We start from the raw sequence: 287,001 nt of genomic DNA, 5'->3' as shown, positions 1-287,001 counted from the left end.
TCCAAGCCCCCTTGGGTGTCCAGCACAGAGCCTGGCAGACAGGACAATCCAATAAATATATGTGACGGGAGAAAAGAGTATGCAGAGAAGCTGACCTTGGGGAAAAAGGGGCTAGAGGTGAAAAAGTCCCTGGGATGTTTGGAGGACGACAACCCCAGGGCCAGACTGCCTGTGGCTGCACAGCAGAGGGGCGAGGAGAGGGAAGGCCTGAAGGGAGGTGGGGGGCTGGATGTGAGCTTAAGGAGTCTGGGCCTGCTGGGCTGGGGGGCTGGATGTGAGCTTAAGGAGTCTGGACCTGCTGGGCTGAGTTCCTTAAGCACCAGGAGGAAAGCAGGATGTGACATCTCCACCTCTACTGAGTGTTATGAGCAGGACCACAGACAGCAGATCCTCTCTGCCCACAAACAACCTGGCAAGGCATTGACCCCACGCTGATCACACTGGGGGGCAGGTAGAGCTCTGGGACGGGAAAGGTTAAATCTGGTTACTGTTGAAGGAGAGGGGAGGAAAGCATTAGGAAAGAAGGGAACGGCCTGAAGCCCTAGGGACCTTCCTTGGGCAGGTGGGGGAGGGGCGTGCAGATAAGGGAGTTCCAAAGATACACCGTGATTTGAAAAAAAAAACCTCAAGGACTTCAGAGCAACTGAAACACCAGCCTTATGGAGAAGGTCCCCTGTCCCCCACCTTCCCCTCTCCAGCTCTGAAAACTATGGTTTTTAAGTAAGAGCAACATCAGGGGATCTGTGGCCTAATTAAAACTATCAGGTCTTTGTCCTCAGTTCCCGGCACCGAGCTCCTAAAAGCCTTGGAATTTCCTAAGTGATAAGAGTGCCTTTTGTCATTCTTAAGAAAGCCCTTGCAGACACTTCAGAGTTTGTGCTAATGAGGGGAGTCTTGGTGGGCCCGCAGGTAGCTTCAGATTGGGGGTTGGTTGCCAGAGGGACAGACCTCTGGAGGAGAAGGTTAGAATTTTCAGCCCCACCCCCATCCCAGGAAGGGGAGAAAGGCTGGAGATTGAGTTCAGTCACGAATGGCCACTCATTTAATTAGTTGTGCCTACAGCCTGAAACTTCAATAAAAACCCCTAAACAACGGCATTCGCAGAGCCCCCATGCTGGCGGAGCGCATTGAGACGCTGGAAGAGTGGCGCTCTGGGGGAGGGTACAGAAACTCTGCCCCAGCCCCCAGCCCCCCTTCCACCATGATTCTTTTCCATTTGGCTCTTCCCGAGTTGTATCCTTTATAGAAAGCCAGTAATCATAAGTAAAGTACTCTCCTGAGTTCCGAGACTTTCTAGCGAATTACCGAACTTATGGGAGAGTCATGGGGACCCCCAAATCTGTAGTCTGCCTGGCATAAGTGTGGGTAGCCTGGGGACTTTTCTTGTGCTGGCATCCGAAGTGGGGGCCCTCTTGTGGGGTCTAGGCTAACTCTGGGTAGTTAGTGTCAGAATTGAACTGAATTGTTGAACACCTAACTGTTGTCAGAGAACTGGCGTCAGGAAAAAACCACTCGGGATCCTAAACACTTGGACTGAAAATTAATATACTTGGTTGTATTTTTTTTTTTTAGTTTATTTAGTTATTTATTGAGAAGAGAGAGAGAGAGAGAGAGAGAGAGAGAGAGAGAGAGAGAGAGAGGATCCCAAGCAGGCCCCGTGCGTCAGCACTAAGCCCTACATGGGGCTAACTATGAGATCATGACCTGAGTTGAAATCAAGGGTCAGAGGCTTAGCCTACTGAGTGACCCAGGTGTCCCTTAATATATGTTTTAAATAAACATGTTATTTTTAGCAAGACCAATCCTACCAAATCTCTCTTCAGACTCCTCACCTCCCTTCCCTGTGGTGTCTCTACTTTTTCACCGGTGGCCAATGCTGCCAGCACCCAAGACCCCAGGAGGTGGAGTAGTTGGATGCTTTGCCTTTCCCGGTGGTACTGAAACGTAAAGGAGTGACTTTGAGGAGGAATTAATCTTTCATGGTGATATTTCAGGTACCAAATCCTGTGGGGAGATGGTCCCAACATTCCTCAATGGCACCTATTTTTTTTAAGTTTGTTTTTTTGTTTGTTTATTAATTAATTTATTTATTGAGAGAGAGAGAGAGAGAGAGAGAGAGAGAGAGAGAATGAGCCAGGGAGGGGCAGAGAGAGGGAGAAAGAGGATTAGAAGAGGGCTCTGTATTGACAGCAGACAGCCCGATACGGGACTCGAACTCACGAACCCCGAGATCATGACCTGAGCCAAAGCCGGACCCATAACCGACTGAGCCATCCAGCGCCGCCCCCCCCCCCACTGGCACCCCTTAAGCGGTCATCTACTCCACGTGTGTCTGAGGAGCACCCAAAGAAGTACGCGTGCATGCCCTTCAATTTTATTTAAAAGACATCTATTGCAAGCCCAGCCACTAAAAGTAAGGCACACGGTGTTAGGCCCTTCACATGTGGTATTTCATTTATCCTCATTACAGTCAGCAAGGGCAGGTAGGTTTTACAGAAGGAGACTGAGGCTCAGAGAAGACGATGCGCCTGACCGAGGTTACATGAGCAGAAGGGGCAGAGCCAGGATTCCTGGAAAAGAACAGCCCATACCTCCTTCCAGAACACTGGTGTCTGTCTAGTAATAGGGCTCATTCTAGAAACAAATCACAGTAGTTCACGGGTGGAACACAGCAATCCCCAAAGCAGGGGAAGAGCATGTGGAGGGAGAAATTAATTCCCGAGAGCAAGAAGGACTTTGTGGAAGAGGAAGCTTTTGACCAGTGCCTTGGAGAAAGCAGGGCTTCCAAGGATAGAGATGAAGAGAAAGGTATCCCAGGCAAAGTCTGGCTTGAGGAAAGGATGGGATCCAAAAATACAGGGCAGAGACAGTCCAGAATAGTTGTATTTCTCATACAAGTGATGTATCAACTGCTGTGATTTGGGCCCTCACCTCCCTCTCCTCCAATTTTGTGTTCATCTTTTTTTTTTTTTAATATTTATTTATTTTTGAGACAGAGAGACAGAGCACGAATGGGGGAGGGGCAGAGAGAGAGGGAGACACAGAATCCGAAGCAGGCTCCAGGCTCTGAGCTGTCAGCACAGAGCCCGACGTGGGGCTCGAACTCATGGACCGTGAGATTGTGACCTGAGCCGAAGTCAGACGCTTAACCAACTGAACCCCCCAGGCGCCCCTTGTGTTCATCTTTTTCCTGAAACAACATATGTATGTGCAGTTTACCTTGAACACTATGATTTCATTAGCTCTTCTTTTTTTTTTTTTTCTTAATTTTTAACGTTTATTTATTTTTGAGACAGAGAGAGACAGAGCATGAACAAGGGAGGGTCAGAAAGAGGGAGACACAGAATCTGAAACAGGCTCCAGGCTCTGAGCTGTCAGCACGGAGCCCGACACGGGGCTCGAACTCACGGTCTGCGAGATCATGACCTGAGCCGAAGTCGGCCACTTAACCGACTGAGCCACCCAGGCGCCCCTCATTAGCTCTTCTAAACAGTCAGGAAAGGTATCAGGAAAGTAAGAGCAGGTATTATTAACATTTTGCAGAGATTATATGACACAAGGAGATACTGAATAATTGCTTACTGAATGAGTGAATGAATGAATGAATGAATGAATGAATGAATGAATGACTTGCCTCAGGTCACCAGCACTGGACAGGAGAGTCAGGACCAAACCCAGCTCTGCTGCCCCAGACTCTTCACCACCGCACATATCTGGAGGCCTTAGGGATGCCATTGTGTGTGTGTGCGCGTGCGTGTGTGTGTTGGGGGGGGTGGGAATTAGACTCATTATTGTGTTTTATAATGTGCTGATCACTTGAAAAAGGCTCCAGCCTGAGAACAATACGAGCATTCATTAAAGTACTTCAATAGACTGACAGCAGCAACAATAACCTAAAATTAAATGAAGCAGAGGATCTCATGTGACTCCTCTCTTGAGGAGTCAGTGCAAAGGCACCGGGCTTTGGGAAACAGGACGGGCCCCTGGGGGAAAGACAAAGCAGAGGTTTACCGAACCTCTGTAGGGGAGCAGGCTGGGAGGGCCCTCGCCAGCCAGACAGGCCAGACCCAGGGATGCAGGAAACCAGGCAGCTTCCAAAGGACTCCCTCCTCTGGAGCAACTGTCATTTACTGGGAACCACGAGTAACCACCGGGCCAAGAAGGGAGCCTGAGAGAGCACCCTTTTATTTTGCAGAAAACAGGCTTTGGTTTCTGTTTTACTAATTTTGCTTTTTGGAGAAATGTGTCCCTTAATGCACTTAGTAGAGCTGCTCCGGCTTTTAATTCCACTTGTGGTTTTTGCCATGAGTCCTTCAAGTCCCCAGAAGAGCAAAAGACCAGCTCCCAGGGGAGACAGCTCAAGATCCCTCCCTGGGGTGATGGGGAGGCCTCACTGAGTGAACTATGTGTGCACAGCTGGCTCCATTCTGTCACCTAAGAGAACACACACCCATGTATTGTGGGTCAGTCCGAAGGATGTACAAGATATACACCGGCCAGTCCCTGTCTTCAGAGACCTAAGACCTTGCTTATGGGATGTACAAGGTGGCCTTACCTAAGGCAAACTGTAAAATCAGTTTCTCTTTGGTGTGTCTTTTCTCACTACATCCAGGACCCTCCTTGACCCAGTCAGTGCTGTCACCTGTCACCACTCAAGGCCCCAGGACTGTAGCCTTCTTTGCCTCTCTCTTCCCCACCTCTGACACCTAAAACATCCTGGCCTAGGACTCAATTTCTAAGGCTTCTAGTCTCCACATCATAACAAAAATTAATTAAGCAACCCAATTCTTACTAGAGTGATAGCTGACTAACACACTGCCTCTCCCAGGTGATGGCATTTTGTCCAACTAAAATAAACACTTCTCTAGAAGTCATCAGGGAATGACATAAAAGATAGGAATTTCAGACATCTAGGCAGGTCAGCTGGGAGGAGGGAGATATTCTTGGTTAGCCAGGTTCTTCAGAATTCTCAAGTCACAACAATCTGACAGCCTGGGAGGACCAATCTAACGCACATTCATCTATGTGTTCTGACCAAGCCCCAGCCCCAACTGTTTTCTCAGTCCTCGTATACCAGGAACCAAGAAGCTCTAGCATTTACAATTAAAGAAGACAAGAATAACTCAAAGGGAAAGAATATTAAGAAGAGAGTTGAGAGATAAATCTGGGCTATTGATTATTAGTACTAAAACAAGTCAGAGAGGGAAAGGTCAGTATTGTATGGGGAGAGTCCCGCTCTGCGGTGGGCTGACAGTGGGCGCACAGTGTAAACAGAATACACATATGGGACGTTTCAGGCCTTTGTAAACTTCAGAAGCTTCAAGAGCCTATTTCCTCGCCCAACCCTTTGGAGTAAGGGTGGCAACCGTACCCCAAACTGGATTTCCTATTGCCACAGGGACTGCAAGAAGCTTGCCTTCATTCTGACAGGTGACGATCCTTTTGTATAACCATATGCCATTAATCTGCCTCTTGGGAGACGTGTGTTTTCAGCCAGAAACCCTAAGTCTACGTTGTTGAACTAGAAGAGCCAGAAACACTAAGGAGGCAGCTTATCTTCCTGGAAGGCCCCAAAGAGGTTGCCCCTGGCTACCAGGGGGTGGGGATGTCCTGTCACTGCCAAGGCTCCCCTGTGCCTGCCAGCCAGCCTGCCAGATTCTAGTGGCAGACAAGGCAGTGACACTGAGGGTTCACCCCAGCCAATATCAGGAGCTCTGCAGAGGGTCCCCGAATGCTCAAGGGTGCCCCTGCTGGGCTTATATCTCTCCCCCAAACAGACCCCATCACATTTGTCTTGTCTTCCCCTCCCCACCGCTGATCCCTCTTTTCTTTCCTCCCTCCATTCTTTGGCTGCATCTTCTTTACCCTCCGCTCCTGCGTTGTGTCCCGGCTCACATCTTCTTGGCCCACATTTCTGCTTCGGCTGCATGCCTCTTCCGCTTCCCTCCTGTCCTCAGACAGAGGACTCTGGATGAACCTGGAGGAAAGAAGGAATCAACAGTCCACGGGGTGACACTCAGCCAGCAGAGGCCGAAACTGGTAGATGAGTGTCCTGTCTTCTTTCCCTCGGGTGGACAACGCTATGGCCCCTTCTGCAGTGCTCCTCAGAGGCGACCAGCAGGACCATACTCCGTTCAGCCTCCATGGAGACCAATGTGGTAGCATTCCCCCAGAATGTCTCTCCCTCCTTCCACATGCTACTCTTCCCAGTCCCTCCCTCCTCTACCCGAGGAGCTTCCCAAGTCAACTACCTATGTGCAAGCTCTTGTCTCAGACTCTGCTTTTGGGGGAACTTCAACCCAAGCTCTCCTTCCTCCCTCTGTCCCCCCCCACCACCCAGTCCCCACTCAGCTTCCCCTCTTCTCTTTGCTGGTCTGCTCTCCTCCTCTCAACATATATTCTCCTCCCCAGTCTACCTCAGAGATAGATGTTGTGTCCCCAGGCTGAAGGAGCATGAGAAAGTCAGACATTCCGTCACCACACTATTCCTTGGGAGCTTTGGCTCTGCATCGAGGTGGAGGGGGACAGCATGCACAAGAGAGAGGCTAGAGATGGGATAGAGATGCTTGTGGTTTCTAAGAGGTCTTTAGTAGAGTGGAGGTAACCAGTGGGTCTGAGAGAGAGAGAGAGAGAGAGAGAGAGAGAGAGAGAACTCTATAGATCTCCTGGCATGCTTGGGCACGTTGCTCCCAATGGCCCAGTGCTGACTAGAGGAATCCTTCCTATCCCACACAGACTCACCCCCACCCCCACCCACCTGGGTTCATTTTCCTGTGGAGCTTCTTCTCTGGTCTCCCTGGGTTCCTCACCCTCTCATGCCTGGGGCTTGGCCTTGAACAAGACTTCTACTCTCCATCTTCCTTGAGTGAAGGATACAGTTTGCCTTACTGGAGCCTTCAGTGTCTGGAAGGAGACGTCTGGTGGCTGAAGAATTCCCCTTCTGGGCCTGTGCCAGGCTGCCATGAGGACAGGTCACCATCCAGTCTTGAGAATGATAAAACATTCTCCAAATGGCCACACTACAGGCAAAAGATGAGGGGATGAGGGGCTAAATTCTGGACCAGTTCAAGTCTTGGCAAAATTTGGGGGGCAGAAGAGGGGGATGGGGAGCAACGTTTCAGGACTTAAAGGCTCCAGAATTCATTCCTAGTGGATGATAATCTATCCTCCAACTCAAGTATGCAAGAAATACCACCTTTTTTTATGTCCTATAAATTTTTTCAAGATTTTTCAAGATTTATTTATTTTGAGAGAGAGAGAGCACACACGTGCATGCGTGCACATGTGTGAGCAGGGTGGAGGTGGGGAGACAGAAAGAAAGGGAGAGAGAGAGAATCCCAAGTAGTCTCTGTGCTGTCAGTCTGGGAGCCTGATGTGGGTCTTGATCCCACAAACTATGGGATCATGACCTGAGCTGAAAAGCAGAGCTGGATGCTTAACCCACTGAGTCACCCAGGCACCCCTAAGATTTTATTTTTTAAGTAATCTCTACACCCAAGGTGGGGCTCAAACCTATGACCCCAAGATCAAAAGTCACTTGCTCTACCAACTGTGCCAGCCCTGTGCCCCTCTTTATGTCCTATAAATCAATTTCATTTAAAAAAATTTATATTATTTTTTATTTTAGAGAGAGAGAAAGCACACAAGCTGGGGAGAGGGAGAGAGAGAGAGAGAGAGGGAAAGAATTTTAAGCAGGCTCTACACTCAGCCTGGAGCCTGACATGGGGCTCAATCCCATGATCCTGGGATCATGAGCTGAGCTGAAATCAAGAGTCAGACACAACCAACTGAGCCACCCAGGCACCCCTACATCAATTTAATTTCTACTCCAAGGCCCCAGCTGGCAAGAAAGTCCATGTCAGTCATTCCTGAAGCTTCATTTCCCTTCCCCACTTAGGACCCTCAGATCTCAAGTGCCCAGAAAGGTAGGGTGGGGTCTTGTCTTTCATCCAATGTAGATACATCATTTGCCAAACCCCAGTGATGGGCAGTAGCTGACTCTGTTTTCATGTCATTTTGGGGAGCAAAAATCTTTGCTGGCCACCTCCATCAAGGGTAAGGGCACCCACAACTCTCTCCCCCTTTCTAGACCTTCATTTCTTCTTTCTCAAAGGTCATCTCCCTCTTTACCCCTACCCTTCCCCCACAATGTACAGAAAACCCACTGAGTTTAGATTTGTTCAAAGGACAGGAAGTCATTGAACTCAGGCTCGTCTGCTTTGCACCAAGCCCAAATTAAGGAATTACCAACTGGCCAGTATACTTAAAATGGAAGGGGTGGGGTGGAAAACTATGAGAAACACACAGATTAATATGTCAAAATGTCATCCTGCCACTCATTCATACTCCAGCCCTTTATGGACTCCTGCTTTGGAGCCAAGCACCATGCGAGCCCTGGGGACACAGATGTGACCAGAGGAAGTCTTTCCAGGTACAGCACTCAGCCTGGTCTGTCCTAGTAGAGAACACGGACATGAAGTCACCTAACATTAGGACTGTGTGACAAAATAATAGAAATATGCACGCCGAGGAGGACTCAGCTAGGAGGAGGCCTCTGAGCCAAGACTCAGAGAATGAAGAGAATCTTGCAGCACAGAGAAGAGGAAAGGTGTTCTAGGTGGGCATCCCAGTGGAATCTAAGAGCCAGGCCATCCTGGGAATGAGTGGTCCTGGACGGAAAGCACCCATTTGGGCGTGGTAAGGGCATCAGTTAAGAGACGGGTTTGGGAAAAAGAACAAAGTCCCCTGGAAAGGGCGCCTGGATGACTCAGTTGGTTAAGCGTCCAACTTTGGCTCAGGTCATGATCTCACAGTTCATGACTTCAAGCCCCGAGTGAGTTTGAACTCTGAGTCAGGCTCGCTGCTGTCAGTGTGTAGAGCCTGCTTCAGATCCTCTGTCTCCCTCTCTCTCTCTCTCTGCCGCTCCCCTGCACACCCGTGTGCATGCACTGCACTCTCTCTCTCAAAAATAAAATAAACTTAAAAAAAAAATCCCCAGGGAAAACTAATATGTAACATGGGCTACAGTACTTTTTCCTTTTTTCCTTTCCTGGAGGAGGTGGGAGGGGATGTGCAATAAATAACCCTGTCCCAGCTCCTCCTCTAGTTTGGAACCGATTGAGAAGACAGACACAGGAAATAGATGAACATTTATATGTCAACTTTACAGTAGATGAAAGCCGGATTGGAGGACATGGGGCACATGTGCCGCCCCCAGGGACTTCCTAATATGTCCCAGCCACTGCAGACAGACATTCACCTAGCAGCAGATGGACCTGACAGACTCAGTCCTCCCCCAGAAAGTAGGTTTTCTGTACGATGAGCAGTCCTGAATATACACCCTCTGTAGGCAGGCAAGTCCCAAAGAAAATCGTGTATTCGTCGGCCAGGGCTGCCATAGTGAAGTATCACAGACAGGGGACTTAAACAACAGAAAGTTATTTCTTCACTGTTTTGGAGGCTGGAAGTCCAAGATCAAGGTGTCAGAGGGTTAGTTTCTTCTAAGGTCTCCTTGGCTTGCAGATGGCCTTCTTCCCACAACGTCCTCATAGGACCTCTCTTCAGTCTGTATGGACTGTGTCCTAATCTCCCAAGGATGTGAGCTGTAGTGGATCCGGGAACACCCTAACAACTCCATTTTGTTTGTTTATTTATTTATTTATTTATTTATTTATTTATTTCTTCTTAATTTGTATTTATTTTTGAGAGAACGAGAGACAGAGCATGAGCAGGGGAGGGGCAGAGAGAAAAGGAGACACAGTATCCAAAGCAGGCTCCAGGCTCCAGCTGTCAGCCCAGAGCCTGATGCGGGGCTCGAACCCACGAACCGCGAGTTCATGCCCTGAGCCCAAGTCAGCCGCCTAACCAACTGAGCCACCCACGTGCCCCAAACAGCTCCATTTTAACTTAATTACCTCTTGAAAGGCCCTGTCTCCAAATACAGCCACATTCTGAGGTGGCTGGGCATGTGGATTCAGGAAGCTGTTCTTAGTGAAGCATGCTCTCAGTTCCTTCCTTCAAACTTCCCAGTCAGATATCTTTCCAGCAGAGAGGGCAAGAGACAGAGACAGAAACCAGGGAGACTCCAGAAATGTGGCTCAGTGGAGCCACCTCCAGATTGGAACACAAGAAGCAGGGAATAAAGGTTCCATGTCACGCCCCATACCCACTCCGTGGGTGCTCACGTTACTACTGTCTTCTGAAATAAAGGAGTACCCTACATTTCTATAGGAATCAAACTTGTCTCAGCACTGCACATTCATGAAACAAAGCATAGAAAGTAAGGTAGGAGAGTTTCCAGGAATCAAGAATCACCTAATCCTCCTTGTTCCTTTGCAGGTGAAGGAAGCCAGGCCCAGAAGTTCAAGAGTCCAGCCAGGGGCCACTCGACTAATTAGCGGCCACCTGTCTTCCAGCTGTACCAAATGTCACACGTTCACTTGATGTTAAGGTCCCCCCCACAAAACCTTCTTCCATCTTTATGCCCTCTTTCTGTGAAGTGCCCATCCTGAAGATCAGCAAAACTGTTTGAACAGGGAATTGAAGTAAAACATTCTGAGAGCCGTTAACTGCTTAGGAAGGTCTGGAGCACCCTGGGCCGTGCAGGGTGCTTATTTATATTCACGTCCCCTGTGTCCAGCACGGGGGCCGATCCACAGTGGGCACCCAGTTCACGTTAGCCCATCATGACTGAAGAGCTAGAAAACTGGACATGGGAAACATTTTTTCAGAAGTGGGTGAAGAAGAAAGGGTTCCTTAAACAATAGAGCTATGAGCTCGGCATCGATCTGAGGCCTCTGCTGGGTTTGTTTGCTGGCACATCTCCCCAGTTCTCCAGAGATCTTTCAAGGTCATCTTGAGCACTTTCCTCTCCTTTGTCCTCATATCAAATTGGTCTCCAAGTCCTCTCACATCTCCTTCTTTTCCATCTCTGTTGCCACATCCTGGCCTGGGCCCTTATCACTTCGTGCTGGTCTGGACTCATGTGTCGAGCAGGGTTGAGCACAGAGGCCTGGGAGGGAGCTAGGAGGCTATCTTGGCAGATCAGGCTGCAGTGTGCATTTGTTCTGTCTCCCCTCCCCCTCCACGGCCTGCATCTTCCTTCTTATCGGTCCCCTTCATATGGACCCCCCTGCCTCCTCCTTGCACCAGCTCCCAGCTCCTCACTCCGCCAGTCTACACTGGCCACCCACTCACCACCTCACCCATGCCTACCCCTCCCCCACCCCCTACTTCAGGTTTCAATTAACTAGCCGACCATAGAAAGATTCCAGCAAATTTATTCTCCCTGAAATAGAAGTGACCCATAACAAGGCTTAATGAGGTCATCCTCCAAGGAATTTAATAAGGGACAATCACTTCAGCCAGTCAAATGAGCATGTGAGCTGTGTCTGAGGGAGTATTTGGGGGAGGGAAGGCAGAGAGTTGATGTGCCACCTCTGGGGCTTGTCGGTGGTCTGGGTTCCCTGTGACAGGCGGTACGAGTGAGGAAAGCAAGGGGACGTGATGGATTGGCCTGGTGGGAGAACACAGAAGCACACCCTCACCCACTTCAGAGAGTTGCCAAGAGCTCACAGGAAACCTGATGCCCTCCCTGACTCAGCTCCCCCTGAGTTCCCCAGGTCAGTTCCCGAGGTCACCAGCCCAAGAGCTTTAGATGTCTGGAGATGAAGATTGTGAGAGGGGAATCTTCTGCCCCTTCCTAAGCTGACAGAGATGGGGGCGGGTGCCCAGCGTGGTAAAGCGTCCCTTCCAGAGCAGGGAAAAGAGGATGCTTGTTTTTCCTGCTTCTGAAAGATGATCGCTCCTGCAGCCAGGAGAAATGCCAGCTGTGGTCAGTGTCCAGCCTGGCAGCCGAGTCACTGGGGACTCAGGGTGAGTCTTCAGCTGCCTGCATTTTTCCCTGCCTGTGCACCAGCTGCCTCAATGACACCCTTCCTGCATCTGCTTACCCACTGAGAGAACTAGTCTCCCCCCAGCTCCTAACTCCAAAGCACCCAGCAAATGCCCCGTACATAGAGTCTCCAAAAGCTGGAGCTGGAAAGACTCCTATGTGTGCCCACTTCCCCAGTTTGCAGATGAACAACTGGAGCCCAGGGAGGTTAAGGGATGTCTCTGACATGCTGGTTCTCTACGTTGCATAACCAATGACCACAATCTAGTGGATTAAAACAACACACACTTATTAGGTTGGTTTCCACGGATCGGGATCCTGGGTTTGGCTTAGCTGGGTCCACTGCTTCTGAGTTTTGCTATGTTGGAATCCAGGTATCAGTTGGAGCTGCTGTCTCATCAGAGTCTCAAGTGGGGAAAGATCTGTTTCCAGGCCCCTTCGAGTTGCTGGCAGCATTTCCTCCTTCGTGAATTCATCTTATGGTTGCAGGACTGAGATCTCGATTTCTTGCTGGTGGTCAGGTGGATGTTTTCTGTGACTAATGCCTGCCCATAGTTCCCTGCCAAATGGGCCTCTCCCGAGGCCCTCTAACAGCACCTCAGCTCCTCCAAAGCCAACAACTGACAGAGTCTCTGATCTCAGGGAGGGCCTAGTCTCTCTTTTAAAGGCTTTTGCCTGATTAAGTCAGGTTCACTCAGTATAATCTGCCCTTTGATTAAATAAAAATCAATTGATTTGAGATTTTAATTACATCTTCAAAATCTCTTCACCTTTGCCAGATTCTAGTTACTTAGAAGCAAGTCACAGGTCCCGCCCACTCTCAAAGGGAGGAGCTTATACAGGGCATGCATGATGCAGGAGACATGAATCTTTGGGCCATCCTAGGGTCTGTCTACCACATTTAATGTCACATAGCTAGATAATAGAAGCGATATGATATAGAACCTAGATTTCACATAGAAATAGGTCCTGGGACCAGTTATGTTTTAGAACTGAGAATGTTCGATTTTGGAAAGACAATCAAGTGCTTACACCATAGACTCACAACACACACAGTGGAGTCTGGGACAACACCCTGTGATCAAATACTGTAGGAATACATGAGTACTCCCACCAAGTGGTCCACATACACCAAAATCAGTGGTGTTGTGTTCGGGTGAGCTTTTGTTGCCAAATGAATTCACGGCAGATAAGTTTTGCCAAACGAATTATGAAAGACCTTTGGGTTTTTAAAGCTTTGGAAATTCTAGCAAGGGATTGTGGACCTATAATAACTAACACTCACCAAGTTCTTGCCCTATGCCAGACTCAGGCTAAGTCCTGTGCAGTCTCACAGCCCTGTGGAAGGAGAGTATTTTCGAGATATTAACCATTTTCCTCCCTTTCCCTCTTCTCATTCAGGTGGGCTATGCATTCATTGATGTGGGAGTGGGAGGAGGCTGAGTAGGAAAGAGCTTGAAAGTCTCTGTCGCTTATGTGTTCCCAAAGCTGCTCAAGCCCCAGATTGAGAAGGGGATGTGCAGCTCTGATAAAACACGTGGTACAAGCAAAAACCAAACCAAAACAAAAAACTGGACCTAGATCCCTCACCCTAGGCTAGGAAGGAGAAGGCCTGGGTTTTCTGGAAGCACAACCTTCACTGGCAGGACCCCAAGGATAAGGGCTGCATGCTGCATCTGGAGAGGCTATTGTCTTGGGTGGTCTCCTGCGTGCTTCTCCTGGAACAGAGAGAAGGGACATCCTAACTGGACGCTCTTGGCCGTGGGGCTGTCCTTCCTGCCTTCTCATAGTATTGTGCAAGTGAGACCCCTCTTTGGAGCCAGAACAAGTCTATTTTTCTCCTGCCCATACAGGGCTGGTTGTTGAATATATACTCCTCAATAAATACTCACTGAATGACTCTCTTCAGTGAGGACTTGAAGGGTGGTGGGTGTGTGGGTGCCCTAGGCCCCTCCCCGTAGGGGTTCCTATGCAGTTAACTTCTGAAGTGTTTGATTTGGCAGACCCTCTGAGCTACTTCATTACGGTCCATGTCAGTTTCCATTACATCATCCTCCACTCAAGGGACCAGAGCCTCGTGCTAAATTGGTGTGACCCTGAGGCCTGAAGTGGGAGAGTGGTTTGGGTGCTGGGTTATGTCCCCATTGGAGTGAGTCCCACCATGTCGATTGACTCTAGTCCAGGAACCCCCCACCCCTCTCCATGGCCTTTCAAGGAATGGGTGGGTCTTTTTTCTTCCCCTTTGGAAGTGTTTTTTAAGTGTGACTGCCCTCTGGTGGCTAAAATTATATATGTAAATACCCCATGGGGAATGAGAGTTTGCCCAACCGAGCAGGTTACCGAGTTTGTTTAGGATATGGGTGGGAGGGCCGGAAGTAACACCCCTTTCTGCATCTGTTGGCACAAAGGTCGGATTTCAGGTACTTAATTGGACCTGGATCATTTTGGCTATAAGCTTCCTGAGGGCTGGAACCACTTCTGTTTCTGAGTGCCTAGCACAGGGTCTGGCACACAATAAGTGCTCAGAAATACTCACTGAGTGAAGGGATCAACTTGCAGGCGTGGCTTGAAGGAAGCAAATACCTCATTCATTTTTACCTTATTTTGTTGCTTCTTCAATAGGTGATTCATAGATGCTGAAAAGGCATTTGAAAAAATTCACCATCTACTATTTATTTTTTAAAAACTTAAAAATAGGGGGACTTCTTTGACATGATAAATAAACAAATCTGAACTGAGGCTTAAAGATGAAATTCCTTTACTGAAAGGATTTTTACTCAACTCAGGAACACAAGGCTGTTCCTTTTGGCAGATTGTATGTTCCAAAGGTGACCACAAGGAAATCTTTTATCCCACATGCTTTTCTTAGAATGTAATACTGACAATCCAACTACTGGGTGAAGAGTCTATGTTCCTCCCTTGCCCTTGACTCTGTGGGTGGTCTTCGCAAATCTGTCTGGGAAGATATAGTACGGTGTAAGTGATGCTTTGTGACTTAAAAAAAAAAAAAAAAAAAGAAAGTTTATCTATTTAGGGGCACCTGGGTGGCTCAGTTGGTTAAGCAACTGACTCTTGATTTCAGCTCAGATCATGATCTCTTGGTTTTGTGAGTTTAAGCCCTGCATTGGGCTCTGTGCTGACAGTGGCGAATCTAGCTTAGAATTCTCTCTTCCTCTCTCTCTGCCCCTCTCCCATGCATGCACTGTCTCTCTCAAAATAAATAAAGTTAAAAAAAAACATTTAAAGTGTATTTATTTTGAGAGAGAGAGTGTGTGTGCACAAGCGGGGGAAGGGCAGAGAGAGAGAGAGGGAGAGAGAGAAAATTCCAAACAGGCTCCACACTATCAGCCCAGGGCCTGACTCAGGGCTTGAACTCACACTGTGAGATCATGACCCAGACTGAAACCAAGAGCCAGATGCTTAATTGACTGAGCCACCCAGGAGCTCTGATGCTTTGTGACTTTTAAGGTTAGATCATAACAATGCAATACACCTCTGTCTTTCTACTTCTGTCATGCCAGCTACCATATTGGGAAAGATCACTCAGAGAGGTTATGTTTAAGTGTGTCAGCCAGAGGCTGGCAGCCTGGGACCCCAGCCAACAGCCAGCAAGAACCATCAGAAATGTTGAGTGAAGACATCAATGATTCCACCCCTCAGCTACTGAATCATTCCCAGCCTTTAAATCTTTAAACTTGAGGCAGCGGATAGATAGTAAGGAGAAAGGATAAGTCATGCCCACTGTGCCCTGCCCAGATTCCCCATCTACAGAATCTGTGATTATTTCATGCCAGTTTGGGGGTAGTTTGTTACACAGCAATGATGACTAAAACATTTACTGTTACCACTATCACCACCTTGGTATTACCACGAGAGTACCTCCTAAGAAAAAAATGAGAGGAATCAAAATTGATAAGGGGGAAGTAAATTCGTCATTTTTTGCAGTGAAATAATTACATATCTGGAAAAGCCAACAAAACCAGCTGAAAAAGAGTTAGAATAATAAGACAATTCAATAAGGGGCTGGGTTCAAAACCCAATTTATTTCCATTTTTTACTTGCATTAATGACCAGTCAACGTTGTGACTCCCATTATCAAGATTTCCGTAATATTGGAATCAATTCTCATTTAGAGACACCATCCACAGAGGATACACACCAGTGGCCAGTTTAGCAAATAAAAATACAAGATGACCAGTTAAATTTGAATTTCAGATAAACAAAAAAAGTCCCTTACTGTACTCCGCTTCATACATTTTCCTAAGAAACTAATTTTATTCCAAACAGATATTGTTGCTCAGAGAGCAAGCCTGGACACCCTCCCTCTGGAATTTCTCCCTTGGGCAATGGTTTTATTAGATGTACCAAGGCGCTTAAAGCTTTTTCCACAATGTTTGCATCTACCTAGTGTTGAACTGAATGGGTATATTGGTACTTATGGCCCATGTGAATAATAAAAGGAGAGAAGAAAGATGAATTACAATGTTTGCACTTTTAAAAAATATTTTTACACATTTTTTAAATGTTTATTTATTTCAGAGAGAAAGAGACAGAGCGCAAGTAGGGGAGGGAGACACAGAATCTGAAGCAGGCTCCAGACTCTGAGCTGTCAGCACAGAACCTGACGCGGGGCTCAAACTCTTGAACCATGAGATCAGGACCTGAGCCAAAGTCAGATGCTTAACCGACTGACCCATCCAGGTGCCCCTTAACATTTACTATTTATTTATTTATTTATTTATTTATTTATTTATTTATTTCTGTTTATTTTTGAGAGACAGAGAGAGACAGAGCATGAGCAGGAGAGGGGCAGAGAGAGAGAGAGAGAGAGAGAGAGAGAGAGAGAGACAGAATCCGAAGCAGGCTCCAGGCTCTGAGCTGTCAGCACAGAGTCTGACGTGGGGTTTGAACCCACAAACTGCTAAATCATGCCCTGAGTTAAAGTCAGATGCTTAACTGACTGAGCCACCCAGGCACCCTATTTTTTATTTTTTTAAGTAAGCTCTACACCCAAGGTGGGGCTTGAACTTACAATCCCAAGATCAAGAGTCACATGCTCTACTGACTGAGCCAGCCAGGCGCCCCTATAATGTTTGCACTTTATATGTCCACAGTGTTTCAGTGGTCTGTAAGTCGGTTATAAACACGTCTGATTGATATCAGGGTTTTGAGATGATACTTGCTTCCTACAAAAGGATGTGAACTGGGGTGACTGGGTGGCTCAGTCAAGCGTCCGACTTTGGCTCGGGTCATGATCTCACAGTTGGTGAGTTTGAGCCCCATGTCGGGCTCTGTGCTGACAGCTCAGAGTCTGGAGCCTGCTTCTGATTCTGTGTCTCCTTCTCTCTCTGCCCCTAACCCGCTCGCATTCTGTCTCTGTCTCAAAAATAAATAAACATTAAAAAAAAAAAAAAAAAGGATATGAACTGAAGTATAAATTTCAGACCACATGGGGTGATATGGAGAAATCTACATTAAAGCATAAATGGGGCACCTGGGTGGCTCAGTCAGTTGAGCATCCGACTGTTGGTTTCAGTTCAGGTCATGATCTCATGGTTCATGGGTTCGAGCCTTATGTCAGGGGCTGTGCTGACAGCGGAGAGCCTGCTTGGGATTCTCTCTCTCTGTCCTTCCCCCACTCATGCTCTCTCTCTCTCTCTCTCAAAATAAATAAATAAACTTTAAAAAAAAGTATAATTCTTTCTACCTTTGAGAAATGTGCTGAATCATAAATGGTGTGGGAGAGGAAAGCTGAAAGCCGGGCAATAATACAACAGAAGTGTCTGCCAAGGTTCTCTTCTTGCCGCATCTGCTGGGAGAACGAAGACTGTTCTCAGCAATGAGACTGTCAACATTCCAGAAAGTGTTGACATCACTCTGAAGGGGTGCGCTGTTACCGTGAAGGACCCCAGAGGAACACTGTGGAGGACTTTCAGTCACATCAACGTAGAGCTTGTAGTCCTTGAAAAGATAAAGGAGAGGCTCTGAACTGATAAATGGCAGAGAAATGGAAAGGAACTGGCTACCACCCGCATTATCTTCAGTCATACACAGAACATGCTTGGGGGCGTTACACCGGCTTCCGTTACAAGATGAGGTCTGTATACACTCATTTCTCCATCAATGTTGTTATTCAAGAGAATGGTTCTCTTATTGAAATCCAAAATTTCTTGGGCAAAAAATATACCCATGGGGTTCGGATGAGGCCTGGCATTACTTTTTTGGTATCTCAATCCCAGAAAGGTGAGTTAATTCTTGAAGGAAATGACATTGAACTTGTATCAAATTCAGCTGCTTTGATTCTGCAGGCCACAAGAGTTAAAAACAAGGATATCAGGAGGTTTTTGGATGGTATCTGTTTCTGAAAAGGGAACAGTTCAGCAGGCTGATGAATGAAAGCTAAGTTGCCCAGCTACAGAAACAGCAAGATGTCAGATGATTCCTCAGACTTATTTGTGGTATTTTAAAGATACAATAAAAGCTGTGTATTGATTGGTGGGGGGGAGAGAGAAATGTCTAACAGCAGCAGATGAACGAGAACAAGATCGGTGATCTGGAAGATAGGTTGGTAAAAATATCCAGACTTGAGGAGAGAAAAATACGGAAAAAATTGAGGGGCGCTAGGGTGGCTCAGTCAACTGAGCATCTGACTCTTGAATTTGGCTCAGCTCATGATCCCAGGGTCATGGGATAGAGACCTGCATCGGGCTCTGCACTGAGTATGAAGCCTACTTGAGAATCTCAATCTCTCTCTCCCTCTGCTCCTTTCCCCCACCTTACGTGCTCTCTCTCTAAAATAAAAAAAAATTAAAATTAAAAAAAAGATGTTAAAAATATTTTTCAAATATCTGTAGATACTGTTTTGATGAATAAGTTCCAATTAATATAAAATGATGTTAATTTCTGACCTCATATTAGCTTTTTGTTACTGTATATTTTCTCAGTCATTGGTTACTAATTTTACAAATTTTTAAAATGTGTTTTACTTATTCTTTTTGAGAGAGAGAGAGAGGCAGAGTGTGAGTGGGGAGGGGCAGAGAGAGAGGGAGACACAGAATTTGAAGCAGGCTTCATTCAGGCTCTGAGCTGTCGACACAGAACCCATCGCGGGGCTTGAACTCATGAACTGCGAGATCATGACTGAACCAAAGTTGGACACTCAATCGACTGAGCCGGAAACTGAGACCCAAAGAAGTAAAATGACTGACCAGGTGTCACACCCAGTCACTGACTGAGTTGGGATTAGAACCCAGGCTTATTTCCCACCCCAAGGATCTTTCCTCTGTATCACCTACTTTTGGCTAAACTGTAGTAAGTCTCAATCTCCCTTATATGGCCTTGCATTAACATTGTAGTTTCCTTGCCTATAAGACCAAAATTTGGACTGGACAGTCCCTTCCAGTCTGATATTCTGTGTATTTATAAACCGCCGGAGACTGAGGGGAAAATTCTTATTTATCTTTGAGGCCCCACAACCTAACACATAGTATTTAATAAAGCTTGTTAACAAATAAGTGAATGAATGAATGGGTGATGAGGGAGGGAGGGCAACTTTATATCCTTTGGACACCTGGGAGTTTACATGATGCCTTCATGGTTACATTGCCAGGAAGCAGGATCAGTGTCTGAACACGCTGTAGAAAATCTGGATCCTGAAAAGGCCAGAGAGAGCAATTCTCTTTCACAACGCAGTGGGGGCAGGCTGTCAGCCCACGACCGCTGCTGCAGAATTTAAAGAAAATTGTCATTGTGCGAGCTGGGCGTGGTAGGATCAACCTAAAAATATATACCTGTACAACGTGAGAGGAAGCCAAGGTCAGAAGGACACGCGTGCAGCGTGGTACCAAATACAGCTGGCAGAGTGGCCTCTTCAGGTTGTCTCTCGTCAAAGACAGGACACACAGGTACAGGGTCCTGGCCACACTGTGGTGTGCCATTGGTCACGTGCTCCCATGATAAATCACAAGAAGAAGATCCCCTGGCAACCAAACAGGCTCCAAGGACATCCACACACAATCCTCAGTCTACTCTTAAAATAGCTTCGGAAGCATCTTGATGAGGAACGGCTTTTCATTCATGCTGCACTTCTTACCCAACATGCAGCTCCACAGGCCTCCCATGCAGCAGAAGCTGTAACAGCTAATCCTATTCTGCTGGCAACTCAAGCCCCTGCCTAGGCCATGACTTCTCTCTCTCTCTCTCTCTTTTTTTTGGAAAGATTTTATTTTTAAATAATCTCCACACCCAACATGGGCTTCGAACTTACAACCCAGAGATCAAGAGTCGTATGCTCCGCTGACTGAGCCAGCTGCGTGCCCCAGGACTTCTTAATTTAGTATAAGCAAAGGCAAATCTACTGCCAGTACTGCCCTTCCCACAAGGCAGAATATGAGGCAAAGCACAGGGCCTCTTCATGGCATGGCCTTCAATATGCAATGGTCCCTCGATTTGTGCCACCCTGGCTGGACTTGCTCAGACAGCTGAAACTGGGGGGAGAAAGTTTCACAGACCTAGAAATGGGGGTGTAATGAAGCAGCACAAGCAAAATGGTCAGAGCAAAATGGTCAAAATCAGGTATCAAAAGCTGGCTTCAGGCAGAGACAACGGCACACAATGTATGCTCCTAGATTGGAAAAACAATTGTTATGAAGTACATTATTTTTTTCATAAACATTTTATCCGCCTGAGCATCCCATGGGTTTTTTTTTAAAAGATTTTATTTTTGAGTAATCTCTATACCCACCGTGAGACTCAAACTTAGAACCCCAAGATCAAGAGTCGCAGTTTCCACTGACTGAGCCAGGCAGGTGCCACTGAGCATCCTGCATTTAAAATTTTTTTTTCACATTTATTTATTTATTTTTGAGGGACAGAGAGAGACAGAGCACAAGCGGGGCATGGGCAGAGAGAGAAGGAGACACAGAATCCGAAGCAGGCTCCAGGCTCCGAGCTGTCAGCACAGAGCCTGAAGCGGGGCTTGAACCCACAAACGGCGAGATCGTGACCTGAGCTAAAGTTGGATGCCCAACTGACTGAGCCACCCAGGCGCCCCAGCATCCTGCATTTAAAAAGCTGAAGGGTGGGGCGCCTGGGTGGCTCAGTCGGTTGAGCGTCCGACTTCGGCTCAGGTCATGATCTCACGGTCCGTGAGTTTGAGCCCCGTGTCGGTCTCTGTGCTGACAGCTCAGAGCCTGGAGCCTGCTTCAGATTCTGTGTCTCCCTCTCTCTCTGCCCCTCCCCCATTCATGCTCTGTCTCTCTCTGTCTCAAAAATAAATAAACATTCAAAAAAATAAAAAGCTGAAAGGTAGGGGCACCTGGGTGGCTCAATGAGTTAAGTGTCCGACTCTTGATTTCGGCTCAGGTCATGATCTCATGGTTCATGAGTTTGAGCCCTGCATTGGGCTCCATGCTGATAGCAGAGTCTGCTTAAGATTCTCTCTCTCCTTCTCTCTCTGCACCTCCTCCACTATCACTCACTCTCTCTCTCAAACAAAAGAGAAATAAAAACTGAAGTATAATTAACAATGTTATATTAATTTCAGGTGTAAAACATGATTCAACAATTCTATACATTACACAGTGCTCACAGGTAAGTACAGTCAGTCATTGTCACCAAACATTTTTACAATCTTATTGGCTATATTCCTTATGCTGCACTTTTTACCTCTGTGACTTATTTATTTTGTAACCAGAAGTTTGTATGTCTTAATCCCCTTTATCTATTTCACCCATCCCCCCACCTGTGAGGCACATTATTCAGACAACCAGAGAAATTTGAGTCTGGACTATATATTAGATAGCAATACTACATCAGTTAAATTTTCCGAATTTGTTCATTTTACTGTGATTATCTAAGCATGTCTCTGTACTTGAGAGATTGATTTAGGGGGGTATTTAGGGATATAGCAGTGGTTCTCTATAGATAGACATGAAGTCCAGGGGTCAGAATTAGAGACAAAAACCAGAAGCTCCCTCTCACACACTGCCTCCCAACCCACATCCATATGGGTGCATTTGATGTTTCCAGAAAATATGCATGCTAGAGACCTGGAAATGGAATTAGAACAAAAGGCTGAATTCTGGGCTGCTCTGGCTATCTGCTTGCCCACACCACGCATCTACGTGCAGGGATGGACACTCACTTCGCTACGTCATCTGTGATAGAAACAGCTCCACTTCTTCCTTGTTAATTTGCATACCTTTTCTTCAACAGCTTTATTGAAATATAATTCACATACTGTACAATTCACCCATTTAAAGTATATAATTCATGGGGCACCTGGGTGGCTCAGTTGGGTAAGCATCCGACTTCAGCTCAGGTCATGATCTCATGGTTTGTGAGTTCAAGCCCCATGTCAAGCCCTGTGCTGACTGCTCAGGGCCTGGAGCCTGCTTCAGACTTTATCTCCCTCTCTCTCTACCCCTCCTCTGCTCATGCTCTGTCTCTCTCTCTCTCTTACAAAAATAAATAAATATTGGGGCGCCTGGGTGGCTCAGTCGGTTAAGCAGCCGACTTCAGCTCAGGTCATGATCTCGCGGTCAGTGAGTTCGAGCCCCGCGTCAGGCTCTGTGCTGACAGCTCAGAGCCTGGAGCCTGTTTCAGATTCTGTGTCTCCCTCTCTCTGACCCTCCCCCATTCATGCTCTGTCTCTCTCTGTCTCAAAAATAAATAAACGTTAAAAAAAAATTTAACAAAAATAAATAAACATTAAAAAAATAATAAAGTATATAATTCAGGGCGCCTGGTTGGCTCAGTTGGTTGAGTGTCTGACTTCGGCTCAGGTCACCATCTCATGGTTCATGAGTTTGAGCCCCACATCAGGCTCACTGCTGTCAGTGCCATGCCTTCATCAGATCCTCTGTCCCCTTCTTCCTCTGTCCCTCCCCTCCCTCTCAAAAATAAACATTAAAAAAATAAAGTATACGATTCAATGGTTTTCAATATATTCACCGACATGTGCAACCATTACCTCAAAAGGAACACTGTACCCTTAGCTCTCAGCCCGTACCTCTCATCCTCCCAGCCCTAAGCACCATCAATTGACTTTCTGTCTCTGGACATTTCATATGAATAGAATCCTATTACATGTGGTCTTTTGTGACTGTCTTCTTTCACTTACCATAATGCTTTCAAGGGTCATCCAAGGTGTAGCATGTACTGGTATTTCAGTCCTTTTTATTTCATGGCCGAATAATGTTCCATTGTGAGGACAGAACATAATTTGTTTGTCCATTCATCAGCTGGGGGGCATTTGGGTTGTTATGAATAATGCTAATACAAACATTCACGTATAAGTTTTTGTGTGGACATATGTTTTCATTTCTTTTGGGTATATACTTAGGAGTTGAATTGCTGGGTCATACAGTAACCTTATATTTAATCATCTGAGACCCTACCAAACCATTTTCTGAAATGACTCTAGCATTTTCTTCCTACCATTAGTGTAGGATGGTTCTAATTTGTCCACATCTTCACCAACACTTGTAATTTTTTGTCCTAGCCAGCTTTTGAGCAGGGGGTAGTATATCTCACTCTGGTTTTGATTTTTATTTCCCTGATAACTAATGATATCAAACATCTTTTCATGTGGTTATTTGGGCAACTGTACATCCTCACTGGAGACATGTCTATTCAAATACCTTATCCATTTTTTTAATTGGATTTTTTTGCCTTTTATTATTATTTTTAAGTCAATTTACTTATTGTGAGAGAGAGAGAAAGAGAAAGAGAGAGAGAGGGTAAGCATGGGGGAGTGGCGGAGAGTGAGGGAGAGAGAGAAAATCTCAACTAGGCTCTGCATTGTCAGGGCAGAGCCCAACGAGGGGCTCTATCCCATGAACTGTGAGATCATGACCTGAGCTGAAGTCAAGAGTCAGATGCCCAACAGACCAAGTCACCCAGGCATCCCGCCTTTTATTATTGAGTTGTAAGTTTTTACAGATTCTGGATACAAGTACCTTATCAGATATGGGATGTGCAAGTATTTCCCCCCATTCTGCAGATTGTCTAGTCACTTAAAAAAAAAATTTTTAAGTAATCTCTACACCCAACATGGGCTGAAACTTACAACCCTGATATCAAGAGTCGCATGCTCCACCCACCGAGCCAGCCAAACACCCATATTTACTTTCTTAATGGTATCTTTTGAAAGACAAAATTTTTTTTTGAAGATCCAATATTTTTAATTTATTACTTTATTTTAGATAGAGAGGGGGAGAGAGAGCATTAGTGGCAGAGAGAGGCAGAGGGAAAGAGGGAATCTATTTTTTTTTAGACCCTCATCATCTTTTTTTTCTTCATCATCTTCTTGTAACATAAGTTCTTATATAAAATACACTGAGAGTTTATTACATTCTGTAGTCTTGATAAAAAGGTAAGCCACAGATGTTTTCACAAAATTGTAATTATATATGCAACTTTTCTTTTTCTTTTCAGATTCACCTGTTTATTTTTTTTTTTTCTTCTAAATACAATTTATTGTCAAGTTAGCTAACATACAGTGTATACAGTGTGCTCTTGGTTTCGAAGGGTAGATTCCCATGATTCGTCACTTATATACAACACCCAGTGCTTATCCCAACAAGCACCCTCCTCAATGCCCATCACCTGTTTCCCACCCCCCACCCCCACCAGGGAAAGAGAAAATCTTAAGCAGACTCTAGACTCAGCCTGGAGCCTGACATGGGGCTTGATCCCTTGACCCTGGGATCATGACCTGAACCAAAATCAAAAATCGGACAATCGACTGAGCCACCCAGGAGCCCCGAAACACAAAAGTTAGCCAGTTTTAGCTATTTCCATGTAGTAAGCTGGGGCAATCATAGGACTCACCTAATTTTTTTCTCTTGTCTTATCAATGAATGTCCTGTGCTTCTTTGTTGTTCAGTATCTGAAGACTATTGTTTCTTAATTTTTGTTTTTCTGTGTAAATCAAGGCAGTCAGTCTGATCACTCTTCTCCACCTGGGCCAAAAGCAGAAATCCACGTTTTGACCTTCAGAGTTTTAATTACTGTTTGGTTCAAAATATTTTCTAATTCATAGTATTATTTGATGCATAGGTTATTTAGAGTGTTTTTCTTAAATTCCAAACATAGAACTTTTATTTTTTTTATCTAATTGCATTGTGATGAGAGAACATGCTGCATGGGGTTTCTGTGCTTTTGTAGTGGTTGAGATTTCCTTTACTGCCCACTCTCGGGACAATTTTTTTTTTTTTTTAAGGTAAGCTCCATGCCCAATCTCCAAGCTTGAACTCATGACTCTGAGATCAGGAGTCACATGCTCTACCAACTAAGCCAGACAGGAGCCCCTGGACAACTGTTGAAATGTTCTGGATACACCTAAAAAGAACATGTATCCCATGGCAGGTAGGTATAGGATTCTTTGTATGTCCATTGGATCAAGTTTGTAAATTGTGTTGTTTAAATACTCTGTATCCTTGCTAATTTCTTTCTGTCTGTTCTTCAGCTCAGGTCATGATCTCACAGTTCATGAGTTTGAGCCCCACAGTTGGGCTCTGTGCTAACAGCTCAGAGCCTGGAGCCTGCTTCAGATTGTGTGTCTCCCTCTCTCTCTCTGTCCCTCTCCTGCTCACGCTCTGTCTTTCTCTCTCAAAAATAAATAAACATTAACAAAAAAATTAGGGGCACCTGGGTGGCTCAGTCGGTTAAGCATCCGACTTCGGCTCAGATCATGATCTCCCGGTTTGTGAGTTTAAGCCCCACAATGGGCTCTGTGCTGACAGCTCAGAGCCTGCTTCGGATGCTGTGCCTCCCTCTCTCTCTGTCCCTCCCCCACTCGTGCTCTCTCTCTCTCTCTCTCAAAAGTAAACATTAACAAACTAAAATAAAAATAATATAATTACTGTTTTTATAAAATTATGCTGGTCCTAAGTTTCTTTGATTCTTACAGTGTATATTTTTGCTCTCCTTTTACTTTGAACATTAATTTCACAAGGTACTTTTACCAGTTAGCTACCGCAGCTAACAATCAGCCCAAAACTCAAAATAAGCTTCAAATAACAATCATTTATTATTTCTCATGATATATAGGTTGACTTTGTGGGCTTCTGGCCCAGGCCAGGTTGGTTGATCTCTGCTGCCTGCTGGTGGCTTGACGGGGGCTGGACAGTCTAAGAAGGCCTCATTCATATGGCTGGCAGTTGGCAGCCTGCTTGTCTTGGGTGGGGGCAAGGCTCGGCTGGAATCACTTGTTTCTGCTCCATGTAGCTTCTCATCTGCCAACAATTCAAGTTGCTTTACGTAGTGGTTTCAGAATTCCAGAGCCATAAGAGAGGGCAAGCTCCAACACACAGCTTTTAATCCTCTGCTTCTGTTACATTCGCTATTGTCTCATTGTCTAAAACAAATCACAAGGCCAAGCCAAGAGGTAGAGATACAGACTTCATCTCTGGACGGGAGAAGTAGCAAAGTCACCATACAACGGGTGAGTGCCCAGGGACAGAAGAATTACTGTGGTCATTTCCACAATCAATTCAAGCTGCCTTACCAAAAACACTGGAATTAAGTCAAAAGAAAAACGACAAACTTGGGAAAAATATTTACAGTGCAAATCACAAAAGATTAATTTAGCTAATATACAAGGGGCTCTTATAAACTGTTAAGATAAAGACAAAATCACTATACCTACATGGCTAAATGATATGGACAGTTTTCAAAAAAGGAAATACAAATGTCTTTTGTATATTATATTTCCATATATTTGTGGGAAAGGAGTGGGAAATTTTTAAGGTCATTTAGGTAACCTTTAAAAAAACTGATTGCAGGTGGCTGGGTGGCTCAATTGGTTAAGCGTCTGACTTCAGTTCAGGTCATGATCTCACGGCTTGTGAGTCTGAGCCCTGCATCGGGCTCTGTGCTGACAGCTCAGACCAGGGAGCTTGTTTCAGATTTTATGTCTCCCTTTCTCTCTAACCCTCCCCCACTCATGCTGTGTCTCTGTCTCTCACAAATTAATAAACATTAAAAAAAGAACTGATTGCAAAAACAAAACCCCTCATTGTTTCATTTTCCTCTTTTTTAAAAATTAAACTGGTTGCTGGGGTGCCTGGGTGGCTCAGTTGGTTGAGTGGTTGACTTCAGCTCAGGTCATGATCTCTCAGTTTGTGGGTTCAAGCCCCGCATCGGGCTCTGTGCTGACAGCTCAGAGCCTGGAGCCTGCTTTGGATTCTGTGACTCCCTCCCTCTCTGCCGCTCCCCTACTTGCGCTCTCCTTTTTTCTCTCAAAAAATGAATAAATATTAAAAGAAAAAAAAAGCCATGACAGAGGATCATACTTTAAAAATAAATAAATAAAATAAATTTAATTAAACTTGTTGCTTCTTAATCACATGGTACAAAATTTTTCAAAGTACAAAAAGGAACACAATGAAAACTTTCTCCTTCTTTTTCCCTATACCACGTTTGTAACGGCCTTTGATTTTACTTATAAAAGATCTTGCCATGTAGGAATTTTTTAATCCAAATTTTCAAATAATTCTATCATTTCATTTATGGCTCCTGGATTTGGGTCCTCTGTTATTGACTCTATGATTATTTAAAAGTCAAAACATTAAAGCGTTTCCCTGATTTCTCTTACTGTTTTTTTTTTTTTTTTTTTAACATTTAAATCTTTGATCCTTGGGATTATCCTGACATAAGGCATGAAATAAGGATATAGCACCATGGGTTGAATTATCTGTCTCTCTACTACTGATTTAAAAGGTCATCTCTTTCAACTAAATTCCTGCATATATTAACATCTGGAGGTAGGCAGGTGATTGATCAGAAGGAAGGCAGCAAAACCCTAGAGGGAGGGCTGGGGAGAAACGTAAGTTGAGTTACAGAACTCTGCACTTAGTTGGCCTCACAAGTGACTGCATGACAACTGTCATAATGTTCACCAAAGAGACCCACCGAGGGACACTTAACTGTCAGCAACATAGAAAACCCACAACAGTCTGTAATATGAAAACTGTGTATTTGGGCACAGAAATGCAATACACAACCAGAAACCACTGTTCCATGAACAGTGACATTATTATACAGGTGTTAAATTGTTAAGGTATAGGAGAGGAAACAATTCTTTCAAGTCCTATTCAATTTACTTTGTTAGGGACGATGAAGCTTACTGGACTCTGGTCACAGTTCCATCATATCTACTTTCTTTGTAAGCTCAGCTTCAATGGTATCCTAAAGGAAGAAAGAACCACCATAAATTCTATAAATAAGGATATAAAACAGGTCCTCTAACTTCTAGTGTTATTTAAAATAAGGGAAGCAAAAAAGAAAAACATTAAAACAGAAATTTTTAAAAATACAATTATAAATATTAAATATGTGTTTAGACATTCCTTGCTTTTACCTCGCCCCCCTCATTCCCACACCCTAAAAGTTTTCAGACCCCTGATTCTAGTTAACATCTCAAGGGGGAAAAACCCTTTAGAGAGATGAATCAGTGTATCAGTGTAAAGACACATGAACACATTTTTCTGACCTCTGCTGCTTGACCAATGCATTTCCTCAACATCTCTCACGTCACCTCTTTTCTTCTCTCGTTGACACTTTCTCATTACTTCTCACCTGGTCTACATACACCAACCGTTTCTGCAGTTTTCTTTCTCCTTCTTCTAATCCACCCTATATACTGATTCCAGAATAATCTTCCTAAAAACTGGCCTAATCAAAAAGCATAGCTCTGATCACATTTCATTTCTCTTTAGCTTAGAAAGTTAAGAAACACACAGCAATGTTCAGTGGTCCCAAACAGCCTCCAAGTTCAACTCCCTTTATATTTAAGGTCCTTTATATCATAAACCAATTGACCTTCTTTAGTCCTATTGTCCACTGCATACCCCTAAACAGCTGGGCCGCATCACTTGTCAAAGCTTGGAAAAGTCCTCCGTTTTCCAGCTCATACACCTTTGTTAATTCATTTGCTTAGAATATTCTGTCTTGGGACACCTGGGTGGCTTAACTGGTTAAGCATCCGAGTCTTGATTTAAACTCGGGTCACAAACTCATGGTTTGTGAGACTGAGCCCCGGGTCGCTGTTAGCACAGAGCCTGCTTGGGATTCTCTCTCTCCCTCTTTCTGCCCCTCCCCTGCTTGCTCTGTCTGTCTCTCTCAAAATAAACAAATAAACTTAAAAAAAAAAAAAGAATATTGTGTCTTGCAACCCCCCTTTTCCAATTAGGAAAATCTATGCGAAAATGTAAAAGACATAAAAGGTCACTATATATTTTTTATGCAAAGAAACACATACACATATCCAAAAGAGTATTAAAAAACGCATGGTAATGACGCACAACAGCTTTGAGACCGTGGTTTACCTTGGAATAGGAAGGAAAGAAGGGTGGAAGGAGCTGTAGCCATATCAGTGTTTTTTCCTTTATTTTTAAAAAATAGGAAGGAAAAAAACTGGAACTACTTACTAGTTCCCGCTTTGCTTCTTCAATTTTCACCTGAGCAAGCGACGGATTCTTTTAAAGAAAAATAAAACAAGGAAAGATTATGTTGCTTCAACTAGGGCTCAAGGAGAAAAAGTGCAACAATCTTTTTCAAAAGGCAAAACACCTTACAGAGTGTATCCAGTGCACACACAACACTGAAACTCAGCGGAGACTTGAAAGCCTTAAACATGAACCCAGTATTTTCATGATCAGTTAGTACCCCTGGGGAAAGTTGGCGACGACTTTTTTTAATTCATAAAAATAATTACCGGCATTAAATCTAAATAGGACTCCAATTTTTTCTTCAAAGGTATTGTCTGTCGTTTTAGTTCTGCCAATTTCTGGGGGGTGGAAAAAAATCCAAAAGTCACAGAGTGATAGAGATACTCATAATGCAACTAAATATTGCTCATTTCTGAAATAAAACATAATAAAGCGTTAACATTAAGATATTTTAAATAATATATCAAATTGTATCAATGTGTTAAATGAGGTTCAAAGATACAGGAATAACAAACTCACTTCCAATGGAAACAATCCTTATTAGATGCTTAAAATAGAAAAGTTATACTCCCATTTATTAAGAATTGGATCTAAATGGGGCACCTGCTGGCTCTGTTGGTAAAGCATGCAACTATTGATCTCAGGGTTTAAGTTTGAAACCTACAGTGGGTGTAGAGATGACTTAAAATCTTTAAAGGGGCACCTGGGTGGCTTAGTTGGTTAAGCGCCTGACTCTTGATTTTGGCTTAGATTATGATCTCACGGTTCCTGAGTTCAAGGCCCATGTCAGGCTCTGTGCTGACAGCATGGAGCCTGCTTGGGATTCTTTCTCTCTTTCTTTTTCTGCCCCTCCCCTGCTCTCTTGCTCTCTCTCTCAAAATAAGTATTTTAAAAATTAAAAAGAAATGAAAAAGAAATAAAATCTTAAAAAAAAAAGACTAGGATCTAAATATGCTGTCTAGGAAGACAGAACAATGTGATCAAGAGGAATCAGAATGTAAGGGAATAATTAGAATCTCAAATACATACTTATGAATTGTCAACTTTAGATTCCCAAATCAAAGTATAAAAAAATCTTAAGAATAAATAAGTAATAATAAAATAAAACAAAGCCCCCTCTTTCTTCCTCTTCCTATCAAAATACATGAAACACTTACACAACCTAAAAACCTAGAATTGCATCCTGTATGAGTTTTGGGGCCTGCATTTTTACTGTACATGGAAAGAGAAGAAGAGGACCTACATGGTTAGCACATAATCCCTCAATAAATGTATTTTATAAATAAATCAATAATATATAACGGACTCTAGCAAAGAGTTTCTGGCATATAGTAGTAAATAAAGGAAACCAAACAAATGTGAGGATAGATACAGCTAACCACGTAATAAAGGTATAAATACTAGTGAACATAAAGTACAGAGGTAAAGAAAAACAGGTCAATAGTGAATAAAGCTCTCTAAAAAGAAGCAAATGAAAAGGCAGATTGTGTGCTAAGATTCTAAAGACAGCTAAATTGGGTTAAAATAGGCTCACCTCTGAGAGCGCTACGAGGGACTGGTGAGACAGAGAAGCATCCATGCCTCTGGTGGAAAGTTGCTCCTATAATTACAAAAAAGGGAGTTTAGTGAAAAAAAGTATTTTCAAAGTGACCATCGTCACATATTTTCATCATATAACACAGTAAAGAGAAGCTACAAATCATAGATGAAAGACCACACGCATCTAAGCAGTTCTATGCTGCATGTGGGTCATTTCAAACAGTCACAGATTTGTGACAAGGTGGGTTCAGCGCTAAGAGTTGGGGCCCCCGGGCTTTGAGGCCTGGCTGCCTGTGTTTGAATCTGGATCCACTGCTAAGCAGCTACGTGACCTTGGGTAAGTGACCTATCTTCTCTGTAGTTCCCTTATCTGTAAAAAAGTAAGCATATGTCTAGTTGTGAGGATGAAGGTCGACAAGAAGTCTGAAAAGAACTAAATATATTCAGTCCTTTGTACAAACCTCTGCAGCTCTGATTCCAAATCTGAACTCCTCCGACTTTGCTTTTAGGAAATCCATGTTCTGAAGACGATGGTCAACTTTGGCCCTTTCCGTAGACAGATGCAACTCTGCCTTCTTTAGATCCCTTTAAAAAGTAGAGTTGAACCCATGGGGGAGGGGAAGGAAAAAAAAAAAAAAGAGGTTAGAGTGGGAGAGAGCCAAAGCATAAGAGACTCTTAAAAACTGAGAACAAACTGAGGGTTGATGGGGGGTGGGAGGGAGGGGAGAGTGGGTGATGGGTATTGAGGAGGGCACCTTTTGGGATGAGCACTGCGTGTTGTATGGAAACCAATTTGACAATAAACTTCATATATTGAAAAAAAAAAGTAGAGTTGAAAACATTTTCTTCTCCTCAGTGGAATTATTATTAAAAAAATACTCTGGATTAGCCAAAAGTAGACAACATACTTGCTACTTTCTACTACAGATTTTATATCCCGGACTAGCTACGGTGTATTCTTCCAGGTCATTCTCCACTCCATGTTGCCACCTGGGATTTTTCTCATGGAATACTAAGTAATTTTAAGATTAATCTATGCCAATTATTCTTGGAGAAAGTGAACCTGCTATTTAAAAAAGTGATTTAATATATCCTAAAGCAATTTGAATTATGGAAGTCTCAAAGCCTTCTTTCCTAAATGTGACATGATACAGTGCCTTGCATATACATACTTAATATTTGTTAAATAAATTTACACACCACCAAATTACTTGTGCATATCCACACTCCTGATCTATAGCATCTAATCTCTGGGGCAACCAAATATAATGTGACTTTAGGTTGCACCATGGCTTATAAGTTAAAAAGAAAAATTCACATACATTTTCAAAATTATAAAACCCAGGCTATTTAATTATTTTTAATTTTTTTCTTTCATGTTTATTTATTTTTGAGAGAGAGACAGACAGATAGAGTGTGAGAGGGGGAGGGGCAGAGAGAGAGAGGGAAACACAGACTCTGAAGCAGGCTCCAGGCTCCAAGTTGTCAGCACAGAGCCCAATGTGGGGCTCGAACTCACAAACCGTGAGATTGTGACCTGAGCTGAAGATGGACACTTAAATGACTGAGCCACCCAGGCGCCCCAAACCCTAGGCTATTTATAAAAGAGAAAAAATGGTAAGAAAAAGTATGAAGTAAAAGGTGAAAGTCTGTACCCAATCCCTACTTCCACCCAAGTCATTTTTTACTTAGAAAACCATGTATGGACTCCAGTTTCTAATGTGTTGTTTTAAATCCCGTCTACTGTCAAAACTAAATCTGACACTGTTCTGTTACTGCCTGTATAACAAACATCATCACTACTTTCAACTCAGTTACTTACTCTCGTAGACATTTTTCCAACACTAAAGTTGCAGTTAGATTTTTTTCAAGTTTTGCCAATTCAAGCTTGATTTCTTCATTTTTGGATTTGGTACGGAAAAGATCAGACGTCAAATCATTCACTGCGGGGATAAAACTAAAAAAAGGATCTGGTCACGTAAATGGACATTAAGGACAATAATGATAATTATTCCTCATTTCTAACAATGATTTTGTCTTAATGTGGATTCTTCTGTAATCATGCTCTATGCATTTTTTTAATAATTAAAAAAAATTTTAACGTTTATTCATTTTTGAGAGTGCGTACACGCGACTGGGGGAGGGGCGCAGAGAGACAGAGAGAGAGAGAGAGAGATAGAGAGAGAGAGAGAGAATCCAAAGCCTGCTCGACGCTGTCAGCACAAAGCCTGACATGGGGCTCAAGCTCATGAACTATGAGATCATGACCTGAGCTGAAGTCAGACACTCAACTGACTGAGCCATCCAGGCGCTCCTCTCTGTATTTTTTTATATGCTGTTCCCATTTCCTGGAAAGCTCTTCTTCAGGTAAATTTCAATTCGTCTTTTAAAATTCAAATAAGATTCACTCCGGTTCTGGAACTCACTACCCCTTTCTCTGTACTACTTATCAACAGGTTGTACATTCTTATACTGTTAAAGGTGTCACTCTATGCTATAGTTTTACATACCCATCTCCCCTATTTGACTGTGAGCAGAGACTGTCCTTGCTGCCAATTATTATCCTATTCATCTCTGCTTCCTCAGAGCAGAGCTATATGCCTAGCGTATAACCGGTATTTGGTGTCTGCTGAATTGACTGAATTCAAGTTTAGGTTTCTTATGTTCTTATACCTGAAACACTACTTCATGAGAATATATATAAATTCCAAGTTTTATATGGGCAATTAAGTAGAATAGCTATACAGTTCTCGGATTGTAAGTTATAGTGGTAGTCCTAGCTGAGATACGGCCACCAACGGTAATCACATGGACTTTGGGGTCAGGCTGGGTTTGAATCCCAAATCTGCCATTTACCAGCTTGGAGAAGTTATTTGATACACCTCTCCTGAGCTTTAGTTTCCTCTTAGGGTTGCTAGAAAGAATAATGTCATTACATAAGTGGAATACCTGTCACAAAGAATAAAGGTCCGTAATCTACTCTACCCAGTAGGGCAGGGACATGACCAAAATTCACTATGCTTAATAAGATAATTTAGATTTTTTTTTAACGTTTATTTATTTTTGAGACAGAGAGAGACAGAGCATGAACGGGGGAGGGTCAGAGAGAGGGAGACACAGAATCTGAAACAGGCTCCAGGCTCTGAGCCGTCAGCACAGAGCCCGACGTGGGGCTCGAACTCACGGACCATGAGATCATGACCTGAGCCGAAGTCGGCCGCTTAACCGACTGAGCCACCCAGGCGCCCCTGAATAAGATAATTTAGGCTACTGCTTTTCTTATTGTTTACGGGGAATAATGTAAGTGTTACCTAATTTCTTTCCAAACAAATGTGAGAAGCAACCTTCACAAACCTAATCCTGAAAGAAGAAAACACTAAAATTTAAACAATGCCAGGTTTATCTGAATTAAATACATACATTTACTAGCAATGATAAGAAGGAATTAAGTAAATTCAGTGTTTTGGGATTTATTGTTAATTTCCTATATAGAATTACCCAGTGAAACAAAAAGTCCTTAGTTGAGACCTTACAGTACCTATGATTACAGAAATGAAAACTGTCACAAGAATTACCTAGCTAGTGAGGAATCCTTTGTTTCAAGGGCCACTGCACTGTCAACCAAAGCATTCAGGTACCTAGAACCAGCGCCAGACAGATTGGCAGGGGAAAAATTCACACTTTCCATGAGAAGGTCTTGAAGGTGCTTGGCTGAAAAGATATAAGAGTTCTATGGTGACTAAGATGTTTGTTTTACTTTAATTTTTAACAGCTTTAATGACAACTTATCATATACCATATAACCTACTCACCTAAAGTATACAACTCAATAGCTTTTAGTATATTCACAGAGTTGTATACCCATCAATACAATCAATTTTAGAACATTTTCATCACCCCAAAAAGAAACCCCACCATTTCTCAGTCATCCTATTCCAATTCCCCAACCCATGAAGCCCTAGCAACCACTAATCTACATTCTGTCTTTTCTCATTTCGTATTTGGGTATATACCTAGGAGTGGAACTGGTGGGTCATATGGTAACTATGTTTTAACCATTTGAGGAATTGCCAGACTGTTTTCCAAAGGGACTGTATGATTTTACATTCCCACCAGAAGTGTATGAGGATTTCAATTTCTCCGTATCTTTACCAACAAGTTTTTTTTTGTTTGTTTGTTTTACCAACAGTTGTTATTATTTGTCTTTTTTTTTTTGCATAGTGGTCATTCACAGAACTTAATAAATGGTTACTCAAGACCCGAATATTTTTATTTTTGATTATAGCCCTCCTTATAGGTGTGAAAAGGAATTGTGGTTTTCATTTGCATTTCCCTGATGGCTAATAATGCTGGCTTAATGGTCATTTTTATATTTTCTTGGGAGAGATGTATATTCACATCCCTTTCCCATTTTTAATTGGGTAATATGTCTTTTTATTATTGAGTTGTAAGAGTTCTTTATATGTTGTAGATACAGGTCCCTTATCAGATATGATTTATAAATGTTTTCTCCCATTCTGTAGGTTGTTTTCTTCACTTATTTGATGGTGTCCTTTGAGAACAAAAGTTTTAATTTTGATGATGTACAATTTATCTACTCTTTCTTTTGTTGTTTGTGTTTAGGGACTCATAGCTACAAAACCATTGCCAAATTCAAGGTCATAAAGATATACACCAATGCTGTCTTCAGAGTTTTAGGTTTAGCTCTTACATTTAGGTTTTTCATTTATTTTGAGTTAATTCTTACATATGGTATGAGGCAGGATCCAACCTCATTCTTGTACATGTGGATATCCAGTTAGCCCAGCACTGGTCATTGAAAAGGCTTTTTTCCTCCACTGAATTGTCTTGTTACCCTTGTCAAAAAATCAAGAGACCAGGGGTGCCTGTCTGGCTTACTTGATGGAGCACGTGACTCTTGATCTTGGGGTTGTGAGTCTGAGACCCATGTTGGGTGTAGAAATTACTTAAAAATAAAATATTAAAAAAAAAAAAATCAATAGACCAGGAGTTAAGGCTTCCAGCCTACCAGTGCAAAGAGCTCTGCATACCTGCTGTCCAAAGTGGTGAAAATTGTAAACAAACAAACAAAGACACCCAACCATGTAAAAACACAAACACAAAAACAAAACCAGAACTAAAACACAATGATTTAAAGCCTCTGGAAATGGTCCTAAGAACAAACAGCAAATGAAGAAACATCTATTCAAGAAAATCTATGACAATTCAGTAAGGAAGGTGAGTTTGTGATATGTAAACCAAAACCACTCTCTCCTCTCTCCCAGTTCAGGGAGGCAGAGACTCCACTCCAGACTGTTGTAGTCAAGAACACAGGGATCCCTCTGCCCCCAGCTCCCAGCCAGAGGGCTTTGTTTCCGGGAGGAATAGGACTTCAGTGTTTCTCATCCTGCCACCAGCTCTCTGTTGCTGAGACTAAGTCCTAGACGAATGTGGATGAGAGGTGTGGGCTCCCCCACCCAGCCACTGTTCTTAGTATCAAGCTCTACCGTGGGTGAGCATCTACCATGCTGAGAATACCAGGGCCCTGAGGGCCCTTGCACCAGCTCATGAGGTGGTGACTTCAGACCAGGAAAGTCAAGTCAAGAGGACCTAAGTCTGCTGTACTCCCCCGTCCACCCAGCACTCAGCATCTACACTAGGGTGTCACTTGGAGAAAAGCTTGCTATTGTCTCTACCCTCACCTCCAGATCACTGGCTCAGAGATTTTTGTGCAGAGGAAGAAGCAAGCCATAGAAGAGATAATGCCCAGTATCTTCCCAAAGGAACTGATTTCATTTGCAACAGAGCCTGGAGAAGTCCAAGCCTAAGGAGACTCTCGAAAACAATGGAAGTTATAGTAAAAAGCAATTGGGAGAAGAGTCAAACTGCGGGCTAGTTAGTTTACATGGGAGAACCAGAAAATAAGACATCTAGGAGGGGCCATCCTTGGGTCACAACAAATATCAAACACTGCCCTGTAAAACTACTCCTTTAAGGGTGCCAGAATTTGATTGAATTAGCTTGTAGAACAATTTATGTCCCACAGCATTGCTGAAAACAATAATCAGCTGTCAATTACCAGAATTTTACACCTGGATGTGGTCTATGAAAGAGAGTAAGACAGTCCCCAAAACCACTGACATCCCAGAGTGACTGTGGGAATACTTAAGTCTGTGCCTCCCTGAGGAGCAACATCAGAGGCTTAACACCATCAGGGGTAAATAGACTTCATTAAAAGCAGTCAGTCACTAAGTAAATAAGAAAACAACAATGAAAACAAGCTCTGGGGCGCTGGGGGTGTTGGGAGACTAGTACTCAGAGTTGCTACATTACCTAAAATGTCCAGTTTCCAACAAAAAATATACAGGCATGCAAAACGACAAAGCATGACCCATAGTAAAATGTAAGCAAAAGAAACTGCCTGTCAGAATGACCAGATATTGGATTTGTCAGAAAAAGACTTCAAAACAGCCATAATAAATATGTTCACAGTACTAAAGGAAACCACGATTAAAGAAGTAACAAAAGGTATAAGGACAATGTTGTATCAGATAGAGACTATCAAAAAGAGACAGAAATTATAAATGGAAATTCTAGAGTTGAAGAGTACAATAACTAAAATGAAAAGTTCACTAGAGAAAACAAACAATAGATTTGAAGTAGCAGAATAAATAATAAGTGAACTTGAAGATAAAGTGATAAGAGATTATGGAAGCTGAAGAACAGAGAGGAAAAGAGTGGGCACACTTGGGTGGCTCAGTTGGTTGAGTGTCTAACTCCTGATTTCAGCTCAGGTCATGATCCCAGGGTTGTGGGATCGAGCCCCACATTGGGCTCCTTGCTGAGCTATGGAGCTCTCTCTCTCTCTCTCTCTCTCCCCTTCTATCCTGCTTGTGTGCTCTCTCTCTCTAAAATAAAAATTTTTTTTTAAAGTGAAAAATAAAAGAGCCTCAGAAAAATGAGGAACAACATTAGGCACATCAACATATGTACAATGGTCATACAGAAGAGAAAAAGCAGAAAAAATAGTCAAAGAAATAATGCCTGAAAAGTTCCCATATTTATTGAAAAACAATAATTTACACATTCAAGGAATAACTCAACAAATCCAAGTAGGATAAATGCAGAGAGCTCCACAAACATACATATCAAAGTAAAAATGTTGAAGTAAAAGATAAGGAGACAATCTTGAGACAATCTTGTTCTCACAGCAAAAGAAAAAGGACGTGTTATTTACAAGGAAACCCCAATAAGATTAACAGTTGACTTCTTGGCAGAAACAGTGGAGGCCAGAAAGCAATGGGACAACATAGTGGAAAGTGTTCTAAAAGAAAATCTGTCAACAGAGAATCCTACATCTAGCAAAACTATCTTTCAAAAATGAATGCAAATAAAGACTCCCAGATAGACAAAAACTGAGAGAATTGGTTGCCAGCAGTCTTGACTTATAAGAAATACTAAAGGAAGTTCTGCAGGCTAAAAGCAAGTGACCCCAAACAATAATTCAAATGCACACGAAAACAACAATGAACACCAGGAAAGGTGGCCAGGGAATTACAAAGAGTATAAATGCATATTTTTTTCTCCTGATTTAAAAAGCAATTGTATAACATAATATGCATACAAAGTACTGCTGAGTCATAGAAATGTAATATATATTCTAAAAGCAGTACACAAAAACAAAAAGTCAATTTTGCTGTATGTTAACTTTTAAAAGAAAGCAGGAAAAAAGCCCACACATAGAATTACAATATAAATTGCACTACACTCAAAACATGGAATGTAACACATGCCACACATGTAAGTTAGTTAAATACAGGGCAATTGCAAGTCTCAATTCTTTCCTCTTTTGTATATTCTGACCCATAGAAAGACATTTATCAATTGTTTTTTAATGTGTGGTTAGTATTATAAAAACAACAGGTTTCCCAAATACACTCTTTCAAGCTACACAGGCGTAGCATACATACTAATAGTGTGACTTGTGCAAGTCTCATAGTTCATGGCTGCCGCCTCAGATGTCCCAATGGCTCACTGTAACTAAATCATGGAGACGGGGAAACAGATCAAAAAGATATGTAAGTGAAAAACCACAGGCATCTTGTATGTCAGGCTACGTTTAGATTCATGTTTTAGGGGTTACTGTTGTGCTATCAGAGTACCAATTGAATTTATATTACAATGAAATTTATTGCTTATTAAGTTGCTGTAACAGAATGGGAGGCAAATCTGGGTAAAATAACAAAGCAAAACTAACAAGCAGTCTACCTTAAATTAAAGCTTGTATACTTTAACGTTATATATAAAATGTAGTCATCTCGAGTTATTACCTCATTCAAAACTCTTACTAATCTCACCTTCTGATTCATATTCGCTTGCTTTCTGTTTCAAGTCCTCTATCACCAGGCAGACATCCCTGTCCCGGACTCTGTTGCGTTCTGAAAGGTGATGTAAAATCTCCGTGGTCCGAGGATTCACCTCATATTGCGGAATGGGGTGATCTCCAAATATTTTTTTCAACCACGCAGCAACCTAACCATTAAAAGAAAAGCAAAGATTATAAACCTTGTTTATTGTAAAAGCATGAAGCAAATATTCGAAAGAAGTGATCAGAAGCAAAGAAAATGTGTTGTAGAAATGTTCTATTTATTTTACATTATAATTTGTCTTTACGGAGATAGATACTAGACGTCAGGAGACAAAAGTGAGCAAGCACAAATAAAAAAATTACCATAAAACAATCCATATTTTCCTAAAGCTACAAAGCTGTATACGCTAATAATGTGCATCACTCGGATAATTTTAAAGCTCAATATGAAGGTGTTCAAGCTTTCTTATACGTGAAAAGTCTGGAAAAAAAAAAAAAAAAAGAGTTGCCCCCAACAACACACCAAAAGCCCCGCTGTTCTGGGAGGCACCTAGAGTTGGGATGCAGGCCGAGGAATCAGGTCAGGTGTGAAAATCCTACTAGGAAGCAGCGGTGAACGGGGAAGCTTGGCTGTAAGGTGGGTCTGGATTTGGAAGTCCCACTCCAGACGGCTGAGAGGGATCTCTTACCAGGGGACTCTTCAACCGCTGTCCAAGCCCGAGTCCCAGCAAGGAGAGGCCCGGGGAAGGAAGGGAAACGCCCTTTCTGGGGGGTGGGGGGGTGTAAGCGGAGTCGGGCTCCCAGATCGCCAAGGCGGACTAAAGACCGATCCACGGAGCAAGGGGAGGACAAAAGTAAAAATGGTGCGCCCAGGAGATGCGCGGGCGAGGAGTTTGTCGCCAAAGACGCCGTTTCCAGGAGGCCGCAAAGCCCGACTCCCGCCCCATCACCTGCGCCTCTTCCTCTTCCTGTGCTTCCATAGCCGCCGTTCTCTCAACTTCTCGAGAAGCTCCTCACGAGAGAAGTGCCGAGCTCGCTCGGAAGGCCCCGCCCATACACCGTTGGTCCCGCCCCTTCTGGGCCAAGGGTTTTTGGGAGTTGTGGTTTTTTACTAGGACTCTGGGCCTCTGAGTCCTTGGGCCAGGCTGGTGGAAGACTCCAGCACCGGAGCCTCTCTTCACTTGCTGCTTCTACGCTCTCTCCGCTCTCCGTGGTATCATTTCCTGGGTGAGAAGTACACCTGTCTAGAACCAGCCTGTTTTTTCTTTCTTATATTTTTATTTCTGACTTGAATCATTTGTCTTTAAAAAACAAACAAACAAACCTGCAACTTGTTTTTCCGATAACTGATATTTGTTTCTTCCACACGGAGTGCATTAAGTTAAATGTTTTATTTTTACCTGAGCAATATGAGCCGCAGCAATCTTTATCTTATCCCTTAGTTTTCACTCCCAAAGAGCTATCTGTGCTGGAGGCTATTTTAAAACAGTTGCCAGCTGGGGCGCCTGTGTGGCTCAGTCGGTTGAACTTCAGACTCGATTTCAGCTCAGGTCATAATCCCAGGGTGGTGGGATGAGCCCCCACCTTGGGCTCTGCACTGAGTATGGAGCCTGCTTGGGATTCTCTGTCTCCCCCAACCCCCTCTCTTCCCCTCTCTGTCTCTGTCCCTCCCCCACTCATGCAATCTCGTCCTCTTCAAAATAACATTTATTTTTTAAAAAGGAACATAATTTGCTTTAAAAAATAAAACAGTCGGGGCGCCTGGGTGACTCAGTCGGTTAAGCGTCCGACTTCGGCTCAAGTCATGATCTCACAGTCCGTGTGTTAAAGCCCTGCTCAGAGCCTGGAGCCTGCTTTGGATTTTCCTCTCTCTCTGCCCCTCCCCTGCTTATGCTCTGTCTGTCTCTGTGTCTCAAAAATACATAAAAACATTAAAAAAAATAAAAAATAAAACAGTTGACAGGAGCCAACTTCTGACATTGTTGCTGCTGCTCAGCCATTCTTCCATTCATTTCTTGCCTTCCCTAAAATTCTCCATCCAGTAGTTAACACGAAGAGAGGTTCTCTATATTTACACAGCAATATATAGTTTTCTATGTGTTTTATTTCAGTTTAATTCTTTTTTTTTAATTTTCTTTTTTAATGTTCATTTAATTTCAAGAGAGATAGAGCGTGAGCAGGGGAGGGGCAGAGAAAAAGGTAGACACAGATTCTGAAGCAGGCTCCAGGCTCTGAGCTGTCAGCAAAGAGTCCAATGCAGGGCTCAAAACCATGAACCATGAGATCATGACCTGAGCCAAAGTTAGACACTTAGCCAACTGAGCCACTCAGGCATACCTTTAGTTTCATTTTTATAAGTAGCTGGTAAAAATAGATGAACAAATTTTACCTATTTTCATGTTAAAACACACACACACACACACACACACACACACACACACACACACGGATTAAATGAATTGACCAAGATTAGGTAGTAGAAGCTAGAATCTGACCATAATGTTCTGGTTCCGATTGAGTGTTTATCTTTGAAGGCTAGTTAGACCACACTGTTGCCTGCAACCTCCTGTAATATACTGTTACACCAGGAAAGGTAGACTGTGTACTCGACTGCCTGATATATGTGGTTTAAGACCAAATTGTGGAGTAGTCTTACCACTAAATATCTTTCTTCTAAGTCATGTGCATATTTAAAATGACGAAACCTTTCTTTTCAAAGGAATTTTATTAACTAGTGAATACTATATTGTATGGCTTGTTTATTCTTTTTGTTTTACTCAAATATATCTCTGCTCAGTAACCAAATATCTGGTAAGATGGTACAGCCCCTGAATGGGAAAAAGTTATCTTTATGCCCTTTGTCCACTTTCATCACTACAAATTTCACAAAATAACCCTCCAACTTTGTTGTTTTTACAAACCATTTTTTTTTCTGTTAGCCTACTATTACCCATGAGGAGAAGGATGCTCACCTTGAAAATAGAGTAGAATTTTAGGGAAAGGGATTGCTGACCGTACATTTACAAGCCATCTTTTAGGAAATGACCCTTTCAACCCAGATATTCATATGCCCTACCCAAATTAAGGTTTTAGGTGTAAACCAGGATTTGGCGAATGAAGCTGAAAGATGCTTCTCAGAACACTTACAAGTGAAGGCAATATTAATAGTTTTACTATCACAAAATACCCCATATCTTACCCCCCCAATTCTGTACATATCACAAAAAAATCTCAATAAAAATTCTGTATGTGTATGTGTGGGGATAGTTCTGCCCCAATCTTTTTTTTTTTTTTTTATGTTTGTTTTGAAAAAGAGAGAAATAGAGAAAGTCCAAATAAGCTAGAGCAGAGTGAGAGGAAAGACTCCCAAACAGGCTCTTCACTGTCAGCACAGAGCTGGATTCCATTAACCATGAGATCATGACCTGAGCCAAAGTCAGACACTCAACGGACTGAGTCACTTAAGTGACAGGGCACCCCAGGAGCCCCAGTTCTGTCCCATATTTATATATATATTATAAATTATGTATATAATATATAATATAGTAATATATGTTATATATATATCTATATGTATCTAGTGTTTTATAAATAATTATAAATAATTAGTGTTTATTTTTGAGAGAGAGACAGAGCACCAGCTGGGGAGGGGCAGAAAGGGAGACACAAATTTGAAGCAGGCTCCAGGCTCCCAGATGTCAGCATGGAGCTGACACCGGGCTAGAACCCACGAACTATGAGATCATGACCTGAGATCATCACTTGAGCCAAAGTCAGTTGCTTGACCCACTGAGCCCCTCAGGCACCCCTGCCCCAATCTTAATGTGTAGATATAGAAAAGGTTTTTTCTTCATTTCCATTGTATTCCAAATTTAAAAGCATAGTCCCTGCTGTCATGAAACTAGTTGCTGGTAGAGGAAACCTTGCCTTCTGGTCCAGTCTGTGGTGGGACTTCTGATTCTGGTCCACTCTCAGTAGAATTGGCAACCACTCTTCTTGAATTGTGTTTGTTACCATTAAAAAAATTGTTCTAATATACAGTATTCATTTAGGTAGAATCTAAAAGAACTGCGATTTTCCAATTTGAGCGCGTACTGGATCACCTAGAATGGTGTGGGTGCCTGTCAAAAATTAAGATTCCTCCAAATTTTCGATTTTAAGAGGGTCTGGGGGTGGGGCCAGCGATCTTCGCATTCACCAGTTCGGCAAGCCCAGGGTGATAATTGTTTACTGTTGCTACAGCACCAAGGCTTTAATAGCTGTAGTCTCGGACATCCCGCCCTCCCCCCCGCCCCACCATTCAACCTCCTGTCACCTTCAAACCAGCCGCGCCAGGTACAGGGTGACGCCTACACCGTCTCCCTATCGGAACCGGGCCTGAGCGCCGCATCATAGCAGGTTCCGCTACCCACATGGTCGCCAGGGGCAACCATAAGGTCGACTCAGTAGGCCAAAATAAATGTATAACGAATGCCTGGGCCGAAGCTGGCCAAGGTCTAATCACTCATTTTTAAGTTTAAATCTAAAAATAATATTTAAAAAAAGCAACTCCACCCCCAGTCCTCCTCTAAAAGGCAGATTCGCGTCCGGAGGTGAACACGAGGGGCGGTACTTCCGGGTCAGGTGGACCGGCTGCCTTGACCTTCCTTGCCGCTCAGCCATTTTGTCCCAGTCAGTCCGGAGGCTGCGGCTGCAGAGGAACCACCCTAAATAGAGCAACAAAGATGCTGTCCGTGCGCGTCGCCGCGGCCGTGGCCCGCGCCCTGCCTAGGCGGGCCGGGCTGGTGAGTGCGGGCAACCGGCGGGAGGGAGGTGGGCCGGCAGGTGGCTGGTGGTGTGCTGACTCGAGAGCTCTTTCTGCAAGGAGGGTGAGGGGCTGGCGGGCGCCGCCATCTTGCACTGTTGGCTGCTCGGGCTGGGCAGGGAGGAGGCACAAGGGCCTGTTGCTAGCCATCCGTGCGGGACGGTGCAGAGCGGTGCGGGGGAGGTGCTGACCTCAATGCTGTCCAGAGATGGGGTCTCGGGGAGGGTTCCCGACTTCAGCTGAGTACTGCCCGAGAGGGGCCTTGGGTGAAGGTCAGTGTTGGAGCTCTAGCTCCGATGCCTGCTCTGAAACGGCGAGGCTTGTCTCCGCTGATTCTTCGGGGCTGTGCCACTTAAGGTCAGAGCACTGTTGCTATGTCTCGTTGAAGCGGTTTAAGGAAGCCTGACATTGTATGAAGGTCAGCGGGCCCCGGCATTTCACCTCTGCCCGGAGGTCGGTTCAGGGGAAAGCAATAAATGAAGGTGCCTTTCTGAATACTTCAATAGGCGATCTCTTAGTGCTGAATATTGAAACAGTAGCGAAACACAGCGCAAATGTGCATTTCATGTGGCAGATACCGTGACAGCAGTGATAGCAGCGAATCCTAAATTGCCTCAGGTAGAAAGACTGCTTTGTGTTCTGGTACTTTGACATGTTTTAAGATTTCGTCCTTGAGGAATCGTTAGACAGTGATTGAGAACTCAAGTAAGATAGAACATAGGTTAGAAAATGCCTGTGAAGGTCAGTGCTCTCCCTTCATTACTTATCGCCCTTGAAGTTAAGGCTTACATTTACTTATTTTTTCCATGTTAAACATAATCTCAGTTTCAGAGGTGAAATAAACATATTTTGTTGTCATAATGGAACTGGCATCAAAGAGCATTTTTAACGGATTTCATCTGGTCCTAGAGAAAGTAGTAGATTTAGAATTGCCAGTGACCAAATTTAGGGCATTACAACTTGAAGGAGAAGGAGGGGGTCCAGATTGCTATAGGCTTTGTCAAAGGCAGGGAAAAAAGAGTAGACAGCCATACTTAGTTTCTAATCAAACTCTAACATTTACAACTCAATTTTTGTTTGTTGGTTGGTTTTTTTTTTAAGTAAAATAGGATATGTTATTGACATTTGCCCCTTTTGGAAAGCAATTTATCTTACTGAGAATTTTCACAATTCAACTGAAATATATCTAAAGATGAAATAATAGTAACTGGTGCCTTTAAAGGAAAAGATAATTTAGTAACTGTTGCTTTTAAAAATAGGCCATTACTATTTTTTTAAAAGTAGGCTCCATGCCCAATTTGGGACTTGAATTCATGACCCTGAGATTAAGAATCACATGCTTAACCGAGTCAGCCAGATGCCCCTAGACTGCATGACTGCATTTTTAAAATTTGCTTTTTATAGAGTACTTATAGCATTGCCAGGAGCTGCATAATAGATTTTCTCATATATCAAAAGCTACTTTGTTATATGATTAATAGTCTTCCAATTTTAAGCAAAATATTTTGATATAATTAATATTTTCACTGATAACGTGATCAGAGTAAGCCCACATTTGTTTAAGCTTGCCAGTTTTATAGAAGCTTTTATTTTAATAATATCTTAAAAAATGTTTATGTGCTAGGTCTCCAAGAATGCTTTGGGATCATCCTTCATTGCTGCAAGGAACCTCCATGCCTCTAACACACGTCTTCAGAAGACTGGTAAGTCAGTATTTCTAAGCGTACATACCCCACAGTTACTGTCTTGTCAATAAGTGAAAAAATAAGTTACATAGGTAACACAACTGTTGGGGTTTTTTATTTTCATCTGTTAATTTTTTCTTTCAAATTTAGTTACCACAAATCCCAGATTCTTAGCCCATAATGTGCCATTTAGCCCTGTCTTGGTAGGTTTTCTTGTTCTAGTGAAATATTTTATCATGTTATTAGCTCTTTCCTCTTTTTTGTTTTCTTTTTTCATTTATTTAAAAAAATATTTTAGAGAGAGCATGTGTAGGAGCAGGGGAGAGGGGCAGAGAGAGAAAGAATCTTAAGCAGGCCCCATACTCAGTGCGGAGCCTGCTGCGGTGCTCAGTCCCACGGCCCTGGGATCATGACTTCAGCTGAAAACAAGAGTCCCAATGCTCAACTGACTGAGCCACCCAGGCACCCCTACAACTTATTTTTTCTCTGATACAACATCCCTTGGGTGGAAACAGAAAGTACACATATCAGGTGCTGGGCATCCTTCTGAACTATGAAAGATTTCTTTTTTTTCCCCCCAAAAAAATTAGAAAAAGTAAGCAGTTTTTACCTTTGTTTTTTGACGGTGATAGCTGCTAATCTACATGTGGCAATCTATAAATTTACACATTGCAAATAGGATAGAGAAGTAGGGAGGTGAGCATAGGAAGATGCTGTAGGTTAGGGAATTCCTTTGGAGATGTGATTGGAGCTTTTGAACTAAAAATTAAGTAAGTGAATCCATAGGGGCACCTGGGTGGCTCAGTAGGTTAAACATTTGACTTTGGCTCAGGTCATGATCTCACAGTTCGTGAGTTCAACCACATGTTGGGCTCTGTGCTGACAGCTCAGAGCCTGGAGCCTGCTTCGGATTCTGTGTTTCCCTCTCTCTGCCCCTCTCCAGCTTGCTCGCTCGCTCTCTCAAAAATAAACATTAAAAAAAAAAAAAGTGAATCTGTAAATCTCCCACATGCTAAGATGAAGAATAGTATTTGTATGTTTTTAAAAAGAAAGATATTTATACTTTGTTAACAGTTGCTTTTAAAAAATAGATTGTATTTTTAAACTTCCTATAGAGTTTAGCCAAAAAGTCTGGTTTCAACATAGATACAGATTCTTAATCACTTGGATTTGTTTTTATAGTAATGGTAGGTACTAAGCTTTTTCGAATAGAGCCAAGTATATTATATTACATCTTAGAGTAATTTTATTATTGTGATTACAAAACTATAGTTTTTACATTGTTGAGGAAGTGGGTTTTAAAATCTTGAGACCAGGCTATTTTTGCAATGGAATTTTCCTCTCAATAGGCACTGCCGAAGTGTCCTCTATCCTTGAAGAACGCATTCTTGGAGCTGATACCTCTGTTGACCTTGAGGAGACTGGGCGTGTCCTAAGCATTGGTGATGGTATTGCCCGTGTACATGGGCTGAGAAATGTTCAGGCAGAAGAAATGGTGGAGTTTTCTTCAGGTTTAAAGGTAAATTATAAAATGAGATTTTGGTGGTTTAGGATTGGTCTCTGAGTTATTCATTAGTAATTCAGAGATTGTGCTAGTGTTTTTTTGTTTAACTTTAAATCTCAACTTGTTCACTGTTTTAGTGATTATCATAGGTTGTGAAAAGGATAAACTTAAGGGTTTTAGTTACCAAAGTTTTTACTCTAAGGATTGATGTATATATCAGTTGTAGCCACTAGTGCTAAAATATATAATTGAGTAAACGTTCATCTGGATCCTAAGAATGGTATACTCTTTGCAGCCGTTAACATCATCTTATACAAAAGCATTAGATAACTTTAAATTCATTTCTGGTGGAAAGTTGAAAGGCATTGAGTTTGTATTTCTAGTAAGAGTAGATGTATTATTGTTGAGGTAGGGTAGTGTAGTTATCAGAAGCTCTCTGATAGAAATCTACTTTCCATTAGGTTGAACCTAGCTGTTTTCTGAGGAAAGCAGAGTGTGATATGGGTGGACCAGGGGGAGTAGGATTACCCACACATGGGAGAAGACAGTCTTGGTCCTCTGGGTAGTGTCCAGTGTGGAAAAAGAGCCTTGATGTGGAAGAATAATTACAAAGCCAAAAGTTTTATCCAGGGTGTTAGGCTTTGGCTAAAAATGTAATCTCCCATATCTTCAGTGTATGTGTATTACATAGTTTTGAAAGTTGAGGCAAAATTAATGAACTCTGAGTTTCTGTTTAGCTTTTAAGATCTAAGAGTTTAGTAATGCCTAATAGAACTTTCTGCAATGATGGAAATACTGTGTCTTTGCTGTAAATGTAGTAACTGTTACATATGTGAGGCTGTTGAGTGTAAAATGTGGAGTTTCTCACACAGAGTAGGTGATGTATAGAGATGTGTTAGAAAAGTAAGTTTCTCTGACTTTGTAAGATGGTGTTAATTCAAATTTTAAATAGCCACATGTGATTAGTGACTGCTGTATTGAACATCTTAAGATTTAGATTAAAGATTTTGTACATCCAGTGGTATTCCATGATATTCCTCTGTATTTGTTCCAAGTACTTCTACAAAGCTTTCACTACTGCCCAGACTCTGTTCCTGGAATAACCTTTTTCCTTAGTAATGATCAGGGACCTAAAAATCTTACCATTTTGAAATAAGGTTATAATGAGGAGAGATGACCCATCATTGTTACATTATGGCATTTTGTTCTTGTTTGAGTAGCTTTTAATTTCACTGTCTACTAACCTGATGAGTTCTCAGTAGGTAATTCTTTAAATTGTGTATGGAACTTCTCACAGATAAAAAGATGTAAATTAACTCTGTCTTAAAATTTCGGGTTGATGATTTTATTTCATACTGATCACCCAGTTCAAAAGCCATAGACAAAAGAAATGCAGTGAAATAAGCTTAACCTGTTGAGGTTTTTTTTTTTTTTTTTTTTTTTTTTTTTTTTTTGCTTCTTTTAGTTCTTTGAGGATGTGATAAAGGAGCATGTTAGGCTTATCATAACGCAGTTTTGACCAAAGAAGGGTGTTGGAAAAATACTTGGGTAAACCAGATCTAAAGGACAAGACTTTTTTTTTTTTTTTTTTTTTTTTTTTACTAGGCATTTTCATAATATGTAGTGTTAATGTATGGGAAACAAGTACTAAAGTTTTGTTGGTGTTTGATTGTGTGTTTTGTGTAGGGTATGTCTCTGAACTTGGAACCTGACAATGTTGGTGTTGTCGTGTTTGGCAATGATAAACTGATTAAAGAAGGAGATATTGTGAAGAGAACAGGAGCCATTGTGGATGTTCCAGTTGGTGAGGAGCTGTTGGGCCGTGTCGTAGATGCCCTTGGTAATGCCATTGATGGAAAGGTACGTTTAACATTTATTAGATGTGATTGTAGCCTCTAACAGACATCAAAACTGATTGTTCTGGGGACACTTTTTATTGTTTACCAGGGTCCAATTGGTTCCAAGACCCGTAGGCGAGTTGGCCTGAAAGCCCCTGGGATCATTCCTCGAATTTCTGTGCGTGAGCCAATGCAGACTGGCATTAAGGCTGTGGATAGCTTGGTGCCAATTGGTCGTGGTCAGCGTGAGCTGATTATTGGTGACCGTCAGACTGGGTAAAGCTTGTTAAAAGTTCCAACTAAAATATGCTTGTGGAAAGATTACTTTTCAGGCTTGGAATGGTAAATGCTTTGGATATAATAGGGAGCATGGAATGTGATGAGCATTAGCAGTAGTACTTTTAAGTTGAGAAAACTTTTGAAGTATTTACTAAGATTCATGTTTACTTTCCCTTTTTAAAGCAAAACCTCAATTGCTATTGACACAATCATTAACCAGAAACGTTTCAACGATGGAACTGATGAAAAGAAGAAGCTATACTGTATCTACGTTGCTATTGGTCAGAAGAGGTCCACTGTTGCCCAGTTGGTGAAGAGACTTACAGATGCAGGTATTAAAGAACTTTAGTCCTGGGGCCAGTCCAACTGGCTGGCTCAGTTAGTTGGTAGAGCATGTGACTGTTGATCTCAGGGTTGTGAGTTTGAGCCCCACGTTGGAGGTAGAGTTTGCTTATAAGAAGAAGTTGTTCAATCTTATTATTGTTTGGTGGGAGTCCTATTGTTGCTAATCTTAGGGTAGCTTCTACTGAATGAAGACTGGTTTTAATTACTCCCTAATGAATTGAAATTTCTCATGTAATTCAATAAGTAAAAACAAGTGAAAATAGTATAAAACAATGATACATCTTAAGGTTTTTGTCAGTTTCTTTAAAGTAGGTGCCATTTAGAAGTTCTGGCTAATCTGACTTTGATAGATGACTTAGTGAAGCACTGAATTCTTATTTTAGTAGTCTCTAAAATCAAAACGTTAATAATCTTGTAAAACTGAAAATTTATCTTCTTCCCAGATGCCATGAAGTACACCATCGTGGTTTCAGCTACTGCTTCTGATGCTGCTCCGCTTCAGTATCTGGCTCCTTATTCTGGCTGTTCTATGGGAGAGTATTTTCGGGATAATGGCAAACATGCTCTGATCATCTATGACGACTTATCCAAACAGGTCAGAGTATATATATTTTTAGAATCTGCGTGTTTGCACCACAATGGAAGGTGACAAATTTAGCTTTTAATAACTAAACTTCGTAACCCTTTTCTATACTCTAGGCTGTTGCTTATCGTCAGATGTCTCTGCTGCTCCGCCGACCCCCTGGTCGTGAGGCCTATCCTGGTGATGTGTTCTACCTGCACTCCCGTCTGCTAGAAAGAGCGGCGAAAATGAACGATTCTTTTGGCGGTGGCTCCTTGACTGCTTTACCAGTCATAGAAACACAAGCTGGTGATGTGTCTGCTTACATTCCAACAAATGTCATTTCCATCACTGATGGACAGGTATTTTATGCTTAAATAAATGTAAAAGCTTTGGATGACTTCAAGGCATTGGTTGAGGCTTGTGTTTATGAACCGATCTGTTAAATGCCTTTTACTTTTTATTGTGGACAATTTCAAATATATAGAAAAGTAAGGAGAAGGGTATAATGAACCCCACATCTCTCTCACCCATTTCAATTCGTGGTATAGTGGACCTCATTTTTGCTTCATTTATAGCCACTACTATTTTCCGTGTTAGGTAGTTTTGAAGCAAATCTCAGAGGTCCTATCACTTTATCTGCATATATTTTAATATAAATTCATAATCTGTTTTTTTTTGTCTCACATCTTTTAATCTTACCAACAGAATATGTAGTTTGATATGGGCTGTGAAAGATTGGAGGGACTCTTTACTATGAGAAGAAGACAACATTCTTCTTTGGAGATGTTGGGTTTCAGTTTTTAAAAAAAAATTTTTTTTTTTTAATGTTTTTATTTATTTTTGAGACAGAGACAGAGACAGAGCATGAGCAGGGGAGGGGCAGAGAGAGAGGGAGACACAGAATCCGAAGCAAGCTCCAGGCTCTGAGCTGTCAGCATAGAGCCTGATGCGGGGCTCCAACTCATGGACTGTGAGATCATGACCTGAGCCGAAGTCGGACGCTCAACTGACTGAGCCACCCGGGTGCCCCGGGTTTCAGTTTTTTGACCTAACTTTGAAAATACTTGATTTCTTTAAGCTCATTATCATGTGTATTCTCTGTATGATGTAGATCTTCTTGGAAACAGAATTGTTCTACAAAGGTATCCGCCCTGCCATTAACGTTGGTTTGTCTGTGTCCCGTGTCGGATCTGCTGCTCAAACCAGGGCCATGAAGCAGGTAATTTGCATCACTTTGTCAAGGAGATGGGGTGTCTTTAGTTTAAAATCACAATGTATTTGTTCTTTGTCAATGAAGTTAAGTATTTTTGTATTTCATGACTTAACCATTTCTGTATTTCAGGTGGCAGGTACCATGAAGCTGGAATTGGCTCAGTATCGTGAGGTTGCTGCTTTTGCCCAGTTCGGTTCTGACCTTGATGCTGCCACGCAACAACTCTTGAGTCGCGGCGTGCGATTGACTGAGTTGCTGAAGCAAGGACAGTATTGTGAGTTGTTCTTTTATGTCATCAAGTTCCTACCTTGTGTTAGGGCCTGGGAATATCACACAGCTCCCTACGTAAGCTATGATACATACTGTTACCTTTCATTAAAGATAGAGTGTTTTGAATTTTTTTTTTTTTTTAACGTTTATTTATTTTTGAGAAGAGGGAGACAGCATGAGCGGGGGAGGAGAGAGAAAGAGGGAGACACAGAACCTGAAACAGGCTCCAGGCTCTGAGCTGTCAGCACAGAGCCTGACGCGGGGCTCGAACTCATGGACCATGAGATCATGACCTGAGCTGAAGTCAGATGCTTAACTGACTGAGCCACCCAGGTGCCCCAAGATGGAGTGTTTGAATGTGATCAGTGCCTGTTACACTTGTATTGTAGGTATTGTCATTATTTGAAGGAAAACTTATTAAAATATACTTACTACTTTTGAGAGTTAAAATCTATCAGATCCCTTCCTCTGCCCCTTTCCGTGTTGGCTTTGAGAGAATGGAATTGGGCAGATTTAAAAGAATGTTAGTATGTGTTTACCTTGCTATAAAATGTCAGCAACTTATTTATGTCTCAAACAGTATAAATACTGCCAGATGGTAAACCGTGCTTATGGAATATGCCCAAAGATAACACTTCAAGGCTTGCAAATATAAGGAAAAAAGTTTTTCCTGGGGACAGAAGTGGGAAAGAGTATTAATGTGGGGTTTCTCATAGAGAATGTGAGAGCAGGTGATATGGAGGAGACATGTTCATAATTGGAAGAAAAGGTAAGTTTCTCTGACTTCGTTAATATGGCATTTATTTATTTGAGCAACTCACTTGGCATTGTTTTGTTTGTTTTCAGCTCCCATGGCTATTGAAGAACAAGTGGCTGTTATTTATGCTGGTGTGAGAGGGTATCTTGATAAATTGGAGCCTAGCAAGATCACAAAGTTTGAGCATGCTTTCTTGGCTCATGTTATCAGCCAGCACCAAGCTCTGTTGGGCAACATCAGGTATGAACACAATCGGTAGCCTCTTTTTTATAATTTTTAAGATACAAAGTCTTGATAAAATTCTTTTGAATTTTGTAGTTAGTCATTGAATTTTTGTTTAGGTCTGAACTGATGAACTGTTTTTCATTTCCGAATAGGACTGATGGAAAGATCTCAGAACAGTCAGATGCAAAGCTGAAAGAGATTGTGACAAATTTCTTGGCTGGATTTGAAGCTTAAATTCCCTGTGGATTCACATCAAATACCAGTTTGGTTTTGTCATTGTTTATTCTAGTAATCAGTTCCATTTGTAAAAGGATTACTGTCATACTCCAGATGTACAGAAATTACGTTAAAAATAAAGGTTCCGTATTGCTTGGTGGTTTTCTGTAGTTTGAACGATTCTTTTAAAAGAACTGAAATTAATTAGAGGAATTGGTAAGCATGCTTTAGCTAATTTACTTGAATGTTATTCAAATTAGCAGGCCTAGATTATTCAAGACTGATCTCTTTGCAAGATTCTAGAGTGCTTTGTGATTGATTAAAGAAGAATTCATAAACTAGGTAACTGGATATGTAGTAGAGTTCACATTTGGTAATGTTGAAGAGCCTCGCTGGCTTGTCTGCCAAGAAGACTGATCTATATAAAGATGTACTGTAGGCAAGAAAAGAACAGGACAACTAAAATTCTCAAGGAAATAAAACTGATAAGTGAGGTCTGAAAGATTGGGACAAAGATTGAGAAAGAACATATTAATGAATAGAATTAGGAGCATTTGTTAATATCTTCTCATTGTTAATTTAACATATCTTTTATAGGCAGTGGTTTATATAACCAAGTTGGTCAGTTTTTATGGTAATTTTGGTCTTATTTAAGAAATTTTTACCTTACAGTCTACAAAGATAATTATATATTTTACTAAGAGTTTTAAAGATTTACTTTTGTTATCTAAGAGCTTAGTCTACTTACTAGAGTTCTTCAGAGAAATACAGCAATTAGGATGTGTATAGAAAGATTGTAGGGGCTGGCAAGTTTGAAAGGGCAGGTGGATAGGGCTGGAGACTCCGGGAAGAGTTGTGTTTAGAAGCAGAATTCCTTCTTCGTGGACCTCAGGTTCTCTAAAGGCCTTCCAACTGGATGAGACCCATCCATGTTATGGAAAGTAAGCTTTTTTTTTTTTTTTCTAAAGTAATCTTTATTCAGAGTATTTCAGATGTTAATCATGTCTAAAAAGTACTTCCACCGCAATTAGACTGGTTTGACCATAAACTAGATACCATAGCTTAGCCAAGTTGACACAGAAGATTGACTGTCATTGTTGCACCTGGCTGGCTCAAGTTGGTAAAGCATGAGATCTCAGGGTTGTGAGTTCAGTCTCCACATTAGGTATAGAGCTTACTTAAATAAATTAAAACGGGTTCCTGGGTGGCTCAGTCGGTTAAATGTCCAAATCTTGATTTTGGCTCAGGTCATGATCTGATCTCAGGGTGAGTTTGAGCCCTGCAACCAGGCTCTGTGCTGGCAGTAAGGAGACTGCTTGGGATTCTCTCTCCTTGCTCTCTGCCCCTCCCCTGTGCTCTTTCTAAATAAATAATAAACATTTTAAAAAGGTAGGAATGCAAGCTGGTGCAGCCACTCTGGAAAACAGTGTGGAGGTTCCTCAAAAAACTAAAAATAGAGCTACCCTACAACCTAGCAATTGCACTACTAGGCATTTATCCAAGGGAGACAGGTGTGCTGTTTCGAAGGGGCACATGCACCCCAATGTTTATAGCAGCACTACCAACAATAGTCAAAGTATGGAAAGAGCCCAAATGTCCATCGTTGGATGAGTGGATAAAGATGTGGTGTGTGTGTGTATACACACACACACACACATATATACATACATATACATGTACACAATGGAGTATTGACAATCAGAATGAAATCTTGCCATTTGCAACTACGTGGATGGAACTGGAGGGAATTAGGCTAAGTGAAATTAGTGAAAGACAAAAATCCTATGACTTCACTCATATGAGGACTTTAAGAGACAAAACAGATGAACATAAGGGAAGGGAAACAAAAATAAAAACGGAGGGGGACAAAACAGAAGACTCCTAAATACGAAGAACAAACAGGGTCACTGGAGGGGGTGTGGGAGGGTGATAGGCTAAATGGGTAAGGGGCATTAAGGAATCTACTGAAATCATTGTTGCGCTATATGCTAACTAATTTGGATGTAAATTTAGAAAAATAAAAAATAAGGGTGCCTAGGTGGCTCGGTTGATTTGAGCGTCCGACTCTTGATTTTGGCTCGGTTGTGATACCAAGGTTGTGGGATTGATCCCCGCATCAGGCTCTGTGCTGAGCATAGAGCCTGCTTAGGATTATCTCTCAAAGTTAAAAATTTTTTTTCCATATTCATATCCAATTTTTAAGCTCCATTTATTAAATGAGCCCTCCATGTAACCTGCTGTGATACCGGTGTTATATTTAAGTTTCACCCGTGCCTCGGTCTTTCTGGGCTCCTCATTTTTAAATTGTTAATGGGTATATAATTTAAAGAATCAAAAAGTCAAGACAGTTGTTTATGAGAAAAGGAAATCCCTTGTTTGCCTACCCCCAACCTCTACAAAGGGAACTGATTCCTTTTTTTTTTTTTTAATGTTTATTTTGAGAAAGAGTGCACGAGTGGGGGAGTGACGGAGAGAATCCCAAGCAGGCTCCGTGCTGTCAGCGCAGAGTCTGATGTGGGGCTCAAACTCAGGAACCGGAAGATCATGACCTGGGCCGAAACAGTCGGACACTTAACTGACAGCCACCCAGGCGCCCCCAAAGGCAACTAATTCCTATTCAGTTATTTTGTCAGCTCCGTATTGCAATGGTGCTACTTCCTGATTTGTACATTATGTGTGTAATCTGTTGATTTCACCCAACGGGTAAGAATTTTGCATGTGCACACAACTGCTATACTACACCACCATAAATCTATTTATGATCACAGTATGAACAGATGATGATTTGGGTTAAAGAGAAATGCTGCTCATAGGACTTCTTTATGATCTGCTTAAACCTGAAATGGTTTTTTGTTTTTGTTTTTTGCAGTGACATGAACAATTTATTTTTTGTTTTGTTTTTTTAAATTTACATCCAAATTAGTTAGCATATAGTGCAACAAGGATTTCAGGAGAAGCTTTCTTAATGCCCCTTACCTATTTAGCCCATTCCCCCCCGCCACACCCCCTCCAGTAACCCTCTGTTTGTTCTCCATATTTAAGTCTCTTATGTTTTGTCCCCCTCCCTGTTTTTATATTATTTTTGTTTCCCTTCCCTTATGTTCATCTGTTTTGTCTCTTAAAGTCCTCAAATGAATGAAGTCATATGGTATTTGTCTTTCTCTGACTAATTTCACTTAGCATAATACTTTCCCGTTCCATTCACGTAGTTGCAAATAGCAAGATTTCATTCTTTTTGATTGCCGAGTAATACTCCATTGCATATATCTACCACATCTTATCCATTCATCCATCGATGGACATTTGGGCTCTTTCCATACTTTGGCTATTGTTGATAGTGCTGCTATAAACATTGGGGTGCATATGTCCCTTCGAAACAGCACACCTGCATCCCTTGGATAAATGCCTAGTAGTGCAATTGCTGGGTTGTAGGGTAGTTCTATTTTTAGTTTTTTGAGGAACCTCCATACTGTTTTCCAGAGTGGCTGCACCAGCTTGCATTCCCAAGAAATAGTTATTTTTTTAAGTTTATTTTAAGAGCGAGTGGGGAGAGGCAGAGAGAATCCCATGCAGGCTCTGTGTCCCGACAGGACTGATCTCCCGAGCTGTGAGATCAAGACCTGAGCCAAAATCAGGAATCTGATGCTTAACTGAGACACCCAGGTGCCCCAAGTCTTAGAATATTTTAAAGCATGTCTGGTTTACTTGGTCTAATAAAAGGACAAACCATATCTAACAAGTACACCCTATTAGAAGAATTTTTGTGAATGGTCCTCTGGATTTTAGTTTCTACTATCCACTAGCTGTAGTGATTTGGTAAGTCATTTATTCATCTGGATTAAGAATTGTAGAAGAGGGGTGCCTGGCTGGCCCAGTCGTTGGAGCATATGGCTCTTGATCTCAGGGTCGTGAGTTTGAGCCCAACATTGGGTGTAGAGATTACTTTAAAAATAAAGAGGTAATGGTTTGGGGGAAAAAATTGTGCTGGAAGATGGCAAGAGTTCCCCTAAAGCTGTAAAGCCTCCCTGAGAGTTTTGCTGACCTAGAGCCCAACACAGTCTATTGCAACAGTGAACCAGGAGAAACCAATTCTGAGATAACAAATGTTATTTTTTTATTAGTCACTCAGAGGTGAGCAGGTTGGGAGACCACAGGCATGGCGCTGTTCTCACCAGATGTGCCTAGCCTAAGTACCCAATGGCTCTGCTGTGAGGCAGCCAAAAGGCTGCCATAAAATGAGTTTTTGTACAGCTTATTATCTGAGAAAGGCACTTGACCTTTGAAATGTGAGGTTTTATAGCTTTCAGATAGGTATTTTAAAATCTATTTGAGGATTATTAAGTCTAGCTCTGCAGAAGGCCTCTAATGTCTCAGCTCTGTAATCTATGTAAGAATATTAAGATAGGCATATCTTAAATAAAATAGTGCTTAGTTTAGCTATTTATTTATTACTCAACTATGAGATGAGCACTAAAGGATACAAAATGAGTGACATAGAAGGACCCTCTAACTTTCCTAGGATAGGGAGGAAGACCAAAGACATTTGTTGTAATGACTTTATAATGCTGTGCTATTACTGTAGTGACCAGAGCAAAGTACTGTTTGAATTGAAAAATCCATATCTATTGACAGAAGTGAAAAAGAGTTCATGGGAGAATTGGCCTTTGGCAAGAGGTAGACTTTTTTTTAATTTTTAAAAATATTTATTAAATGTTAATATTAAATATTTTATATTTATTATATTATGTCATATAATATATAATTATATATGCAATTATATATTTATATATTATATATGTAAATATATAAAATGTGTATTTATATATACTTGTGTAATATATAATATATTAAATATTATATTAAATATTTTAATAAAATTAAATATTAAATATTTTAAATATTTATTCATTTCTGACAGAGAGAGAGTGCGAGCAGGGGAGAGGCAGAGAGAGAGGGAGACACAGAATCTGAAACAGGCTTCAGGCTCTGACCTGTCAGCACAGAGCCTGATGTGGGGCTCGAACTCACGAACTGAGATCATGACCTGAGCCGAAGTCGGACGCTCAACCAGCTGAGCCACCCAAGTGCCCTAGAGGTAGACTTTTTAATTATGAAAATACTCAGTCCTAAGGAAAAGTTGGAAGAATAATACAAGCAACACTCTTTTACTATCCATCAATACATGCCACATGTTAATATTCTGATGCATTTGCTTTATTTTTCTGGGGAACTATTTGAGAGTAAGTTGTAAGCATCCTGACATTTCTGGCACTTCATCTAAAAAAATTTCAGCATCTGTGCCCTAAGAATAAAGACCTGCAACTCATCTGCATAACAGAACGGGCTTGTTTTTCCAAACATCTTTCACCTTGCTAGTGAGTTTTCTCCCTTTTGTGTCCTCAGCCTCTCCCCCTTTCTTTAGGTCACATAAGCTTCATGTTGCCTCTTTGGAATTCCATGTCTGTGTGATTCCCCATACATATGCCTATTTAAATTTGATTTTTTCCTCTTTTTTAAAGAAATAGGGATGCCTGGGTGGCTCAGTCCATTAAGTGTCCAACTTTTGATTTTGGCTTAGGTCACAATCTGATCATGAGTTCAAGGCCTGCATCGGGCTCCATGCTGGCAGTATGCAGCCTGCTTTGGAATCTCCCTTCTCTCTGCCCATCTCCTGTGCACACTCTCTCTCAAAATAAATAAGCTTAAAAAAATAAAGACCATCTATATAGCCACAATACCACTATACCTAAGAAACAACTGATTCAATAATATGCTGTCCATATTAAAATTTTCCTAATTGTCTCCCCAGCATCTTTTATAATAGCTATTATTAAAAAAAATGTTTATTTTGTGTGTGGGGGGGGGGGGGTTGCGGCAGAGAGAGAGAATCCCAAGCAGGCTCAGTGCTGTCAGTGTGGAGTCCGACACAGGGCTTGATCTCATGAATCGTGAGATCATGACCTGAGCTGAAATCAAGTCAGACGCTTAACCGACTGAGCTGCCCAGGTGCCCGTAAAATAGTTATTTTTTTTAAGTTTATATACAATTCCAGTTAACATGCAGTGTAATATTAGTTTCAGGTGTATAATTTAGTGATACAACACTGGTGCTCATCACAAGTGCACTCTGTATAATAGTTATAATTTTTATTCAACAGTTTTTTTTAATGTTTATTTTTGAGAGAGCAAAGGGGGGAGAAGCAGAGAGACAGGGAGACACAGAATCTGAAGCAGACTCCAGGCTCCAAGCTGTCAGCACAGAGCCCATTGTGGTGCTTGAACCTACAAACCACCAGATCATGACCTGAGTTGAAGTTGGACACTTAACCAACTGAGCCACCCAGGCACCCCTGTATAATAGTTGTATTTTTAAAATTAATGTGAATATCTTGTTCTCCAACAACTTTTCACTGGATGTTTTGGGGATCTATTGATTCTTACCTGAAATAGAACATTGGGAGTTGTAAAATGGTGATATATATATATATATATATATATATATATATATATATATTATATATATAAATAAATAAATAAATCTATCTATCTATCTATTTATTTATTTATTTATTTATTTGCCCTTGCTGGTATTCTCCTCTGAAGGAAAGCTTTCCCTCTCAGGTCACTACGGACCATGGATTTTTTTTTTTTAATTAAATATATTACAGTATAAGTTCTATTTTTGACAAGCAGAGGATGAAGGTCATGGACGTTAAGGGTAGAATTAGCCTACATGAAAGAATAAAAATGGTGAAGTAGTTTATTTTGGGAATAGTGACTTAATGTGCTTGCAGCATATGGTATATATGGCTGGGTTGTGTTTTACACATTTGAACCTGTTAATGGAGGGCTTTGAAGACCACTGAAGCATTTGGAATTCTCACTGATGATCAGTTGTTGATCAGAGCTACTTAGGAAAACAGCAATGATTTTTTGATAGCTTGGAGCAAGAAAATCAGAAAGCCAATTCAGAATTCTCAGTAAAGAGAGTACGGAAAGGGAGAAAGAGGAAGTAGATTTGAGGGACATTATATAAAAGTATTAAATATAGTACTGGGAATTCGTGAAAGGAGAGAAGATTGACCATGAGCCTTCTGGTTTGAGCAACCAGAGTAGTGAGGGAAAATCAGATTTGGAAGTAGAAGTTAGATCATTTAATTTTGTATAAGTTTGTTATCTATTTGTTGAGGTTAATATCTCAGATGCTCACTATAGATTCAATTTAGGCCAGAAATGTCTCCTGAGAGTCCTCAAAAGGAGGACACTGAAGTACCAAACAGTGTTCTCAAGGAAATCTTAATAGGAAACAGGGACAGGTTCCCAAAGCTATGTCATTTTTCAGTATGGGACAAGAGATTTTGTCAAGGTGTGATTTGGTAAAATCATTCATATTTGTGGGGGTCAATACCATCCAGAAATAGCCCCTTAATTGTTTGACCTAAATCCTTTAAAGTCATTCCCCATAAATATTCTTTAGTTTTTGATGCACACAGAGTGACGCAGTCCAAGACTCATTCCTTAATGGGTAAATAGATTTCCAGTTCCTTCTTTGGAGATGGTTCCTCAATTCATGTATGGAAAGTGTTGCAAGTTCCAAAAGAAGAGCAGTATATCCTTCAGTTTGTCAACTTTATCAAACACTTAAGTATGTATTTGTTCACCACCATGTTAGGCAATGAGTGTATCATGACTCATTCCCTTAAGGGAATAGGGAGGTGAGATAAATACATATGAAAGAGAATAATCAAGAGTAACATGAGAATGAAGCACCAACATGAGCATCTTCCCAAACCACTGAGTCCAAAAAGGAAAGCTTTGCCAACAGTACTGGAAGTGTTGGAAGAGGTTCCAACATGGAACATTTCCTAGTTCTCACTTTAATTAAGTCTATTTTCCTATTCCTTTTATGGTGGTGCTTTTTGCGTCCTGTTTAAGGAATCTTTATAAATTTGAACTCAAAAGCAAAGAGTAAAATAATGGTTGCCAGGTGCTGGGGAGGGGGGTTGGAAAAATGGGGAATTGTTGGTCAAAGGACACAAAGTTCAGTTATGCAGGATCTAGAGAGCTGATGTACAGCATCAGCTGCAGCTACTAATCCTGTTTTGTATACTTGGCATTTGCTAAGAAGTTCATCCTAAGTGTCCTCACTACACACAGAAAAATTGTAACTGAGATCGTAGATATTAGCTTGATTGTGCAATCATTTCACAATTTATATGTGTATCAAAACATCACATTGTATGCCTTAACTATTTAAAATTTTTATTTATCCAATATACCTCAATAAAGCTGGGGGGAAAATCTTAGTTTACCTTAAGGTTAAGTTTTTTTTCTCTAGAAGTTTTATTGTTTTCACATTTGGGTCTGTGTGTCAGGGGTCCAAGACCACGCCCAGGACCAGTAATTTTCTAGAACTCAAAGGACTCGCCATACAGTGGTACTCATGGCTGTGATCTATTATAGTAAAAGCATACAAAGCGAAATCAGCATGGGAAGGTGCTCGTGGAGTGATGTCTGGAGGAAACCAGGCCCAGAGTTTCAAGAGTTGCCTCCCAGTGGAGTCACGCGGGATGCACTTAATTCCTCCAGCAATGAATTGTGACAGCATATGTGAAGTGTCTGCCAGGGAAACTCATTAGAGCCTCAGTACCCAGGGTTTTTACTGGGGCCACTCATGTAGGCACTTTGCTTAACACATACCAAAATCCCAGACTTCCAGAAGGAAGCAGGTGTTTAGCATAAACCACATTGTGCAAATAATTTAGGCACAGTGAGCCACTCTTATTATTTAGGGAAAGTTTTTTTTTAATGTTTATTTTTGAGAGAGAGAGAGCACAAGCAGGGGAGGGGCAGAGAAAGAGGGGAACAGAGCATCTGAAGTGGGCTCCATGTTGACAGCAGACCGCCTGAATTGGGGCTTGAACTCTCAAACCATGAGATCATGGCCTGAGCCCAAGTCAGACACTTAACCGACCGAGCCCCTTAGGGAAAGTTTTATATCAACGTTGGGAAATGTTTACCCAGCAAGTCTGCAGACACCAGCCATGGGCCAACTTTGCCAAGCAGGCGTCTCTCAGGACAGCATTCCCGGCCTGCTACGTGAGTTCTTCTGTGCAGGTTCGATTCTGAAGCAGGGTGATACCAACCTCCAGTACTGACCTCAGTCGTGTTCTCCAGGAGTCCTGGACTTAGCCAGCAAATCCTGTTAGCCATGGAGGTCTGTTTTAGAATGCTGGGTACCTCAAGTTTCTGTATGAACCTTTTTTATTTGGTTAAAGGTACTAATTCAGGCCTGGTACAACTCTCGTCAGTAAACCAAAGCTGACCTGATGCCTTCCTGGGCTGAGGCAGTACATGATAATATATTAAGATTTTTAATGTTTATTTATTTATTTATTTGAGAGAGAGAGAGAGAGGGCACACGCGAAGGTGGGGAGGAGGAGGGTAGAGAGAGAGGGAGAGAGAGAATCCCAAGCAGACTCTGAGCAGTCAGTGCAGAGCCTGACATGAGGCTCGATGCCACAAACCACGAGAGCAGATTGATACACTGCTGACTGAAATCCTTAGTTTATTGAGACTTCTTTTGCTTTATTTTCACTTTCTATCTTTCCTGCCCCGTTGGATTTTCTTAGTTTTTACCTAATGTCCTTTTTATGTTCCTTAGATCCCATCTAGGACACCACATTAATCATCATGTCTCCTTAGGCTCCTCTAGGCTGTGACAATTTCTTAGATTTTCTTGGTTTGTGGTGACCTTGGCAGTTTTGAAGGGTATTACTCAGGTATTTTATAAAATGTCTTTCAGTTTGAATTTGGTGTTTTCCTCATGTTTAGGCTGAAGTTACGGGCTTTTGGGTGGAAGACCACGGACATAGAGTGCCATTTTTATCATGTGATATCAAAGGTATGTACTATTAACATGAATTATGACTTTTTTTTTTCTTTTGCCTTTCCTTTGTGAATTATCACTGTTGATGTTAACCTTGATCTCTTGCCTGAGGTACTGTTTGTCAGGCTTCTTCACTGTAGGGTTACTCTCTCTCCAACACTTTCCACACTGTATTCTTTGGAAGGAAGTCCCTATTCCCAGCTTCCATTTAAAGAGTGAGGAATTGGGGCGCCTGAGTGGCTTGGTCGGTTAAGCGTCCGACTTCAGCTCAGGTCATGATCTCAACGGTCCGTGGGTTCGAGCCCCGCGTCAGGCTCTGTGCCGACAGCTCAGAGCCTGGAGCCTGTTTCAGATTCTGTGTCTCCCTCTCTCTCTGCCCCTCCCCTGTTCATGCTCTCTCTCTGTCTCAAAAATAAAAATAAAAAAACGTTAAAAAAAAAAAAAGAGTGAGGAATTATGCTCCACCCCTTTGAAGACTGACTGTCTACACAGAGTATTTGGAATTTTGCTGTTTATTTAGGTATTCAGTCAATCTACTTACATCAGTATGGACTCATGGTTAGTTGTTTCATATTTGGGGTTCTAATCCAGTATTTCTTTTGTTGTTCAAATTGTCCCAGCTTTGGCCATCGGGAGCTTTCAGTTGGCTCCTGTATTCCTTTGATATGGCCCTAACTATTTTGCGTATTTCTTGTCTTAATGCACTTTCTGACACTACAAGATACTCTAGGCTTGTATATTTCCTGCCCCAGCCCTAGAACCAGTCCTATGCCCGTTTGTTTTTTTTTAAATCATGTTGTCTGGTTTCGTTTGTTTGTTTCTTTTGAGTTTTATAAGTTCCTTATAGAGATACTGGATATAAATCCTTTTTGGACAAATGTGCTATCAATTTGTTCTATTCTGTGGCTTGCCTTTCACTCTCTTAATGGTGGCTTTTGACGGAAACACAAGCCCCTATGTGCAGTTGGTTGTCCTCTGTGACAATAGATACCAAAATTTTCCCATCTTTACACTCCTTTATGAGGAACAGACCCTTTGAGTCCCTTACTTCACTCCCATTACCTTATGAAAATTCAAATCGTGATGGTATCCAGCCAGCCCTTGCTCTGATGCAGGCCAGACAGAGCTCCTCACCCACCGTGCAACTAGTCCTTGGTCACTTCAGGCTCCTCCTGGATGTTTGTCCCTTGTATTCGATTCCTGTCCTGTCCCGACTCTCTCCTCCATTCCTCAATCTACTCAGCTTCCAACCTAAGTGGCAGAAATCCAGCCACTTATCTTGACATTGACTTGGCAGACCTAATAACACAGCTTAATCCTGCCCTCTGGTGCTTTCAGACCCTGGCTGCTGCTTGGCCAGGTTCTGGTCCAGGGATCCCATCTGGCTTTAGCTACTTGGCAGGTACTCCCACCAGGTTTTCCCCCTGCTTCTTGGAATGGAGGGAACAGACGATGGGAACTGAAAGAAAAATTGATAGTGCTGATGATCAGAGAGAGTTCATTGAATCCCCTGGCTGGGTCCATCATTGTCTAATGACAATGACACAGAGAGAGAGAGAGGGTGCAAATGAGTGAGGGGAAGAGACAGGGAGAGAGAGAGAATCCCACAAGGGGCAGAGAGAGGGAGAATGTGAGAGGGAGAGAGAGAGGGAAAGAGAGAGGGAGAGAAACAGGGCTCATCCAAAGCAGGGCACAAGCTCACCTGAAGTGGGGCTTGAGCTCACCCGATGTAAGACTCGAACTCACGAACCATGAGATCATGACCTGAGCTGAAGTCAGATGCTTAATTGACCGAGTCACCCAGGAGCCCAAGAGAATATCAGTCTTACCTTGAGGTGCTTTGCAATCTTCTTGGGGAGGTAAGATATCCAAAAGGAACAGAAATTAGAGAACATAAGGATATAAGTAATACATGATTAAGGGCTTATGTGTGTGATACGGGTGACAAGTTCCAGAGATTCAAGAAGTGAGAAGACAACAAGGGCTGGAGAAGTTGGGGAAGTGTGATGTCGTGGAACTTTATTTTTATTTATTTTATTTTATTTGTTTTTGATGTCGTGGAACTTTAGCAGGAGGAACAGTAGCAGGTGACTGGTAAAGTGTGAGCAGAGATGGCATGGCAAGACTGGGAAGAGCTGATGGCCTTGGGTTGGTTGGGGGGAGGGCAGGAATCTGGGCAAGGGGATCAGAAAGGTCAGTGCAGAGCAGAGCCAGGAAGTTCTTGAAAGTCAGGCAGAGGTGTTTGGGACTTCATTCCGATGGGCAATAGGGAAACTTGGTAGCTTTGTGAGGAGAGGAGAGATGCGAAGAAACCAGTGTTTTAATTTTTTTTAATGTTTATTTATTTTTGAGAGAGAGATAGACAGAGTGGGAGCAGGGGAGGGACAGAGAGAGAAGGAGACACAGAATCCAAAGCAGGCTCCAGGCTCTGAGTTGTCAGCACAGAGCCCGATGTGGGGCTCAAACACAAAAACCGTGAGATCATGACCTGAGCCGAAGTCAGATGCCTAACCAACTGAGCCATTCAGGCGCCCCTGTTTTTTGTCTTTTAAAAGCTTATTTATTTTTGAGAGAGAGCCACCCAGGTGCCCCAAGATATAAGTGCATTTTAAATTTTGGTAACATGATCAAATTCTCTTCACAAGGATTTTCAAGTTTTACATGCAAGAGTCTATTTGGCCACTACTGTGTACTATCAAACTTTTTGTTAGGAAAAATGCATTTAATGACTTTAGAAAGTACTTCTGAAATGTTAAGTTAAAAAGCAAGATTCAAAATTTTATGTATAACAAATGTGTATTATTGGAAGAGATTATGCCAAAATATTAACAGCAGCTATCTTAAAAGTAATGATCAGGGGCGCCTGGGTGGCTCAGTCGGTTGAGCGTCCGACTTCAGCTCAGGTCATGATCTCACAGCTCATGAGTTCGAGCCCCGCGTCGGGCTCTGTGCTGACAGCCCAGAGCCTGGAGCCTGTTTCAGATTCTGTGTCTCCCTCTTCTCTCTGTCCCAACCCACTCGCATTCTGTCTCTGTCTCTCTCAAAAATAAATAAACATTAAAAAAAATTAAAAAAAAAAAGTAATGATCATTTATTTTTTAAGTGTTGATCATTTCATTTCAAAATTGCTATAGCAATATTATTTAACTTTGTCAGTAAAATCTCTCCAATTGGTTGTAGACCCTTAGATATAGTACACATTGTACTTGTCTTTTTACTCACAACACCTTGTCCAGGAGATGACTTTAATACGTTTGAGGAATGAATGAGTAATACAGTAAATCCTTGGTTTGCAAGCATAATTCATTCCAGAAACATGCTTGTATTCCAAAGCACTTGTAAATTTCCCAGTAAGAAATTTTCCATTAAGAAATAATGGAAACGCAGATGATTTTGTGATAAATACAAAATGATAAATATAAAATATAAAGACAAATAAACTAACCTGCATTTACCTTTGAAAATCTTCATGGCTGGTGTGAGGGAGACAAGGGAGAGGAGGGTTACTGTGTAGGATAACTTTCACTATCACTAACAGAATTACTACTACCTATTGGCTCCATGGAATCTTCTGCATGGGGGCCATTGTATACACTTGCACGGATGTTGACTACAGCACAGTATTAATAAATTCTTGTCTTATATTATATTTAATGTAATTGGCAATAAGGCAGCAGAGGAAAGGGTCTGTATCTGCAGGCAGCCTAAACCTAGAATGAAGCAAAGCATTCCTAAGCTTATTCTTGTATGGAAAACCAAAGGACCGTTCATAGGTGCTTTGAAGTGATAAAAAATACATTAGTGTCAATTGTGGGCACTTTCCAACATTCTGAAAAATCACTGATTTCTGCCACACACCGCGGGCTGAGACTGAGCATCTGAGCATGGGAGACTATCACCCGCAATCCCGTAGAGAGAGAGAGAGAGAGAGAGAGAGAGTTATAATAATGTGGTTTGGCATCACATACTACTCGTATTGAAGACATCACTCATTTATCAAGTTAAAATTTATTAGAAATGTTTGCTCCTCTTGTGCAACACTAGCAGAACAAGTTACTGGCAACCCACGGTTTTACTGTATTTTCCGTCAGTGTGAAGCATTTGCAATTTTCAATCCTGCCACCAGGTGGTAGAAGAGAGTTAAAATTCAGGGATCTTTGGAATCTAGGTGGTGAAACTCAAGCATTATGCACCATGACAGTTTGGAAGACTTTCTAAGACTTAAAAAGTACATGCATTAAAAGTTAAAACTTACACAAGTAGAATTATGTCCAAAATATCTGCCCTGGGGCGCCTGAGTGGCTCGGTCAGTTGAGCAACCAACTTAATTTCAGGTCAGGTCATGATCTCACAGTGGTGGGATAGAGCCCTGCGTGGGGCTTGGTACTGAGTGTAGAGCCTACTTTAGATTCTCTCTCTCCCTCTGTCCCTCTCCCCTGCTTGTGCACATTCTCTCTCTCTCTCTCAAAGTAAATAAATAAACACATAATAAAGTATCTGCTCCAAAATATTAAAAACTTCCAGGAAGCATCTTGGTGCTATCTTTCTTCAGCCTCTTTCATCTCCCCAGTTGGTGCTATTTTTTACCTCTCCTGCAGTTTAGCCTTCCTCCTGGTGTCCACCGAGGCCTCTTCTGTCTCCTGATGGTGTTGCCAGACTCCCCTTCCTTCTAACCTCACTGCTTTTCAAAGAGATGAACAACCGGATGGATGGATGCATGGCCTTGCAGTGACCCAGAGCTGGAGGCAATCTTTTCATCTTTCTATTGTAGGTAACTCTGCTGGTGGAATTTCATTACAGTGGAACCTGGGTGGTATTACCATGTAGAACCTTTTAGCCGTCTTTCAAATCCTCCCAGAATTGCCCTTTCACTGTGTCTGGACAGAGGTAGAAACTGCTCGAGAGGCAAATACTTGCCTTTCCAGGCCTGTGGTTATAGGTGGTCATCAGCACTTGGTCTTGGTATCCTTGACCTTCATCTTCCCCTCCTTGAGCACCTACTCTTTGCCCAGGGTGGATTTGCTCCAGGAGTGACATCTCTCTTTGACCTTGGCCCTGTTTAGAAGTGTAGAACTCAACCCAGTTCTTCACCTGTTTAATACCCTGGGATCTTGGGCAAGACTTTCAAGCCTCTCTGTCTGCCACAATTTTGGCTCAAGGCCTGTAGCATCATGCAAAGCATCACGCTTTGTTCCAAAGCGCCATATTACTACCAAGGAGAGATAGGTCTGACTTGTCCTGGGGTTATGGGGTGTCCTTAGGGAGGGAGAGTGCATGGAGAGGAAGGAGGCTCTGGGCTGCTGCTGGAGTGGGCTTACTGGAAAAGGGTCTTGGGTCTTGAGAATGAGGAGGAGGTCGGAGAGGAGCTAAGCTCTTGGAGGCATTGAAAGGGCCCCGCTAAGGGACAAAGAATCAAGGGCTGACAGTATCAATGACCTTTCTTGACTTTTAAACTAAAACCTGTCCAGGGGCTGATCTGTAGCGGGTGCATCTGGAATGTACTCAGGACTTCCTGAAGCGTTTGCACCTCACGTGACCGCTAGCATTGTCAGTCCTCGAGACCACACTCCGATCAGGTCCCCAAGATCTCTATCCAGCATCCTGCCGGGCCAAGATTTCTCCGGGAGGAATTCTATTGGGGGAGGAGGGAGCACGTCGGCGGGAAGGGAGCCGAATTCGGCAAGGCGGCCGGACCAGTTCCTTGCAATCCTTGAAGGCTTCCTGCATGAGGGGACAATTCCCGGCTCCCAGATTGCCGGCTGCGGGACGCGGCGGGGCTCTACCCGGGTGCGCGCGTGGGCGCTGAACACTAGTGACCGCGAGGCGGAGGAGGTGGCGGCGGCGGCGGCGGCGGCGGCGGCGGAGGAGGAGGAGGAGGAGGAGGAGGAGGAGGAGTGTGTCCTGGGCGGGTGCGGTCGGGCGTGGTTTAGGACCCGGGGCGGCCCCCCCCCGCCGCGGCCCGGAGACTCTCCAGCTGGGCCGCCCCACCTCAGGCTGCCACCCTCCGGTCTTCCCGCGCCTGCCCGTCGCCCCGCTCCGCTCGGCCCCCTGCGACGCGCGCTGGCCATGACGGGCGCACTGTTCAAGGCGAACTTCTGGGTAAGTCGGCGCCGCCTGGGGACCTGTCCCGCTGCCGTGTCCCCTCTCTGCCCGGCCCCCAGCCCGCCGGCGCCCTCGAGTCCCCCGGGTGGAGTCCTCCACGCCCCTGCCGCCCGGGCCCCAGCGGCGCGGGGCCCCCAGTCTCACAGCCGAGGATCCGGAGACCCCGGCGAGGAGCGGCGCGGCCGGTGCCCTCGAGGCTGTGCCAGGCCTGGGTCTGGGGCGGACCTGGGTGAGCTTTGCGAGCGGACCGCTGCAGGACCCCCCCCCCCCCCCCCCCCACCCCGGGATCGTCTCCAGGTTCGTCCGGGCCCAGTCGGCGCCCGCCCTTCCCCGCAGAGGCTTTGCCCTGTTCCCGGAGCCCCCTCCCCGGAGCCCCCTCCCCAGGTCTTTGCCCAGAGCTGCTGGCGGCGTCCAAGGGCTGCCTGTCCCCCTTCCTCCATCTGGTCCTCTTCCCTCAGTCCTGTCACTCCTCAGGGGCCCCTCAAGGGCCTGTAAGCCCTCTTTCAGAGGAACTGCCCTCATCCTTTTAGGCCAGCACACCTCCCGACTCCTTACTTCGGACCCTGCGTGCCTCCATTGCTACCCACCCCCCCTTCCTGAAGTTTTTGAAGTTCCCCTGCGGCACTGCCCCCCTGCAGGTCCCATAGCAGGTATTGTCACTGTGGGGGAAAAAAAGTAGGGCAGAGAGACTGCCTTCCCCCACCTCACAGTGTGACACCAGTTGTCATATCTCAGCCCAAATGTCACCTCCTCAGGGAGGCCTTTCCTGATTGTGCCCAACAGGCCCTATCACTAGTTCACATGTCACCATTCTGTTCCTTCGTAGCATTTGTCAGCCTGTGGTTTTGAACTGGGGAGACTGCAAGCGCATTGAGCCTCTTGGGGCAGCTACTGTGCAGTTTTCAGGGCCTGTGCCCCTTACACAGCTGATGTGGGGTGGGTGCTCAGCAAATAGTTGATGACTGAGTAAGTGCATCTGTATCGCCCAAGGGGCCTGAGACTGGGTGAGAGCCGCAGCCTCTGTCCTCACAGGGCTCCACGCCACCACCCCACCGATAAATACTTGCCGGAGTGGTTGGGGCCAGGGGCAGAAATGAGGTCTGGGTTGGGTAAACGTCAGCGGGGAAAGAACCCTCTGTTTATACCTTCCCCCCTCCTCTGGCCTTATACTTTCGGAAGGTATCTGAGATCCTGAGAGATAGTTTGCAAAGGTATCTTTTACCTCTAATTTTCTGTATACTTTGTATCAAATAATAGAAACAATAATAGCTGACATTACCGTGCACCGTCTGTGACCAACACCTGTTCTAAATGCTTTACACACACTACTCATTTCAGCCTCACAACTACCCTGTGAGGTAGCTTGTTTACTATCTCATTTTACAGATGAGAAAACCGAGTGTCAGATTGTTAACCAACAATCCCAAGCTGCTAGAGCTGTTAAATAGTGGAGTAGGCCTCTGCACGGACCAAATGCTCTGTGAGTGCCTCAGTGAGGCTGGGGCCCAGCAAGATTGTCCCAGCACTGCTGTCTGCATGGATCCTTTGGTACTCCCAAAAGTAGATGGTGGGTCATCATTTGACCCTCTGTGTGAGTATCTTTCTCCCCCTGCTCCAATCATGAGCTTCTGGAGGGTAGGTACTGGGTGTCACCATCAGCTGAGCCTTCAGCATTGAATGCTGCCTTACCTGTGAATGCTCAGGAATCAGGCAGACAGGATTGTTGGCTAGGTCTGGGGGCAAAGGAGCAGAAAGGAACCTGCTGGAGGCTTCGTGTGATGCCTCTACCCACTCAGGGCATAGAGGAGGCAAGGCTGTGGTTAGCACAGAGGGGAATAACTTTCATGTTTCAAGGACGAGAAGGTTGTGATCAGATACAGTAGAAAACTTTGGAAGCACAAGTGGGTATCAGTGACTGAATTTAATAAATATTTATGAAATACTTTTCCTGTATAAGGATTTCTAACTGAGGTGGCATTTGCAGAGTAAGGCCACCACCTTGGTTGGAAGGTATATTCCCATGAGGAATCAAGGTACGGAGAGCAGGCTTTGGCTTCAAGTTTGTGGAGGAGGAAGGGGCAGAGGTAAGAAGAGTCCAGCAGGGGCCACGGAAACAGGGCCAGGGGGTCTAGGGTGGAGACCATACGGAGGAGAAAGGAGGAGATGAGGGAGGAGTAGCAGGGGGAAGAAGAGGTCAAAGCCACAGGGCAAGGCAACCATTGAAGGTGAGCAGTAGGGGAAAGGGTAGGAGGGCTCAGAGGAGGCTCCATGTAATACGAACAGGAGAATGAGATGCGGGCTCAGAGATAAGGAAGTCAGGAGGAGGAACTGGTTTGTGGGGAGAGAGGGAGGAGGAGGAGGAAGAGGCAGAGCCAATATTAACAATATTTAACCACAGGGGTGGCAATGGTGAGGACCAAGGCCAGCAGCATCCTGAAGTCCCCAACCCAGCCCTTGCCCCCACCCACCCCCCAGCACCATGCCAGGACTGGTGGGTATGGGGACGTGTTGGGAGGGGGAGGGTCCTGGAAAGGGGACAGATGTGTGAGGCAGCAGGGTTTGGAGCTATTTTGTTTCAGTAACCAGTGCAAACACGGCAGTGAGTGTTCTCTGGTGTCTGGTGGTCAACGTGCTGACAATGGGCACCTGCAGGGTGCTATGGTAGTAGACCGTTGGTTGGCATTCTGGGTTCGAGGAGATGGTCTGGAGGAGATGGCCCTGGAGCCTTGCGAGCTGTCCAGGTGAGAGAATACAGAGAACAGCATGAAGTACAGAAAGGCATTGGTTACCAGTGGAGGCTCTGAGGTGGACTGGCCAGGTTTGAATATCCGTCGCGCCCCTTACCAGCCGTGTGCGACTTTAGGTGGCAGGTTACTTCAACCTCCCTCCTCCTGCCCCGCCACCAAGCCTCAGTTTTCCTTCCTCAGTCCCATAAAAATGAGATATTAGTAGTGTCTACCCCATCAGAGTTTAGTACCGAGATTAGCACAGTGCCTGGTGAGTACCTGTGATTGTCAGCTGTTACTACTATCAGTACAGAGGTGACAATTGATAAGTTGTCAGTCACTCGAGGAGAACAGTTGACAGTTGACAGGAGACAGTTGACAGTCACTCGAGGAGAAAGAATGAAAAGACAGGAAGTTCCCAAGGAAGCACTCTTGAAGAATACCTTTGTTTAGGCAGGAGAGGAGAAAGGACAGGGAAATAAAGACAGGGATGTAGGGACACAACCAGGAAAGGGCTGTCACACGCCCAAGAGAGAAATGTTCCATAGAAGTGGAAAGGCCTGTGGTCAAATTAAGTAGGTGTTCCAGAAAAGGTATGAGTCAGTACATACTTTGTATGTAATCTTCCTCAAATGACCCATGGAAATACTTTCCATGGATCTGTTTGAAAGAGAGTACTTAGTGTTCTTTACTAATTTTTCAAAACATTTTTTTAAGTTAATTTATTTGGAGAAAGAGGGAATGTGAGCAGGAAGGAACAGAGAGAGGGAGAGACAGCAGTCAGAGCTTAACCGGCTGAGCCACCCAGGCGCCCCTACTCGGTGCTCTTTAAAAATGGGACGGTCCCAAGGGGCCCTGGGTGGCTCAGTCGGTTGAGTGCCAACTTAGGCTCAGGTCATAATCTCACGGTTAGCGAGTTTGAGCCCCACATCAGGTTTGCTGCTGTCAGCACAGAGCCTGCTTCTGATCCTCTGTCCCCCTCTCTCTGCTGCCTCTCCCTCACTTGCATATGCTCTCTCTCTCAAAAATAAATAAAACACTAAAAAAAAAAAAAAAAAATAAGGTCCCCAACTGAGTTTGCCCGATGTGAAGCACCCAGGGGTGTTGTTTCTTTCCCACTCTTCCCTGTGCGTACCTGGTCTGTGGCTGCGTGGTTAAGCAGTGCTGTGTAATTTATCACATTAATGTAAATACTACCTTGTCAGAATAAGAGTGACCATGGATGTGGATCCCAGAACTCCAGGAAAGCAGCTAGGACACAGTAGAGGAAAAATCCCAGTCTTTGACACGATCAGACAGTGTCTTCCAGATGTGGACAGGCACATGTGATATAGAACCTGTTCCAGCAGAGGTAGAAGTCCTCCCACCCTAGGAGATTCTCATGCTCCTCACTTGGGTGTGAGGCCCAACCTACCTCTGTACATTGTCTAGATCCTTATTTTGACCAGGGCTTTCTGCTTCTCAAAGCTCTTGGTCTAGACCAGCTTCCTAGTCTCTGTCCCAGCCCTCCTCTGTGACCTCCTGCACCCGCAGTAGGTGGGGGCTCGCTGTTCTGCCTGCAGAGTGACCAGGGGAAGTCTTGGGGCTGTTTGAATTTGCTCATTGTCTTACTGTGGACCCAGGGCTGTCCCTCTGCTCCAGATCTTCGGCCAGTGTGGAATCTCGTCATTCTGGGGCCTTACTGGAACGTGGGCAGGTGCCATATTGGGCTTTGCTCAGTGACTTTTCTCTGTACGGTGATCTACATCACTATGGGAAGCTGCTTTTTTTCTTTTCTTTCATAAAAAAATTTTTTTTTCAAGGTTTATTTAATTTTGAGAGACACAGAGAGACAGAGCATGAGCAGGGGAGGGGTAGAGAGAGAGGGAGACACAGAATCCAAAGCAGGCTCCAAGCTCTGAGCTGTCAGCACAGAGCCTGATGCTGGGCTTGAACTCACGGACTGCTAGATCATGACCTGAACTAAAGTTGGGCTCTTAACCGACTGAGTCACCCAGGCACCCCAATGTTTATTTATTTTTGAGAGACAGAGAGAGACCGAGCATGAGCAGGGGAGGGGCAGAGAGAGAGGGAGACACAGAATCTGAAGCAGGCTCCAGGCTCTGAGCTGTCAGCACAGAGCCTGATGCAGGGCTTGAACTCACAGACTATGAGATCATGACCTGAGCCAAAGTCGGACGCCCAACCGGCTGAGCCACCCAGGCACCCCCTTTTTTTTCCTTAAATAAGCAGAAAAACCAGATTATCACATAGACCCTTCATGCGGACTCCATTTGCTAGTTTCTACAATGTTCAGGGTGCTGCTTTACGTCTTTAATACTCTCTCTTGGGAACCTGTCCCTAGAAACATACCACAGGGCTATTTTGTATTGTTTTGCCTAGTGGCAAAAGGCAAGTTAAAGTTATTGACAATTACCCTTCTCGAATTCATTCTTCTTAGAGCAGCCAGTGGGATCTATCTTTAAAATAATTATCAAAATCCTTTTTTCTTGTTTTATCTTCTTAAAAAAATTTAAAAAAATTTTTAATGTTTATTTATTTTTGACACACCCAGAGAGAGAGGGAGAGAGAGAGAGAGAGAGAGAGAGAGAGCGCGCGCGCGCGCGCGCATGAGCGGGGGAGGGGCAGAGAGAGGGGGAGGCACAGAATCCGAAGCAGGCTCCAGGCTCTGAGCTGTCAGCACAGAGCCCAATGTGGGGCTCGAACTCACAGACCGCGAGATCATGACCTGAGCTGAAGTCGGATGCTCAACCAACTGAGCCACCCAGGCGCCCCTATCTTCTTAAAAATTTAATGAGAGGCATGGGACCTCTCTTTAAGGAAAATAAAAAATTACAGCTTTTCTCAACATCATTGTGCAGAAACTTGTTACCACTTTACAAAATAATGTATTTATACAGCTTTTTCTTGACAGAGCAGCTTTAAAATTATCTATTGACTTACCGCTCTAATCAAGGATTTAGCCTTGTTATGTCATCACCTCTATTTCCCTGTAAAATTATAACACTAATTTTAACTTTTTATTTAGAAACAAATTTTTAAGTGTATTTATTTTGAGAGCGGGAGAGGGGCACAGAGAGAAGGAAAGAGAGAATCCCACCCAGGCGCCCCTGGAAACAATTTTAAAGTTACAGAAATCTCGAGAGTATGAAGAATTCACATATACTCTTCACTCAGATCCTCCAGTCTTTTTAATTTTTTGTTTTTTTAAAATGTATTTATTTTTGACAGGGAGAACGCATGTGTGAGCAAGAGAGGGGAAGAGGAAGAGAGAAAGAGAGAGAGAGAGAGAGAGAGGTGGGGGTGGAGGGAGAGAATCCCAAGCAGGCTTCATGCTCAGTGCAGAGCCCAAAGCAGGACTCAGTCCCACGACCCTGGGATCGTGACCTGAGCCCAAATCAAAAGTGAGATGCTCAACTGACTGAGCCACCCAGGCACTCCAGATTCTCCAGTTTTTGTTTTTTTTTTTCAACGTTTTTTTTAATTAATTTATTTATTTAATTTATTTTTGGGACAGAGAGAGACAGAGCATGAACGGGGGAGGGGCAGAGAGAGAGGGAGACACAGAATCGGAAACAGGCTCCAGGCTCCGAGCCATCAGCCCAGAGCCTGACGCGGGGCTCGAACTCACAGACCGCGAGATCGTGACCTGGCTGAAGTCGGACGCTTAACCGACTGCGCCACCCAGGCACTCCAGATTCTCCAGTTTTAAACTCCATCTGCTTTGTCTCTCTTTCTTTCTCTTAATAGATATACATATTTTCTCCTGAACCACTGAAAATAAATATCACTGTTTTGAAATCAATAATCACTATTTAGGTTGTCAGCATAAAAAGATTGTTTATTTAAAAATAAATTGTATACTATGATTACATCTCCATTCATGCTTTTCCTGGACTTTTTGTTTTGTTTTGTTTTTTGTTTGCATTATTCAACTTTATCAGAGACTTTTTTTTTAATGCTCAAGCATATCAGGGGTTTTGTTTGTTTTATTTTTTATTAAAAATTTTTTTTCCCACAAATAAGCAAGTTTTTTCACAGATCAGACTTACATAGTGAATGCAGAGTTCAGAGGTTGGTCTATCAGATACCCATTATGCAAAGGCCTAAAAATATAACACGTGTATAGATAAGTACATATAGTTAAAATGTATTCTAAAGTGGGTCTCCTGGGTGGCTCAGTCGGTTAGGCATCCAACTCTTGATTTCAGATCAGGTCATGAGCTCACAGTTGGTAAGTAGGTTTGAGTCCCGCATTGTGCTCTACTCTGACAGTGAAGAGCCTGCTTGGGATTCTTTGTCTCCTTCTCTTTCTGCCCCTCCCCATCCAAGAATAAATAAATAAACATTAAAAAATGTATTCTAAAGGAAAAAAGATTTGGTGTATTCAAAACTTGGTATAAATGTGTATGATGCGTGCTAATTTATGGATTTTTCTGGTGAAATATCTATAGATTTCATCAGCTAGTCAAAGCAAAATAATGATTATATCTAAAATCTAGATCTGTACGACTACTTGATAATTTTGTACTTAATTTTTGTATTTATCATTTACTACTTCCTAAATGTAATCAGAATGTCCAGTTTTTATTTTATAGTTTATTATTTTATTTTTACTTTAGGGAGAGAGAAAGAGTGTGAGTGGGGGAGAGGAAGAGAGAGAGAATCTTAAGCAGGTTCCATGCTCAGTGTGGAGCCCAATGCCGGGCTCTATCATGGGATCATGACCTGAGCTGAAATCAAGAGTCGGACGCTCAGCTGACTGAGCCACCCAGGTGGCCCCAGAATGTTAAGCTTTATACATATTTTATTACAGAATAAATATCATCTACATTTCAGTATTAATGAAAACCTCATCCTGAGTAGAAGTGGCTGACATTGTTTTTTCTTTACCTGCGCTACAAATCTCCTATTTTAACAAAAAGGAGATTTCAATAAGAGGAGTTGTTGGTTAGCTTTATAGTTGCATTTTTTTAATGTTAATTTGTTTTGGAGAGAGAGAGAGAGCAAGGGAAGGCAGAGAGAGAGGGAGACACAAAATCGGAAGTAGGCTCCAGGCTCTGAGCTGACAGCACAGCGCCTGACATGAGACTCAAACTCACAAACTCTGAGATCATGACCTGAGCCAAAGTCGGACGTTTAACCTACTAAGCCACCCAGGCTTAGTTGTAATTTTTTAAAATTTGAAACTATTAAAGGGGCACCTGGGTGGCTCAATTGGTTAAGTGTCTGACTCTTGACCTTAGCTCAGGTCTTGATCTCAGGGTCATGAGTTCAAGCCTTATGTTGGGTTCCATGCTAGGCAGGGAGCCTACTTTATCTATCAATCAATCAATCAATCAATCAATCAATAAAACCATTAAAAATTTCTAATTAAATAAACAAGGATGCTTTAAGTTAATTAAGTACTTACTTAATTAATTTTAAATGTTTATTTATTTTGGGAGGGGTTGAGGGGCAGAAAGAGGGAGAGAGAGAATCCTAAGCAGGCTCCATACTCAGCATGGAGTCCATGCTGGGCTGTATCTCATGACCGTGAGATCATGACCTGAGCAGATATTAAAAGTCGGGTGCTTAACTGACTGTGCCACCCAAGCACCCCTAAAATCATATATTGTGAAAATCCATGAAGATGGCAGAACCATACAGCTCACTCTAGAAAAGTCAGGCAATATAATACATGGTATTTTCAATACCAGTGTCCAATAGCTGCTGTGAGTCTTACAGCCTCTCAAAACAAGGGCTTCGTCACCTGTCTCAGAGTCGTGGGGTTCCTATTTCCCAAATAACACATGTGTGAGCTAAGTAGGAAAATCAGACTTCTCAAAGATATAGTAGACTGGTGGCTTATTTGTTTAAACCTACTTTCTGAAATCGGCTGTTTGCATTTTGGGCTGAAGGTTAGCCAAGGGTCAATAGGAGATTTTGACATATCTAATAGATGTTTGTTCTTCATGAGAATAGAAAAGCTTTTCTCCAGTGGACCCTAATGCCCCTGTCTTAAATTCTTTGTACTATTTGTATGTTCAGGGAGGCTCAGAGCAGCACAGGGCAATCTTAAGCCCCAGTGCACAATCCATAACATTCATTATTCTCTGTCTTTGGAAACTATTATATAACCTTAAAAGTCACTGTTCAAATATGGCTGTTTCATTAGCATTGACCAGGTCACACTGGATTGCATTTGTGGATTAGAAAACGGCTTCTTCTTTTTTTTTTTTTAAGTTTATTTGTTTGTTTTGAGAGAAAAAGAGAGAGAGAGAGAAAGAGAGAGAGAAAATCCCAAGCAGGCTCTGTGCCCCTAGTGTGGAGCCCCGTGTGGGGCTTGAACTCATGAACTGTGAGATCATGACCTGAGTTGAAATCAAGAGTTAGTCGCTCAACTGACTGAGCCACCCAGGCACCCCGAAGACTTCTTTTTTAAACAGAAATGATCACAGGTAACTATTTTTGAAAGTTGAACAGAAGAGTATTCTTAGATATAAAATACCCACTATTCTTAAAAAAAAACAATGCTGTGATGATCTTAAATATTTTTTTCACAGATGACTATTCATTTTTTACACATATTATTGTTTATGGCCGTGGATTACAGTTTCAAGTACTTTTATAAACCTCCAAGAATGACACTAAAATTCCCACCTGCCTCAATGACATAACCGTTTTCACAACTATATTTTAGCAGAGAAAGAGAAAAAAAATAAGGAACAAGAAAAGTTGTAAGGGCAGCGGAAAGCTGACCCCTGCCTCACACCCACAAAATTCACACTTTGAACCACAGCCACACAAAACTACTTGCTATACCCCAAGGTGGGTGGGGCAGTGTTCCCTTGGCCCTGTCCCCAGGCTTTTGCATTGACTTCTGCTCCTGCTTCTAGGTCTTGGTTAAGAGAGTTTCTGAAAGCCCGTTGTATTTCTTTTCTTTCTTTTAATTTTATTTATTTAAATAATCTCTAAACCCAACGTGGGGCTTGAACTCATGACCCAAAGATCAAGAGTCAGGTGCTCTTCCAACTGAGGCAGCCAGGCGCTCCAGCCTACTGCATATTTCTAACCGTACTTATCACTCAGTATTTAGTCACCACTTTCTTTGCCTGTCTTCTTTACAAGGCTATTGTCGCCTTTTGTCTCATTTACCTCTATGTCCTTAGAGCTTGACACAGTTCTGAGAACAGAGTATATGCTCAATAAATGTTTAACATGTGAAGAAGAAGTGAACACGGAAATCTAACCTACTTGATTAAAAAAAAAAAAAAAAGAGGCATCCACTGCTCTTCGCCCCTGCACACACTTACATATATGTAATATTCAGGGCCATGCAACTGAATTCCATATTTAACTAGTTCCCTTTTCATTTTTTTAGTCTGATAGTATGTATATTTTTTATTGTGGCAAAATACCTATCACTTAAAATTTACCATCTTAATCATCTTAGTGAACATCTTAGTTCAGTGGTGTTAAATATGTTCATCGTGTTGTGCAATCATCACCGCCATCCGTCTCCAGAACTCTTTTCGCTCTGTGGAACTGAAAGCCTATATCCATCAAACAATAACTCCCCATTCTCTCTTACCCCAGCCCCTGGCAACTATCACATTTCTGTCTCTATGATTTTGACTGTTCTAAGTGCCTCATATAAATGGAATCATACAGGATTCGTCTTTTTATGACTGGCTTATTTCGCTTAGCATAATGTCCTCAAAGTTTCTCCATGTTGTGACCTGTGTCAGAATTTCCTAACTATATTATATTATATTATATTATATTATATTATATTATATTATATTATATTAATTTCCTAACATAGTAATACATATTAACTTACATTCCATTGCGTGTGTATAGCACATGTTGCTTATCTGTTCACCTGTAGATGGACACTTGGGTCGCTTCCACATTTCAGCTATTGTGAATACTGCTGCTATGAACACGGGTGTACGAATATGTCTTCAGGACCCTGCTTTCAGTTCTTTTGGGTATGTGCTCAGAGGTTTAGTTGCTAGATCATATGGTAACTCTATTTTTAATTTTTTGAAGAACTGCCATATGTTTGCAACAGCAGCTGCACCATTTTACATTCCCACCAGCAGTGTGGAAGGGTTCCGGTTTTCCCACGTCATCATCAACACTTCGTTGTTTTCTGTTTTTTTTTTTTGATAGTAGCCATCCTAAAGGTATGAGGCGATACTGTAGTTTCATTTTGCAATTTCCTAATGGTTAGTGACGTGGAGCATCTTTTCATGGGCTTGTTGGCCATTCGTATATCTTTGGAGAAATGTCTATTTAAGTCCTTTGCCCACTTTTGAATCAGGTTGTTTGGTTATCTTTTGTTGTTGTTGAGTTATCTGTATATTTTCTGGATATTAACCTTTTTATTTTTATCAGATATGTAAGTTGCAAATATTTTCTCCCATTCTGCGGGTTGCCTTTTTACTCTGTTGTTAGTGTCTTTTGCTGCACAAAATTTTAAAATATTCATGAAGTCCAATTTGTTTTTTCTTTTGTTACCTGTGCCTTTGGTGTCCTATCTAAGAAGTCATTGCCAAATCCAGTGTCATGAAGTTTTTGCCCTATGTTTTCTTTTAAGAGTTTTATTGTTTTAGGTCTTACATTTAGGTCCTTAATCCATATTGAGTTAATTTTTTTGTATTTGGTATTAAGTAGGTGTCCAACTTCATTTTTTTGCATGTGGGTATCCAGTTTTCCCAGTACAGTTTGTTGAAAAGACCATCCTTTTCCCATTGAATGGTCTTGGCCCCCTTGTCAAATGTCATTTGACCATGTATGAACAGCTTTATTTCTGTTCTATTCTGTGGGCCTGTCTTAATGCCAGGACCACACTGTTTTGGCTACTGTGGCTTTGTAGTAAGTTTTGAATTCAAGAAGTGTTGAGTCCTTCAGTTTTGTTCTTCCTTTTCAAGATTGTTTTAGCTATTCAGGGTCCTTTGAGATTCCATATGGATTTTAAGATGGGCTTAGAATTTCTATTTCTGCAAATTAAAATCAGAGACTCTTTTTAAAAAATTCTCCAGCATACTAGGTATTTTTTTAAAAGTCCTCTATACCTCCATCCTCCTCTGGAGACCCCCTTTTTGGAGCCCTCTGTCCTCTGTCCCAGTCAGGCCTGCTGCACAACTGTCATCCTGGGCTTTCCTTCAGTGCTCTCTTGAGTTGGAGCCACTGTTTTCCAGATCCTATGTCACTTAGAGAGCTCTCAAAACATAAATGAGTTCATATCCTTCCCCTGCTTGAATTCTTCCAGTGGCTTCTTGTGGTACTCAGAGTCTAAAAGTCTGACCATGGCCTACACAGGTCTGCCAGCCCCAGACTAGCCTGCCTCTCTGCGCGTATCACTTACCTTCTCTTGCTCACCTACTCTACTGTGGCACTTCTAGGTCAGTTACCGAATGATGAATTATTGTTTCTGACTAGCCAATTTGCTTGCCCCACCTGCCTGTTCCTATGGCATCCTGTGCCCATAAGACAATCCATATTACTGTAACTACCTCTTTAGTGTCTGATTCCCATGACCATAAGCTCCATGTGATGTGTCTGACTTGTTCAGAACCATATTCCCCCACATCTAACATGGTGCCTGGCTTGTAGCAGACACTCAGCAAATGAGCTGACACTCATCCAAGCCGATGCTCTGTCTTCACATTCCCTTTGGTGAGAAGTGTTATTCTAGGCTTCTAAAGAGCCTGTCCTACTATGACTGGAGGGGTCATCTTGTGCTTGGGAGAATGCTGTTGTCAAGGATGGGCTCTGGCTGTACTGGACGCCTTATGCCCAAGGAAGGGCACAGAGCAAGGTCCACACACTAAGTGCTGACCACATGGTGAGAGACCCTGTGACCAATAGAGAAAACACAACACTGGTTAGAGAGAGGAGCATTCTGATTCGAGCGACCAAAGCAAGATGGGTCAAAGTCAGAGTGGTGAGCATGGCCCTGGAGGTGACAAGAAAAATGACAAGGAAAAGAAAAATACAAACCTCCCGTACCGACTAGAGTGAGGAAAAAGAAGAAGAAAACAAAGGGACCAGTTGCTGCCAGCGAGCTGCCACTGGTGACATGTCACACTCAGTGCCGGTTAAAATTACTGAAGTTATGGGGCGCCTGGGTGGCTCAGTCGGTTAAGCGTCCGACTTCGGCTCAGGTCACGATCTCACGGTCCGTGAGTTCGAGCCCCGCGTCGGGCTCTGTGCTGACTGCTCAGAGCCTGGAGGCTGTTTCAGATTCTATGTCTCCCTCTCTCTGACCCTCCCCTGTTCATGCTCTGTCTCTCCCTGTCTCAAAAATTAAAAAATAAATGTTAAAAAAAATTTTAAAAAAATTACTGAAGTTAGGATTAAAGACTCTCTTCTCATGGAGGATGAATTCATTAGAAATCAGGAACAAATGAAGACTTTAGAAGAAAAGCAAGAGGAGGAAAGATCAAAGGTGGATGGCTGGGGGGACCCCAACGTTGGTAGGAACATTGGAAGACATCACTGTATCTACATCTGTGGGCTCAGAACGCTATGTCAGTATTCTTTCCTTGGTGGACAAGGATCTGCTGGAACCAGGCTGCACGGCCCTGCTCAACCACAAGGTACATGCTGTCATAGGGGTGGCTCATGGATGACACGGATCCCTTGGTCACAGTGATGAAGGTGGAAAAGGCCCCCCAGGAAACCTATGCTGTTATCGGGGGTTGGACAACCAAATCCAGGAAATTAAGGTATCTGTGGAGCTTCCTCTCACACATCCTGAATATTATGAAGAGATGGATATAAAGCCCCCAAAGGGGGTCATTCTCTATGGTCTGCCTGGCACAGGTAAAACCTTATTAGCCAAAGCAGTAGCAAACCAAACCTCAGCCACTTTCTTAATAGTGGTTGACTCTGAACTTAATCAGAAGTACCTAGGTGATGGGCCCAAACTCGTTCAGGAATTGTTTCTAGCTGTGGAAGAACATGCACCATCCATGGTGTTTATTAATGAAATCGTTGCCATTGGAACAAAAAGATATGACTCAAGTTCTGGTAGTGAGAGAGAAATTCAACGAACAATGTTGGAACTGTTGAACCAGTTGGATGGATTTGAATCAAGAGGTGATGTAAAAGTTACCATGGCCACATACTGAATAGAAACTTTGGATCCAGCGCTTATCAGACCAGGCCGCATTGATGGGAAAATTGAGTTCCCCTGCCTGATGAAAAGACTAGGAAGTGCATCTTTCAGATCCACACAAGCAGGATGATGCCAGACTTTGATCATGGCTAAAGATGACCTCTCTGGGGCCGACATTAAGGCAATCAGTAGAGAAGCTGGTGTGATGGCCTTGAGAGAACAGAGAATGAAAGTAACAAATGAAGACTTCAAAAAGTCTAAAGAAAATGTTCTTCATAAAAAACAAGAAGGCACCCCTGCAAGGGGTGTACATTTTTGAGGGTGATGTGGGTATAGGATGCCCACCGGGCTGCTTTCATCTGTTGGCCATGTGCAGTGCTCTGCCCCCAATAAAGTGAGCTCCTTCTCAGGTAAAAAAAAAAAAACAAAAGAGAGAGAGAGAGAGCGCATTCTTCCCTAGTCATCACACCATCTCAGGCAATTCAGCTTAACAACTATCTGTGAAGTCCTGAGCAGCAGCCTTGTGGTAGCTGCTGTGGGTCACAGAGTGACATGAGACACCTCACCTTCTAGAGACTGTTATCTATTCAGTGGGTTCAGTCTCCTGTGCTATTTAAAGACAACAGTTTTTTAATATTAACATAATAAAATTAAGGACATTAAAAATGTATTGTTGGGGCGCCTGGGTGGCTCAGTTGGTTAAGTGTTCTACTTCGGCTCAGGTCATGAGCTCATGCTTGTGGGTTTGAGCCCCGCGTTGGGCTCTGTGCTGACAGCTCAGAGCCTGGAGCCTGCTTCAGATTCTGTGTCTCCCTCTCTCTCTCCCCCTTCCCTGCTCATGCTCTGTCTCTCTATCTCTCAAAATAAATAAACATTAAAAAAAATTTAAAAAAATGTATTGTTAGTGATTTGGTACTTTTCCCCATTTTGTCCTCCATGCATAGGTATAATCATACCGTATGTACTATTTTGTATTCTACTGTTTCCATATAATAAATCAAATATAAATATAAGAAAGTATCAAAAGTTTATCTATTGCTATCTACTTTTCTCAACAATCATTTAAAAATATAATTGATGAAACTATCTTCTTGCTGTTTGACATTTATATAATTTCTGAAGTTGTCTATAATAAATAATGTGCTGCACATCTTCATTTATTTAGGATATTTAAAAATTGGAATCTTTGGGGCATCTGGGTGGCTCAGTCAGTTGAGCCTCCAACTTCAGCTCAGGTCATTTCAGTTTGTGAGTTTAAGCCCCGTGTCTGGCTCTATGCCGACAGCTCGGAGCCTGGAGCCTGCTTTGGATTCTGTGTCTCCCCCTCTCTCTGCACCTCCCCGACTTGCGTTTTCTCTCTCTGTCTCTCTCTCTCTCTCAAAAATAAATAAACATTAACAAATTTTTAAAAAAGTAATTAAAAAATGGAATCTTTAAATATCTGTTTCTGGAAATTCATGAAGGAACTTGTCACTGCTCAACTGTTTTACTATGTTTCTCTGATGAGATCACTCCCTCTCTTTCCATGGTGTTAATTTCATACCTTTTCCACGCTACTCAGACCTCTACTTCCTTCCCATATGCTCACTCTGTTTTGATGATCTTGCTTCCTACTCCATGGAGAAGCCAGACACCAGCTGGTGAAAGCTCATTTACCTTCTGTATAAATAGGATTAGGTTTGGCCATGAGTAACAGAAAACCCAGAACAACAGTGGCCTAGACAAGGACAGTGTTTATTTCTATCTCACATACACAAAGTTCCTAGCCAGAGCTAGGCATGGCCAGGAACGATACCCCTGCCTGCTTACTCCAGCGGTACCTGGTTCAATGCCTGGTACATAATGGATTTGACGTAGGCAGGGTGGGTCCCAGGACCCAGAGGGGGTCACATAGGACCAGCCAAGAGGGTCATTGGTTTTGTGCAGGACAGAAATCAGCACTGGCTGGCTTAGTTGCAAGAGCATGCAACTGTTGATCTTGAGGTCATGAGTTCAAGCCCCATGTTGGGTGTAGAGATTACTATAAAAAAAAAAAGAAAAGAAAAGAAAAAAATCAAACATGAACCTGAAGGAAGTGAAAGCAGAGTTTGTTGAATACTGTCAGTGATAGCACATAGCAGATTGAGTGTCTGGGAGACTTGGAAAAGAAAGGAGAGTGAGTCTCTCCATTGCTCGGGGTTAGGGCTTATATTGGAAACGGTTTCAAGGTACGTGTTCCTTCAGGAATCCAGAGTAGGGTCCCCTCAAAGGCGAGTATCAGGTGAATAATAGGTGCTATTTCTTAAATCACTGAAGGTAGGGAGGATTGATGTCAGCATCGGCAGAGGTTGGTTTGAAGCTAATGTCCTGGGACATGTTTGGGCTTCGGTTCTTCTTAGATGATAAAGTGTTTGGGAGCCTAGGACAAGAATCCAAGAATGATTAACTTTCCTGCCTCTCTCTTGGAGTGGGAACATAGATAGCAGCTTGGTTCATTCAGATGCAAGGTGAAATATAGAACATGAGTAAATGGGGCCTAGCAGAGAAACAGCAGAGACGGAGCCTTTCTAAAAATGGAGCTGCTCTCTTTCCCTGTCTCAGATTCACAGTACTATCTGTTGAATGAAAATAGCGTTCATTTACAGTAGGACACTTAAAAACTTTTGGTGTATATATAAAGTGATTTCTTAGAGAGCAGATGTATTCTCAATGTCTCCAATAATATCCCAAGGTACTAGTTCCACTACCTCAGTCATGGCCAGTGTGGTTTCTTCCCTGCCCATTTAATAAGCAAAAACAGGTGCCTCATTAAACTTGCATTTGTGTTTTTACCACCAGGGAGAGTGAACCTTTGTTTACTTCCATGTTCTATTTCCTCTTTTATGAATTGTTTTGTTTCTTTCCTTGTGCTTTGCTTATGAATCTACGTAAGCTATAAAAAATGATAAAGGTATTGTTTGTTATTTACTACAAATATTTGAAAGCACATTCTCACATCTACATATGTATGTGTATACATATGTGTGTTGTGCATGTGATTCACATCTTCTGGCCTCCAGTAAATACCGTGTGCAGTAGTGAGGGCGGTCCTGAGGCCCTCAAGCCTCTGTGTCGGATATTCTTGGGTTGGAATCCCAGCTCTGCTCCTTTTAAGCTGAGGGATATGCCTTGTTCAAATTACTCAACTTTCCTAAGCTTCGTATTCTCCTCTGTAAAATGATCATTATACTTAAAATGTATACATATTTTGCAAATGCTTTATACAGTCAAGTGTGTTGAGCTAATCTTTTGTGATTTCATCTATTATATACCAAAGTTTAAAAACTTCTCCCCGTGCTTGATAAACATTTAATTATTTTTCTTTGAACTATTCTATGGTTAAAGTTTTACTCAATAGTTAATTGTCTTTTTGGATGAGTCCCAGGTGTTCTGACATTTGCAGAAGCCAGAGATCTGTGTGACCTCTAAAGTCAGGAGAAGATTGACTCCTGCCCTCAGTGGGCCTACGCTCTTGTCAGGGGGCAAACACACATGTATGATCCCAATGGCAAATAGGCTGACCTACTCTCCTCACGCTAAGAGGTGTGGGTTAGCAGAGTAGGATTATGGAGTAGGCCCAGCTGGGTGGGTGCCATGGGCCACCAGTCCCTAAAAAGCGCTAAGATAGCACTGGGCATGTGATAACATGGGAAAAATCTGTGTTTCCAGAACACCTCAAGGGAGGGTAAGGCTTGGCACAGGGCTGGAAGGAATACTTAAATAGGCTGCTTAGGGTAGGGGGACTGAGCCTCTGCCCCTACCTGCAGGCCCTGCTTGAATGACAACAGTTGACAGATCGATGTCCTCTGACAGGCTGGAGGCTGGTTTCGGGCTTAGTTTTGCTGGGTGATGGATGCAAGAGGAAACACTGTATGGTCACTGTAGTCTTTCCTCTCCACTCTTGCCTTACAGGGCTGATCCGATTCTACTCCAATTTGAACACTAGTTTTTCTATTTAAAGAATAGCTGCTTAAGGTGACAGGTCCATAAAGGGCCACAAATGTCTGAAAACCCTAGAAATACAGTCCCTTTACTGCTCCAGGCCTTGGTTGCCCTGCCTCTTGGAAACTGCTCTGAGGATATACTCTTTAAAAAAAAATTTTTTTTAATGTTTATTTATTTTTTGAGAGAGAGACAGAGCATGATTGGGGGAGGGGCAGAGAGAGAGGGAGACACAGAATCTGAAGCAGGCTCCAGGCTCTGAGCTGTCAGCACAGAGCCTGATGTGGGGCTTGAACCCACAAACCATGAGATTGTGACCTGAGCTGAAGTCGGATGCTTAACCGACTGAGCCACCCAGGCACCCTGGGATATACTCTTTTTTTATCAAACACAGGCACTAAACTTTCTCCCTCCCAAGACAGCCAGGTCTTGAACAAGGGGTCCAAAAAGACCTTAGTTCTCTGGGATAAAAAGTATTTCTCTAGGCCTTTGTCAGCACTTCTACTGATGGTCAGGTCTGGAGATCTGAACAGTTGACCAGTCCTGTGGGTTGTCCCCAGCTCAGCCTTCATCCAACTGTCCTATGCTAGCACCTACCTGTTTAATCAGGATTCCTATGTAATTCCTGCCAGAAGAGTGGTTGGCTTTGATTCTGACCAGCTGTTGTTTAGGGCCATCATCTTGGCCAGCAGGCTTCTCCCTGGCTGACACCAGCTGTATTTCCCTTTCCTGGGCTGAGTAGGTGGAGAGTCTGTATATGAGAGACCATGGTGTTCTCCTAGATATCCTTAGCTGTGAGTCAAAGGCAGGAAATATGATGCAAATCAAGGCACCTGCCATTGAGCCATGTGGCCACTTCTGCAGACACTGAACTGAAGGGCCCCAGGACCCAAGAGCTTGGGTCAGCAAGCCAGAAGCCTGTCTGCTCTCCAGGGCAAAGAAACGAGTCCTGTGGACAGGGTTTCAGATAGGGAAGCTGGAAAGACCAGGGGGCTCAAGAGAGGCTGAAGGTACAAGACCGCAACTATTCAGATGGAATTGTGGTCGATTCCATGGGAACCCGGGAAGTGGGGAGGGAGAGGCCACCAGCTAAGGGCAGCTGCAGTCCTCCCGGCCACGGCTCCGTATCGTTTGGGATCTACATCCGACACTACCTCAGACTAAGTGAGTGCCTTGCCCAAAGCCACTCAGCTAACCGCTCTGAACTTGAGCTTCCTGTTTTGCAATGAGGACAATACTGTCTGGGCAGCCTAAAACTAGGACCATTCTGTGTCTCAGATGATAAGATAGATTCTAGTTGTGTTAAAGACGTGGAACTGTTGGTAATGCATTTGTATATCGATATTGTAGCGCTTTGCTTTTTTTTTTTTTTGCAGTTAATTTTAAAAATTGAGATAATTCATGAAAATGGGTGGAAATAACTTTAAAATTTTTAAGGAATTGTTAGAACAAGTGAAATATAGTCCCTAATCCCTAAAAATTGTCATTTACAGCAAGCAGCAAGAAAGGTATTTGTAATACATTAACTTAGAAAAAGATACTACCAATTCGTAAAATAAGACCTCCTCATTTTTTTTAAGTTTATTTATTTATTTTGAGAGAGAAAGAAAGCATGAGTGGGGGAAGGGCAGAGAGAGAGAGGGAAAGAGAGAGAATCCAGGATAATCTCTCCATTTCAGGGTCCTTAATGTAATGACATCTGGGAAGTCCCTTTGCCATGTGAGGTAATGTGTTTACAAGCTCCAGGGATTCTGACTTGGATATCTTTGGGGGCGGGCCGTTGTTCTGCCTAGAACATAGAGTGATTGGATAGTCACTCCATGTGTTTGGGGGACAGAGTGATCACTGGGGGTTCTCTGGAAAGATGACATTTGAGCTGAGATGTGAAGGGTAAGGTCCAGCCAGCCTTCCGGAGCGCTGAGGGAAGGGGAGACAAAGCAGCGAGGCTGGAAAGGGCCTGGCGTGTTTGAGGAACAGAAAGATCAGTGTGGCTTCAGCAGGAAGCAGGCAGGATTGCTGGGAATCAGTTTGACAAAAGCCAATTTGCTGAAATGATCAAGTCACTAAAGTCCTGCTTCTAGTAATTACCTAGAAAGCTAAAGCATGCTGTGTTATCAAGGGTAATTTCAAGAATCTTTAAAATTAATAGGTTTTATTATTTAGTGCAGTTTTAGGTTTACAGAAAAATTGAACAAAAGTACAGAGTTCCCATATTGCTCCCTCCCACCCCAGTTTCCCCCTCTATTAATATCTTGCATTAGTATGGTACATTTGCTACTCTTGCTGCACCAATATGGATGCATTATTATTAGCTAAAGTGCATAGTTTATGTTAAGGTTCACTGTGTTTTATAGGTTTTGACAAATGCATTATGTCATCTATCCTCCATCATAGTATCATACAGAATTGTTCCACTGACTTGAAGAACCCCCTGTTCATCCTTCCATCCCTCCTTCTGAACCCCTGACAACCACTGACCTCTTTGTTGTCTCCAGTTTTGCTTTTTTCCAGAATGTCATGTAGTTGGAATCATACAGTGTGTGGCCTTTTCAGATTGGCTTCTTTCACTTAGCAGTATGTGTTGAAGATTCTCTCATGTCTTTTTGTGGCTGGATGCCTCACTTCCTCCTATTGCTGAATAATATTCCCTGGTGTGGATGTACCACAATTTGTTTATCCACCTGCCTACTGAAGGACATCTTGGTTGCTTCCAATTTGGCGCAGTTAAGAATAAAGCTGGTATAGGGGCGCCTGGGTGGCTCAGTCGGTTGAGCGACCGACTTCGGCTCAGGTCATGATCTCACGGTTTGTGAGTTCGAGCCCCGCGTCTGGCTCTGTGCTGATGGCTCGGAGCCTGGAGCCTGCTTCGGATTCTGTGTCTCCCTCCCTCTCTGCCCCTCCCCGACTCACGCTCTGTCTCTCTCTGTCTCAGAAATAAATAAACATTAAAAAAAAAAAAAGAATAAAGCTGGTATAGGGGCACCTGGGTGGCTCAGTCAGTTGAGTGTCCCACTTCAGCTCAGGTCATGATCTCACAGCTTGAGGGTTCCAGCCCTGTGTCGGGTTCTGTGCTGAACTCAGAGCTCGGAGCCTGCTTTGGATTCTGTGTCTCCCCCTCTCTCTGTCCCTCCCCTGCTCGTGCACTGTCTCTCTCTGTCTCTCAAAAATAAATAAACATTAAAAAAATTTAAAGAATAAGGTTGGTATATACGTTCATATGTATGTTTGTATGGACACAAGTTTTCAGCTCAGTTTAGTTAAAATATGGTTTCAATGAATCAGATTCATTGGTCTAGTTCAGCTGAATGTCATTTTAACATGTGTTATTTCACGTCTAAGGTGCCTGAGTGTCCTCTGTGCTCAAAATTCATGCAAAATGCTCCTTGGATTAGGCTGGGTAAGAAATCAGTGAGTTAGAGGGGAAAAGTCAGTGGACTTAGGAGAATGTGTACTGGAAGAAATACTTGGTATTTGCTTCTAGAATTCTGACATTTAAGACATGTGTTAAATCTGAAATTTGAATATGTAAGACATTCTCATTCCCAAAAGTCATGGACCCGAAGTGCAGAAAATCCAAAACATATTGAACTTGAGCTGGCCTAGTGACATTGCAGTGGCGAAGCCAAAGATAAACTAAAAGTAAAACTTAACCAAATCTAAATAAAAACTTTGAGGAAAAAGCCCTCAAAGACAACACAAATTGTCATCAATTTTACAGAGTCTCTAGGAACAAGTAGAAACAAGAGTCACATATTTCCGGGGTCAGGGAAGGCTGAATCACTGAGAGATAGAGGATGAGTAATTTCTGGACTACAAAGAATCATTACTTAGTATTATCCCTACAAACAAAGTTAGTCATCCTGATGGGCACATTTGGAGATCATTGCATTTATTTGCATATTTTTGGTTGGGTAACATTTTTTTGCATTTATGTACTTCTGTTCATGTTAAGAATATAATGATCAGTCAAATTGTAACCTAAGCCTCCATTCCTTCATTTGTAAAAGGATGGAAATGAATTATGTGGTTTAGCTCTAAGATGCTCTCAAATACAGTAGCATTCTAAGGCTAGAATACTGTGGGAAAATAAATAGAATCTTTGACTACCTAGAATGTTTAGGACATGGGGTATTCTGCTTAATTCCACTTTCCGATCAATTGATAATTAACCCCGATTCGTTTTTGGTTTGAAATTTGTTAGAAATTATAAATCCGCATCTTGGCGAATCCACATCCAGAGCACGTAAGGGATTTTTTTGAGGATTCTTCTGATTTAGGTGCTGGGGTTTCAGAAATGGAGACGGAGAACATGAAAGATGCTGAATAGGAATGAATGCACTTTGTTCTCATCAACATCACATAGTTTCTATTAGTTTGCAGTTTCTTGGCTTTAGATAAATTGTCATGGAAGAAATCCAGTCAGTTGACTATCTGGGTTACTGGGGTCTGAGATACGGCATCCAGTCAGTGGCTGTGAAATGCATCCCAGACATTACTGCTGCAGGGATGTGGCTGCTTAAGAGGCTTCACAGTTATGTAGTGTCTTAAGACTTTGAGATTTATTCTCGTTTGCGTATTTGGTTTGCCTAGTAGGTGAACCAGAGGATAATAGATAGAGACTAAAAACCTTCAAAATTGTATTTCAGTGGGGATGTGACATGAAGGGTGTCAGAAGCTGGAGAGAATTTTTATGGACTGGACTCCAACTTCCCACGGGGAGCAAGAGGGAATACAAGTCAGCTAGAGTAGTGACTGGATATTTCCCTGGGCTTGACCTACTTTGGTTTCCTGACTTAGTTCTCTTATTTGCTTTGACAGTGGTGGTAGTTCGTTGGGTATTTGATCTGGCTGGCTTTTTTGGCTCTGCTGGCTGGACTGCTGGGGTTTAGAGAAACACTGTCCTGTTCCCTTGGTCCCCCATCTGAGGACCTACTTCAAATTTTAGGTATAACCGCTTCCTGGCACTTGCTTGCTTTTCCAGGCCTGTGCAGTGTCTTGGGCATGTCTGGAGGATTCTCTAGGGAATGCTGTGGACCAGGAGGAAGACTTGAGTCTGTATTTCTGGACATTGATGTACCACTGATTGGTGCTCAGTTCAGCAGCACATGTACTAAAATTGGAACAATGCACCACTGATTTTACCCTGTGATATATACAGTCACGCACCTCTCAGGGGTAAACTATAGAAGTTCAACTTGTATTTATTAACTGGAAAAGCGTTAGCACTAACATTAGCAGTGCCCTTAGCTGTGGTCTAATGTTCCTCATGAATTGAAACACCCACCTTGGATTCTTAGATTTTTCTCTCCCTGTAGACTTGTAAGTCAAATTTCTCATGTCCCTGAGGGATGTGTGTGTGTGTGTGTGTGTGTGTGTGTGTGTCTGTGAAACAGAGAGAGAGAGAGGGAGGGAGGGAGGGGGAGAGGGAGATTTAGATCATATTGAAGGTTAGATGGGTAATGCTGAACATTAGCCAACTTTCTGAACATTGATATCTTCTAAATCTTATGCCTTCTATGTTAAATTTAGAGGGATATTCGTCTTTCATAAAGTCATGGTCTCAACATACATAATATAAATTTTCTGTAGTAAAATGTGAAGTTGTTCCTTTTTTTATGTTCAGTTTTGTTATGAGGAGTCCAAATAGTTCAGAAATAGAGGTTGCCACTAATAAATGTGTGGTGTGTTTCCTTCCGGACTTTTGTCTCTGTATTTATATACAATGTAGTTATGCATTTTTCTTAACAAATATGGACTCATTTATTATGGGCTTATATAGGAAACTTTCATTTGTCTCATGATAATATATTGTGGATATCTTTTTGTTACTATGTATAATTCTATTTTATTCTAGTATCTAAGGAAACTTGTGATTATGTGGGGCCCACCTGGATAATCCAGGATCATCTCCCCCTCTCAAGATCTTTAACCTAATTGCACCAGCAAAGCCCTTTTTGTCATGTAGGGAAATATATTCATAGGTTCTGGGGCTTAGACAGGGGTGTCATTTGGGGTCATTATTCAGTCTGTCATACTGGTGTTTTCTAGGTGTCTCCGCGGTAAAATTACTGCTTTCCCTTTTGTAAGTAATGAATAACTAATGTAATTATATAAAATAATGTAATTAATAAGTAGCTTAAGGGGGGATACTTTGAAATTATCTAAATGTACTGCTTGCCTCAAACTTTTATCCATTAGTTTTTAACATCCATTGGTGATTCTTGCCTGAATGAATTATTAAGGGGGTGGTCATTAAAATTTTTTAACAGTTTTGTTGAGGAATAATTGACATGTAATAAACTGCCTGTGTTTCATTTTTATTTATTTATTTATTTATTTATTTTTTAATTAAAAAAATTTTTTTAACATTTATTTATTTTTAAGAGACAGAGAGAGAGCATGAGCAGGGTAGGGGCAGAGAGAGAGAAGGAGACACAGAATCTTAAGCAGGCTCCAGGCTCTGAGCTATCAGCACAGAGCCTGATGTGGGGCTCAAACCCACAAACTGAGATCACGACCTGAGCCAAAGTCAGATGCACAACCGACTGAGCCACCCAGGCACCCCTCATTTTTATTTTTTTTTAAAGAATTAAAAAAAAATTTTTAACGTTTATTTATTATTGAGAGACAGAGAGACACAGAACCTGAGCAGGGGAGGGGGAGAGAGAGGGGAAGACACAGAATCTGAAGTAGGTTCCAGGCTCTGAGCTGTCAGCACAGAGCCTGACGCGGGGCTCGAACTCACAAACTGTGAGATCATGACCTGAGCCAAAGTCAGTTGCTTAACCAACTGAGCCACCCAGGCACCCCTAAAAAAATTTTTTTTTAAATGTTTATTCATTTTTTGAGAGAGAGAGAATGCGCCTGTGTGCATGTGAGTGAGTGGGGGAGGGGCAGAGAGAGAGAGACACAGAGTCTGAAACAGGCTCCAGACTTTGGGCTGTCAGCACAGAGCCTGGCGTGGGGCTTGAGATCTTGACCTGAGCTGAGTTTGGACCGATGGAGCCACCCAGGCGCCCCTAAACTGCCTGTGTTTTAAGTATAAAGTTTAACGGTTTTCACATATGTATACCACCCATGAAACCATCCCCACAGTTAAGCTTGTGAACCTATTCATCACCCCCAAGGTTTCCTCACACCCCTTTGAAATTCCTCTAACCTTACCTGCCTCTCTCAGGCAACCACCACTCTGCTCTCTGTCCCTGTATATTAGCTGCGTTTTCTAGAATTTGTATAATCCAAACACAGCAAGTGCTCTTTTTTTGGCCTGGCTTCTTTCATTTACCATATTTATTTTGAGTTTCATCCATGTTATTGTATTAATAGTTTGTTCTTTTTAGTTACTAAATAAGATTCCATTTTATGGACATGGACATGTGACAGTTTGTTTATCCATTGATCGTTGATGGACGTTTGAGTTGTTTACAGTTTTTAGCTATTATAAATAAAACTGCTATGAACATTTGGGGCTCCTGGGTGGCTCAGTTGGTTAAGTGTCTGACTTTGGCTCAGGTCGTGATCTCATGGTTCGTGGGTTTGAGCCTGTGTCGGGCTCTGTGCTGACAGCTCAGAGACTGGAGCCTGCCTTGGATTCTGTGTCTCCCTCTCTCTTTGCCCCTCCCCCCACACTCTGTCTCTCTCTTTCTCAAAAATAAATAAACATTAAAAAAATAAAAAAGCTGCTATGAACATTCATGTACATCTTTGTATGGTGATTTTCTGATTCCATCTATTATAATGAAGTTGGCATTCTACTGTAGGGAAGAGCTTTCTCTCCTCTCTCTCTCTCTTTATTAGTATGCATACAGGGATTCTTATTTCATTCGATGGATATAGTATGTTACCATCATGATTTCTCTTGATGCTCAAATTTTTCTGGATTTGGATAGCAAGGGGTCCCTCTAAACTGGGTTGTGTGCCCTAGATTTTGTGTCCTTTAGATATATTCCCATCATTCTTTGAGCACTCCTCGCTTTCTGGGACAAGATGTTATAGGCTTAATAGCTAATTTCTCTGCCACAGTCCTAGAACCTGCTATTTCTCCAAAGAGCCCCGTTTCCTTTTAGTAGAGAATAGGATTTAGAAAGCAGTATTTGTGCTGTGGGTGTGCTCATTGCTACCTGGAATTCATTGTTTCTAGGCTCTTTCAACAGAGTGAGGAAACATATGTATGCATAACAATACCTCCAGTTCCATTACAACACCACAAGGTTATTCTAGCCTTCTCCCACTTGCTCTATTTTCCAGAGGTATGCTGGTAAATGGTTAACAACTTCTCCAGTAGATAAACTTTAATCTATACTTTGCAGCATTTGCCAATTTCCGTGGTGTAAAAACTCCCTCCATGGCCATTTTCAAACCACCAACATGACATCACTGAACAGGGAGTTAGGAAGAGATATACAGCATTGGTCCTCACTGGTGCGAGCCAGGTCTTGCATGCCACTGTAGGAGAGGTGGGCTCCTATTATCCGCAATATATTTGCTCATTTCCTAAATGAGCCCTAAAACACATAGAAAGTAGTTTCAGGATTGCTAACCAATACCATTGGGAGAAACAAGCTAGCGTTTAATGCGTCTAACTCCTTTGGCTTAGGATGAGAGCACATTGTCAGAATAGGGTGGCTAAAGTTACCTGGGTTGGTTCTACCTCCCTCTCCTTTAGTGTGGTGATTTTATTTATTCAAATGAGGTTAGGTTTGTTTATTTCTCTTTGTATTCCATTAGCTAGGTTTCTCCCTTACTTGTGTATGTTTCTAGTGTTTTCCACTGTGTAAAATATTAACAATTTCAAAAGTTAGAACAACTTAGAAAGGTGTACCCAGAGGTGCCTGGGTGGCTCAATTAGTTAAGTGTCTGACTCTTGATTTCGGGTCAGGTCATGATCTCACAGTTCGTGGGTTGGAGCCCCTGCTTGGGATTCTCTCTCTCTCCCTCTCTCTCTGCCCCTCCTCTGCACGCACATGCATGCTCTCTCTCTCTCAAAATAAATACACTTGATCTTACCCAAAAGGCCGAGAGTGATCTCTCTCAAAATAAGTAAATAAACTTTAAAAAATAAAAAAAGTGTACCCAGAGAAGCATCACTTTCGCCCCCTCCTTCTATCCCAATTCTACTCCTGTCTTGTCCTTTCTGATCCCACTTACCCTGTGTAAGTGACTAATTTCATTAATTTCTGGTTTATCTTCTCTGTTTCTTTTGTACAAATGAGTAGATACATATATGTATATTCTCATTTTCTTTTCTTTCTTATGCAAAAGGCAGTATACTACATAGAATAGCCATGAAATCGGAAACGTGTGTGTTTTTGTTTTACTTTTTATGACTGAAACTCCTCGATTACTTCTGGGACATGCTAATGATAGGTGTATTCCATGAAAATCAGAAACATGAATCCCTTGAAACAATGCAAAGGCGCATGTGCAGGGGTTGATAGAAATGCTGTATTGATAAGTTATGTTCATAACAGTTTTGCATAATGCATTAAACTATGCATTGCTAATCAAGGACAGTACGTTCAACATATCATATGATATCATTGAAAACTTTGTAATGTAATAGCAATTAATCATTTCTTACGTATATTAGCCTATGCTTCCAGACTTTGGGACCACGCTGAAGCTACCCTCTTGCCCTTTGCTGTTTTAGCTTTAAAAAATACAGACTGAGAGAACCTAGGTAGCTCAGTTGGTTAAGGTCTGACTCTTGATTTTGGCTCAGGTCATGATCTCCGGTCTTGAGATGAGCTGAGCGCAGAGCCTGCTTAACATTCTTTCTCCCTCTCCCTCTGCCCCTCTCTCTCTGCTTGCGTTCTCTCTCTCTCTCTCTCTCTCTCTCTCTCTCTCTCTCTCTCTCTCTCTCTCAGGGATGGAGCCTGATGTGGGGCTCGAACTCATGAACCACGAGTTCATGACCTGAGCCCAGATCAAGAGTCGGACACTCGATATACTGAACCACCCAGATGCCCCTCATTCTTTTTTATAGAACTTCATTGTGAGGATATACCACTCTCCCTGTGTGTGAATATTTAGGTTGTTTGCAAAACTTTGTAATTGTAGACAGCACTTTGTTGGAGGTGTATCTTCAGGGTAAATTCCTACAAGTGGAATAGCTGGATAAAAAGGTAAACACACATGTACTTTGGTTATTATTGAATTCCCCTCTCTTAAAGTTTTAACCAATCTTCATTCTCACCAGCAATGCACAAGAGTGGCTGCTGCCCGCAGTCTTGTCAACTGAATGTGTTTCCTCTTGTTAATTTTGCCATTCCAATGGGTGAGGTTAAGTTTCCATTTGCATTTCTCTTTAAAAAAAATTTTTTTTTTTTACATTTATTCATTTTTGAGAGACAGAGCACAGTGGGGAGGGGCAGAGAGAGAGGGAGACACAGAATCCGAAGCAGGCTCCAGGCTCCGAGCTGCCAGCACAGAGCCCAATGCGGGGCTTGAACCCACAAAACCACGAGATCACGACCCGAGCTGAAGCCAGATGCCGAACCGACTGAGCCACCCAGGCGCCCTGCATTTCTCTTTTTTAATAGGTGAGGTTGTATGTATCTCTGAATATTTAAGGAACGCATACACACAGAGTAAATCATGTGTTCCATATCTTTTGCCCATTTTCTGATTCTTTTTCCATCAATTTTATTTTATTTTATTTATTTTTTTAATTAAAAAATTTTTAATTTTTTTTCTTTTCCATCAATTTTGAAGAATTATTTCTATGTCAGGGATATTAGCCCTTTAGTGGTGATTTAATTGCAAGTGTTTTCTCTTTGTCAGTTTTATGTTTATTCTTTATGTGTATTATTATTTTTTGCTATGAAAATGTTTTTATGTTTAGGTGGTCAGATGCATGAACTTTTTTTGTTGTTGCATTAGGATTTTCAGTCATAGTTAGAAAACCCTTTGGCATGTTTATCTCTAGCTCTTGCAGGTTTCATGTGTTTACATTGAGATCTCTGATCCATTTTGAATTATTCTTGGGTACATTGTGGGGTTTGTATCTGCTTTTACCATTTTCTAAATGGCTAACAGTTGTCCCAGCACCGCTTATGAAAAAGCTCATTTTTGCCCCAGTGATGTGAGATGCTACCTTCAGCATATATTACTTTTCTGTGTGTACTTGTGTCTATTTCTGGGCTTTATATTCTATGCCACTGGTCTGTTTGACTATTTATTATGCACCAGCCCCACAGGGTGTCAATGATGGAGGCTTTATAAAGTGTTTAAATGTCTGGTAGGGCTGGCTTCCCTTCAGAACTTTTCATTCTCAGTATTTTTCTGGCCATTTTTGCATTTTTATGATTTCCATATGAACTTTGTTTAACCACATAGGAAAAAACTTGTTGGTATTTTCGTTGGAATAGCATTACAGTTATAAGTTAACTAAGAATTGACATTTTTATGACACTGAGTCATCCTATCCAAGAACAAAGAATATCTTTCCATTTGTATCATATCATCTGCAAGTAGAAATGGTGGAGATGGTTTTATTTCTTTCATAGCTCCTATGCTTCTAATCAATTTACCCCCTCAAATCGCATTGGTTAATCCCTCTAGTATGAAGTGGAGAAAAGGGGCATTCTTGCCTTGTTCCCCATCTTAATACAAATAAATGCCTGCAGTGTTTCTCCTTTAAGTAGGATATGAGCTTTAGGCATAGGACATACAAATATATATAATTATTTTAAGAAAGTACCATCAGTTTCTTTTTTCTTGAGTTTCTTTCTTTTTTAAAAAAAAAATTTTATTTTAACGTTTATTTATTTTTGAGACAGAGAGAGACAGAGCATGAACGGGGGGGTGGGGGTCAGAGAGAGGGAGACACAGAATCTGAAACAGGCTCCAGGCTCTGAGCTGTCAGCACAGAGCCCGACGCGGGGCTCGAACTCACTGACCGCGAGATCATGACCTGAGCTGAGGTCAGCCGCCCAACCGACTGAGCCACCCAGGCGCCCCTTGAGTTTCTTTTAAAATCAGCAATGGGTGTTGAATACTGTTGAAGGCTTTTTTGGCCTTGCATTGCATTGCTGTAATAAATTATGATGACCTTGTGGCTTAAAACAACAGAAATGTATTCTTTCACAGTTCTGGAGGCCAAAAGCCCAACATCAGCATCAGTAAGATGAAATCAAGGTGGCAGCAGAGACATACTCCCTCTGGAGGTTGTAGGGAAGAATCTATTCCTTGACTTTCCCAGCTTCTGGTGGCGGCTGGTGTTTCTTGGCCTGTGACACATCACTCCAATCTTGGCTCCGTGGTCACATGGCTTTTCCTCCTAAGTGTCAAATCTCCCACTGCCATCTGTTTTATAAGAACACTTGTGATTGTGTTTAGGGCCCACCCAAATAATCCAGGATAATCTCTCTATTTCAGTACTCTTAATGTAATCATACAACAAAGACTTGGTTTCCATATGAGATAAGGTTCATGGAATCCTGGGATGAAGACCTGGGTATCTTTGGGATCTATTATTCAGTCTACCACGGGTATCTATGGAGAAAATCATGATTTTTCTGTTAGATTTATTGAAGTGTTTTATTAGATTAATAAATTTCCTAATATTCACCCAACTTTGCATTCCTGGAATAAATCCCACTTAGTCATGTTACATTCTTTTCAGAATGTGTTACTGAATTATTTTTGCTAATATTTTATTTAGAACATTTTGATTAATATTTATAAGTAATATCGGTCTTCAACTTCCTTTTTTGTACTCCACTGAGTTTAAGTATCGTGTTATACTTGCTTTGCAAAGTGAATTAGGACATTTTCTTTCATGTCCAATCAATTTTGGAACCTCAGGAATACTTTTTTCCCCTGACGGTTTGGTGGAATTCTATTTTCCGTGAAACATCCAGTTCGGTTGCTGTTTTCTCCTCCTTGATTACTTTCTGCTGCTTCTGTGGGAGCTGGCCTGCTGAAACTTTCTATCTCAAATCGGGTCAATTTTGTTAAACTGTATTTTCAGAATAGGCTAATTTCGTCTTTTTTTTTAAACGTCTTCTAAGTTGCAGTGTAGGAAAAAAATCTCTTACCTCAATATTTAAAAAAATATATTCTATATTTTCTTCTTACATGTTTATGATTTCCATGCTTAGACCTTTAATTAATCAGGTATTTATTTTAGAGTATGATGTTACAAAGGGCTCTATATTTAGTCTTTGGCAAAATGGACAGTCATTGTCACAGTAACATTCATTGAATAAGCCATCCTTTGCTTTCTGGTTTCATGCTTCTTTTATCATATATGAAATCCTCCGTGTATGTAAAACTATCTCTATGGGGCGCCTGGGTGGCGCAGTCGGTTGAGCGTCCGACTTCAGCCAGGTCACGATCTCGCGGTCCGTGAGTTCGAGCCCCGCGTCAGGCTCTGGGCTGATGGCTCGGAGCCTGGAGCCTGTTTCCGATTCTGTGTCTCCCTCTCTCTCTGCCCCTCCCCCGTTCATGCTCTGTCTCTCTCTGTCCCAAAAATAAATAAAAAACGTTGAAAAAAAAAAATTTAAAACTATCTCTGGACTGTTGTTTGTATTTTATTTACCTGATTGTCAATTCACAATGTCAGTACTATGCTTTTAAAATTTTTTGTTACTTTATACTCTTTTTCATATGGGTAAGTTCCTCACTCATTACTTTTCAACATTTTGTGAGCTTTTTTCATTCACCTACCCTTTTTGGTGGGCTTTGGAATGAAGTTAAATTTAAAAAGAAACCCCAGTAACATTTTGATTTTTATTGGAATTATTTTAACTTTATAGATTTACCTGGGGAGAACCGAATTTTTCTAGTATTAGATTTTTCCATCTTGGAGTAGGATATATTTCTAGATGTATTGTGATTTTGTCTGTATTTTTTGGTAATGTCCTATACCTGGTAATGTCTATACCAGATTTTGTCTGTATTTTTTGGTAATGTTTTCCTTCAAAAAAGCTTATTTCTAGGTATTTTATTTTATTTATTTAATTTTATTTTTTATTTTTTAAAAAATTTACATCCAAATTAGTTAGCATATAGTGCGACAATGATTTCAGGAGTAGATTCCTTAGTGCCCTTTACCCATTTAGCCCATCTCCCCTCCCAAAACCCCTCCAGTAACCCTCAGTTTATTCTCCATATTTATGAGTCTCTTCTGTTTTGTCCTCCTCCCTGCTTTTATATTATTTTTGTTTCCCTTCCCTTATGTTCATCTGTTTTGTCTCTTAAAGTCCTCATATGAGTGAAGTCATATGATTTTTGTCTTTCTCTGACTAATTTCACTTAGCATAATACCCTCCAGTTCCATCCACGTAGTTGCAAATGGCAAGATTTCCTTCTTTTTGATGGCTGAGTAATACTCCATTGCACACATATACCACATCTTCTTTATCCATTCATCCATCGATGGACATTTGGGCTCTTTCCATACTTTGGCTATTGTTGATAGTGCTGCTATAAACATGGGGGTGCATGTGTCCCTTCGAAACAGCACACCTGTCTCCCTTGGATAAATGCCTAGTGGTGCAATTGCTGGGTCGGAGGGTAGTTCTATTTTTAGTTTTTTGAGGCATCTCCATACTGTTTTCCAGAGTGGCTGCCCCAGCTTGCATTCCCAATCCTGGGTATTTTATATGTTTTGTTGGTATTGAGAATAGGATTTTGTATTTTAAGTTATGTTCTTTTTAAAAAAATTTTTTTAACGTCTATTTATTTTTGAGAGAGACACGAGTGTGAGCATTACATTCTTAAGTGGTTATTGTTGGTGTGTACGAAAGCTTAATGCTTTAAAAAAAAACATATTTAACTCAACTCCTAGCTTTTCATTTGATAAAATGTCTGGTTTTCCAAGTAGGTACTTGTATCCTCTAGGAATCATGACAATTTCTGATATGTTTTTGCCTGTCTGGAGTGAGAAAGTGGGAAGGGTGCCCTGGAGGCGAAGGGCATTTACAGGACTTGACAACTGTGTGTAACCTTTTTTTCCTTTCAGTTTGTACTGTGGAAGCTTTGGTGGTGCCAAGGGACGGTAGCTTGTTGCTCTTCTGCTCTTCCTGCCCTTGCTGGGAGCCTGCTGCAGGGTGGAGTCCTCACCAGCTGTGGCTTTGGCACAGAAGTCCCAATTGGCCGCTCTGCCTCCACTCAGCGGGGCGGGGCACTGGCTGGGCTCCCTCGGCCTACAAACACTGCCCATGGTTTACGTGGTTGCTTCAGTTTCAGCCCCTGCTGACTTGAGCTTCAGGGTTTCTAGGGCTTTGCCCAGAAAGTCTGTGGAATTCCTTGTTTGGCGTGGGCTAGAATACTGGCTTCTGTCCTCTGTGCATCTAGCCCCATTGGCTTTTTGTATAATGGAAATTCCTACAAATCTCCAGCTTCCTCCTTGGGCCCTTCCTTATTTTCTATTATTGTTATGGATCATTTGGTATTTTAGTGGGGCCCGGGAACACAGGAGAGAGAACAAAAGACCTCAATTTGGCATCTTTAAAGGATGGAGGTGGGGAGGAAGACTTCAGATTATAAAAGCAATATAAATATTTTATAGTAAATTTAGAAAATACAGATGTGTGGTAAGAAGAGAATTGCTTTCAGCATTTTGGTGCACATCCTTCCAACCATGGTTTTGTTTTGTTTTGTTTTGTTTTGTTTTGTTTTGTTTTGTTTTCCTGATGCAGGGGTTTGGTGTCACACAGTTACTTCCAAGTGTATTTTCAGCTGAGTGGAGTTGCCTTTTTAACTCACCTGCTGACTTGACAGGAGGGACATTTAGACATGTGAAAATGTCCGGTGTGGATCCAGCCCAGGCAGAGCTGGGGATGTCTGATTGAAGGCTGGAGGAGGTGAGGGAGGCACCCTGTGGGCTTGCAGAGCATAGCTGGAGTTGGAACTGGGGTGCGTTTCATTCTTGCTTTCACAGTCCCCTGCTATGGCTTACGAGAAGGCTTAAGGACAAAACCACGATATAGTTTTGACTTTATTTTTTTTTAATGTTTAATTATTTATTTTGAGAGAGAGAGAGAGAGAGTGAGAGAGCAGGGGATGTGCTGAAAGAAGGAGAAAGAGAGAATCCCAAGCAGGCTCTACGCTTTCAGCCCAGAGGCTCAAACTCATGAACCGTGAGATCATGACCTGAGCCCAAACCAAGAGTCAGACGTTCAACCGACTGAGCCACCCAGGCGCCCCAATTTTGACTTTTGATTTAGGAACACATGGCCGAAACAGCAGTTTCCATGTCCCTTTCTGAGGTCTCTCTGACACCTTTCTGGCTGCTTCCTGTGATGATGACATATTTAAAAAAAATTTTTTTTAATGTTTCATTTATTTTTGAGATAGCACAAGAGGGAGAGGGTCAGAGAGAGAAGGACAGAGGATCCAAAGCGGGCTCTGCGCTGATAGCAGCGAGCCCGATGTGGGACTTGAGCTCACAAACATGAGATCATGACCTGACCTGAAGTCAGACGCTCAACTGAGCCACTCAGGTGTCCCAACATACTTATTTTTGAATAGCTAACAGGCTACATTTCTTTCACTGTTGTCTGTTTTTAGTGAAAAAGTTCACACGGTCCAAATACATTTGATTTTTTGCTTATGTGGCCTGGTCTCGAGAAATTTGAATGTGTCTCTTGTAATTCCTTTAGTTTATGAAACACTTGACAAACTCAAAGCACAATATCTCATTTGATCCTTACAAGAATCCCCGTTTGATAGTCTGGTAAGTTAACATGAAGAGAGTCTGAGCTCTTAGCCCAAGGTCGCATAGCTGGCGCGGGGTAGAATTTGGACTCAAATCCATGTACAGTGTTAAAGCCTGGGCGTGTCCCTTGTAGAATTGCTGGGGTTAGGGGGGGCGCCTGGCTGGCTCAGCAGGTGGAGCATGCCAATCTCAGTCTCGGGGTTGTGAGTTCGAGCCCCACACTGGATGTAGAGATTACTTTAAAATCTTTAGGGGCATCTGGATGGCTCATTCAGTTAAATGTCCAACTTCAGTTCGGGTCATGACCACGCATTTTTTTTTTAATGTTTATTTTTGAGAGAGAGAGAAAGAGTGCAATCAGGGGAGGGGCAGAGAAAGGGAGACACAGTAGGAGCCTAAAGTAGGCTCCAGGCTTTGAGCTTTCAGCACAGAGCCAGACAGGGGGCTAGAACCCATGAACCATGAGATCATGATCTGAGCCAAAGTTGGAGGCTTAATTGACTGAGCCACCCAGGTGCCCCGTGATCTCATGGTTTTTGAGTTCTAGCCCCTGCTTTGGATCCTCTGCCTCCCTCTCTCTCTCTGTCCCTCCCCAGCTCATGTGGGCATGCTCTCTCTCTCTCTCTCTGTCTCTCTCTCTCTGTCTCTCAAAAATAAATAAACATTGAAAAAAAAGTCTTTAGAATTGCTGGAAGCAGACTGACAGAAAGTTAGCTATGGTCCTTGTCCTCCAGGAAGAGAAGCTGTGTGGTTGAGTGGTTTATGAATACAGACTTTGTTCCTCAGTTGTTTGTCCTATAAATGAAGATAATAATGATCCCTGTGTTGCAGGATTATTATAAGAATTAAACAGGATATTCCACTCACAATAGTTGGTATGCTATTTGGAATACAGTGAGCATTCAATGGATGTTAGACCTAATTATTAATATTAATTAACAATAACTAATCCATATTTGCTGATAACGTGAGTTTGAACCATTTGGTTTTACCTCTCTGGGTAAAAGAGATAGGAAAGCAAGCAGGAAAGAAAGGTCCGGGTGGAGAGCATAGGGAGGTAAAAGGAATGCCTTGGTCTTTACCCCCAGTCTACTGTTGCTGTATAACTTTTCATGAATAACAGAGATTTGAATAATATTGTTGGTTGAGGGTTAAGATCTTTCACTGTGGTTAGAGGTAGTGATAAGGAGACCCTCACTTCCTATTTTCTCCAGCTGTAAAACATGGAAATAGCTCCTATCTTGCTGTGTTTGTGGAAAACGCTGTGGACCTGTAATGCAGAGTGTGGCACAGCATATGCTCAGGCAGCGAACAAATGCAGCCTTTGTATGTAACACCAAGTCAGCAGACCCCAGCCCCGGGTCCCCAGAGGGCATCAATGTTAATTTGCATTTTTTACTCAAAATCAGAGTTGTGGGTTTTTTTTAAGGTTTATTTACTGATTTTGAGAGAGAGAGAGAGAGAGAGAATGGGAAAGCAGGGGATGGGCAGAAAGAGAGGGGGAGAGAGAGAATTCCAAGCAGGTTCCGTACTGTCCATGTAGAGCCCGATGTGGGGCTCAAACCCACGAACCATGAGATCATGACCTGAGCCAAAACCAAGAGTTGGATGCTTAACTGACTGAGCCACTCAGGTACCCCCCAAATCTGAGGTTTCAAAATGAAGTGCAAACCATGGAGTCTTTCTCTGCCCTCTTCTCCATGCCCCTTCTTACAGTCACTCTCCTGCCACCCCAATCTCTCACGTTTTCTAGTTTTGCCTGCATGCATCCTGCTTTCCTCTGTGCTCAGCTCCTCTGCGTGGGAACCTTGATTGTTCTTTTGTCTTTTATCATTTCTGGGGCAGCAGCAGTTCTCAAACGGCATTAAGTCACTTGGAAGGAGCGTAAAAAGTGGAGATTCCCCTGCCCCAAGCTCAGAACCCAGCAGGTCTGGGTGGAACCTGGGAGTCTGCGAGGGTGACTCTGGCACAGGTGGTCCTTGGAGCCCACAGCTAGGGAAACCGTGTAGCAGACACCATGATAGGGCGGGCATGAGATGTAGCACAGACCCAGATGTGGGGACGCTCTGGTGGCAGCGCCTGTAACTGTGATGGCAGCTTTGGAAGCTGCAGGATGCTTTGCTTCCCCTCTGCCCTTATACCTTCTGCCCAGAGGCCACGTGGTGGAAAAGGATCATGGAAACAAGTTCTGAGAGGCCCCTGCAGCATGGGGCTCAGCGCTGGGCAGGAAGGAGAGTGTATATGCCTGGACTGAGTGACTGAAATCAGACCTGAGTGTTAGATCTGGGGTGGGGAGCTGGTGGGCAGTGGAGTTACCCTCCACCAGGCAGTGCACAGAGACTTCCTCCTTCTCTGAACCCACACCCTGACTTGGTCTGGACTGCCAGCCTGTGTGCTCACACGACTTTTACTACTATTCTTTGATTCACATGTCTGCTGATGTGGCACACATGTTGCTTACTGCTGGATCTGGCAAATTTTTTGTCTTAAAAAAATTGAAGTTTCTTTGTGGTCAAAGAACTAACACATTGACTGAAACTTGAATGCTTTTTAACTCTTTATAATTCGAGCATTATGAAACCTTACATTCTGGGTCCTTGGGTGGTTTGCTGGGTGCTTAGATCTGTTCTCCCTTCGTTGTCATCTCCCTGTCTCACACAGGACTCCAAGGCCAGATGCACTTCCAAGGCTTAGTTAGCTTCCTCTGTTCCTCCTACTGTGTTTCCTGCCTGTGTTCCCTCTGAATTCTGTTTCTTTCTTTCTTTTTTTTTTTTTTGCTTTTTAATTTATTGAAGTGTAATTTATGTAAGTTAAATCTGCAGATCAAGGAGTTTCAAAAACTACACACACCTGTACAACCCACACCTCTATAGAAAGATCTTGATAAGAATGTGGGTCACATGGGTGTATGCATTTCCATCATTCCAGGAAGTTCTCCGAGGGGCCCTTCCTACTCCACCCTCAGTTTCTCCCCTGGCTCAGGTAATCACTGTTATTTCTTTTCCTGTAGAGGTAAGTCCTAAAACTGCCTGGCTGCCCTAGAATGTCATGTAAATGAGATCACACATTAAATGCTTTTTTTGTGTCTGGCATCTTTCACTTGCATGAGGTTTTGTTGTTGTTGTTGTTGTTGTTTTGAATGTTTATTAAGAGAGAGAGAGAGAGAGTGAGAGAGAGACAATCCTGAGAAGGCCTGACTCAGGGCGTGATCTCACAAACTGTGAGACCATAACCTGAGCCGAAACCAAGAGTCAGACGCTTAACTGATTGGGCCACTCAGGTGCCCTCACTGGCATAATGTTTTTGAGATTCATCCATGTGGTTTCCTGTGTCAGTAGTTCTGTCATTTTATTGCTGAGTAGTATCCCACTGTATGAATATATCACAAATTGTTTGCCATTCATCAGTTGTTAGGCATTTGGGTTGTTTCCAGTTTGGGGCTATTGTGAACAACACTCCTATGAACATTCTTGTGCAAGTCTTTTTGTGGACATATGTTTTCATTTCACTTGGGCAAATGTTTAGGGTGCAGCTCTGGGCAATAGAGTATGTGTATATTTTTCTTTTTGAGAAATTGCCATTTTTCAAAATGTACCATTTTTACACTCCCATCAGAATGCATGAGAGTTCTGGTGGTTCAACATTCCTGCCTACATTCAATGCTGACTTTTTAATTTTAGCTTTTCTAGTGAGCATGAAGTAGATATGACCGTGACTTTAATTTGAATTTCCCTGTGATGGTAAGCAACTTTACATAAACTTTTTGGCCAAATGGAATATCTTTTATGAAGTGTCTTTTTATGAAGTATTTATGAAGTTTAAGTATTATGCCTGGTTTTTATTGGGTTGCTTATGTTTTTATTATGAATTTGTTGGAGTTGTTTATATATTCTGGACATAGTCCTGTGACAGACATATATGTTCAAATACTCTACCCCTGACTCTGACAGACATATGTAAGGTGAATAGTTTCTCCCAGACTGTGGCCTGCCATTTAATTTTCTTCATAATATCTTTTTTTTAATGTTTATTTATTTTTGAGAGACAGAGTGAGAGCAGGGGAGGGACAGAGGGAGAGGGAGACACAGAATCTGAAGCAGGCTCCAGGCTCTGAGCTCTCTGCACAGAGCCCGGCGTGGGGCTTGCACTCACAAACTGTGAGATCGTGACCTGAGCTGAAGTCAGACCCTTAACTAACTGAGCCACCCAGGCTCCTCTCTTCTCTTTTCTGATGACTCAAGCCTATTCTTTCTTATGTACCTCTTTCATTATATATTTTCTCTTTATAGTCTTGTGTATCGTCTTAGTCTCTAATTTTCCTTGTGCATACACATTTGTTTTATGTATTTGTCTTTTATTGACTCTCTAAATGAACAATAGGCCCCTTGACTGCAAGAACTGCAGCTAATGAGGACTTGGTAACCTTGTTAGTATCTTGTCCGTAGTTGGCATATAATTAACAGATATTTCTCAAGCTCCACTAACATGGAAGCTACTGTGGGTGATAAAAGTTGGGTGTAATCCAGATACTCTTTAAGAAGTTAACTAATTTTTAAAAATATGTTAACTAATGATATAAAATAATGTATAATAAGAGCCAAATAGAGGAATGGGCATTAAACACTGCAGGTGTTTAGAAGAGGAAGTGAAGTCGTTAGCGGGAATTATTTGAGGAAGACTCCAGAGAGGAAATGGGATTTGAACTGGCCCCAAACCAGAGGAGGAGATGCCATTCCCGCTGTGGGAAAAGCATGTACAAAGGTCCTGAGGTATAAATGTAAACTGTCCATATAGAAGACAGGGAAGAGACCAGTGTGGGGAAAGCTGAGGAAGGGAAGTCAGGGATATTGTGTAGAGAACTCCAATTAACAAGCTGAGGATATTGAGGTTATGGGGTTATCACTTCTGATGGCAGATCTGAGATGCCATCTTGGTACTCATGCAGTCTTCTATCCTACTTGACCCTCCTATTCTTACTTATGCTAGTCAGAGCTTACCAGCCATGCTTTCTGAGCAGCATATGAAGAGTTCCCAGGCCAAATCTTCCACTACTTTGAACTTGGTCATGGGCACTGTTTGTTTTCTCTTGGGGATTTCATTTCTTGGTTGGCTCTGTAGCCCAGTCACTGCTCTGAAGCAGGAATTCTGGTTTCTTAAGCTGACAACCATGAGGCCTAGTGATTTGGTTTGTTTCCATGAAACACTGGTCTAGCTCCACCCTTCTTGCTCAGCTCAAAGAGTATGTATCTGCACCCTTCATTAAGAAAAAAGAAACCACTTTTTTCAAAAGAATAGCATAAAACAGAGAACCCAAGTGTTTTTCTCTGAGAAGGGCAAAGCACTTCTGTCTATAAGCCAGCATTGGTTGTGGTCCTTTGTGCCCATTCACTCATTCACTCAGGAGTCTTTGCCTTCATCACTTCCTTCTGATGCATCTGGCTGGAACACAAGAGGCGTTTTCATCCTCCTTACTGTAGATCTTTGGTGTGCATAACCCGAAGCTAGATTTTTTGGTGTGTGTGTGTGTGTGTGTGTGTGTGTGTGTGTGTGTGTGTGTGCAGAAGCGCCCCAAGACTTGGAAGAAGCTGCAGGAACTTGCTGTAGAGTTGGGACAGCAGGATTCCTCACGTGGTGGATACCAAGCAGCAAATTCAGAAGCTGGGCGCTCTGAAAGCCCAGAGGAGGGGACCTTGGGGTCCTTCAGAGAAGGCTTCCAGAAAACCTGGCAGTTGCGGGACTGGATCTAGATTTATCTAGGAGGGGATAATGTAAACATTGTGTTAGAGTTGCCGCTGAGTGCTGTATTGCTGGTGACAGGAAGAAGCCTCCCTGGCCGAGACAGAAGAGTGTGTATGGAGGGGGTGGGTAGAGGAACGAAGCTTTGGTGGAGGCTGTTTCTTTAGGCTTCCCAGGGCTTAAATTTATGCTGAAACAACAGCCAGAACTCCTAGAACTAAATGCATTTCTAACTTAGATTTATTTATATGCCCACATGTAAAATTGACTCTGCTCATTAAAAATGCAGTGTGAGTTATGGCTGGTTAGGTTTATGAAGGCCATGTTGAAATCAGCCTCAAGCCTCGTCCTGCTAGATCTCCCTGGGACCCTGTCTGCTAGTCCAGGCCATGCCAGTGGCAGCAAATGGAAAAGGGAGATTCTGCTTCTCCAGTGCTCAGAGCTGGGTAGAGAGGTATCTTCAGGGGTCCCCCACTCACCACTAATGGTAGAATAGTACCTCCCTCAGCCCACTGGGGGCTGGGAAGGGGTGGTCTGCCTGGCTGGGCTGGGGGTGGGTGAGTTCAGAGCTCCTCAGGGCACACTTGGGACAGCCTAACCAATCTCCCTAAGGGACTAGAGTCTGAATCAGGCAACCTAATGTATGCCTTTGGAAGTAGAAGCCAGGGAACCAGCCAGATTAGGGGACCTCATAGGGGGTATTTTTTAGCCCCTGACTTGTTGGTTTGAAGCGTTGTGGGACTTTGATTTTAAAGTTTTTTTTTTTTAAATCTTTATGTATTTTTGAAAATGACAGGGAGGGGGAGGGGCAGAGAGAGAGGGGGGGACAGAGAATCCAAAGCTGACCCCATGCTGACAGCAGACAGCCTGACTTGGGGCTCCAACTCACAAACCGTGAGATCACGACCTAAGCCAAAGTTAGATGCTCAACCGACTGAGCCACCCAGGTGCCCCATGGGGGACTTTGATTTTAAAAATGTACTGCCTCTGGGGCTACTCCTTTGGGGACTTAAGTAGCTTCCTCCAACCTCAGAACACATAATAAAATAAAATGGGCATAAATTGCTAATTTAAAATGAGAAAACATCCCTCCTCCCCACCACCCCTCCCCGATTGGGGCCAGCCGGTGACCATGTGATGGATCATGCTGACTCCCCTTCATGTTTCCCAGTGGGAGGCCGGGTCCCCCTCTCTACTCCAGGGACCTGGCTCCTGGCTCAGAGCTGCTTGCCCTTTGCAGGGATACCCTTGACCCTTGACCCTCGACCCTCAGACCAGGCTTATTGGCTGTGGGAAGAGGTGTCAGTGTCAAGCTCTGTGACAAGTTTGAGAACGAAGGGAAAATTGTGTAGCCCTGGTTAAAGCAGCCCTGCGGTTGCAGTGGGTTTCCACCCCACAGGAGCTCTTGCCCTGTCCTGATGTGACTTGGCCTTGGGGGTTGGTGCAGAGAGGGACAGAGCCCAGCCAGCTCCCTCATCCATGTGCTCTCCATTTCCTGTCATGTCCTTCCTGTTTTGTGGCCCTTCAGTTTCATAACTTTGAAAATTCTCCCACAGCCACATGCACTCTTACTTCTTCTATTTTGTTTGCTTTGGTCATATATGTCTTGGGGGTGAAGTTCTTTAGAAACTTCCCACTGCCGGCTTCCCCTGTGGTCTGCCCTGTCTACTCGCCAGGCTCGGGGCTGCTATCGTCACTCCCTGCCCTGACAAATGTCCTGTCTCATCAGAGCTCAGACATCCTCAGCACCGCTGGCTACGACAGCATCATCCAGCACCTGAACAACGGCCGCAGGAACTGCAAAGAATTTGAAGACTTTTTAAAAGAAAGGTACATGCTGTTCTTCCTTGAAGATGGAGGGGAAGACAAAACACCCCCACACAAAGGAACAATTTCCTACTTTCTGTGTGTTTCTAAGCGTTCCCAAGACCTCTGCTGTAGGCTATGGAATGATACCCAGGAAGTAAATGATATCTCTGTCCCAAAGCTCTCAGAAACCAGCTTTGACAGATGACATTCATGAATGAAACAGCAAACAAAATGTAATAAAATGCTAAGTGAGGTGATACGCGCAGCACTGAAGACCTCACGGGAGAGGGAGATTGTGAAAGACTAGTAAATAAAGAGGGGCAGCTTCATAGCCGATGGGACCGATGGGACCGGTGAGCGGCCCTGGCGGGGAGGGGCGGGGTGGATTTGATAGGCGGAGGTGTCTGTGGAAGAGCAGCAAGCTTGCAGGTGGAGGAGAGGAGCACGACTTAAGGAGCCTGATTCAGAGACCATGGGTGGGGAGGGGCAGAGCAGTGAGAAAGATGGGGGCGGACGGGTCCCAGCACTCCAGAGGGCAGGGAGCTTGGTGGGGAAGGAGGGGACTGGCATGGTGTAGAGGATTTTTCCTTTCCTTTCCTTTTTACATTTTATTTTATTTTATTTTATTTATTTTATTTTTTTATTAAAAAAATTTTTTTAATGTTTATTTATTTTTGGGACAGAGAGAGACAGAGCATGAACGGGGGAGGGGCAGAGAGAGAGGGAGACACAGAATCGGAAGCAGGCTCCAGGCTCTGAGCTGTCAGCCCAGAGCCCGACGCGGGGCTCGAACCCACGGACCGCGAGATCGTGACCTGAGCCGAAGTCGGACGCTTAACCGACTGAGCCACCCAGGCGCCCCTATTTTATTTTATTTTTAAAGTTTATTTATTTATTTTGAGAGGTTGGGGTAAGGCCAGAGAGATTGGGAGAGAGAGTATCCCAAGCAGGCTCCCTACTGTCAGCACAGAACCCAATGCGGGGGTCAAACTCACAAACCATGAGACTGTGACCTGAGCTGAAACCAAGAGTCAGACGCTTAACCGAGCCACCAGGCGCCCCTCCTTTTCTTTTTGTAATAGATAAGGTTTTTTTTTATTATTATTTTTTTAATTCCATACTTAATGGGGTAAGTTAGTTTTGTGGAAAATCGTAGTCCTCCAGAATACTCAATTGCCCAGTGATTCTGGATGAAGGGGTACTCTAGGGGGATTTTTGGCCAAAGAGCTGGGTCATTACCAGGGCCCAAACTAATGAACAGATTCTCTTTGTAACACAGTGAGTGAGAGGTTTATAGCTTGGAGATACAGACATTAAAGTCTTTTTCCATCAAGTCTTTGTATTTTCTTCTCAAGAGAACATTGGGTAACATCACACCTACATGGTCGTGCGCCCTGATGAGGAGGCCTCTGTCCCTGAACTGTCTGAAAGGCCCCCGGGAACCGGAGAACTGCCACACTGTAGTTCTCAGGAGCCGTGGGCGAAGTGAGGTCGGTCCACTGTCAGCCTCCAGGGAGCTAGCTGGTCATGCACCTCTTCCTTCCAGACACCAGCCTCCCTCCTCTACCCAAGCTGGTTGACAGAGGTGACACCAGGTTACCACTTTTCTTTCTCTTGATGGCTACTGGAGGTGGGCTTCCTCTGTTCTTCAACAGAGCTCTGGAGGGAGCACGCAAACAGGAATTTCATGACTGCAGGGTGTGCACATTGTAGAGCCTCCCTTGCTTTTTGTGCCCCTCCTCCAGTTAGTGCTTTTATCGATTTTCTCCTGGGAGTGAACTAGCCCTGCCCTGCATCCATGAGAAGGCATTGTCAAACATCCATGACCGAAGCTTCCGCTGCCAAGGCGGGACCATCCAAGAGTCCCCTGACACGATGTGGATGGTGTCGTAGCTCAGTGGTGCCCACATTTTTTTTAAATGTGACCCTCAGCAAGAAATACATTTTACACTGCCGTCCGGTACACACGTGCATAAAACAAGAGTTTAACAAACGTCACTACCCTATTATTTTACTCAATTCTATGTATTTAAACACGGCTGGTCATGACCCATTGAATAGATTTGTTATGCGCAAGTGAGTTATGACCCACAGTTTGAAAAACACAAGTCCAAACAGATCCCAGAAACTAAGTTCTCACTTTTTAAATGTCTCATAAAAACATATGGAAAAGAGGAGGAAATATATGGAAATTAAAAATTAATAAATATTTTTATTGTATTTTTTTAAAAGTTCTTATTTATTTATTTATTTATTTATTTATTTATTTATTTATAGACAGAGACAACACGAGTGGGAGAGGGGCAGAGAGAGGAAGAGAGAGTGGGTAAGGGTCAGGGAGGGAGAGAATCCCAAGTAGGCTCTGCACTGTCAGCACAGAGTCTGACCCGGGGATTGAACTCACAAACCGTGAGATCATGACCTGAGCCGAAACCGAGAGTCAGACGTTTAACCGACTAAGCCACCCAGGCGCCCCTGTGCTGTATTTCTAGTATATGGTCATTTTTCTGCAGGAGTTTCAGAGCAAAAGAAACCAGTCCCATGCTCTCTGGTTTTGGGAAAGAATCGGCTTCAGGTCAGAGTGTCAGATATGTATGCCCTGGGTACGGGGGTTTGAGGCTCTTGGTCATGTGGCCTGCCTGGGCCCTGGGCTTCCTTTCTGGTGGTGAGCTTGCCATGAGGAGGCTGCTGTCAGTGAGGGAGTGTGCATTCCTTCCCTGTGTCCTGTTCAGAGATAATTCATGTGAAGAAGTGCAACCCTCTTCAGGGTTTAGTTGCCTGGCCTTTCCTCTTGCTCTGGTAGGTGTGGGGTGCCTGTGGTTCAGAGAGGTTATGTAACTTGCCTAAGGTCACACAGTCAATAAAGGATAGATCTGCTTTCAAACCTAGGAAAATCGGGCCCTGGAACTCTCTTCATCATACTTGGTACAGTGCCTGAGACATCTTAAGTGGTGGGGAAAGGGGATATTTGGCATTTTAGATCATGCTACACCAAGTAACAATCAGTTGTTTTTGTGAGACCTGCCAACTGCAGAGTTTATATTCTGAAATTTCCCTCTCTTTGCTACAGTTTAGCTGTGTATATGAATTGGCTCAGTCGATTAAACGTCCAACTTCCGCTCAGGTCATGATCTCACGGTTTGTGAGTTCGAGACCTGCATCGGGCTCACTGCTGTCAGCGTGGAGCCTGCTTCAGATCCTCTGTCCCCTCTTCAGATCCTCCCTCAAAAAACCCAAAGAACAAAAAACATAAAACACTGAATTGACTATGAATGAGGAACTGTTTAGGATGGTAAAAAGGATACTCTTCGAGAACATGGGAAGAGGGGTGGGCCTCAGGAGTGCAGCATTTAGTGGAATTATCTCTTACTCCACTTAAAAAATATATATGAATAAAAATAAATTTTTGGTAAATAAATCCTTGGGTCACAGTTTTGAATAGTCTGTAACGCGCTGGCCTGTGCCAGTCAGGGGGCCATGTTTGGTTTTGCCAAGATGTGATGTCCACCTGGCAACTGAGACATGAAGGCCACCAATCTTCTCACAATTCCCCCTGTCCTGTAGGAGAGTTTTGCATTTTAGAGAATGGTGTTATATCTGAGCTTCTCCCTTCAGAAGTGCAGTTTTGCCCTCAAGGGGAGTGCCATGTGTTTTAACTAAGAGTCAGCCCGAGAAAGACTCAGAGCTCTCTCTTCTGTTCCCTTTAGGGCATCAATTGAAGAGAAATATGGCAAAGACCTGCTAAACCTCTCCAGGAAGAAGCCGTGTGGACAGTTGGAGATCAAGTAGGTACCATGCTTTTTTCCTGTTTCCAGGTTGACTAACACTGCCAGGAGCCCCATCACTTCAGCAGACAGAGCTGGCCAGTGGGGTGAAGTGTGTCGGGTGAAAATAGTTTTTAGGTTTTTTTTTTCTTATTTTGAGTCGTGAAAAATCTAAAAAAATAGAAAGGAGGCTAAAATGAACTGCAAAGCCACAATCCATTAGCAAAATGTTCTAGATTTTCTTTGAAGTCTTTTTCTATGTATACTTTTTCATAGGTAGGATTATACTATATATGATTTTGTACTAGACGTTTAATAGAGGGCCTTCCATGCACGCACACACACACACACCCCACAGTTTGTGATAACTCTGAGAGACTGTCTGCATGATTTTATAGTTCTCACAACTGATGTGAAGTTTCTATACGTATTCTTCTGTTACTCACTGATTACAGGAATGGCCAGGACATGGTGCCTGCTTTGGGAACACGCTCCCTCTCATCTATAGGGTTGGCTTCATGGGCCGTCATACAGGAGCCTACGCTTTGAAGGGCTTCATAACGGGTTTGATGTTCTTTGCTGTCCCCATTTTGAAATTCTTAATAATTTTTATTTATTTATTTATTTATTTTTTAATGTTTGTTTATTTTTGAGAGAAAGAGAGCATGAGCAGGGGAGGGGCAGAGAGAGAAGGAGACACAGAATCTGAAGTATGTTCCAGGCTCTGAGCTGTCAGCACAAAGCCCAATGCAGGGCTTGAACTCATGGATGGTGAGATCATGACCTGAGCCAAAGTCAGTTGCTTAACCAACTGAGCCACCCAGGTGCCCCATAAATTCTTAATAATTTATAAACAACGGGTCCCACATTTTCATTTTGCAGTGGACCTCACAAATTCTATAGCCCATCCTACTCATATGGAAATTTCTACATTCCTTCTTCAAAATAGGCATGTTGAGGGAGGCTTGGGAGAAATAGTTTCAAGTAGACTTTGCAGGCCTCTGCAGACCTAATCACATCACATACTGTGCTATAGAGAGCTGCATAGATGCCCTGAGGTCTGTGTCCTATCAGAGACCCTAATGGGGGAAGATAAGACATAGACCTTCCTCTTCTCTTCTCTTGCTTCTAACACACACACACACACACACACACACACACACACACACCCCACCCCACCCCAGAAATGTGCTGGATTATAGAAAAGAAACATTGAAAACTACTTAAAATATTAATAGTTACATAAGCCTAAAAAATTTGTTACCCCCTGATATCAGGCATTGGTATAAGGAGAATTTGTTGATTAGACTATATTTTACTTTTGATGTTTTAAATGAAAAATTAAAAAATACACTAAAAGGTAAAAAGACAAACATAAAGACTGGCTGTATACCCAAATCACCTAGATTTAATAATTATTCATGTTTGCCATACTTTCTTAATATAGGTTTTTTGTGAAAATGTTTAAATTGGAACATTTTAAATTTAAACCTAGAATTAGATATTCCTCCACATGTTCTTGGTTCCTTTTAGTGATTTATTGTATTTAGAGATGAAACCCTGATTTCTAGCATTGGTCATTGTCACAGAGATGTCACCGTTTCTAGGCACTTTCCCAGTACAGATATTATATATTATGTTATGTTATGTTATGTTATGTTATGTTATGTTATGTTATGTTATGTTATATTATTTATATTTTATTATTTTTAAGTTGTTTTTAATAATTTTTTTACATTTTATTCTATTTTTGAGAGACAGAGAGAGACAGAGCACAAGCAGGGGAGGGGCAGAGAGAGACAAAGACAAAATTTGAAGCAGGCTCCAGTCTCTGAGCTGTCAGCACAGAGCCTGACGTGGGGCTCGAACCCACAAACCATGAGATCATGATCTGAGCTGAAGTCGGCGGCTTAACTGACTGAGCCACTCAGGCATCCTATTTATTTATTTTTAAATGTTTATTTTTGAGAAAGAGAGAAAGCAGTCACGTGCGTGCGTGAGTGGGGGAGGGGGGGAGGGGCAGAGAGACAGTGGGACAGAGGATCCCAAGCAGGCTCTGTGCTGAAAGCAGAGAGCCAAATGCAGAGCTCGAACTCATGAACTGTGAAATCATGACCTGAGCCCAAATCAGACGCTTAACCGACTCAGCCACCCAGGTACCCCTCAGGGGACAGATTTTAAAAGCATGAGTAGTTCATATTGATATTTCCAATTCTAAAATAACTTCACAGGGTTTTACTTAATTTCCTTAATTTTATATTCATTTCACCTTGCACTGAAAATCTTGATTCCTGACAATATTAGCACAATTACTTGCTTTATATGACCATTTATATTAAAATATTTCAAAATAATATCAATGTTACTACTCATAATAATACTTCTGAATGAAGTTTAACATTTCCTTGAAGTTCCTTTTGATCTTAGAATGTATTTCACTGAGAATACTGTGTTCTGGGGTGCCTGGGTGGCTCAGTTGGTTAAGCATCTGACTCTTGATATCGGCTCAGGTCATGATCTCATGTGTGAAATGTAACCAATTTTGTTTCAATTTAAAAAATTTTAAGGATTGTTTTCTTTTCCCTATTTGGTTTAGTTTTATTTTTTGAACGTGTAAAACATTTACGTGTTGACAGATCAAAACTGCATAGATTTAGGTATGTTTCTTTGTCATTCAAGCAGGGTTTAGATAATTTCAAGGAAGATTAGTGGGTCACTTGACCAAAAAACTTATTTGCAGAGAAAGCGTAAGCTGTTTGGGAAGATACCCAAAAACTTGAGGTGATGTCATGAGAAAGAGCCATATTCTCGCACATTAACACTTCTTAGGAAAGGTATTTAGCAGAATGAGTCTGATCCAAAATGGTATTTATTATATTCTTACCCATTTGACTTATAACTTAGTAAATTCATAGTGAACACTATTCTCTCTGTTCTGTGATAAAGGCCAGTCAGTGTTCCCTCTAAGAGTATACCTCAGACAGGAAGATGCAACAAAAAATGAGGCCTGGGGACAGAGTGTCCAAAGTTGAAGGCCATTTAGGTGACTTCTGTTTCTGTCACCTCCAGAATGATCTTTAGGAAGGGGCCCTCGATAAGAGTGCAAGACTCTGCTTCTCTGTGGACTAGTTAGGATTTTTCATCTTGTGGACCACATTGAGAGACTCAGGTGCCTAATGGGCTTGCTAGGATTTAAGGCCAAAGTGTTTATCGAAAGGGTGGTAGAGGGGCACCTGGGTGGCTCAGTTGGTTCAGCGTCTGACTTCGGCTCAGGTCATGATCTTGTGGTTTGTGGGTTCGAGCCCCACATCGGGCTCTGCGCTGACAGCTCAGAACCTGGAGCCTGCTTCAGATTCTGTGTCTCCCTCTCTCTCTGCCCCTCCCCCGCTAATGCTCTGTCTCTCTCAAAAATAAATAATAAACATTAAAAAGAATTTTAAAGGGTGGTAGAATATTTTCTTTTCACACAGTGAAGGAGAACACTAGGGAGAAGAGGAGTCGGATGTTGCTAGGCCACCACCCCCAAAGTTCAGATTCTCTCCGGTTGTCATGTCCTGAACAAGGGAAACAGCAATTGAGTGATGATGTGAGACAACAAAGCTAATGACAAACTAAAGAGAGATTGAGGCTGCCCTTCTTGTGGCCCTGCAGCCAGTTGCTTAGGGTGGGGGAAAAACTTTAGACCCTGAACAGATTATTTATGTGTAAGGCTGGGTTTCAGCTCCACGACTCCCAATTGAGAAAGCCTTCTGGTGATGTCTGATGCCATATCTCTGCATTTCCCAGTAATTCCAGTAGTGTGCCTGCACTTCAGTGACGTTCATTTGTCCTTCGGGACCACTGGCACATTTGTTAGACATGGACACTTTCTAGTGTCTATCCACACCATATCACGATAATTGTATCATAAGATGGGTAAAGAGAATGGAGAATGTGCAGTTATGTTTTCCTGCTTGATGTCTTTGTAATAATTGGAAGTGTTTGTGTGAGAAAAGGCATGGAGAAATAAGAATTCTTTCTTTGCAATAAACAGAGCAGGGGAAAGGAAATAGCTGAAAGAAACAGCCAGCTGGAAAAGACAAGGGGTTTTTCTTTGCAAAGTAGCAAAGCTTGCCACCTACATATATACATATAAGAAGTGATCCGTGATGTTATGCTGTTGTGGTGCGGGGACCATGAATTCACAAAGTTCCATTCCTACTTAGGAGGCTGGAGTGAGCCCAGTGAGATCTGCTTCCAGTGAAAGCAGCATGAGCAAGAACATCCCCAGGGCCATGTCACCTCACAAGGATGTTTACTTTAGGAAGTGTAGGATGACAGACAACTAAAACCATGGGCCAGGGCGTCTCCAAGGGAGGAGGAGCCATGGGCTGTAAGAGGATGGGGGAGATTGAGAGAAGGTATGAAAAATGAGTCATGGGCTTTCCCCACTGAAACTGTGAGGTAGTAAATGTGTGTAGTTTTAAACTGCTAAATTTGGGGTAGTTTGTTTTTTAGCAGTAGAACATTGAAACGATGTGTTTCATGTCTGTCCCTTCCTTTAGAGTCCAAGGTCTGGGACCAGTCTGTCTTGTACCATGGAATCATTAACATCTGACACAACACCTGGCTCATGGTTTATGTTCAATGAACACATGATTGACAAATGAGTGAAAATGAGGGCGATCAGGAGCCAGGGTTTGAACCCTTCCTTGTATCCTTATTTCTAATTATCACACTTTAAAGAAGTGGACTGGTATTCTTATGAGAAAGGGATCATAATTCCTATATAATCATTGGGAGAAATGAAACATAAGGAATTTGGGCATCTTGCTCTACCCAGGTGGACAGTGAAGAATTTATAATGCTTTGCCTGGGATTGAGAGAGCAAGAAAGAGGAAAACTGAACTGAAGAAATCTTGATCCTTCGCTGTCTTCCCAAGCTTACATGCAAAGATGAGTCTGCAGGCCATGACACGTGGGCGGAGAGAAGCATGCAGTGGGTTTATAATAAGATCGTACAGGGGCACGTGAGTGGCTCAGGTGGTCAAGTGTCTGACTCTTGTTTTCAGCTCAGGTCATGATCCCACAGTTTTGTGGGTTCGAGCTCCACATTGGGCTCCTTGCTGGCAGCATGGAGCCTGTTTGGGATTCTCTGTCTCCCTCTCTCTCTGCACCTCCCTACTCACACTGTCTCTGTCTCTCTCAAAATAAATAAATAAACTTAAAAGAAAAAAAGATGGTACAACAATTTCCAGAACTGAAGTTATATATGTGCTTGTTTTTCAGCACCCTGAAGCAGGCCCTTGAAGTCTTCAAGAAGCGTAAGTGATTCTTTAAACTATATTTGCTGCCCTTGGCCGGTTCTGGGGGTTTTACTTTGAACAGCCATCTCGTACTGGGTAAAAAAAAAAAAGTTAGAGCAGCTCCCAAGGTGAGAAGTAGGTCTGCAGAGCTGAAATGAGCTGGAGAGCCCACCTTCCATGTGGAAGTCATGACGTGCATTTGACTTACTTTGAGCAAGGGTTCTCACACTTGAAATCCAGGGCAAGGCCCTTGCAATTTGGTCTTCAAGGGGTCCTGTCCGGGTCTTTTTGAAAAAAATTTTTTTATTAAAAAAATTTTTTATTAGTTTATTTTATTTTTTGATGGAGAGAGGGAAGAGAGAGAGAGAGAGAGAGAGAGAGAGAAGGGAAGGGGCAGAGAGAGAGGGAGAGAGAGAATCCCAAGCAGGTTCCACGCTGTCAGCACAGAGCCCAATGTGGGGCTTGAACTCGTGAACTGTGAGGTCGTGACCTGAGCCGAAATCAAGAATCGGACACTTAACTGATTGAGCCACTCAGGCGCCCCTTTTTAAAGTAATTCGTACACCCACCATGGAGTTCAGACTCACGGCTCTGAGATCAAGGGTTGTATGCTCTACCGACTGAGCCAGCCAGGCGCCCTCCTGTTCAGTTCTAAGAGTCCCCAGTCCTGTTACTCAGAAACGGCCTTTAAGGCTTTCTGTTCTTCACAATACTTGCTGCTTTCGAGCTAAGGATTTTAACATGGCATCGTATGTATATGCTTAAGTGTTTCTGTAGCTAGTTGACTGGTTCTAGAAGTTTGTAAATGTTAGCTAAACAGATATTCATCTTAACTTTTCCATGGAAGGTGTTCTCTTCCCTCTTTAACTCACCAATGAATACATTTCTCAAGGTAGAAATGTTTATGTTTCATGTTTTTTATATGCCCTGCAAGGCTAACCATGGGGCCCAAGGGAGCTTCAGTCTAGGCTGGGTCTCCTAAGCCTATGTACTTGCTGTTACTTGACTTACTTTCTACCCTCCCCGAATAGTTTTATTTCCTTCTTATTAAAAAATATATTTATCTTAAACATTCAAATGAGGCAACTGTCAAGAAGATAGTAAATACCTAGACTTTCAGTTCCTAGTGATAAGCAGTTATTGGTGAATGTGACTCCAGATATTTTTATGCAATTAAACACATGTAAATGTATCAATTCATATAAAAAAATAGGATGATACCATGGCAGTGGTTCAGAATCTGTGGGGTGAGTGAGGGCAGATCATTTGTTTTTAAGTCATTTTTATTTTTTAATTTTTATTTATTTATTTAAAAAAAATTTTTTTAAGTCATTTTTAAAATGAAAATATCAATGGTTTCATCATGCCAGCAGTTTGGGATATATCTCTCCAGACCTTTTCCTACGCATTTACAGTTCTCTTTCTCTCTCTTAAATTGCACACAGACACACACACGTGAGTTTTTGTATAAATGAGATCATACTATACCTATATCCTACAATTTGTTTTTCCCAACAATATTATCTAAGCATCTTTCTATTTCTTTTTTTTAACTTGTTTTATTTTTTATTTTTTTTTTAATTTACATCCAAATTAGTTAGCATATAGTGCACCAATGATTTCAGGAGTAGATTCCTTAGTGCCCCTTACCCATTTGGCCCATCCCCTCTCCTGCCACCCCTCCAGTAACCCTCAGTTTGTTCTCCATATTTATGAGTCTCTTCTGTTTTGTCCTCCTCCCTGTTTTTATATTATTTCTGTTTCCTTTCCCTTATGTTCATCTGTTTTGTCTCTTAAAGTCCTCATATGAGTGAAGTCATATGATTTTTGTCTTTCTCTGACTAACTTCACTTAGCATAATACCCTCCAGTTCCATCCACGTCGTTGCAAATGGCAAGATTTCCTTCTTTTTGATTGCCAAGTAGTACTCCATTACACACACACACACACACACACACACACACACACACACACACACACACCACATTTTCTTTATCCATTCATCCACTGATGGACGTTTGGGCTCTTTCCATACTTTGGCTATTGTCGATAGTGCTGCTATAAACACGGGGGTGCATGTGTTCCTTTGAAACAGCACACCTGTATCCCATGGATAAATGCCTAGTGGTGCAATTGCTGGGTCGTAGGGTAGTTCTATTTTTGTTTTTTTGAGGCACCTCCATACTGTTTTCCAGAGTGGCTGCACCAGCTTGCATTCCCAAGCATCTTTCCATTTCAGTTCATATAGATCTGCCTCATTCTTTCACATTTGAAAGTTTCGGTCTTATAAAATGCCAGACCTCCTCCAGAAAGGTTGTACTGACTTCTCCCCCACCAAAAGTGCTATTTTTTACCCATGCTTGCCAATATGAAGAATTTTCACATTTAAAAATTTTTCCCTAACTGAAAAGTAAAAAATTATACATCTCTGGGGGTTGAGGTTTTGCATTTTTTCCAATAGCTTTATGGTTGAATACATTTTCAAATGTTTATTAGCCATTTAGCCAATCTTTTAAAAAATGCCATGTTCTTTAACCAATTTTTTTATACTGGAATGTATATATTTTTCTTTTGACTTGTGAAAACTCTTTTAATATAGCGGTTTATTCTGTTACATAAATTGCTAATATTTTTCTAATTTGTCATGTCTCTTGGAACCTTTCAAAGTTATTTTGACACATACAAGTTTAAATTTTTTTCTTAGGTCAGATCTGTCCATCTTTCTAGCCTTAAAGTCATGCTTCAATTTGTTTTCTTAGAACAAGTAAAGTAAGAATTTTTTTTTTTTGCTGCTACAAAGGTAAACTGTACTCATTGCAAAGATCTTAGAAAATAAGAAGAAAAAATCACCAATAACCTTTCTGTCTAGAAATAATTATTGATAGCCATAATTTGTGTGTGTGACCTTTCTTACAGATGCTCAGGTTCAGAAAATGTTAGAGATGGAAAGACCGTTAGAGTCATCTAATGAGAAATAAATACTGAATTTGAAATTGTAGTGGGTTCAGTGACATCTTTCAGCATGTAAGCTCCATGAGCTGGGGCCTCGGCTGTTCTTCTCCCCAGTTCTGGGAACACACTAGGTTAGTAACAGTTAGTGTTTGGAGGTTAAGCTAAAGATTTGCTAGCCTTGGTCTTGGTGGTCAGGGCAAGGCAGGGCACATGGAGGGGGTTGATAAATGTTGGTGACCAAGTGAGGTAGGTTAATTTTACCACTTGTTCCAGTATTTTATTTTGTAGATAAGTTTTGTGTGGTTTTGTATATTTCAATTCAGACATATGTAGATCTTGTTTATTATGTTTTTGTTTTTTTTTTTTTTTTTTTTTTTTTTTTTTTTTGCAGAGGTAGACAGTGTGGCACAATGTCACATTCAGCTTGCCCAGACTCTAAGAGAAGAGGCCAGGAAGATGGAAGAATTCAGGGAAAAGCAAAAGCTACAACGGAAAAAGGTTGGATTTGCATATATGTTAAGACGTTGCTTTTCCCGTGGCGGAAAACTCCAGGCTTGGTTTTTCATCAAACTCCTTGGCTCACACCCGCCTTCATGCAGCCGTGCTCCTCTTTTAACCTATGAGATTATTTATTGGGAAACCATGTGGAGACCCAACTAGATGGTTCTGTCTCTATACCCATTTGCACCCAGGCCAGTTCTCTTTGAATTCTCGCAGGATTTATGGGTCTGGCCTTCTTCTTTTCATACCTGCTGCCACTATTCAGACTATGACTGGCAAGGGGAAACCCTGTCTTTGGTAGAGTCTAGGGCATTTAACCTGACGAACTCCCAGACCACACTCCTCCTCCTTGAGAAGGCAGTAAGGGAAGGGTAAGATGTAGAGAAGACTCACATTCTCCCAGAGACCATGTAGGCTAACCACCCTATTTTACAAATTGGGAAACTGAGGCCCTGGGAAATCCAAGTCCTTTTTGTCTTCAAAGCAGATGTGCATAGGCTGTTTTTCATTGATGGAATTTACTCTGTCCAATTACATGGAAGGAGATGGGAGTAACAAGAGTTAATAAAACTGGTGAATGTTTGAAAAGTTACAAGGATCAAGAAAAGAAGTTCAGATATACAGTAGTAAAGTGTTCCTTAGAAGAGACCAGCGACTATTCTGACTCCCTTCTATCTTGTTCCTAAATGACTTATACATTCAGGTTGGCCTGACAGCCAACTAGAGCTCTTCTAGAATTTCTTCTTTTTTACATCTGGTCTATAAGGTTGGAACGTCAGCCTCACATGGGGGACCAGCTCTTCTTTATTTGGCACCCAAAGATTTCCACCCCGGTCTCCCCAGACATCTTTGCATGAACTTTTTGGAAATCTGTTCTCATCCTGGTCCTTGACCATCTGAAGGTCATTGTCTATAGTGTGTGTATCCAAAAAAGGTCCAGCTGTTAAGGCTGAGTCTACCCATATGCCATTTTCAGAAACTTTGCCTATGGTTCTAAGCCAGAGTCTAATTCCAGCCTTTGGTGACCAGCTGGCATTTGGAGTGGATGGCAGACTTAAGAGCCCGACTGCCTTACATCTATGGTCATCTCATGAGCTGCTCTTAAAGCTATGCCTCTTCTTAGGAATAAAAGGTGGAAACCAACATTTAAGGAATACCAGATCAGTGGTTTCACACACATTCACACTTCGTATATCAGGTTTGAGAGGTGCATCTGGCCTCAAATATTTTTCAGAGCAGAAATAATATGTACATATACCCACCCATTAGACAGTCAAATTGTTTTGACCTGACATTGCCAGCCTTGCCCACCTACCTAGAGAAATAACAATTTTTCAGGGGCAAAATTAACAGAGTCTATACGCATATGATTTCCAGTAAGAGGAGCAGAAAGTCATTTCCTTATGTTTCCAAGTGCCTTTGGTAGCCTTAGTCGTTTCAGGGAGACTTTTGTTAATTTTGCAAGGCTTCTGAAACTTCCCCTCCTAACAAGTTACAAAGATCAAATTCTCATAACTGGAAGAATGTGTTCTGAATTCTGTTAAGTAATAAAGGAGCCTGTGCTCAGCTCATTGCTGTCATCCAAGTTCTCTATATTCTGTGTGCTCTCTACAGGAGGAAAATGCCTTCTGAGCTTTCTTGAAGAAGTCTGAAATTTATGAATAAATTTCTAGTTACTCGTGTCACAGTGAACTCTGGGTTGTACCACTTCTGTTTTTAGATGCCCCCCCCCTTTTTTTTTAAATCAAACTTTGGGAGAAAATGTGTCAATGCTAACTTCTCATTTTCACTGTATGTTTTGGGCTTCTACTTTCTGGAAATTGAGCCATTTCCACTTATCAAGGAAAACCATTGGTTCCTTTTAGCAAATGGGGGAAGGGGGACGGCAGGTAGAATAGCTCAGAAGTTAGTGGTGTACTACTCACTTAACTAGATTTCTGAGGGTGGTGAACAATACAGACATGGTCATCCTTCCCTCATGGAGTGTAGAGCATGGCCAGAGAATGATGTGACGTAGTCATCATGATAAAGTGTGATGAGCATTAAATATTAGGGGAGATGAAGGTGCCACCTCACCTGCAGTGGGGACTCCTAACCTTATCAGTGAGGTGGGGGAGGCGTCTTGGGGGCAGACCCTGAGGCTACAAGCACCAGAGTGAGTGACAGTACAGGTGAGGATGATGAGGGACAGGCTGTCATCCCTGAGGGTTGGCCAGGTTGGGGGGGCTCTTAGGAGCCACTTTCAGGAGTCTTGGCATTTTAGGGTCCTGAGGTTGCTTCTCCGGCCCAGAATGTGCTAGGCTGACAGGGACAGCACACGGTCAGTCACTCTCCTCTGGTGCCTACATTCTGTTCTGCCCTCTCCGCTGACATTGGGATGAGCATGGCAGAATGGTGCTCTGCCTGTGTAGAGAGAAATCTCCAAAGAAAGGAACGTCCTTGGTTACACGGAGTGTGCTTACAGCTTTAATGGCGTGAATGCAGACAGACAGACCACCAAAGCAGCTATTTCAATCATGTACTGCAGGGCCATTTGAATCATTTACATATCTCTTCTTCCTTTGCCCCTCCCTTCTGCTTCTCCCCACCCTAGAGCAGAGGTGATAGTTCTTGTACTACTTTGTGTTATCAATAATAAGACAATTAGATTTCCATTGGGTTTGGCCTTTGAAGACCTGCCAAGAATAGGCCATTCTATAAGTGAATACAGACATGAGGAGACTTAAATCAAAGTGAGGTAACAGACAGATCTGGACTTGGTGTCACTGAATGGCTTTGAGCAATTATCACCTCTTGGGCCCCCAGGGCTCACAACTGTCAGGTTAGAGCCAGACTATCTCTCTCTCTCTCTCTCTCTCTCTCTCTCTCTCTCTCTCTCTCTCTCTCTAGGGTCCTGTTCTCATACAGGTGCCAGGGATCCTCCAAGGTAGAGAGGAAGATGAAGGGAAAAGGTCTGACTAATAGAACTTTGTAGCCACCTGAGAGGAGCTGGAAGCAGGTGTTATGTGTGAGTTGGACATAAGGAGGCCTGGCTGAGGCCATAAACTATGAAATAGTGGCAGCTCCCAAACTGGAAGAAAGGCAATATATATTTTTGGACTGGCAAAGACCACAGGACAGATCAACAGTGCTGAGTGATCTGCTCCATGGAGTTTGGGGAAATCAGGAACCATTAATAAATAAACCCAGCTCCTCTTCCTGGTAGAGGTACCTAGGTGCTCAAGTGAACCACACAGCTTCCTGTCTGTGATGACAAGGGCCTTCCCATGAGACTCTGCCTGTGGGGCTCATGTCTGTTCTCTGTGTCTACAGGATCTTCACTGTTAGCAGATGCATGGCCCACCTCTTAGTCCTCGATTTCAGCTGGGCTGGAAGATGGCTGTTCAGTTCTCTGAAGGCCCCTTGGGGATCCCCAACAGAATTTCATGTATTCCACAAAGCTTATATTTGAAGTCAGACCATCCCAAACATTCCATCCAGATATCTTGAAAATCCATCCAGCCATGTTTGTGTTGGTAACAGACAAAAATGTAATTCTCCAGAAGAAAGAGAAACCACATTTGAACATCATTTTCAGAGTTATTATTTTGCATTGTGTCATTTTGCACGAGAGCAATGCCATAGCTCATTTTGAATTACTGCACCTCTTGGTTTTTTATAAGCCCGTTTGAGTTTATAGAGCTATTATAAGGATAATGGTAGGTGAGGGTAATGATTAGGAACAAGGGCACAGGAGTCAGGCTGTGCCCAAATCCCAACTCTACTACTTGCTTGGGTAAATTAATCCCCCCAAAAATGGGGATAAGAGTACTTACAGTTGTTGGGATGCATGAAAACTGATTAGCACATAATAATGCTTGATAAATGGCAACTACTATTATGTCTGAGACATACATTTTTACCATTAGCACCATTATTTTGAGTAATGAAAGGGTTAATATCAGAGCCACAACAAAGAAATTGCTCTCAAGTGAACTCAGCAGAGTAGTTTACCTTTCCTGGATTAGCTGGGATTAGCTGGGAGAATACCTTCTTTTAGTTGTCCTACAAACATTTCTTTTCTTCATACTGCCCCGGCTCCTTGCTGGTTTAGGGTGTGTTATTGGTGGATACAAGAGGAGTGAATATTTATGAGTCCCTAATTTTATTGTGCTGACACAGGCTTACAGAATAAACACCCCTTTTAAAATATGAATGGTGCCTTAACAAAGGTTTTTAAATCTTTTTTGAAACCTAAGTTCCTTGATTCCAGGTTTACGGAAGAGACAGCTCCAAGGATGATCAGTGATTCTCAACAGTCCTGCCCAAGTTCAAGGGCGGGCCTTACCACTGAGCAGCCGTAAGACCTTGGGCAGGTTGTTCAGCCTCTCTGCTACAGTTTCCTTGTTTGCAAAAAGGGAGTAATAAATAGCACATCTACCTTCTGGGTGTGTGAGGACTAAGTGAGGTAATCCACGTTGAACACTTACTCCTCAAGATAAGCTGGCATTAACAGTAATTTGTTTTTTATTAATAGTGCTTGTCCTCTCTTCACAGACAGAGCTTATAATGGATGCTGCCCATAAACAAAGGAGCTTACAGTTCAAGAAAACTATGGATGTGAGTCTCAGTTTATTGCTTTTTTTTTTTTTTTTTTTTTTTTGCCATGGTGACATTTTCTGAAATCCTGTGCTGTGTAGGAGCATATTCCTGAAAATAGTACTTTAATAATATTATGGACTAGTGCAGTGGTTTGGGAAAACAACCTTTAGAAGTTTGACTTTCCTGCTTTTTAAGGCCTTGGAAAGACGGAGGATGAAACAAGATAGAGGAAAGAAAATGATGGTGACTTTCTGGTAACCTGGGAAAGTCTACAAGTCAATTGAAATATTTCAGGCCAAGACACAAAAGTGTCTGTATCACATGCCATTTATCTTGTTGGATGTTAGCTTTTTCCCCTGTGACTATTTTGAATCTTGGTTTCTTACCTATTTTACTGAGTGAGCCCTTCATGTTTTAGGATCTACAAACTGTAAGAGCCTTCTGTAAGTAATCTATTTAAACACACACACACACACACACACACACACACACACACACACACACACACTTAACAAGACAGAGCTAAGACAAATTGCGAGGGCCCTCCCTCTAGCTTTCCTAAATCTGTTCACTCTGGACACAGTGAACTCTGTTACTGAAACATCCATGATTCCATATTTGTACAGAAGTATCATCATGATGTTCTATGTGACATGATGTGTGGTAACCCAGTTAAAAAAGAAAATGTCACCAATGTCAATGACATATGCAGTCTGCTCCGCATCATTTTTTTTCTGTGATGCATGGCACCTCCAAAGCAACTGAGAAATAGGGAATGATGTCATTGTAACTGCAGAAATAGCATTGGTCCATACATGGTTGTTCCCAGACTTTCTGTGTTTTGAGCAATCTGGGACAAGGTTTCTCACAATTCAAGAGAAAACCCTAGTGAAATGCAAGTTTCTTAACTATCTCTTCTACCTGCCTGCAGAGCCATGCTAGTATTATAATTTTTGCTTCGACTATCAAAAGTGATTTAGAAAACTCAAGAAAAAGGAAGACTATTGTATTAACTCATTTTGCGCTTGCTGTGTCCTTTTTTCCTCTTGATATTCCAGCGTTTCTTCTTTTATAGTTTCCTTTGCTTAGAGAGTTTAGCCATCTTCAGGATGGTCTACTATTGACAAATACTTTTAGTTTTTCCTCATCTGAGAATATCTTGATTTCCCCTTCAGTGTCAAAGGCTGTTTTCACTGGTTATAGGTTTTTCCTTGTAGGTAAAGTGTCATTTCTGTTTTAAGATATTTTCTTTCTTTCTTTCTTTCTTTCTTTCTTTCTTTCTTTTTTTTTTTTTTTTTTTTAGTTTTCAGAAGTTCACCTATATATGTAGTGTCATGGATTTCTTTGGGTTTATTTTGTTTGGGGTATGATCAACTTCTTGAATCTGTAGTTTTATATCTTTTGCCAAATTTGGGAAGTTTTCAGCTGTTATTTCTTCAAGTAGTTTTTTAGCTCACCTTCCTTTCCTTGGATTGCAAGGACATGAATGTGTTAGATCTTTTGTTATGGTCCCAAGGGTTCATGAGGCTCTATATGTTTATTTTGAGGTTTATTTATTTTTCTTGAGAGAGGGAGTGAGAGCATGAGCAGGGTGGGACAGAGAGAGAGGACAAGAGAGAATATCAAGCAGGCTCCATGTTGTCAGCATGGAGCCCATGCAGGGCTCGATCTCAGGAATTGTGAGATTATGACCTGAGCTGAAATCAAGAGTTGGACACTTAACCCACTGATCCATCCAGGTGCCCCATCTATGCATTTTTTTCAGCCTGTTTTTCTCTCTGTTGTTCAGATTAGGTAATTTCTATTGCTCTGTTTTCCACTTCACTGATTCTTTCTTCTATCTCTTCCATTCTGAAGTCCATCCATTGAGTTTTTAATTTTCATTAGTGTGTTTATTTAGTTCCAAAATTTCCATTTGGTTCTTCTTTATAGCTTTTATGTGTTTACTGAATTTTCTAGTTCTTTGCCCAAACCATCTGTTTTCTCATTTAAGTGTTTTTGTAATTGCTTATTGAATTTTTATGATGGCTCCTTTAAAATCTTTGTCAGATAATTCTAACAATCTCTGTCATCTTAATGTTGGCATCTATTGAAGGCCTTCTGATTCAGTTTCAGCTCTTCCTCATTCTTGGTATGATTAGTGACAGTCATTTGGTTTTGGACATTTTAGGTATTATGTTACAAGACTCTGGATCTTATTTAAACATTCTGTTTCAGCTGGATTACTCTGACACCTCTAGCAGGGGACAGTGAGGTCCCCTGCCTCATTACTCCTTTATGGGGTAAAAATCCAGGTTTCTCCCATTGGCCTCCACTGAAACCACAGGGTTTGTGTGGCTGTGTTACTACAGAGAGGTGGTTAAAGTTCTGACCCTCCACTAGACCTTCTCTGACACCACCCCAGCAGGCACCTTGTGACTGCCAGGCAGGGGTCGTAGAAGTCCAGGTTGCCCACATGGTTTCCACTGGCACTATGTGTAGGGCTGGTACCTCCCAGTAAGAATGAAGCCTCCAGTTCCCTATTTGTCTTTCTCTGAAACCATCTTGGCAGGGAAGTCGGGCATCCTGTTATAGCTTGGTGAGAGTGGAAGTCTAGATTCCCTGCTTGTCCTTTGCTGGATGTATGGGGGGCAGGCCACAGTTTTTTTAGGTGGTGCTTGGCTGCAGTAGAATGGTTATTTTCTCAAGGTTTCTCTCCTGGTAGACTGTCCCTTTTCTGGTCTTTTGGCTAGAGAGGGCAGGTTTTTGTTGGGACTTCTTGTTTTTGCTCATTGCCACTTCTTGGTTGCCTGCTTCTTTGGCACTCAGTCTGTGATATATGAGGCAAAGAAAAAACCAAGAGAACTTACTTGTGGGTCACCCTTCTCAGACCAGGGTTGCTAGCCAGTCTGCCTTCTCTCCACCTTTCAGAGTCTTATGTTTGTTTTATACAGAGTGTCAAGGGTTTTTAATTGTACTTATGTGGAGGAATAGGGAAAATTACATCTTTCCATCTTTTCAAAAGCTTGTATGTATAACCTTTAAAAAATTATTTAGGACCATAAATGTGAACATATCTGCTCAGTCTTATACTAAGAATCTAAGACTCTATTTTTAGGAAATCATCCCAAAAAAGAAAAGCAAAGGCATGAACTTATTCACTCTTAAAATAATGAAAATTGTAAATTATTTAGTGACTAAAAAATGGAGAAATATCAGTTATATGACCTTTATGAATATGTAGCAACAGAGAAAAAATATTTAATATGCCATATTAAAAAATAAAGTAGGGTAGAGAAAGACTGATAACTGACAGCATTAAAATTTAAGACTACTTTAGAGCAAAAGAAAAAATATCTTATACATGGCTTAAAGAGAGATAACAAATGGGGGAAAATATTTGTAACTTACATAACTGATAGCCAGTTAGTGTTCCTAATATAGACTGAGCTCTTAAAAACCAATGGAAAAAGGGGTGCCTGGGTGGCTCAGTCAGTTGAGCATCCAACTTCAGCACAGGTCATGATCTCCTGGTTCATGGGTTCGAGCCCTGCATCCGGCTCTGTGTTGACAGCTCAGAGCCTGGAGTCTGCTTCAGATTCTGTGTCTCCCTCTCTCTCTGCCCCTCTGCCACTCACCCTCTGTCTCTCTCTCAAAAATAAAATAAACATTAAAAAAAAACAATGGAAAAAAACTCAATGAAAATATGGAATGCTCCAATAGGAAAGCAGGTAAAAGACATGAAGTAGAAAGGACATACCACCTTAGTGGTCATGAAATAAATACAAATAACACAACTTTATGCTGACATTTTCTCCTCTAATATTAGAAAAGGTCAGGCATATTGTCCAAGCTTGGTGTTGGTGAAAGTGAGGAAATTTACTCCATATACTGCTGGTGGGAGTACCAGTTGGTGTGGTCATTTTGGAAGGAAGTTGCACATATACATATTCTTTTACCAAACAATTACACTTCTAGGAATTTGACCCGTATAAATAAATTCATACTACCCAAAACAAAATCAGAATATTTTTATGTTATAAAAAATGGGAAACAAGTTAAGTGTCCACTGATAGAGAGATAGTTAAAATTATGGCATGTGTGTGTGTGTGTGTGTGTGTGTGTGTGTGTGTATGTGTTTACAACCTTTAAAATGTTCAGCTACAGGGGCGCCTAGGTGGCTCAATCGGTTAAGTGTCCAACTTCGACTCAGGTCACGATCTCACAGTTCATGGGTTTGAGCCTCACGTCGGGCTCTGTGCTGACAGCTCAGAGCCTGGAGCCTGCTTCGGATTCTGTGTCTCCCTCTCTTCTCTGTCCCTCCCCTGCTCACTCTCTGTCTCTCTCTCAAAAATAAACATTAAAAAAAAAATGTTCAGCTACAGGGATCATGCTTGACATAGAAAAATGTCTATCACATACTGTTACAAAAGGAATTTGCTGCATGAATATCTTATGTGCTTACAATTATGAAAAATTATGAAACTTCTATGTGTGTGTAGCATATATAGAGAATTGTATGGTTGTTTACTGAAAGGTTAACCTCAACTGAATTGCAGAGGATGCCGAGAATTGCACAAACCATCTCTGCAAAGGAGTCTTCATTCTTGGTCAAGCAGTTTTGGGGGGGGAACAACATTCTTATTTATTAGCTGACTCACAGCTTTGCTTTGTTTAAGTTAAGTCTTTGCTTCAATAGGTGAAACAGAAAATTATTTGATTTGCTAACTATATAGTTGAGAACTGTTTTCATACTAATGGTAGTGATGACAGCACAGGATAGACCAGGGTCTACTTTTAAACTAGTTAAAACAGGGGCACCGAGGTGGCTTGGTTAAGTGTCTGACCTTTGGTTTTGGCTCAGGTCATGATCTCACAGTTCATGAGTTTGAGCCCCACATTGGCTCTGTGCTGCTGGTGTGGAGCCTGCTTCGGATTCTCTCCCTCTCTCTCTCTCTGCTCCTCTCCGACTCCCGTGCATGTTCCCTCTCTCAAAATAAACTTTAAAAATAAAAATAAAAAAATAAACTAGCTCAAACAGATTTTTTTAAATCAAAAAGGAACATGGCTATGCTTGAGTGACAGAATTGATGGGATCCATGCCCTTGTCACCTGCTAGGGTGGGTGCATTAGAATATTGAGGCATAATTACAATTACTATGGTCAAATGGTGGCATCTAAGTTCTGAGGGTTATGTTACATAAATGTTAGATTACACATCTTTTTTTAAATTGTTTTTTAATGTTTATTCATTTTTGAGAGACAGAGAGAGAAAACCAGAACGTGAGCGGGGGAGGGGCAGCAAGAGAGGGAGACACAGGACCTGAAGCAGGCTCGAGGCTCTGGAGCCGTCAGCACGGGGCTCGAACTCATGGACCATGAGACGATGACCTGAGCTGAAGTCAGCCGCTTAACCAACAGAGCCACTCAGGTGCCCCTAGATTATACACCTTACAGTTATATACATATTTTGATTTTGCCTATTTCAAATCCCATCTTTTGTTCCAGTTTTTAAAGCCCACATACTTTGTGTTTGCCGAACTGGAGTTATTACTTCCTTGATCAGGCTGCCACCACACACGTAGTTTGGAAAAGGGCTAAAGAGCCCTTCCACAAATAGATAAGAAGGAGCCTTTGCTGCCAGGGTGCCCACCATCTGGCGGTGATCACGGCACTGACCAGAGCGCCCTGTCCTTTGCTGGGCTCGGTGGGCTCGGGCTGCTGCTTTGCAGGCTCACGTTCCGCTTACCTGTTTTGGTCCTCTTTTGGCACATAACAACAAAGGCAAAGAAGACCTATGTGCAGAAATGCCGGGACAAAGACGAAGCAGAGCAGGCTGTCCACCGGAGTGCCAACGTGGTGAACCCGAAGCAGCAAGAAAAGGTACCTGGGAGAGCCGACAGCCTGAAAAATCTGAGCTTTATGTATTTGAAACTAAAGCCAATTACTAATCTTAATGAAAAATGGATGTGCGTCCTAAGTCCCTGGCAATATCTTGCTTTTGGGCTGTCAGGATCCTCTGGCCCAGAAAGTCCCTTGTCACAGTTTTGGGGTTCGGGAGGAGCTGGAGAAGCGTGGCCGTGGGGAAGGGAACAGGGTGATAAGAAGTAGGGGAGAGGGTTTTGGTTTTTTCATCTTTCTTCAAGACTGAAGTATTCTTTGTAGCCAGGCCACCTCAGGCTTGGGCACATTATCAATTTTATGTAATCTGGTAGAAGACTGTCAGCAACCAGAGGGCAGGGGTTATGTCTTTAGGATACCATGGGGCAAGGTGCTTGATGGCCGTTTCCCTGTGGTGCTAAGATTAGAGGGCAAGTTGAACGGTTGGCTGAGAGAAACACAGGTAAGATGTGGAACACGGGTCTCTTCACAGCCATTGCTTTCAAACCTGTTTTGCCTGTGGGAGCTCTACCCAGCATTCCCCATCTCTTGTTCTTTGTGTGTCCTCACAGCTTTTCGTGAAACTGGCAACTTCGAAGACTGCAGTCGAAGACTCAGGTGAGGGGGCTGCTCCCAGGGATGGGGGAGGCTTGTGGGGAGGGGGCTGACATTATGCTGAATCTGTCGGGAAAGGTATTTTTATATATCATACAAGAACGTATGGACAGACAGTGGGATTAACAACAAAGCAGGAGGGAAGAAGGGAGAAAGGGAGGACACGGAGGGAGACAAGATATATCAGAACCTGGGAAAGTGAGACAGCTGTTTCTGGCCACTGCCTGCTTGAGCCGTACTTGTACTGTCATCCCTGAGGGTTGGCCAGGTTGGGGGGGGCTCTTAGGAGCCACTTTCAGGAGTCTTGGCATTTAGGGTACCACCAGTTATGGCCAGTATGCAGATACATACTAGGGGGGGGCGGGGGCGGAGGTCATGTGACAGCTGCTTTGTAAGCAGGTACTCATTCTGATTTATTAGGAACATCTGTCTTAAAAGCCCATTTCAGCCCTGATAACTCTTATCTGCTATGAAGGAAACAGCCAAGTTGCAAGGCCTTGTCATGGCTGAAACCTGAGATCCAAGCCAGGTGTTTGTAAAGCCTTCTGATCCCAGAGTATTCTGCAGGAGCCAAGCCTCTTGTGACCGTGGTCATTTAAGAAGTCTCTAAACCCAAAACCAAAGTCACTTGGTAGTTCTCTGCACCTCTCACTGTCTAATCTTCCTGAAAATGGAAATGGGTGGAAGCTATTGAGGTTGAATTAGCTCAAGAGAACTCTGGCTGAAGTTCCTGTCAGCCTTTGTTCTCCTTCCTTGAAGCATTTCCTTTTTTTTTTCTTCCCCTTGAAACATTTCTTACTTGGCTTGGTTTAATGTCTAAAAAGAAAGTGCTTATTTCACAACTATATATTGTGAGAGAGAGAGATGGATATGGCCTCCCACTGTTCAGAGCTCCATGGGGTCTTGTGAGCTCAGTGTGACTCTGGCGAGTGTCTTTGCCATCCAGGTGAGCTGGGCAGTGGGTCTGCGCACCCTGCTCCTGCCTGGTTTCTGAACCCAGGCCCTTCCCCTCCACTGCAGACAAGGCGTACATGATGCACATCAACACTCTGGACAAAGTCCGCGAAGACTGGCAGATCGAGCACATCAAGGCCTGCGAGGTACCAGAGCCGGTGGCTGCTCAGGAGGGGATGGGTCTTCCTCCGAGAATTTGGGGAGTCTACTTTGCCAGAAATGCACCACCCCCTTATTACAGGGCCCCAATTCTCATAGAATTGCTTGAGGCCAAGTTAGAAATCAGAAATGTAAGTATAGGATGGATGGCACTGGGATGTTTTCCTCCAAGCCTCACCTTTCTGCCCCGTCCCAGTCCTGAGCGTTGTGTCTGACTCTGTTCAAGGACTTCCTCCAACGTTTGGTTAGTGCAAATACGAAATAGCTGAATCAGTTAATGGGTGATTAAATAATTATCTTTCAAGAGCCTTGCCTGAACTTGCTATCCAATAAGGAGAATGCAGATAGAAGGTGAGCTAGAAGTTTTCACTCAGGCACCTGGGTGGCTCAGTCGGTTGAGCGTCTGACTGCAGCTCAGGTCATGAGCTCGAGGTTTGAGAGCCAGGCATTGGGTTCTCTGTTGTCAGTACAGATCCCATTTTGAATCCTCCACCCCCTCTCCCTACCCCTCCCCTGCTGGCACACCCTCAAAAATAAATAAACATAAAAAAAAAAAAAGAAGTTCTTACTCCCTTTACACCTTTGATTTCACCATTACCTCCTGCTTCATTTTGAGCATGTGACCTCACTTACAATTTCCTGGAGAAAATAAAGACATAACTTGGAAACTTCCTCAAGTTTCTTTTAGCCTGTCTATAGTTTTTCTTACCAGTGGTTCTCAAAGTGAAATCCCAGGACGTGTAGCATCAGCATCATCTGGGAATTTGATAGAGATGCAAATTCTCAGACCAACTCTGGACCTAGGTGCAGTACTGTTTATAACTCCCCTGGTGCTTCTTACGCAAATTCAAGCCTGAGAATCACTGATCTACACCCCCCTCCCCTCCTTTTCTCCTGTTGGTTGAAAAGGGGCTGCCCCTGCCTTATCAAGATCCTATCCTGCCATCTGGGCTCAAGATCCCATCATCCAGCTGTCTTTCCCTCATTCCTGTGCAAAGCTCCCTTCAGTGTGAACTTTTTATACCATTGTTTGGACAACTCAGCTCATTCTTGGTGTTACAACCTACTGGCACTGGCTGTTGCTTCCTGTCTGCTGCCCTCTCCTCTCTTCACAGCCAGGCTTCCTGAAGGAGTTGTCTTCACAGGCTCATTGCCCCTGCCTGTCCCAGCCTGCTGCATCTGGGGTTTGTCACCCCTGCTGCTGCTCGCTGAGGAACCAGACATCTCTGGGGTGTGAGGTCCAGCAGGCCTTTGCAGTTCCTGATCTTATTTGGCTTGTGTCTACTATCTAACACTGTGGGTCACTATCCCCTTCCTAAAACACTCTTTCCTGCTTTACTTCTGTGACTCCACACTCTCATGGAAAAACCTAGAATAAGTCCCCCTTTTTAAGGTTTAAAAACATGCAGAGCAGTATCATATGCATTTTATAGACACACAAATATTAGAAAAGCCTGCATAGGAATGATAAAGTTTAGGACAATGGTTATCTGTGGGGAAGGAAGAAGGGGATCGAGTTTGGAGAAAGCACACAAGGAGCTTAAACAGAATCTGAGGCAAATATGGCCAAACTTGTTGACTAAGCGAGGTGGTCAATATGTATGTATTCACTATATTGCTCTCTATGATTCTGTCCATGCGAAGTATTCTATAATAAAAATCACATAAAATCTGTTTATATGCTACATAAATACAAAATATAATAAACACTACATATATACCAAGTATGCTAAATACTAAATACTAAAAGGTTTCCAATTAAAATAATGTATTTGCTTCAAAATATCCTAGGGAGTAGATGAGTTGGTAGGGATATAATAAAACAGAATTGGTTGTGAATTGATACATGTTCAAGCTGGTGAAGGGTACATGTGCATTCATTATACTATTTTCTCTGTTCTTATCTATGTTTGAAGTTCTACATGATAAAAAGTTTTAAAATGTAATAGTGTTATATTCAACCTTTAAAAAGTACATTAATATATAACATCCACTGTTGAATAGCATCCCCTTTATAGAATAATAGCTTGATTTTCCGAAAGTTGATACTTGCTTATGTCCAAGAAGCTATTGTTCAGGAAGTGACTTCTTAAAAAACTTTTTTTAGTTAAAGAAACCTTCAAACATAAACAGAGTTGGAGGACAAGTGCGGGTTCCCCCACGTTCTCGTGAACTTCAGTGATTATAATCATCTTGCCAATATTCAGTCATAGGGGAATTTGAATGTGACGCTCTGGCAAGCTGCCCACGTGGAGATGCCCACCAGGCAGTTGGAAATGTTAGCTGGAATTCAGGTTAGACCCTTGGCATCTGGGCTCATCATTACCTCTTACCTTCAGAACTATATCCAATCCTGTTTGTGTCAATACCATATTAGAATACTATTTGCATTCTTTGCCTGCGGTAAGAGTTTATGAATTTCCTTGGTAGCAGGGAATATCCTAAATGGGACAATAAGCTTACAGATAATGAGGGTTGACACTGTTTCTTAAGTCATAGCCAGTCTAGACAAATGTCTCCCTTCTCTGTATATGTACGGACATGTAGTTATGTTTCCGCAGATGTTCGAAGCTCAAGAATGTGAACGAATAAACTTCTTTCGGAATGCGTTGTGGTTACACATGAATCAGCTGTCACAACAATGTGTCACAAGTGATGAGGTAAGTCAGAAGCATCCATGGAGGATTCATGAGAGTGGGAGGAACCATAGGCATTTATTAGTGCACCCTCCTCATTTGAGGCCCAGAGAGGTACGGTGACTTGCCCGAGGCCACACAGTGAGCTGATAGAAAGACCCAAATAAACACCTAACTGCCTGACTCCAAATCTGCTTTGCCACCATGACTTTCTCTTTAAGGAATTCACAGGGCAGGAGAGCGGAAAAGGGAGACCCAAATGTAGTTTAGTTTATGGAAGACAGAGATGTCATAGCAAATGGTCACTCCAGGACACCACCAAGCACTAGGAGACTGACCCATGCCTGGGCTAATGATCATGCCAGGGCTCAAGATTTACTTCAGCAGCATTCCCACAGCCAACATCCGGGTTTAAGTTGTGCACAGCAACCCTCATGGGGTTTCCAGACCTCAAGAGGGATTAGAATCAAATTATCACAACCTTCTTTGCTAAGAAATAGCCACCCTCACTTGGATGGGACATTCACTTTAGGAGAAAAATCAAACACCTTGAAAACCTGTAGAATTGACTAGAAGAGCTTTTTTCCAAGTTAATTCATCTTTGCATTTTGTGTGTGGCTTTGGTCTTAGTATCTATTTTCTTTGTCCCGTCAGTGTTAAAGACAAATCTTTCTGTGAAGGTTTTTATGCAGTCACAGAGATAACATTTCTTGTCATCTTTAAAACAATTTTAATAGCAGATATGCACCAGAGAAATCCCTTTATATGAATCTGGGACTTAGGAATGTCTCTTTTTCTTTTCAAAACAAAATTTGGAAGAGCCAGCCATTCATCAAACCTGTTTTAATAAGCTGTGTCACAATTATTCACAGACATACCTCTACGCTTGATTTGTCTTCTTTTTGTCAGATGTATGAAGAAGTCCGTAAGAGCTTAGAGGCATGCAGCATTGAGAAGGACATTGAGTACTTTGTGAACCAACAAAAAACTGGACAGACTCCACCAGGTGAATGGAGTGGTGGGGCGGGGCATTTATTTAAGCAATTCTGCTAGTCTTTTGTGCACATGTCATTGAGAATGGGAGACACCAGCATCTTAATATTTTGTTTCTTAATTTCCCTAGCACCCATTGTGTATGAGAATTTCTACTGCCCCCAGAAGAATACAGCCCCACAGGGAAAGGCTCCAGGGCCCAACTTACCAAGGTAATAACCACCTACCTTTCACATGAAGAAAAATACTTAAAAAAATTTTTTTTAATGTTTATTTATTTTTGAGAGAGAGAGAGAGAGAGAGAGACACACACACACACACACAGAATGTGAGCAGGGGAAGGGCAGAGAGTGAAGGAGCCACAGAATTCAAAGCAGGCTCCAGGCTCTGAGTTGTCAGCACAGAATCCGATGTGGGGCTCAAACTCACAAACTGTGACATCATGACCTGAGCCGAAGCTGGACAGTTAACTGACTGAGCCACCCAGGCCCCCCGAAGAAAAATACTTTTAATAAGTGTTGTTATCATTAGTGTTCTAAGAGATATTGGAATACATCTACCCCTGCATTTGCTTAAGTGAGGTTGCTAGATTTGGAGAATTAGCATTTTTTTTTAAATTTTATTTTTTATTTTTTTAAAATTTACATCCAAATTAGTTAGCATATAGTGAAACAATGATTTCAGGAGTAGAAGTAGCATTTTTAGGACAAATGTTAAGTGGATTTTACCAGTCATAGTTTAAGGAGGACCTTATGCTTGAGTGTGATTATTATGATTCACGCATGAATCCTATACTTTTCGTAGAGCTTGTAGAAAGCAGAACTCTGTCCCCCTGTGAGTCAACTGACCTACCTGTTTTGGTAGGACCCAAGAGTAAAGAATGGTTTTTATAACTGGCTGAAAAAAGAAGAAAAGGATACTATTTTGTGACACATGGAAATGATATGAAGTTCATGTGTCAGTGTTCATATAAAGTTTTATTGGGACCTGATCATGCTCATCCATTTACATTTTTTCTGCGGCTACTTTTGCATTAGAGTTGGCAGAGTTGTGACAGAGCTGCCTTAGTGGCCAGCAGAGCCTACGTCATTTACTGTCCCTTTGCAGAAAGAGTTTGCCACCCCTGCTTTACCTGAGAGAAAAGAAACTTCTGTTTCCCGCACAGTCAACTTGAAATCTAAGCTGTTGAATTTCCATTCCAGTTTTTAAAGAGAAGGGAGTATTTGAGGGAGGATTGCATGGTCATCATCAGTATTTAAGAACACCAGGTGCCATTCAGAACAGGTCATGTGAATGAGCTCATTTAATCCTCGCAGTGAGGTGGAAATTGCTTGGATTCTCCATTTTACGTGTGGAGATGTTGAGGGACCAGGAGGTCAGGAAACCACATGCTCCACAGTAGAGACTTTCCTCCTGCCTGTTTGGGGTGCTGGGACGGGGCTCTGGGCTTCCTGAGTCCTGTGCATCCTGCTGTCCTGCTCTCCAGCACAATAGAATGCCGGCAGCCTAGATTCCGGTACGTCAGTGTTGCCCGGCTTTTGCTTCATCTGAACTTTTCTTGACTCTTCAGAACAGAAACCAGATCTGATTAGCTTGCAGTATGATTGGGGCGTGAAGACAAAAATTACAAACTAACGAGAACTTATCTGAAAGACTTTGGTTTTCATCTCTTACAGGAGAGGACCTCTCCCAGTTCCTAAAAGTTTACCAGGTACGATGTCAAGAAAGACCTTTCAAAATACTCATGTCAGGTTCTCTTTAAGGTTGAGTAGCTAGAATGTTGAAATAAAGGGAAAGAAGGGAATAAATAGAAATAAATTCTCAAGAGAACGAGCCTGTATCAGGATCTTGATGTAATACTGTTTGTCAAAGAGTAGACTTTGGTAATTAGGGGTCTACTTTATTGCCTGTCAAAGAGAATTCAGTTCCTGGAGTACCAAAAGAAACTTATTATAAGGCAGTCTTACCTAAGAGATTATTTCAACTTGGACCATAAGAGAAGCAAAGTATAGTTTCCTTTGGATTACACAGAAACGTAACTGATAGAAGTTATGTCTAGAAACACATAACCTAATAGTATATATCTGCATACTGGCCATAACTGGGTCTGTCACTCATGACTTGGTCTCTTTTTAAATCCTATCAGAACTCCTATGACACCTCTAGGACAACCACATATTTTAGCTTTTTTGTTGTCATTGTTGTTAGTTTTATTCCTTGGATAATTATAAGATCCTTGAAGGTGGATAATTGGTTTTCTCCTGTATCACTCATAGCACTTAACACAGTCCTGAGCACATAGGAGGTGCTCAACAAATATCTATTTTTTTGAGGAAAAGAAAGGTATACTTACCTATGTTCAAGGGAAGAGAGAACTTATGCTGCATATCATGGTTTACTGAAACTTCAGTGACTGAAAAGAAGTTTAGGACCTGAAATTATAATAATATCTTTGAAAAATATAAGGATTTAAGTTATTTTACTTTAAATGTTTATTTATTTTTGAGAATGAGAGAGTGTGAGTGGGGGAGATGCAGAGAGAGAGAGGGAGACAGAGGATCTGAAGCAGGCTCTGCGCTTAGAGCAGAGAGCCCGATGTAGGTTTCAAACTCATGAACTGGGAGATCATGACCTGAGCCAAAGTTGTGTGCTTGACTGAGCCACCTAGGTGTTCCTGTTATTTTATTTTTATAAAACAATTACCACCTGATAATGTGGGACTGATTTTTGTCTATGTCTTAGCTTGAAATCTAAGCTAAGCCTTGAAGACGGCTTTACTCTAGGTGCCGCTATCTGCACATGGATGAAAAAGGGCAATGAAATCGTGGTAGTGATTTCCAGAATGTATGCGTGAATCTTCTGTGTGTAGTCTTGATTTTCATGGGTAGGTTTCGTCGCCGGATATGTTTTCTTTTTACAGAAGGGCAGTCAGTAGAATCTTTAAGTGGAATGTCTTGATTTGAAAAGGGGTAAGAATCTTACCACGAAGCAGTATTAGCTTAATGTTGCTCTGTTCTGCCCTTTGCAGATAACCCTGATTATTCTTTGGTTGATGACTACAGTCTGATCTATCAGTAACATCACTGGTAAGAACCTTTAATTTTCACGTAATTTTCAAGTTGCATTTAGACTATTGATTGTGTTTTTGAAGTCTCTGAAGCTTCTTTACGACACCACTACAGGCAGCAAGGCCTTGCCTCAGGCTGACCCATGCCGTGGATGCACGTGATCCTGCGGAATGGCCTCTCTGGGTCCCACAATTGCAAGGGGACTGGAGCCCATGCCATACCTACTTGAATGAGGAGATTTTTCCTTCGTTAATTATTCTGCAACTCATTTTCTGCTCTAGTTAAGCTCTTTGTGGCTACAACGCACCCGCACTTATAATACACCGCACACACAACGCTCACACAATGCCCATGATCCTCACTGTTTAATTTAGCCTTTCGTGTGCTCCCCCATCCCCCAAAGGGGAAAAGTCAAGTAAAAAGAAGTCAGTGACAATGAGGCAAACACTGTCACACTCCCCTGTCACACAAAGGGCGTTGGGGGGGTCATCTGGTATCAGATCATTACTACTCCAAGCTAGCAAACCCCAGGGATTCCTAGAGCAAAACTATGAGACGGTGCTTGTCTCTGACTCTCAGGTGCTTGCAACGTGTCCCAGGTCCATCTTTGCCTTCACAAATGTGAGTGAAGTTCACTTCACTCGAGTCCAAAACAGCAATACTAAATGGAACTCTATAAAGTATAAATGTTTTAACCCAAACGGGTGTGTCTTGGGGCATGACAATATCCGTATAGATGAGCAAAGAAAAAGCTTGAAAGGATACATTCCCAAGCAAGTAGTAGTTTTTCTTTTTGTTTACTTATGTTTTCCAGTTTGCCTACAGTGAAACTTTGTTACTTCTTTAATAAAAGACAGTTTTGAAGAGTTGATCCTTTTGCACACTCCTGATGTTCCCAGGGGCGACAGGAGTGGGGGCGGATTCAGGAACTGTGCCAGCCTCTCTCCCACCCTTCCTGGTTTGCTGTTACTGCCACTTAGGAAACAAAACAAGTTTTATTTCTTCATGTTTATTTATTTTTGAGAGAGAGAATGATGGGGGAGAGGCAGAGAGCGAGAGGGAGAGAATCCCAAGCAGGCTCTGTGCTGACAGCGCAGAGCCCGATGTGAGGCTCAAACTCACAAACCATGAGATCACAACCTGAGCCAAAGTCGATGCTTGACTGATTGAGCCATCTAGGTGCCCCCCAAACGGGTTTTAATGGTGCTCCATGGTGCCTTTCCTTCAGTGCTCTATAACACTGAAAAGTTCTTCAAGTGAGCACATCAAACACTGCTTGTCTTCAGTCCTCCAGAAACACCCACTTTGTGACTTGTAGCCCATTAGCTAGACGGGATGGAAGCCATGTTGTTTTGATTGGGTAGAAATGATCAGCCAGTGTGTGTTTATATTTAAACATAAGTCCTTAAATTGCTTAATAAATGTGTTTAATATCTAAGCAACTTTGCTGTGAAAGATAATGGAAATGGAAGAGCTTAAATACCTCAGCCGCTAACTGTACATAACTTTCTGACCTGCAAACAAATTGGTCATCATTTCTTCATTTCATAAGGCTCCCTTTTTCTCATGAAAAGAGGCACGGCCCATATTAGAGGTAGAAAGGGACATGGGGATCAGTGACTTGGGACTCCAAGGCGAAATCCGCCCTCTGGAACAACACCATGGAGGTGATGGCTGCAGGTAGGCCGCTGGCAGCTCCGAGAGTTTGAGTTTTATTTTAACCTCCTCCTTTCCCACCCTCCCTTATTTGCATAAAGCACACATTCTAGTTGCTTAATAGTAACCTTTGACCCAGCAACTCTAGTTCCTCTGAGTTCAAGAACCCGTTGCTTCAGTGCAAGATGCTAATGCCAACACACGTGAGCTCTGTCATTTCATGGGGTTCGTTAGTATGTGGAAGCTCGGGGAACAGGACTCAACATACACATGTATCATTGACGGAGTTGAAGAGAATTTTACAGAAGGAAGTCTATCTTAGTTAATAACTTAGCTGAGCAATGTATCATGACATTTAAAGTAGTTTGAGCCTTTGGAAATGAAATAGGAATGTGTAGGAATTTAAATAGGAAGGCGTAGGAATTTGTGGTTTGTTTGGCATTGTTGATGTAGCTGCTATGCTTGTTTTTATTTCTGACATGTTTAGGGACAGATTATAACTTCTGAGCATCAAAAATATAAATATGTGTATTATTTGCATAAAGCAATGCTGTTGTCATCACAGTCCATTTTTTCATCACTTTAAAACACTTATTCCTCACTGTGTGTTCTCTTTGGCCAAGCATACTTATTCTTTTTTATTTTTTTCTAAGCATACTTATTTTCATTGAATAATATGGCAAGGGGAGGAGTGAGGAGCTGATGTGAATGGTTCATTCAGATGAAATTTCTTTGTTATTTTCTTTCAGAAAACAAACCTTTTTCGGGCCGGTGCTTCTACAGCGTGGGAGGAGGCACTCAGAACAGCAGAATCCTTAGCCAAACTGTGTCAGTCGTGAAACTTCCAAGTGAAACCTTGCTGTAATTTTTTTTGTATTTTAAATTTATTGTAGACATTTAGATCAACTTAGGCTAGTTAAGTTCTGAAATTCTTAGAAGAAATTTACAAATTGCCCCAGACTGAAGAATCATTCTTTCCTAGGCGGTTACTAACGTTGTGAGTGAATTGTGTTATCCCCTTGGTCTCTGGATTTGGAGCCCTGACTCTTGTTGTGGGGGGGCAGAGGTGGCTGCAGAGGGGTATGAGCCATGAACCTGGAGGGGCTTCTTTGGCTCCGGGGGCAGCTTGGCTGTAGAATGTTCACAGCAGCACGTGCCCTCGGGGGTGCACCATTTCAAATCACCTTCCTTTTTGGCTGGAAGACTTGGAGGCCATCTAATTATACTTTCTCGTTTTACAGATGAGGAAATGGGGCCCAGAAGTGTGAAATCAATTTCCTTACTGATTAGGGACAGAATCCAAACTGGAGTGTAAGCTCACCTCACGTTACCATTCTGACTGATCCTTCCTCAGGCCATTGGTGCTTGTGTTGAAATTTCAGACGCCGAATGTTTTTTGCCGGCGTCTTTCCAGTTGGGAAAATAACCAGGGTTTAAATGTCAGATTTATTTTTATGGGAGTCCCTGTGTGTCCTGAACTTCTAGAGCACCATATTTAATTTAACCTAAGAAGCCGCTGATTATAAAGCATGGCCATTATTTTACACACCACTGAGCAAGTTAGGTGAGGGAGTTGACATTCTCAGTGGGGGCAGAATTACTCATAAAGGGGTGAAAATTGGGACAGTTAATGGTTAAGCCCATTTAAATTTGATTTGCTAAACTGAGGTGGGGGGAAGTACATCCTAGAGTCAGTGCAATAGGGTATTTGGACTTCAATTCCTAAAGAGAATTCGAGAGCTCCAAAGCCAGTCCTCAGTCCTGGGTCTTCACAGAGAATCTTTCCCTTGCTAGCTCCTAGAACTTTTTAAAGCGTCAGTCTTACCCTTTCGCAGGTATTTGAGTCTTTCTTCTTGTTACCCACAAACAGCAGGGAGACAATGTCCCTTTTGTGTAATATCCACACGCCATGAGAAAATGGTACGTTTTAGTTAATGACAAATTAAACTAGCACTGGTACTTATTCAGTATGTTGTTGGCCTTGTAACACATATTTTCTTCTCCTGCTCTATGCAGTAGCTTTCTCAGAACTGTGCACAAATTGATTGAAACAAGATTGATTATTTCCCACCCTTTAAGGTGTTACTGAAAGTGGCAGCTTCTCCTCATGACAGGAAGCTTGCATCAATTGGATATCCTTTTGAGAAACTGAAGTTTGCAAAGGGCCATTGACTTCCCCAAATTGAGCAGGCTCAGGACATTTCCTTCAAGCTCGGAACATTCTAATTTTTAGGTATTTTATTTATTGTTCACAATTCCTCAGGGATTTCACTTTTCTCTCTTTTGGTCAGTGCAATCGCTGTAAACGTGTTTTATGAATTGAAAATACTTTTATTTTATTGCTCTGTCAGTTTGATATGAAGTAAAATAAAGGTTCCTTGGAGATTTAGGATTTATTTTGCCTTTTTGTGTCCACCACGTCCTCTCTTCCAAGCTGTTTGACCCTCGTCACATTTGCTATTGTCCGATGGCAGTGGAGCAAACTGTTAGGAGGGGAACTGCCACATCACTTCCTACTGGTCCTTCATGACAAAGTCACTTGCCTGGGGAAGCATCACTCCCGCCTCCAGACTAGCTTGGATCCCACTGCTGGGTCCTTCTCCTCTCCCTTTTTTTCCTTGATAGTACGTGGTTCACTCTTGAAATTAATTGTTCAGAGTCTGTCTTCTCTCCTAGACGGTGACCTCAATGACTGCTATATCCCCAGCACCTGACACGTTGTAGTGAGTATGAAAGAATTAGCGGCTAGAAAGAGAGCATACCTCGAGAAACAACCAGTTGGGAGTGTAAAGGGAGCGAAGCCAGTCAAATAAGTATACATGTTGAATTTAGTAAATATGATCTACCCCTAAGACTGGAGGCTTCTTCATTTGAATTCCACCAGAAGCAGCCCCTGAGATAAGGCTTTGAGTGCAGGTACTTTTTCGGGGGGGGGGGGATCCCAGAAAGCACCAGTATGGGAGTGGGGAGGTAAAGGGGGTGGAAGGAGGGAAGGGAGGAAGGGAGGAAGGCAAAATAAACATGTATTATCAAGACAGCACTGCAGGCACTGGAGCTGTAGTCTGGCGGGGACTAGTAGGAAACTGTGGCACACGCACCTCACAGATGGCTCACCAGTTAGGATGTTGCTGTGATATTCATTCCCCGGCTCCCTTCAGTCACTGGTTGAGGGCCACCCCCAGGAGGCATTAAACCCCTGGCATTTCTGGCCTGCTGGAAATGCGGAAATGCCAGCAGAGTGGGATCCCGAATGCTGAGAGAGTCCTTGGGAGAGGCAGTTCCTGGCAGTTGCAAGTGGGCTGACGTTTAAGGAAATGGTAAGTACTGGAGGGAGGTGGATGGTGCCCTGACGGGGTCTGACCCCTGCATGGCTCAGATCCAGCTGTGCCCTACATGGATTTTACTCCAGCTCGCCATCACTTCTTTAAGTTCCAGTTTCCAACACACACACACACACACACACACACACACACACGCGCGCGCGCACGCACGCACGCACACCCTAGGCCGTTTAGTAGGACAAGCTACGGTCCCTTGCTACAGATGGTCCTGAGTCTCTAACTGATATTCATCATCTCCTTCCTCTAGCAGCGTGTTAGGGAGTGAATTGTATTCTGCCCACAGCCCCCTCCAAATTTATATGTTGAAGTCTCAACCCTTAGTACCTCAGAATGTGACTGTGTTTGGAGATAGGGCCTTTAACGAGGGGATTAAGTTGAAATGAGATCCCTGGGGTGGGGCACTAATCCAGTCTGGTGCCTTTCTAAGAAGAGAAAGAGACACCACGGGTGAGTGGGCCCAAAGGATGACCTTGTGAAAAACAAGAGGACAGCCACCTGCAAGCTGAGGAGAGAGACCTCAGAGGAAACCAACCCTGCCAGCACCTTCATCTTGGACTGCCAGCTTCCAGAACTGCCAGAAAATTAATTTCTATTGTTTAAGCCACCCAGTCTCTGGTATTTTGATATGGCAGCCCTAGCAAATTAATACCACACATTCTAGATGCCCTTCACACTTGGCAAGTCTACTGCTTGTCTAGGTTGCTCAACTGGGTTGGGTAATCCAGATCGTCATCCCTAAGGGTCTTAGCCCCTGGTTGTCAGGCTCTTATCAGACCCTGTTTGCTGAAATTGCTGTGTTTATCACAGGCAGGGCAATACCCAGAGGCACCCCAGTGAACCTCCTGAGTTCCAGATACATTCCCCCCCACCCTACTTTCCTCATGATGATCACCAATTCCTACTGGGACAGTTACTCCCTTCTTGTCTTGCTGGTTTACTGGCATGACTAGGCATCAGCCACCATTTAGTGGAACCCTTTCTATGTCCCCCGGTTAATGCATCTCCTGGCAACCACATAGAGCTAGGTGCTCTAGTCCAGCAGAGCCTAAAGTTAAACACATGGGAAGCACCAATTTCCCAAGTGGGTCAGTGCGACCTACCCACTCTTACCTCTTCACTACCAGGCCTGTTTTCCACCCAGTGGAGTCAACATATATTACCATATTGCAGCCGTATAAGCACCATATATGACCTCATCTTTAAGACCAGCACCCCAACCCTGCAAGGTATTCTCAAGCTGCCACACTTTATAAGGCCATTCCAACATTCTATCAGGACAGTAGTTTCGAGGTGATGTGGTATATAGTAGACAAAGTGGAGCCCATGGCCATTTGCCCATTGTTGTACCAACTATACTGTAAAGTGAAGCTCTTGTTATAAGATATGCATTCTCAGTTGGGGCAGAATTTCTCATAAAGGGGCAAAAATCAGTTCTTGTTGGGCAAAACAACTCTTACTCTTCTTATGTTTAAAGCACAGACACACATATGGCACATATACAGAGATGCAGTATATCTATGGTATTAGAATTTCATGAGCATGGCAATTAAGGAAAAAATGTCTTAAAAGGCTCCATAGGGTAATGAAAAACACCAGTCTAAGGTAATGTTATGTGGAATTTCATAATGATACATGAGACACTCTTTCAGCCTTTGGATAGTGGTGTTGGCCAAGGCACTCCCAGTAGAAAAGAATAATGTATTCTTGGAATCAATCCCAGTAGAGGTGAATCTCTGCTTCTTCTATAGTAGAAGAAGCTTAATGAATCACTTCTCGCCAAGTGGCTGGTTGGTCTCCTTGGGGGATGATAACATATTAAGGGCTCACCTTCAGCTTCAGGGGCTAATTGATCAGACATTTAGCAATAGCCACTAAGGCAGGCCTGGTGAGTGGCGGGGGGGGGGGGGGGGGGCGGTGCTGTAGAGTCTTCATCCCTGCTTCCATGGCTACTCTGTTGAGGAGTCCACTGAGGAAGCACTGGGGTGGTCAAGGACAGAGACCGCTGGATGCCACTGGATGAGTCATCCTTGCCACTTGGTTGCTCTGTACCTCCTTTGATGAGTTGTTTCTTGTGGGCACTGGTGTAAGACACAAAGATTTCACACTTCGTTGCCCATTCTTTTGTTTTCGGTCTTCTGATCCTATTCCTTGGTCAATCGGTCAAGTCATGTGCCATTGCCCAGCCGTTACCTTGGCCTTCTCTTCTTCACATCAGGCTGATGACCAGCTGTGTTACTTGATGCACTTCCCACTGGGAGCACTTCTCTTCATCCTAGGTGGTGCTGTAGCATAGCAGCCCACATATAGATGAACAACAATTAACATAGAGAGATGATTTATTCTTGAACCAGGCATGAGTTTTTTTGCTCTTCTTCACCCACTGGGTTGAAGGAAGCCTCCTCTGAGGCCACGGGTATGAGCTGCAAGGAGAGGCATAGGTGAAGCAGAGGAAGTTGGGGGAGGTGTCTGCATTGCCTGTTTGAGTAGTGGCCTTCTGGATTTGCCCCCACCTATTCCAGAATGTACCACATGTTCCACAATGTACCCCACATGTTCCAGGATGCCCCCTGTACCTGACTCAGGGGATCTAACTCAGGATAAAATGGTAATAACATTCATGTTTATGTTTCCTTTATAACTTTGACAAAATGCATCTCTGTCAATGTTACCATGGAGGCTTTCTGGCTTTCTTAGTCCCTAGTGATCTGAGCTTGTAATCTTCTTTGGTACACCAACAGCAGTTGACGACCAACCCACTCTATGGTCCTTATAACTAAATTTGGCCCATATCTCTCAAATGTCAGGAATGTTCTATAAGACTGTCCTACTGAGTCCTGCCCTAAGTCACCACAGATGAGGCCTCCAATCATTGTGATGCTTCAGCTTGGAGGTTACCGATTGTTCTATTTCTGTAAGCAGTGAGATCCTTGTTACCATATGGCTGGGAAGCAGTCTAATTCCAGAGTCCCATCCTGACATCTGAGTACCATTTCTGATACTGTCTTAGTCTAGGCTCCTCAAGGGGGCTTGGAGACCAGGACTTGAGATCAAGCAGTTCATTTAAGAGGTGTGTCCAGAGAACACTAGTAGTGAAATGGGAACTGAAAAAGGGAAGAGAAAGAAATGAATAAATACAAGGTTATCAAGGAAGTTGATAAGAAAGTTACTTATCACTGTGGGCAACTGGAGCCGAATCTTATGGGGAACTCTGGGCAGAGGCGCAGAACACAGATCAGATCGCAGTATTAATCCACCCCAGATGTGAGGGAGCTGAGCATTCGTATTTGCTAAAGCTGCTGTAATAGGGCACCGCACACAGGCTGGCTTAAACAACAGAACTGTGTTGTCTCACAGTTGTGGAGGGGAGAAGTCCAAAATCAAGGTGTTGGCAGAGTTGACTCCTTCTAAAGGCTGTGTAGGAAGGAGCTGTTCTAGGCCTCTCTCCTTGCTCAGTAGATGGTCGTCTTACCTCTATGCATGTTTGTGTGTCCATTTTCCACCTTTGTATAAGGACACTTGTCTTATTGGATTAGGACCCACCCTCATGACCTCATTTTAACTTGATTACTGAAAGATCCTATCTCCAAATAAAGGCGCGTTCCAAATAAGGTCACATTCAAGTAGGGGGTGGGGGGGTGGGGGGGAGTGGGGGGGTGGGGGAAGGGAGGGGGGCTTAAGGCTCCAAAATATAAATTTTGAGGGATACAATTCACCCCATAATTGTATTTATATGCCAACTCTCACCTGTCACTGGTTGAGGGCTGCTTTCAGTTTAGGGGGATGCAGTATTTCCATGGCACCTTCAGCCTGTCATACATGTGGCCAAAGGGAGCTCTGAGACAAAGATGTGATAATTAGAGCTTGGGTTTTTGTGTACTCAGAAATGAGAAATGCCAGGGAGATATGAGGGGGACACCAGCAATATCCGGTACTTTGTGGGTGCAAATAACTAATCATTTCCATGATTCATTTAACATTTTTTTAAGTGGGGAAGATTATGAGAGGGGAAATAGTAGAAAAAAGGTAAGTTTTATATGTTTTGCTTCCTGTGGGAGAAAAAGTCTGTCAATAGAGGAGACTCCACCTATATAAGCCTTCAAAAAAAAAAAAATGTAGGCTGGCTATTTTTGGTACTCGCACTGCCAGCTAATTGTCTCAAGAAGCTGAAAAAATTTAGAAGTAACGTGAGTTCTGTGTGATTTTTAAAAAGTATGTTTAGTAATCACGAATGATGAAATCATTAATGCTTCCTACAGAGTGAGGAAGTAATTAACTGTAGAAGACGGCCTTCTCGGAAATCATGTCACGGGAGGTTTTGTCAGTGGGGTATTGCCGGCAGATGGCAACAGAGACTCTGGAATCTACTTTTGTAGGGGAGTTTAAGAAAGGCTTACCCAGGGCTCATTCCTGAGTTCAGCAGCATTCATCGAACCCCTGTCACGGCAAATACTGTTCCAGACGCTGGCTGAATTAGGAATCATGCTCCTATTAAGTTTTGGAATACTATGTGAGTTATACTCCTTTTATGAATGCCTGGTAACTGTTTCAAATTGGGATTTTTCTCACGAGATAGAAGACTATTTTAAATTCTTAAAGCTGCAATGAAAATTAATATAACCCATTGGAAGGAAATTTGGTAAATACTTATTAAAATTAAAAATGAGAATGTCTCAGGGCACCTGGGTGGCTCAGTCAGTTAAGCATCTGACTCTTGGTTTCAGCTCAGCTCATGATCTCACGGTTTGTGAGTTCAAGCCCCACATCAGGCTCTATGCTATCAGTGTGGAGCCTGCTTGGGATTCTCTCTCTCTTTCTCTCTCTCTCTCTCCCTCTTGATCTGCCCCTTCCCTAGTCATGTGCTCTTTCTCTCTCTCAAAATAAATAAACTTAAAAAATAATAAACTTAAAAAATTTAAAAAAATGAGAATGTGTTTTTCATCAGCAATTTTGCAGCTAGGCATCTATCTTATAGAAGTATTCATGCACAAAAATATACAAGTATGGTCATTTGTAATTATTTTTTAAAGATTTTATTTTTTTTTAAGTAATCGCTTCACTCAGTGGGGAACTTGAACTTACAACCCCCAGGATCAAGAGTCCAACTGAGCCAGATGGGCACCCCTAAGCATTGTTTTTAATAGTGAAGAATTGTAAACAATTAATGGCTCCCAGAAGTCTGTTTAAATAAAGTTATTTATTTAATATAAAGGGAATGTTAAATTAATTAAGAGAAAAATGAAATAGAGCTATTGGGGTGTCTGGGTGGCTCAGTCAGTTGAGCGTCCGACTCTTGATTTCGGCTCAGGTCATGATCCCAGGGTTGTGGGATCAAGCCCCATGTTGGGTTCCGTGCTGAGCGTGGAGCCTGCTTAAGATACTCTCTCTCTCTCTCTCTCTCTCTCTCTCTCTCTCTCTTTCTTTCTCTCTCTCTCTCCCTCTGCCCCTCTCCCCCACTTGTGTGCTCTCTCTCACTCGAAAAAATAAAAAAGAGAAATAGAGCTATCTTCTTTATAAACACATATCTCCAAGATTTATGAATTAAAAGGTCACAGGCAATATACACATAGACACTGAGTATTTAAGAATGGGGTATTTGTGCATCGGTAGAAAGTCTGAAAGAATGCATAGTGAACTGTTAGTAATTATTGACTCTAGGGAGACAGGTTAACTTTCTATTACATGTTCTTCTATGTTGTACTTCTATGTTTGTGAAAAGTTTTAAGAATAGCATAATTTAAAACTATTATATAGAAACTTTGAAGGAAGAAAAAAAAATAAAATCAATGCCCATGTCAATGCTGTGACTATTCTGAATAACTCAGTATCTTTAAATAAAATATTTCTGATATTCATCTTGGCCCCAGTGTGTAAGTATAGAGTATTGCAAATACAGAGAGAGTAAACCTGACTACCTATCTTAAAAGTCTGTTTATGCTGCACAGTTGCATGGGTTCAAATCCCAGCTCTCCCGTATCCTAGCTGTGGGACTCTAGACAAATCATTTAACTTCTCTGGGCCTTAGTCTCTGTCTATAAAATGAGAACAATAAAATTTTGTAGGGTTGCACGAGAATCAAATGGGTTACATGAAGAGTCCTCAGAACAGTTCCTGGCTTATAGTAAGTGCTCAGGAAATGGAGATTATTACTGCTGAAGGATCGGTAATAGCAAACCCTTCACTGCTCAGTTAGGCCAGTGATTGTGCTCACTGTAAATATTTTAGAGTTTCTGCAGATAGAATTTATATATAGAAAATACATTTGTCATTGTTTTGTAGGTTTTTTTGTTTTTGTTTTTGAAGTTTGTTTGTTTTTGAGAGAGAGAGAGAGAGAGAGAGAGAGCGAGCGAGCACATGAGTGCACAGGTAGAGAGGGAGAGAGAGAGAATCCCAGGTAGGCTCTGTGCAAGCCTGACGCCAGGTTCCATCTCATGAACCAGAGATCATGACCCGAGCCCAAATCAAGAGTTGACACTTAACCTATTGAGCCACCCAGGTGCCCCCATTATTTTCTTGTTTGAAATGAATCTTTTAAACTAATTATTTTAAAATTAATGTTCAATTTATTTGTCATATACATTTTAAAATTTAATTTTTTAAAAAGTTTTTTATTTATTTTTGAGAGAGAGAGAGTGACAGAGCATGAGTGGGGGGAGGGCAGAGAGAGAGGGAGACACAGAATCCGAAGCAGGCTCCAGGCTCTGAGCTGTCTGCACAGAGCCCGGTGCAGAGCTCCAACTCACAGACTTGGAGATCGTGACCTAAGCCGAAGTTGGACACTTACCTGATCCACCCAGTCGCCCCTCTTTCTCTCTCTCTCTTTTTAATTTAGTTTTCTTAAGTCTTTATGAATCTCAACATTCTGTTTATAAATCTAATAAATTTTAATAATCACTTTCAAGGGGGAACTTTAACATTTGGTCAACTCAAATTCAATAGACCAAATTTTGTCAAAGAATCAGTCTCATTTGTGATTTAAATTCCTTCAGACATTGTAAACTACAGTATTAAATTTAATATAGATTAATTTCTTCTATTGCCTGAACTGACCAACAAACCAACTACTTATGGTACTAAGGTATAGCAAATTCAGTTTATAAATGTAACATATGCCCCCTTTTCCCCATACGCTGTGATACATTTATTGCAGTTTATCCATACGTCATGTGTGCTTCCCAAATAAGTTGTAAATCACTGGAAGTGAAGGTAGGGTCAGTTCCATTTTGCTAAGTAGTGACTAACACACAGAGAACTTTGAAGTCCAAAAAGGATTTGAATTGGTGGAAACCAGAAAGGGTATTCCAGACCTGGAGAAATACCAGCAAAAGTAATTGGTAGTAATGGTGGTATAAAGATTTTGCTCATATTTTCCAAGTCTCACCCATTATAAATAAATACACACACACACACACACACACACACACACACACACACACACCAGGGTATACAAAATGCATGGGCATTCCGAGTAGCTTGATAACTTTTTTTGTTATTGTTGAGGATTTGAGATCAAAAGATATGAAACTGTACTTTATATGATCAAATAGCTCACAAACAAGTCACTGTGCAGTGGCCATCTTTGGAGTGCTTTTCATTTCTCACATCATATTTCAGGATTTTTCATTCTAGGATATGCTACCAGTGGGTGAATAGACTTATTTTCCTCCCGTACAAGCCATCTCAACTGTCTTACCCCACCACCAGACAAAACAACTCACATTCATTTGTTCCATTCATCAAATATTTATTGAGCGTCTACTATATGCTGACCAGTGTGGTAGAGGCCCTTGGGATACTACAGGGAACAAAACAAAGAACTCTGCCCTTTAGGATCTTACATTCTAGAGGAGCTGACAGGCATAAACATGAAAGCAAATTTTATAGTAGTTTAAGAGGCACTAAATGCTTTGGAAAAAAGAAATGGAACAGCTGGGGAAGGGAGATGGGGCCAAGCTATTAACATCTGGAATTTAAAAATGAAGCAAGGTACACACAAGGTACATACATTCTATACTAAGAATACTTTTATGGGTCTTATTTCTTCTTTGCCCTTTTTGGATCAGGTGTCCATTTCCTGCCTGGCAATTTGTTTAGTAATACCATTTACTAACATGTCTGTCGCTCTGTCAGGTACCTTTCACGATTAGCCCATTTAACCTTCATCAAACATCATCATTCTCCTTTATAAAAGAGGAAACTGAGGTGCATATCTTAAGGGACATCAAGAGCGCCAAGCAGAGACAGAAGCTAACTGACTTAAATACAGGTCAAAACAAGATTGACAAACATCCCTCCCCGAACTCCTTAAAGCCATTGGGCCTGAGGTGTGCGCGGCCAAAATGGGTGTGGGCCAGGGAGACAGACGCGACTTGTCAACCGGCCAGGGCCCAGGAGCTACACAACCCTCTGGAAGCCGCGGGCGGGTTGGACCTGGAGGCCCCGCACGCCGGGCCAGGGGTGGAGCCTGGACGGAAGGGGGCGGATCTACCATCTTTCAGTGAAAAAAGCCTCCTGGGGTGGTTTGTCCTATGTTGCGGCCCGTAGCGTCCCTGAGGTGCCGCCCCTTCTCCGGGAGTGGTGGATGTCTGATCACGTGATAAGTCCAGAGGCCGGAACTGGGCAGGTTGTGGGACGCGCAGGGTTTTGATAAAAACAAACGGCGACGGCGCCGCCGCAGGGTCTATGGCCGAGGCGGTAAGGCCCCAGCGCCGGGCCAAGGCCAAGGCCAGCCGGACAAAAATCAAGGTGAGGATCGCCCCCGCTAGCCTTCCAACACCCTGGCGGATGCTCCCTGCCTGTCCCCTTTTTCCTCTCTTGGGCCTCTCTATCCAGGACTACCCATCCCCTGAGCCCTCCGCAGCCACTGCCCTCACCTCCCAATATTTGATCCCCTTACCCACTGACACTGGCCCTGTTCAGTTTTCTATTTCCACGTTCCCCTGCCGGATTTTGTCAGGAGCCCGTATTTTCCTTTTCCTCCTCTGACCTCTGTGGGCTCTTTTCTGCTTCCTTCTTGACTTTTTCTCACCTAGGTCTGGATTCCTGCCATGTAGCAGCTTTTCAGTTTCCAGCCTCGTCTTTTGACTCTGTCTCTTTTCTCCTTTAAACCTAGGAACATTTTCAATCCTCTCATGCACAAAGAGGGAAGGGACCGTTCCTCCACGCGTAGCATGTACTCTCTGGTAGAGCTTTATGGATAGCGACAGATAGAAAGTAGATTATAGTGATGGACCTCTTCACTTTTGAAATTCAAGGTGATCGTGGTGCTGCTGCTGTTTATTTCTCATTATCCTGGTCATTTATGATGGGGAATGAATGTCCAGAAATGAAACCAGGGCAGGGCTCACACAGTAGAGATAGATTTGAATTTTCTGGGTTTCTTCTGTTGGTGTGTTTTGTATTCGATGCAGCTTGGGTTTTAATTTTACTCCTGTATATTTTCTGAAATGACATTTATTTTACAGTGAACAGATTAAATGCTGGCCCTGGATGGCTGGACCTAGATTATTCTGGCTTACCTAGAACTGAATTTACATTAAGGAAATAATGATGATGGTATTACAATTACTGGGAATTTCCTTTTCTACAAGGGGGTGATGTGCAGAGCAGGCATAACTTAAAAAAGGTATCAAAATCTGATTTTCTCATGGGAACAAAATTTTGACAAGAGACAGGTGTTCACCGGTACGGTATCTAATAACCCATAAATGCTTTATGTGGCTGTCTTTCATTATGATACATTAAAAAAAGGCTGTAATGGAGTTGTGCACATCAGTATACCCAGGCCTGTGAGGAGTTGCTCTTTGGGGCGAAAGCCATCTTGCTATCTAATTTAAGAAGCATATTTAAGAGAAATAATTTTGCATTGTATTGGGCTGGTAAAGAACTAGCTAGACAGAGGAGGAAGAAAAAAGCCCTTGGTCAACCATGCATAAGGTCCCTCAACCTAGAATGTGGTTGTGCATAACATGTAAACATCAGTCATGTAGAGAACAGAATCTTAAATCTTAATCTGTAGGGTTTTTTTTTTTTTTTCAAATGAATGATGAAGTGACAAGTGATAAGTTCAAAGTCATGCAGTTTGACAACTCAAGTTAAAGCCAAATATCGCAATCCAGTAGCTTAATAAATTCATATATCTATATGTCTCTGTCTATAGATAGAATGTTATAAGTACTTAAAAACTTAAGAGGATGCTCTGTGAAGTTATTTTGTTTGCAAGAGAGTTTCTAAAATAAACTAAAAACCTTAAGCTTTTAATCCATCGTGAAAAACCAACTGCTTATTTTATTGACATATATTAGGCAATTTTCCTATACAAACCCATGTTAATTTATTTGAAGAGACCTTCATTCTAGAGGTATTTGGTCAAACTAGAAATCTGGGCCACATACCTTTTCTCACTCTCCAAGGATCTCATCAGTCACTAAGTCTTGCCAGTTGTTGTTCCTAAATATTCTCTTAATTCTGCTCATTTCTCTCCATCCCACCACTACTATCCTCCAAGGAAGAATTCTTGGATTTCTGCTAAAGGGGCCTTTCCAAGTTCATTCTTGCTGCCCATTCTCTAAACTAAAGCCAATTGATAGTTTTAAAAACAAAACCAAAACTGATACCTCTCCTCTTTAAAACCTTTCAAATGTTCCCCATTGCCCAGAGGCTAGAGTCTGGAGTCCTTCCATGGTCTCAGGGCCCTAAATGATCTGGCTTCTATCTTTCTCTGCAGCCTCAGGTTTACCACTGTTATCTCTTTTGGTTCTCAACTCTGTCTGCTTCAGGACCTTTGCACATGCTGTTTCCTCTGCCCTGACACCTCTTCCTGCCCCCCTTACCCTAGCTAGCTACTGCTCAGTCATGAGATCTCTAGTGAAACAGTGCTTCCTTAGAGCTTTCCCTTATCACCCTCACATTACTCCTTCCTGCAGTGGCACACTGCATCCCTTTTGTCACTCGCCTCACTCGTAGTTATTTTGTCAACAACTCTTCTCCCTTCTCAATGAGGGAAGGCCTTGTCTTGTTCCTAGTATCCTTCACAGCTCTCTGTGCACTTGGTCATGTTTGTTGAATAAAGGAATAGATGCTGGTATTGAAGAATATTTCCAAGCTTTGTCACTTAGAAGAATTTAGTAAATTTCCTCTGAGTAGCATGAAAAAAAAAATGGAAAAAGTCCATAACACCAGTAAGGCCCTCATATTTGTCATTGAAAAAAATTATTCTCTTAGAGTAAATAGATTCATTTTTAGTGCTGGCTGTACTTGGGCCATAATTATAAAGTTCTACATTAATGAAATCTTTATTATCTGTAATACAATTTGTAAATATAACTATTTACAGAGCCATAAAGCAGTTCCAAGGCTCAGTTCAGGAAGTGAGTAGTGTCATGTGTTGTTGCCTTTAGACAGTTTGGGTGGCTTGTGGATTTTTTACTCGGCAGCTGACCTGCATTCCTCAATGTTAATCATCTGGTAGATGACCTCATGTTGTTAGGTTGTGGTTATCACCTCATTCCCAAGAGAGCATCTTAATAACTTTTTCATCTTTTAGTACCATTTTCTACTAGAATATCCCCACCTCAGAGGACCCTGACTTTGGTGATCTTGGTAGATTAGAGGTTAAGTACAGTAGGTTTTTAGATTTGGACTTATTCTACAGATGCAGTGTATTATAGTCCTGGAATGTATATGAACATTAGTTAAATTCTGAATGCCAACAACTCATTAACAGTAACAATGTATGGTGATTGCTAAAGATAGACTGAGATGTGGCCCAGAAAGCTGATCACAGAAACAGAAAGACCTTTAAACTGCCATCCCCTATTGCTCTTGCCTGGATGATTTCTACCTCTTAGTCCCTCCTTCCCATGAGTAGTTACAGGAGTGAAGGTAGGGGATGCACTATATATTATTTAGTTCCTTTTGTGCCTCCTAAGATCTATTCATTTGTTGAGCAAACACTCACTGGTCACCTAGAAACTGTTCAGGGTACTTGGGAAATAACAGGAAAATCAAAGAACCTGGCCTTAAGGCAGTTTACATTCTCAAGGGAGAAGACAAACAAACCAATAATCCCCCTAAAAAATAATTAAAATATGTGATATGTTAGGAGGTGATAAGTGTTAGGAAAACAGAAAAAGAACAGGGTACAGAGTTGAGGAGTACTGGTGAGAGATAAAGATGGGTTGCAATTTTCCAAGGTGACATTTCAGTAAAGACAGAAAGAGACGAGGGAGTTAGCCACATGGATTTTGGGGGAGAAGTGTTCCCGGCTAATGCCCTAAAGGAGACCTGTCTGGTTTGCCCCAAGAACTGCAGGGAGGCAGTCTGGATAGGATAGAGTGAGGGAGGGGAGGGTAGTGGAATGAAGTCAGAAAGGTAACACAGGGCCAGGTCATGCAGGGCTGTGTCAGCCATTGTAGCAACTTCTACTCCGAGTGAAATATGTAAGTGCCAGAGGGTTTTGAGCAGAGGAGTGATACCATCTGAGTTATGCTTTAAAGGAGCACTGTGCTTGCAGTGTTGATAATGGATTGTAAAGGAGCAACAGTAGAAGCAGAGAGACCCTCTAATTGACTGTTGCAGTAATCTAGGCGACAGGTGACAGTGGCTTGGACCAGACTTGTATAGCAAAGGTGGTAAGAAGTGTTTGAAGTCTGGGAGTTTCTGCAAATAGAGCCAAGAGGATTTGGTGATGGTTTAGATGTGGTATGTGGGAGAAAACAGTCAAGGATGACTGAGATGGAGGAGGTGGTGGGTGGAATAGGTTTGGGGGCTGATCAAGGGTTCAGTTTTGAATATGCTAATTTAGAAGCGAGTGTCTGCTAGACATCCAAATGGAGATGTAGAGTAGGGTTGGGTATGGGAATCTAGAGCTTGGGAAAGAGCTCCAGGCTCGAGATTAAGATCTGGGAGTCTTTAGCCTAGAGATATTTAAAGCCAGAGACTGAATTAGGTCACTTTGGGAATGAGTGTAGTGTGAAAAGGTGATAAGAAAAGAACCCAGGGCACCCCAACTTTAAGAGTCTGGGAAGAAGAGGAGGACCCACAAAGGAGTGTGAGAAGCTACCAGTGAGGTATTATGTGTCCCCAGTGCTCTTAACCGAGAATGTAGGGCCCAGAAGCTGGGTGAAGGAAGTGTATAAAGGAGGAGGAAGAGGTCAAGCCTGCAAAATTCTGACACGTGAAGTAAGATTGTTAAGAGCAACAGGAAAGAGGTGGCAGCCAAGAGGAGATGTACTCAAAGCAAAATATAGAGAGACCCCATCATTCCCCCCAAGTCTTTGTACTTGTGCAGCATCCCTGTATACGCGCCCCCCCCCCCACCCCCCCAAGGAGAGCTGGTAAAATTGCCCCAAGAGCTCTTGATCTGATACAAACCCACGTGTCCAAGCCCTTTTTATCTGTTCTGTGCCAGACATTGTGCTAAGCGCTGTGGATACAGACATTATTGATAAACAGACCCTGCCTTTAGAATAATCTCATGGAAGTATTCTGTGAAATGTGTAAAACTGAACCTTCATTATTCATGAAGAAGCAGCTCGTTGTTATTTTTATGGAAGGAAAGGAGTCGTAATTATTTTCACTTACTCCAGTTCAGAGAGAAGGAATTGCAAATGAGGAAACGTCCATTTGTTTCCCAGAACTTGAACTCTCATTTTTCTTCTGATTTTACAAAAGTGCTCATTGCTTAAAGAAGTATGTGTGCCTGAGAGTACACACATACACACACACACGCACACACACACAGAAATGTGCAGCAGAAATGAAATACCCTGAATTCCATCTCCTGGAGATAACTGGTAGTGGCAGTTTGTGTGCATTCTTTAGTTTTTTCCCACATGAACACAACATTCCAGAGCATATTTTCTTTACTGTGATGTATGGTTAAGTGTGGTTTTCCGTATTAACGACTCTTCCATTTCTGTATAAGTGCTTGATTATTTTTCCTTCTGTGGAATTATTTTAAAATTTGTTCTCTATCCATATGTAATTTATGTGGAGATCAAAAATAAGGAAATACGGATTCCTAATCTCCTGGCCAATTTTAGTTGTAAGAAACTTGTCTTTTGTTTAAAATAAAATGGTATGAATTTTTGCACACATAACTTGATACACGTGGAGCCCTATTTAGATTTTATTTTGTGATCTGTAATGATTATTATATGTACAGTATGTTCTCCTTTATCTTTATCTCTAGTTAACTCAAGTAGGCAAAGTAATTGGAAGCTGCCTTTTTTATTTTTAAGTGAGATTTTGTATTTTTAGTGTAAGAATAGATTCATATTTTGGTCTAAAAGTTGCGTTTCCTCTGAATTCATTGGATAATCCCTCTGCTTTCTGAGAGGCATATAAAAATAAACTGAGTGTGCCAGAATACATGGTAAATATTCTAGATAATTGAATAATGTCTTTATCTAAAGTTCTTTATTCTAGTACCTAAGACAGAGCTCAGCGCACAGTTGGTACTCAGTAAACCCTTACAGTCCTTCAATCCATCACGAGTGTCTCAAGACACATTTATTGAACACTGCTGAAAATCAGGGGCAGATCAGATCCAAAAACATAAGATATAGTCCCTGGCCTTGAGATACTTGTGGTTTATGTGGAGGGAGACAGAACATAAAGATAAATAAAGATAAGTAACCGTATGTCTAAACCTGTAACCAGGGCCGGATGACAAGTGTGTATATATATATATAGCAGGAGTTCAGAGTAAAGCACGTGCGGAAGGGTCATTGTAAGAAGATTTTGTCTCGAGGCACGATCATAACTGAGTCATCAGAAGCACTGAGTGCCAGAGTTAAGAGTCAGTCTTTCATTAAGTGGAGAGCTGTGGCTGCGTCTGTGGTGTTTAGAGTGGTGTCTTAGGAAGGCCAGTGGTAATGGCATCTGGGATGAATTGGTGGTGGGGCAAAGGCTGGAGGCTTGGAGACCATTCAGAACCTGTTCCCCTTTTCCGTGCTTTGGAAAAGTGACATAAGCCACAGGGAGCCACCACTGCTCCTGAGGCCTTGGCTTCGGTGATGATTTCAGCAAATTCCCTCTCCCTCCACATTCATACCCTAGAGGTCCTGCCCCGGTCTTGGGATTTGTGAGGGAACGGTATCAGGCCTTTGCCATCAGCCCAAACAGTTGTCCGTCCTTCCCTCCAGGTAGCTTCCTTGGTCTGGATGGTCCATTGGAATCAAAGCACCAGCTTCTCTGTCCTGCCTCCGCTCCCTCCTTAGGCCAACTCCAGGCTAATTCCTCTTTGGACCTAACTTCCCTAACCTGTACAGGTGGAATTTTTTGATTCCACTTTTGAACGCCAGAGAAGCACTGACTTCCACCCCAGGGGAAATAAAAGCCTAAACAAAGTCTTATGTGTTCTTCCCAGAGAGGCTAGGAAGTTTTTAAAAAAATCAGTTGATTCTCTAGCCATATTATCTGTTGCTAGAGCTGCTGGGAGTGGGCAGGCGAATTTGGGAGTAGCAGTTGGAGACTTCATTTTGTTAGTGAAGGGGAAGAATTTGAAATTACAAGGGCAATTCTGGAGTGAGGAGAGAGAGCAGTGAGGTGAGGTTGGAGTGGAGTGAGATGGGACATGGGGAGGTTCAAAATTGCCTGAGGGACAGGCTGGGGAGGAAGCCTCTGGATGCCTGTGTGTTGGAGGAGGTGTGGTTGCTTGCCTTGCCCTTGATCATATGGCTCATCTTGTGGCTGCTTCCAACTCCCTGTCTTCCAGTTGGCATTTAACACCCCTTGAGGTCTCTTCCGGCTTAAGGAAAGAGAAATAAAAATCTTCTGTGTTTTACATTCCAGTCTCTGCTTCCTTACTTCTCATTCATTTGTCGGCTCACTAAATTTTAAAAATCGCTCATCTTTGTTTTTAATAGCTTTATTGAGATGTAATTCACATACTATACAGTTCATCTATTTACAGTGTACGTCAGTGGTTTTCAGTATGATTATAAGGTTGTGCAGCTATCACCACTGTTAGGAACTGTTCTCCATAGTGGCTGCATCACGGTACAGTCCTGCCAGCAGTGTATGAGGGTTCTAATTTCTCTACATCCTTGCTGTCACTTATTATCTTACTTTAAATAGTTATCCCAGGGGATGTGACGTGGTGTCGAGGGATTTTGATTTGCTTTTCTCTAATGGCTCATGATGTTAGCATCTTTCTGTGTGCCATTTGTATATCTTCTTTGGAGAAGTGTCTGTTCAAATCCTTTGCCCATTTTTAAATTGGATTATTCATCTTACTATTAAGTTACAAGGGTTTTTTTTGTTTTTTTTTTTAAATTCTGGATATAAGTCCCTTATAAGATAATTGATTTGCAACTATTATCTCCCATTCTGTGGGTTATATTTTCACTTTCTTCATAGTGTCATTTTCAGCACAAATATTTTTGATTTTTATGAAGTCCAATTTATCTATTTTTCTGTTATTTGTACTTTTGGTGTCATGTGTACCCCAAGGTCATTGAGATTTACTCCTGTGTTTTCTTTTAAGGGTTTTAAAGTTTTAGCTCTTACATTAGGTCTATGATAGTTTTTGAATTAATTTTTGTATATGATGGAAGTTAAGGGCCCAATTTCAGTGTTTGGATATCTTGTTGTTAAGCACCATTCATTGAAGACTACTCATTCCCTGTTATATTGTCTTGGCACCCTTGTTGAAAATCATTTGAGGGGCGCCTGGGTGGCTCAGTCGGTTAGGCGGCCGACTTCGGCTCAGGTCATGATCTCACGGTCCGTGAGTTCGAGCCCCGCGTCGGGCTCTGTGCTGACAGCTCAGAGCCTGGAGCCTGCTTCAGATTCTGTGTCTCCCTCTCTCTGACCCTCCCCCGTTCATGCTCTGTCTCTCTCTGTCTCAAAAATAAATAAACGTTAAAAGAAAAATTAAAAAAAAAATCATTTGAGCGTAAATATAAGGCTTTATTTCTGGATTCTCAGTTCTCTTCCATTGATCTATGCTAGAACCACACTGTCTTTATTACTCTAGTTTTGTAGTAGGTGTTGAAGTGGCAAACTGTGAGATCTCCTTTGTTCTTCTTTTTCAGAATTGTTTTGTCTATTCTGGGTCTCTTGCATTTCCTTATGAGCTTAAGATCCAGTTTGTCATTTTATGCAAAAAAGGCAGCTGAAATTTTTATCGAGATTATGTTGAATTTGTGTATCAATTTGAGGAGTATTGCTGTCCTCCATGAACATGGAATGTATTTTCACATATTAAGTCTTTAATTTCTTTCAGTAATGTTTTGCAATTTTCAGAGTACAACTTTTACAATTCTTTGGTTAAATTTATCTCCCTGTATTTTATTCTTTGTTCATTATAAATGAAATTATTTTCTTGATTTTACGTTTTGATTGTTCAGCTCACAAAAATTTGGCCTTTCCCCTGACCAGTATACCAGCGTTTCACTCACTGTAGTAACCAAAGGCCTCCCTCTCTTGATTTTCTCTTTCTGAACTCCCAGTCTGACAAACCTATTTATTATAGAAGCATACTGAACATCACTGCAGTGTAATTGGACCCACTTTTTCATTTTCTTATAAATACTCGTGCAGCGCTTGCTTGTTATTCGTGATTTTAGGCAGTTGGACAGACTGGTTTGTATGCGTTGTGTGGCTCATATCTGAATCTGATATCCACGGTTCATAGTGTAGGTGAATGTAGTTTTGGAGGGGACACATTGCTTCTTTAATCACCACTTGTAAATGTTTGGTAGCCATATTCATTACCAGCAAGATGACCTCAAATTCCATTTCAAAAACATTTATCTTTTCTTCCTAATATTAGGTACATGTAAACATCTTACATTTTTGGTTATTTACTCACCAACTTTTTTTTTTTTTTTTTGCTGAACATTTGCTGGATGGCACAATCCAGAATCACTGATAACTTGTGTAACTGTCAGGTTTGTCTTCCTTACAGTTTCACGGTGAAAGGGGAGTATTTGATTCAGTCATTTTTCCAGTTTGTTTGAGTGTAACAATTTTATCTAAGTAATTTTCCTGTAATTTTTTCTTCTTTATCATCATGTTTTCCAATGTGTCTAGTTTGTTAGTGCCTGAAAATTTTTTAAAACCATAATTCATTTTATTGCATTTTTTAATGGTTCATTTTCTGTTTTTTTTTTTTTTTTTTTTTTTTTTTTTGTTTCGTTTTGTTTTTTGGAGTTAATTTTGGACTTCACAGAAAGTTGTAAATATAATACAGAGAGTTCCATATACCCTTCATGCAGCTTTATGTTATCATCTCACATAATCATAAATTCTATGGTCCAGAGTGTTTATCAGAACCAAGGAATTAATTTTGGTACAATACTATTAACTAAAATATAGAATTTATTTGGATTTCAGCAGTTTTCCTACTAATGTTCTTTTTCTGTTCCAGGGTCCAATCCAGGATCCTACATGGCATTTAGTTGTCCTGTCTCTGTTGTTTCCTCCCATCTCTTGATAGTTCCTCGGTCTTTTCTTTGATGACCGTAACAATTCTGTTGTTTTGTAGACTGTTCCTTAATTTGAGTTTTTATCTGGTGTTTTTTATGATCATATTGAGGTTATACGTTATTGGAAAGGCTACTGAAGAAGTGATAGGCCTTCTCAGAACATCACATGGGGATGTGCTACTGGTGATGTTATCCTTGATCACGGGTTAAGGTATTAACCTGCCAGAATTCTCCGCTGAACCTTACTATTTCCCCCTATGTAATTACTAAATATTTAGGACATATTGTGATGCTCTGCAGCTGTCTTGTTTCTGCTTACATTTTCACTCACTCTAGCATCCATTAGTAGATCTTGCCTGCGACAGTTATTGCCATAGTGTTGTAATGTGAATTTTCTGTTTTTCTCATTTCACCTACATTTATTGATTAAAATTCTTTAAGAAGGAAGTCATTTTTTGTCCATTTACGTTTATTTTATCCCATGGGTTATAATCTAATCCTGTAGTTACTTATTTTATTGCTCAAGGTATTTGACTTTTTCTGTGCTCAAGGTATGGGTTTTCTGTGACTATGTGAAGATGAAGGTAAATCTATTGAGGCCTCAGCTACTTGGAAACTGTTCTGTTTCACTTGACCTCTAGCAGAATGGAGAACAACCTAATTAAAACTTTCCTCCTCTGTCCTCGAATCATAATTTGCTGCTTATTTTGATGTCTTTCTCTTTTGGGATTATACTAGTGAGTCTCCCAAGTTTACTGTAGTCAAAATTGATTAATAGGAAACATGAAACACATCGCTCATGAAGTTTATTTAGGTTCCATTTTTTAAATTATAAAATTTAGATTTTATATACAATGAATTTCTTATGTTTAAATCATCAATTGTTGCTATATTACAAATTAATTCACATTATAAATCTTGTTTTTAGGAAAAGAAAAAATCTGAACCCCTTCAGAGGGAAGAATCTGATGAAGTCTCCCTTCCGAAAACCTCCAGAGAGCTGGAAATTTCTGCTCCAGCTTGTGAATTCAAAGGAGACCGTCTGAAGGTGTTAACTGATTCTCAGCTCCAGAATGCTGCCAGTGGACACAACGAGAGTGAAATGTTTGATGTACCACTCACCTCCTTAACTATAAGCAATGAAGGGTCCCTGACATGGAACACAGAGACCTCAAAGGAAGGGGAGGAGGTCAGAGCCTGTGCTGGGGACGATGCCGTGAAGCCCAAGGTCGACCCTGGAGACAGTGCCGGAATCAAAGTAGAAACCCCCAAGAACTTTACAGAAGCAGAGGGAAATACATTGATACAATGTGGACCTTCTGAAAGCCCCTTGCAACCTGATTTTTTTCATACTCAGCAAGAAATGGAAAATTTACAGGTCAGAGAAACTCTGAAAAAGAAAGAAGACAAACAAGCCTTGGGTCTTTCTCCAGAGGTGCTACAAAATGTTGGCTTGCAGAGTTCTTGTGAAGCCAAAGACATTTTTCAGCCACCTAGAGTGAAAAGACTGTATCCCCAGCTGCCAGCTGAAATTGCTGGAGAAGTACCAGCTTTGGTGGCAGTGAAACCCTCGTTCCGCAGCGAGCGACTGTACCCCGAGCTCCCATCCCAACCAGAACTGGTACCATTTACTAAAGAACAGCTAAAAATCTTTGAGCCTGGTTCGTGGCTGGAAAATGTTGAGTCGTATTTAGAAGAGTTTGACAGCATGGCTCATCAGGACAGGCACGAATTTTATGAGTTGCTATTGAACTACTCCCGATGTAGGAAGCAGCTGCTGCTGGCTGAAGCTGAGCTCCTTGCTCTGACGTCTGATTGCCAAAATGCGAAAAGTCGACTATGGCACTTTAAGGAGGAACAGTTGTCTGTGCAGGTATTTTGACTATTTCAGGAGCCTGGGGGATTTGCAGTGGAGGTGCTCTTCTCATGAGGCCATCCAGGTCTGGAGTATGCTTATACTAACGCTTGACCCTGACCTAGCCCAGAGTAGTACAGTGGAGGAGTCACAAAGTCAGATGCCTGCAGGGGCCAAGCAGGTGACCTAGAGAAGTGAAGTGGGCTGAGCGGGATGGTGGTCACTGGGCTCATGCCCAGTGGTCTGGGCTCATGCCTGGCCCAGCAGGGGCAGCTGCTCTTAATTCCTCGCTGATTGTTGCTTTGAGGCTGTGTGGTCCCGTATTGCCACGTCTTTTCAATTCCTAAGAAGAGCTGGAAATCCGGATTTTTATGGGCGGGATCCTGAAATGTAAATGTTGGCAACAAAATACAGAGTAGAGGACAAGCAAGTCATGTCTCCAGGTCAGATCCAGCCTGTGGACCATTTACTTTGTAGCCTTGGGCATAATGCCAGGAACATCCAATAGGTAGAGAGTGTCAAGGAGAGCATGATCCATGGAATAAGCTTGAGACGTGATGAGGAAACAGGGAAGGCAATCAGATGTGGCTGTATGCAGGCCAAGGTGACCGTTAGGAAAGCCATTCCATAGTGGCCTGGGAAGGATGGCACGGAAGAGAAAGCCACTCTTGGAAAGTTTGGCAGTGAAGGGAAGCCAGAGATGCCAAGGAGAAATAATGTGCTTTTCCCCCGTCCTTAATCCTTATTTATTGGGAGACTCGTGTATCTCTCTTTGTAGATAGAAAGGAGTCTGTGGAGAGGGGAACATTTGAAAATACTAAAAAGGAGGATAGAATCAAGAACACAGCTGAAGGTGTTAGTACTGGAAAGGAGAGGAATTTCTTTTGAGCAGAGGGTAGATACAGAGATATTTTGAAGTCCCTTAAAGTTGTGGAGATCTCACATTATCTTCAGTGTTTGCAAAGTAGAAGGTAAGATTATCAATCATGAGAGTCTTAGGGGCAAGTTTTATTATTTTTTTCTGAGGGTTTGTTTTTCCTTCTTGGACCTTGTGATGCTTTACAATTGGCATTTTACTTCTCGGCACCTGATTATATATTTGATTTATTCTTCTCTATGTGGCGGTACTGTCCCCTCACCATGATTTATAAGCTCTTTGAAGGTGGTACTGAGCCAATGCATCATATGCCTGCAGCCTGATTATTTCAAGTGCAAAGAGTTAACTGGTTTCCTATTTTCCCCTTTTGTCCACCGCTAGGGGATCTGTGCAGATCAAGTGAAAGTTTCTGGCTATCATCGCTACCAAAGAGTAGAGATGAATGAAAATGCACTGGGGGAGCTAAAGAAGCTATTTGATGCCAAATCTGAGCACCTCCACCAGACCCTCGCCCTGCATTCGTATACCTCTGTGCTCTCAAAGTTGCAAGTGGAGTCTTACATTTATGCCTTACTCAATAGTTCAGCTGTTCTGAGATCTTTAGCAGTTCAAGGCCGAGGTAGGTGAATAATCAAAGTCTCACTCTTTCTTGTGATCTGCAAGGAAAAAAAGAATTGAGGGGTTGGTTGAATTGTGCCCTAATTGGTATTAGAAGGGAACATTTGTGCTGTTTTACCTTGTCTTTCCCAAAGCAGGATGGAGGTCTGCCTTAGTAACATTTCTAGGGAGCTATGCCAGGTCTCCCTTCCCTGGGGCTGTCAGTCTGTGCTTCTCTGGGAAGCCAGAGAGCTTGCTTTTTATCATTAATGCCCCTTACTGTCCTATTTATGTGCTTCTTAACCAAGTCAAATTCAAATGCAGTTTTTGATTGTAAAACTGATACTCAGCATACTTTTTCATCCTCTCTCTGTTGTACTTTATTTTTGCTTGTCTGGTTTGTTGGGCTGTTTTATATAACTTTCTTCAGAGGATGTATAATGTTCTGCATTTTTCATCATATTTGGGTTTTACAAGACTAGCTTTGATTGTGTCATGTATTAAGTATGAATTAGCTAATTGAATTATGCAATTTTTATTTCTAGGGGAGACATTAGGAATATTTAAAGTAAAAAAAATCCTTCCCCCTCATTGATTTCATAACTAATCTAAGAGCTGGGGTTAGACCAGAGGTCTGCTGCTTTTTAAATAAAAAATAGATTTTGATGAAGTTGGTTTTCCCTTTGTAATACTTCACAACATTAAATACAGTTTTGGATTACATATTTAGTAGAGAGAGTTAAAAAAAATTTTTTTAACATTTATTTATTTTTGAGAGACAGAGAGAGACAGAGCATGAGCAGGGGAGGGGCAGAGAGAAAAGGAGACACAGAATCCGAAGCAGTCTCCAGGCTCTGAGCAAGTTGTTAGCACAGAGCCTGATGTGGGGCTAGAACCCATGAACCATGAGATTATGACCTGAGCTGAAGTTAGATACTCAACCAACTGAGCCACACAGGCACCCCGAAATTCAGATTTTTAAAGAAGTTTCATTTATTTAAGTGATCTTTGCACCTAGCGTGGGGCTCAAACTCACAAACCCAGAATCATGAGTCGCATACTCTTCTGACTGAGCTAGCTAAGTGCCCCAAAATTCAGATATATATATATGTATATATATATTTTTTAATTTTTTTAAAGTTTATTTATTATTTATTTTGAAAGAGACAGAGCACAGGCAGGGGAGGGGCAGAGAAAGAGGGGGGCAGATATCTGAAACGGGTTCTGTGCTGACAGCAGGGCCCGACGTGGGGCTTGAAGTCACAAACGTGAAATCGTGACCTGAGCCGAAGTCAGACGCTTAACCACCTGAGCCACCCACGTGCCCCAAATTGAGATATTTCTGATGCAGTTTTTTCTCCTTTGGATTTTTATCTGAACTAAATATTTTGAGAAGTTATTTATTTATTTATTTATTTATTTATTTATTTATTTATTTATTGAGACACTAAAAATTCTCCCCAAAACACCACTTATATGGGGCTCATTTAATCCTCTTTTTAATTTATAGCTGGCAAACAGACTGAAAGCTTTCCCTCTGATCTGTGTCAACTAAAGGAGTGCATTAGTGTCTTATTCATGTTCACCAGGAGGGTTAATGAAGATACTCAGTTCCATGACGATATTCTTCTCTGGCTGCAGAGATTGGTAAGGAAACAGATAATTGAAGAATTATGTCTTATTGTAGTTCTTTTTTTCAACAGCTTCTTCAGCTAATTCATTTAATATGTTAATTAGTGACATTTTCTTTGTTCATGACACATGGAAATAAGTTATACTTACCTAGTGTGTTATTAAGCACGAAGTGTTTTTCTTTCTAATAAAGTTTAAGCTAAATAATCTTGGGGCTTCATCCTTGGGAAGAAATGGAAATGTGGGAAGCATGGTAAAGCAAAGATTAGATACGTATTTAATATAGGCCGCTGCTCTGAAAACTTCCATGTCATTTAGTTTTATCATCTTATGTTTGATGTTGCGTTAAAAGATTAAGAGAAAAAAGACAGGTGTCAGGATTTGGGAGACTTAAGAAAGATGTTAAGTGTAGTAGCGAAGGAAGCTTCTTTGTTTAGTGGTTTTCAGTGGGGCCGCCTTGGGTGTTTTTTTAATTTTCATGCTAGAGTTCTTACATATGTGGTAAGATCCCAAGCATACTTACTTGGATTTGAGAATCTGTTACAAACTGAGACTACATTAAACTACTTGGCTTGTATCTATTCATATGTGGCCAGGAACATCGGGAATTTGTATTTTGCCAGATAATAAAAATTGGGTTGCAGGAAAATACTTACGATATTTTGATCGTAGTACTCATGGGTTCATAGGCCTCTGTGTGTCTCTGTGGTAGAAAGTCACCTGTTCATAGTGTATCTTTGGGTATGTACTACATGTATGCTATATGGGTATATATGTGTGTAGTAGATCTCTGGTTATTCTTCTGAAAGATTCATGTATTTCAACATTGGCTAAGTGACTTACTAGACCCTTAGGTACATTTTTCTTCTTAAATAGTGAAACTCTATGTTCTTTCCTGTTCAGGTATCGGTGTTACAAAGAGTTGGCTGTCCTGGAGATCACTTCTTCCTTTTAAACCATATTCTTCGATGCCCGGCAGGTGTTAGTAAATGGGCTGTTCCTTTCATCCAGGTATGATGAATGGTTGTCTAATTTTGAGTGGGATGAGAGAGATTTTGTTAAACATTTTTTCCTGAAGAAATTGCTTTTTTTCCCTTAAAAAGGCTATTTAAAAATATTAATATTTAAAATAAAAATTTTAAAATACATCTATATATATATTCGTATATTCATAGGAGTTTTTATGCTGAAACTTCTTGAGCCACCCTAATTGATGAAATTAAGATAGAATTATAAGAGTTCCCTTGTAGTCTGGCTTGGTAGGTTCAGTAGTATTTAATTTTGTAAAATTTCTGTGCAGGAAGGCTCACTAGGACTTTTTTGGTAATACTCAACACAGCTTTGTAAATTAATCCATCTCATTTGGTACAGACGAGGCAGACACCTTGAGCATCTCAGTTCTTTAATACTAGCAGAGATCCGCATCTGTGTGATGATCAACTCTCAAATAATCACCTTCAGTGTTGATTACGTGGTTCATGGTTTCCCCTCTCTGTTGCTTGCCTTTGGGTTGTTCTGTTACTCACGGCAACCACTCAGATGGGTAGAAACCAAGTGCATGCCAAGTTCAACTTCTCCACATTACCTTTTCTTCAGTATTTCTGGTGGTGAGAAGTTTGAATCGTTTTGGGTAGAAGGAAGATTTTTTGTTTTGTTCTCTCTTTGGATTAAAACAGCAGCATTGTCCTGCATCCTGTCTGGTTACAGTGGTCGAAGGACAGTGCTTAGCGAGCACTGCTCTTGGAGGACAGCTGACTTCAGTACTGCCAGGTAGCCCGCCAGCTGCGCTCTGCTCTTGTGGATGCGGCGCGAGTCCATCTTTGTTTTCATAACCGCTCCCTTTGTCAGGATGCTGGTGACCTAAGAACGTGGAAACTCGGGTTGTTGGTTTTCTACAGTATGCTTTTTCCTTTTCTGATTTCAGATCAAAGTGTTGAATAACCCGTCAGGGGTCTTTCATTTTATGCAGTCCCTTGCTCTGCTAATGTCGCCTGTCAAGTAAGTGTGGAAGAGCTTTATGAAGTAGAAATTGAAATGCTTCTCTCTACCAAAGGATTGGCTTCCTAAACTGCTCAGATCCAAAGAACTGCTAAGGGAAGAGTCAGCATTCCAGAATTTAATGTTGTGGATTTTCTTTGGGTTGGATACCCTTTGTCCCCAGGTGACCTTTTTAACTGCTTATGTATAAACAATTAAGCTTTTCTGGGTGCCCCTTTTTAGTGGGTTTGCCTCTCCTATCATATATGTCATTGTGAAAGGTGCCGTGGGGAGATCGGAAAAATCATCTTTTCCTTAGAAGAAGACATTTAGAGTCAGAGAGGGAAAAGCACAAATTGCCAAGCTGCGATTGGCACACTAGCACTGAAGAGGCTGAAGAGAGGAGGGTGGAGCCATGGAAGAAGGTTCTAGGTGCATGAGCTGGATTGCAAGAATGGGGCGGATCTCAGCAGGAGTGAAGGAGCAGGCAGTGCTCTGGCAGTGGGGAGAACAGGCAGTGGCCCCAAGCACAGGTACAGATGGCTGTGCAGAGGACAGGCAGGAGATCAGTGTGGCTGGAGTGAAGGACTGTGTGGGGGATGGTCAGACAGATGAATAACCACGGTGACTTGGATTATAGAAAGGTTTGACATTAAGACAGAGGAATCTAGAATTGATATGGTCTGGGCCTGGCAGCAGTTGAGGACTTTAGAACAAAGGTAAAAGTCGTATCAAGGAAGGTTAGGATTGACTGAAGGCAGAAGAAGATGTGCTTCTGCTTAACTGAATTACAGGTACAGACTTTTGGCTCTCTTGGCTCTGGATCCTAACTCACCATCCAGAGGACACTTAACTGGGGAAAAAGGCACAGTCTGTCTCGGTGACCTTGAACAATGTTACTACCACTTGCTCTCGGTCCTAGAAAGCCTGTCTGCCCCAGAGCCTGAGGTGGGATCATGGTGGTGGGAAAAAGAAGGAGGGGTACCTAAGGTCATCTTCCCAGAAAGGGATTAAGTAGCTGGCTGAATAAGGAAATGGTGGGAAAGGGGTGGTTCTGACATAACCCTGTAGATGTCTGAGCCTGACTGACTGTGAGGGCACTGGTGCTGATAGACCCAAAAGACAAAGGAGAGCCGTTTCATAAGGAGAAATGTCTGAGGTCATTGGGGGCCTACAAGTGACAGATATCAGTGGACATTTGGGGCTTCAGGACTGGAGCTCCTCAGGTTGGAAGGGCAGCAGTGGACCTATAGAGCTGGAAGTCATAGGAGAAAGTTTCTGTAACAGGAGGGAATGGATGAATTTTTCAGGGTCAGGTCAGAGGGGAAGGAACAGGGGGCTGAGAACCGTGTTGTGGTCCAAGAGGAAAAACTTCTCTAGTTATACCTGCTCCTCAGATCTAGCCAACACCTTGTGAAGTCTGGCTGGCAGGAATTCTCTCCAGTTCTGTCTGCCTGGGTACAGGGGGGCTTCTGCAACATGTGGTAGATATGATTTTGACTTAATGTTTTTGCATTAGATGTACTCTTTTGCCCTATACAAGCTTCTGAGTTACCTGCAGATTGTCCTTTTTTTATTCAGTAAAGCATGGTTCCTAAAATCGTGTACCTGGCAACACTTGGCAGGCCTGGCTCGAGTTAAGGTACCGCCACGGTCCGTACGTGTCAAGGTCCCAGGGAGTGTGGGGGCTGTGCCGGCATAACCGCACTCCTGCAGTGACTCGTCATGACTAATTCAGAGTGGTGGAGGTCTCCACCCCCAATTAGTAAGCTTTTAGCTTCCCTGAGTTTTAGCCAGTTCTTATTTCTTGCTTACTACTTTAAGCCATTTGAAGACTGGATGGATGGCTGACTCTTCTCTAGGGTGAGTAGATGATCCAGAGTGTGTGCATGTGGGCTTTCTGCGTTTATGTGATGGATGATTTCCCTTGTCCTTTAGAAATCGAGCAGAATTCCTATGCCACATGAAGCCCAGTGAGCCAAAGCCATCCTCCTCGGGGCCTGCATCTGGGACCTGGACACTAGTAGATGAGGGAGGAGAAGAGGTAATTTGTCATGTCTGCATTATTTTGGTTAATCATTTTTAAGCTTCTCTTATGTGCCATGCATTGTTTCAAGCACTTTTCACATAGCATCGCATTGACTTCTCCCAGTAGCCACAGGAGGCAGGTACTGATGGGATCCCCACTTTACAGATGAGAAAACTGAGGCGCAGGGGGTGAAGGATTTTTCCCAGATCATGAGGTCATTAAATGGTGGCGCCTCTAGAGCCTGTGTTCTGAACCAGTGTGCTATGTTGACACCTGTGTGTAAAATATCTTCCTCTTCAGCTGGGAGAATTTGGAACCTGGGAATATTTTCATACTCTATAAAATTTGTATTAGGATTTTCTTTTATGTAGTGACAAGTTTCTGGACTGGGAGCCGGGGCTTACCGAGGTTCTTCCTTTAACTGTTACAAATGCTTCTCATCCAGATCTTCTCATTTGAAAAGTAGAAGATAGTACTTTATTCGTGATGAGGATTGAGTGATCAAAATCTAGTTTCTCAAGATAATACTTGTTGATTTTTTCTTTCTGCTGTATACAGGGTTAGTGTATTTGTAAGGGGTTCTCCCTCCAGCTAGTTATCAGCCCTGGAGCTTTTTTATGGTCCACATCCTGATTTGATGTGCTGTCCAGGATGGCCAGGGACCAGATGTACTGAGACTCCTTCTTTTTAAAAGGAGTTGACAGATCACAATAGACAGTTCTCAGAATGACAGCCATGGCAGGTGTGGGGATCATGTCTGTATTTACCCAAGTACTCATTCAGGAATGGGAAGCCCCTTCACACTCTTCTTACTCTTTAGACATCTTTGCTAGAGACTGAACAGTCACCTTGAAGAGAGTCTCTCAGGAGCTGGCGCAAATCGGTCTTTTAAAGATTGTGGTGGAACCGTTTTTTTTCCCCCAAGAGTGTTCTCCCCTGAGAGAGGTCTTTTCTGTGGTAGGTTTCTTGCATTTACTCCCAGAAACAGATAATGATTGAGGACCCTGCAGTGGTGCCTGGCTGCTGGTTAGCACTCACTGATTGTTGAGTGAATTCCAGAACTGGGGGAGTAGATGAGAGGGTTGAGAGTGCTGTTGGCTCTATAAAGGCTGTGGGGAGGAAGGCATGCCAGATCCGCCCCATCAGTGGTTGGTTGACGCTGGCTGCCTATTGCAGCTGCCTTGGCAACTTGAAACTCTTGCCCAGGCCCCTGGCCAGACATCCAAGTGCTTAAAGGCCTCCTTGGTGATTCTAAAATACAGCCAGAGCTGAGAGCTACTGCTAGTAGAGCTGAGGCTTGCTTGTTAGCCATTTAGGACCTAGAATGGAGGGGGAAATGAGTGGCTTGGGAAATTACGAATGAATTACATTAGTCCCTTGCTGAAGTTGAGTGAGAATCCTCGGGATCTCTGCATTTTTCACAGCGTTCCCTTTTGAGTGTAGCATATCTTAGGACACAGATCAGCTTGATTTCTAAGTGACTTTCGTGCCGTGTGTCAAACAAGAACCTCAAAGGCTTCGTCTGTGGAATCGCTACATATGACCTGTTACTCTCTCCTGCTCTGGCAGCACCGCCTGACAACGGAGCCTCAGTTATCTATGGCAGATACAGAAATTGCTTCACTGTAAGGCAGTTAAGTACTACAGTAGGCCTTGATTTGGGGGCAGGAGACCTGTAGCTAAAATAACTGGGACTCAGTATGTGGCTCTTTAATTGATGTTGTCAAAGCAGTGAGCTTCATAGTAAGATTCTCTACTCTAGAAGAACTTTTTTTGTTTAAATCTTCTTTGGGACGGAGATTTTGTGAGAGCAGTTTCGGCCACTGAAGGACGGACGTGACCCAGATGCACATAAAATTGTGCTTGCAATTTCGGGGGGTTTACAGCCCATCTGTGGAACTGATGCTGGGAGGGGAAGTCCATGAAGACACATGGTCCATGATGCACCACTCATGCCTGTGATAATTTAGCTCCTGTTGACTCTAGAGCACGGTGCGTTCTCATCAAATCAGCTGACGTGATTGTGCGTCTTTTCCCTTAGGATGAAGACCCTGAGACCAGTTGGCTGCTTCTTAATGAAGATGACTTGGTTATCCTTTTATCACAGTTTCCATTTCATGAGCTCTTTCAACATCTTCTTGGGTTTAAAGCAAAAGGTAGACTGATTTCTTTTGTCCTGTGTAAAATGTGGTTCCTGATTCAGGTTCCCCTGTGCCTGGCCATACTGAACAGAGTTGGTTGCATCAGACCTCAGTGAGATTTCCTTCCTTTCTCTGGTGCTTGTGATTTCCCACTTAGTGCTGAAATGCAGAGAGGTCACCTAGCTTGCACATTGCCCAGCTTTCATAAATTGTTTTCATTTTGCACTTTGTCCCAGGTTTCCCATCTCCTGTTCACAGAGGAGCCAGAGCAACGGAGATTGTTATTTTTTCTGCCTTGGCTTAGTTTCCTCATTGAGGTATTTACAGTCGTATCCTTCAGTGTTTTTTCATAGCATTTATAATTTTTACCTTTTTTCTGATTAACTTCTAGGTGATTATTTACCTGAAACAACAAGACCTCAAGAGATGATGAAAATGTTTGCGTTTGTTAACTCACTAGTGGAGCTTCTGGCTGTGGGGTTAGAAACGTTCAATAGAGCGCGCTATAGGCAGTTTGTGAAGCGGATTGGTTACATGATCAGGTAATACTGCCGTTGGTACATCTGTTTCTATTTGCTTTCGCCTTGGTCAGATGTAGATACTGCGAAATTGGGATGATGGACATTTTCGTGTACGCTTCACATCTGACTGATCGTAGAAGTAAGAATTTTTTTTTCACCACCTAGCAGGTGGGAATTCTGTAAATGCTTCCAGTCAGGATATTTGGTTAATTAACTCAGATTTAACTGGTTTGCTAGGTAATTGTCCTTAGAGTCAAGATCCTCAAAGCAGTTGCTGGGTTGAATGTGGCCAGAGAAACTGAACTTGGTCAAGGAAGATGAAGCCTCTTTCCTTTTCCTTCGCTCGCTCTTTTCCTTCTACCTCTCAGCCTTTGCCTGCGAATTGCCACCTAGCGGTGGAAGATTGGCAGCAGCTCTTTTGTGTCATTGTTTCCCTGTTTTCTCTTGTATTTATTCTTATTCTGATTTTGTGTTAAATACCATTTAAAGAAAGTTGCAAAGACTTCATCAGCAGCCACTATATTTGAACTAGGGAAAGCATTATTTATTTGATTAAAAAATGAGTTTATGCTTTTATTATCAAGTACCAATAAATTTTGACAATATGTACTGCTTTTCATTGCATTAACTTTGTATCCTCTTTTCTGCATCATTAGTTTTTCTGTATTTACTGGGTCATTCCCGATAGCATATAAATATGCTGTTATTTCTTCCAACCACCCTTCTCTCCAAAAAAACCCTCTAAAACTTCTCCCCCTCTTTGGTTTTGTTTCCAAAACAAAATAGATTGTAATTAATTTATTTTAGATGTGTATCCATCTGCCTTGTAAAGCCAGGTAAATGATTATAGGATGCCCTGAAAGGCTGGAGGGTGCCTTTAAGGGCTTGAGAAAGATGATGGACATGAGATGGTGGGAAGAGGGATGGCTGGTGACTTGGAGAGTAATTTCTTAAAAGCTAAAAACCTATCTACTTATTATCAGAAGTCCAGACATTTATTTGCTGATTCTGCTTGGTGTAAATAAGGTAAAATCTGTCCTTGGACTCATATACATGATGTAGGATTGAGTGCTCGTTATGTGCTGGGAATATACTTCCTCATTTTATTTTCTCAATGACTCTATAGGAGAGGCATTGTTATTATTGCTTTAAAGTCAGTATTCCCTCTTTATATTGTTTCTATGTAAATACTTACAGCTGATTATTGTAGCATATTATGACTATTCTTTCTTTGTTTTCCATCTGCTTACTTTTCTTTGTATCTATCACGGATTCTTCTCACATCTTCCAGCTGTAGCATACTTTCTACAAGGTCCCTTTCTTCAGGTCATCTGTTGGTTCCAGGTTTTTCCCTCCATTCTTGCCTGAATGCTCCACAATCAGACTTCCCCCCAGTACTACCCAAACAGCTCTTAGGAGTGACGGTTGCTATTGAACTTTGTTGTACTGATCCGGTGACCGATTCTGAGTCTTCTCCTCCTTTACATCTTTCCCATAGTTTACATGGCTTTCTCAGAGTTGCTCACTTTCTCCTTAAAACACTTTCTTTGCTTGGTTTCCAGGATCCCACATTCTCCTGGTTTCTTCTCCATTTTACCTGGCTGCTCATTTTCTGACTCTGGTCGTTTTCATCCTCACGTCCCAAACTTCTTGATGTTGGCGTGCCTCAGGGCTCATTTCTGGACCTCTTCTCTCCCATCTAAACTTGCTCCTGGGACCTCATCTGTTCTCATGTCTTTAAATACCACCTAAATACTGTTAGGATTGTCAGAGTTCTATTTCCAGCCCATGCCTCTCTCTTAACTCTTAAGCTTGTAAGTCCAGCTGCCAAGTCAGCACCTCTACTTGGGTGACTCATGAACATTGTAGTTTAATACACCCAATGGGCCTCCCTCTTCCTGCCTCCCACGCTGCTTCTCCGTGGCCTTCCCAGTTTCAGTAAGCAGCAGCTTCATTCTTCTGGTCGCTCTGGCCAGAACATTTGGTGTTATCCCTGACCTTTCACACCCCACATCCAGTCTAATGGCCAGCTCTGTCTACCTTCAAAACACCATCTGCCATCAAATCTAAGATGCCACCAATTCTGAAGATGCATTTATGTGTCTTTAAGAAAGAAAAAATGTTACCAAAATATGGCATGTTAGCAATTTAGTATACATTCCAATCGCAGGGATTGTGTGAAAGTGTGAAATGTTCATCCTCTTGAACCAATGAAACATGCTATGTCCAGAATCCAGCCAGTCTCCCTCTCACTTACCTTGCTTTTGCACACTGGCTGCCTTACTGTTCCTGCAACATGCTGACCACACCTTGGAACCTTCATTGGTGTTTCTTCTTTTTTATTTAAAAAAAATTTTTTTTAAATGTTTATTTTTGAGCGAGAGATTGAGAATGAGTGGGGCGGGGGTGGGGATCAGGGGGCAGGCAGAGACAGAGGGAGACACAGAATCCAAAGCAGGCTCCAGGCTCTAATCTGTCAGCACAGAGCCTGACGTGGGGCTCGAACTCACGAGCTGTGAGATCATGACCTGAGCTGAAGCTGGACACTTAACCGAATGAGCCACCCAGGCACCTGTGGTGTTTTTTCTTCTACCTGGGGATGCTCTTCCCTTAGATATCCCTGTGACTTCTTCCAATGTTTACTCACATGTTCCTCTTCAGTAAGGTCTTTCCTGCTCCCAGCCAACCCCCTTAATCTGGCCAACTCCAGAGAAACATTATTCCTCTCTCCTATGTATTTTTCTCAATGTCACTGATAACTATGTGACAGACTATATTTCTCATTTTATTTTGTTTGTTGTCTGTTTGTCCTCCCATTAAATGTAAGTCTCATGATGGTAGTGTTTGTCCCCCCATTGAATTCTTTTCAAAACTTAGAAGATAGTAGGTGTTCAGTAAATATATATGAATAAATTTGTGTTTCAAATGTAATATAAAGGTGTCAGGATTGAGTGCATTAACGAGAAGTGCCATATTGCCTGTCTTCACACTTAGGATGACCCTTGGTTATGTGAGTGACCATTGGGCACAGTTTGTGAGCCACAACCAAGGCTTGGGTTTGGCCCAGCAGCCCTACTCTGTGGAGAAACTACAGGTTGAATTTGATGAGCTATTTTTGAGAGCTGTCCTCCATGTGCTGAAAGCCAAAAGGTAAGGAGTATGATGGTAATTGTGGAGAAATGGCTCTCTGACTAGTGAGAAAGATTGGTGTGAAAGTCATCGACTGTAGTAGATGTCTTACTTTTTAATGTTTGTTTTTTTTTTTTTTTTTTACATTTATTTATTTTTGAGAAACAGAGTGAGAGAAAGCGTGAGCAGGGGAGGGGCAGAGAAAGAAGGAGATGCAGAATCCGAAGCAGGCTCCAGGCTCTGAGCAAGCGGTCAGCACAGAGCCTGATGTGGGGCTCGAACCCATGAACTGTGAGATCATGACCTGAGCTGAAGTCGGACGCTCAACCGACTGAGCCACCCAGGCGCCCTTGTAGTAGATGTCTTATATAATGTCGAGGTGTATTTCATCTGCTTCTTATCTTGGGCAAATTCATGGGCTTTAGTGTCCTTATTTATAGTGGTGACTGAAATGTTCTTTCTTTAATGTTTCTTTCAATCTTAAAATAACCCAATTGTGATATCTCAGTTTTGCCACCCCTGAACTTTTGGGGTAGCCTAGAACAAGGTATGAATTCTGTTTCACACCCACCTCAGTGCCTGAGTGAGGCAGAGTAGTGCACAGTGCAAATGATTTGCCAGTTTTATTGTTTCAGTTGTCCTACTTACTCAGGGTTTCAAGGTCTAGGATTCTTATGGGTCCTGGTCCCCTGTCCTGTCTGTGTAAATGCCGGCTTCTGATCATGTTGTCTTTGTCGCTGCTTATAGCCCGGGTTACCCTTGAGGGTACCTCCTGCACTGTCTTCCCTGAGCTTCTGGCCGAGGGTAGGAGCAAGTTCTGTTAACAGCCCTGTGCCCTCTGCTGGGAGAGGTTTGCTGGCCTCCAGCTTCACTCAGTTAACTGCCAGCTCTTCCCCACCTTTGCCTTCTGAGCTATTCTCCCTCTTGCCATGGGTCTCTTAGCTTCAGCCCCGTATTTATTGCGTGTTGTGGAGGGGGTTTGAGTCTTGGCTATTTACTGTCACCTTGGGCAAGTCACCTAGTGTTCGTGTCCTCACTTTCTTCATTTGTAAAATGGAGAGGATGATGCTACCTGTTGTGTTGACCTCATGGACATGTTCCTAGGATGAAATGCAGTAATGTATGGAAATACTTTGTAAACCCTGAAGGACTTTTTAGATGTTAAGTGGTGGTGGTTCTTTTGTGGTTTTAGATGAAGAATAGGATACGTGCTCGCTTAGAGAAATATCAGAATTCCTTGACTAAGTCTTAAGCACTTGTAGGCACTCAGAAGGCATGGATCTAAGATGAATAGAATTTGGGCTTAGAAATTTATCTTTAGGTTATTCGTCATACATTCTGTGTTATCCATAAATTCGCTTGTCTCATGAGGTACACCAGATCCTGTGCAGAACCCGGCCGGGGGATCAGGAATAGCCTCCCATCTCTGCTCTCATCACTTATCCTTGCACCTGCTTAGCTGAGATGGAAAGTTCTCGCCATAGCTACTAGCTCTTAGATTTTGAGCTGTGAACTGTCCTCTAGTATTATATCTGTAATTCACAAAGATGATAATCATTTTAAACTTTAAAATATCAAGAACTGTTACTCTTGAGTATAATTTCTTTTAGGAAAGAAATTATACGAGAATCAGATATTTAAAGCCATGATACTTAAATTTATTTGGCACTCCAATAGAAATTTCTGATGTGGTTATCCCCCAAAACAAACCCAAAAGATAGCCAAAGCCTAAGCCACTTACTGCATATCTGCCATGTGGGGAATTTTGTAGCCTGAAATAGAGTTCTGTGATGACTTTTTTTTTTTTAATTTTTTTTAATGTTTATTTAATTTTGAGAGAGAGGGGGAGACAGAGCGTGAGCAGGAGAGGGGCAGAAAGAGAGAGGAAGACACAGAATCCGTAGTAGGCTCTGGGCCCCAAGCTGTCAGCACAGAGCCTGACATGGGGCTCGAACCCACGAACCGTGAGATCGTGACCTGAGCTGAAGTCGGATGCTTTGCCAACTGAGCCACCCAGGTGCCCCCTGTGATGACTTTTAAGGCCTCTGCAGTTTTCTCTCATTGTTTTGGGATAAGTTATACAAGAGTGTCAGGTCCTGTGTGAGGTGTTAGGATATTATAAATTTTTTTTTAATGTTTATTGTTTTTTAGAGAGAGAGAGACAGAGACAGAGACAGAGACAAAGAACAAGCAGGGGAGGGGCAGAGAGAGAGGGAGACACAGAATTGGAAGCAGACTCCAGGCTCTGAGCTGCCAGCACAGAGCCTGATGCGGGGCTCGAACTCAGAGGCTGAGAGATCATGACCTGAGCTGAAGTCGGCCGCTTAACCGACTGAGCCACCCAGGCGCCCCTCGGATAATTATATAATAAGACAGAAGCTTGGCTCACCTGAAGTTACGGTTTCTTCAACCTTTGCTCAAGAGTCTAGCTGTTGCTTTTCAAATCTAGGTCAGTAGTGGTTTGGGTATAGATGTGGGTCAGGCATGCACAATTTAATACCTTTTTCTTGTTCTCTTAATAAGCCTTGTTTGTAATTGGACAATTTGTAGTTTTGCCCAAAATAAAGCAACCGTTTTGAGTGCCTCCCTGTTTTTTCCAAGATTTTTTTGATATAAAATTCACACCACAAAGTTTTAATAGCATTTAAAGATGCTATTGAGTGCTGATTGTTTTCAAGATACTGGCTTAGGTAGTGGATAATTAAAATACAAGACTCTAGGTTACATGGTGGTTTATTCAAAGATGAACAAAACCTGGTTTCTGCTTTCAAATTGTCATGGTTTGTATGTGTACGTAAATTACAGTAACTTGAGGCATTTCTCACTGTGTGGCTTGAGGAGCACCTGAGTCTGAGTCACCTGCGGTGACTATAGAAAGTGCAAATTCTTGGGCCCCAACTGTGATCTACAAAATCAGGATCCTATAGGCAGGCCTTGAAATCTGCATTTTCCACTTTGTGGCTTTTTCTGCCCACTCCAGTGTGAGAACCACTGATAAAGGGTATGATGTTGCCAAAGTCAGGTGTGGACCAAATTCTGTGATAGTGCTGAGGAGGAAATCAGAGGAGGGCTTCACAAATGGATTGGTAGCTGCTTGCAGGTAATAGGTTCTTGCCAGGCTTGTCCAGGAATGGTCTGAACACAGCGAGGGCTCTGGTTAGAAACATGGGTCTGAGCTGTAAGTGCAGGCCTTTGAACGTGGGGCTTGAAGGGTTTGAATTTTATTCATTGGTGAGTGGGGAGTCACCGGAGGGCTTTTGGTTCTCCTCCCACCCATGGCACACGTGTCTGTGTGTACACACATACCTGTACTTAAGCTCACACACGTACATCCACATCTAAGCAACCTGTCACCTAGGTCTTAATAAGATCTTTGGTTTAAAACACAGCTCTGCCTCTTACCACCCCTTCTGTGCCTTGGTAGCCTTATGTATAAATTGGGGATAGTGTCAGTGATAGTTCTTGCCTGGGTCTTGTGAGGATGGAATGAGATGAAGTAGGGTGATTAGAACAGTACCTGGCACAGAGTAAGTGCTTTGTGAGCATTGCTGTTATTGCTATCCATCCTTGAGGTGTGGGTGACCGAAGCATGATAGCGAAATTGCTGTGCTGTGATTTAAGAATTTGTTTTTTCTACCAGAGCAGGTCTGCCTGCTTTCTCAGTGTGGTGAGGTTGACTGATGGACGAAATTATTCCTACTCTTTAAAATGCAGACTTGGCATTTGGCTGTTTATGTCAGAGATGCCCTTTGGGACGCTGTCCGTCCAGATGCTCTGGAAGCTCTTCTACCTCATGCACCAGGTGGAGAGTGGGAATCTGGAGAAGCTCTGCGTCAGTCTCCCGCCTGCGGAGTGCAAGAGGCAGCTCCAAGGTACGGCCGGGCCACAGCAGGCAGCGGAGGTCTTTTCCTACCTGTGTGCCTTTCTCGTCGTGGCTTTATTCTTTTTATCTTGTAGAAGGACTAAGAGTATTTTACCCTGTGTACTCATAAGTAAAAATTTTGAAATTTGAAAGACGGCTGTATTGTTTTGACATACTAGAATGGTAATTCCAATTTTCATTATTCTTGAAATGCTCTGGGTGGTAACTTGATATGATCCCAGTTTGGGGAGGGGAAATTGAAATTGGGTTCTGAATGCCCCCAGGGAGTTATTTTGAAAATACAGGGCATTTGGTAGACTGCTTTTGATTTCTCAAAGGTGTAAACACGTGGAAAGAGTTGTAGGCTTATTGCCTTCTTCCCGTGAAACTTCCATCAGGGGAATACATTTTTTAAACGGTCTCTCTCTCTCTCTCTCTCTTTAAAATCTTTCCTCTATACCTTTTCTTTGTGGCATTCAGTCTTCTGTCATGGATCACAGAGCTGTTTGTCAATAGTGCTCCCTAGTGACAAAATGTAATATTGCTTCCACTGCATCCTCTGAGGAGTTGGTAAAACAGATCGTATACTGTTTATCACATTTACCAGTATTGCAGTCATGGTTATGACTCACTTCTTGCCCAAGATTTTCATTTATAAGGAAATCTCTTTTGTTTGGGATGCGTGCTGTGTTTGTGCAGGGCGCTTTGCTAGTCTTAGCCGTTTTCATTAGTCACATGGTTCATTGGCTGACAGTTACTGAGTAGTTTCACGTGTGCCTTTGAAAATGTCACACCTAGTGACGGTAGTCGTGCTTTGCAGTTGACAGACCCCTTCACTAGTGACTGGTCACTAGTGTCATTTAATCTTTAACAGCTGTTTAAAGCAGATGAAGAGACTGAGAATTGGAGATGTTAATGTCACCTCTGAGGCTACATTATACATAGAGTTGGAATTTCATCTGGTCTCCGGCTTTTTCCCGATGCCTGTAGATATCTATGCTGGCACAGAGACTTTTAAATATTTCTATATATCTTTTAATTTTATATCTTCTTTCTCTCTGGAAGAGTAATTAAACGTGGTCTATGTTCATTCTTCACCCATTTTAATTTTCTTGCCATGAACTTGCAGACCCAGAACATTTTGTGAACTTTGAGAAGTGTCTTTCTTCCATGAATAGCTCAGAAGAGATTTGCCTTCTAACGACATTTGCTCAGATGGCTCAGGCCAGAAGAACCAATGTGGATGAAGACTTCATAAAAATTATTGTTCTGGAGATATATGAGGTTAGAATATTAAGTTTTAGAAATCAGCTAAAAAATGCTTTTTTTTGGATTGTCCATGCGTTGATTCTTTGGGGATTGCTTTAAAAAAATTTTTTTTTTAACATCTATTTATTATTGAGAGACAGAAACACGGCATGAACATGGGAGGGGCAGAGAGAGAGGGAGACACAGAATCTGAAGCAGGCTCCAGGCTCCGAGCTGTCTGCACAGAGCCTGACGTGGGGCTCGAACTCACCAACCAGGAGATCATGACCTGAGCCTAAGTTGGATGCCTAACCGACTGAGCCACCCAGGCACCCCCTCTTTGGGGATTGCTTTAAAAAAAGTGACTAACTTGTATTGTCTGTACGTATGGAAAGAGATAGAGAATTAAAGGATTATCGTTTTGCTCTAAGGAATGTTGAAAATATGAATCATACTCATTCTATTTCCCCCTACTGTCTCTTGACATCTGATGCATGAGTTTCGGTGAGGAATAGGCATTCTGGCACAGCCTGACACTTGTGGTTTTAACAGTCTGTTGTCCCTCTGCCCTGTGTCACTGCCAATTACGCAGAAGCCTGGCTTCCAAGCCAATTTAAATGAGATGGTGGAAAGGATACTGATGCTACAGCCAGAAGACCTGGGTTTGTTTGAACTCTGTTAATAATTGCTCATCTCACAGCAGGAAAGACACCTCATCACTCTGGGTTCAGCTGCTTCATCTATAAGATGACAGGCTGGGATGACATCCTTCACTGAGTCATCCCTAATGGAGGAAGAGAGTGGACTTTGGACCCCTGAGTATCTAGAGACAGAACCCAAAGTGGTTATCAAGATTTTTATTAGAGTTTTGTGTATTTTAAAAGATGTATATTTTCATTTTAGGTTGTCATGTATCTGTTTATCTTCATTAAAAAATATCTCTTCTAAACTATTCAAGTACACTTAAGTAAAATCATGTTTGAAGAAGATTCTCTGAATTTAACACCTTCTCCCCAGTACCCTGGTTTAAGAATGAATGAACTGGATGATCCAAAGTTCTTTTCCAGGGTCCAGCACTAGGCTATTCCTATACTTACTTGTGAGGTTAAGGCCTAAATGGGTCTGGAATTCCAGACTATTTTCATGGTATGAGAATATCATGGGTGTGGAAGGAAGGTCTGTTCTCACATACAGTAAGTGACATTCTTAGGGTCTGTTGTGAAAGTAACACTTATGCTCTTGAATGTTTCAAGGGTTTGGCCAGTACTCACAGTAAAAATTACACTGTGTATTACATTTTGCTTTTGTGTTCCTGTGTGTGTGTGTGTGTGTGTGTGTGTGTGTGTGTGTGTATGTGTGAAACTGAAGCAATACTTAATCTTACTGAGATGCACCCTCACAATTTTCTATTCTATTCTGTTATTTTTCTGTTCTATTCCATTGTATTTTTAAAAAAAAGAAATGTGCTTGCCATTGGCATCAGTGGATTATAACCTGTACTTTGGAATATGTTAAGAGGAGTTGATAAACATTGATATTTTAGAAGCTCGTGTAGTTAGGGATTTTATTTTGTAGCAGACAATAGGTATTTCTATGAAATGCATTCTGGTTTTCATCATTTTGGAAATTTTCTCAAATTTAGAAAGTTTTTACACCAAAGGGATATAGCTACAGACAGGCTTTGGGATATACTTCCTGAACCCAGTGCTTGAAGTCATTACATAGGTGCCTTTCCCTCTCCTCCTGACTCAGCCTCAGGTAGACAGGTAGCTCTCTGTAGTTCTAACATCTTTTTGAACATGGCGTGACCCAAGGCTCAGTGTGAGGCTCTTTCTCTTTTACTTGAAAACATCCTGCATTAAGGAACTGTGTTTTGACTGATAATTGATGGGTATTGAAAGTGCCATCTCCACCTCCTCCCACTTTTAGGTATCTTATGTCACCCTGTCCACCAGAGAGACTTTTTCAAAGGTTGGTCGAGAGCTCTTAGGGGCCATCACAGCTGTTCACCCTGAGATAATTTCTGTCCTTTTGGATAGAGTTCAAGACACCATTGACCAGGTTGGAATGGTAAGAGCACTTAATTTGTTTGTGTGTTTTGCTTTTTTTGTTCTGTTATCCTGGAGTAATGGAGCAATGAGAAAAATAATCAGGTTGTTGGGGAATGACTGAGTGACAGGCGCAGCAGGATGAAGACAACGTGTACTGTGTCCTGGGCCCTGCCATTCACTGTGCCTGCTTGGGGTTAGCGGCTTCTTACAAAAAGCTGTGATTCTTTTTAATCTCCTCAAAGTGACTTTGTACCTCCCTCAATAACAGGTTTTTGTTATCTTTTCTTTTTTCTTTTTTCTTGTTTTGAGAGAGGGCTCGCATGCACACATGCACGCATGGGAGAGGGGCAGAGGGAGAGGGAGAGTGAAAATCTTAAAGCGGGCTGCACACTCAGCGTGGAGCCCAACGCAGGGCTTGATCTCATGACCCTGAGATCATGACCTGAACTGAAATCAAGAGTTGGGATGTTTAATCGGTCGACTGAGCCACCCAGACATCCCTCAATAACAGGCTTTTCTTTTAAGTACAGTCTATATAGTTAATAACAGTTTGTATTTCACAGTTTGTTTGGCTTTCGTAATTTTTATAGTTTATACTTGGAAGAAACAACTATGATTAAGAAGGCCCTGTTTACATAGGCCAAAAGCGAAAATAAAAGTGGTAATTTAAGTCAAACAAGATACATACAGTTTATTTCTGTCATTTGTCACAATCCTTTTTGTAGTCCGTTGATGTTAAAAACAGCTGGATTGTGACATAACTCACATACCATACAGTTCCCCTATTTAAAGCATGAAAGTTGGTGTGTTTTGTTTTTTCACAGAGTTGTGTAGCCATCACCACTCTCAATTTTAGAACAGTTTGATCACCTCAAAAAGAAACCACATACCCTTTAGCTATCACACTCTGTCCCTCCATCCCCTCCAGCCATAAGCCACCACTAATCTACTTTCTGTCTCTATAAATTTGACTGTTCTGGACGTTTTGTATTAATGGAATCATACAATATGTGGTCTGTGAGCGGCTTCTTTTACTTAGCATAGTTTTCGGGTTCATCCACATTGTAGCATGAGTCAGCACTTCACGACTTTTAATGGCCAAATATTCCATTGTATGGATGTACCATTTAAAAAATTTTTTAAAAATATTTATTTATTTTTGAAGGAGAGAGAGACAGAGCATGAGTGGGGGAGGGGCAGAGAGAGAGGCAGACACAGAATCCGAAGCAGGCTCCAGGCTCTGAGCTGTCAGCACAGAGCCCAACATGGGGCTCGAGCTCACAAACTGTGAGATCATGACCTGAGCCGAAGTCGGATGCTCAACTGACTGAGCCATCCAGGCGCCCCTGGATGTACCATTTTTTTTTTAATTTTTTTTTTTAATGTTTATTTATTTTTGAGACAGAGAGAGACAGAGCATGAACGGGGGAGGGTCAGAGAGAGAGGGAGACACAGAATCTGAAACAGGCTCCAGGCTCTGAGCAGTCAGCATAGAGCCCGATGCGGGGCTTGAACTCACGGACCGCGAGATCGTGACCTGAGCCAAAGTCGGACGCTCAACCGACTGAGCCACCCAGGCGCCCCCCCCGGATGTACCATTTTAAAAAAACACACACTTACTGAAGATTTTCTTCATCATCTGTAATAACTGTTATATTGTGTGAGCTTTGCTAATGGCAGATAGTCCCGCATTGTAACTTGAAGAAGAGCATTTAAAGTGATAGTATTTTTCTGTATGGTATTTGCAGAGGCCCTTCATCTTGTAGTCACTGCATTGTCCCTGTAGGATGTATCACTGATGACTGTCATTGCTTCATTACATTCATAAGTGGGTAGATTCCGGGGAAAGATTGGTTTATGAGACACATTTTTTCTAAATGAAGAATAAATGATACGCTCTCTTTGGAAAAGTACATCGTACTTTTTTTTACATTAAAAAATTTAATCGTGGTAAATTATACACGACATAAAATATACCATCTTAACCCTTTTTAAATGTACGGTTCAGTGACATAAGTACATCCCCATTGTTTTGCTTGTTACCATTGCTGTCATCCAGCTACAGAACTCTTTCCATCTTGCAGAACTGGAGCTCTATACCTCTTAATCAGTAAGTCTGCATTCCCTCCACCCTCCACCCTCCACTCTCCAGTCCCTGGTAACAACATTCTACCTTCTCTCTGTCTAGAGTTTGGTACTCTATGTACCTCGTGTAAATGAATCCACACAGTATTTGTCCTTTTGTGATTAGCCTATTTCATTTGACATATTGTCGTCGGTGTTCATGCATGTCGTAGCATGTGTCAGAATTTCCTTCTTTTTTAAGCCGGCATAATATTCTAGTGCATGTATAGACCACATTTTGTTTATCTGTTCATCTGTTGCTGGACACTCAGATTGCTTCTCCCTTCTGGCTGTTGTGAATAATGCTGCTGTGAATGTGAGGGTATAGCTGTCTCTTTGAGGCCCTGCTCTCCATTCTTTTGGGTATATACCCAGAAGTAGAGTTGTTGGAACATAGGGTAATTCCATTTTTCATTTTTGAGGCAGCACCATAGTGTTTTCATAGTGGCAGTAGTACTTTTTCTTTTTAATAAAAGCATTGTATCCCACCACGAAATATGATTTTATTGAGACGAAAGGGCTTTTATATTCAATATACGGGAGCATGTTTTTGGTTACTCCTTTTTGGGTGATTATCTAATGGAATGAGTTCTAAAGAAATACACAGTGGGTTGCAAGATTCTTTCGCTTTGGTTGAGCTCATCACCATTTTCTCTTAAGTGGCTGTCTGGTTTTGGCCACACTTACATTTTACATTTAATTTAATTTAATTTCCCATATGGATGAATTTTATTTCATTTCATTTATTTATTTTTAATATAATTTATTGTCAAGTTGGCTAACATACACCCACTTACATTTTAAATTTGCTCATAATACTTCTAGTAAACTGGCCCAGGGGTATGCTTGACTTTAAGTATAAAAATTGGAAGCATAATGTTTTTTAGAGCATATCTTCTAAAAGGTGCCTCCATTCTCTGTTTATACCTGTAGTTCCTTAATGCTTTGTGAACTTGCTGACGTTTTTGGAGGAACTTGTTCAAACCTTCTGTGCCTTCAGATGAATATGATGGCTTTGAATATTTTTGCTGTTACCTTGGGATAATCAGGAATTAGAACTAGCCCCAGAGCCTAGGAATGATCTGTGGGCTCTAAACTGTCCTAGTTTTCAAACGTTGAACTGTTACTGCTTTCTGGAATAAAAGCCACTTGATCATCGTGTGTTATTCTTTGTATGTATTGATAGATTTATTTTGGTAATTTGTTTTTAATTAAAAAAAATTTTTTTTTGGCGTTTATTTACTCTTAAAGGAGAGAGATAGAACATGAGTGGGGGAGGGGCAGAGAGAGAGGAAGACACAGAATCAGAAGCAGGCTCCAAGGCTCTGAGCTGTCAGCACAGAGCCTGATGCGGGGCTTGAACTCACAGACTGCGAGATCATGACCTGAGCCAAAGTCGGACACTTAGCCGACTGAGCCACCCCGGCACCCCAGGAAAGGCTTCTTTAAAATTCATTCCTTCTACTGTTCTTTCCCATTTTGTTTTGCCTCTCATTGGGGGCAGTGCAGGAACCTGAAAAGTACTAGTATGCATGTTCTAGATCTGTGTTGTCCAATACAGTAGCCACTCGGTACATGCAATTGTAGAGTCCTTGAAAGGTGGCTAGTCCAAATTGAGATGTATTGTAAGTGTAAAGTACTCACTGGGTTTCAAAGATTTAGTGTGAACAAAAAGTATGTAGCATATCTCAGTAGTTTTGTATAATGATCACATGTTGATAATGTATTGGACATATTAGATTAAATGAAATATATTAATTTCACTTGTTTTACTTTTAAAATATGTGGCTAGTGGAAAAATTAAAATTATGTATGTGGCTTACATTGTATTTCCATTGGATAGCACTGTTCTAGACAATATAAAATGAATTGCTCTTCTGATCAGTCTCCCTTAAAGCAAACTATTGAGTGACCCCAGATTTATCTTAATTTGCACACATCGATAGGTTATTCAAAAAGTGATGCTATAGACTTCTTGTAAACAGGATTTTAAAAACTTTTTATTATAGAATCTGTCAAATATATATAAAAGGGAGAATAGGAAATGAATCCCTGTGTACCCATCATCTACTTTCAACAGTTACCAACTCTTGGTTAATCTTATTTCATTTTTACCTCTGTTCACTCCTTGTCCCTCCTCCCCAGATTGCTTGGGAGCTAACAGAAATACCTTTTTAGATGCCAGGAAAGAAATAATAATTTTTTCACTGAAGTGTAGTTGACATGCAATATCATATTCATTTCAAGTGTACAACATAGTGATTTGGCGATGATATACTTTACGAAATGCTTACCACAATAAGTGTAGTTACCATCTGTCACTGTACAAAGTTACTACAGTGTCATTGACTGTAATTACTATACTGTACTTCTCATCGCTGTGATTTATTTATTTTATAACTGGAAGTTTGTACCAGTTTTACACTTTTAATCTCCTTTACCTTTTTCACCCATCCCCCTACTATCCTCCCCTCTTCTGCTCTGACAACTACCAGTTTTTTGTTTATTTAAATAATTATTTAAAGCGCTAAATCTTTTTGTAAAATGAATGACTGTTCCTCGTTTATTATGGCTTTAAATTTGGGTCTTGGTATGGTGGTTTTATTAAATGGAAGTATACCAAATTATACGTAATAAAAGATTGACCTTTACACAGGGTAGCAAAATGTGCTTTTGGTGTATTATTGGTTTTAATATTTATTTCATTTGGTTGTCCATGATGTCCATTTCATTTGTCTAAAAATCAAACAAGACCCCACTTCCTTTTGGAAAAAAAATTTTGCAAGCAGTTTAATAATATATTGTAGTAATTCAGGATTGTTCCTTAAGTTTTGATCTTAATTACCATCATTTTCTTTTAAATAAGGTTTCTTTATACTTGTTTAAAGAACTGCCTCTGTATCTCTGGCGACCTTCTGCCTCTGAGATAGCCGTGATTCGGGACTGGTTATTGAATTATAACCTGACAATGGTGAAGAATAAGTTGGCCTGTGTTATTCTAGAAGGACTGAATTGGGGATTTGGTGAACAGGTATGTGTATCAAAACCACTCTCTAGATACTGGAGGTTCTACACATCAATTTTAGAGAAACATTTCCTCAAAACATAAACATTTCTCAGTACTCAGTGATGGTAGTTTTTATTAATCATAGTTTATTAATGTTATTATTAATAGTTTTTATTATTAAGAGTTTGCTATGTATCATGTCTCTAAAGATGCCACGTCCATGATTTTGACCATTAAAACTTTCCTTCCTTTTTACTCTAGGCCTTACGTGTTAGTTCCTAGGTCAAAATGTTTCAACATTTTAAAGGGAAAATGGGAGAGAACTCAGCCCTCTCTAACAGTCTGCCAGCTTTTTTTCTGAACAAATCATTTGGTTGTCATAGCCATCTTGTGTGTTTTGCACGAACTTGACCCCGTTGTACAGATGAGAAAACTGGAGCCAGGGAGCTTTTCTTCCAGAGTGTCCCTGACCACCTGGGTCTGCCCATGGGTACATCCGGGGCTTTCCACCCTCCAAGTGAGAGATGTAGACCCCTCTTTTCCATCCTCGTGTTCTCTGACTTGTGAATAGAAGCCCCTAGTCCTCCCTCTCCTAGCAGGCTGCATGAACTTCCCTGTGAGAGTCTCCATGATCCTTCGTTAGAGGATTCGTGAGAGGATTAGGGATATATTTCTTTATTTCTTTTTTTTTTTATTGTTTATTTATTATTTATTTTTGAGAGAGAGTGCACAAGCCGGGGAGGGGCAGAGAGCGGGAGAGAGAGAATCCCAAGCAGGCTCCTTGCTGTCACTGTGGATCCCGACACGGGGCTCCATCTCACAGACTGTGAGGTCATGACCTGAGTCAAAATCAAGAGTTGGATGCTTAACCAGCTGAGCCACTCAGGTGCCCCAGGAATGTGTTTCTTCAGGTTGCAGAGGAAGATTGGATGGGAAATTCTATAGGCAACTTCAGGCTCCTAAAGGAATATTCTGTTTGTGTTGTTGAGTATCTTCTATATTTTCACTGATGAGAAAATGAGGAAAGGGGATATAGACTTAATTTATTAAGTATCTTTTTGTTTAATAATAAACAAACATCTTCCCGGTTTGTGGCAGTGCCCTTAAACTTGTGACCTAAAGTCTTCATGGAGCTTCTAGGGTAGGAGTGGGGGAGTTACATTCAAAGATACCTTTTATATGAGGGTCCAGGATGACTCAGACTATTTAAGTACAACGTAATGGTTCTTTAAGATTTCCATGTTTTTTCCTGTTGTCATTTTAGAACTTCATTGTTAGGTGATGTAATTTTTGGAAAGTTGAGGATCCAAGATCCTTTTTTTACTATCCTTCCTAGTCCTTTTGTTCAAAGGTATGTTAAAAAAATCAAGATGGCATGTTTATGATGATTTTTCTCTTTAAAAGGGTACCCTTCATCTGGATCAAGCAGTCCATGCTGAAGTGGCTTTAATGATTCTTGAAGCGTACCAGAAATACCTTGCACAGAAGCCGTATGCTGGGCTTCTTTCTGAAAGTATGAAGCAGGTATTTCCTTCTCTTGTATATTGAGAATATCTTTATTATAAATGATTTGGGTGGATACAGCTACAGTATTTACCCTTAGGTTGCCTAAGAACATTTCTGGCAACTTAAGATACTGAAATTGAATTCTGTGGTTGGATGAAGATTTTTTTCTTTGAGAAGTGGCCTACATGTGACCATTTTAATACTGTGGCATTTGACTTGACCTGGAGTTGGCGTGTCCTGGCTCCGGAGAGCTGAATGTTAAATTTTCGGGAACTTTGCAAACTAGATTGTTGACCTGTTGGTAGCTTGAAACTGACCATGGTGGGAGTTTTCACACTGACAAAATTGACAAACCCTGTAAAGGATCTCCCACACTCCAACTGGTTGTTAAAACTTATTTATCATCACCCCATGAGTTGTGCACCAACTTTTGTATTATTACTCCTTTGCTTGTGCTGACTCAGATCAGACGCACAAAGAGACTAGTGAGTAAGCAGAAGTGGTCAGTTGTGAGAAATTGCTGTAATTGCTGCAAACTGAGTACTGGTAAGTAGTGTGTCCTCTCTTTTGAGGACGTTGGTGATCACAAAAGCAAATGGGCGGGTGAGCTTACTGATTTAATTTGTATGTGACTAATGTGGTTTAAAATAAATAATTGTTTTAGGTTTCATATTTGGCCAGTATTGTTCGCTATGGAGAGACACCTGAGACCTCATTTAACCAGTGGGCCTGGAACTTGATCTTGAGGTTAAAACTGCACAAAAATGATTATGGAATACAGCAGAATTGTCCAACTGTTCCCTTCTCCAGCACTGTGCCTGACATGACAGAGTCACCCACGTTTCATCCTCTCTTGAAGGCTGTTAAGGCGGGCATGCCCATCGGCTGTTATCTGGCCTTAGCTATGACGGCTCTGGGCCACAGGTACAGTGTTTGGGCTGAACCCCTAGGGTTGCTGAACCTTGTAGTCAGTGATTCTGGATTTCATTTTTCACATCCCAAGGTCTGAGGCCTCCATCAAACCTATCTAAGGGCAATCAGGACCAAATTATAAGCCTTATTAATGGCTTATGTAGGGGAAATGCTGCCCAAATTCATATAAGACAGATTTGTACCAGAAAATCATCTCATACATTACGGAGAGAGTATACCTGTCACCCAGAGGAGAATGTTCACGTTAGCGCTAGATGTTTTGTCTTCCTTGGAATAGTGACAATATAAAAATAATTAGTCGTCTCTACTGAATTTTGTTTAAAGTGATGGCAGCCCAACTTTGGCTTCTCAGTTAGAGGGCTAAACCTGCCCAGGGGAATGAAATGCCTGCTCAGGTCACGTGCTTCTCTGGTATGAGCCTAGAGCGATCTCTGTCTCTTCTACACTGAGTGGTAGTTTTCTGTTCAGTCTTCTCAGGGATCATGTGTGAGGTCCTAACCTCAGGAGCCGTGGTTGTCTTGTGTTACCATTTTATCCCAGTGCTGAGGGCTATAGCTGGTGCAATAAGTAACTGGTGCAGTAAGTAAATGAATGAATTCTTAGTTGGTTAAAAATCCTTTTTTTCCCCCCAGAGATCATTTTCCTACAGTGTATTAATTTTTTTTAGCCTCTTTTTTTCTAAAATTTCTTTCACCTACATGCTTTCTGGTTCTTTCATTGAGACTCACTTTTTAGCATCCCAATTTTAACATCTTGTTCCACATTACATATATTTTCAGTAGGATGCCAGTTGTGCTATTAGCTGTTTATGTTCAGCCTTGTGCCAAGAAGTGGGAGAGAGACAGGATTGTTAGTGGCCTTCAGGCTGTTGACAGTTTAGTGGAGATGGTAGATGGAATCAATTGGCAGCACTAAAGGCATGACCGTGGGCTGGATGAGAGGTGTAGAGCAGTGCTTCTCCGTTCTGGCTGCTCTTCAGAGTCACGTTTGGAGTGATTCTAAAGCTCCCTGTGCAGAGAAGAGTGTGAGAGTCCTGATCTAATTAGTCTGGGGCCGTTCTCCAGATTTTTCTGATGTACAGCCTGGATTGGGAACCACTCAAGAGTATGAGCAGGAGGAATTTAAAGGAAGGAGAGATCATTAGGGCAGGATGCCTGCGTGGAGGAGCTAAGCTTTGGAGAGGAGTCTTAAGTAGAGAAGGCGTCCGAGGCTAGGGGGCAGAGTGGTGATGCTCACCCTTGCCAGGTGACGGTGTTGAAGATTCAGCCTTGGACCATCCACTCCCCCGCCCATAGCACCTGTGCGCTCTGAGCAGAGCCCTTACTGTATTGTAGTGTAATCGTCTCTCTCGCTCTTCTCATGCACTGTGTGCTCCTTGAAGGCAGGGGCATCGTCCTTTCATCAGTGTATCTCCAGAACTTGAACTAGTATATATTTGATTCAAGCATGAACGTGGGAAGGAGCACCAGGTGTCTGAGTGGGGAGGGGGATGAGTGAGGAGTGATGAGGAAACACTCCTGACCGAAGCCCGTGCTTCATGGTAGTGAACGGAGGTGATCAAGTAGGTCAGTAGGACTAGTGATGGACAGATTTGAAAGTCAGGTAAAAGAGGGTAGAAGTGACCCACTGGGACGAGGAGAGATCTTAATTAAGCACTTTGGGAGGCACTCTACATCTTTTCCAATAGCCCTCGTATCATTCTCAGGGTCCTGTACCTCAGGCACCTCATCTATAAAATGGGAATAATAATAGTACTGGACTTACTTAATGAGCCTTAAGTGAGTTCTAATTCACTGAACACATTTAGCATATGTCTGGCGTGTGGATTCAGAGTGTAGTGTTCTGAACTCAATCGTTTCATGATTCTTCTTGTTTTCTTCTATTCATTCTGGGACTGTAGTTCCTTTACTCACTGATAAGACTGTGTGTCTTCTCCAAACATAAGTATTTGCTTGGTGCTGATTACCAAATCCTGAATGGAGTGAAGGTGGGAATAAAGAGTTTCTCTTTGGGGCTGAATTCCATCCACCACGGTCGTCTGGGATGTATGCATACTAGAATTAACTTAACAATCTTTTGAATGTGCTTAGGGTTGGGTGCAGAGTATGCAGCAGTATAAGTTGTATACGAATATAACATCACAGAATACAGAGAACAATAGTCAAAGAAATCACCCAGAATCTTTCTCACCCTAATGAAACATTGTTTTGTTTTGTTTTTTAATATTTATTTTTGAGAGAGAGAGTGCATGTGCACAAGTGGGGGAGGGGCGGGGGGGGCGGGGAAGGCAGAGGATCCAAAGCGGTCTCTGTGCCTACAGCAGCGAGCCTGATGTGGGGCTCAGCTCATGAACCATGAGATTATGAGCTGAGTAGCTGACATCAGATGCTCAACTGACTGAGCCACCCAGGCACCCCTGGTATACATTATTTTTAAATAATGTAATAATATTCGCATTGAATGCATTTTTCCAAAATTTACATAAATCATGTGTGCTTCTAAGTTTGTGATTTTAAATAATTTTGAAAAGTCCATCTTTTACATGGATCATCTGTCATATGTTCCTCCGCATTTGAGATTATTTCTTAAAGATAGATTTTCTGAAGTGCGTCAAAGAGTAAATAATTTTTTATGCAAATTGGTTTCAGAAGAACTTTGCCATTTTATACTAACAGAATGAACTCACTTTTGAATCGTCTCTTTGCTCTGCTACCTTGTGGGAATATGCAGACAGTGAGAGCCCCACAGCTCTTAGAAGAAGCACCATTTGGGAAGCAAAGTAGGGTAGTGGCAAAGTGCTGTGGACTGGAAATTTGCAAACCTGGGTTCTCATTTTGGCCCTCCTTTAGGAAATTATGTGAATTTGGGCATGATACTTCACCTTTCTCATGTGTAAAATGAGCATATGGATGAAACTTAAGTTCCTTTGTGCTCCAGAGCTCTGATGCTAGTATTCCTGGGCTAAGTTTGGTGGTGCAGAAATGTGCTGGAGACCTGAGATCAACTGGGTAGCAAGTAGGCTGATGGCTCACTGGAAGAACGTCATTTTCTGAGCCGGCTGCCTTGCATGCTCATTGCCTTTGTCTCTTTCCATAGCATTGAGAAGTTCTGTGCAGAAGGCATCCCACTGTTGGGAATTCTGGTCCAGTCGAGGCATTTGCGAACAGTGGTTCATGTCCTGGATAAGATCCTGCCTTTGTTCTACCCTTGCCAGTATTACCTTCTGAAGAATGAGCAGTAAGTAGAAAACAGCCTGGGGAGTACAGATGACTGCTTGCAAGTAAAAGAGGGAATGATATAATTCACTGGTGTATTTTTTTATGAGGCAGAAAACTTCCTGCCTAGTTTAGAATGCAGTTTGATAAACAGTGACTCTTATAATGATTCTTGTTTTATTATCATGAAAGATATTTCCATTTCTCATTTGATTTTAGATTGCTCATAGCTTATTAGCCGTTGAAAGGGAAGTTTCCATGAAACCTGGGAATAGTGCTTCTGACACTGAGCAGCAAATGGCTTTGCCATTGTAACAGTAGCAGAACACATTGCTGTTAATTGTCTGTAGTATTACAAACAGATAAGATGCATAGGAGGGTGCTCATCACATGAGACATACATAATCTTGTTGAGAAAACAAGACTTTTGAGGTAATTACAAAACTTATGAAGCAAAGTATTATTGGCAAGGCCATGCATGCTGTGGTGTATAGGTTGCATTCGTGTTGTGTGGTAAAAGTATATGGAATTTAGGGTAAAAGAAATAGCTGCTTGGGAGGGAGGGAATTAAGAATAGCGGGGCGCCTGGGTGGCTCAGTCGGTTAAGCGTCCGACTTCGGCTCAGGTCACGATCTCGCGGTCCGTGAGTTTGAGCCCCGCGTCGGGCTCTGTGCTGACTGCTCAGAGCCTGGAACCTGTTTCAGATTCTGTGTCTCCCTCTCTCTCTGACCCTCCCCCGTTCATGCTCTCTCTCTCTCTCTGTCTCAAAGCTAAATAAACGTTAAAAAAAAAAAAAGAAAAAAAAAAAGAATTAAGGATGGGGTGTTAATCAAGACTCTTAATTGCACATGATAAAAACCCGGTGCATGCTGGTTTCATCAAGAAGAGAATGTTTTGGCTCATGTGATTGGGAAAAGGGCTCATGATAACATCAGGTCATTCTAAAGTGGTAGTTCTCAGTCAGGGGTGATTTTGACCCTTGGGACATTTGGCAATGTCTCCAAATGATTTTGGTGGTCACATCCTGGTGGGGAGCGGGAGGCAGTAGATGGTTGGGCAAGGGGGTGGTTGAGGGGGCGACTGGGGGAGTCTGCTACTGGTATCCGGTGGATAGAGGCCAGGGGTAGTGCTGAACGTCCTGCAGTACATAAGAGAGCCCCTCACAGTAAAGAATTAGCCAGCCTAAAATGTCAGTAGTGCCAAAGTTGAGAGACCCTGGATTAGTGTTTCTCTGTTTTTCTCTTATCCTCCTTCCCAGGTCCCTTGGCCCCGCCTCTCTTTTTCAGTTTTTCCACTGCAGGTGCACTTTTCTGCAGGGGAATGAAAGTGTGTGGCTGTAAAGAGAACTAAGTACTACCCTGTGGGAAGGGCCAATGTTTTCTGTATCATTGGTCCTTGTAATGATCCCTGATTGGTCTGACCTAGTCATGTGTTCTCTCTCAGCCTGTCACTGTGCTGGGTGGTATTGACTAGTCCTAAGAGGAGGGTATAGGGATTCTGTTTTGAGGGCCCCTCCCTCCCAGAATTGGCAGTTGGCAGGGGGGGGGGGGTGGACAGCTCCCTTAATGAAAGGATGTGCAGTTAGCAGAAGGGAGAGAGAGAGAGAGAAGATGCTCAGTGAACAAAAGCAACAGATGGCCGAAGCATATGACTTTATGGAAGAGGTGGGTTTCTAGTTGAGTTTTGAAGTGCATGTAGGTGTTGGGCCAGTGGGGAGGACAGGGTGGGCAGGGTGGGGCTTTTTCACTATGGGTAGGGGTAAAAAGAGGGTCTGGAGAGGCCAGGCTGGGAAACAGTGAAGGCATAGAGAAGGAAAGAGAACTGCCAGTTGGGGAGCAGGGTAGAGAGCACCTGGCTGGGGCCTCGAGAAGTGTGAGCACAGGTGAATTCCTTGACTTTGCAGGGCCTCAGTTTCTTCATTTGCATAATGGGCTGTTACACCTTGCATACAGGCTGGGTGTAAGGGTTAAGTGATACAAAGTACAATGGCTGGCACATTTTAGTAAATTGTTTTTAGATTTTTAAAAGATATTTTAAAATTAGATTGAATGGCTTCTATATTTTTTTCTCTAATCATTAAATTTTGAGTAACGATGACTCTTTCTAGGCTGTGTTTCAGATACTTCCTCTCTGTATCTCTCCCAGGCCCCTCTAATGCCTGCACTGGCTCTGTCCTCTGAACTTGTACAGCACTTCATTGGTACCTTTCCCGCCCTCACTTTTCCTCTTGACTAGGATTTGGGCCTCAATTGGGCCTGCACTGTGTCTCCTGTGAAATGGGAGGGGCGTTCATTCACCAATAACAACTGCTTATCGATTTGCACTGTGTGCTGCTGCTGCCTGTACAGCGGGGAGGGAAGCAGGCCGGCTGTTGCCCTCAGACATGTAGGAAGTGATCACGTCCTCAGGATGCAGTTGCCAATTTTAAGGCCCATGGAGGAAAAGAACAGGGTGCCACGAGAGAGGTTAATGGGTTAGCTGTGTTTTAGATGGCAGGAAGGCTCGGAAAGTATCCTCTGAGGAAAGAACGTTGTAGATGAGGTGTGGGGAGTGAGTAGGAGTTTGGCAGGTTAGGTGTGGGGGAATGTTTCAGGCGGAAAATCCAGCAGAAGCAGAGAGAGGAGGGAGCTGGGAACCCAGGAACTGAGGGCACTTCCTGACTGATGGTGGTGGGATCCCCCTTGTGCCCCTTTGTGCCCCTTCTACCACCTTGTAGGAAGTTGACTTCCAGTACAAGATTGTGGGATGATTTTACAAACATCTTGGCATTTGTTAGTGAGTGGGGAGGGGGTAAAGGGGCACTTGGGGTGGTGTTCCTCTAATGCTCTTGAACTTGTACGTGTTTGTGTGTCTTGGGATCTCTGTTCTCTATACTTCTGCAGGTGGATAGATTTCCTTTTAACCCACCTTAAATTTGAAAACTTCATTTTTCTGAAGTTCTTAAAGATTTATTGAAAATCCTAAATAGAGCTTTGGCCTAAAAATGGGACCAATTTCATGTTTTTCTGTTTCCTCCTAAGTAATTAGCCACTGGAAATTTTGTTGACTTCTGATTGGAAGGTCAAATGCATTGTGTTGTGTTCTTGGCAGGTTTCTGTCACACCTCCTTCTGTTCCTACACTTGGACAGTGGCGTCCCTCAGGGTGTCACACAGCAGGTTACCCACAAGGTGGCACAGCACCTGACAGGAGCCAGCCATGGGGACAACGTGAAGCTTCTCAACAGCATGATCCAGGTCAGGCCCCCAGGAAGCCCCTAAATACACCCTTGCCCACCTTCCCAATCAAGCACCCTAGGGTTAGCACATCTGAGTGTTGGTCATTTCAAAGCACTTGGCACAGTGCTTTTGGCCAAGAACATCGCAGATTTGGGCTTTGTAGTGGAGGTAGTCATTTTGCTGGTGTTTTAAAAGTGGGAGCCTGACTCTTACTTCCACATCACTTGAGCGCTTTCTCCGTAGGCCCATGTATCCGTAAGCACCCAGCCCAATGAAGTGGGCCCCGTTGCCGTGTTGGAGTTCTGGGTTCAGGCTCTAATAAGCCAGCATCTTTGGTACCGAGAACAACCCATCCTCTTTCTCATGGACCACTTGTGTAAAACAGCGTTTCAGCTGATGCAGGAAGACTGTGTGCAGAAGTTGCTCTACCAGCAACATAAGGTAAACCTCCTAGAGAATTTGTCTTTCGGTCATTGTCTAGATAGTAGCCTTCCCAGGATGCTCCCCCAAATGCACAGTTCTCAGTACTACTCTGGGGCCACTGCCTTTTTAAGCTTGGTCTTCTTGGTACCTGATCTCAGTAACCACAGTCTGCTAATGCAGATTCCAGGGAAGCCAAAGGAAAGGACCCCCCAGGACAAGCCTTGCTCATGACATTTGGCTGTAATACGCTGCCTGTGGCTCTCACTGCTGGTGGACTAATTATGAAATCTGTGTCTTACCAGAGTCTACCATCACAGTAAGATAATTGCTGATATGCTTGAAAAGGTCATTGATAAGGTTTTTTTAAAGCCTTCTCTCTCTGTTCCACATCCTGTCCCCTGTATAGAATGCTTTGGGTTACCACTGTGACCGGAGTCTGCTCTCTTCTTTGGTGAGCTGGATCGTGGCTGGCAACATCACTCCTTCCTTCGTGGAGGGCTTGGCCACGCCTACTCAGGTAGGAAAGCCCTTGCGGACCGTTGGTAATCTTTGCGAACTTTTAATGTTCTCATCTTTACTAATGTATTGCTAGCAGCTTTAAATAATGCTCATTTAGCCCTTGGCACGTGTAAGAACCCTCGTTCATTTTTTTTTTTTTTTTTTTTTTTTTTCAACGTTTTTTTATTTATTTCTGGGACAGAGAGAGACAGAGCATGAACGGGGGAGGGTCAGAGAGAGAGGGAGACACAGAATCGGAAACAGGCTCCAGGCTCCGAGCCGTCAGCCCAGAGCCTGATGCGGGGCTCGAACTCACGGACCGCAAGATCGTGACCTGGCTGAAGTCGGACGCTTAACCGACTGCGCCACCCAGGCGCCCCGAACCCTCGTTCATTTAATCCTCGCAGCGGCCCTCTCCTGAGGTTGCGCTATCGCTGTTCCGTTTCACCGAGGGCTTAACTGAGGATTGAATGGAGCCGAGCAGCTGGCTCAGGATCAGACCGCTGGTGGTCAGTCCTGGTCTGCCCGGCTGTAGAGCCTGCCCGGCAGCACGGTTGAGGGTGGATGCTGGAGCCAGGCCGCCTGGGGTGCACACTCGGTTCTGATGCTTGTTAGCCCTGTGCCTTGGGCAGGGCTTACCTCACCGTCCTCAGCTTCCTCAGCTGGCTGCTGGGAGTACTGAGTGCACCTGCACGGGATGTACTTAGAGCCGGGCTTAGTACGTCACATGGTGCACACGAAGCGTTGGCCGCTCTTGTCAGCGATAGCGGCCGCAGCAGCGCTTTCTTCATGACTACCACCTCTCTGACTGTGAGTGTCGAATTATGGCCCTGATCCATCACTTAAACCAGCAGCGACATCCTTCAGCCTCCCATCACAGTCTTCCCTCCCGCTCTTCCTCTTAACTCTCGTGATCCAGCCGAAACACACTCCTCGCTGTTACCTACCGTGTCCCATGTGTTTCCACCTCTTTGCCTTTTCCTCACTGGTCCTCTTGCCAGGCATCCTTCGCCTCCATTCTCCACACAGAGCCGTCTCTGATATGTCCACCTGTGTGATCCCGCCCTCCCTCTGCTGGCTTCCCGGAGCGCTGGACTCCTGATTCAGTACTCACCACCTCTCACTTCACATTGTGATTACTTATATATTAGTTTTGTCTCCTGTATACGAGATGGAAAATTAAAAAAAAAAATTTTTTTTAACATTTATTTTTATATTTTTGAGAGAGAGAGAGAGAGAGAGACGGAGCACGAGTGTGGGAAGAGCAGAGAGAGGGGGAGACATAGAATCCAAAGCAGGCTCCAGGCTCTGAGATGTAAACACAGAGCCCGATGCAGGGCTTGAACCCACGAACCGTGAGATCATGACCTCAGTTGAAGTCAGACGCTCAAGAGACTGAGCCACCCAGGTGCCCCTGAGATGGAAAACTTCTTAAGGGCAGAGCTCATGTCTGGCCGTCTTTCCTGTCCTTGTGCATACAGAACCTGCATGTTGCATGAACAAACATTTTCTTTTACTGAAGTAGCTTTTCCAAAGGAATTCAGCATTTTTCAGTGATCTTTTTTATCTAAGTTTATATCTGTGACAAGAACAGAGGTAGGTATAAAACTCTGTTAATTTTGGAAATTATAAATACTTGTTGATTGAGATATCTGGTAGAAAAGATGTTAATTTGTAGACTATCGGGATGTTTTTGGTCTGAGTGAGCTGCTCATTCCCCTCGCTCTTAACCTGCTGTCATTGTAGGTCTGGTTTGCCTGGACAGTACTGAACATGGAATCCATCTTTGAAGAAGACTCCCAGCTCCGAAGGGTCGTTGAAGGGGAATTGGTTATAAACACTGCTTTTACCCCTGACCAAGCTCTGAAGGTGCAAATAGCAGTTCTGCATTTGAGTGGGAGAAGGTGGTTCTCTGATAGATTTATCTATAGCTTTTAAACTTCTCCGTTTTCTTTCGTTGTAAATGTTTAGAAAGCACAGTGTCCAAACCAGCGCTTAAAACTGTATAACTGAAGTGCATCCTTCTTTTCAAGGTTTATTTAGCATGAAGAGCCACATCGTAATGATTGAAGGCTGTGTTTTTGCGTGTGTGGAGGGGATTGCCATTGTTTTATAGCAATTTCCAGTGTGTCTCATGTGCCTTAGTCCCCTGGAGAGCTTGTTTTAAAAATCAGATTCCTGGATCCCAACTTTTGAGATTCTGAGTTTCTAAGTGTGGAGTGGGACCAGGAATTTGTTTTAAAAACTCCATAGCTGATCCGTAGGCTCACTGAAGCGAAAGAACACTGGGATAAGGCTTTAGAATGTAAGACCTATTTCAGGGTCTTATAGTACAGATTTTGCTTTTGGGTTTCAGAGCCTGTCATGGAGTTTATCATTCTGGAAAGTCCTTTTCAGATCTAAGTTTTTAAGAGATTGATAATGTTTGGCAGTAAAACTGGCTTTTGGTTTTCCTATCATTCTGCTCCTTTCCACTGTGGCGTTTTATGTGCAAAGGCCTGGAGAGGCACAGAAATGAGATAAGACTAGGTGATGTGTAAGACACATTCCAATCTGAGGGTCTGGGAAATGTTTTGATGGAAAAAAACCCCCTGCCCCATATGTTTTGCTACCAAGGAGGTTAAGGTATTAGTTAGTGGGTCGGAAAGGTCAAGGTTCTATGACTTGTTTTACTTACTGAATTGAAAACAAAACGTTCAGTGTTTTCATTTGGATCACTTAGAAAGAGCAGACTGTTTGGAACTGTGATCATGTCATGGTTGCTCAAGGGCCCTCCTCTTTTGTAGAAAGCCCAGGCCCAGCTGAAGCTCCCCATCGTCCCGTCCCTCCAGAGGCTGCTGATTTATCGCTGGGCCCACCAGGCCCTTGTCACGCCTTCTGATCACCCTCTCCTGCCTCTCATCTGGCAGAAGTTCTTCCTCCTGTATCTTCACCGCCCAGGACCGCAGTATGGGTATGGTACCCCGTGTTGTTGTAAGTGTCTGTGAACCTGTTCTTGACTTGGTACTGCTCTGATGCTCTGTGTCCTCCGCCGTGGCCTGTAAGTTAGAACCGTTCTTTGACCTACGACTAGCAGTGTCCCTGTCTCCCCTGTTTCACACTTATTAGACTAGACCATTTTTGAGTTTAGGGTATCTTAGGGCAGCTCTTCCTTTGCCATCCCCTGTACCCAATGGGGTGAAGACAGTTCCAGATACCTGGAACCAGGCAAGGTGTAGCGTAGAGCCTCTAGAGCTGCAAAGGGAGGGAAACTGCTCCACACAGGCTGCTCGTGTGACTCTTGGGAGCCCGTCCAGGCGGACTGCTGATGGGCATGACGGGTGTGAACAAAGGCCTGGCTGTGCCCGGCAGCCCTTGGGCTGGGAGGTGTCTGCCATTTCCACTGGGTCTGAAGGGACTCTGGTTGGCTGGAACTGTCCACTGTTCCCGACCATATTCTCGGACTCCAGCCCAATTCCTAGCTCACCCTCACTCCCTTAACTCCGTCCATCGGAACATACGGATGTTGGTTATTGGGCACTTCTGTTTTCTACCAGATTGTAAGTTCTTCTAGAGCAGAGACTGTCTTTATTCAGTAGCCGCTAAGTGGTGGTAATACCTTAAATTTGTGTAGTTATTTCATTCTTTTTAAAACTGCTTTCATATATACTGTTGTTGTTGGAGCTGCATACTAACCATTGAGGTAGAATAATAGGTATTAATTCAGTGTGGGATATTTATAACCATTGACTTGTTGATTGATTGTGATTTTGTGCCACATAGATCATGTTGTGTTGATCTTGTAATCTATGCTTATATTTTTTAAGGTTACCCATAGATGGTTGTATTGGAAAAAGGTTTTTTCAAAGCCCTGCTCATACCAGTTTGTTGAGAGAAATGAAGAGGCGCCTGACTGAGGTGGCCGACTTCCACCATGCTGCGAGCAAGGCCCTCCGCGTTCCAGCAGAGGGCAGTGAAGGGCCGCCTGCTGGCCAGCCTGGCACCCCTGGTTACCTGACTTCCCCAGAGCTGCACACGGAGCTCGTGAGGTGGGACATGGTTATTTAGCTATTGATGCTGTGGTTTGCAGCACAGGTACTGTGCCGGAACAGTTATCTGTGTTACAGACTGCCAGGTGCTGTTCTCTTGGCCCCGATAGGATGTGGAGGGTGGCAGTGACCAGGTTTGCATCTCGTCATGCTTCCTTTTTAAGTTCTTCATGAGAAGAAAGTCAGCAGTGTGGATCTAGCTCTATCAAGTGCCCGGAGTCCGAATGGAAGGCCTTAAACCAGAGGGCTGATATCCATCCTCTCTGTTTCTCTATGTAATACTAGAAACAAACCAAAACAATTGATCATAGCAGGTAAACACCTAGTAAAGCCTGCTAGGACACTTCTTTAAAGGAAATTCATGAGCAAGGCAGGGTTCTTTAAGTGAAGTCCAAACACCTCTAGGAATCTGCCTGGGGTAAGGTAGGATCTAGTAATCACCCAAAATTGCTTCTAAAATCAGGTACAGTATGTGTGTCCCCCCCAGACGTTAAGAACTCTGGAGTAAGGTTGGTCCCTTTCACGCTGTTCCTTTACCTTTCATTTATAAGCTTTCTGTAAACCAGGTATTAGTTTTACTAAATAAGACTTAATAAAAATGGCTTCTAATAATTAGCCCTGAATGCAAAATGTCTTGGTGAGGAAGCCCAGGGTTTTGATCCAGCACTGAGGCTGCAGGCTTGCTTGACCTAAAAGCCCTTCGGGCTGTCTTTCAGCCTTTGGAATGATTTCTGCCCTCATCTTGCTTGCTTCTTGAAGGAAAACTTACTTTTAGCCAGCCTTACGCCATGGGGAGGCTTAATCTTTGAACATTTAAATCAGCCAAGAAAGCTTGATGTGCCCTTCCGCCTCTCTTAAATCCCCCTTCCTTTGGCATGTTGGTAAAGTAGCCATCTAGCTGCATCAGAAGCTGGGAGAGAGCTCTGTACCGGCCTCTTGCGTGTGAGAGCCTCAAAGTCCTGTCCCTGCCTCTGTTCCTACGCAGACTGCCTCAGAGGTGAAGGAGGTAGTTTTCCATGTTACCGAGCAAAGCCAAGCCATGCCGCCTCCCAGACCCCACCCAGCAATTTGGGTGCCACAGATTCCTCTAGTACCTGTTGCTGTAAACAACTGCTTAAAATACCGGTGATCTTAGCTCAATGGACTGTGTTCCTTGTAAAAACAAAGGAAACATCATTAAATTTTTTTTAAAGTTTCTACTGGAAAATGGAGATTTTTTTTTTTTTCCTTTCTTTTTTTAGCTGGGCTTTGTTCTGTTCCTTCTTAATAGGAGCAAGGTGTACACATGCTCTGAGTCCTCTTTGTGCTTCCTTGAAGCGGGAGAGCGTCATTGAGCCTGAAGCTGGCAGGTTCTTCCGTTGTAGTAGTTTAAGATGGCTTTTAATGTCTTCTCTAAAAGATAGAAAATGCGTTTATTTGAATGTTAGTTAACCTTTTCCAACCACTGAGGCTCACCGACTGGATTGCCCAGGAAAGAAAAACTCCAAATTCAGATCCTAGGTCTGTGTTAAAATCGCCTTCTCTGGTTATTTTTTCCTGTATGTTGTATTTACCCCTGATTTAATAATAGAGTTCACAGAGCCCTTTCTTTACAGCCTTGTTGTAGCAATTACCGCATGAGATTGTAAGGATTTGTGACCTCCTCCCCTGCTGGCCCGTGAGCTTCTTGGGGGCTGTGGTGGTGGTTGGAAGCATTTTCTGTATTCTGTGCTTTTTACTTTTATGTAGTAGTGACAGTGTTCCTAGACATGTAAGAAACGTCATTTGCCTGCATGTCTTTTTGTATTTTATATAATTATGTTTTTTTTTTTTTCTTTTAGGCTCTTCAATGTATATATATTATGGCTAGAAGATGAGAATTTTCAAAAAGGAGATACCTATATCCCTTCTCTACCAAAGCATTATGATGTTCACAGGCTAGCAAAAGTGATGCAGAACCAGCAGGTGATACTGCAGTACTGTCTCTCTTAGCATATCTGTGATCGAACATGTCACAGTCATAATCTAATGTTAAATCCACTTACTGATATGGAAATGGGGTCACTGGCATGTTCAGGAGGTGCAGTTGGGGTACAGCCACTGTGGAGGGCAGAGGATGCCAGATAGGTGAAGGGGGGTTACATTGTTAAAGGCCATGTATGCCTTCCTAAAGAATTTGGATTTGTGCCAAAGTATTTGTTTGGAGAGCCGTTAAAATAGTGTGAGTCATTAGATAAATGGGTGAATTTAAAATGTGTTGAAGAAGAATCAGTAGGATCAGGAGGAATTTTAGATTAGAGACACAGGTGGGATTGATACTGTCATAGGATTGTTTCGGTATAAAGGACAGCCAGACTTCTAGAGTGGGCAACTAGAGATACTGTTTACAAAGATAGAGGATACTGGAAGAGGAGGTGCCACAGGGGCTTCAAGGAGAACGGTGTACCGGGCACTTGGTAGGGAGGGAACGCATAGGTCTAGAACTTAGCAGTGGGGCAGTGTAGGAAATATGTTTTTTTTGTTTGTTTTTTTTAACTTAAGTCCACGTTAGGTAGCATATGGTGCAATACTGATTTCAGGAGTAGAATTTAGTGATTCATCACTTACATATAACACCCAGTGCTCATCCCAGCAAGGGCCCTCCTTAATGCCCATCCCCCGTTTAGCCCATCCCCCACTCACCTTCCCTCCAGCAACCTTAGTTTGTTCTTTGTATTTAAGAGTCTCTTACGGTTTGTCCATCTCTGTTTTTCTCTTATTTTTGTTTCCTTTCCCCTATGCCAATCTGTTTTGTTTCTTAAATTCTACATGAGTGAAATCATACGATAGTTGTCTTTCTCTGACTACTTATTTCGCTTAGCCTAATACACTCCAGTTCCATCCATGTTGTTGCAAATGGCAAGATTTCATTCTTATTGATCGCTGAGTAATAGTCCATTGTATGTATGTGTATGTGTGTGTATATGTATACACACACACCCCACATCTTCTTTATCCATTCATCAGTCGATGAACATTTGGGCTCTTGCCATACTTTGGCTATTGTTGATAGTGTTGCTATAAACATGTACCCCTTCAAATCAGCACTCCTGTATCCTTTGGATAAATACCAATAGTGCAATTGCTGGGTTGTAGGGTAGTTCTATTTTTAATTTTTTGAGGAACTTCTATACTGTTTTCCAGAATGGCTGCACCAGTCTGCATTCCCACCAGCAGTGTAAAAGGGTTCCTCTTTCTCGCATCCCCGCCAACATCTGTCGTTACCTGAGCTGTTAATGTTAGCCATTCTGATAGGTGTGAGGTGGTACCTCATTGTGGTTTTGATTTGTATTTCTCTGATGATGACTAATGTTGAGCATCTTTTCATGTGTCTGTTTGCCATCTGGATGTCTTCTTTGGAAAAGTGTCTTTTGCCCATTTCTTCACTGATTGTTTGCTTTCTGGGTGTTGAGTTTGATAAGTTCTTCATAGATTTTGGATACTAACCCTTTATCTGATATGTCATTTGCAAATACCTTCTCCCAAGGAAATACGAGTTTAATGATAGTAGAGCATCTAGATTGAGAGGAGGACTGAATGGAGCTAGGTCCCCAAGGCATAGAGAAATAAGGCTGAGAATACGGAGCCAGAGCAGCAGGAAAAATAAATAGGCAGTCATGGACTGAGATCCTTTGAGCGCAGTTCTGTGTTCATCCCTCTTTGTCCTCTACACGCCACGGCCTTATCTAAGAATCTGCATGTAGCAGATAACTGGTCAGTGTTTTTAAAAATATTAGTCATAGTGTCTTGGTTCTCTGATAATTATCTTGGCTCCCCATCATCTACAGAATTAATACCGTTTTCTTTTTTTTAAGTCTTTGCCATTTGATTTTATAGCTCCAGTTTCTATCTGTAGTTCATGTTTAGTGTTGTTCTGTCTTTTTGTGGTTTTCTGAGACATCTCTGCTTACCTATCGTTAATTCTCAGTATTCTTAATCATTAGCCTCTGTCAACAGTTACTTAGCACAGAGGCAGACAAGGTGATAGTGACCCCACTGAAAGGAGATGGGTGTGCACAGTAGGAGGGACTGGTACAGCACCTCCAGCAGTTGTCTGGTGCTTCTAGGTTTCAGACTTGTGGTCAAGATGACTTTGGAGTTCCTCTCCTGAGTCTGGAATGCCTTGTGCCATGGTTGGTTTGGAAGTAATGATTTAGGACTTCATGGCAGTGTGCCCATTACAAGCCAGAGATTTGTAGGTTTAGAGGAATCCTTTAAACACTTAAGATCAGAAAGAAAAAAAATAATCATCCACAAAACCATAGTCCATAGCTGATCACCTTCCTACTATTTGGTACAGTTTTTAGTGATCATGGAGAGCTGACATTTCTTTTCATTAAAGACAGTCTCCATTCTAATAATATGTATTGATCATCAAAGTGAAGTATGTAGTTCAAAATATGCAAGATAGTTTATTGGAGTGTAGGAAGAGAATACTAAAACTTCTATGTTTTCTCATTTTATTTATTTTACCTTTTATAATAAATTCAATCATACAGAAAAATAGAATAGCGTAGCACACATGCCCTTCTCCCCCTGCCCACTGTGTACCGGGTGTCTAATTTTATCTATAGCCCATTCACTCCCTTCACCATATTATTTTGGAACTAATTCTAGAAAGCATTTGATACATGAAGATTTCAAAAGATGAGGATTAAAAAACTATTATAACCCAATAGCATTTATATCTGAAAAATATTAAGAGCAGTTTCTTAGTATCAAATACTGAAGTTGTGTTCAAATTTCCAGTTACCTCATAAATGTCATAAAATTTTTGTTTTTATTTTTATAGTTGAATCAGGATCCTCATTTTGCAATTGGTTGACAGCTCTTATAAGTCTGTTTGATCTATCGCTCCTCCCTTATTCCTTTTTCCCCCTGTAGTTTGTTGAAGAAACTGGATAGTTTGTCCATAGAGTTTCCCCAGAGTCTGGATTTTGCAGATCGTTGTAGTATGGTTTAATATGTTTCTCTGTCCCCTGTATTCCTGTAAATTGGTATTGGGACCAAGGGCCCAGATTATTTCTAATCCAGATTGTTATTTTCAATATATTTGTTACCTATCTCTTTAAAATTTCTGGGTTTTAACTTACTAGCTCAGTAGTATTTGTATACAGTGTATAAATACACAGTTGGTGGGGCCATTAAAATTGTTTTTTCTGTTCTTGGTGCATAATCAAACTCCTGCAAAGATTGCTAGTATCCATTTTAGAACATGATCCTTCTTAACACTGGAGAACTTGGTATGGACCACCTCGTGCTGAAACTTTCTGGTCTACCTTTTAGTTAAATATATAATTTTATATGTGAATATATGATTCATCTGTGAAAGTTAAAGTCCTATGTGAATATATGATTCATCTGTGAAAGTTAAAGTCCTATGCTTCAATTCTAGGATCTGTGGATGGAGTATTTGAACATGGAGCGCATACGTTATGAGTTCCAGGAGACTGTTGGTCTGTGGACACAGGCCACACTTGAGTCCCATTCGCCGCCCTGCAGTTTGTCAGTGCAGCTGGACTTCACTGATCCTTTGTTGGGTGAGCTGTACCACCATCATCCCCCTTGAGTGAATGAATGAATGAATGAATGAAGGAATTGCGGGTTAAGGTTTACACAGTGTATCCCTCCAGTGAGAATTGTTTTTTTAGAAGTTCATTGTTACCTTGTCTGCACCTTAGGGTTAGGTTCAGCAATGAGTGAGAGAAAACTTCAAAACAGTAATGATTTACATAAGGTGCTTTTTCTCCCATAAAAGAAGTCTGGAGGCAGGCAGTTCAGGCAGTAGCTTTAGAGTCGTGGCCTAAAATGTTGCTTGAGAGAAACTTGAACAAAGTCAGGAGTCTTTTCCAGTGATTAACATCCGACTTTGTTACTTTCTGTGCAGAGAGTAGTTGTTCTAGTGGAAAAACCCCAGCCATATGGGACGATCCTGTACTTGACCTGTTTGGAATGTTAAATTCCATCTGTTTGGGGTGCAAACAATACAGGTCTTTTTATGCCAACTAAAATCATGGCTATTAAGTTTTCTTTTATTTTTCTTAAGAACAGAAAATGGAATGCTACATCTGGAATGAAGTCGGAAATTCATAGTAGTTCCTTAAGTATTTGTTGACTTGATTTATTGACTTGAAATTTCCTTGACCTCTCCTGTTCCCTATTACCTTACTGTTGAAAAGAGGCAGGTATGTGGCAGCATTTTTCTTCCTGTGCTCAGTCCCCACCTGCTGTATGGTATGTGTATAGTGCAGTGAAGAGAGAGGGTGGGAAGATAGGAATTTATTGATTTATTGGATACCTGTGTGGTCAGCTCTGTACTAGGTGTAGAAATACAAACATTTAGATTGGATTCACCACTATGACCCCATGTGCAATCTAGTGCAAAGTTGGATGGACAGATTTGCCATCACTTTTCTCATATGGCACCTGGTTTCTTATTTGGATTCCATTTATTGAGTGAATGAATAAGTGGATGAGTGAAAGAACGACAATATGACTGTGTAATGTAAGTTCTGTAGGAGTTTGTGTCCATGCCTTTGTTCATTTTAACACGACTGGTCTCAGCCCTCCTGGTCAAACCTTGGCCTAATTTAAGATTTTTCCACTCAGCCATATTCCGTAACGCCCATTTCTTTTTCTCCTGTTCTCTGAAGTTTATCTGGATGATTGCATTAAACTCTTAACAGGACCACCCTCCCCGTCCCCAGTCCATTGACTGGTGATAGCTGCCATCTTCGTCAGACTTGCTTAGAGAGTTCGCTAGATCCCCTTTACGCTAGTTTCAAGTCCACACACTTGAGCATGTCATGCGAGACTGTCTGGGGTAATAGTTTAAGATCGTGAGCTTTGACTCTTTAACTCTCAGTAAGGAAGGCTGTTTGAGGCTAGGAGTTGTGTTTAATCATACCACATGCTCGTGAGCTCCCGACTCCTGGTAGAATATTAGTACCCCGGTGGGGGCTCCCTCAAAACTAGCAGGTAACGAAAGATAATGATTTTATTCATTTAGGCCACTGATGGTTTAGGTAACTACTCTGTACATCTTCAACATTCTTCTCGAAGGTAACCAGCCAAAGCTTTGCACTCAATTAGTATGTTACTACCTAGTAGTAGCCTTTACTCAGTAAACGCGACTTAATTTTCTTTCAGCTAAAGAAAGGGTTTTAAGCAACTTGCGGAAGCACGAGGCTCCCCAGCCTCCCCTTGATCTGCACCCAGTGAGGCCTCCTGTGCCAGTCATTTCCTCGGCTGTGCTCCTGAGTCAGAAGGACACCACCCAGCTGGTGCGCACAGACCTGAATCTGTTGCAGCAGCAGGCCAGGTGAGACCGTGTGACCTCCAGGGTCATGCCCATGTGCTTGCTGCTGGGACAGCTTGGATGCTTTAGTACCTTGAAGGGTTTCCTCCTCAGCGTTCTCTCCATGAGGATGATTTGACCAGGCTGGCCCAGTCAGGTACCTCAGTTAGCCAAGTTGTGACAAGTCCTTCGGTTTCATGTTGAAAATGCGTGGTGCTTTCACGGACTAGGAATTTTACATTTCCTGTGGTGGCATTTCTGTGGGCCAGCAGTGCCAGCCAAGTGTTTCTTAAGCTTCTCCTGAGGAGACTTTCTGACACTGAAAAGATGGTATTAAAAGGGTAGGCAATGAGATTTACTTTCTTTTGTCACTGCTTTGCTCCCTAACTTTCCATATTCTTTAATAAATTGCCTCGGGCATTTGATTGAAATGCGGGAAAATCATTTAGTGCTCTGAGTTAAAGTAGATACAGAACGATTAGCTCTTTGTTTTTTTTAAGTGTTTATTTTTGAGAGGGAGAGAGAGCGTGGGAGGGGCTGAGGGAGAGGGGGACAGAGGATCCCAAACAGGCTCCGTGCTGACCGCCCCATGTGGGGCTCAAACTCATGAACCGCGAGATCATGGCCTGAGTTGAAGTCTGACACTCACCCCACTGAACCATCCAGGCACCCCCGGAGCAATCAACTCTTTAAGGTTTTGGTTCCAGCTTGCGGTCTGGCGAGAAGGAGCGGGTGTGGAGTGAATCTGTTTTATGAAGTAGAAGAGTCTAATCTTTGCGAAGACACTGGGAATCGATCTCTTACTGGCTTTTTTTTTCCTTGGCTGCTCTTGGTCCAGGCATTGATGGTGTGCACGTGCATACAAATGTGCACCCCCGCCAGTGTGCGCACACACATGCCTACACATTAACATAACTGTATCAACACCCTTGTAAACAGCTTTGTCCATCTTTGACAGTTCAGTTTGAGTTGCTAATACCGAAGAAATCACTGGTGCTTACAAGCAAGGTACCCTTTAGAATGCTTTAATTAGGATGGGATTCTCATTTGCTCTTGTATATTTAAGGGTCCATGTAAAAAACATCGTTAGTGTAATACAGATTCTAAATGAAGCTTCGTTCCTGGCTAAAAAGTTGTCCCACTTTTCCTTCCTTTTTAAAATTTCTTTAAAAAAAAATTTTTTTTTTCAATGTTTATTTTTGAGAGAGAGACAGACAGACAGAGGGTGAGTAGGGAAGGGGGAGACAGAGAGGGAATCACAGAATCCGAAGCAGGCTTCAGGCTCTGAGCTGTCAGCACAGAGCCCGACTCAGGGCTCTAACCCGTGAACCGTGAGATCGTAACCTGGGCCGAAGTGGGACGCCCAACCGATTGATTGAGCCACCCAGGCGCCCCTAAAATTTTTTGTTAAGAAAAAGAGAGGATTTGGGTAAGGCTGGGCACACACCTTTGGTCTTTTGTTACTATAGGATACTTGGTCTTGATGCTCTCTGATGCAGGCTGGGGGGAACTGGAAGCCTTTATCACCTACCGTGAAACCTTTCCGAAGCCTTTCTTCTACTTCCTGATGATGTTTTTCAGAACTGCAGCTCTTCGAGAATCTCAGCAGGTTGCCCTGGATAGTGAGCTGTTGGACACAATGCCCAAGCAGTATGTTAATAGAGAAGAACAGACCACACTACATTTGGAGTGTAGAGGCAGTAGTGGTAAGAAATGCCAAGGAGCAGCAGTTGTAACAGTTCAGGTAAGATTGTTTAAGCTTCTTCTTAATTCAGAGAATTTTTAATTGAGTCCGTAATAGTGGCATATTGTTGAGAGAGACTGAAAGAAGTTTGTAGCACATGATTCACATCCTGAAACACTTAATACATTTGGGGGGGTGAAGACCCACACAGAGCTGATCATGTATTTCCGTAAGTGCTCGTGTGTCCGACAAGGACAGAAATTCAAAGAAAAGCATAATCACTGAGAAGATCCTTAGAGGGTTTTAAATTGATCTTCAAAAGACTTTGATGATGATGGTTTGGATTCTGTTAGAAGGAATGTGGGAATGGAGTCCTCTGGACAACCATTTAGGGGTCAGTGGCTAGGTCAGCCTACTTCAGATTGTTTTTGGGTGTGGTGGTGGGAATTCACATTGGAAAGGATGATCACTTGGGAGCTCCAACTGTGTGCTGTGGTCGGTGGGGAGCCACTGAAGACAAACGTGGGGGGGACGTGTGGAAAGCAGGTCAGTTGGACAGAGCCTGCCAACAGGCAAAGGAGAGGCGTGCAACTCTGAGATTAGGAATTCAGCTGCCTCTTAGTGTCATCTTCTTGCACTGGAAAAACAGGCTTAATTAAGTTGGGTCTGTGACATTGAAAGGACTTCAGAATGGAGCTTAACTTTAGCCAGCACATCGTAGCACTTGCTTTATGCCCGACTCTGTGTAAACACTCTACAGAACTTATCCTCACGGCATCTCTGTGAGGTGGGAATTCGGGTTATCTTGTTTCCAGACAGGGAAGTAAAGGCATAGAAAGGTTAAGTTTCATACCCAGAGTGACACAGCCACCGAGTGACAGAACCAGGGAGACCCGGGCAGGCTGGCTGCAGAACACAAGCTCCTTACTCACTGCACCCTAGTCCTTCTGCGAGGGACTTCGGGTCCCCAGAGCTGGGGAGGAAATGCTCAGAGGTTGGCTACCGCATTTGCACAAACATAGCTCCTCTTTTTTTGTTAGCTTTTAGAAATCAGGGAAAACTTATTTTACTGACTCTTGGTTGTCTTTCATAAATTTCTTTTTGTGCTTCCTCATTTGAGCAGTTCTGATGTATTCTTCATCAGTCTCCTTGGGAGCCTGTTTTCTCTAAAATGTCTTCTCTGAAATAACTTACACACTTGTCTTTTTCGTTACCTTCATAATTTGTTTTTGATAAAATAACATATTTGTATGCATCTAAAGTTAAGAAATTTGACATGGGATGTGAGACTCCCAAACACTGAGAGAACATCTTTGGCCAGGTGTTTTATAAAGTTAATTTTCTTTCAGTGTACTTTTCCCCCAGTTACTAATGTTTTAGTAACACTAGGTGGGAGCATTTAAGAAGGATCACTTGCAAAAATAATGGAGCTTGGAGATAAGTCTGCTGATTTAGGACCGAATTTGATTTGGTGCAAAAAAAAAAAAAAAAAAAGTATCAAGTTCTAATTAAAAAGGGTGTCTTACTACCAATCTGTGCCTTCAGAAATACGGTATTTTTCCATATTTTGGAATTACACATCTTTGCCAGGCTGTTAATACTGTACAGAGAAGGGAATTCTCCTAAGATGCATCTTATTAAGTGACTTGGTAAGATAAGTACAAAAATGTTTTTTCAGTTCTGGCTAATAGCTTGCTCTGTGAAGAGTCATGAATACTTACTGCCCAGCCAAAAACCAGTTCTCTTTGCCTGACTGCCTGTTAACTCTCAGGGTCTTGTTGTGGTGGGCAGTACCACCGGGCTGACTTGGGAGCTTCAGCTCCCAGCCTGTCAGTGACCTGGCTTTTTCCTTTTCAGAAAAAGTCATCATAATCTTGATTTGTCTGAACTCTTGAATTGAAATTTCTTTTATAAGCTTTTGCTTTGTTAATTCTGAAATAGAAAGGTATACTTTTCCTGAAATACCTTCTAAGTAATTCTGATAAGACAGAGATTGGAAAGCAGATGATTTAGGATAAGGACTCAAATGAATGTGACTTAGATTTTATTTTTACAGACAACACAAAAAATATTTATGCTTTATCTTCTCAAAAGAAAAATTGGTAAATGCAAAGATTGCTTGAAGAAAAAAGAAAAAAAAAGAAAGAACAGAGAAGAAAAGGAGATTTTATAGAGACCTAAAGAATTTGAAAAAATAGCTGTGTTTTATGGCCATAATCTCTTTAGAAATATCTAAGTTTTCTTAAAAAGCACATTCTAATTTTCTGCTGGCCTTACTAGTTTGCCCAGCACCCTGACTTTCAGTTCTGTTTGGGAAGATCTAGAAACTGGGAAACTCCCACTGATGGCTCCTATCAATATTGACAACGGTATTTACTTCAGCCGTTAATTTTGCCTGATGATGCAGATATGACAGAGGAATTGAAAATGTGAAGATGGCAGCTTTTGTAGTCTGATTTATTTTTTATTATTTTATTTTTCTTATTTATTTTTTAAAAAGTTTATGTATTTATTTTGAGATAGAGAGCAGGTAAGGGGCAGAGAGAAAGAGAAACAGAATCCCAAGCAGGCTCCATGCGATCAGTGCAGAGCCAGATGTGGGGCTCAAACCCACTAACTGCAAGATCATGACCTGCACTGAGATCAAGAGTCGGATGCTTAACTGACTGAGCCACCCAGGCACCCCATATTTTTCTTATTTTAGAGAGAGAGAGAGAGAGAGAGAGAGAGATTGTGCGCGCAAGTGGGCAAGAGGGGCAGAGGGGGAGAAGAGAGAGAATCTTAGGCAGGCTTCATGCTCAGCACAGAGCCAGACTAGGGGTTTAATCCCACAACTCGGATCTTGACCTGAGCTGAAGTCAAGAGTCAGACGCTCAACCAGCTGAGCCACCCAGGTGCCTTGTAGTCTGATTTAAATAGGATTTCTTTGGAACGTTACATGGTAGTTGCTAACTGAGGTTGTCCAGGCGGTACTTGCTGGTTGATACTTCTAGGAATTGAAGATAAAAACTTTTTTTGGCTACTCATCAATAGCTAAGAGCAAGGTAGAGGAAAGTTGAAACTCCAGCTGCCATGAAGTTAGGACATTATCTAATCTATGCAAGTCAGTTAGGTTTGCTCTGAGTTTTGGCCAGAGATTGTACTTGAGGTTAAAGCTGTCTCATTACACAAATGGATGACTTTGGTTATGGATGTCGGGGAGGGAAGGTGAGTTCTGATTGTTTATTACTCATCAAGAAATTGTCTCTGGGAGAGCATATGTCATGCAGAGGGTAGGTTGTGTTGCTTTTATACATAGAATTATATCCTCTCTGTATGCGTGTGTCTAGGGACCACTTCATGGCTATATCTAGTAGTTTTGATCCTGTTTAACGTCATTTTATTATCTGGAGATGTTGAACGTCATGAGGTCTCTTCTAGTCCCTCCAAATCACTAGCCACTTTGTAGTTTCCCTCCAGAATTCCTTTTCATCAGTGCAACCCTTAGATTGCTGGTTGTGCTTGCGTCTACCCCTGATCCCCTTAATCATTTGTGACATTGGCTGCTTTTGCCTACTGTTTGTGTTGGAGTTCTTAATCTAGAGTGGGTGTGTGAATGGTCTTTAGTGAGTCAGTGAAGTCCCTGAAAGTATATGGAATTTTTTTGTTCTGGATAGTTCATAACTTCAGTAGATCCTTGGTAGTCTATGACCACTGGAAGGATTAACCCATATGTTGCTGACTCCTACTCTGCTTTTCTAGTCCAGAATTCTCTGAGTTCCAGATCTAGATTTCCACCTGCCTATGTGATTTTCTGTGAATGTCCCATAAATACTTCAAACTCCACAGGTCCCAGCCTAATCCAATTTTTACCCTCCAAACCTGTTTTTCCTGTAACAGGAAGTGGGGACCTGGGCATCATTGTCATCTCCCCACACTCATACTCCCCATCTAGTTACTTTCCAAGTCATACTGGTTCTGCTTCTGAAATGACTTTACATTTGTTTCTTTCTCTTTGTTCCCATTGCCATTGTCCCCTGGTAGGCCCACATTACTTTTCCCCTGAACCACTACATAAGGCTTCCTGTCTATAGACTCTCTCCCTGTCCAGTCCGTTTTCCATTCTGCCACATTCATCTTTTTTTTTTTTAATTTTTTTTAACTTTATTTATTTTTGAGAGAAAGAGAGCGTGAGTAGGGGAGGGGCAGAGAGAGGGAGGCACAGAACTGGAAGCAGGCTCCAGGCTCTGAGCTGTGAGCACCGAGCCCGACGTGGGGCTCGAATTCACGAGCAGTGAGATCATGACCTGAGGTGAGGTCAGAAGCTTAACCGACTGAGCCACCCAGGCCCCTGCCACATTCATCTTTTTAAACACAAATCTAATCACATGTCCAGGCGAAAACCTAACATTGACTATCCGGTATCTAAAAGGAATAGGACCCTTCGGATCCCCCCATAGTCTATTCTTGATGAGTTTCTAGTGGCATCATTTACCCTTTCCTAATCCCTGAACATTTTTTTTCTAGCCACATAGGCTTTTTCCATTCTCCAAACATGACATGCATGTTCCTACCTTCTCTCTCAGGCATGTGCTGTTACTTGTTCTCCCATACCCATTCGTGAGCTCCTTCCTCTCATCCTTCCATGCTCGGTTCAGGCAGCATCTCTTGAGGTCTTTCTCAGCCCCTCTAGTCAGACTGAGATAGTCCCTCCTTTCATAGCAGCTTTTGCATAAATGCTGTTGTATTCACCTGCTATTTTTCCTACCGGTCTGTGAACTGCTGAGGAATAGAGTTCCTGCCCTTAGTCATCTGTATTTCTGTACCATCTAGCATGGCTCCTGGCACATAATAGGTGCCCTTTCTCGCCCCCGAATGAGTCAGTGAAAACCACCAGCACGTCAATCATGAGGTTATGTTACAACTTGTTTTGTATTATCATTACCTTGTCACACTGTTACTAGATTTTGAGTTGCGTGAGGGTCAGGACCTTGTCTTATTCGGGTTTCTGTTGTTAATGCCTCACACAGTCAGTGCCATAGAACCAGTGTGTTTGAAGGAACGAACCATAGATTTATATTCTTCACAAGTAAACCCCCTGATTTTAACTAGCTTTAGGGATTTTGTAGATATTATTTGGCTGGAAGGTGGAACCTTTTCCTACTGGAAATTAGCCGTCATTCTGTGTGTTTACCGTAGGCCAACTTAATGCTTTCCATACAGAATCTCCGGCCTCACACACTGCTGCACTTTTCGCTCTACTACAAATGTCTCCTAGGCGGTCAGTCTTGGAAGCGATAAGGATTGTCTTCCTTCCGTACACGAGATTATTTCCCAGCTCTGTTCGGAGCACTTCTTATCACATGCTTGGGCACTCTCATATCCCAGGTAACATGCCGGTGACTGTTAATCTTCACAAAGTGGGGATGAGAAAATAGGTTCAGAGAGTCTCAGAGACTTGCCAAAACCACACAGCTAGTAAGTGGCTCAGCTGAAATTCAAGCCCACGTCTATTTGAACTCAAGACCCAGGCTTTCCCAGGCAGTATTGGGAAATGAAGCCATTTGCTTTTAGCTGTTTCTGCTCCAGCTTCTGAAGACTAGGTTAGCTGTACAATTCTGAGTAAGCTGGTCATGGCCATCATCTCTCTAAATTAACACGTGTACCACTTTCTCTCTCTGAGTTGGTGTGACAGGATCATCTTCTTTTTCAGTGATTAGAGAATTCATGGACCGGATCAATTTTTTAAAATCAACTTCATGGGGAATGACTTTATATTTTAAATATAAATTTTGAAATTAAAATGCAAGAGTATATTTTAAATATAATTTTAAATGGCTCATTTGTAAAGATTTCAAATTGTGTCATGAACATATTTCATTGCTTAATAGAATTTTTCGTGAGGGAAAAGCCCTGGAAATTTCCAGCCATCTGCAAATGTTTGAACTATGTATAGCTTGTTTGGGGTATACAAAAGCCAAATATGTTTTATGGGAAGTGAGACGTGCTTCTTCTGTGGTCGTCTCTCCCAATAGAAGGCTCTAATAATTCAGTGATATTCCCTGAGGAAATGGGGTGATTTATAATAGGGTTCCTTTTGTTGGACTTCAGTATTGTGGGGCATGTGTGCCAGACCCAGGATTGATTTATTATCATGTGAAAATTTTGCTCCATCCTAGAAATGAAAGATGGAAAAGACCCACTGAGGGCCTCACAGTTCTGTAAGATCCGACTCGCTTCGTCCAGCTTGCACATGGCTTTGTCTGCTTACAGTGACTCCGGCGCACCCCCCGCCCCCGCCCTCGCCGCTTTGTGCCATCGTCTCCAACTTCTGGCGATTGTGAGCCGCCAGGCACTCAGCCCCTCTCCCGCCCTAGCGAGCAGAGAAAATTCTCTGTAGAGCTGGGAACAATGAGCAAAAATAAGTAGACTGGGAAATAATGAGAACTTTGAGTTGCTTTTGTGTGTGAGGATGTCTGAACTTTCCCACCTCGGTGCTTTGCCTTATTCCTGGGCATCTGTGGTTTGTCCGGCGTGGGGTGGCAGTTCTGCAGCGCTAGTCCCTTGGTTTTGACGGCATTTCCCAAGCGAGGGCACCTCTGTCCTTTCTCTCTTGTGCTTCCCTCCATCTTCACTGTCTTCCTCCCTCCCCTCACGTTCTTTCTTTTCCTCCCTGTTTGCCTGCTTTCTCTCCAGGCCAGCTAAGGGCCGTGGCCCTCAGAGACCCCACCTCATTGCACTCGGTGACACGTTAGGCATCGAAACTGTGCAGACTCCTGACCACGTTTTAGGCTGCTCAGCATTGGTCTTTGATTTGAGAGGTTGGAAATTTAATATTTGTGTTGATTCATTATGTGGTCTAATGGAAGTCATTTAATCATCTTATCTTTCATTTCTCCAATAGTAGAAATTAAAATAATTGTTAACATCATATGTTCTTGGATCTTCACCTTCATGCCTTTTGATTCAGACTAACAGCTTATTTTTGTCTTTAAGTAAGAAGCTTTGTAAAGCTTTTTAATATGACATTGGTGAGTTTGATGGAAGAAAGTTATCATGATCATGAAAGCAGGCGCTCCGTGTACCGTCAGAGTTGTGCTATACTGGGGTGCTGGGTAGAACAAAACAAATAGCACCATTGCCCTCCAGTAGCCTTTCATCTGGAATTTACGATAATAACTCTGGCAGGGACATCAGGACCTCAGTTAAATACGTTTGTGAATTAAGTATTTACATTATTTACAAACAAAGGATATCTGTAATCACTGCAGAGGTGGCTAAAGACTGGGTTTGGGCATGTGTGTATAAAGGAAAATGTAGACCCTTTGCTGACTCAGTGATTGGAGGAGACCGTTGGAGGAGAGTGTAGGATTTAACATTCCCGCCTTCTGAATGTTCTCATCTCTTCAGCATTCTCTGCTATGCCTGCAAGATAAGTCCACATTCCCTAGCCTGCTCCAAAGGACTCCCCAGGACAGGAACCCCGCTCCCTAGCCTGACTGCTCTGTGCTCTCCAGCTCTGACCTCCCTGCCTGGCTGGGCTTCTCTTTGCTGTCCCTCTGTCCTCTTGTCCCCCACAACTGCCACATGGGTTGTGTCTTTGTGTTGCAGCCTGGGCCTAGGATATGTTTTGCATCATTCATATCCAAAAGGGGACATCGAAATGTACAAACAAAGCAGCTATCACATAGGTCACCATCAACTAGTTAGAGAAAAGGGATATTAATAATCCCCTCAAATAGGAAATACATAATCTTAAAGAAAGGCTAATTGTTTAAATTGAAATAGATTTAGTTTTTTTTTTTTTTTTAACTCAATACATTCTCCATTGTCACATCTTTACTGAGAACGAGTAAATATTTCATCAGTGACGAGCTTTCGGGAACCACTGAATCAGTCACTTGCTCTTTCATAGGCATGCAACTGATTGGCGCACTTCTTGTATTTTTCATATTTTGTTGTTTTATAATTGGATATGTTTTCTTCCTTTCAAAAGGGCAAGTGTTTTATTAACAGCATCTGTGTCGTGCTCTTTGTATGCTTGGCACACATGAGATGTGCACCCTAGTGGTTTAGGTTGACGTGTATGTGCTTTTTGGGTGGGGAGAATGGAGAGTGGTCAGGGCTCAGGGGAGGGGGCTCAGTGGAGGAGACGCTTGGTGTGCTTCTGGAAAACCTCAGTGGTAGAAGACATTGAGTCTGTTGGGGTTTTTTTGTTTTTTTTTAATTTTTTTTATTTATTTTTGAGACAGAGAGAGACAGAGCATGAACGGGGGAGGGTCACAGAGAGAGGGAGACACAGAATTGGAAACAGGCTCCAGGCTCTGAGCTGTCAGCACAGAGCCCGACACAGGGCTCGAACTCACGGACCGTGAGATCATGACCTGAGCCGAAGTCGGACGCTTAACCAACCGAGCCACCCAGGCGCCCCTTTTTTAATTGTTTTTTAAAATCTTTATTTATTTTTGAGAGAGAGAGAAAGAGAGAGACAGAATATGAGCAGGGGAGGGGCAGAGAGAGAGGGAGACACAGAATCCGAAGCAGGCTCCAGGCTCCACGCTGTCAGCACAGAGCCTGACGCAGGGCTCGAACTCACAAACCGTGAGATCATGATCTGAGCTGTAGTCAGACGCTCAACCGACTGAGCCAGCCAGGTGCCCCGAGTCTGTTTTTGATGAGAATCGGGGAATCAAAACATAAGTGACAGAGAGCATATCCTACAAAAGACTGAACCAGTGATAAACTCGCTCCAGTTTGATCCTTCATGAAAAACCTGAGATTCTTGAATAGTTTTTTGACATTTTTTTCCCCACCCCTCTCCTATTCAACTGAGAATTTTGAGTTATAATATTAATTATAGTAATAGTTCTTCATCAGATGCTCAGTATATTTATAATATTTGCTTTAGGAACATAGCAAGGACAAAAAAGGTCTTGACCACTTTAATCTTTTTTAGTTTGAAGGTATGCATAAAAATGAAGCAGTAAGCCAACAGCTTCATGTTTTGCGAAAAGAAGTGAAGCAGTTGCAAGCAGAAGCTGCTAAACCACCATCACTTAATGTTGTGGAAGCTGCTGTTCACGCGGAAAACTTGATTACGTAAGTTTTGAGGGCATTATAATTTAAAATGCAATGTTGTTATTATTGATAGTAATCATACATGCTACTATACCCCCAGACACCCACTAATTAAATTAGTACAGGATCAGCAAACAATGGCCTTTGGACCAAGTCTGGCCTGCCACCTATTTTTATAAATAAAGTTTTATTGGAACATAGCCATGTCCATTTATTTACTTAATGTGCATGGCTTTATACCACAACGGCAGAATTGAATAGTTGTGACAATTTATGGCCCATAAAACATAAAATATTTACTGGTTGGTCCTTTATAGAATAAGTTTGCTGACCCCTGAATTATGAGATGATACAGCACATTGAAGTTCAATCATGGAGAGATTGAGTGCTTAAGTTTTATATCAAAGTTGCATTTACCCAGGAAGTCAGCATTGTCAGCTCAGATTATAGAGCAGAGTTTGAAGGGGAATTGCTCAGGGGAATTAGGTTCTCAAGTATAGTTGCCAGCTTGCATTTGGCCATCATGGCTTTTCCCTTGGAGCTCCTGGCTTACCCTCAATGTCTTCTTTCTTCCTAAAGCCACCAGGGCATGACTTGGGAGAGTGGTTGACCCTGCCTTTTACTTTAAGGTGGTTCCACATTCCAGTACCAGCAACTAATCCCCCAGCAGATTGGCGTAGTGGTGTGTGGGGTGGGGCATTGAGTTCTTTTGTGGATTGGACTGGGGGTCCAGGGAAGAAGGAGATGAGGTGAATAAGAAGTTGATGTGTCTTTTACTAGCAAAGGAACTCAAAACAGCCTGAGACTTAGAAGAGATATCTTTATTCTGGGATCTTATTCTATATAGAAATCTCTTTCTGTGACACGGGTTTTAAAATTTAGAGAGGGGCACCTGAGTACTCAATTAAGCATCCAACTTTTACTCAGATCATGATCTCGCGGTTCACAGGTTTGAACCCCGCGTCAGGCTCTTTGCTGAAAGCTCAGAGCCTGGAGCCTGCTTCAGATTCTGTGTCTCCCCCTCTCTCTGCCCCTCCCGGGCTCATGCTCTGTATCTCGCTCTCTCTCAACAAGAAATAAAAGCATGTAAAAAGAAATATTAAAAAATTTAGAGAAATAAGTAATTAAATTAATTAAAAATGCATATTATATAAGGAATACACAAAGTTAAAGAATTATGAATTACATATAAAATATGAAACATTTAAGAATATTTAAAAAAATTTTTTGTAATGTTTATTCTTTGAGAGAGAGAGAGAAAGAGAGACAGCATGAGCTGGGGAGGGGCAGAGAGAGAGGGAGACACAGAATCTGAAGCAGGCTCCAGACTCTCTGAGCTGTCAGCACAGAGCCTGACGCAGGGCTCGAACTCAAGGACTAGGAGATCATGACCTGAGCCGAAGTCAGCTGCTTAACTGACTGAGCCACCCAGGGGCCCCTAATAAGGGTAAGAATATTAATAATATATATGATTCCATCCCTCCCCCCCCGGAGGACATAAAATCATTTCCGTGTATTCAAAATAAGTTGTTGGGTCAAGGTAGAAGATACTTATCTACCCCATGAATTTTTTTTCCCCATGAAATATTTTTAAAGTGACATTTATTTGGGGGCTCTGAAGGACTCTTAAGAATATTGCCTGTGTGAGAAGTGTAGAGTACCACGGAAGTACTTGTGAGTCTGTATTCTCTTATTGTAGACCAGTAGCCTCACCTGTATTTTCCCACAGGGCCCTAGTGAATGCCTACAAGTTGCAGCCTACCCCTGGGGTTCAGAAGGTTGGCATTAGCCTCTTCTTTACTGTTGTGGATTATGTCAGTGATGAGACTCAGCGCCATCCTCCCACAAGGCAATTCTTTACTTCATGCATTGAGATCTTGGGACAGGTAAGGTAATTCTGTGTTTTTAGCCTCTCTCACATATATTGAATCTCTGTAGCATCCTCATTAGTTATAGTGAGGGTTGACTTCAGACTTCTGTTACACGTTCAGAGTCTTACATAAGTCAGAAGCCCCTTTGAATTGTTGACTTCTCAAGATGCGATTAAAATTGTTGGTATAGAGTTTTGCTTCCCATACAAGAGATATTAAGTTACTCATATTTGAAAGTCTGGGAGACATCAAACTTTTTCATATGCTTTTTGTGTTACTAACAATAACAAGCTCTTTATTATTTATAAAATGCTCTCCACTTCATCCTCACAGTGACTCTGAATGATTGATATCCTTTTCATTTTAAAGATGAAAACACAGGGGCACCTGGGTGACTCAGTCGGTTAGGTGTCCGACTTCGGCCCAGATCACGATCTCACAGTTCATGGGTTCGAGCCCCGCGTTGGGCTCTGTGTTGACAGCTCAGAGCCTGGAGCCTGCTTCAGATTCTGTGTCTCCCTCTCTCTCTCTGCCCCTCTTCCACTCACGCTGTCTCTCTCTCTCAAAAATAAACATTAAAAACAGTTTAAAGATGAGAAAACAGGTCTCTAAAAAATGAAATAACTTGCCTAAAGAATATAGCTGGTCAGTGCTGGAGCTGAGCCTGTATCCCACGTCGTCTGTCTCAGTCCATGTTCGCTCCACCTCTCCACTGCTGTCTCCCAGTTGCTATTCTCAGTCCCCATTTCTTGATTTGACTTACTATTAAAAATACAGATATTTAACAAGGCAAGAGCAATGTATCCATGCACATTTGTGAAATATGTCATAAAGGAAAGGAAAGCCACTTGATGGAAAATATGTAAACACTAACCATATACTCTTACCCAAATTCAATGGAATGAGTCCTTAGTTATTAGATACTTATAAGGGGACAATATAGAGCAGAAAATAAAATAGATTTTTAAGTAGTTTTTTTCCCTTGATTTTAAAATTGATGTATGCTTATGATAAGCAATGCAGACAATATAAAAAGTGTAAAGAAGAAACATTTCTCAATTCTAACCTCCTGGAGATAGACACTGGTTACAGAGCTAAACATTTTATTATAGTTTATCTTGTGTATGTATGTTTATTAGTGTGTTGTGTGTGTGTGTGTGTGTGTGTGTATGTAGAAATGGTGTATCATTCCTATATACAGCTAAATAGATAAACTTCCTCAGAAATGGGCAAGTGCTATTTTGTAACCTCGTGTTTTTCATTCAAACACAACTTCTAGACATTATTCTGTGTTTATAAATATAGACTGATATCATGGTCTTTAATACATACTGTTCCATGGTACAGATATATTGTAATGTATGGAGCCCAGGGCCCTGGATGGATATTTAGGTAGTTTGTTTGTTTTGCTACAATAAGCCTGAGATAAATGTTCTTCCACATCTCTGTGAACTTGGACTATTTTTTCCAGGATAATTTCCTAGAAGTATGGTTGCTATGTCAAAGGGACTAACATTTGATGTATATTGTCACAGTGCCCTGTTCCCCCTACCATAGCAGGGTTTGAATTTATTGCTCTCCATACCATAACCAGTGTTAAGAATGATGATTCTTTTAAAGTCTTGCTAATCTAAAAGGGGAAGTGTACCTTGTTATTATTTTAAGTTGGATTTCTTCAAGTATTTGTTAACTTGCATGACTTTTTCATATGTTTATTGGCCATTTAATTATTTTTTGTGATTTGCTAGTTATTGACCTTTGCACATTTTCTGTTGCAGAATTTCTTATTTTTTGATTGCTTTGAAAGAGCTCCTCAGACTATTAACCTGGTATCTGGAATATGTTCTAAATTGATTTTTCTACTTTGTCATTTTCCTTTTATTTTACCATATTTCTTGCCTTATAGAAGGTACAATTTTTGTATATTCAAATCTCTCAGTCCTCTTAGTATTTCTTTCTGCCTGTGGTCCAGCTTATCGGAGCTTTCCTGGCCCTGAGATTATTTAAATACTCACTTACATCCAGTACTTGAAACATTAGTGATCTTGATTATATATCAGTTGTTAAAGTTAGCTTTTTAAAAGTATTGAAAGCACATCTCAATAATACCTATAACCTAGAGGTTTTGTTTTCTTGACAAAATGTTGATACTTAGTGGGGGCGCCTGGGTGGCTCAGTAGGTTGATCATCTGACTTTGGCTCAGGTCATGATCTCATGGTTCAAGAGTTCAAGCCCCATGTCAGGCTTTGTGCTGACAGCTCAGAGCCTGGAGCCTGCTTTAGATTCTGTGTCTTCGTCTTTCTCTGCCCTCCCCTGCTCGTGCTTTGTATCTCTCTGTCAAAAATAAACATTAAAAAAAAAAAATGCTGGGGCGCCTGGGTGGCGCAGTCGGTTAAGCGTCCGACTTCAGCCAGGTCACGATCTCGCGGTCTGTGAGTTCGAGCCCCGCGTCAGGCTCTGGGCTGATGGCTCGGAGCCTGGAGCCTGTTTCCGATTCTGTGTCTCCCTCTCTCTCTGCCCCTCCCCCGTTCATGCTCTGTCTCTCTCTGTCCCAAAAATAAATAAAAAACGTTGAAAAAAAAAATTAAAAAAAAAACAAAAACTGATACTCAGTAATCATGGTAGGCACCTTGCAAATTTCTGGATTCAGATTATCCCAATATTTTAATCTTTTAAAAATTCTCTATGACTTGTCCAAATCAAATTAATGGATCATCCAGAATTTTTAATATCACTTCCATTAGAAGTGTTAGGTTTATCTGTGATGATTTTAGATTTTTTTTTTTATTGTTCCACATTTTCATTTAGAAAACGTTCTGTTTGCCTTACACACTAGCCCTTAAAACTTGGTTGTATAAATAAAAGTTGGGGAGGGGAGAATTTGGTGACATTTTCCCTTTCTGATTCTCTCAAGGTGTTTATCAGTGGCACTAAGTCAGAATGCAGAAAAGTACTTGAGACTATTCTGAAGAATAGAAGGCTGTGCTCTCTCCTGTCCCCTTTCTTCACTCCCAATGCTGCACCTGCGGAGTTCATTCAGCTCTATGGGAAAGTGGTGAAGTTTCTAAGTGAGGACAACAGTGATATGATTTTCATGCTGCTGACCAAGGTGAGATGTGATTCCGTGCTGATGCCATCACTGAAACGTGGGATCTAGTGTCGTTTCTGCTCTGTAGAAATGAAAGGCCCCCTGGAGTTCTGTTTCCAGGTAGACCCTTTCCGCATTTTGTATCGTCTTCAAGCAGCCTTTCCGTGTGGGGGCAGTGGTTGTGTCGTGTAGGGCAGTCTTATTCCTCATAGTAGAGAAAGGACTTTGCTCCCGAGCCCTCTTTAGAAACAGTACAGCTTTGAAATATTCATAATAGTAATTTAGTGCATCCTTCTTTTGACTATATCCTGAATTTATGCCGAAAATGTGTTTGATAAATGAGTTGTAATATATCAAAGTCTCTCATATTTGGAATAAGCCAGATATAAACAAATTGCCTTTGTCCTCATTCTGAGTAGAATATTAACTGAGACCTAGGCAATGAATTTACTTTGCCACTTGAGAATTACAGAGCCTTAGTGATTTTGCCTTCAATTGTATTTCTCTGACATCCATAAATCATAAAACCTAGGCATTTTTCTTTAGGGCCTAGAGACTGCTTTCAGTCTGTAACGGGGGAGAACAGGCTTTATAGTTGGGAATTCTGGAAGGTGATAGATAACAACACCCTGAATTTTTATTAACTGAGATAGGTAACTGCCATAGACACAGAAACATGGCTCTTTTAGATGGAGACAGTCGCCTAAGTGGCTGCTCTTTTTTTTGGCAGAGTGTGGATTCTTGCCTAGGAGGGAAAACTTAACCAAAAGTTTACTATACAAAAAAGCACACGGAACCGAGAAAGCTTTGTCCCTGTGGCCCAGAGCGCAGAGATGGAGGCTTCTGGGTGCCTGTTAATTATTGACCTCCGCTCAGTACTTGATTATAAATTCTAGTTTCAGTTTTTGTAAAAAGCCAAATGCTCAGTGGTCTTTGACTTTAAATTTGCACATCATTTTCTCTACTTCAGCTAATTTCCCCATGTCAGTAAAACTGCTTCTTGTTTCTTTTTTCTTTTTAGTTCGATCTTAAGCAATGGTTAAACGCCACTAAACCTCCTCTGTCTGATCGTACCAGGCTTCTGGAGTCCATTCACTTGGCACTTACTGCCTGGGGCCTTGAACCAGATGAAGATATTTTGATGCCTTTTAATCTTTTCTGTAAGCACTGGACTTACCTTCTTCTCTACCAGTTTCCTGACCAGTACAGTGACATTCTCAGACTGCTGATGCAAAGTAAGTGGCTTTTAATTGTGACTGATTAGATTGCAGCGAATATTTGATGTGACATTTACCATTCTATGGATGTCATCTAAAAATGTAAAAATAAGACAAGTACGCAGGAGTTTAGAATTGCTAATTTTTACCTAAAGTGCTTGACAAACCGAAAGCTGTTTGTAGAAGAGGGCAGTGATTGTCTTAGTGATTGTCCTAAACGTTTGAATGGGTCCTGATTCAATAAGGCAGCACTTAGTATGTGGTGTTGGGGTCCACAGTCGTGCACCCACCTCTTTCCCTTGACTTTGCAACCGTCCTGAACTGGGCTGGGGTAGACATGCGCCTGCTTCCTCTGTTGACTGCAGATTTGGTGAGAGAAGGAAGTTGCTTCTTTGCAATATGTTTAAGGTGCCAGTCGGTTTCTCTGTAGGTCCAAATAGTGGATACATTTTGGTTCCCCTCCCCCTTAATTTTTTGACTCATGTTTGTTTGCGAGTAAATTTTACCTATATATAATGGCAGACTGTGTTTATATTCGCCAAGGGACTGAGATGTGTTCAGTTTTCCACAGCCCCACTCTCCCATCTCCCCACCGCCCTGCATTTTTCAGTGGAGTATTGGAGATTACAAGAGGAGTAAAGGTTGTTAGCGTTTTTATTTTGGGAATTTCATTAGGCAGGAATTTTACTGAAGTTTATTAAATGAGATAGTATTTAATTTTTTTTGTGCAAACTTCAGATAGTTTATAGGTGTAATGGAAAACTAAGATTTGCTTCATGCCAAATCTTTGTGTTACTTCATAGAAACCATTTAATGAATAGGTTAATGATTTTATATATTGGACTATCTGAAGAAATACTGAAATGTGTGGTCTCGTTTTCAAGCTTTCATTGTTTCCTGTGGAGGCCAGTTGCAGGGTGTGTGGAGAATGGTTGCAGGAGAGGTATTTGTATGATTTTGATCCATTATGCATAACTAATTTTTGTTCTAAATTTTCAAAATTTGATCAAGTATACATTGTGGGTTTTTTCCCCAAAACCTTTTTAAGGAATTGTAAACGGTGTGTTCAGGCAACCATTGACTTGCATTTAACAGGAAATTTATACTTCCCAGGAAGAGTAATTCAGTTAAAAGCCTAGGAATTACAGTACCACCCCTGTCAGATTCTATGACTTCTAGCCTCCTGGTTTCCCTTTCCTCCCTGGGGAGGGTGTTGCTGTTCTCGGGGCTCTATCCTTTGCTTTTCTATGATTTTCCTTCTTCGTGGGCATACCCGTTGTTTTCCCTGGCTTCACTACCCTCTTCTAGGTGTGCCTGACTCCCACACCTGTAACTTGATTCCAAAGCTCTGCCCCAGGAGCCCCACCACAGTAGCCATTCACCACAGACCCTTCACTGTTCCCTAGACAGCTCTCGCTCACCATATTGCAGCTGCCTCATCATCTCTCCCCTCAGATATACCAGCCTCGGTTGTCCCTCGTGATCCTCATGCCATCTCTGGGTGGGAAGGGCCTGAGGAGGTCTGAGTCCTGGCCTCTGGGTGTGAGACTTACCAGGAGCACAGTGCTGTCCGTAGTGTCTATTTTGCATGCTGTGTCTGTGTTGCTTTAGGTTTTGCCTGTTGAGGGAGTGGAGTTTCAGGAGTAAGTACGAGGAGAGAGCCTAGACTCTGAGGTTCCATTCTGCAGTCCAGTCTCCCTTGTCCTGTTACTGCTGTTTCTCTCACAGCTTCATCCAGGAGAGTGGCACTTTTACCATTCCCCAGGTAGGGGCTGGTAGGCAGGATTCCCCACTCCCAACACTGGATTCCAGCCCTGATGACTCCGGCTGTGCTCACTCCCAGGAGAGTCACTAGGAACCAGGAAGGTCAAGAGGGAAAGTCAAGTGTCCGGGTGGACAGTTCTTTTAATAGGTTCTCATTACTGCGGCGTCTTCACCATAGATCTGTATGAATTTGTTTTGGATTTTTATTTAATTTTCATTCCTTTGGGTTTGTTTTTAATTTTAATTTTTTTAATGTTTTTATTTTATTTTATATTATTTATTAAAAAATTTTTTTTTCTTAACGTTTATTTATTATTGAGAGACAGAGAGAGATAGAGCACGAGCATGGGAGGGGCAGAGAGAGGAGGAGACACAGAATCTGAAGCAGGCTCCAGGCTCCGAGCTGTCAGCACAGAGCCCGACGTGGGGCTCGAACTCACAAACCGTGAGATCATGACCTAGCTGAAGTCGGACGCTCAACTGACTGAGCCACCCAGGCGCCCCATTAATGTTTTTATTTTATTTTTGAGAGAGACAGACAGAGTGTGAGCAGGGGAAGGCAGAGAGAGAGGGACACACAGAACCCGAAGCAGGCTCCAGGCTCTGAGCTGTCAGCATAGAGCCTGACGCGGGGCTTGAACTCATCAGCCGTGAGATGCTTAACCAACTGAGCCACCCCAGGCGCCCCAAAATTTCGTTCCTTTGTAAAGTACACGTGTTCTTTGATTCAAGTTGAAAAAGTTTGTGAAAGATGCTAACTTGCTGTCCTCTTCCCGCCCCACAAGGCTCCGCGGAGCAGCTGCTGAGCCCGGAGTGTTGGAAAGCCACTCTGAGAGCCCTGGGCTGCTGTGCCCCAAACTGCCAGCAGGGGGCAGCTTCTGCCGAGAGCTCAGTGCTTCAAAGCTCTCCAGATGTTCTCTTGTCCGATAAGCAGGTGTGTAGCTTTTGGTGTCTGAAGTTTATGTCTCTGCATTTCTTTTCTGTTTCCTTCCCTATTTTTTAAACAGTTGGGACACATTCAAAATTTATATCTAAAAAGCTGCACTCTTATGGATTATCTTTAAGAGCCCTGTGTTTTCCTTTGTCTCTTGCTTCCTCCCATGCCCCCTATGCCTTTCTCTCACACCTCAGAGTCTGATTCTTGCCCATCCATTTAGGAGCAGCCCAGGCCACCCTGTTAAACCTCCCCTCACCACCTTAACTCATCCGATTCTTAAGCTTACACCCCTGGCACCTTTGGTCAGATTTTCATGCAGTGTCCCATGGGGCTGGGCTCCTCATTTCGTCAATTTTATGTGCTATGGGTCCATGTGAGAATGTACTGGACAGAATGGTTCCTCTGCTTTAGAAAAAGAGTTTGAAATCTGCTGATTTACTTTTCATATGCAAACACCTTTGCAACTGTGTTACAAAGTCTGAGCCCTCTGTCACAGTCCTCCGTAGTAGCTGCTGAAAGTAGACATTGGGTGAGGATTCTTTGACCAGTCATTCTCTTCCAGGTAATGGAGACGATACAGTGGCTCTCAAATTTTTTTTACAAGCTTCGCTTATCCACATTGGACTTTAAAAGCTTTGGTTTATTCTCAAAATGGAGTCCTTACATGGCTGATATGAAGACACTCTTGGGCTATCTTGTTAAAAGGCTGCTTGACTCAGAAATGGCCTGCTTGGCTCAAGACCCATCTGCCAGCAGCAAAGCAGGTAACATGCCTTTAGTGCAACAAAGAGTGGGGTGTTCTGACCTTCCATCAGAGGAGACTTGAATAGACACATGGAGAGATTTAAATCTTAGCAATAAAATTAAATATCTGAGTGTCAAGAAGAAGAAACAGGAAATATGCAGTGTAGGTGTGAACCCATCTATGTGTCATACCTCTGTTCCCCCGCACAGGGGTGCCTGCTTCAGCTTGTCTCTGCCCCTCCTTCATAGAGCAGGGTGCAAGGAGATGGGTTTCAATCTCTAACTCTTTCTTCCTGTTCTTTATCTTGCTCAGGAAAGGGTTCTGAATATTTAAGCTTTTATCGTTAAAAAATACGCAGTAAAAAATTATCCATGATCCTGTGTTGTAATAAAAATTCTTCAAGAAATTCCATTGCAGCAAATGAAAACACAAACAGACACACTTAGTTATAAGAAACATGTTGTTTGCATATCAACATAGGTTTGTGAGTATATAGATGAGAAGAAGTAGATTTTTAGTGTTACCAATGATAATTGACAAAGGATGAGCTTGTTTCTTGTCTCTAAAAATTTTGCTTTGTTTTAGTGCTGAGATCCCTACATTCAGTAATCATCCAGCTCTTTAAGCCATGGATCTTGGTTTTAGAGGACAATGAAAGGTAAATTGTTTTTCAGATATTCAAATTCCTTTGAAATTTATAGACTTAAAGTTCTGAGGGGATTTTGGTATAAGGGATGCATTCATGGATTTGAATTTTTATGTAGGGCCGTATTTAAATTTAGAAAATGCTTCCTTATTGTTTTTTTAATTTTTATTTATTTTTTTTTAATTTACACCCAAGTTAGCATATAGTGCAACAGTGATTTCAGGAGTAGATTCCTTAATGCCCCTTACCCATTTAGCCCATCCCCCCTCCCACACCCCCTCCAGTAACCCTCTGTTTGTTCTCCATGTTTATGAGTTTCTTATGCTTTGTCCCCCTCCCTGTTTTTTTTTTTTTGATTATTTTTGCTTCACTTTCCTTATGTTCATCTGTTCTGTGTCTTAACGTCCTCATATGAGTGAAGTCATATGATTTTTGTCTTTAATTTCACTTAGCATAATACCCTCCAGTTCCACCCATGTAGTTGCAAATGGCAAGACTTCATTCTTTTCGATTGCCGAGGAATACTCCATTGTATTTATATACTACCTCTTCTTTATCCATTCATCCATGGATGGACATTTGGGCTCTTTCCATACTTTGGCTATTGTTGATAGTGCTGCTATAAACATTGAGGTGAATGTGCCCCTTTGAAACAGCACACCTGTATCCCTTGGATAAATACAGAGTAGCGCAATTGCTGGGTTGTAAGGTAGTCCTATTTTTTATTTTTTGAGGAACCTCCATACTGTTTTCCAGAGTGGCTGCACCAGTTTGCATTCTCCCCATAGAAAATGCTTCCTTATGAAGGGAACTTAAGACATTTTCTGTTAGTGGAATTGCTAGTCTGGTTGATCAGAGCTATTATCTTAATACTAACTTCAAAGCAAAACTGGACACTCATTTCCTTTTTTTCCACAATAAAGACATTGAATAAATTTTGGTCCTTAATTTTGGAAAAATTGTTCTCTTGAATTTGAATTTGATAATACGATACTATAAAATATGAGAGTAACTTGATTTTATCCAGTACCTCAGTTATTTTTTGGAAGTAAGTTGGCTTTCGAATTACTGGGTGGGAATTAACATGAGCTGCAATTAAGTGAAAACATGGTGTTGTGAGCATTCAAACGAGAGGTGTAGAACTGCTCACATGCAGGTAGCTGCCTTATGAGTCTTTTCCCTGAAAGGCATACAGACAAAGCTACATGAACTTGTCGGGAGCTTGTTAACATTACGCCAGTGCTAGATATCTCAGTATTTAAGGTACCTTCACAAATATTGATCTGTTCCCAAGACTCAGAGAACAGGAATGGCTTACTCCAGTTCCACAGCCAGTGAGGGCAGAACTGAGAACAGAGCTCAAGGCTCTGACTTCCATGTTAGATCTTTGTATTAACCTGTGCTGCTCCAGGGGCTCATTGAGGAAAATAGAAAAGGTTCTGGATCTTTTTTTTTGCTAGGGAACTATCCTTAATCTACAAGCTTCAGGATTTTGCACAGATTCTAAGACTGCTGGCAGTAACGCAGACTGCTGTTTATTTCTGGGAAGAATTAATGGGATTTATTTTGATACTGAACTTTCTGAACCCAGTTCAGAAACTAAAATGATCATGTAAAGAATTTTTTTCTTTGGTTATTTCCTGTCCCTTTTTGGTCATCTTTTTTGTTATGTGGATTTTTTTTTTCCTTTTTTTCATGTTTTGGGTAGAGAAAACTGTTGAAGCCACTTAGCAGCATATACCTAAGACATTTGAAATGTAACCAAGATACACAGGGTGTAAATTAGGTATAAAAAGGTGTTAATTTATGTAGGTAACACATCTCTGACTTAATTGCATTGGAATAAACGTTGAGAAGGAAACTAAATTGTATGGCGGATATTATGAGCCTCCCGGAATTTCCAGCTGTTAGAATGGTCTAAGTGTGTATTTGGGCTACGTAATACAGTGTTCTCTAGGACATAGGCGGTCCCTAGACTCTGGGGCCTAGAATAATTTAGTCATGGTGCTTTCATTTCTAAGTGTGCGCTTCTTTTATTTGAAGCAGCCAACGACATTACCCCTGGCTGGAGAGTGATGCTGTGGTGGCCTCGAGCATCGTGCAGCTGTTCACTGACTGTGTTGATTCATTGCATGAGAGTTTTAAAGGTAGGAAGAGGTTACGTTATGTCTCTGGTTGGCTGTCACTTTTTCCCTAAGTCATTCGGTTAATCTTTGGCCTCTGCTCTCCCTACTTTATTTAATTTTATTTTAGTCGGGGGGCAGTCATCTTTGACCAAAGACGGTCACTGATACAACTGGTTAGCGTGAAGTTTGTAACATCATACGTTGTTTGTAAGGCAGCTCCGAGCTTCGCCAGCCATGGCAAATAGGCAGCCGTTCTCTTCAGATACTCTCTGGCCCTCGTGTTGAACCTCGTTCTATCTTCTGTGCCTCTAACTCCTTTTTCATGTTTTCTTTCTGTGCTTCATTTTGGGCAAAGGCTTGAGGTCTCTCTTCCAGTTTACTCAGTCTCCCCAGTCCTGTCTAACCTGCTTAACAACAACAACAAAAAGCTTTGAGTTTCTTATTTCAGTATCTAGAAGTTGTATTTGTTTTTCAAATCTACCCTGTTTCTTTTTGATAGCATCTGATTTCTTTTTTTGTTTAAAATTCTAATTGTTATTTCTTTGAAATGTTTAAACATACTTTGCTTTATGACCTGTGTGCGGTAGTAATTATCTGAAGTCCCTGCTGGGGACACCTGGCTTATGCTACAGTTGGATGTTCCTTTAGATTCTCATACTTAGAGGCTTGTTTCCTTGTGTATTTTAAAAAAATGTTCACTTATTTTGAGAGAGAGGAAGTGTGCGTGTGCACACACTAGTGGGGGAAGGGCAGAGAAGCAAAGAGAGAGAAAGGAGGCGAGAGAGAATCCCAAGAGGCTCCATGCTTAGCTCAAAGCCTCACTTAGGGCTCGATCTCAGAACTGTGAGATCATGACCTGAGCCAGTAGATATCAAGGGTTGGATGCTTAACCGACTGAGCCACCCAGGTGCCCCTCCTTTTGTATCTTTTTGTTTGTTTATTTGTTTATTTTGAGAGAGTGCGCAGGAAGGGCAGAGAGAGAGAGAGAATCCCAAGCAGGCTCTGTGCTGTCAGTGTGGAGGGTGACACGGGGCTTGAACTCACAAACTGTGAGATCACAACCTGAGCCGAAATCAAGAGTCAGATGCTTAACCAACTGAGCCACCCAGGCACCTCTCTGTGTATATTTTTAAATTTCGTATTGTGAGCCCATATTTAGAGACATTTTCTCTGTAGAAATTCCATGAAGACCAGGATGAGGGTGTGTCTTCCAGAAAAGATCCTCATTTGTTCCATCTGGAACTATGATTCCTCAGCCTGCGGTTTCTCTCACTACACAGGTATAAGCAGTCAGACCCCAGACTCGCTTGTAGGTGTGCCCAGTTACCACGAACAGCTCCCCCCGCTTCCTCCGCTCCAAGTCCAGGTGAAGGTAGAGAAAAGGTTCCTTTCTTCCCCGGATCTGCCCTCTCAGTGAGGGCACAGGCCTTGGGAGACCCCTCATGCTATTAGAGCCCTGCAGAAGCAGACCCCTCGGCATGCAGCTGAGGCTTTGGTGTCTGTTCAGGACTTGCGTTTCCTGGGCTCTCTTTGCTTCTGGCCACCCACATTTGGCCTTGTTGTCTTCCGCTGAGTGTACCTAGCTATGCATTTTCAAAGATGTTTTATTTTACCTACTGTATCCAAATGTTTTATATTGGGAGGTTTATAAGGACATTTGTTCCACTCCACCCAGATTCTTGCGGTTGCCTCCTTTTTTTCTCATTCTAGTTTCTGTTCCTGCCTATTGAATAGATTAATTATTTCCTGAAAACAGTATTTATGTCCTATCATATTCATATTTCCAAACTTTTAAGTGTCATGTTTTAGCCCAACATTCAGATGTATCTGGCCCAGTGCGCTTCAGCATTGTGCAATGGCTTCCTTATGGAAACCTTCCACTCCAGCCATACTGCTTGACACACTGTTCCGCCGATGTCCTTGGCCCTCCCCTCACTGTACTTGCTCATGCTGACTCCACTACTGGATGAAGCCTCGGGTCCTTTATATTCTTCTGCACATGTTTTTGTACACACGTGTTTCTCTTCTGCCTCTGAATCTTCATAGTGCATCTTCATAGTTTGAGTCCTTCAGGAGCAGACACCGTGGTGGGGTAGAATGCTACTTGGGATCTTTTTGGGGTGGTCCCTGGGAAGATAGGAGGGAGAGGAGCGGCAGTGGGCGAAGAACGCCTTCAGGGCCCGTGCAGGTGTAACACCTGTGAAAGGCGATGGGAAGGAAGAGCAGTGCCTCTGCCCAGGCGCAGCTCCGAGAAAGGGCTGGCCAGCCCAGCAGCGAGCGCCGGGCCAGGATTCCTCACGGAGTGTTCCCCCGGTGGGCAGAAGTGGCCGGCTCTGTGCTCAGCTGTTGGCTCCAGTCAGGCACTGCAGTGAGTCCTGAAGGTGCCACGGCCCGATTGGCACGTGCCGTTTCTGACTAGTGTACCTCTGTGGCTGCCGTGGCCTCTGTGGCCGCCATGTGTCTGTGTGGCACTTAGTCGCAGACTTAATATGTCATCCAGTCCTTAAAAAAATGTGCACGTGTATAGAAAGATTTAGGTTCACAGCAAAATTGAGCAGAAAGTACAGCAAGTTCCCATATCCGCCCCCCCCCCCGACCCCGGATAGCCTCCCCCACTATCAACACCCCCCACCAGAGTGGTACATTTGTTACAGTTGATGAGCCTACACTGACACATCATTATCACCCAAAGTCATGGTGTATGTTAGGGTTCGCTCTTGATGTTGTACGTTGTTGATTTCGAGAAATGTATGATGACACATACCCACCATTACAGTTCTGCCTACGCCCCCCCCCCCCACTAATTCTTGGGGAGAATTTTTTTTTTCTTTCTCCGTAGTTTTAGTTTTTCTATAATGCCAAATAATTGGAATCATACATTATATAGCATTTCATATTGGCTTCTTTCACTTACTATTATGCATTTAAGATTTCTCCAAGTCTTTTCATGGCCTGATAGCTCATTTCCTTTCAATGCTGAACAACATTCCGTTGCCTAGATGTATCCATCCAGTATTTTTTATTGATCTTTTATATATATGCCTGATCGCTTAAAAATTTTTTTTTTTTTCTGACTCAACTGTAAGATGTAAGCTCTAGGCACAGAAACATTCTTTTTATCCCCACAAGACTCGGGCAGTGCCGTAGGTTCAGTGTCTATTTGATAAGTATGGGTTCAATGAGTAACGCATGAAATCCTAATAGTACTCCCTTTTTTGTTTTTGTTTTTGTTTTTTTGGAAAGATAGACTTCTGGCTTCTTCTTACCATCATCAAAAAGATTTGAGCATTAAATTATAATCACAAAGGCTGTATATATTTGGTTTCTTAGTATAAGGGACAAGTACTCTCTTAGGCTCTTGCCTGTGTATATAAAGTAAGAAAGTAGCTTGGGTACAGGAGGGTACACAGCTAACATCAGGAATTGGTAGCTGAGTTCAAGGAGAGGAAACAGCACTATGCAAAGCAGGAAGAAGTATTTTGTTATAGCCTTTTAGTGAGGTCTTCTGATCCAGCTCTCTCCTTTTATTTGTGAGAAAATGAAGACTCAAAAAGCAAAATGAATTTATCTGAGCTCACAGAACTTAGGTGTATCTGGGCTGGAACTAGAAACTCAGTCTTGTCCTAAGAGATTACCTTTTAGACGTCTTATACCTACATATCCGTACTTATTTAAACAAAACTATTTTTATTCACATTTGAACAAATGCTACTCTTACCTTGTCTTAAAAGGTTAAAAACATGTTAGTGTTTCATGATGCAGAATAAAGTAAGGATGCGAACCAAGGGCACAGGCATGTTAGAAATGATAAATTGAAAATTGATTGGTACCGTGGGCTGATGCTTATTTGTCATTTTTCAAAAGCCGCTATTAAGAAACATCGTCAGGTTTCTGTTCTTGTTGTGCGTGGCTCTCTCTTCTTTGACTCCATTCATTCCTTTTCGTAAAACCAGAAAGTCTGAAAAGTTTTGTTTTAGACGAAACGCCGGTTACATTGCCATGAACTCTTGAGGGCACTGTAGTAATTGATACTGGTGATGATAATACTGAGTGATAACACAGGAGTGTCATTTTAGACTAACTTGGCTGAGTGACAGCAATAATCTAGTTTTACCGCACCAAGGGTTAAGTTTTAGTCATGTGGCACATTTCTTCTTGAGGGGTATTCGATTCCTCCAGGGTGCCAAATGAGTAAGTGCTAAGGCCAGTGGCCGCGTATATGCCGAGGGCAGCAGACTAAAGGGGTACCTGGAAGTGGTTGGGGTTATGCAAGTGTATTTGTGTTAAAAAGCCAAATAGTTAGAAGTTTTAAAGAAACACTGATCGCCCCTGCTTTCTCCCACATCCCAGCTACTTATTCCAGTTACCCAAGTGAGTAATTACATACCAATCTTTGTTAGTAATTTGCCATCAGTTTTTTTTTTTTCCTGGCACATGAAAATCTTTGAAAGTGAGTAAATATAGAGAACCTTAGGTCTTAGACTTTCAGTTCAAATTTCTGTTTTGTATTAATTTGTTTATTTTTAAAGATAACCCCGAATGTCTTCAGCTGTGTTTTCCATTTCAATTTCAGATAAGCTGTCGCCAGGTGATGATGGAGCCCTCAGGTTGCACCTGCTGCATTACTGTGAAGCATGCACAGCACCCAGAATGCCGGAGTTCATTCTGTACGCTTTCCATAGTGCCTACCAGAAGCTCCCGTGGAGGGACCTGCACCCTGACCAGATGCTCATGGAGGCCTTCTTCAAAGTAAGCCTCACTCCCTGTGGCACAGCCCGGCTTCTGGGCAGCAGCCTGTTCAATGGTTTTTAGCCACAGTTGCGGTGTGGGCTTTCTGTGTGCCTGTGTGGTGCTTGTGTGGAGCATGTGACTTCCCATGGAAATCGTTTCACTGTGTGAGCGGGTGATTGGAAAACACTTCTAGGACCATTTTTAAACCCAGAGAAAGATTTTGTCTGTCACATGGCTGTCACCCCCTAGATTTTAGTAATATTGTTCGATGAGTACATAGTTTAATGACTTCGTCATGCTCAATCTTGCTGTTTCTGGGTCTGCATATTTTTCTAGGATAGCATCACCAGACTTTCATACTGTTAAATGTTCTATTAAAGCAAAATGTAATTGGTACTCAAACCATTAGTTTCTTTAAGCAGTTACATAAGGGAATAATGTTGTAGGAGATAGAAGTGTGTTGTAACGGCCAATGATGCATCGTAATCGTATAAAGACCTGAAATGACCTGGAAAAAATGCTAATCTGTGTGTGTGAGTTTTAGCAGTAGAAGCAGTAGTTGTGAAAAACAGCCACAGTGGTGTTACTTACCAGCCAGGCAGTGTTGTTGTTCTTAAGTTTATAGTTTTTTTTGTTTGAGAGAGAGAGAGAGAGAGCGCAGGGAAGGGGAGAGGGAGAGAGAATCTTCAGTGGACTCCACGCCCAGCGAGGAGCCTGATGTGGGGCTCAATCTCATTCGTGACCATGAGATCACGACCTGAGCCGAAATCGAGAGTCGGACGCTTAACTGACTGAGCCACCCAGGCACCCCTCTTATGTTGCTATTTTTAAAAACCTGTTATAATCTGGTCTTCTTAGCTTTTTACAGTCATTTCCATTTATTTACTCATTTGTGTTCACTCTTAACTTAATGTCAATTGATTACTGGGACACCCTAAGTGCTTTAATTACTGCGGGGCCACAGTGGTTCGCGGCAGTAGCAAAATGTACTGCAGTCCTTCTGTGCTGCACACGGAGACTCACCCAGGATGTTCTTGTCAGCCACTTGTCTGTGTCTGAGCTCCAGGGAAAGCTGAGGACAGTTGTCTCAGAGATAAAAGGTTAGGAATGATTTTGTAGCTAGGTTTAGTATATGAGACAGGTCCTAAGTATGTATTTGTTACTGTTATGAACATGGAAGAAAATGTTTATTTAAAGAGCTGTAATACAGCTTTAAGTAAGAGGGCAGCCTCAGCTGTGTGACAGATTAAACTAGAACAGTCTCTGAAGGGATGCTCTAGACTCTGTGCCTCTAGGAATTTTAGTCTAATGATAGATGACCCCGACCTGCCCAGAAGCTGGAAGCTTTTCAGTTCTGTGTGTCTTGCTGGCCTTAGAAGGGATGTTTTTGAAGGGTTTAGAGTGAGGTTAGAGGTTATCAGGAGGATGAAGAATCATTTTCTAAAAGGGAAAAGAATAAGTAGTTAGTATGATACAATGATGGTAGTCATGGGAGGGCATGAATCATTACCAAGGTCCATTGATTGTGATTTTATAAATGGAGTAGAGCTTTTTAACCTTCATTTTAAACAGAAAAATTTATAGCCAGCCACATTTTATTTTAAACAGACTGTTGAGGGGCGCCTGGTTGCTCAGTCGATTGAGCGTCTGACTTCGACTCAGGTCATGACCTCGCGGTTCATGAGTTCAGGCCCCGCGTCGGGCTCTGTGCTAATAGCTCAGAGCGTGAAGCCTACTTCAGATTCTGTGTCTCCCTCTCTCTCTGCCTCTCCCCTGCTCGTGCTCTGTCTCTCTCTCTCTCAAAAATAAATAAACATTAAAAAAAATGTAAACAGACTGTTGAAATGGGCTAATAAGATAGAACTCTGACATTGATTATATACTTTAAAATATATCTACCACCCCTCCTACCAATCCCTAATGTATTTTAAGTAGGATTTAACATTATGAAGTCATCAAAAATCACAAAGACTAATGTGGAGATATTTTTATAACATAACATTACACTAAAAAGGCAGTATAAAAATTATGTACACTGTTATAGTAGGTCTCAAAGTAGAGTCCTAGGACCAGTAGTGTCTGTACCACTGGGAAACTTACTAAAAATCCAAATTCCTGCTGCCACCCTAGATTTAGGAAATATAAAATTTGGCAGCAGGGTCCCACAGTCTGTGTTTTAGTGGGTCTTTAGTAGGGGGGGTGGTTCTGATGTATGATCAGCTTTAGGAACCACTGGCTAGTAGATCTCAGTCTTTGACCTGTCCTAGCACATCTGAGGGCTGTAATAGACTCCCCTGAGCTTTGGTGACTGACCGTGGCAGTCTGGTTAGAGCTAGGGAAGGTCACTCCTCTCCTATTAAGAATTAGTGGAATAGAGGCACCTGGGTGGTTCAGTAGGTTGAGCATCTGACTCTTGATTTTGGCTCAGGTCATGATCCCAGGGTCATGGGATTGAGCCCTGTGTCAGGCTCTGTGCTGAGTGAGTAACCTGCTTAAGATTCTCCCTCTCCCTCTCCCTCTCCCTCTCCCTCTCCCTCTCCCTCTCCCTCTCCCTCTCCCTCTCCCTCTCCCTCTCCCTCTCCCTCTCCCTCTCCCTCTCCCTCTCCCTCTCCCTCTCCCTCTCCCTCTCCCTCTCCCTCTCCCTCTCCTTTTGTCCCCTGCTCATGCACTCTCTCCCTCTCCCTCCCTCCCTCTCTCTAAAAAAAATAACAAAGAAAAAAAGAATTCGTGGAATAAATAATGAACTCTAAATAAGGTGAAAAATGTACACATTCACTGAGCATGGAAGAAAAAATATGACAAACGTTAAGTCTAAATCTCTGGGGGAAGGATTTATAGATGATTTTTATAATCTGGGAAAAAAGTTATTTTCTAAAATACAATTTAGTAAACACTGATTTATACGCATCTTCAAGGTAGCTTAAAGCAAAACATTGATTTGAATTCATTTCCCTTTAGGTGGAACGAGGAAGCCCTAAGAGCTGCTTCTTATTTTTGGGGTCTGTCCTGTGTGAAGTCAACTGGGTCAGTGTGCTCTCTGACGCCTGGAGCCCCAGTCCTCACCCAGAGACGCGGAGCATGATTGTCTGCCTCCTTTTCATGATGATTTTATTGGCAAAGGAAGATCAGCTGGTAGACCAAGCAGTAAGTTTGGAGAGCCTGAGATGAAGACTTGGCAAGGCTTCCGAGATCCTCCCTTTCTACGAAGTTGGAGTTTTTCACTGGTTTCCCTAACACCTCTGTCGGTGTGATATCTGCTTGGCATTTGGGATGTGCCTTCAACTAGTGCCTGATTTTCTGGGATCGTTCCTAATCGAATTCTGGATCATGAAGGGAGGCACATGGAGTTAGAATATAAAAATCAATTTTATCTTACATCTCATTAATTGCTAGTTCTATGACTAGATCCAAGAGTTCCTTTGAAAAATTGGGTTCTGAATACTTACAAATCTTAAAGTGTTTTTGCCAAGACTTTGGTTATTACTTTCACTAGCACTTCTACTTGAGTAGATACTTCTTTGACATCTTACCTGTTCCATGCTGGTCATGGGCCCTCTTAGTGGTCACTCCATAGACTGGAGACATATTTCTGGGAAATGGGGAACTCCAAAACTAAAGGAGTGTGTGTTTTATTTTCAGGATTCACCTCTGCTGAATCTCCTTGGACAAACAAGCTCACTTTCATGGCATCTTGTAGACGTCGTGTCATACCAGAGTGTGCTAGGTTATTTCAGCAGCCATTACCAGCCATCCGTCATCCTGGCAAAGGAACCTTCTGCTGAATTAATCATGAAGCTCCTGAGAGTGTCTGCAGGCCTTTCTGTTCCTACTGACGGCCAGAAACATCTCGTAAGTCGAGTGGGTGCTTTAAAAGGCAGAGTGTTCTTCGGGGTTATAGTAGTGTAAGTGCTACTGAGGACAGGCTCAAGCCTCGTGATGGCTCAGTTAAAAAAGGTAGAGGATGTATGTCATGGTGCACTTATTTTGTACTCCTAGAGTTTTTAGTTTTAATTATCTCTCTTGGTCAGCCTTCACTTACGGCAGTATCATGGGCTAACAAGAGGTGAAAAAGGTTGGGGGTGGCAGCTGTTGGTTTAGGGATCTGGATGTCCTTGGCAGCAGAATGGCAGGGAAGTTATGAGCACGAGTTTGAGGTCTGACCAACTCCGGTCCCCAGCCCCCTGCCATTGTGACGTTGGTGTTCTCATCTGAATTGGAACTAGTAATACTTGCCCGTAAAGTGTTGTTGTGAGAATTAAATTAGGTAATGAACATAAAAGTGTTTGGAAAAGTTTCTGGCAAGTAATTAGTATAGCGTTAATGTTTTTATTAACGTAGTGAAAAAGGAAGAGTGTTCTGGAATTCGGGAGGATGTGTGTTCTAGTGACAGATGTGCGCGTATCCCTAGACACAGGGTCGGTCCTTCAACACACGCCTGTCTTTGTGTGGTCTCCTGCTCTGTTCTCTCTACCCGCTACCAAAGCAGTCAGAGCCGCGGCATGCTCCCCGGCACTTAACACTGCTTGCATGGATTCATATGAACGCTCCTTTTTCTGTCAGGATGCGGTTCCAAAATGCCGAGCCTTCACTCATCAGATGGTTCAATTCCTCAGCTCCCTGGAACAAAATGGAAAAATCACCTTAGCAGCCCTAGAAAAGGAGATGTCTAAGCTCTTAGATGATATCATCGCCTTTAACCCACCTGGTAAGTGGCCACGGGCAGTCATGTATTCAGTCGGTGAATCCCTGAGGCGTGTGAGGCCTCGTGAGGTCCGGGAGGCGGGCAGGACGCTTTCAGTCGTGTTCCCGGAGAAGTGATGTGCAGAGAGAGGACTGGCTCCCAGGGACACTGTCATTTCAGCACTGGGGAGGCACGAGTGCTAAGAACTTGAGGAGGGGTTCACACTGTCGGATGCTGGTGTGAGGTTAACTGGACTGAGGGCTAAGCTAGACAACTGGATTTAATGAGTCGGGGGAGCCAGAGACGGCCCGTGAGCAGCATCCCAAGATGCTTTGGCTCTTCCCTGGTGGGCACTCCAGAATCACCTATAGACACGTGAAGAAATTGTGTGCAGAGAACTTGTGCTCCCAGCAGTTTGGTGGACTGGGTATCCTGACTGCTTCTGCTGAAAACAACTAAGAATGCTGGAGAAAATGTTTTTATGAAACCAAAAATGAAACTTATCATGGAAAATCTTAGAAGTCAGGACCTAAGTGGAGGAGGAACCTGCAAAGGTAATTGGAGTGCCGAGGCTGGCTTTCCCCATGAAGGCTTTTGTGGAACCTTCTTAGACTGGGTGGAGACACTAAAGCCTGGGGCCTGCTAGTAATGGGATCCTAAAAGGAGCTCCTGTGCATCACCCACAGGATGGCATCTTCAGGACAAGGGTAGCTAGAGCTTAACCTGCTCCTGGGAGAGGAGGGCAAAGACAGTGGTACGTTTGACCTGGGTGTTGGGGCACTTGTCTGTGTGGTGGGCAAAGAGCTACGTCTTTTTGAAAATTAGTAAGTATAAGTTGAAGCACATCTTTGAATTTGAAGCACAAATTCCCGCTACCTAGACTGTCAAGAGAAAAATTCCTGTATGTGGAAATTGAGTTCAAGTTGTTCTGGGTTGGCAGTGCCATTAGATGCCTGGTACAAAGCAACCACAGAGCCACTTTGCAGAAACCTGTCTTCAACTCTGGCCTCAGAGTTCCAAGGAATATGAAATCCTAGTGGAAAAAAAAGTCATAAAACACATAAGGAAACAAGGCCCCACAAGCAAGTCAGCAGAAAATGACAGTAGACTCACACATATAAAGACTTAAGACACTGGAATAATTAGCACAGTAAACTAGTATTTTTAATCTATTTGATGAAATAAAAGATTTGAAAATGTCAGTAAGGAGCAAGAAATTATAGAAATATACAGCTTTGAGAGAGAATCAGATATTCTAGAAATGAAAATATAAAAATTGTGATAAAAACTTGGTAGGCTCAACTCATCTGAAGAGAAAATTAGTAAGCCGGAAAACGAATATGAAGACAATGTCCAGAATGCAGAACAGACAGAGAAAGAATGTTGAAGTGAGGTTAGAGGGCATGGAGGATAGGCCGAGAAGATTTACCACATATCCAGTCACCCAGTCAGAATTCCAAGAGAAGAGGACAGAACTGGGGGGAGGCAGTAAGGAGCTGGAGAGATAGCAGGGCTGAGAATTTTCCAGGGCTGATGAACGGAACACTCCTCGGATTCAGTAAACGCATCAAATCTCAAGAAGGTTGGAGAGAAATTGACATCTGTACACACTGTGGTGACACTGCAGAGGTACCAGGGACAAAGGAAACAACTTTCACATGAAGGAAGGAAGGACAGATGGGTGGACACATTCAAAGGAACAACATTTGCACTGACCGCCGATTTCTCAGTAGCAACAAAGGAAGCTAAGACAGTGGAGCAACTCGAGTGTGCTCTGAGAAAATGACCGTGACCTGGAACTGTCACCTTAGAGATACAGTCTTCAAGGGTAAGGATAAAATAAAGATATTTTCACTGACAATGGAGAGTGTCCCAAAGACATCACTAAAGGCAGTCTTGAAGCATGTTCTTTAGGTAGAAGAGTCATCACGAATAAAAAGGATTGGATTGCAAGAAGGAAAAGTAAGCAAAGTGGTAAAATGTGGTTAATATGAACATAAACTGCCTGTGTAAAGCTACAGTCAGCATGCATTTAGGGGCTTAAAAAGCAAAAGCTAAAATTAAACTATATGACCACAAGTGCATAGAAGTGAGGAAGGAGGTTGAGTTAAAAGCGTTCTAAAGTTTTAGTATTGTTCAAAAGGGTCAACAAATTGATTAAATTTATACCTTGATGAAATGTGAATGTTGACATTTCTCAGATGTTCACTAAAAGAATAGAAATAAAATGTATAATTGCCAAGTTAGTGGAAGGAGATAAAAAGGAATGGCCAAAATGCATTTAGTCCAAAGAAGGCAAGAAAAGAAGCTTGGAGAAGGTGAGAAAAATAACCAAAACGAGGTGGTAGAGTTTACGTCCGTAAATGTTAATGGACTGTTTAAAAGACAGAGTTTGTCAGACTGGATTAATAATGCACAACATCCAGCTCTAAGCTGTTTATAAAAAGTACATACAAAGCATAGGCTATACAAAGCCTTCTAGAAGGCAGTCATAGTGGGAAGTTACTAAAATAGAAAGCTGGCATAGCTTTCATATTAGACAGATAGATAGGACTATATGGCAGAAAGCATTACAGAGCCAGAGCGTTACAGAGCACCCAGATGATCTCTAGGGTGTTTTCCTGCCTTGAAGTTGCATGACAGAAAAAAAATAAATAAATAAAAAGCGTTAATAGAGATAGAATCATTGGAAATTGATAAAAGTTTTCATATACCAGGAAGATACAATAATGATAAATGTATTTGTACCTAATAACACAGTAGCGACTACAAATACCTGAAGTGAAAATTGACAGAATTAGGAAGAGAAACGTGAAAGTCATTCACAGTAAGAGATGTGGCCACACTTCTGACAGTAATTAATTAAGGAAGGAAAATCAGTAAGGCTCTAGGAAGTCTGATGGCCCAGCTGGCTGTAGTGCCCATGTGGAGGAGATGTGCCCTGTAAATGCAGAACTCACGTGGTGTCAATCTTGCCCGGCACGGGTAAGGAACCTCACCACTTGTTCAGTAGAAAGTCAGTTTCCACCAATCCCAAAGGACTGGTGTGGAACAGACCACACACATTTTAACCACAGTGCAGTGAACCTAGGAATCAGTAGCAAAATATAATCGCGTGCTGGAATTAAGAAGCAAACTTTTAAATAACTGATGACCAAAGAAGCAATCATAATAGAAATTAAAAATATTTAGAACTGGATACAAAACCAGAATGCATCAAAACTTGTAGGATGCAGCTACAGTGGCACTTAATTGCTTGGCCTTAAATGCTTATATTAAAATTTTAAAAAGGTGAAGATTAGTAAGGTAAGGATCCAGCTTAAGAGGTTATAAAAAGAACAGCAAAATACAACTAAAGACTGTGGAAGGGAAGAAGTAATAATCCAGAGAAGATAAGTAGGAAGAGACTGAGGATGAAGAACAATGAAAGTGGCCAATACAGGCATAGGTGAATCTAAATGAAATGTGAGTGTCTAAAACAAGAATAACAGTAATGCCTCCCTGGGTCATGGCACTAGTAGGTTAATGACCTTGCATGGTCTGAGAGTCAGTTAACATCAGACTTTGAAAACTCAAGAATGCACGTGTCATTTGTAAGATAACCACCATAAGAATGTTGAGTGTTTAACTTACAGACGAAAAGAGAAAAAGTACAATAAGAAATAATGAAAAGAAGTAAAAGAGAGAAAAAGGAATTTGGAATAGGAGGAATAAAGAGAAGATATATCAAAAGATAGTAGATTTAGACCCCATTATGTCAGTAATTACATTAAATATGAATGACTAAAATTGTCACACCGAATAAAGGAAGGAAGAAAAAGATGACCCACTGGAAAAAAATAAACAAAGACCCTTGAATTGACACTCCACAAAAGAGAATATCTAAATGACCAGTGTATCTACAAAAAGGTGCTAAACGTTGTTAATAATCAGGGAAAATACCGGGGTGCCTGGGTGGCTCAGTCGGGTAAGCATCCGACTCTTGGTTTCAGCTCAGGTCATGATCTCACAGCACGGGGCCTGCTTGGGATTCTCTCACTCTCCCACTCTCTCTGCCCCTCTCCCGTTTATTCACACATGCATGAGCACTCGTGTACTGATCAGAGTACTCGTGTACTGCTGATCACAGAGTATATTGGTACAACCTTTTTTAGAAGTTTGCTATGATCTACTGGTTTGCATATCTTACGACTCAGAATTCTGCTCCTAGAATGTTCTAAAAGAAATGCACCTGTGCCCTGGGAAATATGAACAACAGTGTCTGTAGCTATGCATCTAAGGGGGTCCAAAACCGAAAAGAGCCCATTTGTTCAGTAGAAAGGACAAATTGTTGTATATTTGTATAGTAGAATACAACAGTGAAAATCTGCCACACCATGGGTGAATCTCACAAACTTTTTAATATTTACTTAAATACTGTTTGAGAATAGGTGATTGTAGTATACTATGCTGGGAAGCATAGTCATTTAAAGCTGATGTCACTGCATAGATTGGAATTGGTGAATAAGAAATCAGTTGAAATTTCTTGAACATATCTGCAATATAGATTTACCATATAGGTCATGTAATATGGTAGTCAAAAACAGAGATTCTGGAACCAAACTGCCTGCTTTATCCACTTGCTAACTATGTGATCTTGTAGAAGTTGTGTAACTTCATCTGCAGACTGGGCATAATAATCGTACCTGTCTCATGTGGATAGTGTAAGCACGGAATGAGTGTATGCCTGGAGCTGTAGCATCAGCCTGGCAAGTCAGTAACTCAGTGAATGTTAAAAAAGGAAAGAAAAGAAAATTACCAGACAGTACTGGAGAGGCTGTTTTAGAATTGATCAAATGGGCTTAGGCCCTGAAGATTAGCTAATAGCTGGCCAAGCACAGGAGAGGAGGGCTTTCTAGAAAGATCTTAATCAGAAGAGTGATGGGATCAGATCTGGTTTTTCAGAAAACATTTGTTGGCTGTGTTGATGATGCATAGGGAGAGGCAAGGGTGGGATCTACTAGGAAGTTTATTGTAGTAGTTTTTTGTTCCTGTGAGTCATAATTAAAAGGCAGATTCAAATTAAAATTGCTATTGGACTGAAATTCATAGATAATGCCTTAATAAAGAATATCTGTGGGGTGCCTGGGTGGCTCAGTTAAGCGTCCAACTCTTTTTTTTTTTTTTTTTTTTTTTTTAACGTTTATTTATTTTTGAGACAGAGAGAGACAGAGCATGAACAGGGGAGGGGCAGAGAGAGAGGGAGACACAGAATCTGAAACAGGCTCCAGGCTCTGAGCCGTCAGCACAGAGCCTGACGCGGGGCTCGAACTCACGAACTGCGAGATCATGACCTGAGCCGAAGTCGGCCGCTTAACCGACTGAGCCACCCAGGCACCCCCAAGCGTCCAACTCTTGATTTCAGCTCAGGTCACGATCTCATGGTTCACGAGAGCCCTGCGTCAGGCTCCACGCTGTCAGATTCTGACAGCTAGGGATTCTGTTTCCTTCTCTCTCTGCCCCTCCCCCGCTCGTGCTTGCTCACTCACTCTCAAAATAAATAACCTTAAAAAAAAGAATATCTCTACCCATAGAAATACATGAAAAAATAGGTATTCATATATAGTGTGTTTCTAAAACCTTTCTTTTTGAAGTCCTTGCTTGATAATAAGTAGGAGTGTTGTTGTTTTTTTAATGTTTATTTATTTTTGAGAGAGAGGGAGTGAGCAGGGAGGAGGAGAGAGAGAGGGAGAAAGAATCCAAGCCGGCTCCACGCTATCAGCACAGAGCCTGATGCAGGGCTTGAACTCATGAACTATGAGATTGTGACCTGAGCCGAAATCAAAAGTCAGACGCCCAACCTGACTTGCCACCCAGGTGCCCTGATAAGAAGTAGGTCTTATGGTAACATTAAGTTAGGGTTTATCCAACACTTGTGAGTGGGTGAGTTTGGTTTGATAGGTGTGATGAGTAAGACCAAGACTCCCCTACTTTCATTGATGTGAGTACCGAAGCCTTGTGATAAGAAAGCCCCAGTTCTAGTTCAGTAAGAATTTTTACCTAACTCAAGGAGAGCTAGAAGGAGCTGGCAACAACCGTGGCCTGTTGGATTGTCTTTTCTATGAACTCCCGGTGAAATGTTTTCTATTTGGGGATGTGAAGAAGGAATCCACCTCAATAACGTTTTGCAGTTCTCTTGTAGAATGAATTTGCTTTTTCTCGTTCTCTGTTCTCTTTTCATCTCAATTTTTTGGAAAGACCCATTATATTGCCTGTCTGTCCACTCTTCTTACTGAAAAAACAAAGAAAGAAATAAAAACTGCTTAAGTGAGGAGTTCTTTTGAAAAGGTTTAAAAAGGTTTTTCTTTTCCTTACTTTTATATTTAGTTTTAAGGAATAACCTCTGTTCCTTGTAAATCACTCCAGAATATCTACAGCTTTGGCACTGGTGAGTGGAGGTACTGTTTCTAGACAGTTTACCAGGTGGCTTTTGAGATCTGTGAGCAAAGTCTGGACGATAAAGTCTAAGTAAGCATGTTCTGATAAATAATTTAGTCTTTTACCAGCTTGATGTCTATTTATTGAAGTATAGCTCAGCCGCCTCCCGTGACCAGGGATCTCTCAGTGGTTCCTCCTTTGCCCTTACGAAGTACTGATGTGCTGCATCCTGTCCTTAAAAGCTACACCCCATGCAGAGTGTTCCTTCTGGTCCTTCAAGATCAGTGACCAGAACTGTAAAGTGTGCCCCGGAGTGTGGCCAAGATCGGGTACATTGACATCTCCATTCCTGCAGCCACTCACGATGTGTCTGTGCTCCCCTGCAGACATGGACAGCCAGACCCGCCACATGGCGCTCAGCAGCCTCTTTATGGAAGTCCTGATGATGATGAACAACGCAACTATTCCAACGGCAGAGTTCCTCCGGGGCAGTGTCCGCGCCTGGATTGGGCAGAAAGTGCACGGGCTGGTGGTCCTGCCTCTCTTAACAGCAGCCTGTCAGAGCCTGGCTTCTGTCCGCCACATGGCTGAGACGACGGAAGCCTGCATCACTGCCTACTTCAACGAAGGTACGAGGCTCTCTTTAGGATGGTCTTTTCCAGGGGAGAGTAAAGCTTTCTCAGAAAGATGTACCTTTCTGGACCCTTCCAGTGAGCGATTTGTTTGTTAATGTAGCTGATGTTTCACAATGTATTTTGTATTGTCCACAAAGATCTGCAGTTAGTGTGAGAACCTATGGCCCGTGCTGTTAGTACAGTCCTGTTTCAGTGGAGGGAACCTCCAATTCATTTTACAGTGGTTTTGGAGGTCAGACCGGCTCTTTTATGGGAGGCAGGTCATGTAAAGTCACAGGCCTAGCCATGATCTTCCAAAGAAATGCTATAAACCAGAATCTTTATAAGACCCACTGTGTTAATATTCTTTAGTTTTGTCACTTTTTAAAATGAGTTTTCATGTGTGTCTTTTATTGCTTCTTGTCACATCTTTTACACTATTACAAAGAGATCAAAGCCCACCCCCCCCCCCCCCCCACCTTTTAAAAATCATTCTTATTCCCTAACCTCCCTCTAAACTCGATTCTGGAAACATTGTGGTCTGGTTAAGAAGAATTGCTCGGATGAACATTCTCAGCTGTGATACCCAGATACACATCATTGTGCACACAGTAGGAGAGAAGGAAGGGTGTTAGAGCAAGAAGGCCGGGAAGTGCCCGTCACCTGCTGCTGCCCTTCCTTGACAACCCATGAACAATGCATGTCCCTGTGTCCCCCCATGGAAGGTGCTGCACATGTCACCATCTCCCCACTGTCATTCCCCCAAAGAATTGAGAACCACTAAGATAACACTCCTGCTTCAAATTCATTCGGGTTGCTAAAATCAAAAAATTTTTTTTCACTTTGTGAAACAGTTTTAAGGATTTCTGTTGAGGTATGAGTCAAACCAAGCCCTGAAAAGTAGAAATACTTCTGTCAAATAGAGTAATAATAATTTCCTTGAGAAAAGCATATTCACAACCCACTTAAAAGGTATTAGATGAAGTTAAAACCCTTAGGTGACTTGGACAGGCAGTATCTACCTGTGATTTTAAGGTATTAAAAGGGAGAGAAGGGTGATTCTGACCTCTTGCCCTCTAGCCGTGGATGGGCACTTAGCGTGAGGACTTCCCAGTCTATGCCATGAGGCACGTTTCACTTGTGTGGCCTCCAGGGCCCACGCCGGCTTGACATGAAGCCTAAAGTGAAGAGGCCCATTCCAGCAGGTAAATAATTTCATTCTTGTTTTCATCTTGCTATCTTTCCTTGGTTTTTTTTGTTTTTTTTTTTTTTTTTCAGGCTCCCTCAGTCAGAATTTAGGATGGGGCCCCATTCTGGTGTCCCTCCAAGTTCCGGAGCTCACCATAGAAGAATTTCTGCAGGAGTGCCTGTCCCTCGGCAGCTACCTGACTCTCTATGTCTACTTGCTACAGTGTTTAAACAGCGAACAGACTTTAAGGAACGAAATGAAAGTGCTTCTCACCCTGAGCAGGTGGTTGGAGCAGGTGTACCCCGGGTATGTTGGCCCTGTGGCTGCTCTGTCCCTGTCGCTGTGTTAACACGCTGGGCTGTCAGCCAAAGCTTTGAAAGTACCAAGTGTCCCCCATACTTAAAATTCAAATGTGGAATTTCAATTAAACAGGAGCGGAAAGAAGCCACCTCTAATTGTGTTTTCCTCCTGGGCCTCCCCCCAGCTCCGTGCAGGAAGAGGCCAAGCTGTTTTTGTGGTGGCACCAAGTCCTGCAGCTGTCCCTGATTCAGACGGAACAGAGTGACTCGGTCCTGATAGAGTCTGTCGTTCGAATTCTGCTCATGCTTCAGAGCAGACAGAGCCAGCTGGCCGAGGAGAGGCTCAGCTCCGGGATTCTGGGGGCAATCGGGCTGGGCCGGAAGTCGCCCCTGTCCAACAGGTAAGCAGGCGCCTGCCACTGCTCTTCCCACTGGGCCTCAGCATCTGCCCCTGCTTGGGGACTGGGATACTTGAGTAGGCTTTTTGACTTCAGGGCTAGGTCCCCTCATAGATTAAGGGGGGAGAAAATCAGCTTGATTACATCTTTATATATTACAAAACATGTTTATTTTTTGTAAACAACTTTGTTTTCACATTTAAAGAATGTTTTCTTAGTAATATCTCTCGTTGTATTTTGACTGTGTAACCTGACCACACTACTGATTTCTTTCTGGCTTTGAGCCAGCGATGGTGTGTAAAGTTAGGTTATAATACCCCAGTTAGTTGCTTCACTGCCTGTACTTTGTCAGGGCAGCGCAGGCCCATGAGGGACTCAGTCTCCTGGAACTGTGAATCGCGATGAGTTCAAGTCAACTGATGAGAGGGATAAGTAATGAGAAACAAGTCTAAGTTTTTGTTGCTGAAAATTGTAAGGCATGGAAGAATTTGCCACTGGCCTCCAATTTTTATCTCCCTTATTGGCATAGTGGTTTTCTTCCCTAGCCTTTATCAGGGTTGAAAAGAGTTCTGCCATTGTGATGTCAGCATTCTTGTAGAATAGCCCATTGCAACTTCGGGAATCAGTCCAGACCAGGTCACATCATGTGTCTTTGTTTGTGGTAGAATTTAGCAGGAGTATGTGACTTTGATTTACCTAAATTGTGGAAGACTACACATAACGTAAAATTTATTACGGTAACTCTTTTAAACTATACAATTCAGCGGCGTTTAATACATTGACAGTGTTATTGTACTCATTGCCACTGTCTAGTTCAGACATGTTTCTGTCTTCCCAACAGGAAATCCCATACTCGTTAGACAGTTAACTCCCTATGTCCCTCTCCCCTGAGTCTCTGGCAGCCACTAAGTGACCTTCTGACTTTATTATATCTTTTCTGGACATCTCATAGAAATGGAATCATATACTGTGTGGCCTCTTGTGTCTGGCTTCTGTGACTTCACCTGAAGTTGCAAGACTCACCCATGTTTAATCATTAATCAGTACCTCACTCCTTTTTATGGCTGAGTAATAGTCAGCCATGTGGATGTGGTATGGATGTATCACATTTTGTTTATCCATTCATCGGTGGATAGACATTTGGGTTTTTACACTTTTTGGCTGCTGTGAAGTTTGTTAACAAATTTTTGTTGCACATGTTTTCCGTTCTTTTGAGTATGTGCCCAGGAGTAGAATTGCTGGGTCATATGGTTTCTCTGTGCTTAAGTTACTGAGTAACTGCCCAAATCCATTTTCCTGCACCAGTTTTTACATTCACACCAGCAGTGCCTGAGGTTCCAGTTATTCTACATGTTTGCAACAGTCTGAATGTTGCTTACGTTTTTTGGGCAGTGATGATGGAAAGGAAGGTTAAGGCTCCTTCTTGGTCATACTTAATTAAGATTTTCCTGCAGAGGCTAGCAACAACGTTAGGTCTGAAATGTGTTTATCTTGTTTTTAAAGAGAAAATGTGGTATTTATTTTAAAATATTTACTTGAATCGTCATTTACTTCTGACCTCTCCCTGACGCCGAAGGTTCCGAGTGGTTGCTCGAGGTATGGCCGCCTTCCTTTCGGTTCAGGTTCCTTCCGAGGATCAGATCCGTTTGAAGCCTGGCTCTGAATTACATCTGACCCCAAAAGCTCAGCAGGTCAGTAAAAACAGCTTTACAGTTAAGGGTCGGAGTCTTTTCGGCGGGCCTTCCCGGGAGGCGAGGGGCGGCAGCCGTTGTCCTCACACACGGCGGCGTGGTTCGCTGTCGTAGCTCTGTGCTGTGCTCTGCATACTGCACGTGCCTGCCTCAGATTTTAAACCAGTTTTTGTAGGTGCGTGCCTAGAGCACTGGAAGTGCCGTTGTAGAAAAAGCAAGGCCATGGGCAAGCCAGCCGGTCCAGGGTCGAATTGGTTCTGCTGAATAGGATTGTGACCACGTGCTGGGGGCCGGGGACTGGCACAGAAGATGGGGCCACAGGAGACTGACTAGGTTAGTTGAGCTTTAACTTGGAACCAAGGAAGTCGTTCTGATTTTGTGAGTCTGGGGGCTGACCCCTGTTGGCTGATGTGGGAATAACCAAAAAACATGGACACAGTGGCAGCTGTGAGAAATTATAGTTTGTTCTAAAAACGTGGGAGGCCACATGACAGTGGTCCTGTCCTCATAGGTATTTTCACCTGTAAACAGGCTGGCCGTGTACAGAGGGGTCTCCTGTAAAACAGTGGCCAGCATTCCCGAGTGCTCACCGGAGGCACTGTTGTGAGTTTTAACTCACTTGATATTAATGAGTTAACGTTTTAGCTCATTTAATCCTCACAAGAACCCTGTGCTGTAGGAGCTGCTGTTATCCTGGTTGTGTGCTGAGGAAGTGGGGCCGAGAGGGGCGGGGCTCAGTGACTTGTAAGTGCCGGCTGGGGCCTCGCCCCCTCTGCGCTCTGCAGTTCTGTGTCGGGTGGGCGCTCGCACCCCTTGCTCTTCGTCCTTTGTGGCCTTGTGATGTCCAAGCCGGCCACGTGCAGGGCGATCTCTGGGTTATTAAGAGCAAGCATCCAGCGATCCAGGCAGCAGGTTCTTCACAGGCTTCTTGGTTTATACAGTACCCGATACTTGTCGCCAATTGACCTGACAACTGCCGTTTGAGTCCCTAATGTCATATATGAGCCGTGTAGAAACTGCCACACGTGGGCAGGAAATTCTCCTGAGGGCCGATTGTGAAGTGGGCGCGACACCCACGTATATTCGAGAAGTCTGATGCTCTCCTGTGGCTACCAGGTCTCCCGGGCCTTGCCTCTCCACCTTCATTCCCTTATGTGATGACTCCTGCCTGCCCCCCATTGATGCCTGTTCTCAGATTGAACTTCCTCCACCCAGCAGTCAGGTTGGGAGCTACATCCCTTCAGTTGTTCATTTTTGGCTCTGAGACTTCTGTCTTCAATCCCCTGGCAGTTTATTTCTAAGCTGCCAAATTATTTACCATCCTCAACGACTTCTCCACCCTTGTTTACTGACCTGAGCATTGATCTGCATTTGATCTGCATTCTCTCGTGCGGTGGCCCCCATATCTGAGAGGGGAAGGTGAGGGGTAGTCTGTGGTCACGTTCAGAATCCTGGGGGTGGATGACCGGTGTCGCTGGAGAACAAAGCTCTCCCACACCAAGAACCACTGTTCTGATTTTGTTTTGATTTTGTTGACATACAGTCTTCTTCTCCTTTCCTACTATGAAGGAAAGAAATGTTAAAATTGTGGAATTGAAGAATGTTTTTCTTTATTCCCGAAGAGAGGCATGGGAACACCTTCATTGTTTCTGATAGGCAAAGCCGAGGAGCTTGATCTGTACTTTATGCTTGTTGACCGATAGAATGATCTCACCCTCAGCAGCACTTAGGCACTGGTTTCTTTTGAATGCATATAAATAGATAGTTTAATATGACGTGATTTTGTAATCTAAGAACAAACCCAATAGCAAATCAAAATCTCACAGTAGCTGGTGCCTGGGACTTCGGCTTGGGTTCTAGGAGGAGAGGCAGCAGGAGATCGGTGGGGAGGGCTCTGTGCCAGCACTGGCGGGAAGGAGGATGAGGCAGTGGGCCAGCCTGGCCTGGCTGCCACAGTGGCTTTCTGCGGGGAAGGTTGGAGAAACAGCACAGCCAGGAGGAGGGAAGGCTGGGTGTGGAGGCTGCTGAAGCCAGAGAAGCTTGGGTGCTGGCTTCCTTCTGCTGTGGTTCATCAGTGCCTGCCTTTGGGACTTCTACTTCCGGTTCCCTAGGCTTCCCTGAGGCTCGCAGTTGCACCAGATGATGGCAGGTGTGCTGCACCTGCGGGGATCACGAACTGTACATCTGTGTGGTTAACCCTCCCATCTTCTGTGTCTTTCAGGCTCTGAATGCTCTTGAATCCTTGACATCAAGTAAGCAGTATGTTGAATACCAGGATCAGGTATCACAAGCTGCACAATTTATAAAGCATCCTGGCCATTGCCTCCAAGATGGGAAAAGTTTCCTGGCTCTTCTTGTTAACTGTCTGTATCCAGAAGTGCATTATTTGGACAACATACGATAGTAACACCGAGTCTCTCAAAAAAACCTGTTGCTGTTTATGTTTACATTTAACTTTGCTGTTGCACAAGTAACTTTGCTCAGTCTCACTGCAGAGCTCAGTTGGGCCAGTGAGTTCGTTGACTGAGAGGCAAGTCGGGAGGCACTAGATAATTCTGTTGTGCATGCGCATGTGTGTATGTCTTTGTGTGTGTGTGTGTGTGTGTGTGTGTGTGTGTGTGTGTGTGTGTGTGTGTGTGTTTTCTTAGTTCTTGAAACTTCCCAGGGCCTTTGTAGTTTTTGTGTTCACCCCACTGGAGAAAATGAGTCCCACTTGGGCACAGAGCCATTCAGCTGCTGGATCCCCAGTCACCTCACAGGACCCCCCCACGGGGCTCTGTTGTATGTCGCCATTTCTGTCTTCCCTGTTTTATTTAAATCTCAAGACTGCTGTGTCAGATCTAACTGCTTTGGGAATCATGTAGAACCCTCAGTTTTGAACCTCATTTGTGTTCTTTCAAAGTAAAACAAGCTTTGAAAACTTCTGCATTTCTCAAATGTGGGGAAATACACCAGCTTCAAAGTATTATTTCCCTCAAAATGGAGATAAGAATGCTGAATTAAAGTGAGGCATTGTCTGAAATGTGGCCACTTGATCCTTGATTGTAGCGGATGGCAGAGATGGTGACAAAGTCCATTTCCATCCAGCTGTGGTCCTCATGAAGAAGGAGATGTCCATGTAAACCGAGGGGGCACACAGGTAGCATGTGATGAGCAGACTGTGTACAGACGTGTTTCGTTTGATCCCCGTGGTGGAGAGGGTGGTCACTGTGGACATATGTGGACATAGTGTCAGGCCTACCCCAGCCCATTCCTGCATTCACACCGCTTCCTCAGCCCCCGTGGACATCAGAGTTTGCACCTCTTGATAGACAGCAGGTTTGAAATCTGAAGGCCTTGCTGTCTAGAGAGGGAGTCTGAGAACTTAATGCTCTGTGTTCTGCTTGTTTCTTCATTCCACATTTAAGCTCAAATGAAGTTAGACACTTGTCCGTGGAAACTTGACTTTTCCAGTAGCCATGTGCCTTGTGTTGTTGTTAACCGTTCACTCGCTACCAGAGCCTGTCTGCTGCCTTGCTCTGTGGCCAGCTTCTTGCTCTTGTCATTTCCACCCCCGGCATGAGCAGTTTGACTTCTGCCTTCCTAATTCTCTTGCCTCGAAATTGATTTTGTTCATTCAGCTTGCAGAATATGTCTTCTGTTCATGGATTAATTATAACCCAAGGATATTTATCTAACGGTGTCTGAACTGAGAGCCCTCAGCAGGGGGAGCAGGATAAAGGTTAATGGAGTGATAACCTCTCTTCAGATCTCCTCTTGGAGTGCTCACCCCAACATTTGGAAGTGTGCGGGAGCCTGTTCTCCCATTTTGAACTTGTTTAGTTGCACAGAACACATCTGCTCCACAGATCAAGATTATCCCTGTGAGCCTCCAAGGTTGTAGGCCACAAAGCATCCCTCTCAGAGGGCACGTCACAGGGCTCTCCTTGGTTTTGCTTTTCTCCATTTTCAAAATCAGTCAGCCTCCCTGTGCTGTGTTAAGAAAATGTCATAAGCTGTGGGCAGTTCAGTGGCCGATTTGGCAACAAAGATTTCATGACAGAAGTGTTTTGTGTGCTGTTTTCTGTGAGGAGGCTGTAATTATTGATCTCCTAGAATGTGAAAATTTTGAGTGACAGTCTACATTTTAAAGACAATTATGATTCATCTATTAATTTTCAAAGGTTTGTAATATTTATAATGTATTTGGTCTGTAAAAATTATAAAAAATAAAATCAGTCTTTGGTTGTAGCTGGCAAGAATATGAATTTTAGGGGTATTTCAGTTAAAGTTAATGCAGAATGTTATGCCCAATGTCCTCTGTTTTGATACTGGAACTTGATTATCAGAGATGGTTGGTGAAATACTTCCTCTCTGACTACTTTGTGCTTAACGGTGGAGGCCTCACTCACCCCATAGCCTCCTTGGAGCGTCTCGAGGCTGAGGAAGTGCTTTAAAGATGCTGAGATAGTTCAGAAGGGGGCAACACTGCTGTAGCCTTCTGGGGGCAGAACAGAACAGCCAGCCCTTGGCTTTCAGGAATGATGAGCCTTTGCTGCCCAAAACAGTCGGCCTCTCCGGAGAGCGCAGGGCCAGGTTCAGACACCCTTGCCTGCGGTGCCACATGTGATGCCTGGATCAAGCCAGACCAAGGCCGCCCCGCGCCGAGCGGTGTCGGAGGCGAGCTAGCACCGACCTTCCCTGCCTGTGCCCGTTGGTGGCACCTGGCTTGGACAGGGACATCGTGACAGGTGCCTCCCCTGCATCTGCACTCATCTCCCCACAGCTCACAGAGCTCGGGTCCGAGAGGCACGCTCGACCTCCCCCATGTCCTGGCTCCTGCGCCCGACTGGAACAAGGGGACAGGGCAGAAAGCTGGAAGGCACAGGCCGATGGGGAGGTTGTGCTGATATGTCCGCTCTGCCTGATGGAGGAGCCAGGACCCACCCGGCGTGATCCCAGAGCTCCTGGGCGCGCAGAGAACATCATGATCAGTTTGGGGCTCAGTCACATCTGCCCCCTGGGGTGGCCTGAGTCCCTCATTCTGAGGCCGGGCGAGCCTCTCCAGAAAATGAAAACCCCCCGAGTGGCCTCACTTCACCGTAACCAGCCCCATTCCTCCCGCTCAGTTACTAAAAGCACATCCAGGGGGCACAAGGTAGGGTGTTCAGTTCATGCCCTTTCTTTTGAATGAAGGTGATACACAGTTTTCTATTTGGTTTTTAATACTAAGATTAATGATTTCCTCTGGAGCAGGAAGCAAATGCTGTAGAATCATGACTTTTAAAGTTCATCTGGTCCCACTTCTCACTCAGCAGGGACCCCCAGCCCTGCTCTTCCAGCCAACCCCCTGCCTCTCCTCCGCCCTGTCCTGTGGCCAGGAGTCCTGCCCCTTGTGGACAAGCCCAGGTGGGCATTGGCTTTATGTTGTGCCAGAACTGGCCTGATGACATTGGTCACGGTTCGGCTGCAGCTGGCCAGGCCGGGGCTCCTCTGCTACTCTAACCGGTCTTCTAACATTTTCAGACCTCATCACCCCCCTGACCCCACCGGTCCACCTCTTAGTCTTCATGCTAAATGCTCAGTGCCTTTAGTTGGTCCTCTTCCCCCACGATGTCTGACAGGGCTGCTCTTTGGGGAAAGTGCCCAAGTTAGCCCATGTTACTCCAAAAGGGCCGTGTCCATGAATACCAGGGCCGGGGCTCAGGGACACAAACTTGAGGTGGCAGTCACCCGCAGACACCAAGAGAGTATGCTTCCTTCTGTTTTGTGCCCTTGGCCTGATCTCTGTCCCGGGCTTTGTCACACCAGTGTGGGCCAAGCAGTGACGTTGACCCCCTGGGACATGTGGATGGCATCGGCTCTCGGCGGCTGTGCCCTGTGGTTCGCACGTTCAGTTAGTGGCGAATTCAAACTCCACACCTTGGTTTAACATTAGTTGCTGCCCAAGATCAGTCTCATCGCCTGCCTGCATGATAAGCTAACAAATAAGGCGCTTTGAACGTATCCTTTAACACTGTCTGCTCTTCAGTCTGGACCAACTTCACGGCTTATTTTGAAGTAGTAGCTGAATTTTTTTCTGCTCAGTTAACTTTGTCTTACTAAACAAAACGAGGAGTCTAATGTTGGAAACAAACATGTTGCTTTTTTTTTTTTTTTTTTTTTTCAAGAGTATCCTCATACTGATCTTCCGTTTGAATCTGGGTTGAGCTGGATAAAGTTCTTGGCTCACAGCCAGGCGCTCTTACAGACCTTGTCCTGGTCCTTGGTGATCCCCACACATTATAGAGCCATCAAGTGTCCTGCAGAAGCTACAGCTGACACTTCTTCCAGTCTGGATAGGTTCCTGATTTTTGGTGACAATAACTTGAAAAAAATAAAACTGAACTACTGACCCTGTTTGGGGATAATGAAATCACTAAGGAATGAATGTTGTTTATTAAAACTTTTATTTTTTAATGTACAGATGTAATATCTCTCACTGAGCGCTGAAGGTTAGAATTTAGTTTTCCTTCAGTGGCTTAAAATCACTTACGTGGCAACAAATACTTCCTGAGTGTGTTTAACTCTTTCCTTCCCACATGTATAGTGTGGCCTTTAACAACCACATCTTACCCGGTCATTAAATGTGCAATATTCAACTTGTTGTTCATTGTTGAGCATTTTACACGCTTGTACAAAGATTGAGTTTTTATATAATGATGAGAAACAGAGAAATGCGAATGGGTTTAAGTAAAATCCTGCAAATAAACCAGAATTAAAATTGAATTTCCATGTGGTGGACACGTCTCGTTTTTGGCAGATTGGTTGGCAGGTCTTTTCATCCAGAAGTCACACTAAGAAAAATTTGGAATCAGAGAACTTGTAAGGGGTAGAATCTGTATTTTGTGACATGCCACCACATGACACAAAGTTAAATTCAAAGAGAATTTAAGTCTTGGAGGTTTAAGAACAGGAGGCCACCTGGTGACCCCAGAGAATTCAGGAGAGCCCTGAGGGTCTACGGTGTGGCTGTGACCTTAGGAGGAGGAGGGACACGAAGCTGCATGAAGGCTCCACCACCAGACTTCCTGGGCGGGGCTGGGGCACCTTGGAGGTCGAGCTGCCAGGGGAGGGCAGTATAACCTGAGCATTGAAGCTCAGGGAGCTCTTTCTCTCGCTTTCCTTAGCATTCATGAGACACATCTTGAACGGGCCAAAGTATGGTGGGAGGGCCTGCACATTTGATTTGGGATTGACATCAGTTTGGAATTTCTGTGGGACAGGGCCCCTTCCTCCCTTGTCTGGGTTTGGCTTCCTTTTTCCAGACGGAGCCACAGGATTTAGGGATTGGGAAGTGGATTAGAGGCAAGCTGTGCCACCTCCTAGTGTAGGAATCGGTTTCCTGTCTCTGGACCAGTGGGCTTTCTTGCTGGGACACACCCACAGAAATGCAGTGGGGAAATGGTTCCTGTCACCCTGGGGCAGCTGAGAACTAGAGATGGCCTTCATCTAAGGGTGAAGGAGCCAGGATCTTCCTCTGGAAACTGCTTTTCTGAAGACAGCCCTCTTCCTTCTTGGTCTTCCTTTCTAGCCAAACCTTTTTAGGAAACAGCCACACTTTCCTGGTCTGTCAGAGTGACCAACACGGCCCCTCTCCTGGACACTGTATTGTAATATAGCCTAAATTTGTGGCTGACACCAGATTTACTGTGGACCTTCAGTCTTCCTGGGCTGCCCTGCTCCCTGCCTTGTCTTTTTTTTTTTTTTTTTTTTTTTTTTAATATTTTGAGGTAGAGAGAAAGGGTGTGAGCATTGGAGGGGCACAGAGAGAGGGAGAGAGTCCCAAGCAGGTTCCATGCTGTCAGTACAGAGCCCGAAGGGGGCTTGATCTCACGGTCCATGAGATCATGACCTGAGCCAAAATCAAGAGTTGGACACTTAACCGGCTGAGCCACCCAAGCGCCCCCTGCCTTGTCCTTAATCAACCTTCCTTAAGGCCCTTTGTCCACCTTCCTTTTCCTGTCCCACTCTTCTCCTCCTTCATCCCATCCTCCTCCCCCTCCTCTTCTGGTGGCAGTATGGAGGTGAGTGCCTGGGCTGTCTTCAGCTCTGGGGACCCTTTGAGGTCACTTGCACACAGGACTTGGGGGTGACTGTGGAAGACAAAGGTCTGGGGGCCCAAACCCCGGGAAACCCAGAGTGCCAAGTATTTCTGTATCCTTATGTTGGCAGATCATGTTTTTCTCCCTTTAGTACATAAAATGTGACACAGAGGAAAGGGCACAGGAGAGGAGGAGAGACATGGGAGAGAAAGCCTGGGAAAGAGGAGGCAGCATGTGGGTGTGGAAGGAGCTGGGACCACAGCTGTTTTGTCACAAAACATGTGGGAAGCTGGCCAGGCCGCTTTCCTCCTGAGACTTTCCCTATTTTAAATGGGGATAATTGCAGCTTTTCCTGTTCCCTGGGTTTACAGCAAGAAGTCCCTGAGGCCACAGAGGTGGAGGCACTGAGGAAATGTTGAGGGGATGTTATTGGGGGAGAGAGGGCTGGTAGCATTGACTTAAGCAGCCAGTGCTGGAGGCCGGACAAAGCCCAGGACCCCCGGCTCTTGGCCTCTAAGGTCCCACTGGCCTGAAGGCCCTGTGACCAGTGGGCCTGGCGTTCCCGTCCAGGCTGGCTAAGGGGCTGTATGTGAACACTCAGCCCACTGTGTGTCATTTCGTACCCAGGCAGGGCCTACCTTCAGTGTAGATGATCTCATGGACACTGTCTTCTCCTGTAGATGCATCTCGATGTAAAAGGTCACTAGCTCCTCAAGCCAGGGGAAGTGTGTCGGGCTCTTGGCACATCTGGGTGCACCTCTTCCTCCCACTGCCCATCTCCAGGGGCAACAGGTGGAGGGCTGGCAGTGGAGGGCAGTCTCTGGGCTGTCAGCAGCCCTTCTGGGGACAAACGGGCTCACATTCCCAGAGCACTGAAGGGACGGCTCTAGCTGTACGTCCTGGGCCACACTGCGGAGTCCTGTCTTGAAAACGCCAAGTCTCCTGGGTCCCTTCTCTCCCTGACAATGTGCCGACTGAGCCCGTCGCCTGTGGCTCTGGTCCTTGCCACTGACAAAGCCCGAGTGCTCCGAGACGGTCGGGTTGGGGAGGACGGCAGCTCTGCTCCACGCAGACCTCCCAGTGAGAGCTCCAAGGTCCTGGGGTCTGGTGATGGCCAAATACAGCCGCTTCACCACTCTCCCCTTTTGCCCCTGGAGCAGCCGCTTTATCTGGAGACTAAGCAGAAGGCTGCCTGTGCGCAGTAAGCAAATCGGTAGAGGGAGTGCCGGAGGGACCCTCTGCTGTCCCTTCTCTGTGTGTTCTCCCTACGGCCCAGCATGGGGTGTGAAAGCACTCCACCAGCTGCGTGTTCCTTTTAGGAATGCCACTTCGGCGGTTTCTGGGACGCCCTCCTTCAAACTGCACATACCATAAGAAGGAGCACTGGGTGGTGAGCTCGCACCCTTGGAAGTCAGCCCACCTGGAGGCAGCCTCAAACTTTAGCTTGTTTAAGAATCGCCTGGAGTCACCTGGGCCCTGGCTAGAGACGACAAGCTAAGAAAGACATTTTGAGAACTGGGGAAATACGAATGTGGGCTATACGATGATATTATTCAATTATTGTTAACATTTTCTCAAACGTGAAAATGGCATTGGAGTTATGGAGGAGAATGCTCTTGTTCTCTGGAGATGCAGCTGAGGTATTTAGAGGCGAAGCACTGTGGTGTCTGTAGTTGGCCCTGAATGGTTCACACACACACACACACACACACACACGTGTGCACATTAGCAAATATGGCAAATGGTAGTAACTGTTGGATGTAGGTGGTGGGTACCTGGGTGGTCATCTTCCTTTTTCAGCTGTATGTGTGTGTGTGTGTGTGTGTGTGTGTGTGATTGAAAATGATCATAATACAAAGTTAGGGGCAAAAATCACATGAGCATCTGTTTAAAATTCCAGCACCCAGCCTCAGAGCTCACTTTTAGGAGGCCCAGGTAGCACTCAGGATGGGGATTTGAGCAAGCTCCCCAGGTCCTTCTGATGCAAACCACTTGACCTTCAGAAACCACTGCAGAAACACGGCTCTGAGAGCCTGGGGTCTCGAGGTGGAAACCCCAGCCCCAAAGCATGGTGGCTCCGGAGCAGGTGCAGCAGTTGGACGGGTGAAAGCAGCGTGCTGAGCAGTAGAGGGAGTCAGCGTCCTGCTTGGCCCCTTGGTTCCACCCCCCCCCCCCCCCCCCCATCCCCCCCCCCCCCCCCCCCCCCCCCCCCGCCCTGCTTCTCAGCCCTGTCGGGGGCAGCACTTACTACCATGTGGGAGCCCCCTCTAGCTGCAGCCCCAGCTCCAGCCCTCATGCTCCAGCAACTTTGGGTGGCTTCAATATCATGCTGTGTCTGACCACCTGGCCTTTTCCCAGACTGCCCTTTCCGCTTAGAATCACCTTTGTTCTCATCTTCCGACTTCCATTCTCCCCCATTTACGTGGCCGGCACGTGCCTTCTCCATGTCCCCTCCTCTAGGAAGCCTTCCCAAGACTGGGTCACTCTTCCTTCCTGTGTGCTCCCATAGCACCTTCAGCATTCTGTTGCCCTTACAGGATTCCCCGCTAACTGCTCTGTCGCTCCCTAACCTGAGAAATTTTACTGTGGAGCCCTCGGGGCTGTTGCCCATGCTTCTGGCTTCCCTCCTTCCAGGCATCGTGTAGGGCGCACTGCCCAGCCCCCTGAGGGTGAGTGTGGCATGTTGGTAGTTCTGGCCAATGAGTTATGGTCTCAAGTAGGAGGCCCTCGAGAGCTCTCTTTTTATCTCCAACCCAATGACCCACAACAAGAGATGGCGGGTCCTTGGGAGCCTGTGTTCCTGAGTAAGTACAGCAAGCAAAGCTCTAATGCCAATCTGTGGTGGGCATGTAACTCTGGTGCGAATAAACCCTAGTTGCTTTCAGCCACTGTGATTTTGGCTTTGTTAACACAGCACAACCTAACCCAGACTGACCGAGACGCATACCTCATTCATTTCTGTATGCCCAAACACCTGGCCCAATTCCTAGCACAAAACAGATACACAGAAAATAATTGCTATCATGGCTTTTTCTTGACTGTGAAACGGGCCTCAAAGACCAGGCAGATGTTTCAAACCACACCACCCCGTGTCCCTGGTGATACGGGACTCTCCATGGAGGTGCCCAAAGTATCCTCATACGAGGAGGTACAAATTCCAACTCCTCTGACCTTCTGACAGTTCAGACAGGTTCCTGGATGGATCCCAAGTTAACCATGAGCTGCTGTCACCCACTTTCCCTGGCAAAGGCTCTGCTGAGCAAGGGAAACTTGTCACCCACTGCCCTGCTTATTAACTTGTGAAGATCCCTCTCACCTCAGGCCACCTCCCCAGCAAAGCATCAGCGAGGACCCTTCCTTATTCTAGGTGACCACCCTAGCTTTGGGAAAAGTTCTGAGGGAAAGACTGTCCCCATTGCTTCTTCAGTGCCTGGCCCGGTGGCCCTTTGCTCTTGCCAGCTTGCCCTGGGCTCAAGCACACCTCCTCCCTGTCCCCTGAGCCCAAGAACTGCAGACGCTAAAATGCACAGGCTCACACAGAGGTGTGAACACGGAAGGCAGCACCCTGCAGTCAGTCTGCGAGGCCTCGGACAAATGCCGTGAAATCGCTGGTGTTTTTGGACCTCGCACATGCAAGGTGGATGCAGGTCATAGGTGGAGGTCACAGCCACAACTGCTTTATCCACACGAACCTGCAGCCCAGACTTCCCCTCTGACCTCTCAGCTTTCGGTCCTTAAGGACAGTGAGTCCCAGATGCTGTGAGATGATGGGTGTTTCTTTTCCCAGGGGACCCAGCTCAAGGCAGTGCAGAGCAGCCAATGGGGTAAGAGGTAGGCACAGTGTGTGAGGCAGTCACAGATGAGACCCCAGGGGGCAGGGGTACTGGGCTTCTCACCGCTGAGTTGATGTTCCTGGGACCACAGGTTTGCACAGCCCCAGACTCAAAGGTTTGCTCTCTGGAATCCTTGTTCTTGGCCAGGCTGGTGTGGGGCCCCCACTTGTCCAAGAAGTCTCTGCACGTCCCAAGGGTGCCTGCAAGGAGGAGCCCGTGCCCCCCCCCCCCACCGCCGCCACATTTGTACATGGTTCTGTACTTCGCAAAGTCCCTTCACATCCATTATTTCTTCAGATCTTGATAGTCCTAGCAGCCTGGAGGAAAGATTATTGTCCATGTTCCAGAATGGACAAACTGAGACTCAGAGAGGTAAAAACATGCCCTAGTCGACACAGCAAGTCAGAGCCTGGGAGCCCCTCTGACCAGTGTTTTGCCCGTTTTATGATGGCGTTCTATGTAAGAAAGGGCCAGAACTTGTCTGTGAGCTTCACGCTGAGCTCACGCACACACGCACAGACACGTACACACACATACAGATTCTTTCAAAATGCTGGTCCCAGTGATGGGGGCTCTGGGACAGACATCCACGTAAGAAACCACTGAGCCTCTGTGAATGGGGTCTGGACTCCCTTTGTGGGGGGTTGCCTGGCAAGGGGCTGCCAAGGTGGCTGGCAGCCAGGAAGGGCTGTCCCAGCCAAGCCTGGCATTGGCCTTCGCTCCTCATGCTGTACAAGAGGATGCCAGCGGCCAAGGGGCTCCTCACGGTAAACATGTGGCTGCTGGTGGGTCCCGAGGGCTCATCTGGCTCAAATTCTCATAGTTGGACTCCTGAGCCTGGGGCCTGTGGACAGGAGAGAGTCGGTTGACCACCCAATACAGAAGTGGGGTCATCACCAATTGCCCAAACCATGCCCCAGCGACGGGCAGGAAGGAGAGACGAAAGGGGACTGGGGCCTATATCCAGCAGGGCTTGCGGACCAACTAAAGGGTGGAGGAAGGGTAGGGGCAGCAGCTGTGGAGCAGGGAGGAGGCTAACACAGGGGAAGGCAGCCCAGACCACAGAGGTGCTATCTTCTTGAAGGGATCTCATTGGTGGCTTCAGCTGTCTTGTGTCACATGCCCTCCAGACTGATCTCCCGGGCTTGGCCTCCTGAGCTCCAGCTGCTCTCCTGACTTTGACTTCTCCCCAGGGACATCTTTACAGGCATCTCGCACCTACATGTGAGTGCTCCCATGATCCTCACCACCACCCCCTTCTCTCTCTCTCGTCTTCATCTTAGTGGCACCCAGGGTGACAGCTCCAAACGGGGCACCCTGGCTGCCTCCCTCGATTGTGCTGCCCACCTGGCCCTATGGTCAGCCCTGCCTTCCACCAGTCCCACCTCCCCACCTCCACCACTCGACCTCCTTCCTTGTGTCAAGCCGGCCTCAGCTTTGGTCAGCAGCCACCCCAAAGATCTCCTGGCCCCCACTCTTGTTCGGATGGGGCCACCTGTCTGCTTCAGTGATTTCTCATCGGCCCCTTTCCGGGTCACCCCTGAGCCTTTGACTTGCCCAGTGACTGCCTCCCTCCCCTGGGGCTCTGCTGCATGGCCCTGTCCATTTCCTTCGCAGCTCTTATTTTAGAATCTAAGATGATCTTGTTTAGGTGTTTATTAAATTCTCCACATCATGTGAGTTTTCTGAGGTCAGGGAGTTTTGCTGTAGCGTTAGCATCCAAAACAGCGTCTGGTACGTGGTAGGTACTCAATAAATATTTGAACACTCAGCTTTCTGATTTAGGTGCCTTTAGCAAAGAAAAGGGACATTGCACAGGTTTCCAAGAATGTGGGGGATAGTTGGCCAGGCAGCTGGAGAGAGGGGACTGGGCTGGCATTATGGTTTTTCCAGCCCTCAGGGCACAGGCAGGGATGGAGTTATAGGAATGCCAGGGCTTGTCCAATGGGCCTGAAAGGCTGTGTTCCGCCTCCCCGCTCCCCAGCATCCCAGGCACACTGCCCAGGGTCAGTGAATTGGATTCTTTCTTCTTCAACACAGACTTCCACATGAGCAGACACTGGGAGAGAAGGGGAGCCTGGACACGAGGGTCAGCACTTCCTAGATTAAACCCTCTGAACCTCTAATGGCATTTTGTTTGTGAAACCTTCAGCTTTGGGGGAGAATCAGTGCCCCCAGGCGGCTTTTGTGTGAGTCTGCCTGTTCTACAATGCTTAGGAGAACAAGAGGAGACACAGCCTTGAGGAATCACATCTAGGTGTGGACATAAAACAGAAAAATGGCCCTACAGCACCAGGAAACCAGGCGCGTCTGGGAGAGATGCCAGGGCGAGGCTCAGACTGTAAATGCTGGGGGTGGGGTGGGGAGAGCAGGTCACCGTGGCCTGGTCAGGCCAAGAAGGACTTGGGAGACCGAAGAGGAAGGCTTTGGAAGGCCACAGGGAGGGTCTAAACCCTGGTCAAGGTCCAGCCCCCAGTCCCGCCCTTTGCCGTTCTTTATCCTTACGGCACGGCACGAGCCTTGAGAAGCCTGCATGCCTTGCTTGGCCAGTGGGGACTAGAGCCGGGTGGGTGAGGGCAGGGTACTCACCGTGGTGGGGTGTCCTGGGCAACTGGGTGCTCTGTGTAGGGACAGAGAGACAGAGAAAGAGAGAGGAGAGGCATGAATCTCCATGGTCGTCGCAGGCTACAGGCCCTGGCTGCCCACCCTACCCCACTGTGGAAAGTGGTCTGAAGGGACGTGTAACAAACATTAGCTGGCAGGGGGTGAAGTGGCCTGGCAGATGACCAGGAGTTAATGAGGAGGAGCATGGAGTGAGGAGCGGCCCGGCAGAAAGACCCGCCTTTCTGAGGACCGTGCAGCACAGAATGCTTGGTGGGTGTGAAGAGCCAGCAAGACGGACGGCACAGCCACAGGAAAGGAGGCAGCAGCCAGGGCAACTGTGACAAATTTTGGATTTCATCCCAGGAGAGACTGAGGCCGGTGCTGCTGACCTGGGCCTGAGAGGCTCTGGGAAGCCCCTCTCTGGGGCACGAGCAAATTTCCCAGCCAGCTCAGCAAGAGAAGCGTGGGGTGAGCAGCAGCTCCTGAGGACCCCCTGTTAGCTCACACTTCCTCACCTCTGTGTTTGCTGTTCCCTCTGCTGGGAACACCACCAGCTCCTTGTTTGCTTTTCTGAGTTAGCTCTCACCTTCCCTCCTGGCCCCCATCCAGATGTCCCACCAGAGTGAGGCCTGCCAGTCTGTGCTTGGGTGGTACCTGGGCTCCAGGACAGCCCTTCCCCCTGCAGACTGGGCACCTCTTACTCAGCTCTGTATTCCTAGCACCTACACAGCACACAGTAGGTCCTCAAGATGCTTACTGTAACATAAGGGAATGGTGCTATCTGGGAAAGCCTCACGTGTGGTGGAGTCATTTATGGGGTGCCGCCAAAAGGGCGGCGCTATACTTTCTGGGTCTCTATCTCTGTGCCTCTGGCTAGAGGCAAGTTCCGTAACCTCTCTGGGCTCCGCTTCCTTGGTGTAAAACAAGGTCCTGCTAGTTCCCACCTCCTGAGCTTTACGCAGGGAGAGGAGAGTGAGTTGGAGCACGGGTGCAGAAAGTCTGTTTGGGCTGGGTTACGCCAGGTGGTCAGCCGGGCGGCCTTACTTAGAAGGAGAGCCCCTGCCCCTCACACCCACCCTGGCCCGGGGGTGCACCCACCTGGGCGGCGGCGGGCGACGGCGCGCGCGGCCAGAACGCCGAGCAGCAGCAGCGCCTTGAGGCCGAGCGCCCCGAGCGGGAGGGCGAGCGCCGAGGCCCCGGAGGCGCCGTGGAATCGGAACAAGTAGACGCTGGCCTCCGCGCGGCCCAGGCTGTTGGACGCCGTGCACGTGTAGCGGCCGTCGTGGACCAGCGCGGGCAGCTCGGCGGTCACCTGGTGGCCGGGATCCTGTCTCTGACCCGGGCCCCGCACGGCGGCCGAGCCGTTGCCCAGGGCCGGGCCGGACCAATCTAGGACGGGCGGCGGCTCCCCCTCGGCCGTGCAGAGCGCGCGGAAGGAGTGCGCCGGCCCCGGCAGCACCGAGAGGTTGATGATCCGCGGGGCGGCTGCGGGCAGCGGCCAAGGGGTCGAGGGAGAAAGCGAATCCTGGTCAGAGCAGAGGGGGGAAAGGGCAAGGGCAAGGGGGACCCCTCCCAGTCCCGTTTAGTCACCAAGAGATTTGGGGGTGGTTGGCTCAGAGAAGAGGGAGTAGGCGCTCTAGCGCCACGGTGCCTGGGTCCCAATAGAGATGTGGCCTTGGGCAAGTTATTCCGAAGCTCCGTGCCTCAGTTTCTTCATGCGTAAAATGGGGATCGTTTTCTTTATGGGGTCGTTGGGATTTGGCAAGTTAATACATGTGGGGTGCTTGGATTAGGGCGTGGCCCATTAGCAAATGCGCACTCAACGGTCGTTATTGTTGCGGTAGCTCAGGGCTGGGGACTGTCTGCTGGTAGGGGTTCAAGGGCACTTCCCACTCCCAGACAAACTGTCAGTGGCAGGGTGGCGAGGGCCCTGGGGAGAAACTGAAATGCACTCGGAGAGGCAGCCCGGCCAGCCCAAGGGCACATGGGAAGTTCGTGGCAGAGCCAGACTGGAGCCCAGAACCGGATCCCCACGGCAGCGGGGTGGGGCTAGGATATTTAAAAGCTCCCCAGCTAATTCCAGTGCACAGCCAGGGTTGAGAACCACTGTTCTAGGGACCGGGGATCCTGGTGCCCACTTCTTTATGCCAGGGTCTAGCAAAATACTGGGCACTGTGGGCTCCCTGGGCATCCCCCCCCCCCCAGGGGGCTGTGGGTGCCCTTCAGTGCACAGAGCACACATCCCATTGCAGCCTTTGCCGTATTCAGGATGACTGTTCGACTCGTGCTTCTCGCCCCCTAGACTGCGAGCTCCTGGGAACATTCACTCTCTGCGCGCTTCATTACAGTGTCCATTCCCGGGCCCCATTCAGCCCTTCTCCGAGCAAGCGGTCTGCATTTTTAACTAGTTCCCACGTGGCTCGTAGCCATCGCCAGTGAGCCCCCCCCCCCCCCCCCCGCCTGCCCTAGAGAGATGGGCTGTGTATTGCTCCCCTTTCTATGCCCCGGCGGGCGCAGTGCGGGCACCCGGAAAGCCCTCTGGACGGGGCGGGGAAGGGGGCCGGGACAAGGGCACGGCGCTCACCGGTCACGCGGAGCCAGATGCCGTGGCGGCTCTCGTAGCGGTCGTGGACGTCGCCGGCGAACTCGACGCGGCAGAAGTAGCGGCCGTCGTCGGCCAGGGCGAGGCGCTCGACGCGCAGCGACAGGTCGTTGCGGCGCGGGTTGCCCAGCAGCCGGAAGCGGCCGTGCAGGCTCAGCGCCGTCTGGCAGAGCTCGCTGCCCCGCGCCGCCGCGCACCGGAACACCTGCGGGCCCGCGTACGCCTCGCCCGCGCGCCAGATGGCCGTGAGCGGCCCGTCGTAGTGGCGGTGCGGGTGCGTGAAGGTGCAGGGCAGCACGGCCGCCTCGCCCGCCGCCGCGCTCACCTCGGCCGGCACATGCATGGACCAGCGCTGCGTCGGCGCACCTGCGGGCAGGCGGCCGGGAGCGTCAGCCCTGCCCTGGGGCCGCGCCGGCCGCCATCCCTCGGACTCTGGGGGGTCGGGGGGAGGGGAGTCCCCACCGGGAGGTTTGGAAACCTTAGGACTCTGGGAGCGTCTCCCACCTGGGGGCCCAGAAGCCCACCACGTGACCGTGACCCGAGAGGCATCTCCCGGGACCTTGTCTCCCCGGACTCTTGAGGTGCCTGGGACTATTTGCCTCATTCGACCACTTCACCGACAGGCCCCTTGACCCCATACTCTTCCCTAACCCCTGCCCTGCTGGAGAAAAGCCCTGGATTCCATGGTTACATTACAGTCCCAAGACCCCCGCGGTAGTGATAACAAAAGCACTTACTGTGCACCTCCGTGTCGAGCAAGTTCCTGGTAGTATCTCTTTTAGTTCTCACAAATGATCCTAGATGTAAGCACAGTTATTCCTGGGTTGTATGTAATAAACTGAGGCAAAGAGAAGTTGAGTGATTACATAAGGTCACACAGCTAGGAAGCAAAGCCGGAATTCAGACTCAGGACTGCCTGATTCCACAAACGCATGGAACCTTGGGGCTCATCCAAGGAGACCAACACTCCCATTTACAGAGGGGAAACGGGCCTTGGCAAGGGATGGTATGTTTTGAACTTAACGTGTTGAACGGGATGAGATTCTTTGAGAATCCAGGTCAACCGAAATGGGCTTCCCAAAGGGCCGTATGAGCTGAGAGACCAAGAGTGGTAGACCATTGCGCTGCCTTCTTGCTCTGCGCAAGCGCCTTTGGGCTGTTTCCTCACCTCCTGTGTTGTGAGCCTCTGAAGTATGGTTGAGCTAGGGTCTGGAAGCTGTGCTCCGCCTTCAGCTTGAAGATGACGGGAGAGCCTCTGCCCCTGTTGTTGCATATGTGTGCTGCTTTGGGGAAGGGTGAGCAGGTGGGTGGGTGGGTGTTGGACCTGGGCCTTGGAGGATCAGGATAGGGGTGGTGTCTCCCTGAGGAGGGAGGACAGGCTGCTAGTTCTACCCAGCTACAACCCTGAATGCAGTTCACAAAAGGGATCCTTAGAGGGAATAATATTCCCACTCTGGTATTTCCCAAGAGCTTTGTAATTTACACAATTCTTTTGTATACATCATGTCACATGACCCCCAAAACACCCTAGGGGAGAATGACTCGGGGAACTATTGTTATAGATGTGAAAATGGAGTCCCAGAGTCACACAGACAGATGATGGGAGAAACCCAGCTTTGCTGACTCCATGTCCAGTGCTCTTTACTCTTTGGGGGTAGCTCATGTCCTGGTTTGGAATCCCCCGGCCCACAGCCAGTTACCATCCGTCCTCCAAGAAGCCCATCCCATCTATGAATTATCTACAGGTCAGGACATTTCTTCTGCATAGAACCAACATCTGCCACTACCCACATGACCCTCTTTGGAGCGTGCACATCCTCTCACGGTGATGGCCCTTCTGGGACCCCAGCATGGCTATCCTGGACCCATCAAGTCTTCCCTTCTCTGGTGGAAGTCCCGGGGCCTCCCCTGCTCCTCCCCTTCCTCACTGCCCGCTTGGTGCTCTCCGTGCAACGTAGTGTCCTGAGCCGGGGACTCCAGGTATGTGCTGCAGGGGTGTATGTTGCACGTGTTCCTGCAGGGGTGTGCCGCAGATGTGCGCTGTGGGGGTGCTGGGCCAGCAGAGTGGGGTGCGAATTGGGTTGTGCGAGCTTTGCCTCATATAAAATGACACTTTGGGCTTGTGCCGAGCTTGCAATCCAGTAAAGCCACAAGTTCTTTTTTCACGCGATCTGCTTATAAGCCAAATTTCGTTTCCTCTAAACAAGTGGAATTATGCTTTTGAACCCAAGTGGAGGACTTGACATTTACCTCTACTAAGAGCTTGTTTGCTCAGTTGTTAATAATCAAAGGGCCTAGTTTCAAATCTGAGAAACCCTTCCTGAAGGTTTTGCTGGTTTACTCAGTACCTCCAGCTACAGAAACGGTTTCCCCACTCTTGAGGCTCAGTCCCTGCCTCAGTTTCCCTACACTTCTCACCCTCTGTAACCTCAGCCTCTTTTGAGCTTCTGCATCTTGCAGGCATCCTGGAGCCAGGTACTGATTCCCCAGAGGTATTTTTTTTTTTTGCTATTGTGCATTCATCAATTAGGAGGTGTTTATCAGACATGTCCCACCCTAAGCCAGGCACTTGGATACAAGCCAGGGTTACAAAGATCAATAGGTTACCTTATCAGCCTGCTGGAGCTCACCACTCAGAAAGGGAGACAGATCTGTGAACACATAATTACACTACAGCCTGCCAGGTGCTCTAATGAGGGACACGAACAATGTTCCCTCTGTCTGAACAAGTTTCCTGGCTCATATCATTCACCAACTTCCTCCCAGTCATCCCCAGGTCTCTGCTGAGTCTTCCTACAGAGGGAGGGCTTCCTCGAACCCCAAGGCTGGGTCTGGCACCGTTGCCTTCAGCCTCTGGCCTGGCAGAGGTACATCCTCCAGGCATCCAGAAGCTCTGGGAGGACAGGGACCACGTATGTGTGGTCGTATTTGGGTCATCACTGCCTAGCACGGCACTTGCCACAAACCAACTGATGTTGAATTGGATTGCTGTAGAAGGGCGGAAGGGAGGGTAATCAGGCTGGCAGGGGAGGGTGGTGTGGCTGGGGGAAGAGGAAGAGGTGTGCAAGTATTAGGCAGCGAATGCTTGGAGGACCAGCAGATCCTCGAGAAAGAAGTGGGATTTTCTAAGATTTGGTGTAGATGGAAGGTGCTCTAGGCAAAGGGAGGTAAGGACATGAGCATAGAGATTGCGGGCATGACGAGATAAGGGAGCCAGAGGACACAGTGCTTTGGGTGCTCACTGGGAGATATTCCTCATTTCATTTCATACGTACAACGACCCAATGAGAGACTCGCGATAGCCTCTTTTGGGGAAGAGAGAACTGAGGCTCAGGGAGGCCACGTGACTGCCCAAGTTCACTTGACTCACCAGAAGCAGAGCCAAGGCTTCCCCGTTGGTGGCTCACGTTTCTACTCTGTCCTGTGTGCTGTGTCGCTTGGGGATGACAGTCTAGTTTGGAACATCCTGAAGTGGGATACAGATGGTCTGCCACGGCCTCTCCCTCCCTGGGGGCTTTGCTCTAGGACCAGAGAGGGCACACAGAGGCCCTTTCAGCCAGTGTGAGGATCTTGGCTCCAGTTAGGGGGAGATTTGTGTTTCCTGTTTACCTGCTAGATGGTGTTTCAAGAGGAAAGCACCTGGACTCCCTGTTACATGGAGACTTTGGACACATCCACTCAGGGACTCAAGGGGAGGGTGGGAGGTCCTGGCAGGAACTGCCCAGGGAGCACATGCATTTGCTTTGGCAGGAATCCAAGCTCCCCAGCATCCTGTGACATTTGTCATTCCCTCTGGCAGCTCATGCCCGCCTTTAGGACAAGGGAGGGATGACTCCTGAACTAAAACCATGCCCCCTTATTGTGGAGTTTCTAATCTCCTTGCCTCAGGACTATTAGCCTCTGGGGACAGCAAGAGACCCACATTCTTCTCACTGTCCACCTTCACCACTCAGTGGTGGGCCACAGGGCATGCTGGCAAGCTTCCCTGCTTTGGCACAGCTGGACCTGGGTGACAGTCTCACTTGTGGTCATTCTTTCCTGGGCTCTTATGAGCACCCAGTCTGAGCCTGGCACTGTTCTAGGCTCACTCACTTATGGGTGATCTTTGGGCAGGTTACTTACTGTCCCAGGTCTCAGACTCCTCTGCTGCAAAATGGGGTGCCTAACACCTTCCTCATGGGCTTGAAGGTTGAACGAAGTCACACGTGTAGCTCGCCCAGCAAATGCTCAATGCACATCAGCCCCCTTCTCTCACCAGCCCTGCCAAGGGAGGGTGGGGGGGTGGGGGTGCTGAGCAGTGGCGGGAAGTGCTCTGGGCACACACCTCAAGCCGATGCAGCAGGGGTGAAGATAGGGGACGCTGACATCGCACCTTTGGCAGCTCAATTTAGCATCTTAGGGACCGTGTGGGCAGTCAGGGCGGACCGTGCCTCCCAGGGGATGGCCACGTGGTGCTCAGAGCTGGAGTCCTTCAGACCTCCCCAGTGCTGCCGCCCCCTCGGCCCCATGATGGCTGACATCACCAGCAGACGGGCAGCCACTCTCATGAGGCTAGTGATCTGTAAGGGGGCCACCCTCCTTGGGGACATTTGGCATGCTAGCAGGGGTGTTCTCAGGGAGTGACTCCGGCGGTAGCCTCTTGGGCATGGTGGCACCTGGAGTGTCAGGAGAGGGCATTTGAGGGCAAGGGGAGATGTTCCTCTTGGCCAGCAAACCTCACCAGGGAGGTGTGTGGGTTCAACTGGGGCACACTGCCTTCCGTCCACTTCTCTCCTGCCTGCGTTTGCTCCCAGCAATTCTTTTTGGGGCCTGTGTGTTGTGCAGATAGGTTGTCAGTGGAGAAAAGGGAAGAAAGGGCTGCGGACTGGGGAGGGGGGTGGAGTGACAGAGAAAACAGGAAACCCATCTTTCAGTGTGAGCTGGACCAAGAAGTTTCTAGGGAAGGGATGAGGAGCAGGGATGCATGAGGGAAAGGCCTGGCTGTTCTCCTGACCTCGGGGTTATCCAGGCTTCTCCCATAGCCTTGCCTCTTGGCCACACGGTTGTGGACGTGGCCCCGCTTGCCTGAGCTACAGATGGAGAGCCTCAGCTGACCGTGCCCCGTGGCCAGTGTCTGCCCCAGGGCGCTGCTCTCCCAAGTTCCCACTCAGCCTGTCTCTGCCCGTGCTCCCCTGGCCTTCTCAGGGGGTCGTGCTCCCTGTCAGTCCTTCTCCACCCCAGGTGGGACTTCTCAGCCCAAGCTACTGGCCACAGTAGCCGCCAGGAGCAGAAGCATCATCCTGGCTTGGGGAACTCTCCCATTTCCCCCCGGACCCATGACAGCAGCCCATCTCCTCCTTGGCCTCTCCCCGCACCCCATGTCCTTGCTCACTACTGAGATTTGTCTTGCCTTTTGGTTTGTTTTGCAGCAGTGGTTCAGAGCTAATAAATTCCTTTGAGCACAAGCTTTGCTCTGGACTCCCCACCGCTGCATGTGGATGGTGTAAAGGTTGGAGCTTGCACTCAGAACCCTCTGGTTCAACCCAGGCTGTGACAGCCCAGAAAAGTTACTCGACTTCCACTGGCCTCCCTAAACAGGCACAGGGGTCCTTGCACTGCAGAGCTGGGGTGAAGAGTAGATGAGCTGCTTGTCAGGGCCTGACAAGGAAGCCCTTGAGGGTGACAGCGACTATGATCGCTCTACCTACTTATCAGAGGCTTGTGGACCAACTGCAGAGTTGTCCAAAGTCACCCAAATGGTCAGAGCTCCCAGACCATTGTTCTTTCCACCTGTATGTTCCCTGGCATCTCCAGCTTTCTGAAAGCAGATCCGTGGGGAGCCAGACGGGAAAGACAAGAAGACAAGGGAGAGTGTGTGTGTGAGCCCCTGGGAGATTAGGGGCTGCCCCAGGGCACTGGGTGCTGAGGATGGGTGGCATCGGTAAGAAGAAGGGCACAGAAAGGGGGGCGGTTTCCTGGACAAATTCCTCCCACTTTATTTTTGCCCACGGCCTGCCCTGGCCCTATGCTCAGACATGCAGCTGGGGGGCAGAATGTGACACGCGGGGACCCTGCTCACGCAACACCTCAGGCTTCCACATTGCAGTCTAACCCAGCCCGGTCGTCCGGCCTCTTGCCCAGGCCTGGTGCCACACGGAGAGGCTCATAGGTGAACGGTACCAGAGGGGTCTCAGAAAGTGCGACCCTGCTCACCCTAGTTCCGTGAAGCAGCTGCCAGTATGAGAAAAAGGGATCCCCTCCCCAAGACGCCTCAGCCTCCCTGGGTAAATCTCAGTACATGGCAGGAACACTTGCGTGGTTTAAGTTTTGTTCTTGGACACGTGACCGCTCATACTTCCTCTAAGTGTTTTTGTCTTTGACTGATTCATAGCCCCTGACCCTCAACAGGAGAAAAGAAATAAACCAAAACAAGCACCCCCCACCCCCACCCCACCAAAGCTAGCCTCTCTCAAGGGTATGTGACTTCAACAAGATTTCCTTGCCATTTCCTTGCACAATCACTGAGCACCAGGACTGTGCTGGGGGTTTTTATATACATGATCTAATTATCCTTCACAGCACCCCAAGAGGCACCGGGGACCCCACTTTGCTGATGCTCAGAGAAGTTAGGCAACCTTCCCAGGGCCACATAGGTAGTAAATAGCAGAGCCAGGATTTAAAGCTGTGTATGATGTCAACACTTATGCCTGAACTGCTCTCTTATCAGCCCAAAATCCGGGCAGGGTCACCTTCTCCAGCCCCCACCCTCTAAGTGGCACCCTAAATCATCCCAGGGAGGCAGCCGAGTTAGGGCACTCTGGGAAAAGAAAGCCTCTCCCCTATCAGCCCCCACTGGAGGGCTCTGTCAGGGGACAACGGGCAGTGCAGGGTGGGGACTGGGGTCGGTCCAGTCTAGAGCCACACATCCCAGCCCCACCCTACACCACACTTACCAATTAAAGTGGCCAGCACTTCTAAGAGCTCTGTAGGCAGGTGCTCTTATCCAAACCCGACCTGAACTGGACTCTGCCTCTGTTGAATGCTCAAGAGGAAGGAAAAGGAACCTAAGGTGTGGGAGTGTATAATCCAGTCATGGAGACAGGACTCCAAACAAGGAATGTTGCCTAACAGCTTAGAACACCATGATATCAGAGATCACTAATGTGGCACATGACGGCCAGTGGCCATGCACATGGAGGCACTGACGCTGAGTCCAGGGACATATCCACAGGAGGGATGTCGCAGGCGGGGGTCCGGGAAAGGACTGAGGTTTGGGCCAAGGGGCTCGGAGGATGGCCTTTGTCATTTATCCCAATTACCCTCAACTATGTTGAGCATCAGAATGACCTGAGAAGATGGTTGAAGATTCAGACTTCTGGGCCCTGTTGCCTGATATTCTCATTCTGCAGGACTGGGGTGGAGCCCAAGGATCTGCATTTAAACAAATACTCTCTTCCCACTGAAATGCTGCTACCGATGGTCAGTCGGTAACAGAAACGCCGTTCCCAGGGACACGAACTCACTGAGCTCAGTGCCAATGACGTCGTTACCTAAGCCTGCGGCAAAGGGTTCCCATTCACGCCTTGGGGTTCCCCCTGGGCGGTCAGGATGCCCTCTATCGGTTGCCCTGTTCCCCATGTGAAATCACCCCCACTCTTCCCCCAAACCCATTTTCCCTCTGAGCTGTGCCCATCGTGACACAAAGCACTTGGATGACCGCAACACCCGAAGTCCCTTCAGAGCCTGGACTGTCCGCGCCAAAGCTTGCCCACTATCTCCTTGGATCCTCACAGCGGTGGCTGAGCCGGTGGCCTTTCTACAGGTGGGGCTCAGAGAAGTCAGAGGATTGCCTAAAGTCACCGGAACCCAAGATGACACCCGGGCTTGAACTTGTGGTTTCTGTCAAAGCAGCTTCCCTAAGTGCAACCCGGTTGTCCCAAGTTCAAGGAGAGAAGACTGTACCTAAGATTCTGTGAGCATCTATTCTGTTCTGAGCAGGGGCCACAGAGAAAAGTGGGAAACTTACCTATAGGGAGGATGCCCACCAAGCAGGCCAGGAGCCGGAGGGACCATTCCATGCTGTGAGTGTCTGGAGACCCCAGACCAGCCCCACACTCGCCTGGGCCACCAGCGAGAAGCCTCCCTGATGAGGAGAAGGCAGGTGAGGGGGTGGGCTGCGTGCCCAGGCCTGTGCCCCTACTGGGCTCCAGGCTCCAGGGGAACTGGGGAGAGGCAGTTGGGCAGTCTGGATATGATCAGATGAAGCCCGTGGGGTTTAGTCATGTGGAAAACCAACAGGGGAACCACTCAGATGATTTTCCAGGACAGGAAACAGAGAAGCACTTGAGGAAGAGGAAGGACCCTTTCCTGGGGCCACTGGTCCCTTTGAAAAAAGCGCTGCTCTTTTGCTGCCTGCCCTCTCTTCCTCCCTTCTTCCCTTCGTCCTCTCTCTCCCTCTACCCGCCTCCCTTCCCCCTTCCCCTTCTCCCTTCCTTCCCTCTTCCTCCCTCTTTCTACCCTCCCCTCCCTTCCATCTTACCTCCCTTCCTTTCCTCCCCCCTCCTCCCTCTCTCATTCTACCTTCCTTTCTCCCTCCCCCACCCCTCCTCCCTCCTCCTACCACCCTCTTCCCTCCCTCCTCCTTTCTTTCCCTCCTTTTCTTCTCTACATTTTTAGTGTGCCAGCATGGGTTTTCATTTTGATGAAGCTATCTTCCTGTGGCCATGCTGATTCTGAAGTGGTGATTATTCACAGAAGAAAAGTCCTCTCCAAAATGTAGTCATCATTGACAATGGTTACATTACCAAGCAGCATAAAAGGAAAATAGTACACTTATAAGCAAATCAATCCAGACAAACTTGTCAAAATGCTCAGAACATCAAAATGTCAGATAGAAATATCCTACCACAGGGGCAGAATCTCGGCATCTGTGCCAAGGAGATAATCAGAAAGCTGAACAGAAAAAACGGCCAGGTAGGAGGCTGGCCAAGGTGAGTCAACGCTTGGGGAGAGGGAAATGTTTTAGTTAGGATAAATGCTAATCTGTTGAGAGAGAGAGAGAGAAGTTCTCAAATACAATAGATTTTTTAAAAAATGGAAGTTGATTTCTGTCCCATATATCAGTCCCAAGGTGAGCGATTTACGTAGGCAGGTGGCCTTGCTTCTCCAGGTCATTCAGGGATCCAGGTTCAGTCCTACTGTTACTTCCTCACCCCCGAGAACTCCATTGTTAATGCCCTTAAGGCTGAAGGTGGCAATCAGGCTTGTTCAAGAGGAAAGATAGAAACTCTACTTGGCTTGTCTTTTTGGTTATCCATGATCCAAAAGCTGTAGACATCACATCCACTCACCTCCATTGGCCACACCCATGGCAAGGGAGCCCTGGAAGTGTGGTCTCTAATGAGGTGATGCTATGGTCAAGCTAAAATTTATTACCATGGAAGAAGGAAACAGATGTTGATGGGTGGTTACTTGTCTCTGCCCCAAGCGTTTGCTATAACTCTAGAAAACTAAACTTTGGAAAACAATCAATTCCATAAACTCTAAAATGTCCTTGAAGGATGCACCCTTATTTTATATACAACTGAGAGAGAAAAAAACTTTGTACCTTTTTATAATCGTAAGATGCCATTGGCTGTAACATGTATCAGAATTCAGAAATGTTAAAAATGTGAAAAAAATGAGCATCTTAGAATTGATGAAATATAGTTCCTTTTTGGCTTTTTGGTAACATATTCTCAACAACAAGAGCCTTTTCAGGGGCACCTGGGTGGCTCAGTTGGTTAAGCAACCGACCCTTGATTTTGGCTCAGGTCATGATCTCACCATTCATGGGTTCAAGCCCTGCATGGTGCTCTGTGTGGGCAGCAGAGAGCCTGACTGGGATTCTGTCTCCCTTTATCTCTGTCCCTCCCTCGATGCTCCCCTCCCTCCCCCCCCCCCAGGGCACTCACCTCTCACATCTTTCTCTCTCAACAGTAAATAAATAAGCATTACAAAAACAGAAAAAGAAGAAAGGACTTTTCAGAGGGGTCAGCCTGTCCTCCCTATGCTAGGAGGAGCCACAGAGAAGAGATGTATGTCTGTGTCTAGACCAGGGTTTTACAGATACTCTTTCTTAGATCAAGGAGGTTTTTTGTTCTGTTCCTGGTTTGCTGAGAGTTGTTAACGTGAATCTAGTGTTGAATTTTCTCAAAAAGTTTTTCTGAGATAATTCTAAGATTTTGTCTCTTTAGTGAATTACATTGATTTTTCCAAGTTGAACCAGCCTTGTGTTCCTGAGATAAACCACACTTGATCATGAAGTATTATCCCTTCTACATATTTCTGGGTTCAGTTTGCTAACATTTTATTGAGGATTGTTTAATTGTGTCCATGAGGGATATCGATCTGTAGTTTCTGTTTCTTGTAGTGTCTTTGTCTGGTTTTGGCTTTAGAGTAATGCTGACCTCATAAAATGATTCAGGAAATGTATCCTCCTCTTCTGTTTTCTGAAAGAGATTATGAATTGACATTATATCTTCATTAAACATTTGGTGGATTCCCCAATCATCTGTGCCTAGAGGTTTTTTGTTGTTATTGTCGGAAAGTTGAAACCTATGAGTTTAAGGGCACCTGGGTGGCTCAGTCAGTTGAGTATCTGACTTTGGCTCAAGTCATAATCTTGTGGTTCATGAATTTGAGTCCCACATCGGGCTGTCTGCTGTCAGCACAGAGCCTGCTTCAGATCCTCTTACCCCGCTCTCTTACCCTCCCCCGCTTGTGCTCTGTCTCTCTCTCTCACTCTCTCTCAAAAATAAACATTTAAAAAAGAGGAAAAAATACCAGTTTAATCTGTTTGATAGAATGCTATTCAGATTATTTCTTCTAGAAGTAAGTTTTGGTAGATCATGTATTTCAAGGAATTGGTCCATTTCATCCAAGTTGTTAAATTTAGGGACACAGAATTGTCCATAATGTTCTTTTATTGTCTTTTTAATGTCTGTGAGGTCTGTAGTAATACCACCTCTTTCATTCCTGAATTAACAGTACTTTATTTTTATTATTATTATTATTTGTATTTGAGAGAGAGAGAGAGCAGTGAGCAGGGGAGGGGTGTGGAGGGGGAGATAGAGAGAATCTTAAGCAGGCTCCATGCTGAGCATGGGGCTTGATCCCTCGACCCTGGAATCATGACTTGAGCCGAAACCAAGAGTAAGATACTCAACCAACTGAGCCACGCAGGCGCCTCAACGGTACTTTAAAATCTCAGATTCAAATACTTTTGAACCTGTATCATGCCCCAGGTCTATGCTGGACACCGCCCAGATATATGGAAGATCAGCTTCCAGTAGAGGTTGACAGTCTAATCCAGTGTGCTACACATTGACAACTCAGCTCTCAGCCCCAAACCTACGTTTCTATACTCTGCTGTCAGTGCTGAGGCTGGCACTCTGCAAACCACATTTCTCAGACCACACTTGGCCAGTGGAAGGCGCTAGAGAGAGGCTGGGAGGTGGAAGCAGGGCTTCCAGTTCCTGTTAGCGGTGCTCCAGCACCTTAGGAGCCATCTAGGTCCAGCCTCCGGCTCTGTTGACAATCCAAGCCTGCCGCCTCCCCTCAGAGGTGCGGCCCCAGCCCGGCACGTCTGTCCCCCTCCCACCCTATCCTCTGAACATTAGCCACACAGTGTCCCCCTTCGCAGAGCTGACCACCAGCTATGCTTCCTCTAAACTCCTGGGCCTCCATAACCTTACCTCCACGCCTCCCTCCCTGCCAGCCCCAGGGGTGGTAGCTTCTTCCTGTAGTTACTAATACTTGGGCTATCTCCGAATCCCTGATTTTCTCTCTTATCCTTCAGTTAGTTATCTGTGTAACCAGTGGCTTACACTGTGTTTGATACAGGAACTCAGCATATCTCAGTTTAAGAGGTCAACTCTCCCCAAGTTCATCTCTAAATTCAACACAGTCTCAATCAAAATATCAACAGGCTTTTTTTTTTTTTTTTTTTTTCCTAAAAGCAGATTCTAAAATTTATTTGGAAGGACAAAGGACCTGGAAGAGCCAGAATTGTTTATTCGAAAAAGAAGAATGCACTGGGGGGACTGTCATTACTGATTTCAAGAACCACTATAAAGATGCAAAGCAAGAAAATGTGGTATTGGTGGAATGATAGCCACAAAGATCAATGAAACAGAATTGAGAGTCCAGGAATACCAGTGTAGCCAACTGATTTTTGACAAAAGTCCAAAGGCAATTCAATGGAGAGAGGATAGTCTTTCCAACAAATGGTTTTGGAACAGTTGGATGTCATATATATATATACACATATACAGGACCTTGACCCATAACTCACAATTTATACAAAAATTAACTAAAAATGCATCATAAGCCAAAATGTAAAACGTAAAACTATAAAATTTCCAGGGGAAAACAGGAAAAAAAAATCTGTGTAAGCTTAGGTTAGGCAAAGAATACTAATTTAAAAATTTGATAAATTGGATTTTGTCAAAATTGAAAACATTTTATCTCCAAAAGACACTGTTAAGAGAATGAAAAGACAAGGGGCACCCTTCTGGCTCAGTCAGTTGAGTATCCGACTTCGGCTCAGGTCATGATCTCAAGGTTCGGTTCGTGAGTTTGAGCCCCGCATGGGGCTCTCTACTGTCAGCACGGAGCCCTCTGAGGATCCTGTTTCCCTCTCTCTCTGCCCCTCCTCAGCTGGCGCTGTCTCTCTTTCAAAAATAAATAAACATTTTAAAAAAGAGAGAGTGAAAAGACGAAGACTGGGAGAAAATATTTGCAAATCATATCTCTGACAGAGGATCTGTATCCAGAATATATAA

The 287,001-nt window shown here is 43.5% G+C and overlaps 5 protein-coding genes and 2 pseudogenes across 12 annotated transcripts; 5 read left to right on the top strand and 2 right to left on the bottom strand.

The window, feature by feature from the left end:
* The first annotated feature begins 11,821 nt into the window (after positions 1 to 11,821).
* LOC107179473 lies at positions 11,822 to 18,565 on the top strand (annotated as a pseudogene).
* A 6,179-nt stretch (positions 18,566 to 24,744) lies between these two features.
* On the bottom strand, positions 24,745 to 43,685 carry HAUS1 (HAUS augmin like complex subunit 1). 5 transcript variants are annotated; one of them, XM_042962095.1, is made up of 11 exons: positions 40,207 to 40,286; positions 39,620 to 39,737; positions 39,246 to 39,420; positions 34,464 to 34,599; positions 32,711 to 32,845; positions 31,350 to 31,473; positions 30,884 to 30,949; positions 29,616 to 29,687; positions 29,329 to 29,376; positions 28,003 to 28,087; positions 25,905 to 26,255 (listed from the first exon to the last, which is right to left on the bottom strand). In XM_042962095.1, the coding sequence occupies exons 2-10, from the start codon at positions 39,632 to 39,634 to the stop codon at positions 28,037 to 28,039; spliced, it is 822 nt and encodes a 273-aa protein (XP_042818029.1). In that variant the 5' UTR covers positions 39,635 to 39,737; positions 40,207 to 40,286; the 3' UTR covers positions 25,905 to 26,255; positions 28,003 to 28,036. The 5 variants fall into 5 exon arrangements, with proteins under 5 accessions (XP_042818028.1, XP_042818029.1, XP_042818026.1 ...); XM_042962094.1 differs by lacking the exons at positions 25,905 to 26,255; positions 39,620 to 39,737; positions 40,207 to 40,286 and adding exons at positions 24,745 to 24,858; positions 43,572 to 43,685; XM_042962092.1 differs by lacking the exons at positions 39,620 to 39,737; positions 40,207 to 40,286 and adding an exon at positions 43,572 to 43,685.
* A 171-nt stretch (positions 43,686 to 43,856) lies between these two features.
* ATP5F1A (ATP synthase F1 subunit alpha) lies at positions 43,857 to 53,117 on the top strand. Its single transcript, XM_042962090.1, has 12 exons — positions 43,857 to 44,040; positions 45,685 to 45,763; positions 47,095 to 47,264; positions 48,936 to 49,109; positions 49,197 to 49,363; positions 49,550 to 49,698; positions 50,155 to 50,306; positions 50,411 to 50,635; positions 51,388 to 51,495; positions 51,619 to 51,763; positions 52,606 to 52,756; positions 52,894 to 53,117. Exons 1-12 carry the CDS (start codon positions 43,981 to 43,983, stop codon positions 52,973 to 52,975), a joined length of 1,662 nt encoding a protein of 553 aa, XP_042818024.1. The 5' UTR covers positions 43,857 to 43,980; the 3' UTR covers positions 52,976 to 53,117.
* A 15,694-nt stretch (positions 53,118 to 68,811) lies between these two features.
* Positions 68,812 to 142,342, top strand: PSTPIP2 (proline-serine-threonine phosphatase interacting protein 2). Its single transcript, XM_042963011.1, has 14 exons — positions 68,812 to 68,944; positions 110,878 to 110,978; positions 114,665 to 114,742; positions 119,990 to 120,024; positions 123,350 to 123,456; positions 127,996 to 128,058; positions 133,804 to 133,902; positions 134,472 to 134,517; positions 135,535 to 135,614; positions 138,189 to 138,287; positions 139,173 to 139,269; positions 139,387 to 139,468; positions 140,933 to 140,967; positions 142,285 to 142,342. Exons 1-14 carry the CDS (start codon positions 68,912 to 68,914, stop codon positions 142,332 to 142,334), a joined length of 1,005 nt encoding a protein of 334 aa, XP_042818945.1. The 5' UTR covers positions 68,812 to 68,911; the 3' UTR covers positions 142,335 to 142,342.
* Positions 81,955 to 83,469, top strand: LOC102968365 (annotated as a pseudogene).
* A 4,643-nt stretch (positions 142,343 to 146,985) lies between the features above and the next one.
* EPG5 (ectopic P-granules autophagy protein 5 homolog) lies at positions 146,986 to 263,961 on the top strand. 4 transcript variants are annotated; one of them, XM_042962306.1, is made up of 44 exons: positions 146,986 to 147,297; positions 166,684 to 167,628; positions 168,869 to 169,106; positions 170,595 to 170,731; positions 171,620 to 171,727; positions 172,641 to 172,714; positions 174,632 to 174,737; positions 176,764 to 176,878; positions 177,255 to 177,405; positions 180,379 to 180,534; positions 184,228 to 184,385; positions 185,505 to 185,659; positions 187,553 to 187,693; positions 192,665 to 192,829; positions 194,210 to 194,329; positions 194,976 to 195,235; positions 198,341 to 198,481; positions 201,550 to 201,694; positions 201,920 to 202,117; positions 202,506 to 202,616; positions 204,344 to 204,466; positions 205,384 to 205,550; positions 206,404 to 206,625; positions 208,446 to 208,569; positions 212,039 to 212,183; positions 213,793 to 213,964; positions 215,522 to 215,684; positions 224,560 to 224,702; positions 226,411 to 226,567; positions 229,468 to 229,662; positions 230,663 to 230,876; positions 233,408 to 233,556; positions 234,122 to 234,323; positions 234,890 to 234,962; positions 236,994 to 237,097; positions 241,650 to 241,825; positions 244,766 to 244,951; positions 245,447 to 245,656; positions 246,368 to 246,512; positions 253,292 to 253,534; positions 254,798 to 255,014; positions 255,193 to 255,408; positions 256,982 to 257,096; positions 259,318 to 263,961. In XM_042962306.1, exons 1-44 carry the CDS (start codon positions 147,295 to 147,297, stop codon positions 259,498 to 259,500), a joined length of 7,671 nt encoding a protein of 2,556 aa, XP_042818240.1. In that variant the 5' UTR covers positions 146,986 to 147,294; the 3' UTR covers positions 259,501 to 263,961. The 4 variants fall into 4 exon arrangements, with proteins under 4 accessions (XP_042818240.1, XP_042818238.1, XP_042818239.1 ...); XM_042962304.1 differs by lacking the exon at positions 146,986 to 147,297 and adding an exon at positions 154,125 to 156,063 and having other exon boundaries at positions 236,997 to 237,097; XM_042962305.1 differs by lacking the exon at positions 146,986 to 147,297 and adding an exon at positions 154,125 to 156,063 and having other exon boundaries at positions 254,798 to 254,990.
* Positions 263,962 to 267,390: 3,429 nt separating this feature from the next.
* Positions 267,391 to 282,313, bottom strand: SIGLEC15 (sialic acid binding Ig like lectin 15). The gene is made up of 6 exons (XM_042962307.1): positions 282,204 to 282,313; positions 274,936 to 274,995; positions 274,181 to 274,564; positions 272,695 to 273,081; positions 271,582 to 271,612; positions 267,391 to 269,836 (listed from the first exon to the last, which is right to left on the bottom strand). The coding sequence occupies exons 1-6, from the start codon at positions 282,253 to 282,255 to the stop codon at positions 269,755 to 269,757; spliced, it is 996 nt and encodes a 331-aa protein (XP_042818241.1). The 5' UTR covers positions 282,256 to 282,313; the 3' UTR covers positions 267,391 to 269,754.
* Between the last annotated feature and the right edge of the window lie 4,688 nt (positions 282,314 to 287,001).

This window comes from Panthera tigris, chromosome D3, assembly GCF_018350195.1.
Source record: "Panthera tigris isolate Pti1 chromosome D3, P.tigris_Pti1_mat1.1, whole genome shotgun sequence".
NCBI lineage: Eukaryota > Metazoa > Chordata > Mammalia > Carnivora > Felidae > Panthera > Panthera tigris.
This window is presented reverse-complemented; position numbering and strand designations above follow the sequence as displayed.

Coding starts and splice junctions, on each gene's coding strand:
- HAUS1 (XM_042962094.1), bottom strand. CDS start 43,670: ATGTGGGTAGCGGAACCTGCTATGATGCGGCGCTCAGGCCCGGTTCCG. Junction 31,474..32,710: donor TTGGAAAAATGTCTACGAGA/GTAAGTAACTGA, acceptor TACTTTTTAAAG/GGATCTAAAGAAGGCAGAGT. Junction 28,088..29,328: donor AAGAAGCAAAGCGGGAACTA/GTAAGTAGTTCC, acceptor TTCTTCCTTTAG/GATACCATTGAAGCTGAGCT.
- ATP5F1A (XM_042962090.1), top strand. CDS start 43,981: ATGCTGTCCGTGCGCGTCGCCGCGGCCGTGGCCCGCGCCCTGCCTAGG. Junction 45,764..47,094: donor CACACGTCTTCAGAAGACTG/GTAAGTCAGTAT, acceptor TCCTCTCAATAG/GCACTGCCGAAGTGTCCTCT. Junction 50,636..51,387: donor TTTCCATCACTGATGGACAG/GTATTTTATGCT, acceptor TGTATGATGTAG/ATCTTCTTGGAAACAGAATT.
- SIGLEC15 (XM_042962307.1), bottom strand. CDS start 282,255: ATGGAATGGTCCCTCCGGCTCCTGGCCTGCTTGGTGGGCATCCTCCCT. Junction 274,996..282,203: donor GGTGGGCATCCTCCCTATAG/GTAAGTTTCCCA, acceptor GCTTACATCTAG/GATCATTTGTGAGAACTAAA. Junction 274,565..274,935: donor GCTCGACACGGAGGTGCACA/GTAAGTGCTTTT, acceptor GCCTGCCCGCAG/GTGCGCCGACGCAGCGCTGG.
- PSTPIP2 (XM_042963011.1), top strand. CDS start 68,912: ATGACGGGCGCACTGTTCAAGGCGAACTTCTGG. Junction 128,059..133,803: donor AGTTCAAGAAAACTATGGAT/GTGAGTCTCAGT, acceptor ATAACAACAAAG/GCAAAGAAGACCTATGTGCA. Junction 139,270..139,386: donor AACTGGACAGACTCCACCAG/GTGAATGGAGTG, acceptor TAATTTCCCTAG/CACCCATTGTGTATGAGAAT.
- EPG5 (XM_007080571.3), top strand. CDS start 156,001: ATGGCCGAGGCGGTAAGGCCCCAGCGCCGGGCCAAGGCCAAGGCCAGC. Junction 172,715..174,631: donor CTGCTAATGTCGCCTGTCAA/GTAAGTGTGGAA, acceptor CTTGTCCTTTAG/AAATCGAGCAGAATTCCTAT. Junction 224,703..226,410: donor CACGCGGAAAACTTGATTAC/GTAAGTTTTGAG, acceptor ATTTTCCCACAG/GGCCCTAGTGAATGCCTACA.